Genomic DNA, 288358 nt, shown 5'->3' with positions numbered 1-288358 from the left:
GAAATATTATATCAGTATTAATTATGATTCAAAGTATCTATGTTAAAGAGCATAGCGTTATCTAGCTTTTTCATCCAGAATTCAATATAACATTAAAAAACAACTACAAAATTTATCGATTTTTTTGGTAATATATACACTACAGTATACATATAAAGATTTCTGACTTAAGTCAATTACTTACTATTAAGATTTCCACTGTATAAATGCTTAATATTATTTGTGCATGTTAAACAAAACAAAGCAAATCTGACAATGGTTATAATACAATTTTTAAAAAGGAAGAGAGAAAAAAGCCATTTGGTTTCCAACTTCCTACTTTTGGGGATTCTGCTAAAACTTTCTGAATTGCACTCTGCTTTCAATACTTTTTTGAGTTTTTTACATATTTATCACGTGTGATACAATGTTCCTTCTGTTTCATGGCATATCCAATATTTATTGCTATATGATTTATCTATCTTAGATAGCATTGATGGTATACAATTACAACCAATAGTACCAATTTTCTTTTAAGATATAGTTTGGAGTGAATTTTATAGATTTAGTTCATAATTCTACCCAGTGTTTGTTGCAACTACTTCTTTGCATCCATTTAATTTCACAGTTTTTTAAAAACATTTTTTTATTTTTTAAGACACACAAACATACATTTTTTCTGAATAGAGTATTGACCGAGTCAAAATTCATACAGCTTATTTTCTCCATATATATTTTCTCTATATATATTTCAATTTCTGCCAATGTATTCTACTTTCCCCTTTTATCTCTAATTTATATTTATTATATTGCCATCCACCCCATCCTCCTTGTCTTAGCCTATTTCGTATTATTCTCTTATTTTTTCCTTTATCACATATATTTTTCAAAGTTTTTTTATTCTATTGAAACCCTACTTTAAACTCAATCATCTAATCATTTAATTTTTCACAATTATTTTTTAATACTAATTATTTCCAAAGGTGGACCAGTTTATCATATCAAACTTCCTTGTTAATCATTTTATCATTTTAACCATATAATTCTTTATTATATATATATAAAATGATTAATTTTTAGATAAAGGTGATGTAAAATAACTATAATTCTTTATCTAAAAATTAATCATTTTATCAACAATACAGTTTTTCACATTTATTTTTATATCCCTTTTTTAAAGTGAACCTATCTTCCATTTGAGTTTCGTTCAAATTTTCCCCTTCTAATGAAACCATTTTATGTTACACTATTTATATTGTCATTTAAATTCAATTTTTATAATCCCAATATTAATACAATTCATTCAAATCTATTCATAATAATAATACACTTATTCCATTTTAATTTCATTTAACTTTCCATCTCTTAACCCCTCCTAAGTAACTCATTTTATACAAAATATTTCACCTTAATCAACTAATATAATCACCAATCTTACTCCTAATAATTAAGACTATTACTATACTTATATATTATATAATCTCATAAGTAACCTAGAAATTTAAAGGTTTCTACTGTTGATACTGTGTTGTCTAGTATTGTGAGAGGTGGAAGTATGGAAAGTTTCTCCTAAAGTCTACCACCATTTCTACAGTTTTGAGTGTGTTCAGTTCCAGATTGTCTTGGTTGCACCACAAGGCTAGTTGCCCGACCTCCCGTCCACCCACTCACCAAAAATTCACCAAAAATTCCCCACTGCTAAACCACCCAAGCATCCATACAGCAGACCAAGTAATGCTGTCCAACAGCTCACTGATGGTGGCCTTTTAGTTCATTGTTAAGTGCAATTTTAGCTCAGGGATAAAAACTATTCAGAAGACATGTGGTGCGAGTTTTAATTGTTCTGTATCTTCTGCCAGAAGGCAACAGTCCAAAAAGATTGTAAGCAGGATGGGAAGAGTTTCTGAGAATATTGTGCATTCCTCAAAGAGCAAGATTGTCATATCTGAACTAGTGGTGGGTTTCAAAATATTTTACTACCAGTTTGGTGGGTGTGGCTTGGTGGGCATGGCAGGGGAAGGATACTGTAAAATCTCCATTCCCACCGCAGTCCAGGGGAAGGATACTGTAAAATCTCCATTTCCTCCCGATCAGCTGGGACTTGGGAGGCAGAGAATAGATGGGGGCAGGAGCAGTCACAATTTTTACTGCTGGTTCTCTGAACTACTCAAAATTTCCACTGCCGGTTCTCCAGAACTGATCAGAACCTACTGAAACCCACCTCTGATCTGAATAAGCCTTTATATATGGATAGTGTTTCGAATTCTGTCCGTTCTCTTAATACACTTTTTCAAGGTGAAAAAAAAAATCAAGAAAGGAAAATATACACACAGGTTGTCAAAATTTGGGTACGTTTCATCTTAGAATAAGAATAGAAGTTGGAAAGGCTTGTTGTTTGAATATGTCCACAGACTAGAGAAAAGGAAAAAAAACACAGCATGTTTGCCACCCACTGGCAAGTAGTGATTTTATGATTTAAGAGGTCCTTTAGGAAATTTTCCCTAGTTTCTGAAGCTGACAAGATGATAAATTGAAGAATCAGTATGTAATCAATGGGAGACACTCTCCTGGCAGGCACAATTTTAAAAGAGGAAATGAAGGAGTAAGAATGTGATATTAACATGTTAAACAAGATATAATTTCTTCCTTCACATATTAGCACAGCCATGTGAACTGTTCTTTGGGGTCAGCATATGTTAAAAATTTATTTCAAAATATCCATGGGATGATGGATCATCACCAAGTTTTAGCTGCTTGCTAGAAGTTTAAGAATAGTTTCCATTATTTGGTTTGAAGCTCTCAACAACACATTCAGATTACAATAGTGTTTATTATTCACATTTCTGCTCCTTTGTAAAGATGCATTCATATGGCAAAGTATCAAATATTTATTTCTTAAATAAGAAAACATTTGCAGAAGGTGAAGAGTTTGTGGTTTAATAACCCCAGAATTTTGATTAGAAAAAAAATGGGCACAGATCAAAGACTGCTTTATCAGGATTTAACTTTAAATCCTCATCAGGATTTAGCAATAGCACAATATACCGCTTCACAGTGCTTTATAGTCCTCTCTAAGTGGTTTACAGACTCATCATATTGCCCCCAACAAGCTGGGTCCTCATTTTACTGACCTCAAAAGACAATATCTCCCTCCCTTATAGTTTATTGTTAATCCAGCTGGCACATTCCATCTGTACTGTATCTGGAGATTTCTAAGCTGATCCACCAAAAAAGCATATTCTTTTCTATTTCTTAACATTTTAGGAGGAATTTCTTTCAATACCAATACCTCTTGTCCCAATATTTGAATTTTATTTTTATAAGAAACCTGTGAAATTTAATTCCTAATCTTCCTAGATATAAAATAAATTACTACATCTCTTGGCAAATATCTCTGCTTTGCAACCCATGAATTAACACAGTAAATTTTTTCAATTTGGATTTCAAAGTCCACTGGTTTCTCTCCAATCAGCTGTGCAAAAGCCTCTGCAAAAATCTTTTTTAAGTCCTCTCATTTATTTTCTTTCAAACCTCTTACTCTCAATGCAAATTCCATAACTCTGTATTGCAATACAACCCGCTCTTCTGCTCTCTCCGCCTCGATCTGGAGCACCTCTATTTTATTTTTTAAGTCCAAATTAACTTGATTAATTTCTTCAACTCTATCATCCAACTGCTTTATATTCTCCGCCTTGGTCTGAAACTCCTCTATTTTGCTTTTTAAGTTTGAATTAACTTGATCCATCTCTTCCACTTTTTCATCCAATTGTTTTGTATAGAGTCTTAAATGCTGCCACCACTTCTTCTATTATCTCTTTATCCTCAGCTGCAACAAAGTCTTTAATTTTCAATATTTTCTCCTCAATTTCCTTAATTTTTTTATGTTGAGCAGAAATTTGAGCATTCAGAAATTCCTTCAGCTCCTCTTGTAACTTATGTAGTTGAACTAACGGCACTCCAACTTCCTTGAAAACAGCAGGCTGTATTTGTACAGAAGCCATCTTACTTTAATTTTATAATTTGAAACAAAGTCAAGGTCTTTTCATAAACACAGTATTTAAATTAAATAAGTCAGTTGTATAATCCTTCCAGCTTTCACTTTATAGTTTCTTTATATAAACATAAAATCCAGCAAGTTTAAGCAAAGTTATAAACTGTAACAGTGTTAACCTCTTTGACTTTCATTTTCACGCCTATTATACTCAGACGCCATTTCCTTTCTTCTCAAATGGAATCCACACACGGGGTTGAGGTATGGTACTTACATCATCCTTGCCTCCTGACATTGCTCTGTCTGGTTAAGTCAAAAATCCATTTAAACTCAGTATTGATCGCAGATGTGGTCGCGGTGTTTTGCTCTGCCAAAAAAGACAGAGGTGTCCTGGATCCGGAGCTCTTCGGGTTCCCAAGGGAGCTCTCCCCTTCAAGCCTCCAGCATCATTCCTGGTGCTTTTGGCAGAGCTCTACCTCCACCCGATCACTCACCTTTCCCTCTTCACCTGAGGGAAAGGTTTCCAAGCCGCTAGACAGCTGATTTTCACTGTCTTAGCGACTCTATGAGATCCAGGGCTGGCGGTCTAAAAAGACTGTCCTCAACGACCAGCGGAGCCACAGGAAGTCCTCATCATCACACAGTCTTAAACGCTTGGGAAGTATTCGACTAGTGATTAGTAATACAAAATCCAGCATAATTATCTCGTTTGCTGTGTATACTGTCATAGTAATAATAATAATAAAAATTACTTTGAATGCTGGCAGCAACCCGTATCAACCATTAGCACCAGTCAATGGTATTTGTGATGCATTTTTGAATGTTCAGTTGACTGAGTTTCATATTTAATGAATAAAGTAAATAATAATAATAATAATCGTAATCATAATTATAATCATAATTAATCATAATTGTAATTGTAATCATAATCATAATTTATTTAAATTATTTATTTATTCATTTATTTAAAAAATGCAATTTTTTTCTTTTATTCTTGTTCTCATTTAAACAAACAAACAAACAAATATGCTGCCTAACTCCCAGAGACTACCTGGGCATATATTTCCTTCCTTAAAATTATTTCTTCCTTGAAGGAAGGCTATTAAGAAAAAACAGAAAATTTGAAATACTCATACAAAATTGGTGGAGTATTTCAGTTAATTTCAGTAAAATATTTTTAGAGCCCAAATCAAGAAGACCTAAAAATATTTAACATGTGTCAGTGTTTTTCTTTTCCTTTTTCCAGTGCTCTGTTGAATGCTAAATGTGATATAGCTACTTCTCAATAGATTTCCTTTCAAATGGTTTATAGTACTGGCTAGAGAGATGGCATTCCCCGCCCCTCCTTTTAAAAGAAGTTGAAGCTTTGGTGACTCAGGCAAAATTCTGAGATTGGACATCCACTGCATTTTTTTTCTGGGACAAAAATTATGTACATGGCTTATAGATAACTGACCATATCCCACAGAATCACATTCTTCTTCATAACAACTGAAGGTCTTTTGGAGATCTTGGAGTACAGTTATTCTTTGTACACCATTTGTTTTAAATCTGATCCCTGTGCTAAAACTTTGCACGTCTCCATATCTTAATGCCCTTATTATTTTTAATTTTCAAAGAAGGTACGGGTAGAAAGGAGCTTGATCATTTGGCCAAGGTTTGCACATCCCAGATCTGAAATGGTTAATTAGAAGCACAATATTACCTTGCTATGATGAGATTTTCATTCATATTCCTTTGTAAACAAGTCAATAATGAAATGCTATTCCATTTCTATCCCACATCACCTTAGCAACACCTTCAGCAAAGAGCTTTCAGAGTTTACTGGCACAAAGCTTCCAAGGTCGAGGGTGGGGGCTGGAGGGAGAGATAGAGGCATTTAAAAAAAAAAAATTCTTAAATCATAAATCATGTCTTTCAAACAAGCTAACAAAGCAAAAGGTATCAATTCAATCCAGACAAGTGCTTTGATTAAACATATTCTCTTTTTGATGGTGGACAATTTTAACTGTCTTTTTTTTTACTTGAATAAAGATTATAGAGCCTTTCTAACTACATATTATTATTTAAGACCCCCCTTCCTTTTGCTTTCAAAAATCAATGCTGCTCAAAAAAAAATTGCCAACCAAATAAAGTAACAGGTTCTATGTGATGGAACCATTCATGTATAAATGTTAAAAACAACCTCCTCACTTCAAAAACGGGAATGTTGTAACACTTCTACTGAACAAAATGTTTTTGTGCTGAGCCGTAGTGACTGCATTTGGCTCTTACTTACTTGGAAGATGGCAAAGAAAAAGAAAATTTGAAGCAGCAAAGTGACAGCCTTGATTATTAAGCCCTAGTTGTCAAAGTATTTCGAAATTGAGGGAACTGAGCAAGAACTTTCTAATACGCAAGATTTATTGGGGTGAAGTAAGAAATCCATTATAACTGTATATCTGCCAGAGTCATTTAGGTATGATGGGTAGTATAGAAATTTAGTAAATAAAAAATAATTGAAACTGAAAAAGTTCTTTATTCTCTCTTAAATAACAATTGCAGAAGAAGCAATTAGTCTTAGAACAGAACTTTAAAGATTCTCATATTTTTTCATCTCTAGCTGCTCTTTTCTTATATTGTCTATGATTGTAGTTTTGCTCAAGTATTAGCACCTGCTTCCTTAAAAAATACTTAAAAGTACTTAAGATGGTTTGTGTTGCTTACTGGAATTTAACCAGGTCAGATAAAGGATTGAGTTAACCTTATAGTTTCTTTTTTTCAGCTTAGCACATTGTATGAAACCACACTGTTTAATGGGTGCTACTCCAAACCAAAAAAATGGGTTAATTTAGTTTTAAGTTTAAGCGTGTTGAATGAATATAACCATTTCTGAACACAATACTGAACATATAAAGTCCAGTTGGGGTATGTGGCACTTCAGATCTATAGCCAAAGATACAGTTAGTTTAACCACGAAATATTAACAGTCTCTAGGACTGTAATGCTTGGACTATCCAAAGAAAACAAAAGGAGCTTTTTTAGTTAAATATTATTGAAGTAAAGGCTTCTTTTGTGTTTCCCTTTCAAAATTGTCCAAAAGAAAATTTAAAGTATTAATTTAAAGTAAAGTTTTGTAAATGAGCAAAAATAGATAGATTATATAGAAGACACATGCAATTTCTGTTCTCTTAGTTCCTTGAAATGATTAAAAATTCTTGTCCCTGCCTCTAAAATAGTGGGAATTAAATATTGAAATCTTTGAAACATGTGATGCTATATTTTTAAAAAAACCAAATGATTATGTTTCATCAGCAGTTGGGTTCAGTCTTTAGTGACCCTGTGTGTGTGTGTGTGTGTGTGTGTGTGTGTGTTTGTGTGTGTTTGTGTGTGTGTGTTGCTCACATAAGAACAAAGCCAAAGCCTGAAGATGATGAGTGAGATCTCATCGAAACTTTGCCTAAATACTTCCAATCTTACACGGGAAAAGACGACCCGAACATACCAAAACCTGCATACATATATTTATTTTATTTTATTTATTTATTTTTCATATTTTTATACCGCCCTATCTCCCTAGGGACTCAGGGCAGTTCACAACCAGATAAAAATATACATATAAATACAAATAAAACATCCATTAAAAAACTTATTATAATTGGCCGAATAATTAAAATGATAATAAAAATGATAAAATCCCCATTAAAACCAATTCGAATTTAAAATCTAGTCCAGTCCTGCGCAAATTAATAGATGTGTCTTAAGCTCGCGGTGAAAGGTTCGGAGGTCGGGAAGTTGGCGAAGTCCTGGGGGAAGCTCGTTCTGGAGGGTGGGGGCCCCCACAGAGAAGGCCCTTTCCCTGGGTGTCGCCAGCCGGCACTGTCTGGCCGACGTCACCCTGAGGAGTCCCTCTCTGTGAGAGTGCACGGGTCAGTGAGAGGTATTCGGTAGCAGCAGACGGTCCCGTAAGTATCCCAGCCCTATGCCATGGAGCGCTTTGAAGATAGTAACCAAAACCTTGAAGCGCACCCGGAAGACCACAGGTAGCCAGTGCAGTCTGCGCAGGAGAGGTGTCACATGGGAGCCACGAGGGGCTCCCTCTATCACCCGCGCAGCCACATTCTGAACTAGCTGGAGCCTCCGGGTGCTCCTCAAGGGGATCCCCATGTAGAGAGCATTGCAGTAATCCAGACGAGACGTCACGAGAGTGTGAGTGACCGTGCATAGGGCATCCCGGTCTAGAAAGGGGATGTTGAACAGAAGGGGTGAGAGAATCGACCCCTGCGGCACCCCACAAGTGAGGCACCTCGGGGCTGACCTCTGCCCCCCTGTCAACACCGTCTGCGACCGATCGGAGAGATAGGAGGAGAACCACCGAAAAACGGTGCCTCCCACCCCCAATCCCTCCAACCGGTGCAGCAGGATACCATGGTCGATGGTATCAAAAGCCGCTGAGAGGTCTAATAGGACCAAGGCAGAGGAATAACCCCTATCCCTGGCCCTCCAGAGATCATCCACCAACTCGACCAAAGCCGACCAAAGCTGTCTCAGTGCTGTATCCGGGCCGGAAGCCGGACTGGAACGGGTCTAGATAGACAGTTTCATCCAGGTACTGGGGTAATTGACATGCCACCACACTCTCTACAACCTTCGCCGCGAAACGAAGGTTGGAGACTGGACGATAATTACCTAAAACAGCTGGGTCCAGGGAAGGCTTCTTGAGGAGGGGCCTCACCACCGCCTCTTTCAAGGCAGCCGGAAAGACCCCCTCCACCAAAGAAGCATTCGTAATCTCCTGGAGCCAGCCTCGTGTCACCTCCTGAGTGGCCAGTACCAACCAGGAGGGGCACGGGTCCAGTAAACATGTGGTGGTGTTCAACCTACCCAGCAACCTGTCCATGTCCTCAGGAGCCACAGGGTCAAACTCATCCCAAACAATCTCAACAAGACCGCTCTCTGACGTCTCACCTGGATCTACCCAATTTTGGTCCAGACCATCCCGAAGCTGAATGATTTTATCATATAGATAACCACTAAACTCCTCAGCTCATCCCTGCAATGGGTCATCCCGCTCCCCCTGTTGAAGGAGGGAACGAGTCACCCGAAACAGGGCGGCCGGGTGGTTATCTGCCGACGCAATGAGGGAGGAGACGTAGTAACGTCTCGCTTCCCTCAATGCCACTAGGTAGGTCCTATTATTTATTTATTTATTTATTTTATTAAATTTAAATTTAAATTTAAATTTATTTAAATTTAAATTTATTATAGGACCTAACTAGTGTCCGATCAGCCTCCGAACGACTGGACCTCCAAGAACTCTCTAGGCATCTTCTCCGGTGTTTCATCCCCCTCAGCTCCTCAGAAAACCAAGGAACCGGTTGGGACCTGCGCCGGGTCAGAGGCCGCAAAGGCACGACACGGTCTAAAGCCCCCGCCGCGGCCCATTCCCAGGCCGCGACTAGTTCCTCAGCCGTGCCGTGAGCCAGACCCTCAGGAAACGGCCCAAGCTCCGTCCGGAACCTCTCTGGGTCCATCAGGCGCCTGGGACGGAACTAACGTATTGGCTCCATCTCCCTGCGGTGTTGAGTGGCCGTCAGAAAGTCCAGGCGAAGGAGAGAGTGATCTGACCATGACAAAGGTTCAATGACTATTTCCTTCAAGTCCAGATCCTTCAACTACTGACCAGAGATAAAAATCAAGTCCAGTGTGCCACCCCCAATGTGAGTAGGGCCATCAATTACTTGAGTCAGGTCCAAGGCCGTCATGGAAGCCGTGAACTCCCGAGCTGCTGTCGATGATGTGCCGGATGATGGCAAGTTGAAGTCCCCCATGACTATAAGTCTGGGGGTCTCCACCGCCACTCCAGCAAGCACCTCCAGGAGCTCGGGCAGGGCAGCTGTCACATAGCAAGGAGCCAGGTACGTGACAAACAAGCCCATCTGACACCTATGACCCCACCTCACAAAGAGGGATTCACACCCGGCAATCTGAGGTACAGTGGTCTCCCTCGGCTCTAGACCTTCTCTAATAACAACCGCCACCCCCCCAACCCTACCCTGAGCCCTCGGCTGATGAAATGCACGAAAACCCGGTGGGCACATTTCAACAAGGGGCACGCCCCCTTCAGTGCCCAACCAGGTTCCCATAACACCTATAAGATCCGCGGCGCTCCCCTGGATAAGATCGTATATTAGGGGGGCCTTATTGACCACGGATCGTGTGTTGCATAGCATAAGCCGGAGGCCCAGGCTCTGAGGGTCTTGACCATCCGGGGAACAGGAGAAGTCAGAGGGATCGGGGTGCGCAATCACCTGCAAACATCAAGCGCGCGCCCCCACAAAACGATATGATCCCCCACTTCTGCCATATCTGCCTCTCCCACTTACCGTAAAAACAGGACCACCCTCACTAGAAGGAACACACTCCACCCCATAACCTCCGAACCTATTAAATAACCGCCGCGAGCACACGCAGGAACTGGCTCCCCTCCCGACGGGCTACCCCCAACACCCACCCTAACCCTCCCACCCCTTAAAAACACCCTATCTAAAAAACCTCAAAGGCTCTTTTTCTTCGCATGCCACCTCTGTGGATCCCAAGACCCATCATTGGGGCCAGCCCTTGATAATGAAGCGGGCCATTCCTGCGAGGCGGGGGCACCTCGCAGGCGCAAGAGTTCCAATGCAGAATATCGCATATATAAATAAATAAATACCCATGAAAACCTATGAAAACATACATTCACACACACACACACACACACACACACACACACATATATATATTTCAATGGTATCTATTCAGCTGTAATCATAATTTTATTAAATTTATATGCCATCCAACTCCTAATGACTCTGAGCAAATGTAACTGAGTCTTTCTATCTTGCTGCCTTATCTTTTCTTTCTTTATACCTTCTCCAATATTATAGATTTCTCAATAAGGCTAGGATTTCAATAATGTCCAAAATATGAAAATTTGCCCTGGTCATGTATGCCTCATGTGAGAACTCTGAGATGATATGACCATAATCTATTTGTTTGCTTACTTGATTATCCATGCATCATTTCTCTTTCACCAAGCCTGGCTAGGTGGCTCAGCGGCTAAGCGGCTAAGACGCTGAGCTTGTCGATCAGAAAGGTCGGCAATTCAACAGTTCAAATCCCTAGTATAGGTCTCCTGCGTAAGCAGGGGGTTGGACTAGATGACCTCCATGGTCCCTTCCAACTCTATTACTGTTACTGAAGTCTATTTAATCTCTCTGTAGAAAATCTTTTTGATAAAACATTTCTCCCATTTTTGCAGTCCTTGGAGCCCCTCAAGATGATTGTGACAAAAAAATAAAAGTACAATGTTGTTTTTACTGTTTTTTAAAATCAATATGTATATAATTTAAGTTTGCAACTGGTTTAATTTTTTGTTGAATTGCACAATTTCAAAAGTGTGAATGAAAGCTGCAAATCTAGTTTTCCCTTTATCTGCAATGTAAAATCACTATTTGTTATTAAAAGCACTGAATTCAGCTCTGCACTTCAGTACATGAATCCTGATTAAAGAATCCAAAATCCATATCTGTCCAACTTTCACCTGAGTGTACCAAGAATTCATCACCTTTCTGAGTAACTGGTTCCTTCATCTAACTGGTCTTATATTTAGAAAGACAATTTCTAAATATATTTTCAAACAATAAGATGGAATTGGTAAAAGCAATAGTAACAGCAATAGCACTTAGACTTATATACCGCTTCACAGTGCTTTACAGCCCTAAGTAAGTAAGTAAGTAAGTAAGTAAGTAAGTAAGTAAGTAAATGCAATCAGAAATGACCTATAAAATTGTCATAAGACATGTTGATACTTGAGTGAAATTATCATTTGTTCTTCTCCTGAGGTTATTTTGACCTGTAAGACTACTGGCTTGTAGGCTGATGTATTTATACAACAAATGGATGCCCTAGGAAAGTCTTATACTGGATTTTGGCTGTTCATTTTGGTTGTATAGGTAAGATATATGATGTCTGACTTAGTACAACCTCAGGCAGACATCTAACTGTTATAAGAAGCACCCTTAAATGCTATATAGCCACAGTAGGCCCACAATTTACATCAAAAGTGAATTGAACATTATTTTTTCCTTGGGATTGCTGCAGAACAGGAGAGGATTAAATTCTTCCCAATACTGTTTGTGATCTCAATAATTATTATTTCCCTCTACAGTTGGTTCTTTCTGCACTTTGGAAAAAAAATACATATTTGGTCTAACATTTGTACTGGCATTCTAGTTCTTCCCATATACACACAAAGGAACCATTAAATAAGAGATTTCTGATACTTGTAGTGTGCCTTTGAATATGTGAGAGACCCCTATTTCTTGTTTTCATAGTGTAGTTGCCAAGATGTCTTAGAACAGCTGAGCCCCACTTTTGCCTTTCCACCCACCCACCCACCATAGGTCATTATGCAGTATAGTTTCTACCATACTAGTGAATACTCTTTGTGCTTAATGCTGCTTATTTAATAAAATAATTCTGTATATTTAAATTAAAACAGCCTGCATGTTAAGTCAAAAAGCTCATCAAGAGTCCTGACTTTCAATTCATGTCATTTTATTCTTTGGTTCTGAAATACAGAACAATAGCATACTTACAGTGAAAAGGGCATCTGCACCAGTAGAATAAACTACTATATCTCTCCTTTCTTAGACTGATTTCATTAAATCTGATCCAACACACAAAGAGTATTTGTTGTCACAGAAGCCCAACTGTATCTATTTGTGATTAATATATCAGCTATGTTCAGATATTGAGAAGATATTCAGAGTTCCAAATGACATTTAATTTTGCATTGAGAACCAGAATGCTTGAATTTTGACCATTTGCTTAAATTATTATAAAAATATTATTATAATATACAAGAAATTAATTCTGCTATAGCTTTGTCATGATTTAGTAGAAACAATAGTTAACCTCGTTGAAAAAGACTGCAGTCAGGTTTTAGTTTGCCTGGCAGACCTTCTCTTCAATTACTCTGTGTTCTATTCCTAGCAACAATACAATTAATACTAGCCTCTGAACAAATCAAGGTGAAGGTCTATATGATTTTTTTTAGAAATAAAAACAGATCTTCTATATGATCTTTCTTTGTTTTATGTACACACACATTAATAGAATAATTGAGTCTTGTTGGTAATGTTAGTCATATGGATGGGAAATATCTGTATGCTAAATTCTGGTTTGTTTAACTGTAATTTATTAAATAAGCCAAAAGTGCTTTGTTTTATACATAACTCTCCATTCACAGTGTCAAAGATTTGGTTATTTATGCCATACTGGAGAGTAGCGTAGTAAAAGATCTTTCAGTAGGCTCTGTTATTTATTTACAAAGCAATTCAAAGACAAAATGACTGATACTCAACTCAGCTAGATTTTGGCTGGGTATAAGGTAACAAAAATGATGTATTTTGAGATGACCTACAGTAGAATTGATCCAAATTGAGATAGTTGTCCAAAATGACTTGGCCCAGTAATTTTGGATCAGTGAATTTCAATCTTTTATTTTCAGAAATTAGTGGGGCAGCAGTTACAGGGGCCTCTGTATGAAGCGGATTACCTGGACCTTGCCTACTCTGGCTTCAGAATCAGGCATGGGATAGAAGCTTTTGTAGGTGATCTGCAGCAGAACTTAAGCACAGGGATGCACCCTTCTTACTTGCATTTGAGACTCTTGATCGTGGTATCCTTTGGGATTCTCTTTATGAGGTAGAAGTTGATGGGGGCAATGTTTTGCTGTAGTTAGGGCTAGAATGAGGATTAGGTGGTTTAATGGCACATGAGAATAATATTGAGAGACAGGAGTGCAGACTGGACTACTGGTATGTAAAAGGTATCTCAGGCCACAGAAGGAAGACGAGCATGGGAATCATTTCAGAATATACCTGCATCATTTTCCAGATACTAAAAGGAAAGGAGAGCAGAAATGCATACAGTCTTGCAAAGTTTCTGTAAAAGTAACCTTACAATAAAGATAGAACTAGTGTTCCTAATTGTGCTTCTGATCTGGACTACTTTGCAGAGCCAACAGGCTAACAAGAATATATCAATAGGTTTGTGGAAAGGCAGACCAAATCCTTGGGCTCTTTAATATCTCAGAGCTTAACTTCCTTCCATATTTTGTTTACCATATACATGTAAATTCATTAGGAGAGATTATCTATTATTTTAGGATAGGATATCAGTACTTTGCTGATGCTACGTAGCTAATAACTCTTGTTCAGGATGAAGAGAAAAGGTGTACTGGAAATCTTGAATCAGAGCCTAGGGACGATGAAGTATTTTGTGGGACAGAACACATTTAGGATGAATCCCAGGAAGAAAAAAAATGTATGCTTAAATTTCTCCATATTTATCTTGGGTTCTGGAAGTGGGTTCCAGAATTCCTCCATCTTTATCTGTGGCAATAGCTCTGAAACCTGGATGTCTTTCTGGACTACTGCTTAAATAGCATATGAAGGCCATAGCCAAGAAGACTTTGCTGGATTTCAATTTGTGTGCCAGTTGTAGACTTTTCTGGAACAGGAGTTGGCAAAAGTAACTAATACCCTTGTACCTTGTATGTGTGTTACTGCAATTTAGTTTAGGTGAAATTGCTTTTGAAGGCAATTCAGAAGTTAAAAATGGATTCTGATTGCCCCTGCCTACCTGCTGATAAATCAAGACCATATAACAGAATAACACTAATCTTATGGGAGCTGAACTAATTAACTGTTGGTTTTCAGTTCCATTCTAAGATACTGGTTACTACCTTTGATTCCTTTTATGACTCAAATTCTCATTACATTCAGGATCATCTGACTCAGATAGAGTGTGATTCAGGCTTCATGCCATTAACAGAAATTAGACACTTAGACAACTTCGCAAGAAGTTCAATAATTTCAGATAAGTAAAATTCATTGAATTTTAAAGTGAAGTGGATAACTCTTCTCTTTCTAAAATAGAGCTTAAATACAGAAACAATATTTAAAAACCCTTGCCTAGCTTTCTCATTTCCGCAAAATGTAATGGATCAAAAAGTCTCTTCTTCTGAAAGAGGTGTCTTGTTTACTTCTCTCCATTCTTTTTGTAACTATCAGATTTTTTTTCTGTGTTGTTGTTTTTTGCCCACCCACTTCCCCTAAATTGAGCAGACAGGCCTAGACTCCTTCTCATGACTTATCAAGGTGACCAGACTTTTTGGTGGTAATGTCCTCATTGCCACGAGATGAGAGTCACCCTTTTCCTGTTGTCTTTCAGAAATCAGCAAATGGCTTTTCTCCAATGGCTCTTCAGGAAAGAAGTAGCAAGTAGTTGGAATGGACTAGCCTAGAAACATATTTTTGAGACACAGTTTATGATTGCTGATGTTACCTTATGTTATTTTGAGCTGTTGAGAGCCCAGGGAGGAAGCATGTAAATTATTATATATATAAATAACAAACTGTGGTTTATGAAACACAGTGAATAGGCTCCCAGATAAATAACATTACAGTCTCGAGTAATGTGAGATGATTTATGTATGTAGAGTTTGATTTTTGTTCAAAAAGGATAGCTTAGCAAAACATTAATCAATCAGAATATCTTCTTGAAGATTCATTTGGTGAAGATTGGATTAGATTTATGTGGACTAGGATGTGGGCAGGGCCCATGTCTTTCGTCTTAAAATCAGCTGGGTAGAAAGCTACTTAAGAACCTATAAGAAATCGTCCATTTTAATTTTTTTAATTTTTATTTCCTCATTTTAGATTGCTGGATTTGATTTATCTGCTTTTAATATTGTCAAGATTATTTTGTACATATCTAGGGAGGGCTTTTTAAAAAAAAAATTACAGGAAATGAGCTTATTTGACTTTTGTAATTGCTTAGCGGTTCTGAATCTTATATGACTGCAGGCTACCTACCATGCTGGGGTAGAAACACGAAGAATAAATGATTAGCTATAAATAATTTGTCTAGCTCCCATTTGAGATAACATTTGGTCCTGAAAAAATAGTTCAAGAACAAAGAGAGTCCTTTTACTTCAACTGCAAATATAGATGCATGAATAAAGATCAGAGGAAAAGAAGCAGAAGTGTTCATTGCCTTCAGTCAACAGATCTTCTGCATATCCCCAAAATCTGAACCAAGACTTGGATTTGAGATCTTTGCATTGTGAGAAATTGATGGTTTCCTAAACACATTTTCTCAAGTATGTTGTAGGAACTCAGATCCACAATTGGTTTATACTTCAGTATATTATGTAAACTTCCCAAAACTGAATAAGCCAATTAGCCAACCATGGATAAGTGTGCAATATAGACAAAGCATGAGTCACTCAGTAGGTTCTTATTCTGGGCTTCTGTAGAATAGGGTTGTATACAGAATGATATTTAAATGTTGTAAATAAGAAAATTGGAAAAAAAATTGTTTTAATTTTGTTTAATAATCTTTTTTTTTTAAAAAAAAAGAATAATATTTGAGGGGTCCTTGGTGTTCTTTGAGCTTGGTTGTTTTTTTGCAGACATTTCATTACCCTAACTAGGTAACATCATCAGTGCTAGTAAGGAATGTGGTTTGCTATCAGTTTATATTCTGGTGATTTGCCTGTCTGTGTGTGTGTGTGTGGGGTGATTTTAGAGTTTCTTTGGTTGAGCTGTTTACTGTTGGTTCTGGCAGTTTCTTGATTGGGATATTGTTTACTTGATTGTTGGTCTGAAGTTAATCTTGAGTTAATCTATGATGATCTGGGTGTTAATTCCTGGTGGAGAAGTGCTGGAGTTTTTTTATTTTCTTTTGGGCTGGTTGATTGCCTATTTTGCATAGTCTATGGATGTTAAAGGGGACACGGTGGCTTAGAGGCTAAGAAGCTGAGCTTGTTGACCAAAAGGTCGGCAGTTCAGTGGTTCGAATCCCTAGTGCCACATAATGGGGTGAACTCCTGTTACTTGTCCCAGCTTCTGCCAACCTAGCAGTTTGAAATCACATAAAAAATGCAAGTAGAAAAATAGGGACCACCTTTGGTGGGAAGGTAAAAGCGTTCTGTGTGCCTTTGGCATTGAGTCATGCCCGTCACATGACCATGGAGACATCTTCAGACAGCGCTGGCTCTTCAGCTTTGAAATGGAGATGAGCACTGCCCCCTAGAGCTGGGAACGACTAGCACATATGTCGTTGCTAGTGGATGCTAATGTGTCTATTGATGGCTAATTTGAGATGGTTGAGAATAATATTTGTTACACATGCAGACCAGAGAGAATATTGTGTAGATGCTGAGAATATTGTGTGAAGAATCCCATGCTTCTCTTGTAAAAATTCGAAGAAGAATATAGAAAGTTCTTCAATATTCAATTGCCCACATTTAGTCCATGCACAAAATTATGAGTATATTATATCAGTCTTGCAAGCCAATCATTTTCTGGGTGCAATTCAGAGTGTTGGCTTTATGGATTGGCACCTAGATACCTTCAGGATTGTCTTCTCTAATAGCATCCCAGGAGATGCTATTTATAGTGCCCTATTTTCAGAAACAAGGAGGAATGAAGTCAGAAAGCACTGTTTTTCTGCATATGGTTTTGGTCCTCTAGTTCCTTTGGAAGCAAGATAGACATCTGTATAGTAGCTTTCCAAAAACTACTTGAAATTGTTTTTTTTTTAGTGGAAGGCTGGGAGATGGGAAGTTTAAGTGAGATATAATCTATGGTTTGTTGTTGGATTTGTTTTGTTTGTTAGTTCTAAACTATTATTTACTACATAAACTTTAGTTGGTAGCAATAGCATTTAGACTTATATACCCCTTCACAGTGCTTTACAGTCCTCTTTAAGCGGTTTACAGAGTCAGCATATTGCCCTCAACAATCTGAGTCCTAATTTTACCAACCTCAGAAGGATGAAAGGCTGAGTCAACCTTGAGTCTGGTGAGATTCGAACTGCCAAATTGTAGGCAGCTGGCAGTCAGCAGAAGTAGCCTGCACTACTGCATTCTAACCACTGCGCCACCATGTTCTCATTATATTTTCTTTTAACTGTTATAAGATGCTCATTTTACTGGTATTGCAGTGTTAGATACCTTTAGCAAACTAACTAACAAGCACTGTTAGTTAGTTTTAGTGCCTTCTGAATTTGAAACTTTACCAATTTTGGTACAGGATGGATGGCATTGGCCTAAATGCAACCAGTATGCCAACTGGAAGTCTTTTTGGATTCATGACTCCTGTGGCAGTCATGGCTGAGATGGCCTTTGCACAACTTTGTGTTGTGTAACAGTTATGTCCATTCCTGGATCATGAAATTCTACTCACAATTACCCATGTCTTTGTTATCTTCACCTGGACTACAATAATGTGTTCTACTTTGGGCTGCCCTTGAAGAATACCTGGAAGTTTCCATTGGTGTAAAATGTAGTGTCGTGGACAGTTATGTGTGCCCTTAGAAGAAAACACTGCATTGCATTTCTGTTCTATAAGCTGCATTGGTTTCCAGTTTGCTTCTTTGTCCAATTCCAATTCAAGGTGATGGTTTTGACCTTCCCTACCACCCTAAATCGCATGGGGCTATGTTATCTAAGAGAACACCTCTTCTCAAGTACATCTACTTGTCATCCCTCCCATGTCAGCCAGATAGAAAACACAAATAGATGAACTAAATCTACTATATTGTAAGGCTATATTAACAGAATCCTGCAAAACTGAAGGCATAAATTCACACTGATTTTTACCTCATTGATCAGTTAGGGTGAATCCTGCTCTCTTGTATGTTTGCTTCCTAGGCACCATCTCTTCCCTTTGCTCCCCAAGATCATCCACTAATTACGTTACCTTACCCATCCCATTATGTCTGGCAGGAGGGCATGTAGTGGGTCCTGTCTATGAAAAGGTTTCCATCTGATGGGACTGAGGAGACAAGCCTTTTCTGCCATCGTACCTCCATCAGAAACATCATCCTTCCTAAGGTGAAGCTAATTTCAACCTTTATGGATTTCTGGAAAGCCTTCAAAATGTGGCTTTTTCAGCAAGCCTGGGAATTTCCTGATAAAGGCAACCCACACATTATATGTAGTATTTTCCTTCTTATAATCTTGCTTTATCGATTTTTATTGTTTTAATCAGTTTTATAGAATGTTTTAATTGCTGGTTTTATTGTACACTATTCAGAGTTAATTTGTGTGAGATGGGCAGCCATATAAATCTGACAAACAGTGTAATGTGATGTAATGTAATATCATAACATAAGTGTTCTTATCCAACTCGTAATAATTTACTTTGAAAAACTTCTTCCTATAGTCTTTATTTTTTAGTTCTACCCATATATACAGTATACACATCATACACTTTTAGTTTACTACTAAAATTGTGCTGCCCTTCTAAATGCAGAAAAGCAAGGAAATGTCATGTGTTCATTACGTCAAGCAATCAGCTATCATGAGCTTAATCTGAATATTGCTCTGTAATTCCTAAAAAGGCAACTGCTTGCCAAAGCTTTTACTGAAAGAACTGGATTGTTTTATCTGAAGTTCAGTTTTAATGAGATGTGGGCAGCTCGTGACCCTTCAGATGCTCCTAAACCAGAAGTCTCAGTGCTGACTTCTGTATAGCTGTTGAAGGTGCAGTTAACAGCATCTGAGGATCATGGATTTCCTACTTGTTTAATGTTTAGAGGGCCTAAATGAACTGACTCACATGGTCTCCTGTAAATGTCGAAAAATCAGAATGGGTAGACTTGATTCAGTTTCAGTCCAGTGGAAATGGCATGCTCAAAAACTTTTCTTAGTATTCACATCAAAATGGAATGAACCCATTCCTCTCACTTTTATCTCTTTTTTATTCATTGTTAGTCACTCAAGTAATGTATTTCAAATGGATGGCAATCAATGCTGAAATCTGAACCGGTTTACTACCGGTTTGCTGGCTGTACATGTGTGCTATGTGCCAAATGTGTGCTGCACATGCACATGCGCAGTATGCACCATGAATCAAATGTGAGGTGAGTGTGTGCAGTGCATACCAAAAGAAGGAATGAGGTAAGGAGAACAGCACACGGGGGTGGGTAATCAGCTGTGGCACGTAATCTTTTTTTTTACTTTTAAAAGCATTTTTCTACAACCTATTCGGCCGAATAGGTTGTAAAAAAATGCTTTTAAAGGTAAAAAAAAAGGCTCTGATGATCACGTGGCTCAGCTGTGATCGTCAGAGCCTCTTTTTTACCTTTTAAAAACTTTTACAGAAAAGCAAGTGATCCGGAAAGAAGTGGCAACCGGGCAATTGGGCAACCGGGTGATTGGCCAGGGATTTTTGCTACAGGTTCTCTTAACCACCCACCGTAATCACTAACGGATCGGCCGATCTGGTCCAAACCAGGAGCATTTCACCCCTGGTGGCAATATAATTCAGATGGATGGATGGATTGATGGATGGATAGAATGGTAAATCAGGTAATAGAAACTTACCTAGAAATAAGTAAATCATTGTGCCAATGATGATTTTAGCTGAACTTTCCATGATAAAGCTCTTCAAAATTCTGCATTGCTGCAATGTTTTAAAAGGATGTTTTATTTTGTTTTTATTTTTATTACATATAAAAGCATTTAGAACTATTTTAAGTAAACGAAGAAGTGGTGGGTTGCTCCCTGTTTGCCCCGGTTTGGGAGAACCATTAGTGGCGGATGTGGCTCCGCCTACCCACCCAGATGTCATGAAAAATGATCTGTGCATGCGCAGAAGCGCCACATGCTCGTGAAGCAAGCAAGCGTGCCTGAGCGCTATCGGTAGAACCAGTAGCACTAGGTTTTGAAACCCACTACTGAAAAGAAGTACATTTCATAATAGAAAGGGGAATGAAGGGGTCCTTTGTCCTTTTGCAAACATTTCATTATCTTGCACTGATGATGTTGCCTAGTTTGGTTAATGAAACAATGGCAAGAAAAAACACCAAGCTCAGAGAGCACAAAGAAGCCTCATTTCAACTCTGAGGTAAAAATATTCTCCTTTATTAAAAAGGGGAATCTTTGAGAATTATCTTAAACCTGCAAGCCATTAAACGTATAACTTTGACTCTTCAATTTTTTTTAAAAGATTGAGGAATTTATTCTTTATTAATACCAAGATGATCTCATATTTTCTATATATTTTTAACTAAAGTCTTAGTTGAAATGTATTTCTTCTGATTTTATGTTTTTCTGAATTTTGGAATAAAGTTCTTGGGTCAAAAAGTAATTGCTGTGGATAATGCCAACTCAAAGGTATTTGGCACTCCTAGGCCACGTTGACTGATAGTTCCACCTCCTGCTGATTTAAAATTTGATTTTTGGAAAAGCCTTTGTTTTAAGAATAGCATCCCTTCACCTTATTCTTTGCCACCAAAGACTGATGCCTATTTAGCCAATAGACAATCATGGCTGTGGATATATAAGGGCAAACTGTATTTAAATATGTATTGGAAGGGAAAATCTGAGCAATCATCTTTTCCTCTGACACTGGTCCTTTGCTTTTGGATGCAAGATTTTGTATCTTATCCATATTTGTTTATCCTTTGACAATTGCACATAGTTCTACTACAGACTGCTAACAATATAATTTCCACATAAATAAAATCTTAAAAAACAGTGAACTACACAACATTTTTGATAAAAATATCAAATAATATTTCAGAAATAACTGCAATAGTTTATGAGTGTTATTATAAACTTTATTAAACCAAATGAGTGTTACCATAGAATTCAATAGTTCTGTTCATTTGACATAATGAACCACAAAGTAGCCAGCCATATTTTTGTCTAGCAGGTTGGTGAATTTAGGAAGTGTATTCAATGTATGGTTCATTATCTTACACAAACTGAGAAAATAAGAGAAAAATTGCCAACCATGCTTAGGATAAATGTTATGCAAATGTAGTTACTGATAATACTGCTATGGTTCATGTAGAGTCCATCACAATAATTATAGAACAGTACTTGGCATTTTGCTCTGTGACTACTCTTCAGGATGTTGAACAGAAATATTCTTTAGTCTTCTCATAACTGAGCAGTCTTTTTTCATTAATTGCTCTTCATAGGAATTAGTTTATAGTTTGCTGGTCTTCCTTGTTGTTCTTGTTTGAAACTGTTTGAAATATGTGGTCACAGGATAGGGTTTAATTCTTAAGGTAGGTATCTAATCAACAAAAAATAAAGAAGAACTACAATTTTCTCTGTTTGGAAACTATTCCAAGACTAATATGCCATTTATCTAAAGACCAATTCGAATTTTATTTTTGTTCTTAAGGAACTAACTTTTCTAGGCAATATTTTGTCACTTGCAAAGTATGTTATCTGGTCCAAACATGTTAGATTATAAATGCTTTCATAATTTGTTAGTATAGCTCATTAGGCCAAGATTTCCATATCTTTAAGGGACATCAACATTTTAACAGAATAACAGAGTTGGAAGTGACCTTGGAGGTTTTCAAGTCCAACCCCTTACTCAGCAGAGAGATGGACAAATATTTGTCCAATTTCTTCTTAAAAACCTCCAATATCGAAGCACCCACAACTTCTGGAGGTAAGTTGTTCTATTTAATAGTTCTAACATTTTAGCTTACCACGACTTAGATATTGTTGTGAAGATGGCTTGATAAGCTGTATTCTTTTTTCAGTATTGATTTTCTAAGCATTCTTTGAAATTGACCACTTTTTGATAAGTATGTAGCTTATCATGGCAGCTTGTATGCTGCCATCACTGACATACAAGAACACCAAGTGCATTTTGGGGTTTTCTTTTGGGATCTTGGCTGCTTTTCTTTTCCTGCTTCTCTCTTTTCCTGAAATGTCAGCTGGGAATAAAGAGTTTGAACATACAACATACCTTCAGAAGCTATATAATGCATTGTCATAAAGTAGATCAAATAAAATAGAAACAGAAACATAGAAAACGGATGGCAGAGAAAGACCCAGTGGTCCATTGAGTCAGATCTTTGAGTTTTTTGTTTATTTTTTATTTCTTTTGTAATTTATTAATTTTTCATTATTAATTAACTTACTTTTTATTTTATTATTATATTTTAGTTATTTGTATATTATTGGATGATAGACATGTGTTTATCCAAAGCATGTTTAAATTCAGTTACTGATGATTGACCTATTACTTCCAGTGGAAACTGGTTCCAAGCTTCCTCTTCTCTTTTTGTGTAATAATCAGTGAGAGATTTCACATCTTAAATTTCTTTGATTTTAGTGGAGCCACTTTATTTATTTATTTATTTATTTATTTATTTATTTATTTATTTGTCAAACATGTACAAGATAGCAGGTATGAATATGAGCATGGACATGAATGAGATAAATGAATACAAATAAATGGGGATAGTAGGACAGGGATGGTAGGCACACTGGTGCGCTCATGCACGCCCCAGGAATGGGGTGAGATCCATAGTGGACAGCTTAAGGTTGAAGCTGTGAGGGTTTGAGGATGTAACAATGGAGTTGGGTAGCGCATTCCAGGCATTGAACACTCTGTTGCTGAAGTCGTATTTTCTGTAATTGAGTTTGGAGTGGTTTACCTTGAGTTTGTATCAATTGTTTGCCCCTGTATTATTGAGGTTGAAGCTGAAGAAGTTGTTGACAGGTAAGACATTGTAGCAGACAGTTTTGTGCACTATGCTTAGATCAAACTGCAGGTGGCGCAATTCCAGATTGTCCAAGCCCAAAATTTCAAGCCTTGTGGCATAAAGGATTCTATTGTAAGTAGACGAGTGGAATATTCTTTTCGTGAAATACCTCTGGACCTGCTCAATCGTATTAATGCCTGATATACAGTGTGGATTCCAGGCAGATGAGCTGTATTCAAGAATTGGTCTGGCAAAGGTTTTGTATGCCCTTGTTAGCAATACAGTGTTATCAGAGAAGAAGCTTCACAAAATTAGGTTAGTTAGTTAATTAACTAAAACTAATTCTGGTTCTAAATATTTTTTAACAGTCAAAATGAACTTTCAGGATGATATACATAGTGAAAAATGTCCAAAATAATAAATAAAGAGGTATACATAGACTTAATATTTATTTGAACATGTTTAAACTAATAATAATAATAATAATAATTTAATTCGTATACCGCCCTTCTCCCGAAGGACTCAGGGCGGTTTACAGCCAGGTAAAACAACAATCATTAATCATTATTCATAATTTTTAAATATATGTTAAATGTAGGACATTCAGAGGTTTTTTTTTAGTGACAGAGATGAAACCAGATGTTAATATCTTGAGGTTGATTTCTAAATTCAATTTATTGTTCATTATTTCACAGTGGGTGGACAGAGCCATAGTTTTGGATGAATTTCCAACAAATCAAACCAATACACATAAAGCTTTGGAAATCGTAGCCTGCAAATATGCATGGTTTCCATTGGATACTTAAAAAACAAACAAACAAAACTTTGAAGCACTCCAGCAAGTCTATTATGTTGCTATAAAATAGTTAGCTTTTCAGTCTTACAAATTACTAAATTGCTTCAGGAGTTATTAGCTGGTACAGAGAAAAGGCAGTTTAGCTTTCTGTTTCTTCCTCAGTATGATTGATTGGAAAAGTGAATCCATGTACAAAATGCACAATAGGGTGCTAATTACAAGTGATTAGCCACTAGTCCAAAATGCTGGCATTCAACCCCTGTTAGCAACCACGGGATTTTCTCCTGGTGACAAAGAGATGGGCAAATAATGTAAAGGAAAACATATTCAGTACACTCAGCTACATTCTTCATTTGTCTTGAATTATTCTACCTCCCCAAAGTATTTTGCATTTATTCATTATTGTGGCATATTTATCCTTCAGTAAAGACTGAAGTGTTCAGTCTAAACATAATGTCTAAAATGAGTTTGGCCCTATTGAATGCACAAATTCATTGAGAAATCAGAAATTGTACAATCCTTTCTTCAGCAAACTGGATTTTGCATGGAACTTTATATGTATGTGTATGTGTATATGTAGGGACAAGCTGGCTCAGCAGCTAAGACGTTGAGCTTGTCAATCAAAAGGTCGGCAGTTCCACGGTTCGAATCCCTAGTGACGCATAATGGGGTGAGCTCCTGTTACTTTTCCCAGCCTCTTCCAATCTTGCAGTTTGAAAGCACATAAAAATGCAAATAGAAAAATAGGGACCACCTTTGGTGGGAAGGTAACAGCGTTCTATGCACCTTTGGCATTTAATTATGCTGGCCACATGACCACGGAGACGTCTTCGGACGGCTATGGCTCTTCAGCTTTGAAACAGAGATAAGTACCACCCCCTAGACTAGCACATTATGTGCAAGGGGAACCTTTACCTTTACCTTTTATGTGTATTTGTATCTATATGAGAATAAATTGCTTATGGTGATCTGTAATTACTTGTTAATAGACTGCATTAAGTGTGCAAAGGCCTTATTTATTTAAAGCATTTTGTACTGCATTTTTAAATAAAGAGAAATGTAATTTATAAAGATAAATAATTACACTTTTGCTACTTTCTATTTTATTACCTAAAAGAAACAATACAGAAGGAAAATGATTAGAAGAGTGGAAGGAAAACAAACAAACACAGGCAGCACTTATCAAGATTGTACAATGATTATTTCAAGCAGAGATAGAAAAAAAACTTACCTCTTGCAATTACTTCTGTTTTGGTTGATACCCAAGCAAGAGAAGCAGGAAAAAAAGTTGCATGGTGAAAAGACTCTCACACCTCAAAGGAGCATGATTTGTCTCACCTTTAATAATAGTAATAGCAATATAACTTATATACCACTTCACAGTGCTTCTACAGCCCTTTCTAAGTGATTTACAGAGTCAGCCTATTTCCCCCAACAATTTGGGTCCTCATTTTACCCACCTCGGAAGGATGGAAGGCTGACTCAACCCTGAGCCTGGTGAGATTCAATCTGCCAAATTGCAGGCAGCTGGCAGTCAGCAGAAGTAGCCTGCAGTACTGCATTCTGACCACTGCGCCACCGCAGCTCTTAATGCCAGTATACATAATGAAAATAATAATTCATTGTAATATCACAGAGGTAGTTCAATAGTCGACAATTTTTTAAATGTATTATCAACATATAATCAATTTAAATAAGCATAAAGCAGTTCTATAAATAAAAAACCAGTACCTACTGACAGTAACATTACTATTAAGTAACCTTGGGGTACTGGTAATACTGTATCTAAATCACAGGTGGTCTTTTCCAGTGACCTCATAAGGATATTAAATTATAGAACAGACAAATATTATAGACCCCAAAAATTGCTTGACATCTCTTACCACTACTACTGGTATTGCTTGATAATACCAGTTTAGGAAGGAGTAGAGCTACTCAAAATAGAGCTGTCAATTCTCAACCTATGCAGGATCTGTGGTTGGGTGTTGAAAGCCATTGAAAAATCTAAAATGACTAGGATTTATGCAGTCCCTTCATCAATGATGATAATTAATACAGTTAATGCCCAGATATGAAACTTCTGTTTCTTCAAGAATAGTTTGTAAACAGAACCCTTCCCATCTCTTTATAACCTTTTCTAAAAAAAAATGGTGGATACTGGATGATGGTTGTCAATATTGGCTAATTCTAAGGCAGATTTCATCAGAATGGAACCCACATTCAATTCCTTCAAGGAAGAGGACATCAATCTCCCCTTAAACGACTTTCTTATTCAATCTGACTTTGGATTATGGATTTCTCAGAGGGTCAAATTATATAATCATCTCTCTTCAGCCCTTTTTCTTAACACTGGTACACCACAGAGTTGCATGTTGAGTCCCTTATTCTATACTCTTTATGGGCATGACTGCATTCCCACTCACTATTACTAAATTGATGATACAACAGTGGTGGGACTCATCTCCGGGGGAGGGGGATGAGTCTGCCTATTGAGATGAGGTTGACGGGTTGCTTTTGTGGTGTGGAGACAATAACTTGGACCTTAACACCAATAAGACCAAGGAGCTTATAGTGGACTATAGAAGGAATAGATCAAATATCCAGCCTTTGCTTATCAATGGAGACCAAGTGGAGCAGATGGCTAGTTTTAAGTTTCTGGATGTTATAAAAGAGGACCTGACCTGGGGCATTCACATTGCAGCACTAGTCAAAAGGGTCCAGCAGAGATTATACTACCTGAAACTTCATTCAATTGAATGAAAAACAACTGAAGACCTCCTACCGATCCACTGTAGAGAGCATTTTAACTTACTGCACCTGTGTATGGTTTGCTAATTGCACAGTGGCAAATAGCACAGCACTCCAGAGGATAACATCATTGTCCATAGGATCATTGGTTGCCCTCTCCCATCTTTGGAAGAGCTTTATAGGTCCCGCTGCCTAAAGAAAGTTCAAAACATTCTTAAAGCTCCATCTCATCCTGGGCACCTATTACAATCTGGCAGATGGTACAGTATAATAAAAACAAGGACAAATAGGCTGAAAAACATATTCTATCACAGTAGAATATTGTAGTAGTATACAGAAGTAACTATATTGAATTCTACTGTATAGAGCAATATTAATGCAATATTGGGTTTTCAATTCAATTGTATAGAATGTGAAGGATGTGTGTTTGTGTTTTATTTTTATAGTTATAATGTACACTGAAGATGGAATTTAATTTCTAAATTAAACTAAACTAAACTAAACTAAACTAAACTAAACTAAACTAAACTAAACTAAACTAAACTAAACTAAACTAAACTAAACTAAACTAAACTAAACTAAGATTATGGATTATCACTTGGATGCAGTTCTTTATTTCCTAAGCAGAAAAGGATCTAGTTGGGTATAGCTTACTACTAGCAGAACTCTATCTACTTCCTCAAAGTTAACAAACCAAAATGAAGCCCAGGAAACTTCACAAGATGCTGCTGGTATTTCCTTCAATCCTGCCCATGTGTAGCCTAGACCAAATTTATGTGATTTTATTTGCAAAATGTAGCTCCAAAATCTCACTGCAGCCCCTCAGGAAGATCTGCTTGCTTCCTAAAAATGACTTATTCACCTGAAACAGGACATCAGGGAATAGTGTGTGGACATAATAAGGACATTGTGTTTCAACTAACGTTTGGTCCAATTCAACTTTAATGTTCTTCAACTGGCAATCTAGGCATCTTTTCAACTGCTCTATTTTCCAAAGTACTTCAGTGAACCAAGTGCTGCATAGATCTATATTTGGAGAGCTCTTTGAATATTTTAGTATCCCATCTGCAGAAATCAACCAGACATAGAATTGCACACCAGATTACTGAGAATATCCATAGATATCTCTGCATCAGATCATTTTAATTAGTCCTCTACTTGCAGGGGTTCTCAGCTGTAATCAGGAAATGATCCAACCACAATAAAGAACTCATACCTCTCTTATTTATATCAGGATATTCACTGCTCAAAAGTGAATATCCAGTCTAACATGTGATCATCTATGTGTGTTGCATCTGAGACTATTTAGGAGAAGCCCATGGTTGCCATGAATCCCTGAATTATTCTGAAAATTTCCACCGGACATAAAAACTGAGGTCTCCCCAGAACCAAAAGCTAAAAATATTCCACTACTATTTGAGAGCAGCTCCAGGGATTCAAGTAACGACCCTGTCATGTAGCAAAGTAGATGAAATGCATGTAGAATTGCCAGTTTTTCTTGAATCCCAGTGTCATAAATGAGCATTCCCAGTTTGTCAGGTAACTCATTTCACCAGATTTTAATACAATTGGAGTGTACATGCAAAGGATAGATTTAATTGTATATTTCTTATTTTCTTATGGTTCATCTAACATTTTTGCCTTAGATGACTAGGTTACACGCTGTACAGATTACATTCTGTAATATTCCGACAAAGATAAAACAAATCTCTGGAAAACACAAAACCCATGCGGGGCGTCGTTTTTCTTTTGATTATTAACTTCTTCAGTTCACTTCCCTCCAGGCTTATATTACCATTTGCTTTTCAGGAATTAATGTCCGTGAGGAGAATTAAACAGAACTTGACATGAGTGTAAAAGAAGTAGTAATTTTCTCTCTGTAATACAAAATTGTCACAGCTGAACTTTTTAGAACTTTGATCAGTACATGCACATCTTATGATTATCATATTAAAAGTGCATTTGGATGGTCCTTTTGAGTTTACACCCACCACAATGTATTCTTGTTTCACACAGTTTGAACCCATCAGAATGTCAATCAATGGCCTGTACTGGAATCAGAAACTAGCTATTTTTTCCATACCAGTTGTTGGGTTTTCAGGTATGAGGGTAGAGCCAATATATCAAGTCCATTTTGGAATGGGCTTACTATTTTTTTTAAAAAATAAATACATATATACATAAATTCTCATTCTGCTACACTCTTTTTCCCCTTTTACTTTGTTTTCAAATGTTATCATTTTATGTGTACTCCTGCCAGCAGCCACAAAGTCAGAAGTAAGCATCTTTACGAGATTTATTTATCAGACTGATTATCAGCATTGGTCCCAACTCTTTGGGAGCAAGGGGCACATTTGAAACCTGAAATTTAAGAACAATCTCACAAAGTGTTGATGGGTACTTACAAAACACCTATGTACCAAGAGAAATAACTGATAAACTATTACTTGCCAAACCTGTTAACACCTGAAAAATCAGCTGTTCTTCAGTTTACTAATTTTTTCCCCTGAATCTGTGAGTGTACTTCCAAATAAAAAAAGTAGATTTCCAGCATTTTTCTTTTGTAAGATTGTCTTTGGGGATCTATGTGTAGGATTCAGATGGTGTAGGTAGCACTTTGCAGGCAGAATGCTAACATTACGTTAAATTTTCTTTTACTTAAAATAATTTCAAATGCATAAAACCATACGTAGGTTGTGAAACCTGGCAGGTGACAAGGGAAGGGTTGCTGGATGCCAGTGGAGATGTCCCATTGAGATCCAGAGTCTAAATCAGTGTTTTCAAACAGGGCAATTTGAAGATGTGTGAACGATGTTTCTCAACCTTAGTGACTTTAAGATTTGTGGCCTTCACCTCCCAGGATTCCACACATCTTAAAATTGTCAAAGTTGAGAAACATTGTGTTGGATTTTCAACTCCCAGAAATTGCCAGGTTTGAAAAACTCTGATGTAGAGCAGTGTTAGTCTGTTGGTGGTATCTTTTCTATTTCCTTCTCTCCTATTGCTGCTTCCTCTTCTTATAATGATCGCTTCCTAGGTATCTAGTTCCCCATTGAGTCAGGATCTTGGGAAGCTTCCCCATGTGGATATACCCTAATTAAGCACATCTTTGTGTGACTGAATTATGAGTGCTCTCATTTGTTAATGACATCAGTCTCATAGGGGGGAGTTGATAAAATAATGAGGCAAGCTGCTGCTAATCTTTCATAAAGTATGTAAATGCTCCTATTGCTTGCTGTCCAAAATAATTCCAGCTCAGTAATTGTTTCATGACACAAGAGGCAATAGAAATCCATTTAGTTAACGGAGATCCTTGAGTTTTGATTAAATTTGACTGTGACTCATCAGTGCACTTCGTGAATAGAAATGAAATTGTCCTTCATCTTTCATTCTTTTAAGCTCTTATTTCAACAACTTCTAGAAAAGGAATCTTGTATTACTAAATGGTATAATATTTTCCATAATATTAGTATGTGGCCTTTTGTACCTGGAACTGGATAGTTATGATATTCACAGTTTCGGAAAGAAGGAAATGGCATTCACCATTCAAAGAGTTTGGTCTTGCATTATGAATGCTATCAGCATATCTGATTAATGACTATTAAAGAGAAGTCAGGAAAGTGGCCCTTATGTACAGTAAATAGCAATAGCACTTAGACTTATATGTCGCTTCACAGTTCTTTACAGCCCTCTCTAAGCGGTTTACAGAGTCAGCATATTGCCCCCAACAATCTGGGTCCTCATTTTACCAACCTTGGAAGGATGGAAGGTTGAGTCAACCTTGAGCTTGGTGAGATTCAAACTCTAACCACTGCACCATTGCTGTAAATGGCTATTACGTGTTCTAGGAATACATCAATCAATAAAATAAAAGCAAACTGAAATTTAATCCTTGGATATTTGCTATAAATCTTTTCTCACTCTCCTTTCAGCCCTTTAAATGGCCCACACTTTTTTCCAACATCCTGCTGGCATTTATCCCTGAATGCCCGCCCTGAATGCCATCACTCCTCTTAACAACTAATTCCCACACCAACGTCAAATAATTTACTAAGACTGTATTACTATTATTCTTCTCTTCTTACTAGTATCTATCTCTTCTCACTTATTACCATAACCATGTTGCTTGTATCTTTCAATTATATTGTTTTATATGTTTCCTAGTATGATTTGATAGCTTATTAGTAACCTTGATATCACTAAGTGTTGTATCTTTTTATTCTTGATGAATGTATTTTATTCTCCTTATGTACACTGAAGAATATACACCTAAGACAAATTCCTTGTGTGTCCAATCACACTTGGCCAATAAAGAATTCTATTCTATTCTATTCTATTCTATTCTATTCTATTCTATTCTATTCTATTCTATTCTATTCTATTCTATTCTATTCTATTCTATTCTGGGGTAGTGGTGAAAGAATAGCAACAGGATGGGGAAATCTCAGCTGAAGTCCACTCTTAGTCATGGAAGCCCATTTAAAGTCATGGCTTTAAATCAGCTCTTATGTCTCAGCCCAATCCAACCCAGAGTAGGATAGAAAGTTATCTGTAAGGGTTTGTGTTCAGGCAATCTAAATGAAATCTAAATCTAGCAAACAAATGTATACGATAGTGGATGGTTTTGTGAAGGCATTTGGGAAATTTGAGTCTGGACATCTGGAATTCTTTAAACTAAATTAAGTGTAGCTAACAGGATGAACACTACCGCTTAGATAGATTCCACACCCAAATGAAGTACCATTGGCCCTGAAAGCTTCACTGACAGAGTTGTGCAGCAAAGACCTTGCAACTGCATAAGTCACGGTTCTTAACCTATGGGTCGGGACCCCGTTGAGGGTCGAATGACGATTTGCCAGGGGTCGCCTAAGACCATCAGAAATATGGGAAGTATACTTGCGAATTGAAGAATCGCGCTCCAATGGTTGACTCCACAAGCCAGCTGCAGGCTCTTCAAATCGCTAGCCGAATTCGGCTTCAGGCGCAATGAATTAAAAAAGAGAGAAATCTTTGCTCTGATGTCTCACTCTCAAGCCAGCTGCAATCACTCCCAATCGCTAGCCTAATCTGGCTTCAGGCGTGATAAACTTAACAGGGGAGGAGTCTCCGCTTTAATGCCTCCGTCCTCAAGGCCATCGCAAGCAGTTCAGATCGCTAGCCAATACGGCTTCAGGTGCAATAAATTTAAAAAAACAGTTTGCCGCTTTTTTACGGTTGGGGTCGCCACATCATGGGGAATTGTATTAAAGGGGTCGCAGCACTATAAAAGTTGAGAACCACTGGCATAAGTGGTAGAAAGAGGAAGTTCCATTATAAGTCCCTCGTTAACATTCTTTCTTGTACACTTTTCTGAGACATTTCTGAAACTATATGCAATAAATAAATAAGATTTTCAAAAAATATTTTTTAAATAAATAAATATTTTCATAATTACATGAGCAGTTTTATCGGCCACCTTCAAAACAGACTACAATGCAGCTTGTCAATGGTTTTTTAAATGAAAGAGCATGTTCTGTTACATTTGATATGAACTGTCAGGAAACAAAATTGCATTTGCAACAGATAATGGGAATAACTTTCATACCCCTTTAAGCCATATATGTTTCATTTAATTCTAAATATTCTTGTTTAATAAGGAAGTTTCTGGCAAATCATTTCAGACAATTGAGGCCATGGGTCAATGGGATTTCTTTTTCATTTATCTGGTGCATATGACTCATAGACTGGGTGGAAATATCATTATTCTTCTGTCATCAGTTTACAGTTTACAGTAACGAATTTGTAAATGAGCTTCAACTGAACATAATAGTAAGAATTTTAAAACCACACAAGGAATGTTAAAATTTCGGCCTTGGTTGGAATTATCATCTACCACACAGAAAACGACAAACAGTTGCAAAATAGTTCAACAGATAGCAGAAACAGAAGTTGGTTTTATGAACACGCTTCAATCAGGTTTTAAGCCTACTATTAATTAATGTATTGTGGTAGATTTAGTTAGCCGTATATTAACTTTTTTTTGGTTTTAAATATTTTTATCTATAATTTTTTACTTATTTTTATTAAAAAAATCAAAAAAAATTTTTTTACATTCTTTAGCTTTTTAAAGTGTTTTTTTAACTTTATATATTTTATATTTTTTCGTTTTTAAAATTATTAATTATTTGCATTCCACCTACTTTATGCTGGTGACCATAATAAAGATTTGATAATCCTGTTTCTTTTTAAAAATTTATAACTTATCATATTTAGCAATATAGCCTACATGATTAGCTTTTGGATCAAAGTATTTTCCTGCTATGTGATGCTTGCACCTACTATTATTTTTATTCATTTTTTTCTAAAAAGTTGTCTATTCTACTTTTATTGTAAATTTTTTGATAATTTTAATACAAAATGTTAAAATATGAGGATCTTTGGTCAAAAAACTGATAAGAATTCAATAAATATGAAAATATAAATGTTTACTAAAATATATTTGGTTTTATTTTAATAACAAAAAAGCAATCTGTATCTTTCATGGGACAAGTGATTCTAAAAGCTGAAGATGCTGAATCATGAAAATGGTGCTAAAAGGAATTAATATGTTCTAACTCTTTCTAAAGTCCAGTGGTGAGTTGCTCCTGATTTTGTCCAGTTCTTTAGAACTGATAGTAAAAGCGGCGGGAGGCTCCGCCCATCCACCCAGACATCAAAATTGATGATCTGCACATGTGCAGAAGCTTCTGTGCATGCACGAGCTCCGTTGCGAATCGGTAGTAAAGATAAGTAGAACCCACCCCTGCTGAAATCCTATACTGGTTCACTTATTTATTAGCAGTTATCACTCCATATAGTCCCTAAACCCAACCACTTCCTAAGCCTCTTAAACTTGTTGTTATGAAGTATCCTATGAGAATCTTTAAGCTTTTTCATAGCATAACCCTGTCACATAACTTCTATAATCACCTCTGGGCTACAATATAATCCACTGATATAAAATTTGCCCAGTGCACTTTAGATGAACATGCTGGTAAGTACAAAAATACGTTCTGCAACACTTGGTGAAATCTAATGATAAAAAATGATGAGATTCCTGCAGAAACATGCCTTGAATGACTAAACACAGTGTAGGAACTGGAGATTTCTTTTTCTAAAAAAAAAAAAAATCCTTTGTATTTAAGAGATCAGAACGAACACTGTATCCACAAGCATTGTGAAAGGTTCCCTCCCCATTTTGTTTCTTAAGTTCATAGCAAAGCGAGAGTGCCATCTATTAAACTTTTAAGATATTTAATACATTTTCTAAAGTTTTGATCATACAATGTTTGACTTCATTTGCTACTTTTAACTCTGTGTTATGGTTGATACCTCAAATTTGCAATTTTTTGCTGTTAGAAAGAATGTGACAGCAGTCATCATTAAAAAAAGAAAGCATTTAATCGTTCCTATTGTTTAAAAACTGCTTTTCAGGAAGTGAAAAAATAGAGTGTTTCCTCGTAATGCTAAAGATGAGCAAAACTGGGAAGAAGCCAAAAGAGACAAAGGAAATTCATACTTGAGCATGCATATATTTTGAAATTCCAAGAATTAGAGAATAAAGTTCATGTGTAAATAAGAGCCCATACTTCTTTCAAAAAAACTCACTGTGAATTTGTCCTTTCCTATGATTTCATTAATATTAAATGGTAAGAAGGAATAGAACTGGAAACAAGATAGAACGCTGGAGGGCTTCAGATTTTGATAGCAGTCCCTAGCAACAGCATTTAGATTCATCATGGTATAAAGGAACTAAATTATAGCGTAAGCCACCACTTCCTCAATAATTTTATCCAAACATGGTAGCTTGAGACTGGCCTATAATTACAAAGAACTTGCAGGTCAAGGAATGCTTTTTTAACTGTGTTTGACTGCCTCCTTTAAGTTTTACAAGTGATTATTTTGGATCTCTTGGGCTTTTGAATCTTCGGTCTTGCATGAAGTTACTTATTCAAGACTGGGATCAGTCTGGAGAATCTTTCTGAGCTTATAGCTCTTGATCAAGGAGCAGGTGGCAGCAGTGGCCAGGATGGCCTTTGAAGAAGTTTACCAGGTGTACCAGTTGTGTCCCTTCCTAGATCAGGAGTTACTTCAGTCAGTAATAAAATAAAAATATAAAGCAAATAATAGATACAAACTCAAGGTAAACCGCTCCAAACTTGATTGCAGAAAATACGACTTCAGCAACAGAGTGGTTAATGCCTGGAATGCATTACCTGACTCTGTAGTTTCTTCCCCAAACCCGCAAAACTTTAAGCTTAAACTGTCTACCCTTGTCCTCACCCCATTCCTAAGTGGTCTGTAAGGGGCGTGCATAAGTGTACCTTCGTGCATACCATCCCTGTCCTAATATTCCTTTTTACTTACTCTTTTAATGTATCCAAATTATGTTTATACTTTTACCTGTTATCTTATATATGATTGACAAAATAAATAAATACATAAAATAAATAAATGCCATCATTACTACAATACATTACTACAATACATTCTATATGGAGCTGTTCTTGAAGACCATTTGGAAGCTATTGTTATACAGAATGCCACAGTAAGCACAGCATATTATGCTGATATATTATCCCCAGTTTGTAATCTGCACTAGTTGTCATTTAATTTCTGGATTCAGTTCAAAGCACTGATTATAACCTGTAAACCCATTTGTGGCATAAGAACACTTCCCCGTCCTCTCCTGTCTATTTATCTATCAATAATTTCTCTCTGTCCTCTGAGAGTTCATTTCAATTAAGCAATATCACCTATTGGGATCTTGGCAATGTACCTTCTCTGTTGCAGTTCCTTCCCTCTAAAACATGAGTGTCAAACCTGCCATGTCAGATTGCCATCACATGACATTTTGAGATTTTTTTCCCCTTCGTGGAGCTAGAGTGAGCGTGGTTCATCTGGCCCGCAGGCCACCAGTTTGATACCTCTGCTCTAAAACAACCCTCAGGAGATCAGTATGGCTCATACCTTACAGTTGTTCCTGAAATTATTAAAAGCATGGCATTGCCCCCAGTTTGGGATTAGGATGCGTGCTAAACAGTGGTGGGATTCAAGTAATTTAACAACCAGTTCTCTGCCCTAATGGTTTCTTCCAACCAGTTTGCCAAACTGCTCAGAAAGTTAACAACTGGTTCTCCTGAAGTGATGCAAACTGGCTGAATCCCACCACTGGTGCTAAGCCTTTGTTAGTTTGAGCTGGTCTGAGGTACAGTATTATTTCTTCTGGATAAGTGGATAAATAATAGCCTGATTTCCTTTTTCTTTGTTTAAATTAGTAAGCCACTCAGAGTTTTTGGGGAGCCAGGTGACCTCCAAAATAAATAATAAATATCCTCATTCAATCCCCATGCATTAATCACTTGAACCTGGTGATCATCATAGGAGAGAAGTTCAAAAGTAATGTTAGAAAGTATTACTTAACCAAAAAAAGTAATAAAAGCTTATGATCAACTTCCAGTACATCAGTAACTGAGTTTAATCATCATTTGAGATAAACATATCTCTATCATCCAACAAATATATATATATTATTTTAAATAATCATTTAAAAATAAATTAATTAATTAAAAGGGGGAAAAAACTACAGGAAATTAAAGGATAGACTTGATGGACCACTAGGTCTTTTTCTGCTCTCAGTTTTCTAAGTTTCCATCTTGATAGAAGAGATATCACAAAGTATGGGGAGGAAAAACATTTTTTTGCAGTGTAAAATGTCAGGAAAAAAGCTTACACTAATCTAATGTCTTCCAGATCTGATGACTGTCAGCTTTGAAGCTTGCATGGATTGGGAATCTGTCAGAAGTCTCAAAAAAGTTGATATGATGGGCAGGATTGTGTGATTGAAGCCCTGTTCTGATGTACGTAAAAAAAGGAGGCAGGTCTTTGATTGCAAGCTAAGCCTACCAATTTGATTCTTTTTGTCAGCCCTCAAAGAGCTATTGATGTCTCTATAGCATGGTCATATAGATTCCCTGAAACAGGTCAAGGCTCTTCTGTAGAATTATTTCTTCAAAGCAGGCAATCATAACTCTGCTTAATAAACTAGCATATGAAATAACTTTCCAATACTTTCTTTCCAGGATACGTAAGTTTTGAATGCAGCGTGTTATACTTCCAATAAGTAAGCATACTTGTTCTAATTTAGATGACATAGGAAACGATGATTGCCAGATTCAAAACAAAGCCACTACCTTACATTAATTTTAATATTACAGCTCAAAAGACTGATTTGGTCTGACATGAATGACAGATGATGATGATGACGATGATAATAGTGATGATTTAAATTTGTTATGGCTCATGTGGCTGCCCACTCCAACAGATTAAAACACTTGAAAATAAAAGAACAGCATAGCTAAACCATAACAATAGAAAAACCTCTTAACAGTGGCTTCAAAAGACAAACCAGGAAACGAAATCAGGCCTTAAGGGTCTTCTAGAACCCCAAGAGAGTGTTGCCATACATATTTATGGAGGGATGTTGTTCTAGAGGGCAACAGAGACATCATGCTTCTTTGGCCCCACAAGATGAAACATTTAATTGAGCAGACCTGGAACCCAATGACTCTGAACAAATTGGAAGTGCCAAGCATCTATGCTAAACTGGAAAGTTCCAAATTACATTTGGACATTTGGGTCCAAAGGACAGACAAGTGACTTTTAATACAGACAAGGTTCCTTTTTATTTTCACTTTATTAAACTCAAATAATATAATCATCAAATATTCTTGATTAGGATTCCAGAACTGCACAGTGTCTTTGGGATCAATTGAATATGATGGAATTCTAACTCAAAAAAAAAATAATTCTAACTCAGAATATAAAAAAAGTATATCATATAATCTAGACTTGGAAAAAGTACCATATGCATAAAACATGTAGAAAGTGCTGAAAGGCAATAATTTAAGCATATCGCATCCACTGACTTCATATCAGCTCACAAAACAAATTTGTAACATACTATAGTACAGTGATGGCTAACCTTTTTGCCGTTGGGTGCCAAAAGCGGGGGGAGCGTCACAATGTGCCACAGCAGCCCATGCATGACCACGTGACCCCCCCACATGACCCCCACTTTTGGCATGCAATGGGACAGTGGGCCTAGTAGGTCTGTTTTTTGTCCTCCCCAGGCTCCAGAGCCTTTCTAAGAGCCTAGGGAGGGTGAAAACAGCCTTCTCTACCTCCCCCAGAGGCCCTCCGGAGGCTGGAAACAGCCTGTTTCCTGACTTCCAGTGGGCCCAGAAGGCCCAAAAATCAGCTGGCTGACGTGCACATGCACACTGGAGTTGAACTAGGGCAATGCTCGTGTGCCCACCAATATGACTCTACGTGCCACCTGTGGCACCTGTGCCATAGGTTCACCATCATGGCTATAGTAGAATTATATTTTTATAAAATGGATTAATCCTTTAGCTTAGTATTAAAAATGTTACAAACACATAGTATGTTGCAAACAGAAGTGAAATTCAATCTCCTAAATTATCTTTACAATTTTCTGTTAAGCTAGAATGAGTAAACATAAATTCCACTAATTAAGATAACAGTAAATGGATTCACCTCTCTACATTCCACCACTTTATAGTTGCTTCTAGCTAAACCCCATTCCAAATCTTGAAAACATTAATTAGCTATGCTAATCTTTAGAAAATGAAATAAAACCAATATTCTCTCAACTATTCCACACTTCAAGGAACTTTGCCAGCAACAGATATTCAACACTTGATTGCAGTCTTACATAGTTTGCATTACATTTTTAGAAGATGCATAATATATGATAATCGGACAGTGAGGATGGGAAAATGACTTAAAATGAAATCAGTTTTTATCTGCCAGATTTGTGGTGAATGCTTAAATATAAAAAGAAACTGGCAGCAATCTGCAATGGTCTGTATGCCTAATCAAAACCTTCCTATTTAATAAATGTATAGCCAAAAGATTCCTTCTAATTGTCATTGACTCCTTTTGTACTTCATTGACAAAGGACAAAAAGGTAAATTCTTCAGATCCCTACAATATTGCAATCCATTAGGAACACAAATAACTTCAATGGAGAATGACAGAATAAAGGAGAGATAGAGGGATACAGCTAATTGTCTCTCCAATATGTTTTTTTTCCCCGGACTTTGGACAATTGACCAAAGTTGTCCAAATGATAAACAAGATTGGGAGCAACCTGAAAGCAGATGCATTGCTTCATGCTATGAGCTGGAATGACCTAAAAGAAACTGATTCTTAAGGAAAGAATATCACTGTAGTCCTTTATTCATTTCTTCTCCCCTTGTGGAAATGAGAGAGCTACCATCATGTGATAAGACTAACCACGTCTTTTGTTGCAAATAAATAAAATGTGGCTAATGGAAGAAATTCACTTTGGAATGTGTGATTTTCAATTGCTACAATTGCCACAATGTAAACTTTTGTATACTGTAATGATACCAAAAGAGATTAGAGAATAAGATTGTTCTATTTTTTTCTGGTACCAGAGATAAAATTCTAGTTATGAATAGCTTAGATACTATAAGACATTCGGCCTATGTCAAATTAATTATTAAGGAAAACAAGGAAACTTACTGATGAATTTTGGCCAAAAGGACACTTTAGTCCCTCTGTGAGGGAAGTGGGTGGTTAATAGATAGATAGATAGATAGATAGATAGATAGATAGATAGATAGATAGATAGATAGATAGATAGATAGATGATAGACAGACAGACAGACACAGATGGACGGACGGATATTGGCTTCAAATTCTGGAAGATAAAGTCCAGAAATATCTGAAGGACATCAAGTGAACAAAGGCTACTCGGGCTAGAAGCCATAATTGCTCAAAAATTATGCCTACTTTGGGTTCTGATTCAAATCCAAATCCTGGAGTCTTTGACATTCGACTAAACCATATTTCTTTAAATGAAGTAGCTTTATTGTTTTGTTTATAAAAATAATCATGATTTAAACTCTTGCAAACAAAAGGTCACAAAAGGGGACCACATGAAGGTGGCTATGTAAAGTATCCTATCCTATTCTATCCTAGCCTATCCTAGCCTATCCTATCCTAGCCTAGCCTAGCCTAGCCTAGCCTAGCCTAGCCTAGCCTAGCCTAGCCTAGCCTATAGTTGCCAAGTTTGAAAATCACTGCTTTAGGATATCATTTGATGGAGTTGGTGTCCTTCAGTAACAAAATTCCTGCATCACTACCAGATCTGTACTGCACAAATGTTTAATGTCACTGAAGAGATAATGAAGACCATAATACACTGCTACATCACAATAGCTGGTCAAAACAGATAATCTCCTGTGTTTCTTTCAAAGCTCTTTTTAAACGATATATTGCTTGATCTGGATATTTCCGTCAGGTTTTATCAAATACCATTTGTCAAATGTCAGGATTTTTTAAATCAAATATCCATTCATATATCATTAGATAATTGCTAGCTTTAACACTTCTCCTTGCTTTTCCTTTTTTGGTTGATTACTTGCAATGATTAATAGTTATATGCCATATATCACTTTCTGAGTTGACCTGCTGTAGTGATTTGATACATATTGTATTGACTCTTTGGACCCTCTGGTAGATTAGCCCTTTCAAACAAGCAATCAAATTCAAACTTATATCTAGCCTCTATTGAAAAGGTTATCTGCCACAATAAATGTGATTAGCCTTGACAAGCTACTTATAGGTGTGAGTGTAGATACTATTATCTGATAGTTGCAGATACAGAAGATTCTTTTCTTTTTATACTTTTCAGATTACAAAGACTAAGAGAAAAATCACCATGTAGGGGTGGTGGAACCATGTTTCGGCCTTTTAAAGATGGAGACTTGTATTGGCTTTTATTTTCATCTTTAAAAGGCCAAAACATACATGCATAATTGCATATTAACTATTACATGCACAATTATACATGCATAACTGCATGTTAACTATTATCTGATTTAGCAGAAATGAGGCTAATTAAGAGTGAAAACACTTTAATTCTGATTACCTTAATTTCCTGTAAAGTTCATAGCAGATTCCATACTTGAACTGGGGATTATTCACTTTACAGTTTCTTAATCCATGTATCGGGTAACTTCAGTCAATTGTCATTTTTAAAGACAAATTTGTGCTGAATATTTGCCACAATATTTGCTAAATATGCAAAAGGGTTTTTTTTAATTTACATTTATATCACGCCCTTCTCCGAAGACTCAGGGCGGCTTACAGTGTGTAAGGCAATAGTCTCATTCTATTTGTATACTTACAAAGTCAACTTATTGCCCCACCAACAATCTGGGTCCTCATTTTACCTACCTTATAAAGGATGGAAGGCTGAGCCAACCTTGGGCCTGGTGGGATTCGAGCCTGCAGTAATTGCAGGCTGCTGTGTTTTAATAACAGGATATCTTACAGCCTGAGCCACCACGGCCCTTTTAAAAGTGTTTCTTAATTAGAATTATCTTAATAGCTTTATGCATAGACTCCCTACAAGCCAATGGGCCATATCTGGACTGCAAACATATAGATGACTGACAGATGGCAGAAAGGAATTAGTTTTTCTGTATGTCTTTGCTACCATCTAGTGAGCATATGGATATTTGCAGTGCAGATATGATAGCACACTATATGGGAACTATTTGGAGAATGAGGAATTCCTGTTTCCAGGAATGTTCTTTACCATCAGTCCACAGTCCAATAACACCAGGAGAAAAAGAGAGACCACTTTGTTAAAGGAAGAAATATAATGAATAGAAGGCTCTTCTTTCAAGCTTTCAAATGGCCAAGAAACAAATGTGATAAAGACCACACTGAGCCTAATTATGGCCAGGACTGAAAGCTTTTTGAGTGCTGACAACAGTATTTTATGCATTAAAAAAGAGGAAATGTGTTGCCAAAAAAGTCAAAGATAGCAACAATACCATCCCAAAAAAGAAAAAAGAGGAAATAGTTTTGCATAAAATGTATTTACAGCATACACATGAAAATGCTAGTTTTGAAATAAAGTTCAACTGTGATCCATACTGAAGTAGCTCTTAATTATCACAGTTTAGAATTAAAATTAACTATCCGGATCAAAAAAATTTTTAGATAAAAGTTATGATATGTACAACAATGAAATGAAACTTTAACTGCTTGTACTATTTAGCTGACATGTACACTAACTGCTGTTTTCATTTGATCTCTTAACCTACCATAACTGACCACATAAATAGTATTAAAAAACACAGAGCAAACTTAATTCTGTTTGAATTTTGAACTGCAAAAAGTATAGACAAACTTTGTTTTTATTGCTAATATTAACTTAAGGCAATCACACAAATATATTAGTGTCTAGTTTGGACTACAGTTCAAAAAGACTTATTACATTAACAAAAACTTTAAAGCCATATCTGCCCGAACAGACTTTTGTTAAAGTTATCAACATTTTGCTCCTATTCCTTCTAAAAGAAAACATTTCCATGGAAGAGCTTTTCAATACTTCCTCACCCAACCCCCACCTGTTTTCCATGCTATATATAAAGACAGGAAAAAATGTTCAGTCCTTTCAAAATCCAAGGAATTCAGTATAACTTCCATAGTAAAAATGTTTCTTGAATTAAGAAAAGGACATATAGGTAGTCCTCGACTTAGAAATCATTCATTTAGGGACTGTTAGAAGTTGTAACAGCACTGAAAAAAATGATTTATGACCACTTTTCACACTTACCACTCAGTGGTGTGTTTCAATTTTTTTTACTACCGGTTCTGTGAGTGTGGCTTGGTGGGCATGGCAGGGGAAGGATACTGTAAAATCTCCATTCCCACCTCACTCCAGGGGAAGGATACTGTAAAATCTCTATTTCCTTCCCAATCTAGGGGAAGGTTACTGCAAAATACCCATTTCCTCCTGATCAGCTGGGACTTGAGAGGCAGAGAACAGATGAGGGTGGGGCCAGTCAGAATTTTTACTACCAGCTTTCCGAACTATTCAAAATTTCTGCTACTGGTTCTCCAGAACTGGTCAGAACCTGCTGAAACCCACCTCTGTTACCACTGTGGCAACATCGTCACAGTCATGAACTTATGATAGTTGCAGAGTCCTTGGGTCATGTGATCACCTTTTGCAATCATATGACAAAGTCATTGGGGAAGCCAGATTTATTTAAGAACCATGTCACTAACTTAATAACTGCAGTAATACACTTAACAACTGTGGCAAAATGTCGTAAAATATGGGCAAAATTCATTAAACAACTGTCTTGCTTAGCAGCAGATATTTTGGGCTCAATTGTGGTTGTACGTCGAAGGCTACCTGCACTATTCCAATATTGAATGCCACTCTGATACCTTTTTCATGGGTGCTTGAGAACATGTTTTGAATTCTTCTCAACCTTTTTGAACTAAGTGCAGTGGTATCTGCAAGAAAGGAACTGAATTTGCAATGCCACATCCTCCTTTCCTGTTCTAGTTCCTCTAACATCTTGTGCCATTGGCTGGCATTATTTATTTATTTATTTATTTATTTTATTTATTTTGTCACAATAGTATATATAAGTATAAGCATGAAAATAACTATATAATATATAAGCATATATATAAGCATAAGTATATAATAACTATATTAATTGGATATAATGAAAGGAAACAATAGGACAGGAACGGTAGGCACTTTTGTGCTCTTATGCACACCCCTTACAGACCTCTTAGGAATGGGGTGTAGTCAATAGTAGAGAGTTTTTGGTTAAAGCTTTGGGGATTTTGAGAAGAGATCACAGAGTCAGGTAGTATATTCCAAGTATTAATAACTCTGTTACAGAAGTCATATTTTCTGCAATCAAGATTGAAGCGGTTAATATTAAGTTTAAATCTATTGTTTGCTCTTGTATTGTTGTGATTGAAGCTGAAGTAGTCTTTAACAGGAAGGACATTGCAATAGATGATTCTATGAGTTAAACACAGGTCCTGTCGAAAGCGGCAGAGTTCTAAGTTTTCTAAACCCAAGATTTCAAGTCTGGTGGCATAAGGTATTTTGTTGTATTCAGAGGAGTGGAGAACTCTTCTTGTAAAATATTTCTGGACACGTTCAATTGTATTGATGTCTGTAATGTGGTATGGGTTCCAGACAGGCTAGCTGTATTCAAGAATTGGTCTAGCAAATGTTTTATAAGCTCTGATTAGTAGTGTAGTGTTTCTGGAGAAGAAGCTACATAAAATTAGGTTTACAACTCTTAAAGCATTTTTTGCAATGTAGTTGCAGTGGGCTTTGGCACTTAGATCGTTGGATGTGAAAACTCCAAGGTCTTTAACAGGGTGGGAGTCATCTGAAAGATAATGTCCATCGAGTTTGTATTTAGTGTTTAGATTCTTTTTTCCAATGTGTAAGACAGAGCATTTGCTGGTTGAGATTTGGAGTAGCCAAGTTTTTGACCATTCTGACACAAAGTCAAGGTCTTTTTGAAGGGTAGCTGTACTGTTGGTGGTGTTAAATAGTTTGACATCGTCAGCAAAGAGAACACAATTACTTTGAGTATGGTCACAGAGATCATTAATATAATATGAAGAGTGTTGGTCCAAGACACTGCCTTGGGGAACGCTGCTATTGACAGGAACAGGATTTGATAGGGCACTTGTTGTCTGTTTGGCAGGAAGCTGATTGTTGAAGCTGATCAGTAGTGGGTTTCAATTTAGTTTGCTACTGGTTCGTTCGTGCGCTCATGTACTTGCGCATCTGTGTGACGCTTCTGTGCAAATAGTGGTAGCAACCCACCAGCTGATGGAGGAGGAAGCTCCTGCTCATGCAGTTATTTTCTGTGACACAATCTCACCCAACTCTCAGACTTTGGTGGTTGCTTATACTCCCCAATCATGGTATCTTTCCTCCCTCTTTCCCTTCCTGTCTCCCTCTCTCTTTCTCTCTCTTTCTCTCTCTCACTTACTCACACACATACACACAAGCACACACACCAATATTTTAGTACTGACAATACTAAATAACAGAAATTGATTCAACTCCATTAGTGACATTTTAAGTGAAATTATATTCTCTGGAAAAATAAAATGGACAACAAATTCTATTTTACTGCAATACATGAGAATTGGTAGAAAAATAAATTTAGAGGGTTTTTTTTCTTTTTCAGCTATATTTTCATAGCTAAGTTTGGGACTATAGTTTCTGAAATTTCATTAGGATGACAATCTATCATTGTTAACCCATAAACAATACTATACCTTATTACTCATAAAAAGCAACAACATAAAGTTCTTATAGACATTTTCTGTATCCACTGTCTGGCTAGATATTAAATATAGTCTTTTCAGCAATAACAACTTGTCTGGTTGACATCAGCATTTGCAATATGTATATATTTATGGAAATCCTAATATTAACTGTTGACCATTTTATCCCTGCATATAAAATGTAAGTGAAATTGCCTAGAAAACTATTCATGATATAATAGTGAATAGTGAAGTTGGAAGGAGGGGAGATCTTTGACCTCCGATTAGTTAATTTTATGAGGCATGTTTCTAGTTCTGAAGTGATACATCTGAAGACAAAGAACCCAAAGAAAATTTCAGAAGAGAAAAATGTACAAATATGCTTGTTGCTCAGCAGGCTTTGCATGTGACTTTCATATGATTTGATAGTTTAAAGCAAAATTGGTTTCCAAACAACAATTTGCTTTGGAACAGATATATTAGTACATTGGGGTTGCACAAAAAAAGCTGCCCTTGAGAATGCTCCTTAAATTATATAATGTGATATATTGTATTGGTTTCACAATTAAAAATGTCTTTGCTTCATGCATAAAGCTTCATCCATGTACACAATCTATGATGCAGCTCATGAGAAGAGCAAAAGTATTTCTAATTGTATATATGCTTCCATATAGTTAGAATTGCATTTCAAGGAAAATTGGAATATGTTGTGTTATTTATACATTGTTACTTAACTAAGATCACTAGGTTAAGATGGGAAGCAATACAAATTATTTACATAGATAGGTAAATAAATAATATCTGTTTGGCAATCATATTGATCAACTACAGTAAATGTAATATAGGGTTTCTAAGCTCTGAAGAGACTCCAATAAATGGAAGAACGTTCAACTCAATTAAAATATACTTTTTTTTAAGTACCCCATAGATTCTCAGGACCAGAATAGAATACTGAGAGCATTCATTCTAATGAAGTATTAAAAATAACAACACACTTTTCATTATTTGCAAAAAAAAATACAGTACTAAAGATGGCGTCCAGCTCCATTAATAACATTTGTTTGAATAGAATAGAATAGAATAGAATAGAATAGAATAGAATAGAATAGAATAGAATAGAATTCTTTATTGGCCAAGTGTGATTGGACACACAAGGAATTTGTCTTGGTGCTTATGCTCTCGGTGTACGTAAAAAAAAAGATACATTCATCAAGAATCATAAGATACAACACTTATTTTTATTTTATTTATTTATTTGTCACAACATTATATATAAGCATAAGCATGAAATAACTATACGATATATAAGCATATATATAATCATAAGTATGTAATAACTATATGAAATTGGGTACAATCAAAGGGAACATTAGAACAGGAACGGTAGGCACGTTGGTGCTCTTATTCAAGCCCCTTACAGATCTCTTAGGAATGGGGTGAAGTCAGTAGTAGATAGTTTTGGTTAAAGCTTTGGGGAGTATGGGAAGAGACCACAGAGTCTAGTAATGCATTCCTTAATGATAATGATAATGATAAAACTTAATGTTAGTCATTGGGAAACAGTCAATATAAATCTTAAAATACCAGCAACAAGGTTACAGTCATAGAGTCATAAGTGAGAGGAGGTGGGTGATGGGAATGATGAGAAGATTAATAGTAGTGCAGACTTAGTAAATAGTTTGACACTGTTGAGGGAATTATTTGTTTAGCAGAGTGATGGCATTCGGGTAAAAACTGTTCTTGTGTCTAGTTGTTCTGGTGTGCAGTGCTCTATAGTGTCATTTTGAGGGTATGAATTGAAACAGTTTATGTCCAGGATGCGAGGGGTCTGTAAATATTTTTTACATATGCTTGTATACAGAGGTTACCCTGCATGTTTATTTACAACTGAAATGAAATGTTGAATTGCCTTCTGACTTTTTACATAGTGCCAATATAAATTCAAATTCATTTGCCAGTAAGGAATGTAACCTTGGTTTGGTTATCCTGCTAGATGACTCACTGAAGCAAAAACATTAGAAGTGCTCTTACCATATGAGTAGTTATGGTGACATTGAAATTGATAACCCCCCCAAAAAAACATGAGCCCCTGGTGGAAAATTTAATATTGATTATAATTGTCTCATTGTACCAAAATATGCTGCTTTTAAAAATACACTGTCTTTCATTTTTAAAAATGAAGAAATTAAGCACATATTTCCTACATTCCCTGTTCTGATTAGAAATGCAAGTAAGTGCAAGAAATGCAAATAAGGCCATGCAACTGATGCTATGAACACCTTTGTGTCAGTGACACATTTTGTGATGCCTGCCAGACTCTCTGCTCCCACCTGACACCTGGGTTTTTAAAAATTACTTTAATTAAACATGGAATGAAATGAAAGTCATCTTGCTGTAAACAAAGCAATTATATTGAATCCCAAAAATGAATCTGGGTTAGGAGATATTCTTAAACAGTAATGATGCTGGGTAGAGCTTTATTTGGAACACTTGTTCAAAAAAAGAGTTAAAACTAATTTGAATGCCATCCTGGGTGATGAAAATGCATGATGGGGACATCCTCCTTCATTTAATTTATAATCAATTAGTGGTTCTGGATCTGGCTATGATACCATCAAAGTGAACTGGGGAATTGACAACTCTTTAGCCTTGACAGTGATTACCTTTGTTGTGCCCATGAAACTTTTCCAAATTCCAAATATGGCCACTAATCCAAAACTAAGATTAGCACTCTGTAGTGACAGCAGTAACAATCTGATTAACATTAAAATATTCTCCATCTATTCTGGGATATAGACCTATTGGTCTTCATGGTGCAGATCTCCTGTTCTTTTCAATTGGAGTGCTGAGAATGATAGTTTAACAACTTCTGAAACCATATATCTTTACCATATCACATGTGGATGCTGTTGGATCGTTGGTATTTTCTGACCTTGCTACTCTTCTTGCAAACAAACCAGGCTAGATAACATCATACCCCCTTACCCTCAAAACAACGCTATAGAGCACTGCAGACCAGAACAACTAGACACAAGAACAGTTTTTTCCGAACGCCATCACTCTGCTAAACAAATAATTCCCGCAACACTGTCAAACTATTGACTAAATCTGCACTATTATTAATCTTCTCATTGTTCCCATCACCCGTCTCCTTCCAATTATGACTGTAACTTTGTTGCTTGTATCCTTAGGATTTATACTGTAATTGATTTCCGATTGCTTAATTGTAGCCTATGACTATCATTAAGTGTTGTAAGTGTTGTACCTTGATGAAGATATCTTTTCTTTTATGTATACTGAGAGTGTATGCACCAAGACAAATTCCTTGTGTGTCTAATCACACTTGGCCAATAAAAAATCTATCTATCATCAGTGCATAGGGGAGATTGCTGGCTGATTATATATGATAGTTTTAGATTACTCAGGAGCCATAGATATGTTCAATTCCCTTCTATAAGAGTTCTGAGTTCATCATGTTAATCCCATATTTGTAATTCCATTCTTCATCTCTGGTATCCCTATATACTGTTCTTTCCCAAAACAGAAGATAAAATCTAAAATCTGAAAAGGCATACTAGTGCAAGACCCTCTCAAAACGGAAAATAGTGTGTTTTTTAAAAAAAAAATGATGAGAGAAAATGGAATAGACAATGCAATTTTTCTTTCAGAGCAAACCCCCAAGATTCATGAATGACAATCTTGATTTTTGACAATGAATACATTCCACTTGTGTGTTTGCTTGTGCATGTAACTGGTAGGTAATTCATACCCCTCCCATTTCATTCTGGGAAATGGCTTCATAAAAAAAAATATTTTCAGGGATATGCCTGTGTAGCACTAAGCATGAGAAACATGATGGGATACCACAAGTTACCACACCGAGCAACCCCAGGGACCTTACTTCCCAGGGCCATGCAATGAAACTGTCATAAAGATTTCCCACCAATGAATGCTTATATATTTGGCTGCTCTCCAAAATTTAATCATCAGCGACAGTAAATTGAAGCATAGTGTTTTCATTTGCATCAAAAAGAAAGCAAAAGAATAGAGATTCATGCAAGTCTACAGGAAACAAAAGATCACATATGTACAAACCATTCCAGCAAGATAAGTAGGAACTATTGATATATTCCATATAGGGAGGCAATCTCTCCTAAAATGGTATCTTTTAATTCCCAAGGATAGCTGGAACAGAAAGAATAGCTAAATTCTTTCTATTGGTCTGAGCAAAGATTAAACAGAAAATGTGAGATATTGTCTTTTTGTTAATAATTAGCAGTATGTTCTTTATTAGATAAATGTTTTGCCTAAAAATTCACTATATCACTATATCAGCTGGCTGGTGTACACCTCAAACAAGAGCTCTGATTCACCAGAAGCAGATTTTTGCTTCTGAGCATCCATTTCACTTCTTCTTTCAAGCTCCACTGCAACAGAGCTTCCTCAACTATATTTCTGGAATATAGTTCTCAAGGGCGTGGATTATATCTGGAATAGATATTATATCTGGAATATAGTTCTTAAGGGGCGTGCATAAGTGCACTACTGTGCCTGTCCTAAAGTTTTCTTTTATCCATATCCTTTACATGTATTTATAATTATGTTTACACTTGTATCTGTCATAAAATGCATGCTTGAATGAATGAATGAATGAATGAATGAATGAATGAATGAATGAATGAATAAATAAATAAATAAATAAAATAAGCAAGCAAGCCATACCTGGTCTCCACTGGAAATCTTTTCAGCATTCAGATATCGTCTTCTCTCAGACATTTTTATAGTTTAATAACTGGCCTGATTTTAAGGGCCTACACTTTTGAGGATAGTAGAATTTGTCTATCTTATTTATTTCTGGTAAAATTTATTAAGAGTATTTTGTTCTTTTCTCAATATCTGAGCGCATGTTGGTATATGTGTGCATCCTTTGAAGTTTTTAGTAACTCTGTTGTCAAAGAAATTTGGTAGTGGGATGTATTAGAATAATTAAGAAATATTTAAAAGAAAGACCAGTTTGATTAATAAAAATAATGCCAAGATTCTTGGATTCATGAACCAAATCACACTGTCCTGCTCACAGTTACCCAAGGCCATCTTCATTAAAAGACAAAGAAAAATAAACTCAAAATGTTAAAACAAATTTTGGTTGTGGAGCACATCTCCCATTCTTCTTCTTTCATTTCTTATTCACCATTTTTTAAAGCAAGATATAATGAGAAAATAAATTCAAGTATTAATGGAAATTGTGTTATTACTGAACGTATTTTGCAAATGCATTAGTTGAAAGTTTAGGGTTGATATCAAATAACTGATTCAGTAATGTTTCATTAATCAACTGGATTCAAAAAACTTTTGAATTTCTAATTCATTGAAATGTAAGTGAATATTATTCAATATTATATAAAATATTATATAAAATATTTTATTAAGCATTATAGGTTATCTTGAAAGACTTGAAAAAAATTTGGAGCTGAATCAATACATCTTATTAGAATTCTTACGGCATACAATTTAAATATATTTAAGTGGGTCAAGAAATGTTCACACAGACAAGCCAGAGGTTGTACTTCACTCTACAAAAAAATATACAAATTATAACCTTTCTAGGTTTTTTGGGAGAGTCATGAGTAAATTGGTATGCATTGCAATCTTTGGTGGCAATATCTGATTACTCTGTCATTTTGGTAATAGTTTTTTTTTCTTTAATGGTAAAATTGTACAACAGTGTTTCATACTTAATCCTACCTTTTAGTTTATTACCCATATTTCCTAACACATATGTATTAATGCAACATAGCAATACATATTTAGCCAATTTCCTTCATGGCAGATTTCTTACTGCAAAGATGGGAAAATTAAATATATTTATATTTATATTGATCAAAAGACAGATTGATTGTATTTAAAACTGTAGGAAATCATTCTGGCTGAAAAGTTAACATGACAAAATATTTAGATAATAAAAATAATGAATGACTAATAATTTCATCTTACAAATGTAACTATATGGATATATAATTTGCTATCCTTTCCTTAGGATCATATGTATTGTCATTTCCCCCCAAATGTTTATCCTCTTATTTATTTCCCAGGGTGTTTTTTTTTTTTAGTTTAAAGTTGTTTTACTTTGTTTTGTATTTCAATGGAAGAATAGCAAGTTTTATTCATCTTCACCAATCACTCAAACTTAGTTTTAGATGAGTTACTCCAGGGAATTCTGAGATTGACCTAATTTTACCTTCTGCTTTTCCCAGAACAGTTCTGCAACTTAAAATAGAAAGTGATAGACATCTATCTAACAGATAGGTGCAAGAACTTATATTTTGTCTACTCCCAAAGAACTATAGTGCTTTTTATTGTAAAACAATTGCCATTGAACATATCTAAGTAGTTTTGTTGGCAGAAATACAAAAGTGCTTTGTTACTGCTTAGATGTTTCTAGTAGTCAATAAAATTAACAAGTTTTCTCATATTCATTGGACACTGTTAATTCATTTTTTTTAAAAAAAGCAAAATATATAATACAGAATTGGTTTGTATATAACATGGAATGTTGGAGAGAAGGAGCTATATATTATGTACGTCATATTTTTACTAGCCAAATATTTTGTAATAGTATCTAACTTTAACTGATAAGCTCTCACTTTCAAAGCAAAACTTTTTGGTTTTGGTTTTTAGGAGCCGTGGTGGCGCAATGGTTAGAATGCAGTATTTCAGTCAAACTCTGCCCATAGCCTGGAGTTCAATCTTGATTGGCTCAAGGTTGACTCAATCTTCTATCCTTCCAAGGTTGGTAAAATGAGAACCCCAATTGTTGGGGGAAATACTATAAACTGCTGATAATATAAACCACTAGGAGCGTGCTGGAAAGAAAACACTATGGATTGGTATATAAGTCTAAGTGCTATTGCTATTATTTATTTAGTCCATTAATTCTCCAGCTTGTCTTGACAAAATGAATGCATTAAGTACTATACAACTACATACATATTTATCAATTGTCCTGTACGAGTATGTTCAAGAAACTAAAATGAAAGACCTTTGACATTTTTGCTTGGCCCCAAAATCTTTTCATTAGCCTTGCTTGAACAAACTCATTTCCTGTCAAGCACACTTCTATACCAAAGAAAATGCTTACTTTTTTTTGCACAAGGATCTTCCTGTTTATGCATTCCTAAACTATGTTGTAAGTCATTTCATAATATACTACTTGTATAAAAGCATTATATATGGCAATTTTCTGATTGCTAAACCCCCTGTAATTTATCTATGTGAAGAAAGCAGATTTATCTTGGGGTGCTGCTCTTGAGAAAGCAAAACAGTTTATAATTTCCTCAAAGTTTCTAAGATGTTTGCAAATTAACTTCAAGCAAGTTTTGCAATTTTATCATGAGTCAAATAGATCATTACTATTTGATGGACTTACTAGACCTAATGGTTTCTCCTAACCAGCCCATCCTATTGATTAAATCAGTGCCCTCAAAATAATTATTAATTTGTCAAATAGTGTAGAGAACCACAAAAAAAAAAAAAAAAACCCTTGGTGAAGGAATGTAGCAGTTAGGAAAAAATGAATTATCCCTGGAAAGGAAAAAAAAAGACTAGGAAGATATTTAAAGCAATTTCCTCTTAACTGTTTTTGCTAAGAGAGTAATGAGATATTGGAAACACTACCAGGTTTTCAAGAGTTTGTTATTATGAAACTCCTTAATTTCACAACACATAGACAGACTCTACCAGTTTCAACTGGGAAACTGAGAATCCTAAATCATGCCAAGATGAAAAAAGCCAGAGAATTCCTGGACCAATTCATCTGCATTCAGATGAATTGGTCATCAACAAGCACATAGAGGTAAACAACATCTACACACCACTCAAAAAAGATAATCAGAAAGTCCAAAAGGAAACAAAAAGAGCAAAGCACCACCTCATCAGGAATCAATACCCATATGAGCAGAGATTAACACTAATCAAGAAGTAAACAATATTCCAATTGGAGAACTACCAACTCAGGCAAACAAGCTAACAATAAACAACATTCTAATCAAAGAAGCACCTAGAACAGTCCCATCATCACTGACAGGGCAGATCACTGCTATATATGAAGAAAAGCCCATTCCCTCATAACGTTACCTAGTTTGATAACCAAATGTCTGCAAGAAAATCACCAAGGTCAGAAAGCACTAAGAACAACACAGTTTGTTACTATAGTTATAGAGTGGAGGTCCAATATTTGTTGTAGAATCTATTTCCTGTTCAGGCCTATTTAAAAGGCTGACAAATGTGTTGTAGTGCTGGTGGTAGCTCTTTTTGATTGATTAGTCTGAGGAACCAAGAAATAATCTGTTACAAAGACTATTCAAATGGTTAGACTTGCAAACAAAATGTCACAGTCCACAGCAGGTGTATCTAAGCATTCTGCTTTAGATAGATCATTCTATTCTATCACTCTTTCAGGAGAACTAGCCTTCCAGGGAACCAGACAAGATATAGTAGTTTTTCAAATGCCAACCAGTGGTAGATAATTTAGTGAGGGCTTATCTGTACTTCAGAGCAGAAAAAGAATAATTTGCCATAAAAAGTCTACAGCAAGCATAGCTAAAGGTTCATTTAGAATGAATTTGGAAGTTATCTTAAAAGCTCAGGATTGCACGAGGGACAAAACTGCCTTCATAATTACTATGCATAATTTATGTAATCACTTATCATCTTTACTGAACTACTGAATTCTTAACATATAAATTGTATGTCAAACGTTTGCAGAAATATTTCTTCTGATCAGTAAAAACTGACTGTTCGAATAATGTTAATGGGAAAAAGGCTAATACCACTTGGGATATGAACATTAGAGTAAACATACAGCAGAAAAGCAAGTAGTAAATCAAATCAAACGGTAGCATTTCACTGTTGTCTCACATAATTATCACTTTCGGATGAAAATTTTGTATTTTTGGGTTGCTTATCCTTAAATACAAACATTACAAATGTAATAATTCAGGAACACAGGAAAGCAAAACCACAAATAATAATTCAAAATGAGCCTTAGAGAAGCCTTGTTACAATTTGCACCTACTATTTTCCGATATTTCAGTCATATTGTGCTTTCTCCTTTCTGCTCCTAATCGTTTTAGAGAAACAAAGTGGGGAAGAGGGGGGAGGGCAAGCGGGGAGGTGGGGGGGGGGGAAAGAGGTGCAGGATCATAAACAGTTCTTTATCACAGTTCCAGCCATCATGCCTCGTGATGCATTAAATGTAGCTCTTGCCTCTGAAAGCCACATTCCTGATGTCTCAATTGTGGTGGCATGCAAAATGCAAGAACAGCAGTCTATCAGTGACTCACAGCAAGACAGGAACTCTCAACAGATCCACCCTTCCTTCCTGAATTCTATCAGATGAATCATGCTAAAAAGCAAAAGCAAAAGGAAGAAAAAGTGAGAAAGCACAGTATGGCTTGGTTATGCTTAAACATGCTGAGGGGGTCATTTTTACAGTGGACCTCAAGAGCAGAATGTCTGCATGGTTTTTATATATATTGCTCCCAGAAGCACGAAGCTGAAGCCTGAAGATGACGAATGAGACTTCGTCGAAACGTCGCCAAGACACTTCTAATTTTACACGGGAGAAAACCCGAACAACCAAAGACCTACATACAAACACCCGTGAAAACGTCAATATCGAACAAAAGGGTTATTACATGATACTTAACATGCATATATATTTTTGATGCTCATATAATGGAGCAGATCAATTCAGAGGGGGTTGGTCAATCAATAGCAATTAAAGCAGATACTAAGCAGCGGGATCTTTGATCGTTATGCCAAAGGCTGAAAGGTGGGAGAACATTGCAAGATAGGCATGAGATGGAATATTTTGCCTTATTTCTGCTGCTGGATGCAGTACCTTCTGGGGTAGTTGGAGAAACTGAACTTTTCCTACTCAAGCTACTAGAAGGATCAGTGCAGTAAGCAGCTCAGACTAGCGTCTCATGGAGATGGACTTTTATGGTCATTAATAGAAGGCAGGGAAATACTTTTCTGCTAAATTAACTGGCTGTATAGGATGTAACCCTTTCTTCTATGAATATGACTTTGATTATTAAAGGAATAATTCAATAAGGAGAGGATAAATGCATTTGAAACAGAGGTGGGTTTTAGCAGGTTTTGACCAGTTCTGAAGAACCGGTAGTGGAAATTTTGAGTAGTTTGGGGAACTGGTAGTAAAAATTCTGACTGGCTCCATCCCCATCTATTCTCTGCCTCCCAAGTCCCAGCTGATCGGGAGGAAATGGGGATTTTTCAGTAATCTTCCCCGGGTTTGGGGAGGGAATGGAGATTTTACAGTATCCTTCCCCTGCCACACCCACCAAGCCACACCCACCAAGCCACACCCACAGAACCAGTAGTAAAAAAAACAACCCACCACTGATTTGAAAAGTCAACCCATATCATGGCAGATGTCATGTTTACTATGAAAGGTTACTCTTATATCATTTACAACCTTACAGAAAGTTCTATATTATTCTGGCTTACATTTGTTATTTTTCAGCCTATGTGGGCTATATGAGGAAGGACCTGTCTCTTCCTCTCCCTGGTTTAGCTACATCAAATATTTGGCAACAATATTGGCTGATGGATCGACGTGCTTACATAGAAAGACACCAAGAAAGTGAGCACAGGAAGGTACATGGAAGAGACTTGGCATCGCCATCTGGAATCTATGGCTATCTGCCAGATATATAATAACTGGACAGGATCTATTACTACTCCCTGCCTTGGGTACCACACTTTGTTTTCCTGGGACAACAATTGCTATCCATGCTGGGCAGCTGAATCTAAACATCCTTTTCATTCATCAAGATTCTTTGATTTGAAATTACTGTGGATTATTGCTGGATTTTTACTCAGGATGTTTTGAATGGCTTTAGTTGGCATGTGTGCTATGCTGATTCCATGTGGTTGCAGGTAACTGTTGGTGGTTTCTGAGTTGTTCTTTACATATGGCAGTGTTATTCTTTTTACAGCTTGTGTTGATTTTGCTATATTGGGTTGAGTAGGCTCTTTTGATAAAGTTGCATGCATATCCATTTTGTTGGAAGATGTTGTATAGATGTTCTGCTTCCTTTTTCTTCTGTGCAGGGTTGCTGTAGTGCCCACTTTCTACTTGGACAATATCTATTTTGCTGACATTCAGTATGATCCATACATAGCTTAGAATCCAAACAACTTTGGCACATGTGCTTTAGATCAGGGGTCTCCAACCTTGGTCCCTTTAAGACTTGTGGACTTCAACTCCCAGAGTTTGCAAAGCTGGCTGAGGAACTCTGGGAGTTGAAGTCTACAAGTCTTAAAGGGACCAAGGTTGGAGACCCCAGCTTTAGATGGAGTAGATCAGGGGTGTCCAAACTTGGTCCCTTTAAGACTTTTGGACTTCAACTCCCAGAGTTCCCCAGCCAACTTTGCTGGCTGAGGAACTCTGGGAGTTGAAGTCTACAAGTCTTAAAGGGACCAAGGTTGGAGACCCCAGCTTTAGATGGAGTAGATACTTTCCATCCGCCTTCCACCAAAGAAGAATTTGATTTCTCCCCCCCCCCCACCCTTGCATAGTGTTAGAGTATCTCCATAATTAAAAAATATACAATTGAATATTGTTTCTAAACTTATAAAGAAGCAGGTGGTATAAATCTCTGATCTTAATTCAGGCCTCTCCATTAGAGGTATTCCTCGGCTGAGCTGGGTAGCTTGAGTTACAAAACATTTCCTATGATGCTTTTGCATTATCCACAGCTGGTTGAGATGGGAAAAAAGAAACCACAGATACTTTAAAAATAATTATCAGGCTGAAAAAAACACAGAAGGATCAGCTTGATTTTGAATAGCTCATTTCAAATCAGTGAACTAATACTACAGAATTGCTTTAGATGAGAACAATTTGAGAACTGTTTTCACCTGCCAGTCCAATGTTCTTAAGTCTGAAGTGAGCCAGCAGATAGCATATTTAGATAGAAAAAGAATCTTATTTCTCATCCAAATAGAACTATGTGTATACGCAATTGAAAATGAGGTCTGTTGAGGATGCAAGTCAGTGAACGCTAATATCATCTAGGGAATAAGTAGAAGTGGATGAGTTTTGGTGGTTGGAGTGACATTTAATGATTTTGCAAAGCCCTGGAACTAAAGTGAACCACATCCATTGAATATTTTGAATTCATGATTAAAGGGGCCACACAGAATGGTTCAAACTATCATTCAGACCAAGTTCATGTTTTGTCCAACAATATATAATCTTAATATACACACCTCCTGTAAAAATCCAAACATTAAAATAAGCACAAAGAAATAGTAAAATAAAATGTAACTTCCCAAGGGAGATATACTTCACTGTTTGAGAAACCAGTATCTAAACTCAGAAAGGCTCTCAAGAAAAATTTGAAAGAAATGCTTAAGGACCTTGAGAATAAGAGAGAAAAACATAAACATTTTTCACACAGAAAAAAAACTTCTGAGTAAAGCATAAAAGTGATGAAGATATGATAAAAAGGCACAAATAATTTCTATGTGCATTTAATATGATTATTTGGAAGCTAAAAACTAAGGAAGCAAATAAGTTGGATATATTAAAAGACTAAAGACCCACAGTATCATTCTTCTTCAGTATTCACCCAAACTTGTTATAGCTTCCTTTGGTATATAAATAATGTCATTCTAGCTTATAACAGTACAACCATTTGGTTGATTGCAATCACAAATTTCATTAACAGAACAGAATAATAGAGTTGGAAGGGATCTTGGAAATCTTCTAATCTAATGACTTGCTCAAGCAGGAAATCCTATAACATTTCAGACAAATGGTTGTCCAATCCCTTCTTAAAAATCTCCACTGTTGGAGCATCTACAACTTCTAGGGGGCAAGTCATTCCACTGATTAATTGGTTTCTCAGAAAAGTTCTCCTTAATTCTAGGTTGGTTTTCTCCTTAATTGATTTTCATTCATTGCTTCTTGTCCTACCTTCTGGTGCTTTGGAGAATAGATTGAATTGACCTCCACTTCCTTGTGACAGCCCCTTGAATATTGGAACACTGACATCATATCAACCCTAGTCCTTTTTTTAATTAAAGCTAGACACACTAAATTCCTGCAACTGTTCTTCATATGGTTTAGCCTACCATCCCATTTGCTGCTCTCTTGCACTCTTTCTTGCAGCTCAACATCTTTTTTTATATTGTGGTGTCCAAAACTGGATGCAATATTCCAAGTGTGGTCTTAGCAAGGCTAAGTGGTACTAACACTTCTCATGATCTTGATTCTATCTCTCTATTAATGCAGCTTAGGACTATGTTGTTGTTTTTTGGCAGCTGCAGCACACTGATGGCTCATATTTAAGTGGTTGTCCACTAGGAAACCAAGTTTCCCTTGCAGTTACTATTATTGAGCCAGATACCACCTATTCCAGGGGTCTCCAACCTTGATCCCTTTAAGACTTGTGGACTTCAACTCCCAGAGTTCCTCAACCAGCTTTGCTGGCTGAGGGACTCTGGGAGTTGAAGTCCACAAGTCTTAAAGGGACCAAGGTTGGAGACCCCTGACCTATTCTATACCAGTGCATTTCTTTTTTCTTATCTAAATGTAGAACCTTTTCTACAATTGAATTTCATTTTGTTAAAAAGGACCCAGTGTTCAAGTCTGTCAAGATCCTTCTTATCTTGAGCCTATGTTCTGACATGTTGGCTATTCCTGTCAGCTTGGTGTCGTCTGCAAATTTGATGAGTTCCCCTTCTATCCCCTTGTCTAAATCATTGATGAAGACATTGAAAAGTACTGACCTAAGACAAACACTTGGGGTACCCCACTCATACTTCATGTTGTGACCTAGGCCCAAATAGTTATTACCAGACATAATCAGTCCTAAACACATGTATTTTATTAGGACAGCTGAGAATTACTTCATTCTCAGCTTAGTCCAAATTAATTCCAAAACAAATCCTTCAGTAAAAGTCCTTCGGCCTTATCACAAATCTTTGTCTTCTTTGGCACCCTGCCAAAGGCTTTTCTTGGCAAAGCCCCAGAAAAATTAGAAACAAGAGCGCTGACTAGAAACCAATGTAGCAACATTGCTTTCCTACAAAGAGCCCAAGAGCTGATGCTGTTCTTTTAAGCCTTATGGGTGGGGCAAATCATCTCCTGGCCTTATTCCCAAGTTGTCCTTTTTGCTTTAGTTGCTCTTGCCTTCTGGCAGCTCTTCAAATGTGTGCACTAGAAACAGGCTCCTCCTGTTCCTCTGCCTCTCTGTGTCTGCCTCTGAAGGCTCCAGAGTCCGTGCATCGCTCTCAGATGGCCCTGGCCCCATCTCTGCCTCTGATGCAGAGTTGTTGTCTGGGCTTTTCCCAGACTCTAGGACTGGCCCATGGTCCTCCACAGCTGACTCCACAGCTAGCTCCACAGGCTGCTGGTAGACCATGCTTCCCTCCAGATATCTCCATCTTCAACTTTGCTTACTCCAAATGTGTAGAACCTATAGGTTTTAGATTTCACAGATAGTACAACTACTGGATACAGTGAGTGGAATTCTGAGACTTGCCATTGCCTTACATCTGGAAAGATTAACACATATGGCTTATGTAAGCATAAAGCATCAGGATATTGCTTTGCAGAATAATGCTTTTGGGCCATAGATATTATCACTCATGAACATTGGCCACAAAGACTTCGGATAGTGGGAACTGTAGTCCAAAATATGTGGAAGATGTCAGCTTACATATTCTGGTTATGGGTCTTCATTGGTTGCATGGATTTTGACCCGTTGTTGAAAGAAGAAAGGGAAGAAATATTTCAACTAACTTGCAGCAAAATGGTGTCAGAAAATTATGCTTCAATTTATGGTTGGCTAGCTGGTTGAAAACTTGTAGATTTCTAAAATTTGTTTGTTTGTTTGTTTGTTTGCATTATACTTCTGTCTCCTTCCAGGGAACATTACAATGCTTTTGAATGTCCCTGGTCCACAACAGATCGTTCTGTCTTTCAATCAGCTAAGGATATTTTTCTTTTCTAAACATTTTCTGTACTTCTGCCAATTGTCCCAAGATTGCTGAGAGCACCCTCTCATGCATTGATAATGCTTTATTTGTACAGAGAGTTACAGTGCAATCCTGTGAAATCTTTCAAATACTTAGTTCTTTTGGAAGCTGTAATATAACAAATTTGGAAGATATCAAATCAGGGAGACTGGCATATATTGTAGGTGTTTTGCCTCACATTGTAGAAATTCAGTTCAATCACCTGGAGAGATGAAAAGTGTTAAACTCTTAGGAATGTTAATTTAAGAGTGACGGAAACAAAACCACTTATTCTAGTATTAAGAACTACTGCACAGGTTAGGAACTGACTTTAAGAACTTCTTCAATCCAGATAATTGCTGACATTTTGGCAATGAACAAAATACACACCAAAACTTTTTTTACTTTTGCTTTCCCTTGAAAGTTAAAATTAACATCCACTCAAATATGCTATGACAGGCCTAAGCATCCTGATCAAATATTTATTAGGCAGGAGAAAGTAGATAATATTTATATAATCAGTGATTTAACAAACTGTGTACAGATTTCAGTATGTATCTTTCAAAGATATTGTCTTTCTTATCCATTAACTTAAAAGATCTGGTGATATTTAATGACAGAAAGAATGAAACTCTACAGCAAAGCAGTTGCATTTTATCTTGTTTTATCAATGTGAGGATGGTCTCCAGAACTAGTTCTTGAAAACATTTTCTACCAACTCTAGCTTACTTTTATCTTTCTTCTGGCAAGTACCCAGCTTTCATAAAAATTCCAGTGTAGGGAGGGTGATTCAGATAAAATGGGAACAAGAATAGAGATAAATAAGTGCTATCAGGAAAAGAATTTTTTGTTTGGGTTTGGTAGCAGTTATCCTTGACAGATAGATATATTTTCAAAATGTGTATATTGTTGCACTGTGTAAGCATATTATATCAGATTCCTGATGTCATAGTTTCTGGCTCATTATGAGTCAAGGACATTGCAAGCTTTCCCCATAGAATTCAGAAGTTTCAGAAGATCTTTTTATTGCTCTGACAGCCAGATCTTAAAGGCTTAGAGCCTTAGACCATTTCCATGGGATACTTTTACTGTGCAATCAATCTGCTCACTTTAGATTCAGACTCCCCTCTTTAGCACCCTGTTATGTTTCTTCATGATTTATATTCTTGTTGTTTATGGAAGAAAAATAATTAGGAACAAAAAAGAGGCTGTCCTTTGATGGTGGGTACAGTACATGCTTTGATCATAAAGTCAAAAACTTGGAAGAGCCTGTTAAACCTATTGCTGACCCCATTGTTTAATGTGCAAATCCATTGTTCAATCTGCAAACCTAACATAACATTGTGGTTATTGCAGTGATATCTGCAAATTTGGCAATCATTTCCTCCAATCAAATCAATAACAAAAATATAGATGAATAGAGAGTATAGATTGGAAGTTCACTTAATATATTAAATGGAAGCACATCTTTCTGTAAAGGACACTTCATTTGTGGGGTTCCACAACAAGAAGAAACTGACATATGAGGATACTTGGTGGAGAAACCCTAAAGTTACCTGAAGATCATGGATGAGCCTTAAGGGACTCTTAAGGGAAGAAGTGTGTATGGAAGTATGAGGGCTTCAAACTTATTTGTACCTTAAAAATGAATACCAAATTTGGTGAATTTGAATTAGAAATACCAATAACTCTGTTTTGAAATTTTCAAATCATCTTCAAAGCTGCCCTCATGTTCACTGCATTCTAGTAATTCCAACTAAGATGATGAAAATGATTTGATAATGAAGATGACTTATTTTATGTGCTGTTTCCCTTGAAAGAGTCCATAATGATGTACAAAAACTAGAACTATCATGTATAAAAACTGCTGTATATAAGCTATTGTATAAATTTCATACATCACTGCTTGTTTGTAAATTACAAATATATGTGGATTTCTTGCTTAGTTTTCCTAATCCATTTAATTTCATGAAGATAAATTTTGATTACCAAATAATAGCTTTCTTTTTTAACTATACTTAAAAAAAATCTACTTACAATTCATCTATATACTAATGCAAATAAAAATTAAGCCTTGAAGTCTCTGGATGTAGAGCAGAATTTCATTTCCCTCTTCAGTGTTGGTTATAAAGTTTGGTACCAAAAGGTTCCGATAATCAAATATTCAAAGCCACAAAACTTCAGCTATCACATAAGATTATAGGGAATGTATTTGACAGTTTTGCAATTCTATGCCTGGCAGAACTCCAGGGCACTATGTTTTTTCATGTTATCTAGTAAATGAAAACCTGGCAATCACTCTGATGTCCTGAGCCCCATTGATTTAAAAAAACTACGATAATTATGGATTGAAATCAAACTTTTAATGAATGTATGTGTGTGAATGTGAAAAAAAAGACAAAACTAGATGTCACAACAGATGGTGTAAATTGCCAGCAAGAGAAAAGAGGCCCAAATCTAAAAAGACAAAGCTTTCAGGAAGGAACATCACAAAAGATTACAAAGAGCTGTGTGAATAGACAAGAAGCAATAATATCTTGAAGACACTGAAGATGGAAACAGACATTGAAAAGCGAAAATGGCTCAGCAGCTGAGTTCTAATTTGGTCCTTGTCCAGGCAAATTTATGATTTGCCCATTTTGGGGGATTTGCCTGACTATAAAGACAGAAGCCCACTTTGCTTCTGAAGATGCCAACCATAGTTGCTGGAGAAATGTCAGGTTATCTCTTGTTTAGATCACAGTCACTAAATGCTAAAGCCCAACACTGCCCAACAGATATTGGCTGTGAAAATCTATATTATTTGTAACACAATATCTTCTAAATTCAAAATACACATATGTATATGTGTATCAAATTCAAACTATAGGACAATAATGAATAGTAATTGATTCCAAGAAGATCACACAAGAATGGAAGAAATATACTGAAATTCTGTACAATAGAGATACCAACATCCAAGATAACCTAGAACAGTGGTCATCAACTGGTGGTCTGTGGACCACTGGTGGTCCGTGAGAAAATTTTGGTGGTCCACAGAAATTTTTTTTGCATTTTTATATTGCACTAAATACTATTTATCTATTTATCTTTTTAAAAAAATTCATATTACTGGTCTGTGGGATTTAAAATTATGAATTTAGTGGTCCCTGAGGTCCAAAAGGTTGGTGACCCCTGACTTAGAAGATATTTCTTATTTACATGAACTATTAGAAATAGAAGATGAAGTTAGGTAACCAAACAATGCTGTTAAATCTGGAGAATGACACAGACTTCTACATGTCAGTACCAAAGGTAAGAGACAGAACAATAAGCAAATGATCATACAATATCCCCAATTTCATAGTATAGCAAAATAATATTTAGTATACAATGGTACCTCGGTACTCATCATTAATTGGTTCCGGAAACTGTAATAAATACCAAAAACAATGAGTAACCCCAAAAAAATTCCCATGAGAAATAATATAGAGACTCACGAGGCAGTTGACACCAACAAGTTCTAGCTTATGTGTTGAGCACCAAACAAACAATGAAGAATGGTACAAAATATTCATGTCAAAATGAGTACCAAATTGGATGAGTTTCAAACAGTTGCGTACAAGTACCATTATAATTCAATACAGATTACAGCCCATGGAATGGGGAAACCCAAATGTTCATGCTAGTTATACAAAAGAGAAGAACAAGAACAAGTGATAGTATTCTTCATGCACACTGGATAATTGAGGAAGCCAAAGAAAGCCTTTATTTATTACACAAAGTTTTTTACTTGTGTCAAAGATGCTTTGAAAAACAGGAATCCTAGAACATCACATTGCCGTCATGAGAAAGTTTAATAAGACAGGAAAATGTAGTCCCTATAGAATATGATGAAACAGATAGGTTCCAGACCAAAGAAGGAATGAAATGAAGTTCTATATTCTTTTCTTAATTATTTAAACTATTTGTTGAACATATTTTGAGAAAGTCAGGATTGGGAGACAATGGGTGTAATTTTAAAAGTGAAGGAAAAAACTTCAGCAACCAGTCCTTTAGAATCTAAATTCTAGTAATGAAAATTAAGTTCTAGTAATGAAAGTTGAGTACAATGAAAAAATGGAACCTAGGTTAAATATAAAAAAATACAAAGTAACAAATACATCAAATACATCACCCTTAAAACTGACAATGAAAACACAGGGGTGATAGATAATTCTGCATTTTAAGATTGACTATCAACAATAAAGAGATTAGAAATAAGAACACTGGAAATGCTCCAACACTGGAAATTTTTAAGAAAATGTTGGATAACCATTTGTCTGAAATGGTGTAGGGTTTCCTGCCTGGGCAGGGGGTTGGACTAGAAGACCTCCAAGGTCCCTTCCAACTCTGTTGTTGTTGTTGTTGTTGTTGTTGTTGTTGTTGTTATTATTATTATTATTATTATTATTATTATTATTATTATTATTATTATTATTATTATTAACAGGCTACAGAATAGCACTTGGTAGAATATAAATGAAAGCCCAAAAACAAGTGTTCAAATGTCATGATCTACAAAGATCAGAATTGTGCAGTAATTTTTTATGTAATACTCTATGGAAATCAAATTTGGAATTTGAAAAAGCAGAATCAAATTAGTATAGATGTTTTTGATGTTGGAGAAGGAACCAGTATCTAGTCAGACTAACTAACCAATCAATCTGGAGTTGTCATTCAAAGACCAGGTTCAAATTATTTTTTTATTTGATCTGATATGATTATGTGGAGAAACAGGTACTCTAAATACCAATGAATGATCTTGGTTACAGCAACAATGGGGGCATAATCTGAAAGGACAAACTAGTGACAGATCATTCTGAAGAAGGTCTACCTAGAGTTGACCCTAATTTCATGGCTCATAATCCATCAAACAATATGCCTATCTAATACCAACATTACTCTGAATGGTTTTCATATTGTGGCTTAACAAGATATGTGAAATGAATGAACATCAAGCATGTGCAAATGCTGTACATTTAAAAACATTTCTGTTCATTTGCTGCTATATATAGCATTGCATTTAAGGGCATACAGATTTGAGAAAAAGCAAATTCTCTCACTTTAAATCATCACAAATATGTGTGTATTCCTGGAAATTTCACAAGTAGGTCATCATCAGCTTCTACCCTAAATTGAGAGTCATAGGCTTAGTTCAAGAAGCATACCAACCCTGAAATTGTGCAGAATTACAAATTATGATTCAACTTGTACATCGGCAACAGCCAGTCATGATGTGGAGGTTTTGTGCTGTTGATTTCTGTCTTTTTAGTATTTGGGTCCCTATGTTCATTCATGTCTTTAAAGTATATTTAGATATAGTGCAGTGGTGAAATGTTACTACTGGTTCTGTGGACCTGGCTTGGTGGGGGGTAATGTGACTGGGTGGGCATGGCCAAGTTTTTTTTTTACTTTTAAAAACATTTTTTTCTACAACCTCTTCGGCTGAAGAGGTTGTAGAAAAAATGCTTTTAAAGGCTTCTCTGGCAATCCCAGTTGAGTTGCCTCGCTTATCCAGTCACATTACCCAGCCACGCCCACAGAACCAGTAGTAACAAATTTTACATTTCACCACTGCCCTGAAGGCATGAATTTGTCAGCAAGCCCTGGAGACCTCAGAGTGATATCAAGGTGCTTTTATTGTTGTCGCAGAAAGGTGGGGATTTATTGTGTTTTGTATTTGGGGTTTCTCAAAAACACCCAGAGTTACTGTTAGTAAAATTGGGCAGCCATATAAATTTTCCAAATAAAATAAATAAAGAAGCTGGGTAGAAGAGTTTGCACCTAGCTTACCATAATGTCTGCATCTCAATATCATATTCTCTGCTAGCCTGTTGTTCATGCAGCTCTTTTAGCTTGGCCATCTGTTTCTAAGCAAGTAAGTTCAAGGCTTGTGAAAGAGATAACTGATTGTCCAGAATGGGCCATAGTTCAATGATCATGCATGGAGGTGGTTTTAGCTAGGAACTGTTCACTTTAACAGGGCAATTCTATAAAAAGCATGAAATGATCTTCAAGAATATTGGTAGTCAAATCATGACACTGTTTAAGAATAACTCTGTATTTGTAGGCAAAAAAAACCCCCAACATTCTTCCAAATATCACCATGACTGCAGAGAAGATCATTAGATTCAAAACAAGTGCAGATACAAACTGCAATAATGCACAGAAGGAAATGATGGTACTTATGAGAAGAAATTACAGAAGATCAACTCAAAAGCATAATTAAGACAATTGTAATATATGAATCCATTTTATGAACACTGACAAGCAACGAGAACAAAATGCAGCATGATGATTATGGTACATGAGCAAAGCATTACCACTATAATTTTGTTCAGGAAAGGACAAGTGGACTATTAGTAAACCCAGCCTTGAAAAAGAATGGGATTAGTTTACTGTGATTTAACAAGCAAAGGAAGGATACATTCTGCTTTCAAGGAAGGGTCTGATCTTTACCTAGTGAAGAGGTAACTGGGGAAGGGCAGGCTTAAGCCTAATAAGGAACAAAAAGAAATAAGCAATTTTTCAAGCACTTCCTCCATCCCATATTTTCACTTCCCGCTGCCAGCTCACAGGCACATTGCTTGGTCATACTGTTTCCATATTATATCTGCAGGTTTCTATGGTGATCAGCATACAGATTGTCTGCCTAACCATGTGTGAAAGCAATCATCTGATTTAGGCATAAGCAAAAAAGTGTGGCAAGATAAAATTGTCCCACCAATGAAAATACAATACCGATGTGCTAAGTGACATGTAATATTTAATTGCAGAGAGTGGTGAGAATAGAATAGAATAGAATAGAATTCTTTATCGGCCAAGTGTGATTGGACACACAAGGAATTTGTCTTGGTGCATATGCTCTCAGTGTACATAAAAAGAAAAGATACATTCGTCAAGAATCATAAGGTACAACATTTAACGATAGTCATAGGCTACAAATAAGCAATCAAATCATATTAGGAAACAGTCAATATAAATCGTATGATGGTGGATCATCATAAATCTTCATAAGTGAATCATCATAAATGAGGGTGGATCATCATAGGAAGCAAAGAGACTGGGGCAGTGTCACACTATTGTTGTGTCCCCAAAGAGAAAATGAAAGCCACATAAGACACAACACTACTGTTATGCTTATATCATTAACTGAAACTGAAATTAGCATATATACCTATACATATGTGTAACACACACACACACACACATACACACATGAAACTGTGATAATGCTGTAAAGAAACTACTGAGGACCTGTAAATGACCAGTTAGAGTTCAGCAGCTAAAAATCTTATTGATGCCTGGACATTCAGGAAAGAATTATAAGGCAGAATATGTGGATTCCATTTGGAAAGAGAGGGTTTCAGATTATTTATTTACTTAAAAGATTTATATGGCTGCCCATTTTAAACAACTCTTGGTGGCTCACAATAATGAATATCTGTCTAGCTTCTCAGGATTTAAAATAATTGAGAGAGGTTACTTTGTAAAGCAGTTTTTTTAAAAACTTGTTCCTTTTAGATGTAATGGATATATATCACCCTTCACCTGTATGGCCCTTGGCTGAGACTTTTATAAGAACAATGAGGCCACAATCTGGGGTTAGGCAAAATTTTGGATTCACATTTTAAATATTAAGAGCACACTCACAAAATAGCTATTTTTAAAGACTTGTCTATTCATAAAATGGCTGCCACAAGACTAATGATAAAAAACTATTTACCAAAAGATAAACATCCCTGAATGTTCTTTACCATCTCCATGGGGCCTTCAAAGGACTCAAGGGCATTCCTATGTATCATACTAACTCTTAATTTAGTAACAATGGTTTATGATGGTTTGGGGAAGGTGAAAAATCGTACAATCTGCATATAACAATTATTGGTGAACATTAATGATCATTATATTCATGGCAAATAATGACTACTCATTTAGCAGCTATTGGAACTTACAACAACCCAGAATGAGTGGTATCTACAACCCATCCTCAGACTGTCATAACAACCCATAGTCACATGGTCATGATTTTCAAGCTTTCCTGTGGGCTTCCCACAAGCAAAGTCAATGGGGAAGCAAGCCAAAAATCAAAAAGTGCAGCTATGTGAGATCCTTACTGAATGATGTCTGGTGATTTGCTTAACAAATGTAACCAAAGACTGCTGGAGCTGCCATTGCTAAGCTGTGTGGTCACATGGCATTGGTTTATGACAATTACATTTAGCAATGGAAATTTCAGGTTCAGTTATTTATCATTAAGCAAAAACTACCTTTAGGAAGATGACAGATAAATAAAGCAGATAATAGCAAAAGGAGTGGCTTTAAGATTAAAAAGCATGTTTTCCCTAATTTAATAAATAAAAGGAAATTAACCAAATCAGTCTATCAGGCTCCTCATCAAATGTGACTACATAGAGATAAACTGCATTTACACACCATTCAAAAGACAAAATAAAAAGCTGAAAAAGGAAACAAAAGGTCAACCAACACCCAGATAAGCAGAGGTTAACACCAGACAAATAAGCAGAAAAGAATACTCTAATCAAGGGAAAAATTGGAAGGGAAAACTACTATATATAAACAGGGAGCAAGCTTCACATTCACTAGCACTGGACAGCCATTTGTCTGAAATAGGATAGGGTTTCCTGCTTGAGCAGGGAGTTGAACTAGAAGACCTTTCCTTCCATCTCTGTTATTCTGAAGCACTGATAATGTTATCTAGTTGGGTAACAAAACATCTTCAAACAAACAACCAAGCTCAGAGAGCATCAAGGACTCCAAAGTGTGTTTTATCCTATCAAGATTTCACAAACACAAATAGAGGGAATTAGAGTTAGGCAACATGAATATAAACTAAGAGCTTTTGCAGATGACCTGGTGATTACTTTAACAAACCCTATAAATTCTAGTAAATCTTTGTTGGAAATAATTGATCAATATGGGAAGGTTTCAGGGTTTAAGGTAAATCAGAAAAAGACAAAAGTGATAATAAAAAATATGGCCACACAACAGAAAGAAAAACTAGAGGAAATAACAGGATTTGAAATTGTAAAGAAGGTTAAATACTTAGGGGTTTATATTACATCGTCAAATGTGAAATTGTATAAGAATAACTATGAGGTTTTATGGCAAAAAGTTCAGAAGGAGTTGATTGTTTGGAAAAAATTGCAATTATCTTTGCTGGGGAGAATTGCTGCTATTAAAATGAATGTTTTACCTAGATTTTTATTCCTCTTTCAGATGATACCAATAATTAAGAAAGATAAGAATCTTGAGGAATGGCAGAAGGGAATTAACAAATTTATATGGGAAGGTAAAAAAGCTAGGGTTAAAATGAAAATAATTCAAGATTCTCGGGAAAGGGGAGGTTTAAAAATGCCCAATTTTAAATTATACTATGAAGCAGCTGCTCTCTCTGCAATAAGTGATTGGTTTAATTTAACGGAGGAAAGAATTTTGAATATAGAAGGTTATGATTTGCTATATGGATGGCATGCATATTTAATTTATGACAAAAAAGTGGATAAGGCCTTTAAAAATCATGTGCTAAGAACTGCTCTTCATGTGTTTGGAAAAATACTCTTATAAACTAAATTATAAGGTTCCTATATGGGCAAGTCCTAGACATACAATAGAGAATATAAATATAGAACAGAATCAGGAAATGATTACATATAAAGATCTTTTGTATACTGAAAGAGGTAATTTGCAATTAAAATCTCTGCACGTATTAAAAGAGGAAGGGAAAAATTATACTTGGTTTCAATATGAGCAACTACGTGCTAGATGGAAGGAAGATCAGAAAATTGGTATAGAGCAGAACGAGGGAAATTTGGTAAAGCAAATTAGAAATCAGTCTCAGGAGCATATAAAGAGATTGTATAATGTGTTACTTGAAATAGATTCTGAAAGGGACTTGGTAAAGGACTGTATGATAAAGTGGGCACAAAATTTTCAGGAGCCAATATTATTGGAAACTTGGGAAAAAATTTGGGTTAGAAATGTTAAATTCACGCAGGCACAGAATCTGAGGGAAAATTTTTATAAAATGTTTTATAGATGGCATTTAGATCCTAAAAAATTATCGTGTATGTATCCAGATATGCAAGCAAAATGTTGGAGATGTAATTGTGATGACGCTACATATTTTCACATTTGGTGGACTTGTAAGGATATAAAGGCCTTTTGGATAAAAATTTGGTGGATCTTACAAAATGTTTTGAAAAAGAAGATAAAGTTCCTGCCGCAATTTTTTTTGTTGGGAATTATTACGGATTGTACAGTAATTGAGACTAAATTGATTTTAAATCTAATAACAGCAGCAAGATTACTAATAGGACAATACTGGAAGAAAAAAGAAGTACCTACAATAGAAGAATGGATATTGAAGGTTGCCAATTTGGCTGAGATGGCGAAGATATCAGCCTTTTTGAAAGACAATACGCAAGAAAGATACTTAAAGGAATGGAAAAAATGGATTGACTATATTCAACGTAGATATCAGACTAAGAGTTATCAGACTGTTTTGAATGATTATGATGTATTATTTTTGATTGTTTTCGGGGGAAGTTAGGAATTGATGATTGTAGGGGTATAATTAAGTTGGGATGAAAATTTTTTAGCATATGTTTGTTTTATTTTTAACTATACCTTGTGTTCGTTCCGGGAAGTCGGGGAGGGAGGGGGGTTGTGAAGGGAGGGGGAGAGGGGGGGAAGGGGGGGGAAATTTTGTAAAACTTTTTGAATTAAAAAAAAAAAAAGATTTCACAAACACCAGAAATGTGCGGTAAGGAAGGGTTTCTCACCTTTAAGAAAAAAGAAGCCAGGATTATTTCTACTTTTTAAAAAACTCAGCAGGTGAACCTCTTAAAGATCACCACTATTATATGCTAATACATTAAGCAGCTACTGGAGACACAAAACTGCTTCAATTTATTGAAAAGTTGGCACCTTTATTATTCTGCTTCATTTTTAAAATTATTCTGGTAAAGTATCTGGCTTCCATAGAATTGTACTAAAACACTGCACTGCAGTACATAGTGACTGTACCTAGGCAACCTTGGCTAATCTCAAGATAAACGGATTGAACTCGATTAATAGAAGTGCTGAATCACAATATCATACACTTGGAAACAGAGTCCATCAAGTCCCATCCTTTGCCTAGTGCAAGACTCCTAATTAAAATATCCGAGTGGTTTTCCAAGGATATTTCATAAACTGACTTCAAGAAAACCTCAGCAAACTGGATTGGAAATGGGTGTATACATATATACTGAATGAGTGGGTGAATGGGTGTGTACATATATACCAGAGGTGGGTTTCAGCAGGTTCTGGAGAATGGGTAGCGGAAATTTTGAGTAGTTCAGAGAACCAGTAAATACCACCTCTGGCTAGCCCTCCAGATCTATTCTCTGCCTCCAGCTGATTGGGAGGAAATGGAGATTTTGCAGTAACCTTCCACTAGAATTGGAAGGGAATGGAGATTTTACAGTATCTTTCCTCTGCCTTGACACCAAGCCATGCCACTCCACCAAGCCACGCCCACAGAACAGGTAGTAAAAAATTTTGAATCCCACCACTGATATATACTGTATATATGTCTTCCAAAAGAAATCAATGGCATATTGTTGTTATGAAAATATCATGGATGAGGTTATCTACCTTAACTTTGAAGTAGACTAATTTAGAATAATCCAGATGCTTTGCTATGTGTTCTTTTAAACAAAAACCACTTTATAAATGTAACAAAAAAACACTATAAATGTAACCTTTTAAAAAAATGCCTTGGTGATGCTGGTGAAAATCATTGATAGCATTCTCTTTCTCTCATATCTGTTTGTTTCTTGAGTTCTACAATGAATATTACTTCAAATATTTTCTAAGCAGAACATTTATCTGTGACGTTTTCTTTTCTTCCCCACCCTTTTAAAACATAAGGTGGAAGAACTCAGCAAGTGAAACTGACGGGTCACTTACTTTGTCTGATGAGCCATTATTTCTTGAGAGCCCAAGAGCTAAATAGCCCTAGAAATCTGGTCAGTAAGGTGCATCTTGAGACTTTCACTCTCACTACAACTCAGAAATAAATCTCACCATTTTTAATAGAGCCTCATTTCAGTCAGTGCCCTAATCCTTGATTCACCACTGAACAAAACCCAGCTGAGCAAGGATAGGCATCTAAACATATCCATATGGTAGTCCTGAATTATTTTGCAACATAAACCTATTTATGTTTATTTTACCTATTGTTTCTTTTTATGCAAAATCAGACATTTTGTAAGTTTCTCATTTCTATAAATCTGTAATTTTAGCTTCTTACAGACCGTCTTGAGGCTATCATGATGTCACATTTCAAACCTTCTGACCAAAAGGGCAGAGCTTATATAGTGAGGTATGGTGCACATGCCATTTTTTTTCATCATCATGGTTTGTATCCCTCAGGGATGCTCCTGAAATTGAGAATATGCTAGTGAACATCTTACAATTATCTTCACATTCACACAACATTTTTAACCAAGTTAAAACTATTTCAGCTTCAATTACAATAATACAAGAGCAACCAATAGATTTAAACTTAATGTTAACTGCTTCAATCTAGATTGCAGAAAATATGACTTCTGTAACAGAGTTATCAGTGCTTGGAACACATTACCTGACTCTGTGGTCTCTTCTCATAATCCCAAAAGCTTTAACCAAAAACTTTCTACTATTGACCTCACCCCATTCCTAAAAGATCTATAAGGGGCATGCATAAGAGCAGAAACGTGCCTACCATTCCTGTCTTATTGTTTTTTATTCTTATACATATATGCTTATACTTCCTCATATTTCCTCATATATATGTTTATATACTATATAACCATTTTGTGTGATGCTTATGTATATTGTTGTGACAAAAATAAATAAATAAAATAAAAAAATAAAGTCACTTAAAGATGCATTCACAAAATATGATAACCTGAGATAATGGTAACCTTGGTGTGCGAGTATGGATTTTGGCTTAGTGGGTTGGAAAAACTCTGCTCCTTTAGTTATTTTATGGTGCAGTAAAATATACAAACACTAGGGAGTTGAAGTCCTCCAGGCTTAAAATTGCCAAGGTTGGAGACCACTGATCTAGACTGATCCTAAAATCCTATTCTTGTGCATACAAATCAGCACTGAATAGAAGAACAGAGAGAAAATGGTTATTGCTTGTTTACAATCTGAGAACTGTCTGAATGCATGCTACGTTTTTGTACCAGTTATAGAGTGTTTATGGTTTACTTACCCTAGGTACTATCTTTTATAAAAGCTTAAAAAATACTTCTATTATAGAGCTTCCTCTGTCAAGCGCCAAGGAAATCAGGAGATTCAGGCAGTTCAAATGGGTATAAAGATTTATTGCAAGCTTAAGCTATTTACAGGAATCTGACCAACTACTGGTTAAGGGAAATGGTCGGAAGATAAGAGAGGCATTCAAAGTGGGCTGGATTTAGATCTCTTGCAGGCATGCAGGGACTCGTGACATATGATGTGTTTGATTCCTCCCTTGGAATCAGCCTGTTCATCTCCTACATCTGTAGATCAGGGGTCTCCAACTTCTGGGCCATAGCCCACTACTGGGCCGTGAGCTGTTTGCAACTGGGCCATGAAAACAGTGGATGAACGCACATCCCCATGAGGATGAGAAGTGGGTGAACTCATGCACATGCACTCTACATGTGTGAGCAGTGGACACACATGCATGCCACTAGTGCAAATGGAGCTGTGGGTGCACACATGCTTGCCAGTCACATGTGTGCGAAATCATACCCTGTTCTGTGTCCTTCCTCACTCTGGACTAACGAGCTGGCCTTCAGCCAGTGGATACACGGCTCTTATCAGTCCTGGCTGGGAAAACACAGCTGCCTGCCAAAAAGTTCAAACAGATTAAGACTTCAGCTCACTTCGACACGGTTCAGCTAATTTGCTTCCCGTAGAACTGAAAGCAGTCCCAAAACTCTTTATATATCCTGGGGGTGGGGCTCCTGCCCCACCCTTCCCTTTGATGATGCCACCTATCTAATCTTCTGAAGCACAGGCTTGATTGGTATGGTTATCAGCTACATCTGTAGGCGTAGCCTGAGGAAGGGAGGAATCAGGGGATGTTGGCCTCATTACGTCCTCAGACTGGCCTGGTTCTGGCTCCTGGAGTCGGGCCAAAGGAATCAGTGCTCCTGAGGTAAGCCTTACCGGCCCTTCCCCCTCAGTCTCAGAGTCACTTTCGGGCATGGGGCCAGGTTCGGAGGCTGGAGCCACAACATACCCTCTCCCCACCACCACCACTGGACTACAAAGCTAGAAAGGTTAGGGAACTAAGCTTTAATAAACTATACTGAATAGAAGCTCCACCTAGGCATTCCATCTCTTTGGAATGTTTTCAGACAGTTTCACTTCATAATGGAATCAGTTAGAAAATTCCAATGATCTGATAAAAGCCATCCATTCAGTAACCATGAAGAAAATCTAGGAATTTCAGAATCCGAGATGGACTCTCAGTTAGCTCACAAACACAATAGCTATTTCCTAAGGTACCCACCACCAAAATGCTAATCAGAGCTTCCTGTGTGACTCTACAGAACAATCTCTGTAAGCAAACACCCCCTGTACCAAAGTAAGACTTTCTCTTTATTCATTATATCTATTGCCCAGAATTTTTTTCTCTCTTCCTAAACGTAGACTTGAAACTGAGCTTTGTAGTCAGTCTAGCACATTAATCACTACCCACAGTGATTCTTGCTTTTTTCTCCAGTTTGGTTTAGACCTGTCAGTTGGAGAACTGGTATACTGCAGTGCTTCTGATGTGGATCTGAAGACAAAGGAGTTCGAATTTTGACTCTAACATGAGATTCACAGTGAGTTAACAAAATATACTCAGTGAAATATCTAGCAGAAAAAAGCTTGGTACAAATGTTTATAATTTTGCATGCTGTGAGAATTAATCTAATGAGTTTATGGTTCAATTCTGCAAACATAGAATGTGAGTTAATTCAGTAACTTTTATTGTGTGGTATGGTTTTCGCTATTGGGCAACTTCAAGCCAAATCAGTTTTCCACAATCTGATCTACTTATTAGGTGATTGTTGTGAATGTTGAAAGAAGTTGCCTATGAAAGAAGTTGCCTATAACCACATGTGTCCTATAGCTCCTAGAACAAACATAGGATAAGTGTTTCATTGAATTCCATTCATTTCAGTAGGAACAACTTTCAAACCAACTTTCTTTTAAGGTATGTGTCTTATTTAATATGATTATCTTAATTTGGGGGAAGGAAGGCCAGGCATTTCCAATTTGGAGGGCTGTCTGGTACTCTAGCAATCACTGTTAAATGTGAATGGAAAATGTTGTGCTACTAAAGCCCAACTTTGAGAGAAGAAACCCAAAAGTCATCCATACTGTTATTAATAATTAATATTGTGTTCAATTTTTCAGTTCAATTTATCATATTTATGAATGGGAGTCTCAAACTATTGGACTACAAACAGAAATGAAAGTGTATGAATTTGTCTTGGACTCGGCAGGAAAGGATGGAAGAGATGCAGAGGGAAACTAAAAGGCGATGAAAAACATCAAAATGGTGGCTGCAATTATACATCCAAAGTCCTATCCTTTTTATGCATGTATCACCATCTTGACTTTTTTGACTATCTCTCTGCAGATGCCCTTGGGAGATCATCCCGTCTTCAAAGTCTGCCTTTTGATTTTCAGAATTAACATTCTTTCTAGAATCAGACATGGATAGACATCTACTCTCTCCATTTCATCCTCACAACATCTTTTTGAGGACAATTAGGCTGAGAAATAGTGATTAGTTCTGAATTTCCAGTGCTCAACCTAAATCACGTATAGCTCAAAGATACCACCAAACTGCTGCCTGTATACTCAAAGTATTCCTTCACCATCACTGATGAAAGTATAACACTGCTTTTAGGCAGTGTTGCTCCTTTTTAATGCTTTGAAATTTGTTTGCATTTTTATAATAGATGACATTTCAGTCTTTAAAACTGTATTGTAAACAACTGTTGGAATCTTTAAGCACTGAAGCATATAACACCCAATTAGAAGTTTTAAAATGCATTCATATATATTATAATTGTTGGAATCTTTAAGCAGAAGAATAAAAATATTCTATTTGAGCCAATCTTCTCATCGTTCCTATCACCCATCTCCTTCCACTTATGATTGTATGACTGTAACTTTGTTGCTTGTATCCTTATAATTTATATTGATATTGTTGTCTGATTGCTTATTTGTACCCTATGACCATCATTAAGTGTTGTACCTTAGAATTGTTGATGAACATATCTTTTTTTTATATGTACACTGAGAGCATAAGCACCAAGACAAATTCCTTGTGTGTCCAATCACACTTGGCCAATAAAAAATTCTATTCTATCTATTCTATATGACTCCTTCCTCTGCTCAAGGGATTCTTCCAAAATTACATTTGTGGTGTGCATCTGTCACACTAGAAAAAGAAAAAAAAACCTTTAACTTCTCCCAACTGGTCCAGTTGGGAATCCAATACAGAATAGCACCATCACACATCCCATCAAACTACGAGAGAAAACAAAAATAAAGAAAACTGACATTCTTAGCAAAGGCTGGTCAATACCCAGATGCTCCATAAAGTTATAGCATTGTTCCCTAAATAGTACAATTTCAAAGTGTGTGGACTTCAAATCCACAGATTTCCATAGCCAGATGAGAGTTCTAGGAATCCATATACCAAGGTTGGAAACTGCCAAGGTTGGAAACAGTGACTAATATCACCACCAGTCTTCCCCCCCCTCTCCCCCAAAATTATAGTGATAGGTTTTAAAGCATGAAGATGCAGATATAGACCTGCCTGTACAAATAAAGCTATGATTTCATCTTTCTCTGTAAGATGACAGGAAGGATGATTGCCTTCCCAGGAAACCACTGCATCTGCAAAACAGAAGTTTTCTGCCAGATACTTTTTAGTGATAGAAATAGCTTTTGGCATCTGTAGTGTGGGTGCTGGTTTAACCCTAATATTTTCTTGGGGGAGATGCACTAGGTGCAAATCTAAATGAAGCAATAGCAATAGACTTAGACTTATATACCGCTTTACAGTGCTTTACAGCCCTCTCTAAGCAGTTTACAGAGTCAGCCTATTGCCCCCAACAATCTGGCTCCTCATTTTACCCACCTCGGAAGGATGGAAGGCTGAGTCAGCCTTGAGCCTGGTGAAATTCGATCTGCCAAACTGCTGGCTGCTGGCAGGCAGTGATGAGCAGAAGTAGCCTGCATTACTGCGCTTTAACCACTGCACCACCGCGGCTCATGCATATACTAAATGAAAATTTTATTTTTCCTAAGTCTGGCCAGGTGGAAGATTTTAAATAGCTATAGAGAGAAGCAACCTAGAACTAAGGAGAAAATTCCTGAAAATTAGAACAATCAGTGGAACAACTTGCCTCCAGAAGTTGTGAATGCTCCAACACTGAAAGTTTTTAAGAAGAGATTGGGCAACCATTTGCCTGAATAGGGTTTCCTGCCTGATCAGGAGGTTGGATGAAAAGACTACCAAGGTCCCTTCCAGCTCTGGTTCTGTTCTGTTCTTCACTGCTCTGCTCTGCTCTGCTCTGCTCTGCTCTGCTCTGCTCTGCTCTGCTCTGCTCTGCTCTGCTCTGCTCTGCTCTGCTCTGCTCTATTGAATAGAATAGAATATATATTTTTTATTGGCCAAGTGTGATTGGATACACAAGGAATTTGTCTTAATGTATATGATCTCAGTGTACATACCAGAAAAGATACGTTCATCAAGAATTCTAAGGTACAACACCTAATGATAGTCATAGGGTACAAAGAAGCAATCAGGAAACAATATCAATATAAATCATAAGGATACAAGCAACAAAGTTACAGTAATAGAGTCATAAGTGGAAGGAGATGGGTAATGGGAACAATGAGAAGATTAATAGTAGTGCAGATTTAGTAAATAGTTTGACAGTGTTGAGGGAATTATTTGTTTAGCAGAGTGATGGTGTGCGGGAAGAAACTGTTCTTGTGTCTAGTTGTTCTGATGTGCAGTGCTCTATAGCGTCGTTTTGAGGGTAGGAGTTGAAACAGTTTATGACCAGGATGTGAAGGGTCTATAAATATTTCACAGCCCTCTTTTTGACTAATGCAGTATACAGATCCTCAATGGAAGGCAGGTTGGTAGTAATCGTTTTTTCTGCAGTTCTAATTATTGCCTTAAGTTAGTAAGGCACAAATGAAAGCATGGAAACAGATGATCATAAAAAGTTGTTTTGGTCTTTCCCCCCAACTTCTATCCATACAAAAGTACAATTTGAATACACAATACAAACATAATGTATGTAACCATACATAGAACCTGGATTTAGTCGTGTGTGGAGATTTTGTTCAATACACATTTGAAATGAACCAACTTTGCTTCCCTATCTCATATGAAAACTGGAATGTTGTTTTCCTGTGGGAATTTTATTTTACCAATTTGGGGATGCCCTCTCTGCTTGAAAAAAATATATTTTTACAGATAAATGAATTTAGAAATTCATACTTCGGGATATAATAGTTTGTAAATTATATTTTCCAGTTACATAAACAAAGAAATGCTGATCTGTAAGAAAAATGCCAAAATTCACAGTAAGCTAAAATTTTCTATTTATTGGAAAATTATTTTATTTTACCTGCTAATTGTAACATAGTCTGGTATTTAATTTTGCATCCCGGCCTCTTCTGTTTCTGAGCAGCAAGATATCCACACAAGTTACATATTAAGTACTAAATGGATTCACAATACTCATGCGGGCTTTCATTAAATGATATATTTGAATGTGTAAATGTCAGGAAGCAACCATTCTTTCTACTGTAAGTTTGTTCTGCAAACAACTGCTTCCAGAGGGACGATTGAATGATCATGTTTAATCAAGTGACAACTCTTAGTGATCACATTAATAGACCTCTAAGATGAAATGTCTCTCACCTGGCCTTTTAGATCTCCTAAATCATTAAAATCAAATAATAATCAAATCCATCCACTTCATGATTGGTTGTCTACTGTTTCTTTCCACCTCAGTGGAGTCTTCCTTGTTCTCTGAGCTTGGTTATTTTCTTGCTGACATTGCATTGCATTGCATTGCATTACCAAACTAGGTAATGTCATTAGCTCTGATAGTTTGGTAATGAAACATCTATAAGAAAACAACCAAGTTCAGGGAGCACCAATGATCCCACAGTTCAATCTGGAGCTACAAATATTCTCTTCCATCATATTCCATATTATAAACTTTTCAAAAGAGCTTGATTTCTGTATAATCTGTACAAAATGTGGTTACTTGTACCTCAGCTGAAAACTCTGGTTTTATTTATTCTATAATCTTTCTTTCTTTCTCTCTTTCTTTCTTTCTCTTTCCGTGTTACTTTCAGAAACTTCTCCAATGCCAAAGTTCAAAAGTTTCAGAAAGTAAATCATTGCATATAAGATTCTGATTTTTGTAAATATCAACATATCACAGCACCTGAATATTTTTACAAGACCTTGATTGTTACCCTACCAACTGCTAGCCTGTGCAATATGTTTGAATGCTGGTTCCTTTATATGTTGATAGCTGTTTCTAGAAAGATGATCCAGAAGTGATCTACCACTTCCAGTGTCAGTTCTAATATTGGTTGCTATACCTGTTGTCATTAGTTTGAGCTTCTTTATATTTAATCTTAGATCATTACTAGATCTTACATATTATTTCAACTATCATTTTGTAACATCAGCATTATATTTTTTCCTTCAATTACATAATCATGTTCATAATCTGTCAATCCATATTCCCTCAATGTATATTCAATGAGGAGATTGAATAAAGAAGAAGAGAGTATGTAGCCTCATCTCATTCTCCTATTAACCAGGAACCAATCTGTTCAGTTGTGTTCCATGTAGACTGTACTTTCCTAATCTGTCTATAGGTTTGCCAAGAGAACATCAGCTTCCCGTTTTCCAAAGGACAATTCATAACTTGACATGGACAACACAACTGAAGGCATTGGTATAAATAATTAAGCACATGTGGACTTCTAGGGAGAATTCTTTGGCTTTCTGAATTATCCATTGCACAGAAGCAATAATGTCTCTTGTTCCTTCATTTTTTTCCCAACCAGCATGAACATCTGGCATCTCCCCTTTCATGTAGGGTTCCATCTGGGATGAATGATCCTACGCATTATCCAGAGGGGTAACCACGGTTTATTAGTCTGCTGAAGCAATAACTAAGTACCATAGGGTATTTACATTTAGGAGTTCCTTTAAAATCTTACTGGTAATTCAGAATGCTCTGACAACTAATATCCTGTCAACAAAAACAAATAAAGTAGATGTTTCAACAATACATATTCATGTCAGTTATTTTTTTAAGAAAGAAAATAATTCCTTTTTTTCCTAGAAGAAATGAAAAGGAAACACACTTTGGTTACTGTTGTTTTATCTAAATTTCCTCTCATGGGGAGGGGAGCATGATAAAGTATTATGGACCATATAAACAATGGAGTCAATGTTCCAGTCAGCATATCTTTTGCCCAACCTTCAGCTGACTGTTTTGAATGTTTGTTAGAATTTATTTATTAGATTTCCAGTGTATCCACCTCTCCCTCTCTCTGCCCCCCACCCTCTCTCTCTCTGTGTGTGTGTGTGAGGGAGAGGGAGAGAGATTAAATGGAAGGAAAGAGTACTAATACATAATACATACTAGTGCTCTTTCCATTTACCCTTTATAATAAACTTGTGTTATGGTTGGTTGAACTAAGAAAGAAAGAGTGGATTGGAGCACTTTCTACAATTTTTGCAACAGGAATTCAAAGAAACCCTAGAGTCTGTATGGTGTCATCTCACAAATTATAGGACATTAGATGGTTCTAGCCTACTTTGAGCTAAACAGATGCCTAACTAGAGTTATGGAAGATCAGTGGGAGGTTCACCCACCCTCAACAAATTTCTTCCGATATTGATCTAGCCCTCCTTCCCTACATCAATATTGTGTCGCAACATATCCCAGTGTGATAGATTGAATGATGTTATCTATAGATTGAACAGTCCCTGCAAATAGGTCAGTGGGATTCAATGCACTTAAATAAGTCTGACAGTCCCAATATCGGTAGTGGTTCAGATGTCAAGTCAAATCTTGTTCCACCCCAATATTCTTTCCCTGGGTGCCGAATAGCTACCATGTATAATTCCTGTATCAAACTGCACGGCATCTATTATGTACTGTGAGAATTACGCCTGGTGACTTCATTAACCATTTCATGCTGGATTCCATCCAAAAACCATGGAGAGTTCTCAGTAGATTACTCCGGTGGAAGAAACAATTGCTAAATGCTTAACATCAGGAGTTAGTTGAAGTGTAACTTTAAGAACTTTAAATTCTCTTTTTGGATGGAGGTCTTCAGATGCTAATAAACATCTTATAATAGTACACTAGCATATATAATTATGGGAAATGTAGTTCAAGGATATCTAGAGAGTTGCATATTGTCCAACACAGTCAAAAGGAAACAAAATGAATTGGCTTCTTTTCCATCTTACTGTCCTGTTATACATTTACCTTATGCACACGGGTAGAAATCTTTTTAAGTAACAAATGTGGGGGAAGCAAATGTCAGGAGGAAAAGATTTAAACCCCTGCTACATTATGGGATTTAAAGATACAACTTTATTGTATAATTTACATGCTGGAAGTTTGGTTCTGTTTATTTCCATACTACCAGCACAGCTCAACAAGAAAAATTACCTTGCAAGGCAATTTTGATCAATTCTGTTATCAATTTTGTTCATGGATGCACTAATTGTATTCCCAGGGGTGTATGTGATCTCTGGAAATTTGGAGTTATCAGAATATACAGTGGTAGATTCTTAATCTGAAGGGTAGGGAAATAATTGAATATACAAAGTGTCACATACCAATTACATTTAATCAATTTGAATGAGATCAAATTTATTTTAGTTTTTTGTTTCAGACCCAGGTAGTTATTGGAATGTAGCCTTTGTTATATTTTATTTATTATATTCAGAAACTGCCAGATTCAAGACTGCTGGTTACCAATGGGGTACTTCCAACTGATGGAAACTGAATCTGTAATCTTTTTCATCCACAGCATGAAATATTCACATTAATGTTCTTCATATTAATTCTGTATGTATTTGCTTTTCCACAAGTCTGGTAATAAGAAATCTATTCCTGAATCTCTTCCACATTTTATCATTGTCTATACTGCCATATTGATTCTGTTAAAATATTGTTATCAATTTCATTCAGTTCTCACACATTTCACTTCCACTCCCTGATCAAACAGGAAAATGATTTGATATGCATAAAACATTCAAGGGCAGAAAACATGCCAAAAGAGTAAAGGGGAAAGAAAATGGGTATTGTACATTGTACTACACTTACACTTACAGTACTACACTTAGCATTGGAAACTGAATCAAACAGTATTCCCAGTATTCTTTCTTTGTTAGAATAAGTTCTACTTTTGGATTTGCTGAGATTTAATTAAAAAGACAAAAAAGAAGCAATCAGAAAAGAAAAAAATAAAACAAAAATAATACTGAATACCCATCCCCCTCAAAAAAAGCAGTAATTTAGTGGAATGTTAACTGATGTTGCCTTTTAGATTAGTTGGTTGGGAAGTTAAATCTAGTAGATTCATTATAGTACTGGATTCAACAAGCTTTGCCTTCAAGTCAATTAAGTTTAATACATTCAAAACACAAACCAAGAATGATTGTAAATCATCTTTATATATGCTCAGGATGTTAGTTGCTGTAACTCTTAATTTTCCAAAAGACAAGTTCCACTTATTTGGCAACTTCTCCTTATCCTTGTTCTTCCCCATTCCTCCTAATTCTTGTTCAATTGGTTATTTAAAGTTTTGGGTGATTTCAAAGTCAATATTTGAAATGTTTTTTTTCCTTAAAATCAAGAATAAATAAACTAAGGTAATATTGTACATAACATAACATAATAACAGAGTTGAAAGGGTCCTTGGAAGTCTTCTAGTCCAACCCCCTGCCCAGCAGGAAACCCTACACCATTTCAGACAAATGGCTATCCAACATTTTCTTAAAAATTTCCAGTGTTGGAGCATTTACAACTTCTGCAGGCAAGTTGTTCCACTTATTGATTGTTCTAACTGACAGGAAAGTTCTAAGTTGCTTCTCTCCTTGATTAGTTTCCACTCATTGCTTCTTGTCCTGCCTTAGTACCTTAGTTTACAAATCATGATAATTATAAATGTAATTATTATGCATGAATTCACTAATTTAAATAGGTACATACTTCTCTCTCTCTTTTTTTGGTTTGGCTTTTTTGATTTTGTATGTGAGGAAAAATCACTTTTGATATTGCTTCATTTGGAATATGTTACTTCATTTGCAACAGGGAAGATTTTCAAACATTAGAAACACAAAAAAGGTCACATCTAATACCACATCATGTTGTTTTGTGATCCACATGGCAAGTGACAGATTATAAAAGATTGTAAAACAGATTACAAAAGCCTGCCTGGAGGCCACTGAAAGGCTCAAAGTTAATTTTATAATATCAAGGCCAAAGAAACAGGAAAGACAGTACTTGAGAAATGCCAAACTATAACAGCCATCCTGCCTTCTTTGCTGTATGTGAAACTAGCTAGGGCATGAGTCAATGTGTATCAACAGAAGGAAGAAATAAGTCATAGGTTCTTGGAAACATAAACACACAGAATAGTTTACCTATATACCTGCAAAAAAAGAAAAGTTTCAGCTGATGTTGCATTTTCATAAAGGAGATCAGGGAAATCAAAAGGAAATCAAAAGAAATCAAAAGGTCTCCTTTTGTATCTGTGGAATGGGCTGGGTAAAGGACCCCTTCATTTGTCACTTTCACACACTTCGGAAGCCTTAATAATACAAACTCTAATAACAACTGACTGATTTGTAATCAGTGCAAAAAAATTTGTTTGACAGTGAATATTTGGATATCCAGTTTCATTTTTGTAGTCCTTGTGATAGCAATACTCTGCTGTACCTTAAAAGCATAAATGGCTTGTGCTTCTACTTGTGAACAGATTCTTCAGTATGGGGAGTAAAGATGGATTTCTTTTAAATGCTGGGTATTCACATATCAGAATTATAGCAGAATTTTTTCAATAAAACCATTGCTTATAAAATTGTATTTTGTGTGTGTGTGTGTGTGTGTGTGTGTGTGTGTGTGTGTGTGTTTTCCTCTTTATTTTATTTTTGAATACATAATCTCTAGTCCCATCTCATGTTTTACAAAAAATAATTTTGACAATTCAAATCTCTGTTAAAGAGAAAAACCAGCCTGTGGTTTTAGTATTTTTACCATGCAGACTTTTTTTTAAGGCTCTGAAAACCAGTTGAGTAACATTTACCTGAAATGAAAGGCGGGAGCAACGTGTCATATTACACAAAAGATTACATATAATAATGGCATCTTGCTACCATCGAATGTAAAGACTCTTACTTTAAAAAATATCTTGGTCAGAAACATGAGTGTGAATGGGGAAAGGAAATAGATTGTCATAAAGCAGAGGTGGGTTTCAGCAGGTTCTGACCAGTTCTAAAAACCAGTAGTGGAAATTTTGAGTAGTTCGGAGACCCGGTATTAAAAATTCTGGCTGGCCCTGCCCTCTTCTTTGCCTCTCAAGTCCCAGCTGATCGGGAGGAAATGGGGATTTTGCAGTATCCTTCCCCTGGATTGGGGAGGAATGGAGATTTTATAGTATCCTTCCCCTGGATTGGGGAGGGAATGTAGAATTTACAGTTTCCTTCCCCTGCCACGCCCACCAAGCCATTCCACACCCACCAAGCCACACCCACAGAACTGGTAGTAAAAAAATTTGAAACCCACCACTGTCATAAAGGTATTATCTATTCCACATAAAAGGCATTATTCAATTCATAATTAAACATTTTTAATTCATAGAATGCTTCATAATTGAATAAGTTGAAAATGATTACTAGAAAGTGGTAACCTGTTTAATATCTATATTTTGCCAGATGTTCAAAGCTCTAAAACTGCAACTCATATCAGCAATGTAATAATCAATGGAAAGGTCCATCAAATTCTCCTGCATAAAAGTTCTACATATATTAGCAAGCTGAGATTGAAGATATGTGTTCTTATTTCTTTCAGTATTGGTACACATAAAATCTTGAATGCCAAAGATAAATAATCTCTGAGCCTGAAGACTGAATGTGTTGTAGCAAAATGGGAAGGAAGTCTACCATTAATATCCCTACAGTGAAATTTAGGGTGCATATTTGTGCAACATCTAAAAATGTTTCTCTCATTGCCAAGACAATGTTTGTCAAATAATTGTGGAGAATTATTCTCCTACTTGTACAATGTTCTCCTTTTATGTACCCTTTCAAGGGCATCCTGACAATTTGGCACGGGCAACAATGATTAATACTAAATTATTGTTATAGGTCTAGACTAGAGTCTATAGAAAAACTGAGAAAGACTCTGCCATTTTGAGAATCTTAATTTGTTGATATCATTTCTTTTAAGGTCAGAGTGATATGTTTCTGGTACAGCCTTCAAAAATAGGTTCCTCAAAGTGTAATCTTCTGAAACATGTGCTACAATAAATGCACCAGTTTTGAAATGACACAAAAGGAGGTTTGATTAGCAGATCTGAAATTGTATTTTGATGCTTGCTGTTTGGCTAAAAAAGTCGATGAACCTCCAAAATAAGAGGCTAATTGATTTAGAGGGTCATGAGTTAAGATTTGGATGGCACGGTTATCTGTGATATGGTATAAAGTAAATTGATTTTAATAACCATTTTGTTAGTTGGGCCATAAGTTGGAATAAACTCTTATTTATTGCATAAGTGCACCTGTGTGCTTACCATCCCTATCCTAATATTCCTTGTTATTTATTCTTTTCATGTATCCAAATTATGTTTATACTTTTACCTGTTGTCTTATATATGATTGACAAATAAATAAAATAATAAATAAATAAATATAAAACAAGGTTTTCTGTAAAGATGCTTCTCTGGGGGTTGCCCCAAGAAGCCTTTTTTAAGAAAAGAAGTGGTGGTGAAGCCAGACTGGTGGACATATGGTCAAATATCTTTTAACTTTAGTGATGCTAGGAGAAGTCAGAATCAGAAGGACGTGTTTGCCATTGGTTTACATATTTACAATTAAAGAAAGATTTAAATCAGACAAAAAGTTATGGGTTTGATTTTGTGAAAAACGAATTGGAAATCCTACTGTGTGGTAGTCAGGAACATATTATTCAGTTTATAAACTGTTATTGATTTTGGAGACTGAATATGTAAAGCACTGCATGATTCAGTGGGCGAAGAACTTTGGATATGACATCATGCTTGAACAATGGGAGAATATGTGAATGAAAGGTTTAACATTCACATTAAATTATAATTTCAAAAAATATGTATAGGATGATGTATCGTTGATATTTAATACCAGATAAGTTGTCAAGAATGTATAAAGGTATTTCAAATGAATGTTGGAAATGTAAAAGTGAAGAAGGCACCTTTTATCACTTATTGTGGATATGTGACAAAGCAAAGAAATATTGGAGTAGAATTCACATCTTAATACAGAAGATTCTCAAAGGGAATATAAAGATAAAACCAGAAACTTTTCTTTGAGGAAAAAGACTTGGGGAAAATTTTTTGGAACTTTGATGTTATATATATTGATAGCAGCAAGATTATTTTACGCACAAAAATGGAAGGACACTTTGATTTCCACAATGGATAAATGGCTGCAGAAGTTGATAGAGTTAGCAGATATGGCTAAACGGACTGCTTTGATTAAAGAAAATAACACAACTACTTTTGTTTATACTTGGAAGCCACTTCTGGGCTTTGTGCTCGAGGTGGAGAAAAATGAAATTTTGATTTTGGGTTTTACCAGTTTGTTGTTATAGAAATGGCTAGTTTATACTATTATGTAAAAGTAAAAAGTTGATGTTATTATCTTATTCTACTGTACCAAAGGAAGTTAGAAGTCAACGCCTTTTTCTTATACTTTTCCCTTCCCTTTCCCTTTCCCTATCTTTCCTAGTATTTTCTTTTGCATTTCTGTGTATTATAGTATTAATAAATAAATAAACTAGAAAAAGAAAGAAAGAAAAGCTATGTTGCTTTGGCTCTAATGGATTAACACTTTTCCATTAAAGGTTTACAATGGAAGATCTTACAAAAAGAAACAATATGAAATCAGAATTCAGGAGCAGCTTTTTCCAGCTACAACAGGTGTCAGAGTGTATTTGTATTCATCAGTTTAACTACATAAATTATAAAACTTTGGACAGGCTAAAATGGAAACAGATATTGCTCTTTCTCTGGACAGATTTCCACTGTTGCAATATAATCCTTCATAGGTCATGAGATAAATGCAAGCAGCTCAGATAAATTCTAGAGTCATAATACAGCACAGAAGCACAATTGAAACCAAGTACTCTTTCTTTTTTAGCTTGCTGAATTCTGTGCCAGTTCGCTACTTTGGAGAATAGGGACTGAAAATAAAAATATGCTGGCAATAATTTCCACACCTAGCTAGCTTGCGGGACCACGTTCAAAGTATTTATCATCCTTTATTATATGTTTTCAGACTAGAACAAATAACCTAGAGGAAAAGGAAATATATACCAATTATGTCTCAGCTGTCAGCTATATTTCAGGTGGATTGTACATAACTAAAATTGCCAATGACATTCATTTATTCTTAGGAACCAGCATGGAGGATAAAAAAGGTGTTAACTTGTGCAAGCTGGGACTAGTGTCAGGATTGACCAAACACGGAAGCTGCTTTTCTCCTACTGTTCCTCGCTGCCACAGCAAGTTTAACATTCTGAGTAAATTAAGGGCAGGTACTATGTTTGCATTCTTGTCACACTGATTTTTTTTAATGTTTTATTCAACACCTGAAATCTCCCCCTTACTTTTTTCTAATTGTTAGATTTTGTTTGGTTGCTCCTGTTTGTTTCATAGATTTTTTAAAACTGTTGTGATATGGGCAGCCATATAAATAATTTATAGGGACGTGGTGGCTCAGGGGCTAGGATGTTGAGCTTGTTGATCGAAAGGTCAGCAGTTCAGAGGTTCGAATCCCTAGTCCTGTGTAATGGGGTGAGCTCCCATTACTTGTCCCAGCTTCTGCCAACATAGCAGTTTCAAAAGCACGTAAAAATGCAAGTAGAAAAAAATAGGGACCACCTTTGGTGGGAAGGTAACAGCGTTCCATGCGCCTTTGGCGTTGAGTCATGCCAGTCACATGACCACAGAGACTTCTTTGGACAGCGCTGGCTCTTCGGCTTTGAAACGGAGATGAGCACCATCCCATAGAGTTGGCAACGACTAGCGCGTATGTGCGAGGGGAACCTTTACCTTACCTAATTTAAATAAATTGAGATTAAAAAAGCAAAAAACCCTCACTTAATCTTGAGAAGCTCTTGAAGCTACAAAACAGGATGCAGGATGAGGAGCCACATTGTTCATCTCTGACATAATCCATAAAAATACCCTCCATTCACACACAACACCGTGTTAGCTTGCAAACTGAGAGGAAAAAGAGGAAGAAGACCAGGGGTGCTATTCAGCAGGCTTTGACAGGTTCTGGAGAACCGGTAGTGGAAATTTTGAATAGTTTGGAGAACAGGCAAATACCACCTCTGGCTGGCCCCAGAGTGGGGTGGAAATGGAGATTTTGCAATACCATCCCCTAGGAATGGGGTAGGAATGGGGATTTTGCAGTATTCTTCCCCTGGAGTGGGGTGGGAATGGAGATTTTGCAGTATCCTTCCCCTGCCATGCCCACCAAGCCATGCCACGTCCACCAAGCCATGCCCACAGAACCAAATTCCATCACTGAAGAAGACATTCAGTAGGCAATCGTAATAATTCAGTAATCTATAAGGTCACTTAGGAACATGGCTTCACTCATAATACCACCTAATATATGGAGCTAGCAATGATGTAATGTTAACAATGATTCTGAATAGAACCTTAAAATCAGAGGCTATCCCACTTTAGCCCAGGCCTGACACCAAAGATGCTCCCTGTCCCTCAACAATTCAGAGGACACTACAATACTCTGAATGAGCATAGAAGTTGCATGTACCAATATATATATGTACCAATATAATACTAACAACCAAAAATGCTTGGTACTTAAAAATGAAATTGAAATAGAAAAAGGATTTTTTTTTCTCAGTCCATTAAGAGAACTGAAAATCTACAACTGGTTGCTAATAACTCCAATTGAGATTGCAGATTTTACACACAGAATTAAGAAAGCATTAATCGTATACCTGAAACTAACCCCTCCATAAGTGGCTCTGCAATTTCTGCAAACTTTGCTAATTGGTTCTGTAGGGATTCAAGTTATACATTTCTGGCTATGAAAGAATTGAATAGCAGGTTACAGCCAGATGCAACTTCTTTCTCATTTCAAAAACACCTCCCATAATTGATATGCCATTATTGGTCTAGGTGGCGGAATTCAGAGGCGCCATGGGCTAATTGTATCTAAAAGCAATAGAACTAAATGGCTTTCTTCAAGAGTGCCTTCCCTAATTAAAAATGAAGGAGAGTAGGAGTAAATAGTACATGAGCTACAGACAACTGAATAGTCAGCCTCTGAAAAGTATACTGATTTTAATAGATGATAGTGATGATGATGGCAATGATGGTATACTTAATTATTACACTTTTTAAATGTTCAAGGCACTTCTTCAATAAATCACTAGAGATGTGTTATGTTCCTTCTTGCTTCAAACGCTCTACCATCATCCCAGTGCCGAAGAAGCCCACCATCAAGGAACTGAATGACTACAGACCAGTTGCTTTAACATCTGTAGTCATGAAAACCTTTGAAAGGCTAGTGCTTTCCTACCTGAAAACCATCACGGATCCGCTGTTAGACCCCTTGCAATTTGCATACCGAGCAAATAGATCAACAGATGATGCTGTTAATATGGCTCTGCACTACATCCTACAACATCTTGAGTCTCCAAAGACCTATGCAAGGGTCCTTTTTGTAGACTTTAGTTCAGCATTCAATACCATCATTCCAGACATTCTTCTAACTAAGCTAAACCAGCTACAGGTACCGGAACAGGTTTGTAAGTGGATCACAAGCTTCCTAACAAACAGGAAGCAGCAGGTGAAGCTAAGCAAGATCACATCAAATACCTGTACAATTAGCACAGGGCCCCCCCAAGGCTGTGTGCTCTCCCCACTTCTCTTCTCTCTGTATACCAATGACTGCATCTCCAATGATCCATCTGTTAAGCTACTGAAGTTCGCAGATGACACAACAGTGATTGGTCTCATTCGAGACAATGACGAATCCGCATATAGACGAGAGATTGAACGACTAGCCTTGTGGTGCAACCAAAACAATCTGGAACTGAACACACTCAAAATCGTAGAAATGGTGGTAGACTTTAGGAAAAACCCTTCCATACTTCCACCTCTCACAATACTTGACAACACAGTATCAACAGTAGAAACCTTCAAATTTCTGGGTTCTATCATATCGCAAGATCTCAAATGGACAGCTAACATCAAAAACATCATTAAAAAAGGACAACAAAGACTGTTCTTTCTGCGCCAACTCAGTAAGCTCAAACTGCCCAAGGAGCTGCTGATCCAATTCTACAGAGGAATTATTGAGTCTGTCATTTGCACCTCTATAACTGTCTGGTTCGGTTCTGCAACCCAACAAGAAAAACACAGACTTCAGAGGATAATGAGAACTGCAGAAAAATAATTGCTACCAACCTGCCTTCCATTGAGGACCTGTATACTGCACGAATCAAGAAGAGGGCCGTGAAAATATTTGCAGATCCTCGCATCCTGGACATAAACTGTTTCAACTCCTACCCTCAAAACGACGCTATAGAGCACTGCACACCAGAACAACTAGACACAAGAACAGTTTTTTCCCGGAGGCCATCACTCTGCTAAACAAATAATTCCCTCAACACTGTCAGACTATTTACTGAATCTGCACTACTATTAATCGTTTCATAGTTCCCATCACCAATCTCTTTCCACTTATGACTGTATGACTATAACTTGTTGCTGGCAATCCTTATGATTTATATTGATATATTGATCATCAATTGTGTTGTAAATGTTGTACCTTGATGAACGTATCTTTTCTTTTATGTACACTGAGAGCATATGCACCAAGACAAATTCCTTGTGTGTCCAATCACACTTGGCCAATAAAAATTCTATTCTATTCTATTCTGACAGTGATTTAGGTTGGCAACTCTAAATTTTGCTAATTGTATTCTCATTAAAGCATCCTAAACAGATGATTGTCCAGTCCAGATTTGCAACCTGAACACAACTAACATTTCGTCAAGTAAACTTACTGTAGCTGTTTATAATTCCTAAAGCAACAAATAATATTTAAATAGTATTATTATCAAACAGACTACAGATACAGATTTGTAAATGAAATAAAGCAGGGGAAGCTTGTCTTACTTCATCTAATTCATGGTAAATCCAAGATCTGAAGTTCTGATTTCCTTAACTCGGTCTCTTTGCCCTCTCCAACTCCTTTAAATGCCAAGAACTAATTCTGCCCAATCCCAGCACCCAAATACATTTCATTTTGCTTATCACTATATAAAAATCTACTAAATTTAAGTGCTGAATGTTTAGTTTTATCAACAATTTCACACTCAATGTGTGCACTGCTGATTAGAGAACCAAACATTGGTTGGAAAAATAAACATAACACCAACTTCTTTCTTATACAATGATAAAGATAAAGCCTTGCACCTGAAAAGAAAAATATCAACCACATATCTAAACAGCTGCTATCTGAATATAGCTCACTGAATATTTTCCCCAGTGAGCAGAATATTGTGATTATATTGCTATAAACTAAGATTCTTTAAAAAATATATTTTGGATAACAAATAGAACTTTCCTAAGAAATAACTAAAGTAGAATAAATTACTAATCTATTACATCCTAATGTAATTAAGCTAGTAATCTTAAACTGTCAAGAGGTAGTAGTGTTGCTGTCCTTTCTCCTTACTTCTGCTCTTGGTACGCAGAAACCTAAAAGTTTTACCCATAGTAAGAAAGAAATTTTAATGTACAACTAATTTTTGTTTGTTTGTTTTCAGACTCTGGGAATAGTGGAAATTTTGTAATCAAATTTATAGACTATTTCAATCACAGTTGCAATGTTAGGATGTAATCTGGACCCCCTGCAAGACCAATTAGTAACTGATGCAAAAGTTTGCACCTCAAGGCCGACTCTAAAATCAGACCACATGGCTGCAATGAATAATTTTGTATTTCTTTCCCATATGGTTTTTGTATAATCTCACAAGATGAGATCATCAGTTCTTCATAGACAGTGTAGGATTTTGGTCAATCCTAATAAAAGTACAGCTCACCTATGTGTCTATGGTGTGTGTGTGTGTGTGTGTGTGTGTGTGTATGTTTTGTTCATTTTGGAAGGTAATATATTCAATACTTTTTAATCATTTGACCAAGAAGTTTTGGGGTAACATTGCTAGTAGATCTATTTTATGTGAAGTTTACACTGTATGCTCAAAATTAATAAAAAGCAGAAACAAATATTGACAATGTAAGTTAAGATTCAGCTGTGTGCTAGAGTCTCTGCATGTTCCAGCTGCAGAGCCAATTGTTACATTTTTTGGATTTCATAAAAATGATTCAAACCAAAACACCTGATGTGCCAATCAACTGTTCAGCAACTAGTCGCATCGTGTGGCAGTGGCAATGGACTTAGCAGAGCCAGTGGTTAAATATTTATCAACACATACTGCTATGGTTGCACTGTTGAACCCAGTGAAGGGATGAGAAAAGTCCTAAAAACGATTCTGTTTTTATATTTCATGGAAAATTCAACTTCATTCATTGTTCTGCTGCTTAAATATTAGAACGTGGCCTTTAGCAGGCTTGTATATTAAAGCTCAAAAAGCATAATATATTTCAGTGTGCATTAAATATCATAGTGAAATATTTTTGTTTAAACATCTGCAAAGCCTCTTAAAAATGCAAATAAATCAGTCTGATGGTAGATAGAATATTTTTCCCATTCCATTGATCATCCTATATTTTAATCTCCATTAGAATAAACTGTAAGTATCACCTGCATGTCTAAACTATCCTTTGGCAGAAAAAAAATTCCTGAAATTAATCATTGATATGATTAATGAGGTTCCTAATCATAAATGTCTAGTGCTTTTTTATTTTTTATCCCATGTCAAAACACAATTTGGAAAAAAAACATGAATGTAAGGTACTCATAGCTCTAAGGATTTCCATCATCAGCAAAACCACTCTCTTCTATCACTGCTGATGTTGTCTAGTTTTGTAATGAAACATCTACAAGAACTCAACCAAGCTCAGACAAGAGGTAACTGGGCTTTCTGGTTTTTCTTTGAAGACGTTTCACTTCTCATCCAAGAAGCTTCTTCAGCTCTGACTGGATGGTGGGAAAACTGAAGAAGCTTCTTGGATGAGAAGCAAAACGTCCTCAAAGAAAAACCAGAAAGTTCAATTGCCTCTTGAAAAAGCACCTTTGGGACAACCATGACCTGGGTGACTGAGAATCTCCGTAGACAACCAAGCTCAGAAGCACCAAGAGCCCTACAAATATCCTCTTCCAAAATAATTATTTCCTCTAAGGCACTGGCAACACTGATCACAGCCCTTTTCATATACCTATACTTTAAAACAGGGCTCTCCAACCTTGGCAACTTTAAGACTTGTGGACTTCAACTCTCTGGGAGTTGAAGTCCACAAGTCTTAAAAGTTGCCAAGGTTGGAGAGCCCTGCTTTAAAATGATCAGGTCTGTAAGGTGAGGTAGCTTTTAAAATTTTACAGATTTTGCTATTGTGTGGAATGCCTAATTATATGAAATATAACTTTTTTAATTCAAGTAGAAATTCTAACACTGAGTTCTTTGCAGTTGGCGCACTTAATAAAGCTGAGTCTCACTGAACTTTCCTTTTGAACATCGTGCTACAACACACTACATACAATTAACTTTTCCTCAATAACAAAAACCTCTGTAAGTTTGCTAGATATCCCTCAAATCACTTGTCCTGAAAGCTGTGCACTAACTGCTCACTTCAGTTTAAATTGTGCAATTTCGACACATTCCATACTCTGCAGTTGGCTTTTATGATTTTAAAACTGGCTTCATTCTGGAGAACTTTGAAAAGTTTTATTGATTTAGGTTTTCTCCACAATATCTCTCCACAAACTTCTTTACTCTGTTCATTGACTTAAGTGCAATTTGGTGTAGAAATTGCAGGTTACAGAAACAAGTAAATAGCAGTAGGCATTAGAAGATGGTGAACATTTTGCTTGCTAGTTTTCTAAAAACCAATTTTGTATCGCCAGCTTGAAATATATGACCAATTGTAAGAAGAGCATTTCAGCAAGGATAGCCAAATGCATCTGCACATTTTCACACAGAAAGTTCCCATCCAAGGCCTGCCCTGTCCTATTCTACTTTGCATTCTTTCTATGCAAACAAACTTCTCTTCTATTATTCTAAGACATTCTAAAATAATCACATCACTGTCTCTGGAATATCATCTCAAAAAAGGTTCAATATATAAAGGTATTACTTCAGTGAGCTCTTCTATTTCTGGCCTCACCTCCAACGATGATCAGCAAGAAACGAATGGTTACTTAAATAGAAAATAGGACAAAGAATCTATATTTGCCAGAACACAGTGAACAGACAAGTAGTTCTAGCAATAGTATACAACTCATACCTAAAATCCTACATCTTTGGCAATATTTACTTTTTTTTAATATGCAGGGAAAATGCTTCTGACAGTGTAGTTAAAGCAGACGGTTGCAATTCCCACAAGGGACATCTTTTTTGCCAATTTCTTATGAGCAGATGTAGCAGTTAACCCTCATCTTCCTATATTAAACTATCTAGGCTATTATGACCACTAGTAGCAGATACATTTTTCCTCAATCTTTACTCCTCAAAGACCCTGTATCAATAGCACAGCCTTAATTCACTCCAAAAGGAGAATGTACATATGCAGAATGCTTTATAACACTTTGTAAGAAAATATTACAAATTTGGTGGGGAAGGAGCAAACTGAGGATTGGGTTCTGTTCCCCCCTCCATAAGTTTTGGCAAAGTGTACATGAATTTCATATAATTTCGCTCAAACTCAACCATGGATTAGGGTTTCTGCAATCCTTTCTAACCATGTACAAAATGTAATGCTACTTCACTATTTTGCATACTGCAAAGACCCTATCCTGAAAAGAATCAATGATAAAACTTCGGTCTATACCTAAAACCTTTTAAATATAAAATGTGCTTATTATTGGCCCTGAGTCTGTTGATGAGGCACTAGTTTTATTTTATGCAATCTCAGGATTTTCATGTTTGATTCTGAAATGTCTCTCTTCTGATCAGAACCAAATATTCTAATTAGAAATAGGTTCTGTATGCAAATAACTTTCAAATAACTATTACTACAAACAAGGACCAGAAATATTGTTCTAGGCATTATATTACATTAGCCAAAGCATCAAATATATTCCATAATGAGATGATGTATGTATCATTATATTTTCTTAAACCAGTAATTGTACTTTTAAATATAAAATGTGCTTATTATTGGCCCTGAGTCTGTTGATGAGGCACTAGTTTTATTTTATGCAATCTCAGGATTTTCATGTTTGATTCTGAAATGTCTCTCTTCTGATCAGAACCAAATATTCTAATTAGAAATAGGTTCTGTATGCAAATAACTTTCAAATAACTATTACTACAAACAAGGACCAGAAATATTGTTCTAGGCATTATATTACATTAGCCAAAGCATCAAATATATTCCATAATGAGATGATGTATGTATCATTATATTCCATGCTCAGATGATAGAAGTTATACTATGTAGATATGTAGCTACTTAGAAGTCTTACAGCACCAATGGACACTATCCTGGTGATCTCAATCTGTATTATCTGGTATAATTTGGTTTGGACCAAAGTCTAAATGTTGGGGATTGAATTTAAGATTTCCTGCAAGGAAAAACACATTCTTATTATATTATAAGAATATATTAGTATTTTGTTGTATCCCTGCGATATTCATTCATCTACTGTTCTTGATTTGGTCCACCTTTTCTATTATTGGAAATAAGCTTATAACTCTGTTTAACAATCAGGAAACATATACATTTACGAGAACTGAAAATACTCTATTATCATGTCTTTGCTGCTGCTAGTAGGAAATGACATTATGATTTTTCTGTTGAACATACTGTCTTAATCATTATATTTTTCTTAAACCAGTAATTGTACTTTTTAAATATAAAAATAATATCTGATAATTGAATGTAGCAGTATTTAGGAAACCTTGTCTTGAGCTCAGAAGCTAAGCACACTTGATTCTCCTGGATCACAGACTATCAGAGAACTTTGGGGCTATACATTAATCAATTAATTAAGAAAATATTACAAATTTGGTGGGGAAGGAGCAAACTGAGGATTGGGTTCTGTTCCCCCCTCCATAAGTTTTGGCAAAGTGTACATGAATTTCATATAATTTCGCTCAAACTCAACCATGGATTAGGGTTTCTGCAATCCTTTCTAACCATGTACAAAATGTAATGCTACTTCCCTATTTTGCATACTGCAAAGACCCTATCCTGAAAAGAATCAATGATAAAACTTCGGTCTATACCTAAAACCTTTTAAATATAAAATGTGCTTATTATTGGCCCTGAGTCTTTTGATGAGGCACTAGTTTTATCTTATGCAATCTCAGGATTTTCATGTTTGATTCTGAAATGTCTCTCTTCTGATCAGAACCAAATATTCTAATTAGAAATAGGTTCTGTATGCAACTTTCAAATAACTATTACTACAAACAAGGACCAGAAATATTGTTCTAGGCATTATATTACATTAGCCAAAGCATCAAATATATTCCATAATGAGATGATGTATGTATCATTATATTCCATGCTCAGATGATAGAAGTTATACTATGTAGATATGTAGCCACTTAGAAGTCTTACAGCACCAATGGACACTATCCTGGTGATCTCAATCTGTATTATCTGGTATAATTTGGTTTTGGACCAAAGTCTAAATGTTGGGGATTGAATTTAAGATTTCCTGCAAGGAAAAACACATTTTTATTATATTATAAGAATGTATTAGTATTTTGTTGTATCCCTGCGATATTCATTCATCTACTGTTCTTGGTTTGGTCCACCTTTTCTATTATTGGAAATAAGCTTATAACTCTGTTTAACAATCAGGAAACATATACATTAACAAGAACTGAAAATACTCTATTATCATGTCTTTGCTGCTGCTAGTAGGAAATGACATTATGATCTTTCTGTTGAACATACTGTCTTAATCATTATATTTTTCTTAAACCAGTAATTGTACTTTTTAAATATAAAAATAATATCTGATAATTGAATGTAGCAGTATTTAGGAAACCTTGTCTTGAGCTCAGAAGCTAAGCACACTTGATTCTCCTGGATCACAAACTATCAGAGAACTTTGGGGCTATACATTAATCAATTAATTAAGTAAATTAAATATATATATTGTAGATGTATCAATAGCAAACCATGTCCATGCTATTGCTTAATAAATTGCATGGACATTTTCATGAAATCACCAAGAGTCTGGTTTGACATGAAAGACTTTTCCTTTAAACTAAGTACAAAACAAAGGGGTGGTAATGTTTAGTGTGCTGCAGAAGAAAGAAGAATGCTGTAGCTTTTAAAATGCTAACACATTTGTTATAGCTTATGCTATAATATATTTAAGGTGCCATAAGATTTTCTTTATCCATGTCCAAATTGATTCATTTACTTAAGTTAACCTTACAACTAAAATCTATGTAGCTGATATTTAACTTTTCCAGTTTTAAAATTAGGATAAGTTACACATTGGAGACTTCAAAAACTTTTGGGGCAGTAGGGAAATTGAGAGTTAAAGTTCTAGAATATATAATTGGATCATGAAGTATTATGAAGTAATAAAGTAGCACTTTTTAAAGTTAGTTGAAATCAAGCTGAATATGCTTGAAGGTACAATAAATCCTTATCCATAGCTATGTCACTGTTTTGTTTTTATTACTGTATCCTCAAGGCCATGTTTTCTGTTATCAGCAGGAATAATTCTCCAGTTCTCAAAACAAAATGTGGCCAAAGATATTAACATTCTCATCATACCTGGATTTATCCGACTGTGGAAAACTACATTACCATTTAGTTACTGCTAAATGTACCTTTAGTAATGTTTTCCCTTTTTCCTCTAAGCATAACATTAACCTTTTGAATTTAAATTTAGTACCTTTCCTATATTACAATCACTTATATGATAGAACAAGTAGAGCATACTGCAGATATATGCTAATTATATTTTATATGATGCAAAAATAGGAAGAGGTATACCCTAAAGTTGAGACTTCAGCTCAATCAGTACCAGGAAGCATGACCAGTGGCAAGAGAGTTTAAATCTAAAATGGAGGTCATTAGACTTCTTACTCTAGATATTCTGCTCTCTAATGATGTTCAAAGACCTCAGGTTAAGGCTAAAATTCTAATTTATTTAAGGAAATTCTGCTTAATTGCATGAAATCACTCCTGATTAAATAAAAAATTAGACTCATACTTAATATATTTAAGGCTTATGGTTTTAAAGAATACTATAATTGTTTTAATAGTTTACTAAGTAGGATAATAAGAATTCACCAATTTAATATTTAAGTAACTCCTTATTTCTTAAACCCACTGAAAGCCAAACTAGCTTTCAAATCATTGCTTTTTTTTAACCAGATCTAAATCCATTGAGGTTTATCATATTAATAAAACATATAATACTTGTTCATAAACAGTTCCCTTTCATAGCCTACTTGGGTGAATAGCTATCAATTTCTTTTGTTTGGTATAAGTTTCTGGAAGTAATAAGCCACAATAGAGTTTCAAGTGCTCTTGAAGGAATCAAGGAATCTCTACTATCAAACATCTGTACTGAAAACCAGAGGATGAGATATATATTGTGTTGTAAATGTTGTACCTTGATGAACGTATCTTTTCTTTTATGTACACTGAGAGCATATGCACCAAGACAAATTCCTTGTGTGTCCAATCACACTTGGCCAATAAAATTCTATTCTATTCTATTCTATAGGAAAACAACTCAGTCTCTTTTAATGGAGTATATTACTGATATTTCAAAACTGAGTTAACCAACCAGAAAACTGCATTTCTTGGGTGAAAAAACAAGTATCCTATACTTAAACTTAAAAAGTATTATGATGGAAAATCAGGAAATATGTGATCTAAAATGAGCAATAAAATAAGTACCATTCAGTTCAGTAGATCCCTACTAGACTAACTCAAAAATCTCAAATATGTATGAGCTTTTAAGATCTTGACAGTGAGATATTACAAAAAAATAGGATGAGAAGAAAGTTGATGTTAATACTGTCTCCCAACAATTTTAGAATTTGTTCATACTCAAGGTACCTCTATTTTTGTTTTCCGTGGCATTCCAAGCACTCATAACATCTATCTTAAGGCAACAATTCTATATAGTACCACAGACATCACTAGTGCTTATATCTAGTAATTCTTGAAACTGTTACCCCAAAGTGATTATATTAGCAGGAATAATAAGCAATAGATCCACTGCAATCTGCATTAGTTAGATTGCCACCTTGACTATTATGTAATTTACTAGACAATGTATTGTAAGAAAATATAATGGGAAATTGGAAGAGGTCCCAAGAAAAGTATCAGGATGGCCTGATACCTGAAAGAAGTTTCTCCTTAGGAGAAACTGGGTATGTTTAATCTTGATCAAAAAAGAGGGGGAGTATAACATTTTTTGAATACCTAAAGGGCATCTCATCGAAGTCAAGCCTCATTCCCCATCATTTCAGAGTGTAGGACATGGAATAACAGTCTTAAAGAAAGTTTTCATCTGAATATTAGGGAAAAAAATCCCAGTTGTAAACGGTTCAATGGAGAAACAGATTTATAGAGAGCCTATCCACTAGATATTTTCAAGTAGAGAAGGAATACCAATCTATTTGGGTTGATTTAATTTGGATTCTAGCATTAAACAGCCTGTTGACTTTAATGAATCTTTATACTTTTATAATTCTATGACTAAATTAAGCACTGAACCCTGTAAAGCATTTGAAGCATGAATATTTGTGTGTGTGTGTGGGTGTATGTATGTATGTGTATGTGTATGTATATGTATGTGTATGTGTATGTATATATGTATGTATATATATGACATATATCATGATTTAGCAGAATCTAGCACAAGTTAGCACTCAGTTCCAAGATCAGATACCAGACCTTCATAGTAAAAATATTTCGCCTCAATTGTTATTGCTTTAGACAATTATTTGTCAACAATAACTTATAACCTACTATGATAACACAGATTTCCACAATAGATAAAAATCCATAAAACTGCTCTTTTTTAAAAATTGGCAACTGTATTAAAAGATATTGAAATGAATAAACGTCTGTCTGGGATTTAAATTTACAATTAGAGATTTTGTTTTTCAGATACATCAACAATTTGTTTCATTGCTGGTTGAAAATACATCATTTTGGAGGAAAACGGGGGAAAGGGGTGCACACACAAATACTCTCTCATACAAAAGCACACTAATACCTGTGAACCTGAATAATTAAAAAAAAACCCTGAAATCCATGGCAACTAAAGTGAAAAGTCTCAAATGGATTTTAAAAAAGAGGAAAATAATTCCATTAATAATAGGCCCTTTTGTTCTCTCTTACTGAAACTGTTAACTGGGGAAGGAGTGGGTTGGGGGGGAAGGAGAGGGTAAATAAATGGGATTTTGGAACTTCCACAGGTTGGCACGGGCTGCAACAGCTGCTTTGAAGGCACTCTACACACACAGGGGCGCTGTTCACCCTGTGCCACATTTTACAAACTCTTTGTACTTTAAAGATCTAGTTGGTTATTGCCAACCCCCTTCCTCAAATTGAATAAGGCATGTTATTACTTTGCCTGCCTTGTCTGTCCCCAACCATTCCACAAAGTACACACAACTTAAAAACTGTGCAAGTCTGTTAGTGTTTTCATAGCTGATTTTCTTTTAAAAAAAAAACCCAACACAAATAAATGCTCTTCATTCCTTCCCTTTCAATACAACAAGTAAACAAAATAGATTTCACAAGTAATCAGCAGATATTTCTGTGGCACCTCATGCGCTGTATTGGCATCAGTATTATTAAAAGTCCCAGGCAGTACTTGTGCAATACTTCTTCGGACGAGATAAGCATGGTAACAAATATTCCAACTTTGCATAGAAATCCTCAAAATCAAAAATTGCCGTCACTAGATAATTTCAAGCTGACAAGTGTGAAAGATTTGAACTTTCTCCACATGTACTTCCTTCCTTCGAAGCTTCCCTTCGATTCTTATAGGTGTGTCTCTGCGTGTTGAATCTTCCAGTTATAAAGCAATTCTTAATTCCCTCCCGCTGTCCCTGCCGCAAACAACACAGGAACTTTTCCTACTGGTGTATCAATGGCCAATACAATCCTCCCAACTGAGGCAAGTACAAGAAATAAGCAACAATCAAACCGCTGGCATGTACATGCGGAAAGCGCCACATTTCCAAAGAGATTTTTTTTTGGTAGTTTTTCTTTTCCTTGGGAGGGATCAGATGTTAACGAGAGACAATGCGTACTCATGACACCGACAAACCACCCGCAGCAGCATGAGTATAAACTATAACCTGGAAGGGATCCGGGTCGTAATGCAAAAATTTGTTTCAAAAGGCTTGGGAGTTTTCACAGAATGACAATACTGCTGCTCCAGCTGCCGCCACCTTTTCTTGTGGTGCTGTTGGATGTAAACCTTTTTTTTTTTAATTTCAAAATGTAAAGGAAAGGAAATAATAATAATAATAAAAAAACACCACATAAAGCAACGCGCCGCTGTGCTCTTCCCCCACCCTAGTTTTTTCCCCCCTCTTTCTTTCTTTTCAGAGGATAACACAGGAAGAGCAGCACTGATCGTCCCCGTTGGGTTGGGAAGCATAGTTCATTTGCCGGACGATCTCGGCAAAGAGCTCGTCCACCGAGGCTTTGTTTTTGGCTGAAGTTTCCATAAAGGGGCAGTTCCACTCCTCGGCCAGAGCTTTGCCTTCCCCGAACGAGACCTCCCGCTCGCCTTCCAAGTCCACCTTGTTGCCCACCAGGATCATGGGCACCTTCTCGTACCTCTTGACCCGAATGATCTGATCCCTCATGGGCTTGATGTCCTGAAAGCTCTGCTGGTTCACCAGGCTGTAAACCAGGATGAAGCCCTGCCCGTTCTTGATATACAAGTCCCGCATGGAGGCGAACTGCTCCGTGCCGGCCGTGTCCAGGATCTCCAGTACCGACGGCGAGGAATCCACCTCGATCTCCTTGCGATAAAAGTCCTCGATGGTTGGATCGTACTTCTCGATGAAGGAGCCCGTCACAAACTGGACGGTGAGAGCGGATTTGCCCACCCCGCCAGAGCCAAGCACGACCACTTTGTATTCTCGCATGGCTCTTTCACGCACACCCAGGGCGGGCGGGCTGAGTGCGGCTGGCTTCCTTCGCCGGGCTCCTATTCTTCTTCCCTCCCACCCTCAGAAAGGAAGGGGAGAAAAGAAAGAGAGAGAAGGCGAGAGGAAGGAGGGAGGGGGGAGCGAAGAAGAAGCCGTTCCCCCCCCCGACGGAAAAGAGGCTTCCTTTCTTTGCTGGAGCTGAGGCGGAGAAAGCACTCGGGAAGCAGCAGCGACGGCAGGAGCTGAGGCGACGAGCAAAAGAGCAGGAGAGGCGGCTATCGGGGCAAGATAAGTCTCTCGCCTTTCCCTGCGCCCCAGCGCCCAGGCGGAATGAAACGAGTCGCGACGGGAGCTTGGAGACGTTTTCGCCCGGCAAAACCTGCGCCTCAACAGCTCGAGGAGGAGGAGGAGGAGGAGGAGCAGGGGGAGGAAGGGAAGCGGTGACGGCGGCGGCGGCGGCTGCTGTTGCTGCTCAGGGTGGCGTGGAGGCGGCGCGCGCTAGTTCCGATCGCGTCCCGGCAGCGAGCAGAGCGCCTCAGCCAGGCGCGCGCCGCCCCAGTCCCGCTTGCGCCGCCGCGAGCCATTCCTTTCTCACTTGCGCCCAGCCGGGCTGCGGGGTCTTGCTAAACCACCCGCTTTTTCCCCCTTCCTCTGCCGACCCCATTAGGCACGAGGACGCACCCCTTTCCCCACCTGAAAGGGAGGCGGAGAACAGGAGGGCAGAACAGACACTCCACGCCCCCCCCTCCTTGCCTACCGCCCTTCTGGTTGGCATTGGCTGCCGTTCGGTGCTCGTCAACCGGCCGCGGCCTATTGGCCGAGAGAGGGAGCTTTCTCGTGGATTGGCTGCAAGGGAAATGGACTGTCGAGCGAGCAGCTGTTTCTTTCTTTCTTTCTGGCTGCCTGCGCCGTTTCAACCCTTTCTCCCTCCCCCCACCCTTCCTTTTCCCTCCCTCTGCTCTCGTAAAGGCGAGAAGTTTTGGCGGACAATTTAGAAAAAGGAGAGGAACAGCGCAGCTGGTTCTTCCGAAAACGTATCCTTGGGAAAACAAGTTCCGGAAGACGAGCTTGAAACGATCCAAGGGTGAAACTTACTTCCTAACTCACAAAGCGCCGGTCTAAAGTCTGACTCTCGGCGTGATGATAACGCAGGAAGCGAATTCACACAGTAAACCATCTTTCAGTTGTTCAAACAGCCGTAGACATGAAACGATGATGAGCAAGTGAAACCTGATTGGTGTGTGTGTGTGTGTGTGTTGGGCCTTTAGTTCACTATTGCCTGGGTTAGTCCATGCAATTTGCTTGGCAAGGTTACAGAAGTGGCTAGTCCTTGCCTGCCTCCTAGGGCTGAGAGAAAGTGACTGGCCCAAAGTCATCCAGCTGGCTTTGTGCATAAGATAGCACTAGAACCTGGCCTCCCAGTTTCTAGCCTGGTGCCTTAATGACTACACCAAACTGGTTCTTCACTTGATTGTAGAAAAGCTGAATAAACCTCTACCCAATCTACTCCCATCATAAGAAACCTACTGCTTCAGGCCAGTCTAGTTCGGAGCTATGCGTCATGCATGCTCGGATGCATCTAAGAAACTCTTCTGGAGGACCTGAAAGTAATTCCACGGGTGTAGGAAATCAGCGTGCGTGTGTGTGTGTGTGTGCGCACGCGCACACACACACAGAGAGAAAGAGAGAGAGAAAAAGAAGGGTTTCCTAGGATCAAATTATTCACTTCTCTCCACTACCAGGAAAACACTCCAGGCAGTCCCTCCAACAGTTAAGTATTATGAATGAGATGCTTTTGTATCTATTGAGAAAACTGGAGCATTCCATTCAGTATCCATTTACAGAAATCCAGACCAGTCTATTCACATACAAAACACCTTCAGCCACAGCTCCCCCAGGCTGGATTTACATCCCCCCCACCCAAATTCTAAGGACAAGACATGACCTTTAGGATATAATAGGATTAACCCACCACCATTGAAATATTAAAAGGCACAAGGCTCACTACATTGCACAACCCCTCCCCCCATCTCAATCACAAAACCCCAGAACTATATAAAAATCCATCTACTCCCCTAGCCAATGGGTCAGCCACCCCAGAAATACGCTGCTGTCACTGAAGTTTCTGGAAAATCAAATAAACAGAAACCTTTCCTTGTAGCCAGAGTTTATTTCCACCATTTTTTTCTAATGGCTTGGAACTAGACTGAATTTTTCTTCCTTACAACGGTTTCTTCACAGCATCTGGTTTTTAGGACATGCTGAATTTGGAGACTTTTGCATTCAACGAATATGTTGGTTTTCAATCAATCCCAGCTCAGTGTGTCATAATTTGACATGTGAAAGATGCTAATTGAGGAAGATTGATGTATATATTTACGATCTGTGCATGATTAAAACAGGATAAGCATAAAGGTGGCTACATATAATAGGATGATCTTGTGGTCTGTTAAGATTTAGGGGTCATTATGATGGGAAGAAAGGCAAAAATATATCATTAGACAGAACACACTACTTGAGAATTCTGGCAGAATAACACATTTTATTCTGTTCTTGTAGCACAATTTATTTAATAGTATAGTTGAGCAACTAAATGTTGTATTTCTATTAAACAAGGGCTTGCAAATTAAATTATACCATAAGTTAATTTTTTTCATATTTGTGAAGCAAACTTGAAAACGCACTGCGTGTTTTGAAATTATGATTTCCAGTTAATCTGGAAATACCTAATACATTGGTGGATATAGCAAACAGAGATCCTTTAAACTAATCTGAAAATCCCCAGAAGGAATTTCTTTCTGAAACTTTCAGTTTAAAATAACCACATTAAGTAGGGTGAGGAGAACAGAAGGGGGGAAAAAAAACCAATCCCAACCACGAGGCAAGAAAATAGCTAGGAATTCCATGAACAAAGTCAAGAGTAGAAAAACATCTTGGTCATTTTGATTACTGAAAGTAGGGAGATGATTAAAAAAGAGCAATGTCTCCTTCACAGGCATTCCAAGGTTCAGATGAGTGATACTGGCATTACACATGGATTACTAAATGCATTGCATCTGCTATGATATACATCTCCAGATCAGGCTGGAGTTAATTAGGGTTGTAAAACTCCTTCGGTCAAACTTTACAATCCATCTTTATATGCAACAAGGCCCTACTTCTAAATACACCAAAATTTAAGTGTCAAATTAGCCACTTCATTAGGCTTAATGATATCCGTGTATAGGTATCCTCAACTTTCAACCACAATTAGGAATAGAATTTTCATTGCTAAACAAGGCGGTTGTTAAAGGAGTCACACCTGATTTTATTATCTTTTTTTTTCTTTGCAAGTGGTGAATTATGTGGTCTTTAAGCAAATCCAATCCAAATCTTTAAGCTTCCCCTATTGCTTTTGCTTTTTAGAAGCTGGCTGGGAATGGAGATCACAAATGGGGATCACGTGACACCGGATTTTTGCTACCACCATGAAAACACGCCAGTTGCCAAGCACCCAAATGAATGTGAGGATGCTGTGATGGTCATAACCAAGAGAAATGGGTGTAAGTCACTTTTTTCAGTGCCCTTGTAACTTCAAATGGTCACCAAACAAATGGCAAGTCGAGGGCAGGAAACATTTTTGTTGAAGCATAATGAAATGGTCTAACCTCAGGGCTGTCAAATTCGTGGCATGCGCTAGCCACGCCCATTCCCATTTTATCAAAGGGGAAAAAAGTTGCGATACATCATGTGACAACATGAGTTTGAAACCTCTGGCCTACCTTGATGCTTCGACAGAGACACAATGGCGCAAGAGCTATCATTTCTGCATTGCAGTGCCATTTTGTTACAGTAATCAATATTGAAAAGCAGCAATGCCGTTTTGTTACAGCAACCTGTGAAGCATCAATTACAAGCAGTTCTTGTAATTATTGTTCCGATTATTACAGTAGCTGTAATGCCTGTACTTAAGTTAACTTAATGGTTACAAAGCAATTGCCTTTTATATTACTGTGCTGCAGATTATCTGAAAAGATAGGGAAGTGAGCAGTCACCCAAACTGAGGGCTATTTCTCCAGGTTAAGGGGAAAGCTATAGCTTAAAGGGCAGTTTTGAGAAATAAACAATTTAACTGATTCACAATTGTGACTCAGCCATGAACCCTGCTGAGATTGCCATATTATGATAAGCTGTTTGTGGTTCATTTGATTTTGTCTTAGCTTGTTGTGTAACACCAGCCATTGTACTTTCAAAAATGTACTTCATACCTCCCATATCAATTTAGCCAGTGGTGGCTTCTTTAGCAAGGCAAGAGTTACTGCAATTAGTCCAACAAAAAATGTGTAACTTGAAAGAAATGTTGGATTACAAATTGTAGTTGTATTTTGATATTTGAATTAAACTGATATTGCCAAAAATGTATTCTTTTTTCTATCATAAAATAAAATGACATGATCATACAGTTAATCACTACTCTATCCACATGTGCACTCTTTCTTCTGTGCTTTTTCTTTGTGCTTGCACTGCTTGTCATAATAGTCTAAACGTACTGACACTTAATAAACTTCTTCCCCAAAATGCTGGGCAAAAATATTCTGCATTTTCATTTTTTATCTGGAATCCTTACCTAGGGAAAATCAGAGTTAGTTTTTTACCCCACCTAAATAACCTTCAGTTCCTGAAAATGTATTAATTTAGTACAGAGGTTAATGATCTACAGACTCTATAACCTTAAATCAATTTAAGAAAAGCTCTTTTCCACTCAACTGCATTCTAACTGGTGAATCATTTCAGTCCAACATGGGACAACTGCCACATATTATTATTTTCAATTTTGTCTTTGTTAATGACAACCAGACTGGCTGTGATTTGAATTATAAGGAACCCTGGCTGTTTGCCATAGTCATAGTCAAACCATTTTATTGTTGCTTGCTTTGTCACTGGAGCAAAGAGAAAAAAATGTTGCAGTTTCCAACCTTTGCTTTTTCTGTACAATAGTCTACTATTACAAAAGTTTTAATTCTTTAGATTCACAAAATACTTTATGCAAATGTAAAACTTCCACTGAATAAACAGTGTTGGCTAGAAAAACAATTACCACAAGCTGCATCTCCTTCCCTATGATGGATTCTCTTCTTGTACCATTCACATCAACATAGTGATCAGTGCCTGGCTGCTGATGAAGGAAGAATAATGTATTATGTTTGAAAACCACTATTCTGAACATTGTATGGGGTTTCATAGAAAGGCAAGTCTGCTCATTACAAACACTCCTTCTCTGCCTGAACAGCTGAAAATGCACCACAGAGCACTAGCTGATGGCTTTAGTTAATGTGCTCTTTTATACAACGAGACTGTGGTTCCAGACGCCTTCAAAAACCATTAAAAAGTCCTCTTCAAGTCAAGCTTAGTTTCTTCCTGGTGACTTTCTGGAGATATCCTTGTAGATTTCTTTGAAACAATGTGGAAGCAGTTTGCAACTTTTTTCTTTTAGGTCCCCCCAGGGTTGAAATCTAAAAATTTCCCCTACTGGTTCTGTGGGCGTGGCTTAATTGGTGGGCGTGGCTTGGTGGTCAGATGACTGGGTGGGCGTGGCCAATAACAATAAATAATATAAATAATAAATAAGGTATACAAAACAATAAGAGGTACCAAAAACCAACTTTCACACTTTACACACACACAATACAACACAACTGACTCATACACAATGTAAAAGCAGCTGCACTTCACCCACAATGGCCCCTGCAACAAGCAGGAACCCCACACTTTCACACTTTACACACACACAACACAACTGACTCACACACACACACAATACCACATACAGTTTTGTGAGATTTTGTGTGTTTGTGTAGTTAGAGTGAAACACTACAGAAACACACCAAATCTCAGAAAGCTGCACAAATATTTTATTTTATTATTTTATTTTATTTTATTGTGGACTTCAACTCCCAGAGTTCCTCAGCCAGCAAAGCAGGAAGTCAAAGCAAGCTTTTTTTTTCTTCAGTAGCTGAAGAAAGCGTGGCATTGCCAGCCTGAAAGGAGCAGTAATTATAGGTAAGTGAGGAGGGGGAATTGGGTGGGCACTGGGTGGGGGCTCCGGTAAGTGGGGGCTGTTAAAAAGTGAGTTTAAAAGCCTGTGAGGATCAGGAAACTCCTCTGGGATCGCCAGAGGAGGCTTTTAAAACTTCGGGGGGGGTTTCTTTCTTTTTTTCCCTTCGGCTGAAGAGGGTTTTTTTAAAAAAACTTTTAAAGGGTTTTGATGATCTCTGCTCAGCTCCGTGATCATCAGAGGGTTTTTTTTATTTTATTTTTAAAGGCATGTTTCGGCTGAAGAAAAACTTTTAAAAGTAAAAAAAAAAACCTTTGCTGATGGTGCGGCTCAGCAGAGGCAGGCGGGCGGGGCCAGGGATTTTTGCTACCGGTCCTCCGAACCAGCAGCTGCCATCACTACCTAATTGGGCGAGCCGGTGCGAACCAGGAGCATTTCACTCCTGGGTCCCCGTCTTCCTCCCATTTTCTCAGTCCTTGAGACCTTGGTATTTTCTGGTCTTCCATCCAAGGACTCTGCTGAGATAAAAACTATTACCAAATGGGATTTTTTTTTAATATGACAAAAGAAGAAAATAATCCAATATACCACCAATGAATAAACTAATAGCATAGTATTTTATTAAACACAAATGCAATTGTTTTTCATTTTTGTTCTTAAAATGTTGGATTAGGAGCAAGAAAAGCCAGGTTCAAGCCCACCTCAGCTATGGCAGATCAATAGTAAACTTTGGGGTGCTTGCACTCTCTCAGCCCAAACTATCTTGCAGCATTTTTATTGTGAGGAGAATTAGTAAAAATAATGCTTGCAGTCCTAGGACTTTCCAATTAATACACCATGTATTAGAGAATTCTCCTAACAACAAAGGCCAGTGATGGCTAAACTTTTCTGGACAGAATGCCCAAAGCATGGGCCCCCCACATGCACCCCTGTACATGCACATACGCGTGCTCCCCACCCCCCTGCACATGCACATACTCCCTCCGTGCATCCCACCCTCTGTGCATATGAGTGGCCCCCTCGCACTCCCCCACCCCCCGTGCATGCACAGCAGAGACCTGAAGACCAGCTGGCCAGTGGGAGATGTGTGCACATGTGCGGTGGAGTGAACTGGGGCGATGGCTCGCATGCCCACAGAGAGGGCGCTGCGTGCCACCTCTGGCACATGTGTCATAGGTTCACCATCATGGACAAAGGCAAAGTTTACATCTATTTTCCCATTGCCACTTCTCCAAAAACTTTTTAGTTCAATAATAATACCTAATGAACTCATCACAAAAGAAATCCACATATACTCAGATAAAAAAAGAGTCCTGGAATTTAAAAATAGGAAAAAATGTATTTTAATGCATGTTTATTTTTAAAAGTCAGAATAATGTTCCAAAATCATATATAGTGTATGTATTTATTCATCACACTGCTGTACTGCTCATCTCACCTAAGTGACCCCATGCCAATACAGACTTAGATTAAAATAATTGAAAGTCTGGAGAGGCTGAACTATAAGTAGTAGCAAACATTAGATGTGTAGCATACACCTTGTTGGTCGATTGTATAGGTAAATGAAATTAATCATAAAGAGACTTGGATTAAATATAAGTATACTTGCGTTCTGTCTATTAGAAGTGCTAATTCAAAACATATTCTATTTCTATATGCTTTGATAAATGGTAAATTGTTTTCACTATCATTTATGTTAACTACTTGTAATTAGATACATTTGTAGTAAGAGTCAGTTTCTCCTTTGACTAAGGAAGTTAACTACTGTATGACTAAAGCTGATTAATGCTGAGTCATCCATTTCCTGCTTCCCTGCTATGTGACAGGTAACACCTTGATAAACAGACATTCTCAGGTTTCAGAGAATTCTCATTATACATTAGGTTTACTCTCACATTGCATTTGAGTGACATAAGGATTTTTAAAAGAGTTAACTTCCAGAGGATGCAGGTTTTCATGATTTGCCTTGTTGCTTTAGTCCAGCCTTTCCTCCTCCCTCATATCCCTGCCTTGACTTTTAACCTTTGCCTTTTCCAATTACTGATACCTTTAAAAAAAATCTATCTGTACTAAGCCCTAGAAAAGTTCAGGCAGGGGAGGTTTTGCTTTCTCTTCCAACCTTGGTGCAGCTCCAGTTTCTAGAGCCCTTGAGTTCCTGGCCTCCTGGTTTATACCATCTAAATCCATGGGGTAGGCAGGCAGGCAGGCAGGCAGGCAGATACCAGAGAAACGTAGGCTGCACAACTACAAATGTTACCAGTGGCTGTTACTACACACCATAGAAAGACAACATCATCTAGCCTGGCTGACTGGACCAAAAATATGCTGGACAATCCAGATGTTTAAACGTTGTGGCAGCCTCACTTTTTGTCCATTTTAGTTGTTATCTTTTTTTTTTTAGTTACACACTATCTTGAAGGGCCAGCCTATGATAAAATAAAAGGGGAGGGGATTTCAAATATATCTATGCTGCTTAGATGGTATTAGCACCTTCAAAATGTAGTTTGCTGTGCTGTTACTTTTTACTGTAGGAATGTGTGTTTCTGGGCCATACTTGTTGAAAATGAGATGGATTCAAGCCCAAACCTAAGTTTGATTTCATTTTTTGAACTATTTAATTCAAATAATGTACATTTCATATTATTTCTGTTTGGTGATATGTTTAGTAATTTGCCTCTTTAGCAACATGAACAATTAGTTTTATAATGACTTTTGAAGGTCTGTGGATGCTTAGTTAAGCTTTTGAGCTATCGGGTTTACAGAAAAACATGAATAGCTTTTTGTATGAGATTTTTCTACTTAACGGTTAACCTATTCCTTTCAGATGTTTTTATCAAGTAGAATTACAATCATATTAAATACATATTATAATATCTTAAAATATGAAGTTTTTACCGTGGGAACAACAATACAAATTGCATTATGTCATTATAGTCATTACTGCACGTTCTCTTTCTCTCTCTCTCTCTCCCCCTCCCACCTTCCCTCCCCCTCTCTCTCATATAAAATTATATAAAATATCACTGAAATATAAATGTGTACAGAAGGTGTTCTTTCTCTGAGTGAAGCAGCATGGGATATTTTTGGGTATTTTGGATATTTTTTTTTACTTTTTTATTTGACCTAATTATTTAAGCTTCCTAAGCAGAGGATAAGAATTTCGAAAATGCAATTAAGTTCATTAGAAAATGGAAAAGAGCTAAAGAAGTATGAATTCCCTATTTTTTAAAATGGAATATTCTAAACACAAAAAAATGTCTTAATGACAAGCATATAACCCATACTGTCACTTAGTCCTTCCTGAACTTTAACACACAATCCAACTTTCCTTTCGCTACAGTTTTTTTGTTTTTAAGTCTACTTCTCTTGTAGAACCTATTTGCTCTGCAGGACTTCACCCTCTGCCTTGTGTTCACACTATTTGTAATGTTTTATCAAAGGCTCTGTTCTCCCCTTTGATCACATGTTGCAACAGCGTTCTGGTACAGTTTCAGAGCCTGATATATCATGCCCACATATCCTTGGTCACAATGTTGGAAGAAATGTCCATCTGGGTTCAGTTCCAAGTGGGGAGAAAGACACTGGAAACATTGAGGTTGTTTGGAAAGATGGTTCAATGGCGGACAGGACCACATGGTTTTTTGGGGTCCTGGGCAAATGAGCATGGGGGGGGAGAGAGAGATTTATACCTTCTCTTGGGATTTGAATTTGAGCTTATCCTATTGGTTGCAGTCATATTCCCATGGTGCTATGCAGTCATAGCTGAGGTTGTCTGTGTCCCAGGCTTGGTTGAATCTTGCTGGATGATGATGTAATGAAGAGGGTTGTGTTCTGAAAGGGTGTTGGGCAATTCCTATTATGGCTTAATGACTTTGTCCTGGTCTGGAACTTGAGTGAGGGCTAATCCTATCATGTCCTGAAGGTCTTTTGTTTTGTCGATAAGCTGGCTCAACCTTTTGTCTTAAATATAGGTTGGCACCAAAATATTGCTGGGAGGGTGGAGCAAGGCGCTGAGGCTTTGAGTTTATGTCTTTAGAAGCATGTTTCTCCTTTTGGGAAAATATAATATTCTGCCTTTTTAATATTTCCCTAGAATATTTATTTTTTCTAGAAGAGGGGTGGGTGCTAACTTTCTACACAAGTATATTGAATTGGTCAATTAATATGCATTTAGTTATTCATCAGATTTTAGGCTGACATCGTTAGCACACCTTAAAATGTAAAAATGTCAATAATGATAACAATATCAACACAAATCAGTAAAACAGGCATAGCAAAATAGAAAGCATTAAAATGTCAACAATAAATAATAATAAAAATCCACAAGAAATAAGGTATTTATTTTTAGCCTGTCTTTATTGTTTTTATAAATAACTCAAAGTAGCGAACATACTTTCTCCTATTTTCCTCACAACAACCCTGCAAGGTGAGCTGGGCTGAGAGAGGGTAACTGGCACAACGGCACCAGGTGGCTTTCATGTCTTGAGGTGGGACTCGAACTCATGGGCTCTTGGTTTCTCCCATGGTGCTTTCAACAACAGACCAAACTGGCTAAATAGAAAAATGCCCTCACACTGTTTAAATTTACCTTGGTTAAATTTATAGTATCCCTAAATATAACGATCCCATAGCGTACTAGTACAAGCCCCAAATTAAAGACAATTAATTCATCTTTAGAAAAACTGGAGATTTTCCCCATGCCATCATTATGCTGAATATTTAATTCCCACAACACTGTCTCATTTCTCATCTTTTTTCATTTTGTTGTCTTTCCTACTATCTTCTCTTATTGGTTTATTATGATTTATCAATTGTTGTTTGTAACTTATGATTAATTATTATGACTATGATTATGACCTATGACCTATAGCTTGCTGTTTATATATATATTGTGAGCATATGCACCGGACACAAATTCCTTGTGGGTCCAATCACTCTTGGCCAATAAAGAATTCTGTTCTGTTCTGTTCTGGTCCTCTAGCCCAGTGGTCACCTACTGGTGATCCGTGAGAAAATTTTGGTGGTCAGCAGAAAAATTATTTACATTTTTTATATTGCACTAAATCAGAGATCCTCAAACTACAGCCCCTCAGCCAGATACGTGCAATGAATGGTTGTGTTGCTGCAGAGAGTCTCCCACTTTGCAGTCCTTTTGTGTAGGTTGGAGCAGGGCAGAAATTTTGACTTGGGGTCTGCTTCAGCTTCCTGGTACAAGGCTTTGGGTGAAGGCTGGAGGGAAGTGCCGTTGGTGGCGAAGAGCTGGAGGGCCTCATTCCAATGGGACTTCATCATGGCCTGGAACTGGCTGACCATCTCAGCCCGCTGAGCCTCCAGGCGCTGATACCTGGCCTTGCATTCCCGCAGGTCATCCCTCTGTTTGGAAAGCCTATGCTCCTATAGTCCTCAGTGAGGTGCTTCTGCTGAGCCTCCTTCTCCCCTCCTTCTCAGTCAGATCCAATTTGATCTGAGCTCTTTTGCTAACTCTTTCTCATGGTGGCTGCTTAGCTCCAACAACTGCTTCTTGTTGGGGCACTAAGGAGCCTGGGTGGGCAGGCAAGGAGGAACTGGGATGGGAGGGGTGAGTTGGGTCCGGTGAGGTGCTCCTCAATGTGAGTGACATCGAGTTGACCACGCCCATCCAGTCACATGACCACCTAGCCAAACCCATCCAGCCGGTCATTAGGCAGATCATATTAGTGGTCTGTGGGATTTAAAATTATGAATTTAGTGGTCCCTGAGTTCTGAAAGGTTGGTGACCCCTGCTCTAGCATATGGCACAGTGACATTAAATTAAAACTCTCCACATTGGCTTGTTCTTTATTGTAGTGCTCTTAGGAAAGCCATCATAGTAGGTGCTATTATAATATGCAAAGCGAGGCTATTTTATAATGTTGATGCTCTAACAGAAAAATATTGTCTTCTAGCTTCAGTCCTTTAAGTTCATCTTGGATTAGGAGGTGCCTTCTCCCATGAGGAAGACACTAAACTGATCCCTTCTGGTTGAGTCTGCAGATGTTTTAGTGTATACAATAATAGTCAAAAACAACACTTTAAATTAAACTTGGAAGCTCTTCAGTAACTAATGCATGGCCTCAGCAACAGATATAATACACTCCTCCCAGCAATCAGCCTGCCATATTTTGAATTGATTTATCTTCTAGATACCTCCAAAAGCAGACTAATTTAGAACTTCCCTCTTGACAGACAACAACTAAGACTCAACTAAGAATCCTGATAGTCAAACAGCAATTCCATTTGGAGGGGTGGGTGATTCAGCTTCAGGCTGCTTTTTCCCATCTATATTCTAACAGCTTTCAGACCTCCACAGTGTAATTCCTTTCTTCCAAAGTAGCAATATAGGATGACAATCAACAACATACTGATGATACAGAGCCCAGGCTGATGGATGATAATGCCTATGGGCTTTATACACGGGAAACGGGACTTAGTTTTGTGGCATCCACATATGAGCAGTCAATCTGTCCTCATCTATAACCATTGATTGAAACTTCCCACTAAAGGAAGAAAGGAGCCATTGTAAAATTGCAGTTGTATCCCAAATTCTCACAGTTGTCAAGAAGGTACCAACATCATTGACACTGAGTGCTGCTGAGAGGAGTGATTTTTGATTAGGCATGATCACAGTATCATCTCTTAGTGACCACACAGATGCATTTTTTCCACGATGATCTTGCTCTTTCAGAACTTCTATAGCTGTATCCATCACCACTATAACTAAGTGTATTAGTTTATGCTTACTGCTGGTTATCTTTCCTGTTCTCTTTCATTCTACCTTTCCTAGCATTAGAGACTTCTCCAGAGTGCTGAGTTGTCACATAATGTGTCCAAAGAAGAATTACAATATTTGAGTTTGGTTGTTGTACCTTTAGTAAAATCTCTAGGTTGATTTAGGTTGTTTCTTTTCTTGATTTCCATCGTATTATGAAATACAGTGCAACACTTCTGTGACACCAAAGCTCAACAATATCAGTTGTTAAGCTTTGATGCCATTTTCCTTTCATTCATCTTCTTGTTAACCTTTCATTTATCTTCTCATGTTTGTTTTGAGTTATTGTATATCAAAAGGTGCCCTTTCAAAATTTTGTAATCCACATTTGCAAAAATTTGTAATCCACATTTGTAATCCACATTCATAACTGTATGTGGAGACCAGAGTTTCCACATCATCACAAATATACATTAAGTCATGTATATTTAGGAGACAACTGTGAGTTCTAGTCCTACACTAGGAGGCAGGAAAGCTAGCTGGGTGACTCTGGGGCAGTCACTCTTGTCTCAAATCAACCCAACTCACAGTGCTGCTGTTTGGGGGGAAATAGGAGGAGGAAGGCATATTAGTTCGTTTGCCACCTTGAGTTATTTATACAAATAATAAATGTGGGGAATATATATATATATTGGTGGCTTAAGAGGAACATTTTTCTTCTTTCTTTGTATTTCTTTTCTTTCTGAATAAATAGACCCTAATGGTTCAGGAGCATCCTGCTTTTATTTTCTTGTTCTTTAGTTGACCAAACTGAGTCAACTTGTGTTGCTTTGTGACCTGCATTGTAACACTCTTGTCATCTATGCCCTTGGGCTCAAGGAAAGGTGGTATTTGAAGGAGAGGGGAAAGGAACTGTAAATTGATTATCAAAAGCAAGCTGTGCTTTGTCTCCCAGTACTTAACAAGGATGACCAAATGGTCAGAACACAATCAAAATGTAAAAGAATGTAAATGAGCATACAAAAATTGCCTTTTTTCTGATCCATGACTGACAATAGAAATAATATTGTTAAAAGTTCAACAAGATGCCATATTCTTAGAGAAGAACTTGTTACCAATTCTGTTGGTACAGAGAGACAGCCAGTTTAGTGGTACCAGACTAGAAACCAGGAAACCATGAGCTTTAATCCTGCCTTAGGCACAAAGCCGTCTGGATGTCCTTAGGCCAGTTACTTTCTCTCAATCCTAAGAAGCAGGCAATGGCAAACAGCTCCAAAAAAGACCTTACAAAGAAAGCTGCAGAAGCCAAAACTGATTCAAAGGCACAAGAAAAAAGAGGAAGTGTGCATGAAGTTGCTTCTGGATGCCATGCTATTTTGCATGTATTAGAATAGAATAGAATAGAATAGAATTTTATTGGCCAAGTGTGATTGGACACACAAGGAATTTGTCTTGGTGCATATGCTCTCAGTGTACATAAAAGAAAAGATACGTTCATCAAGGTACAACATTTACAACACAATTGATGGTCAATATATCAATATAAATCATAAGGATTGCCAGCGACATATTATAGTCATACAGTCATAAGTGGAAAGAGATTGGTGATGGGAACTATGAGACAATTAATAGTAGTGCAGATTCAGTAAATAGTTTGACAGTGTTGATGGAATTATTTGTTTAGCAGAGTGATGGCATTCAGGAAAAAACTGTTCTTGTGTCTAGAATAGAATAGAATAGAATATTTTAATTTATAGACCGCCCTCCTCCCGAAGGACTCAGGGCGATGTACAGCCAGGATAAAATACAGGGGAAAAAAACACATACAAAGCTAAAAACAACCCTTAAAAAACCTATTCAATATGGCTAGTTTAGATAAAATATTTCCCTATAAAATTTACAAAAAAATTTAAAACCCATAAAATCAATTTTAAAATTTTAAAATTTAAGCAAGTCCAGCAAGACGAAATAAGTAGGTTTTAAGTTCACGGCGAAAGGTCCCAAGGTCAGGTAGTTGTCGAAGTCCAGGGGGAAGCTCGTTCCATAGGGACCTAGTTGTTCTGGTGTGCAGTGCTCTATAGCGTCGTTTTGTGTGCAGTGCTCTATAGCGTCGTTTTGAGGGTAGGAGTTGAAACAGTTTATGTCCAGGATGCGAGGGGTCTGTAAATATTTTCACGGCCCTCTTCTTGATTCGTGCAGTATACAGGTCCTCAATGGAAGGCAGGTTGGTAGCAATTATTTTTTCTGCAGTTCTAATTATTCTCTGAAGTCTGTGTTTTTCTTGTTGGGTTGCAGAACTGAACCAGACAGTTATAGAGGTGCAAATGACAGACTCAGTAATTCCTCTGTAGAACTGAATCAGCAGCTCCTTGGGCAGTTTGAGCTTACTGAGTTGGCGCAGAAAGAATATTCTTTGTTGTCCTTTTTTGATGATGTTTTTGATGTTAGCTGTCCATTTTAGATCTTGCGATATGATAGAACCTAGAAATTTGAAGGTTTCTACTGTTGATACTGTGTTGTCTAGTATTGTGAGAGGTGGAAGTATGGAAGGGTTTCTCCTAAAGTCTACCACCATTTCTACGGTTTTGAGTGTGTTCAGTTCCAGATTGTTTTGGTTGCACCACAAGGCTAGTCGTTCGACCTCTCGTCTATATGCGGATTCATCATTATCTCGAACGAGACCAATCACTGTTGTGTCATCTGCGAACTTCAGTAGCTTAACAGATGGATCATTGGAGATGCAGTCATTGGTATACAGAGAGAAGAGAAGTGGGGAGAGCACACAGCCTTGGGGGGCCCCTGTGCTAATTGTACAGGTATTTGATGTGATCTTGCTTAGCTTCACCTGCTGCTTCCTGTTTGTTAGGAAGCTTGTGATCCACTTACAAGTCTGTTCCGGTACCTGTAGCTGGTTTAGCTTAGTTAGAAGAATGTCTGGAATGATGGTATTGAATGCTGAACTAAAGTCTACAAAAAGGACCCTTGCATAGGTCTTTGGAGACTCAAGATGTTGTAGGATGTAGTGCAGAGCCATATTAACAGCATCATCTGTTGATCTATTTGCTCGGTATGCAAATTGCAAGGGGTCTAACAGCGGATCCGTGATGGTTTTCAAGTAGGAAAGCACTAGCCTTTCAAAGGTTTTCATGACTACAGATGTTAAAGCAACTGGTCTGTAGTCATTCAGTTCCTTGATGGTGGGCTTCTTCGGCACTGGGATGATGGTAGAGCGTTTGAAGCAAGAAGGAACATAACACATCTCTAGTGATTTATTGAAAATATGGGTGAAGTTGGGGGCCAATTGGTCAGCACAGACTTTTAAGCAAGAAGGAGTTATCTTGTCTGGGCCTGGAGCTTTTCCTGGCTTTTGTCTGTGAAATAGGTCCTGCACTTCCTTTTCTGTGATCACTAGGGGTTGTGAACCCAATGAAATGGGGTCAGTTGTAGGAGGCTTGGCTGTTGTTGGTGTGTCTGAGATGGGGGTTGTGGAGATAGGTGGCTGTAGTTTCCTTTCAAACCTGCAGTAAAACTCATTCAGGTCATCTGCCAGTTGTTGATTACCTTCAGCCTGGGAAGGAGGTTTGCCATAGCCGGTGATATTTTTAAGAGTTTTCCACATGTTTGCTGGTTCATTTGCTGAAAACTGATTCTTTAGCTTTTCAGAGTAGCTTCTTTTTGCTGTTAGTGCATTTCTGGCCTGAGTGTAGAGCATTTTATCACCTTTTCTGTAGGCTTCCTGTTTGTTAGGAAGCTTGTGATCCACTTACAAGTCTGTTCCGGTACCTGTAGCTGGTTTAGCTTAGTTAGAAGAATGTCTGGAATGATGGTATTGAATGCTGAACTAAAGTCTACAAAAAGGACCCTTGCATAGGTCTTTGGAGACTCAAGATGTTGTAGGATGTAGTGCAGAGCCATATTAACAGCATCATCTGTTGATCTATTTGCTCGGTATGCAAATTGCAAGGGGTCTAACAGCGGATCCGTGATGGTTTTCAAGTAGGAAAGCACTAGCCTTTCAAAGGTTTTCATGACTACAGATGTTAAAGCAACTGGTCTGTAGTCATTCAGTTCCTTGATGGTGGGCTTCTTCGGCACTGGGATGATGGTAGAGTGTTTGAAGCAAGAAGGAACATAACACATCTCTAGTGATTTATTGAAAATATGGGTGAAGATGGGGGCCAATTGGTCAGCACAGACTTTTAAGCAAGAAGGAGTTATCTTGTCTGGGCCTGGAGCTTTTCCTGGCTTTTGTCTGTGAAATAGGTCCTGCACTTCCTTTTCTGTGATCACTAGGGGTTGTGAACCCAATGAAATGGGGTCAGTTGTAGGAGGCTTGGCTGTTGTTGGTGTGTCTGAGATGGGGGTTGTGGAGATAGGTGGCTGTAGTTTCCTTTCAAACCTGCAGTAAAACTCATTCAGGTCATCTGCCAGTTGTTGATTACCTTCAGCCTGGGAAGGAGGTTTGCCATAGCCGGTGATATTTTTAAGAGTTTTCCACATGTTTGCTGGTTCATTTGCTGAAAACTGATTCTTTAGCTTTTCAGAGTAGCTTCTTTTTGTTAGTGCATTTCTGGCCTGATTGTACAGCATTTTATCACCTTTTCTGTAGGCTTCCTCTTTGGAATGTCATAGTTGCTTAAGTTTAGGTATAAACCAGGGTTTGTTGTTACTGTACAAGTTCCTTGTAGGTACACATAGGTCTTCATAGAAGCTGATATATGATGTTACAGTATCTGTGAGTTCATCCAGGTCTGCAGAGGTATCTTTAAAAATATTCCAATCAGTGCAGTCAAAACATGCCTGTAGCTTTAATTTTGATTCCTCCGTCCAGGTCTTCACTGATTTAATTATTGGTTTTGTGGCTTTAAGTCTTTGCCTGTAAGCAGGTACAAGGTGAATCATGCAATGATCAGAGTGTCCTACAGCTGCACGTGGTAAAGACCGATAAGCATCTTTTAGTGTTGTGTAGCAATGGTCTAGAGTATTCTTGCCTCTGGTGGGACAATTGACATGCTGAAAGTATTTTGGTAGCTCTTTCCTTAAGTTTGCCTTGTTTAGATCTCCCAAAACAATGGCCAGTGAATCAGGGTGTTTGGCTTCAGCCTCCATGATTTGGTCAGCTAGAGTTCGTAATGCCTTGTTTACACAGGCTTGTGGTGGGACATAAACAGCAATTAGAAGAAATGAGGAAAATTCACGAGGCGAATAGTAAGGTTTGCAGTTGATAATTAAAGTCTCTAAATTGTTGTCACAGAATTTGTAAATTATTTTAAAATCTTGACACCAGTTTCTAGAGGGTTAATTTTAAAAAAGGAGGAAAAGTTTTGGAAAAGCATAAACATTATTATTCATTCTTAATTCTTAATTCTTCACTGAGCTCAGTAGAATTCCTGATGTGTATTTTGTTGTAAACTTGTTGTGATATACAATAAACCTTCCTAGGTAATTAGGCTCTGAGTAGGTACAAAGTACAAAATCCCTAGTGCCGCGTAACTGGGTGAGTTCTCGTTACTTGTCCCAGCTTCTGCCAACCTAGCAGTTCGAAAGCACGTAAAAAATGCAAGTAGAAAATATAAGGACCACCTTTGGTGGGAAGGTAACAGCGTTCCGTGCTCCTTTGGTGTTGAGTCTTCAGACAGTGCTAGCTCTTCGGCTTTGAAACAGGGATGAGCACCGCTCCCTAGAGTCAGGAACGACTAGCACATATGTGCGAGGGGAACCTTTACCTTTACCTTTAGGTACAAAGACCTTAGAAGTGACATAATTTATTTATTTATTTAATTAATTAATTAAACTTTTATACCGCCCTTCTCCCGAAGGACTCAGGGCGGTGTACAGCCTGCATTAAAACAATTTATATACAAACTAAAATAACAATTAAAAAACTTATTCCAAAAAGGCTGAAATTAAAACCGTCCAATTGACCATATAAAATACCCAATAAAATACAATTAAAATTTAAGATTTAAGAATTTAAAAAATTTAGTATTTAAAAATCAGGCCAGTCCCGCTTGGATAAATAAATAAGTTTTCAGTTCCCGGCGAAAGGTCTGGAGGTCAGACAAATAAATGCAAATAATGCATTTTTTACTTTCTGATGACTGGATGTTTTGTGATTGGCCATTAGGGTAGCTATTTTATAAAAGCATCCATAAAATGCTTTCTAAATTTCAAATCGACAATGTGACCTCAAAAATTGGAACCCAGAATTAAATTTTAGTATGGGTTGGGAAGGGATGGTTTGTGGAGAACCAGCCAGGGAACCTAGCTATTGAGGTTTATCCAGTAAAAATAATAATAATAATAAGGTCTCTTTTTCTCTCTTCTTAGGTAATATTTGTTGTTTATTTATAAGTAACATGGATAAATCATCATCCAGACAAATCAGGCTCAGTTATTGCAATGCTAAATTGGCTGCAACTGTAATTACTTTGGTCACCTCAATTTTTTCATGAGAAATCCAATCACATCAATGTAATTCGCCATTCTTATCTCTCAGAGTCTTATACTGTATTTTCATTCTGTTTCCTTTGCTAAGCCCCACACTGTGACTGGCTCATTTTTGCAGCATCATGATGTTTCCAGTGATATGTACTTGGTCTCTGTGGGGATCAAGACTCTTGGAGCTGATCCATCTTTGGGATGGAATTTAGTACATCTCTTCTGAAACTAGACAGTATTATAACTTTTACAGAAAGATTGCTGTATTGCTTCACACAAGTTATGGAAGCTAGATTATAAACAGGATTACAATGTACCCTGATAAATTTTTTATATAGAACATTTTTTTCTGGCTGAGAATTATGGATGCTATAGTCCCAGCCCATCCAGAAGTCACAGGATTGCATACATAATAGTCAGAAATATAATTTCCTATTATATGTATGCAATTCTCTACATATGTAGGACAAAATTCATACTTGCACAAAGAGATAATTATAATTGGTTCCCTTTTTTGCTGATTAATTAAGGAACAGTTCAGGAGTAGAGACAGCTTTTAGTTCAATTTGCAACTTCTTGTGCTTGCTTTGACTGCTGGCTCACAGTCTAGCTGAAGCTAATAACATCAACCTTATTTTAATTCCCCTGCTTATCAGTAAGCCAGTTAACAAGCTTATCTAGTTGATTAAAAACAGTGAGATAAAAGCCAATGATATGGTTCCTATGGGGGTTCTTACAATTATTTACATGTGTGAGACTTATTTGTTTCCTCTATTTATGAATGATTGATAAGCTTGTATATCTACATCTTACTCCTGTAAAAATTCTGTCGTAAAGTACAAATACAATTGACAAAGTCCACAAGACCATATGGCACAATAAATCTGTTAAAGTGTCTATAGGGCTGTTTTTTCTATAGTCTAGTAAATTCAATTGTTCCTGGGTTGTGACATTGAAAAGGAAACTATCTGCATATATCAAACCCCATTCATTTAATGATGATTGCAGCATCATTAAAACTTTGTCCTAAACAATTGATGGGCATCATTGGCATCATTCCAAAATTATTCAGAAGTGCTTTAGACTTTTTGCAGTAACAACACCTCCATGTCATTCATTAAAACAGTCCCTCAGGTTTTTTTCCCTCCAAAATTTCTGCACAAGCCTAAGGAAGAAAGGAGGAAGCTTTTTTTAAGATTCAAAAAGCAGTTAATATAGTGATTAAGGTATCAAGATAAGAACCTGGAGTCTGAGATATCTAGTGCCACTTTAGCCAGCTGAATGACCTTGGACCATTCATTCTCTCTCAGGCCTAGGAAGGAGGCAATGGCAAATTGCTTCTAAAAAACCTTGCTACAAATCCTGTAGGGACTTGTCCAGGCAGTTACCAAGAGTCAACACTCATTTGAAGCCCATTTGTTTGGGATTTTTTTTTATTTGTTTGTTTGTTTTTACAAACAAACAAATAAAACAAAAAAAAATCCCAAACAAATACTTTAAAGATTCCTTAAAAGTAGTTTGCACAGAAGTCCAAATATATATGGACATGCCTTAATGAATGGTGGAGATGTGATATTTTAATCTGAGATCTAAAACACTTTTGAATTATTTCTAATACTTATCAATAAATAGTTATTACAATTAGTTTGAAAAAATAAAAGTGGATGAGAAACTGGGAGAGGAAGGAAATGGAAACCAGTTTCATATTTTAGCACATTCGTTGTGATATTTTGGTTAGCGATCTAGTTAAATCTTGGTGTAACGTGAAATTACGCTTGGATGAATAGTTATCTGAGTGAAAAACTACATAAAATATTTTCATCAATGATTCTTCTGGAACCTATAAAACTCTTAAGATTTGTTTCCTGTTATTTTAAACACAAAAAGAATCTGGGATGAGAGCTTGTTCTGGTCTAAGATTCTGATCCTCCCCCTTCCCTTTCTTTTTCTCTACTACAAGTTTCTTTCATGGTTCTTTCAGTTCCTCAATTCAGACCAGAAACTTCCTCTGAGTCATAGTCCTCCATAATCTGTGTTTTCTTTAAAATAAAAATTGCCCTTTAAGCTACTTTTTGCGAAGATATGATTTATCATACCTTCTGTAGTTTGTCCTGAAGAGATGAGATTGAACCGTTCAAGACTTGAGAATGCAGGGAGATAATGCTGAGGACTTCTCTGATGTCTTTTCTTTTATGTCCTTTAAAGTTATAATACCATCTAACACTATCTAAACATTCCTTTTGCAAACAACAGTATTTTGGACTTAGCTTTTAGCTTCAGTAGTAAAACTCTGCAAGTCAATTGTGTCAATTCATCAGTGGGATTAACTGTACCTCTTCTTTTTGGTGAAAATAAAAGTGAGCCCGCCTTTCCTTGAATTTTGTAAGTGAAAGGAATTAGCGCTGCGCCAAACATTTCCTCTACATTTTTAAAATTAATCTATTTTTATTTGATGAACAAAGTCTAAATATTTTTTTTAAAAAAAAACAAATTTGTACCTGCCTGCACATAAATAGCTAGCTGATATGAATATTTGGAAGAATCATAACTTATGAAGGTGTGGTTTGTTTGTTTGTTTGTTTATTTGTTTCCTTCATCATCTATGAAGGTGCTTATCAGTTCAATGCAATTTAGTGACTGTTACTGTGTGTTCTCACCAAAAAACAGTATTTTAGATAAGAATCATGTTTATTTCAACACAACCTTTTAAAAAAAAGCTTAGGGAAGCAAGTATCTATGTAAACCAACAATTTATAATGAACATACCAGTACTGGGAAGTTAGCATCATCTAGCAAATCTCTTTTATAATATTCTCTTATCTCCTACAAGTCCAGCATGCAGAAAGTGGCAACAATGATAATCAAAAGCATAATACTAAATAGCCTGGTGTTAATAGGGGTTTCAGGCTTTTGTGAATCAACATTAAAACTGCACCAATCTGCCAGGTGGAATCCATGGTTTGGGTGTGCACTACTGTAGAAAGGATGAACTTTAAACATGTTGCATTTTATAGATACAGGTGAATTGCTGTCTGGATCAGCTGAGGTGTAGATTGTATTATTCACCCAAATGCCATTCCTTCTTTGCTTTCACTTCAACCCCCGCCTTCATCATCAGCTAAAAATGTATCATCGATGGCACAGTTTTGATATAAGGTACACCTAGGCATGACACTGTAGTTTGCTGCTTAGACTTGTCTGCATTGTGGTTCATACGGAGGTCAGGATACCTGACACAAAAGAAATAAAGGTTTATGGCTGCATTTACAATCATCTGCTAAACTTTAGCTTCTCCTCCCACCTTTCCTTCTGTAACTACTCCACATTTAAGCCACTACACAAGTTATGATTAATAATATGGGAGAACTTCAATGAACGGAGGCTGAAAGCACATCGTTTCTGCATGTGGCTTTCCCATATACAATGGAATTCTAGGTATGGCAGATTGACACCAGTTCATGGAAATGAACAACTTTTATTTATTTATCTAATTTATAGAGCATTATAGAATCCATAAGATTAGATTCTGAAAAAAGACTTCAGAACAATTTCATAATACCATCAGCACCAAAGCTATAATTCCACTGACTGAAGGTAAAGCTATGCTTGTTCTTACTACATGATAGAAACAATAAAGTGAAGCTTTTTAAAGAACTTCAAAAGGAGACCAGTCTCCAATTTTTAATCCCAGCAAAAAGATGAAAGGCTGATTCCGGGCTCTGTGTAAAACACAGATAGCAGAGTTGTAGATAATTCAGACAACCAGCCTGCAGTAGATGATCTCTGACCAGTTGCTTGTCATCTGCATTGGGACAATTATTCCCAGAATTCTGGGAGTTCTGAGTATTGTAGTCGCAATATAGTTGGAAAGCAATAGTTTAGACAAAATAGATTACTTCTTTTATTTTGTTATTAGTTGTACAGATGCTCATAGGAGCATATATATAAATTCTTTCCTCCAATTTACTCTACAGACCAATAAATTAGGCTGGATGCAAAGACATGACTGCCCCAAGTTCACATACTAACTTCCATGGCTAAGGGTATCTTTGAATATGAGTATTTATTTTTATCTAACATTATACTTTTCTTACAGAGCTTATACCGAAAGACAATCTATATAAGATTTTCAGTGCATTATTCTCTGACTCTTTGTACACAATTTAAATGAGTGGATTTTTTTTTTAAATAGTTCCTTATTTTGAATAAATACCTATAAAGAGTTCCTGAAGTCAAGTTGCTGAATAAACAGGCATGAAAATATACATACTTGGCAGCAATTTCTATCACCTTCTTTGGGGATTTTATTAAGGTTTGTTTGTTTTTTTACTTCTCTGTCTAGCCTATATGCCAGAGGTACCCTTATGGCTAAGTATTAATTGTGGTAAATGGACACAGAGGTAACGGGAAAAATACTTCAGACACATACTAAGGCACTGCAAATTTGTTCTAATGTTAAAACAAATGTTCCTATATTCTTTCACATATGTCTTGTCAAAATAATTTTCCAGACTATTATTAAAAATCTTTTTACAATCTAAGCCGGGTTTAAACACATGAAATGGAAAAGCCCCCTTAGTTTCAGAATGTAAGAAGAACTCACAACCATCTAATCCAGCATTTATATCTAATCTCTCTAGAAAGGCCAACCAGGTGTTTATAGGTCCCCAACAAGTTAAGTATAAGGGTGTTACAAACCAGGAGGGTGAAGATAATTTAAAACAACTCTGCTAATATTCTTCCTTCCAAGAGTTCTCCAACAAAAGGTAATTAGCATAGGTTTCCATGGTCAGGCTAGACAGTTTGTTACCATAGTTTGTTTGTTTGTTTATTTATTTCATTTACAGGCTTGGGTTTTGGTTTTAGTCTTTTGGGAGGGGGTTTTTGGTGCCTTCAATTCAGTGTTGACTCTTGGGGATTGGCTGGAGTGGTCCCTGCAGTTTCCTTGAAGTTTCTTTGGGAAGTGGTTTGCCATTGCCTACTTCCCAGGGCTGACAGAGAGAGACTGGCCTAAGGTCATTCAGCTGACTTTGTACATAAGGCAAGATTAGAATTTATGGTCTAGTACAGCGCTGGCGAACCTTTCACGTTCTCGCGTGCCGTCCACATGCCGGAAGTGGTACGCAAAACCGTCCCGAGAAAAATGCGCGCTCTCGCTGGCTCCCATCGCGTTCCTGTGGTCAAACGCGCGTCGGCCAGCTGGCCATCGCGCATGCGGTGTTGGCGACCCCAGAAGTACGGCGGTCCATCTGCATGTGTGATGGCGAACCTTCGGCACATATGCCACCTCGCGCATGTGCAATCCGCGCATGCACGATGGCCAGCTGACCGCCGCACATTTGACCACAGGAATGAGGTGTGCATTTGTCTCAGGACGGTTTCGCATACCGCTTCCGGCACGCATGCCATAGGTTCGCCAACGCTGGTCTAGTATTTTCTACTTGGTATCTTAACCATTACACCAAAATGGCTTTACAGGGTTTACAAGCCATTCTAATCTAAGTAGCGTATCATTTTCTAGTATGCAATTATGATTAAAACAAACAGATTCAAAACAAATTAAAGACGAGATTATCAATTATGAATAGAAGTCATATTCAAGGAATGTTCATAATACAGTAGCCTGCCAGATTTTAAGCGATTTTCTAATGGTCAGAAGGGAAGGAGCCAATCATATGATGGGTGGATATTTTTGATAATATTGCAAAAGAGAGAAGCAAAGACTGAAAGTGGCCTGAAGTTGGCAATCTTTAATAAATAATAAATTCCGAATCTTTATTTCAGGTGTCATAAGGTCTCATAGTAATTTCAATGGTCTCAGTAATTTCAGGTCTCATAGTAATTTCAATGTTAAAAGGATTGACCTTTGAAACTATAACAGAATTCTATCATCTGATTTCAGAAACAGACTCCATCAAACATGATAACATCATAGGCTTCTTAAAGGCAGTTAAGGCATCTGGTATTCAATCTCTATTCAACCAGACACGTAGAAAAGCCTGCTTTACTAGATCTTATCAGGTAGGCAGATGTTACTAGGGAAGGGAGTCTGAGCCATGAAGCTCAAAAATGCAGAATTCAGCAAACCTTTTGCCAATCTTGGAGACAAGATATAGTTGTATAAATGAGCAGTTTTACATACGGACAAAATTTTAAGGAGAAATGCCCTTCTAAAGCCCCTATCTATCTATCCATCCATCCATCCATCCATCCATCCATCCATCCATCCATCTATCTATCTATCTATCCATCCATCCATCTATATATCTTTATATCTAAAAACCTTTAGATATACAATATTGGAAAAGAGGGGGAATGTGGAGGAAACAAGGGAAAGCAAGCCAATCATAAAGGATTTCAAATGAAGCACAGTCAGGATTTCAAATGAACTGTCAGGCTAGCTAAGCTAGTTATTTTATTACCTCCTTAAATAAGGAGAGAAATAATTGGAGAGAGATTACCTGGGTTTCCTGCTTGGATATTCATAGCAGATTCTTGTTGTTATTATTTCTTTTCCTCCTGAGCACATATCCTCAGTTTTATGGACTAGGAGATGAACCAGGAAAATCATCCTCTTTGGATAGACTGATTATTCATATAAGGGCAATAATCATAGAACGGTAGGTTGGATCAATGTTTGATTAGTTTCCATCTGTTGCTGTTGGGTGCTTTGGAAAATAGGAAAATAATGGGATTAAAAATTAATCCCATTAGATTAATCCATCTATGATGTCTTCGGTCTAGCCAACGGTTCAGAAATTATTCTGCTATAAGCAAAACCCGTCATCCTAACAGTCCATGGGAAAATGATAAAGAAACACTTAGTTTTTTGCCTATGTATACAAATTAGATGAAATGGGGTAGTCCAGAGGTGTCAAACTGGTGGGCCACAGGCCGGATGCATCATGCACAGGTCACACCCACCCCAGTTCGGCAAATGGGAAAAAGGTTGTGAAATGACATGTAATGGCAACATGACATGGCGAGTTTGACACTCATGGGGCAGCGTTGAAATCTTCTGAAGTCTGCTACCAGTTCTGTGAGTCTGCTACCAAGCATGCCTTCCATTTTGAGGCTAAAAATGGAACATTTTAAAGACTTTTGAGTCTGCAAATGTAAGTAGAACAGTGAGGGGGGGGAATCCACTGTGCCACGCGATTTAGATTAGCTAGAAAGCAGGAAATCCAATGAGTCTTGTTAATATAAATCACGTGTCACAGCTGATCGTCGCCCAGCTGATCGTTGGAAATACTGGTTTGCCCGAACCGGTAGCATTTTTTTACTACCGGTTTGCCTGAACCGGTAGGATTTCACCCTTGCTGTGGGGTTGACCTACTGGGGAAACAGATGCTGAATTTTTCCATTGAAACGTCTCAGCTTGGGGTCAGAGTATTAGGTGCTTTAGGGCAGGGGTATCTAACTCATGTTATCACAGTGTTATCACATGACGTATTGTGACTCCCCCCCCTCGCTAAACCGGGTATGGCCAGCGCATAATTTATCTGGCCTGTGGGCTGTGAATTTGACAGCCATGCTTTAGGGGATATTTTGTTCCATATCAAAAGGATTGGTCCTAAAGTGCAACCACCTTTTTAGTTATTACTTTGAACAACTTGTATTTAGACATACTGATTATAATCTTGTTAGGAACTTATCACTATAGTGCTAAATGCTATTAAACGCTTGTCTTCTCTAAATCTATCTTAATTTCCTTTCAAAGTCATATATGTCAGTGGCTATATTCTTATTATGTAGCAGTGAGCTCCATAGCTGTTTTGCTACATGTGCAATTGACTGAAAATTTTGAGCAGTTTCTGAAGTAAAGTTTAGATTGTATGTTAATACAACAGGCATTGTATATATCTTAATTGAGTTCATGACTACAGTCATACATTGTGATGGTCCATTAAGCAGACCATCATGTGACCACGGTTGATTTTACAATCTTTTTTGTGGTAGTCATTAATTGAATCCAGCAGTTGTAAAATGAACCCCATTGTTTCCTATGAAGTCTTTTTTTTTTTCTGCCAGAAATAAACACCAGTTTCTGGCCAAAAAAAAAAAGTCATAAATCAAGATTATGTGACCAAGAGATGCTGCAAGCAGATGTAAATGCAGGCCAGTTGCTAAGCAACAAAAATGCAGTCACGTGACTTGGGGGGGAGCAGCAGTCAGAACTCTTGAGTGTGGTTCCCAAGTACTTTTTTCTGAGTCGGTCGTAAATTTGAATACCATTAAGCAACTAGTCATAATTTGAGGACTACTTACATGACACTGTCAGCATACCGATTTTATTCCTTTGGATTATTATGGCAATGCTACCTTTACATATTACACAGATATATAAATAAGACAAACTAAGAAGAGGTTTATAAGAATGGTATATTTTCCAGTTAATATTTTGGCTCTACTAATATGAGTAAGACTAACAGACTCAGGTACCATGATGCATGGATTCAGAATCCCCAATATTTCAAACAATCATAATGTTGTGGGTATGATGGGTGGTGGACTTCCCTTCTTTTGGAAATATTATTGACTGGCTGATTTAAATCTGATCTCTCTCTTCTGGGTGCTGTGTAGAGAAAGCATTATTTGCAAATAGAAATGAATAACCTGAAACAGATAATTTTTTGAACAGCTGGAAATGGAATTTCACAATCTAATTACCGTCTGTAAACTTTTTAGACTTTGTAATAGCCTTCCCAAACCTGGTGTCCTCCAGAATTCCTTGCTAATATGCCTGAATCATTGGTAACACACCCAGTTTTGAAAGCTACTTACAGCTGATATGAGAAAACCCTTAGACACTTAGGAACATCATGCAGAGTTTGTTTTGACACAAGTCTATCCAAAGCACTGTGAAATAAGACAAGAAAAACAATACCCAATTCTCTGAACTGATTAACTTTGGTATAACCTACAAACAAACCAAACAATCACTACTGTGTACTTGTCACTAATGGAAAAAAACAATCTGGGCCATCTACTCACATGAAAATTTATGAAAAGCTTAATAAAAGAGAAGAACAAATTATATCCAGGTTCTGTCTTCTTCAGTTATGTCACAAAAGACCCCAGAGGTCCATAAAGAATCAATTGTCATTGGGCTTCAGCACTGTATCATTTTGAATGGCCTTATATTAATTATAATTAAGCATATGCTAAGTTTCTCACAGCAGTGTGCGCCAATAGTATATCCTTGATTCAAGTTTGATATCCTTATTTCTAGGATGGTAATCCTCTTTCACTAAGTTTGGGAACGGTGCTTATGTGACAGTGAAAAAGGAAGGGGATCTCCACTAAGCCAATCAACTCAACCAAATATTTTCTGGGGGGAAAAAAGAGAAATAAAAGATAACTCCCTTTTTATGACCTTGGAATCCCTTATTTTTGGGTAGAGTTGAGGCAACTGGATAGAACTGAGCGTTTAATGGCCGGATGCCCTTCCTGATGCCATGTGAAGGTGCAGCAATTTTTTTCTTCCTTGCGTTCTAGGAGAGAACATCTGCCACTACCTAGGATTGAAGTCTCAACCTTCTGAGTGGGAGGCAAGAGTCTTCACCAGTAGACCACCATGCCACTTTTAAAAAAAAAAGGAGCAAAAGATGTTTGCAGCTAAAACACTTCTGTATGTATGTAGCTTACTGGCTTTCAAGAGAAATCTGAAGTTTGCCTCTCCAGCACTGAACTGACTGACAATTTAATGGCCAGCTGGCCTTGAAGTTACAATCACAGTATTAAAAAGAAAAGGTAAGAACCTTGCTAAATATTTGGTGAAGGATGATAGTATATTTTCCAGGAGACATAAGTGTTAGGTAATAGTGAACTGAAAAATTGTATTGCTTATTTATTCAGTGTATGAATAGGGAAAAGGTCAGATGTAGACTTGTTCTATCTAAGCCAGGGGTGTCAAACTCAAGGCCAAACAGCAAAGGACTGGCCCATGGTGCCTCTGCCAGCAAAAATGGAGCTTGGGAGGCCACATGCGGCCCTTCCATTTTTGCTGGCAGAGGGTTGTAGCAGACTGTCACAGCCAGAAACAGAGTTCACCCCTCCCAGGCTCCATTTTCACTGGCAGACGGTTGCACCAAAGGCGCCCCCGACACGAGTGATGTTGAGCTGGCCATGCCCACCCTGGCCACACCTATCCTGGCTCCCCAAGGTTAAATACAACCCTGTTGCAGCTCTCAATGAAATCGAGTTTGACACCCCTGATCTAAGCTATAGTCTTTTATTATCCCTTGTAAGTTAGTGGATTTCATGATTGTCCGTTTATGTTTTCCCTCTGCAGCAGTTATTAATAATGTTATAGAGAACTGATCTAGATTAGAAAATAAATAACTAATTTAGAAGCCTCACATGCTGAAGCTTATTTTTTAATTTATAGACAATTGTAATTTTAGGTCAGACCAAGTGAGGTGTTTTCAAAATGGAAGTCCTCTGTTCACACCCAGAAAATGTCACCTGATCTTACTATTATGATAATAGGTAGTAAGTATTATGGATCCTACTATTTTGAAGCTACAGCAGAATATTGCCAGCTTAAGAGAAAAAAACTAAATTTATTTCAGTATATGAAATGACAATAGAAAATCTTATAAATCATGTGATGGGACAATGAGGCAAAGTGAAGCAAGACTGATTCTGGTTTCAATCTTAGTTTAAGTGGTTTTTATAATCCATAATATAGTAGAACCTCTTGTTCGAATGCTTCTGACCAGGACCAAATTGGATTCTGACCAAAAAAATTCACATTTTTTTTTCACGGCCCATTTCCCCTTCCATGTCATTTTTTTTTTGTAAGTGCCAAATTTCCAAAATTAGGTTCGGGTCACCACAGAATCGAGTTGCGACCAAAGTTATGGAACGAATGGTCGTGACCAGAGGTTCACTATATTGGTTACTAGTAAACAAATGATTATCTTGATCATTATTCCTACCTTCTCCTAACCACCATTTCCTCAGTTTAGCAATGAGCAAAATGCAACATTTTTATTTTGGGCAAGCATATATATTTAATTAGAACAAAATTCATCTGATTTTAATGAGGCCAACTATGGCATAAGCACTTATATCAGCCTTTAAAAGAAATACTTTGTCTTTTACTTAGTTGCAACATTGCTGTTCCAAATTCCCACCATGGTATCTGTAGCTTTTTGTATCTCCTCTGAGGGCTAATGAGATGTTATCTTTGTTTAGATAAGAGACAAATATTTCCCAGATGTTTGTTCAGTTATGCAAATGTTAAAAGTTTTAGAAAAGTACTCTGGTGGGAAAGCAAAAAAGAAATCCATTCAAATACTCTATAGGCTACTTTGCTTTGCAGTTTTATTGGCATTTGCTTTACAATCTTTTGGCATTTGTTGATGTTAAATGTATGAATAATTCCCCAATGGATCTGATAAAAGAAGAGCATAAAATCTAGAGGAAATGACCCTAGCCATGGAACTGCTTATAAAGGGATTTTATTCTTGTTTCTAAATTCATTGCTTGACTTTTGGGTTCTCTGTGTACCTGCCCCTAGTTAAGCAGTGGGAAATTTTAGTTAGGGAGGGGGAGGGAAGCTTTTTGTTCCATCTGGTCCTTTCACTGGGACAGGTGTTGAGATCATAAACCTGCCTTTTATCCAAACGTTCCCTGACTGTTCAATGAAAAAATGGTCAGATGGTTCAGCAACACTGATAAAAGGATATCCTGAATTTCCAATGAAGAGAATGGAGATTTATTCATGCCCAAAATAAGAGATGAAAGGGAATGGGATCAAATCAATGATAGGATGATAGCTTGTAGTCCTACTGAGGCTTAACTAACCATACAAAATGGATTTTTTAAAGAAAAATTCCTAAGTATCATACAGCATGATTTACTTCAGCTGTACAGTTCAATCAGTTGTAGGAAACTTTAAGGGAAGGAAATGATATGCTGTTGGTGCCAAAGTCTACAGAACAATATATATAAAGGAAGATGTCATTTCAAAGCCTGACTAGGTGGCTCAGTGGCTAAGACACTGAGCTTATTGATCAGAAAAGCCAGCAGTTCGGCGGTTCGAATCCCTAATACAGGTCTCCTGCGTGATTAGGGGGTTGGACTAGATGACCTCGAAAGTACCTTCCAACTCTGTTACTGTTACAAAGATCATCTAACAAATATGCAGAAATGAAGTTACAAATTTATTTCTACTGATTCTGTGGGCATGGCTTGGTGGGTGTGGTGTGGCTTGGTGGGTGTGGCAGGGGAAGGATACTGTAAAATCTCCATTCCCTCCCCACTCCATGGGAAGGTTACTGCAAAATCCCCATTTCCTCTTGATCAGCAGGGACTCAGGAGGCAGAGAATAGATGGGGGTGGAGCCAGCCATAGGTGGTATTTACCGGTTCTCCAAACTACTCAAACTACTCAAAATTTCTGCTACCGGTTCTCCAGAACTGGTCAGAACTTGCTGAATACCACCTTTGATGTCTAGTGACGCTAGCTCTTAAGCACCTCAAGACCTACTGGCCCCAAAGGAGTAGTAGGGTATAAATAGAGTAAAAGACTTACAAGGAGTTTTGATTGAGTCCAAAATTTCTATTGCGAAGTAAGACAGGTGTTAAGTGATCACATGAGTTTGGGAAACAGCAACTGTCATAAATATGAGTTAGTTGCCAAGTGTCTAAATTTTGATCATGTGACCATGGTGGTGCTGCAACAACTGAAAAAGACTCATAAGTCACTTTTTTCAGTTGTCACTGAAAGGTCACTAAATGAACTGTTGTACGTAGGACTGCCTGTACTTGGTATTCGCTCTTTATTTTCTGCCTGCTTCTTGTATACCAGTTTGCGGGTCTTTTCACTTATAAACTTGCTTCACTAACCCTTATTCAGATTGGATCTCACCCTTAGACATATTCATACGATTATATGGAATGCTTCAATTTCAGAAAGAAATTGGCACATGACTCAGTGGACCACCAAGGTTCTGTAAAGTTTGAAAGTCCTTGTAACAGGGATTCAGGGAGAACATTGGGAATTGCTTGGAAGTTTTGAACCTCACTGGCAGAGAACCAGAGGAATGGTGAAGTGAACTAAAGAAGTCATTAAGAATGGATGTGAAAAAAAGATTGCCAAAAATATATTATTTCTAGTGCATGCTGGATAATTGAGAAAGCCAAAGAATACTAAAAATAAACCAATGGGTGTTTCATTGCAGGAAGGCCTTTGATTGTAATGATCATAAACCCCATGTAATAAAACTGTTTCTGAGGCAGCAGTGCCTTAGATAGAAAGTCCATACAGAGAATAGTAAGGACAGCTGAGAAAATTATAGGAAGCTTGCTTCCTGTTATTCAGTATACTGCCTATAAGTGCTATGTGCTTAGAGCTCAAAGCATTGTTAGAGACCCCACACATCCACTTCACGGTCTGTTTGTGTTGCTCCCTTCTGGGAGGAGATGTCTTTCTAGGAATATTTCTAGCAGGACTACTAGAGTCTGTAAACTCACAAGGTTTGTTTTTCTCACCAAGTACACATATGTATCTGAACTAGACTGTGTTGTTTATTTGTGTCATATAATATATGTGGGTATATACATAATTTTTTATTTATTTATTTATTTTGTCATGTTTATGTAGTGTACATTGGCGGTGGTGACCCTTTGAGAGCTGTATGCAATGAAATTTCATTTTAATGTATGCCAATTAGTGTACATTCAAAGTGAAAATAAAGTATTCTATTCTATTTTATTCTATTCTATTCTATTCTATTCTATTCTATTCTATTCTATTCTATTCTATTCTGCACTGTAGTCTTCAAACCTAATTTTTAAGTTTATAAATCACATACGTTGACGTTCACATACATTGATGAATGCTGCTTATTATGCTCAGCATCATGGCATGGGGTGACCTGACCACCTCTGGGTGTTATCGAAGTAAAGAAAATAACCCATCCTTTAGAAATGTGTGAGGTGGTATTTTCTTCAGTTTAAAGCAAAAACAGAATGAGTGATTCAACAGGAAGAACAAAAATAAGTTTGGCAGGGAATTGAAGTGAGAAGAAGGAAGAGGCAGATGGGAGAAGAAAAGATGGAGAAAGAGCCAAGGAAGGGGAAGCACTGCTAACTGAATGCTGCTGCTGCTGACTTCAAAAAACAATTTGGAAAAAAAAATTGGAAAAAAATTGGAAAAGAAAATGACAGAAAAAACAATTGCTTCCAACCTGCCTTCCATTAAGGATCTGTATACTGCACGAGTCAAAAAGAGGGCTGTGAAAATATCTACAAACCCCTCATCCTGGACATAAATTGTTTCAACTTCTACCCTCAAAATGATGCTATAGGGCACTGAACACCAGAACAACTAGGCACAAGGACAGTTTTTTACCAAATGCCATCACTCTGCTAAACAAATAATTCCCCCAACACTGTCAAACTATTTACTAAATCTGCACTACTATTAATCTTCTCGTTGTTCCCATTACTCATCTTCTTCCACTTATTACTGTAACTTTGTTGCTTGTATCTTTACGATTTATACTGATATTGTTTCCTGATTGCTTATTTGTACCCTATGACTATCATTAAGTATTGTATCATTAAGTGTTAAATTTGTAACCTATGACTATCATTAAGTATTGTAAGTATTGTACCTCAATGAAGGTATCTTTTCTTTTATGTACACTGAGAGCATATGTACTAAAACAAATTCCTTGTGTGTCCAATCACACTTGGCCAATAAAATTCTATTCTATTCTGATTTACAAAGGACTGTATTACTATTATTCTTCTCTTCCTTACTAGTATCTATCTCTTCCCATTTATTACTATAATCATGTTGCTTGTATCTTTCAATTTATATTTTTATTTGTATCCTAGTACGATTTGATAGATTATTAGTAACCTTGACTATCACTAAGTGTTCTTTTTTTTATTCTTGATGAATGTATTTTATTGTCCTTATGTACACTGACAGCATATACACCAAAAACAAATTCCTTGTGTGTCCAGTCACGCTTGGCCAATAAAGAATTCTATTCTATTGTCCCTGAGTACTGCTGACATATAAATGGAATACAAGTAGTGCTCATGGTAATCTATCAATAGGAACTCTTTCACTAAGCAATACAGTCATACAGTACAATGCCCTGTGATCGACTCAATTGATAGTGCCAGTTCTGGAAGTTCCAGCTGTAATTAGGTGAATCCCATATGGTGGTTAGGTGTAGCAATACCCCATCACCATTTGTAACCTGCCAAATTCCCCATTTACTTTGTTTGTTGGAAGCCGGCAATGAAGATTGTAAATGGTGATCACACGATTGCAGGATACTGTGATGTTGTTATGGCACACAACATGCCAAATGCCACATGACTGCAGGATTGTTGCAATGGCCACAACTACAATGACCAGTTATAAGTTTCTTCATTCAGCCCTGTTGTGTCTTCAAATGGTTGCTGAACAAGTGGTCGCTGAATGAGGATTACCTGTATTGGTTGCCACTGGTCCAGTTGAGGCACCTTCAGAGGATATATATTTATATATTTATATAAGGAAGCCAGTTGCCCAAAAAATGCACTCACTGAGCATGTGAATCAGGAGAAAAAGCAGAAGTTATTAGGGGAATTTGAGAGACGAAGACCAGAAAGAAGCACTTTTGTTGCTGTTGTAAGTTTTTAATCAGAGAAAAATCTCTGATGAAAAGAACTCCTGTGCTTTCCAAAACATATGCCACGTTTCTTCCCTGAAGAAGACAGCGACAATTATATTATAACATGTATTATAAATTTAGACCTTGCTGATCTGCATTATCTTTTAAAATGATATATTAAAATGCTATACAGTATGATTTCGTTTTTATTTCTTAGCTCAACAGAATATTTTAGAAGTTCCAGCTCAGCACACCTTAAACTGCATTCTGATCAGAGAAAAGTTCTGATGATGAGCTCCAACATGAGTCCAAAAGCTCAAAAGGCTAAACTTCTGGTCCCGGGGACTGACCCAGATTGGATCCTGCATTGTCACATTTTGACAATTCAGTCATCTGTCATTTGCACCTCTATAACTGTCTGGTTCGATTCTGCAACCCAACAAGAAAAACACAGACTTCAGAGGATAATTAGAACTGCAGAAAAAACAATTGCTACCAACCTGCCTTCCATTGAGGACCTGTATACTGCACGAATAAAGAAGAGGGCCGTGAAAATATTTGCAGATCCCTCGCATCCTGGACATAAACTGTTTCAACTCCTACCCTCAAAACGACGCTATAGAGCACTGCACACCAGAACAACTAGACACAAGAACAGTTTTTCCCGAAGGCCATCACTCTGCTAAACAAATAATTCCCTCAACACTGTCAGACTATTTACTGAATCTGCACTACTATTAATCATTTCATAGTTCCCATCACCAATCTCTTTCCACTTATGACTGTATGACTATAACTTGTTGCTGGCAATCCTTATGATTTATATTGATATATTGACCATCAATTGTGTTGTAAATGTTGTACCTTGATGAACGTATCTTTTCTTTTATGTACACTGAGAGCATATGCACCAAGACAAATTCCTTGTGTGTCCAATCACACTTGGCCAATAAAATTCTATTCTATTCTATTCTATCTAACCTTTCCAATGAACATAGCATTCCTCCCCACACCCTTTTCATGTAAGTTCCTATTTGAATGGTACTCTGGTTTTATGTTATTCCAAAATGATTTGCAGAAGGCAATGACAGGATGCAATATGAAATTCACTTGATTTTTCCTTTTCTTTGAATACTCCTGTTTTGTTGGAATGTATTATATGCAATAGCTACAACAGTGTTCGACCAGTATATGGCAGTGTTTATAAGTTTGCTACTTATAATCTGTGATATATACTCTATGGTATTTTTGTTTGGAGGAGAGCTTCCTGTTCAGGGGTGGGTTCTACTTACCTTTACTAGCAGTTCGCAACGGGATCACGCTTGCTTGCTTCGCTCATGCGCGTGCTGATCTTCTGTGCATGCACTGAGCATGCACTTCTGTGCATGAATAGATCATCTATGATGACATCCAGTTGGGTGGGCGGAGCTGGTTTTACTACCAGTTTGCGCTGTTCCTGTTACAGTTAAAACAGTTAAGCAACAAGGCCTTGGTAACTGTACATTTTGTTTGATTTGTAGTACAGCTTTCTAGCAATCCCATTTAACAAACTCTCATCCCCAACTCCCAACACTATCCCTTCTTAGTTGTTAGGTATGGCTTCCTTTCATTGATTGTTCTCCTTAGGTTAATTTGAACAGTTTCCCACTGAGGAAAAGTCTTTAGCAAAATACGAAGAGTCATGGTGGTGCTGTGGTTAGAATGCAGTGTTGCAAACTAACTCTGCCCACTGGATGACTAAGCTTCCACCCTTTCGAGGTCGGTAAAATGATTTTTTTTGTTGGGGGCAATAGACTTTGTAAACCACTTAGAAAGGATTGTAAAGTATTATGAAGGGGTATATAAGTCTAAATACTAGTACTAGTACTAAGAGGTGGAGAACCTGGACACTGTCACTGTCACAACTCTAGACTTCATTTCCCACTAATTTCTTCTACAGCGGTAACTTAATTACCATTCTTCTGAGTTTATAAAAATCTGCTTTCTTGCATCCTGGATCAGTGTTTGAATACACTCAGCTTTCGACTCCCTAAATATCAAAGATATCAATATTACATACTCACTTTCTCCAAAGTCCCCGTTGCTTCTGCTGCTTATAAGAATTTCTGTCATACACACATTGTGAACAAGGTAAGTTTAAATAATTATATCTGATTTTTATTGGATGTCTTTAAATAGAGTCTGGACAGCTATCCATTGTGATGCTCTAATTCTCCCTTCTGCACTGTCTGGGAATTTGTATTTAATGGCCTAAATGACTTCTTTCAAATTTATGGTTCTATATTTATCTCTTTCTACATTCTGCTGAAATTTAGTACTGCTTTTCCAGCCTTGATGTACTCCAAATGTGTTGGATTTCCCTAGAAAACATTGAGATGATCGCAGATATGACAAAAATCTGTTCATTAGAACATTGAATTTCTTATTTCCTACACCATGGTCTTTTAATCTTCATTTTTGATGATGGCATTGAAAAACGAGAGATGGGGAAAATACATTGCATGATGCTATCATATCAAATATCATATGTACCATGAAGATGCTACCATCTGCTTGTAGTCTACTCTGCATTTCTTTGTATATCTAAATTTACTTGGCAAAACATTAGCTCCAAGATGAAGCCCTTTCTTTTATATGTTCCTACATTCCAGCTGTTATGTGAGGTGATTTAGTTCATTTTCAGTGTTGTTTTTGGTGAAGTGCGAGTAACCTGAGTATCTCATCATTTCATTCTCTTTGCCATTATCATACTTATGTATGACATCCTTCCATACCTTGCTGGCTTTCAGAACTGTTGGGATCAGAAGAAAATTCTAAGGGACAAATGGAAAAAGAATGTGCAAGTAGGCATCTAGGTATTCCTAATCAAGGAGAGAAGCAACCTGGAATTAAGGAGAAACTTCCTAACAGTGAAAACAATTAACCAGTGGGACAGCTTGACTTCAGAAATTGTGGGTACTTCACACGGGTGAACATAAAAATGCAAGTAGAAAAAATAGGGACCACCTTTGGTGGGAAGGTAACAGTGTTCCATGCGCCTTTGGTGTTGAGTCATGCTGGCCACATGACCACGGAGACGTCTTCGGACAGCGCTGGCTCTTCGGCTTTGAAAAGGAGATGAGCACCGCCCCCTAGAGTCAGCAACGACTAGCATGTATGTGCGAGGGGAACCTTTACCTTTACCTTTACACACGGGTGAAATGTAAATTTTGTTACTACAGGTTCTGTGGGCATGGCTTGGTGGGGGGGGTAATGTGACTGGGTGGGCGTGGTCAACTTTTTTTTTTTACTTTTAAAAGCATTTTTGTGCAACCACTTCAATTCCTCCCTTCTCAGCAATGATACCATAGACCACCTTTTCCAGACCAAGTACCCAAAGCACAAGCGCGCATGTCCCAAATACCCCAAATTTGGCCCCTGTGCATACGCCCTGCTCTCAAGCATGCATGCGCAGCTGTGTCCTGCACATGCTGTGTCCTGCGCATGTGCATGGCCCCCCTGCACATGCCCCACCCCTTGTGCATGCACGGCAGAGACCCAAAGACCAGCTGGCTGGCGGGAGGCACATGCACGGTGGAGCTGAACTGGGGCGAAGGCTTGTGTGCCCACAAAGAGGGTGCTGTATGCCACCTCCCGCAGATGTGCCATAGGTTCGCCATCACGGCCATAGACATTCTACTATGTAGCATTTGACAGCACATTACACTGTTATGTTTTTTTCTAACTTGCAATTCTTCTATAATTTGAATTAATAGTAATTTCATTAATACCATTTCAAGATGTTGTATATAGACAAGATAGAGGTACAATAATATTTAATAGCATTTATATGGCACTAAATCTTGTCGCCATGTTTTGTATATAGGCACACAGGCTAATGCACTAATGATGCAATGAGAAAAAGAAAGAAGTAAAAATATGCTTGCTCATTTCCTCTTTCTGATATATACTACATTTAAAAATAATTCAGTAAACTGGAATGTTCTTGTTGAACAGAAGAAGCAGTGCTTTGATTTATCTCCGAAAAATAAAAAACAATCAACAGACAGCAATAGCTCAAGGAGAACACAGTATGAACAGGTTCAGATTGGGGCAGAATGTTCTGAATTTGATGCAACAGAAATAAAAAAAAATCACAGAATATTTCTTCTCCTAAAACAGATTGTCTTCTACCAACAAAAGCCTATGCGGGGAGGGACTGTAGAAGATTAGAAAGGAAAAATTGAGAGAACTGAACTCAACAAAATATCAACCCACTATAGCACTATAGAAAAAGTTAAATTCCATATTTCATATATCTTTAGGAAACAGTAAAACCATTTCTACCACCATTTCTACTCAAAACTGTAGAAATGGTGGTAGACTTTAGGAGAAACCCTTCCATACTTCCACCTCTCACAATACTAGACAACACAGTATCAACAGTAAGGTAAAGGTAAAGGTAAAGGTTCCCCTCGCACATATGTGCTAGTCGTTGCCGAATCTAGGGGGCGGTGCTCATCTCCGTTTCAAAGCCGAAGAGCCAGGGCTGTCCGAAGACGTCTCTGTGGTCATGTGGCCAGCATGACTCAATGCCAAAGGAACACTATTACCTTCCCACCAGAAGTGGTCCCTATTTTTTCTACTTGCATTTTTATGTGCTTTCGAAACTGCTAGGTTGGCAGAAGCTGGGACAAGTAACGACAGTAGAAACAGTAGAAACCTTTAAATTTCTAGGTTCTATCATATCGCAAGATCTAAAATGGACAGCTAACATCAAAAACATCATCAAAAAAGGACAACAAAGAATGTTCTTTCTGCGCCAACTCAGTAAGCTCAAACTGCCCAAGAAGCTGCTGATTCAGTTCTACAGAGGAATTATTGAGTCTGTCATTTGCACCTCTATAACTGTCTGGTTCGGTTCTGCAACCCAACAAGAAAGACACAGACTTCAGAGGATAATTAGAACTGCAGAAAAAATAATTGCTACCAACCTGCCTTCCATTGAGGACCAGGTATAATGCACGAATCAAGAAGAGGGCCGTGAAAATATTTACAGATCCCTCACATCCAGGACATAAACTGTTTCAACTCCTACCTTCAAAACGATGCTATAGAGCACTGCACACCAGAACAACTAGACACAAGAACAGTTTTTTCCTGAAGGCCATCACTCTGCTAAACAAATAATTCCCTCAACACTGTCGAACTATTTACTAAATCTGCACTACTATTAATCTTCTCATCGTTCCCATCCCCAATCTCTTTCCACTTATGACTGTATGACTGTAACTTTGTTGCTGGCAATCCTCATGATTTATATTGATATATTGACCATCATTTGTTTTGTAAATGTTGTACCTTGATGAACGTATCTTTTCTTTTATGTACACTGAGAGCATATGCACCAAGACAAATTCCTTGTGTGTCCAATCACACTTGGCCAATAAAAAATTCTATTCTATTCTAAACAGATATATAAACTCAGAGTTAACAACTCTTAATGCTTTTTTAGCAATGCTGTTACAGTGAGCTCTGGCACTTAAATCATTTGAGATGAGTACTCCAAGGTCTTTGACAGAGTGAGGGTCATCTGTTAGGTTGTATCCGTCCAGCCTGTATTTTGTGTTCTGATTTTTTTTGCTAATGTGTAAAACAGAGCATTTGTTGATTGAGATTTGGAGTTGCCAATTGTTTGACCATTCTGACACATAGTCAAGGTCTTTTTGTAGCGTAGCAGCATTGTCAGTGGTGTTGAATAGTTTTCCATCATCGGCAAAGAGAACACAGTTGCTTATAATATGATTGCAAAGGTCATTTGTATAAAGTCTAAAGAGTGTGGGTCCTAAAGCACTGCCTTGGGGGACACCGCTGTTAACAGGTGCAGGGTTAGATAAGGCATTCTCTATTTTGACTACTTGCTGCCTGTTTGATAAGAATGTAGCTATCCACTTATACAGGAATCTGGAAATGCCATAAGATTTTAGTTTTAGAAGTAGCTTGTCGTGTACCATTGAATCGAAGGCTTTATAAATTGCATCTATTGATTTACCCTGGTCAAGTTTTGAAGTCCATATGTTTTTGCAGTGTAATAGTTGCAGATTGCAGAACAATTTTTTTCTAAAGTCAAATTGCTTGTTAGAGAGTAGGTTGTTAGTCTCTAAGTAGAGAGTAAGGGATTGGTTTATGATTGATTCCATGACTTTCCAGGTGACACAACATAATGAGATTGGTCTGTAATTACCAACTAGGCTGGGGTCACCCTTTTTGAAGATAGGGATGACCGTAGCTAGTGACCATAAATTAGGTAAGGAGCTGGTTCTGAAAGATATTTCGTAGATTATGCTAAGTGGTTCTGCTATGGTGGTTGAGAGCTTCTTTAGGAAGTAAGCACATAATACATCAGGGCCAATCAATAGAAATAGTTTTAGGTTCTGTAGTGCCTTTTCAATGGCATCATCTGTGAAATCAACATATAGTAGATCGATGTGAGTAGTTGTGGTACGATTGGGAAATGAGGGGCATGAGCCATTGCTGTTTACAAAGACTGAACTGAAGAATATGTTGAAGAGGTTGGCCTTAACAGTTTCATCATTATAGTCTTTCCCGTTTGGTCCTTTTAGTGTTGGGATGGATCTTGAGTCTTTAAATTTGTTGTTTATGAAATTGTAGAAGGCCCAGGTTGATTTAGTGCGTATTAGGTTTTCATCTTGTTTGCTGTGATAACTGATGCATTCTGCCTTTATCTGTTAGCATACGGTTTTGTAGCGACTTTTGAAGTTAGCTATGTAGCCAATTTTGTTTTTGCACCAAAGAGGGGGTTTTTTTTGGTCTGAAGCTTCCTTATTGTTATGGGTAATTTATGTTTCCTGGTTATGGGGGTTATTAATTGTATGGGTAGTTTGATGATTCTTTTGACTTCTTGCAAAAAATATATCTTTGAAAGTCAGTGCTTCAGAACAATAATTGGGAAAGTATATTGCCTCCAAGTTCTTGTCATAGTGACAACATTTGATAGGTTATTGGAAAATAACAGGATTTATTTTCAGTAGATCTTTGGACTGGTAGGACTTCGAACTATTATGGTTTGCTGGCAATCAATAGTTTTGTGGGAGGATATTTCGGCTGGGTGTGTATGCTTTTGAACCAGTGTTGAGTCCTGATGACTGCAAGGACAAGTCCTTGCAATTTTCTTGGCTACATTTCCGCCATTGCTTTCTTCTTAGGGCTTAGAGAGACTGAATGGCCCTAAATAATCCAGCAGTTGTCCTTGTGCCTAAGACAGGGCTAGAACTCATGGTCTTCCAGTTAGCTTTCAGCACTACACGAAACTGGGTCCCATGACAGGATCCTAGGGAAGATATCTTGTCGTCAAACATTTCCACCATTATTTCGTTATTTGTATCTCTCATTGTCTTTTCATGCTTTCCCATCCAGCCTTTTTTTCCCCTTCATCATTTCCCCACTTTTCTTATTTTCCCATCTGAAATTCACTCTTCTTCCATATATAGTCACTGATTCTGTCTTTCCCTGAATCTCTACTTTTCCTTCCACTCATTCACTTATTTAGTGGCTGAATAAATATGTGGAGCTAAATTATAGTTAGCCAAACCAGCCAAACTGACCTGATTCATTATCTCACTAAGCCATACACATTTACATACCACAATGGTTAGTTATAACACACTAAGTTTAAAAACAGAAAATGATATCATAGATTTGAATCTATGATATTGGACAGGGTTTTTGCTCTTTGGGATTATAAAGATAGTGAAGAATAATTTATTGGTTGTTTGGTTGTTTCATTTCCTGCTTCAAAGTACTCTTTTTCTGGAATGACCCTGTCAACCAAGATTTTTAAAAAAAATAGCTAGGAGTTATCTGGAATTCTGAATTTAAGAGCCCTTGCCCGCAAGGTATCACTGTCACTCCTTGTTACCGAGTGAAATAGTTCTTTCTACGCTTGAAGGGTTTTTTGGACTCAACCAACTAAAACTGATTTTCAGTTCTTGTCTGCTCTAGTATATAAATGGAAGAAATATTCAGATCTTCCATTACTGTTACTGAATTAAATCACAAAATAACTACAAGAGTTAAATGTTAAATGGCTTGCTAGTGTTCTTAAATGCAGCTATAAATGCAAACAAGAATCCCACCATTCATTGATTCTTCCACAGATTGTACATCTAATGACAAGAAAAATGGAACGTGTAATGTTAGATAAACCATATTTACTTGTATTGGTGGGGTGGGATGTTACTAAATGAAGATCAAGAACTGGCTTGCTTCTCTTGCCCTGTCCTCTTAAATTAAGAGAAAACCTTTGCAGTTGTGATATTTTTAATCACGAAAAACATAACTAATGGATTAGCAATTGCAGTAATTTAGAGGATTATTTGCAGCATAGTCTAGAATAGAATAAAATCTTTATTGTCATTTTAAATGTATACTAACCAGATACATTAAAATGAAATTTCATTGCATTCAGCTCTCAAAAGATAGCCATTATGCATATCCACCCCCACACACACATATATGACCTAGAGAAACATCACAGTCTAGTTCGAATGTATACATATACATGGCAAAAAAAAGAATCCTGCGAGTTTACAAGACGGATGACATAAGGAACAAAGCTGTTACAGAATCTAGTAGTCCTGCTGTAGATACTTCGAAACCTCCCCGCAAAGGGGAGCTTAAAACCTCAAGAACAACATAATAAAATATTGATACCAGTAATCAAGGATCTACATCAGGGGTGTCAAACTCAAGGCCTGGAGACCAAATCCAGCCTGCGGGGTGCTTAGATCTGGCCCACAGGGCCACCCTAGAAACAGCGAAGGACCATCTCGCAACATCTCTGCCAATGAAAACGGAGCTCGCAAGAGCCGTGTGCAGCCCTCCCGAGCTCCGTTTTTGCTGGCAGAGGGTTGCAGGAGGCCGTCGCAGCCAAAAACAGATCTCAGAGCCCATTTTCTCTGGCAGACTGCTCAGGCCACCACAGGTACCCCCCACAAAATGAATGACATCATGCTGGCCATACCCACTCTGGCCACGCCCACCACAGCTCCCCCCCCGAAGGTCAAGCACAACCTTGATGTAGCCCTCAACAAACTCAAGTTTGACACCCCTGAGCTCCTATCTCATACAGCTCTCCTCTTGTATGAATTTGGTAAATAAATGATACCAAGGATACTTCTGAGCATAAATAGCATTTTTTAAATGTTAAAATGCTAATGTAATTTGCAACCGAGTGGCTCATACCTTACAAATGTACTGACTTAATTGAATAAAAATATCCTTACATTTTCTTTTCTTTTTCAAGTGCAGATTGTGCCTTAAAAGACACCAGTATCAGTCTATCATTTACAGTTGATTCTGCTTTCCAACCTTTCAATATAAATAAGTACTGCTAATCTGCTCTCCTTGCTGGTGCCTTCTCTCCTGTAAAAAGTAATAATAAGGTAAAGGTAAAGTCTACCTTAACTTAAACAGACTCCAAGTTATTTCATGGACTAGTCCATGCAGTTTTCTTAGCTACGCTATGGAATGATTACCATTGTTTTCTTCTGAGATGATTTTTGGTTGTTGTTACCTTTTGAAACCCCTGGCATTTCCTGGGTAGATTTGCTGAAGTATTAAATAGGTACAGCACTGCTTTTTTTATATCAGCCAGATTGATTTAGAAACAATAGCATGATTTATATCCAGGGTAGTATCTTTAAAGAATATGTATGGTAAGTAGTCTTTGAATAACTTTAGGCCCCAAAATGTCGTAGTTTAATTTCATCTTGCTCAAGAAACAAGGCCAAATCAGACTGGAGGTTTTCAGTTGTTTTGATAGATTGTATCCTGAACCCTAGAAGAGATGCTCCAGGCACCCCACTGATAAGGGTCATTTTCTTACATTTTCCTGTATATTTAGAGTAGAGTAGAATAGAATAGAATAGAATAGAATAGAATAGAATAGAATAGAATAGAATAGAATTTTTTTTTTATTTGCCAAGTGTGATTGGACACACAAAGAATTTGTCTTGGTACATATGCTCTCAGCGTACATAAAAGAAAAGATACGTTCATCAAGAAGTTTCTTTAAGTTCAGGACACAAATATGGGCCAAAGCTTTTTCATCAGTCCATAATGTACTATTGTTATAAAGAAGACTGCCTGAATGTATCCATGTAGGCACAGGGGTTCTGCTGAACTTTGAACAAGACTTTAGCTTATCATCTTCAACTATGTTCCAAGGAACTGTTGTGGCCAAATCCCATCTCAGCTAAACCAAATAACCAAATAATTTTGAAGATGCAACTTAATTTTGTTAATATGCATATAGGATATCCTGGGCAGGGAACATGATGGCTCAGCAGTTAAAGACACTGAGCTGGTCAACTGAAGAGATTCAAGACCCGAACTTTGTGCAACAAGATGCTCTCCCATTACCAGCTCCTGCCCACCTAGCAGTTTGAAAGCATGCAAATGCAAGTAGATAAACAGGTACTGCTTCTGTGGGAAGGTAACAGCGTTCTGTGTATCTTTAGCATATAACCATGCTGGCCACATGACCATGGAAATTGTCTTTGGACAATGCTGGTTCCTTCAGTCAAGAAACGGAGAGATGAGCACCCTGCCCTAGAATCAGAAACAACTGATAGGCAAATCTTTACCTTTTACCTTTTATATACTCAGTTCCTGGCAAAGGTGGGTAGCCATGAGCAAAAGCAGAATCAGAACTACAGCTTATACAATCGGGCCTACTACGTTGCAAAGACAAGATACAGAAAAAGGCAGGCACAGTGGAAAGTACAGAATGACATTGGAATAGTTTAGATAAATCCATCCCTGTGACTTTATTATTATTTTTCCTTTTGTTCTAGGTCAGCATGCCACCCATATTATCTTTGAGATAAGGCCAGTGAATAGAAGTAATTTAGTTTACTGGAGGACAAGTTCCTATCGGAGGCTTCTCCCAGTCACCATTCAGGGTCAATTCAACTTGCTAGTTAATGTTTTCTTACAAGGGCACTTTAAGGAGTTCATATGTATGTGGGATGGGGGATCTCAAAGATTTGGTAGTGAATGCAGCTGACATGTATATAGGGGATTATCTTTAACCATCAGGCAACACACATAAGTGTGCTGCATTTGAAGAAGAAATAAGGAAATGCATCTAGGAAAATTTCAAGAAGGAAGTTGAACCTATTAACCTGACTATCTGTATCTAAGTTACATTAACATTGTGCCAAAACACATCTTAAGGCTTATATATATATATATTTTTTAAAAAATCCAACCCCTCCCTAAACCCCTCCTTGAGAATTCAAGGTCATCTGAGTTCTGTGTCTATGTCTGGATATGCAGTATGTAGGCTGATGCAATTCTATAGAGCTTACATAAAGTTGACTATTACAGTTCAGGGCAATGGGCCCAAACTGTGCTCTCATTGGTTCTTTGGAGACCCATTTGCTAGATAACTTCATTCCTTGCCTACTTAAATATACTTTAAGGCAGACACTCTAAGTGAAAAAAAGATCGTGAAGCATGGAAATGATAAGTTAACTGAACTGAAAGAGGCAACAGAAGGAAACATAAGAGGAGGCCTGAAATTAAAAAATTCTTAAAGAGCAAAGACCTGCATTTGTTTACACAAGCAACTTCTTCAAAAGAGGATTAACATTCACTGCAATACAGCCTTTTACTGGAATTTGTTCCACAGTAGAACCTTCCATTGTACTGTAGCTCTGTCATTTTTTGCAGCAAAAACAAAGGATTTTTTGGTACCTTCCAAATTTATTATTACTAGGTGGGGGATGCATTCATTTCATATTGTATAAGATTTATTGTGTGCCTGATGGAATGAACTGTGACACATTAAAACCTATGCATTACAGTATCCACCTGACCTTAGCTGATCTCAAAAAGTAAACTATAATTTCACTTTTAAAAGAAATGTAAGAATTAAAGATGTGTGATATTAAATAAAAATAATTTGATACTTTATAAATACAGGCGGTCTTCACTCACAAACTTTTTGAAGTCATGTGATTGCATGATCACATCCTTCATAGTTGACTTGTGATTGACAAGCAGAGTTAATAGATGATGCAAAAATAAAATCATAAGTCAGAATCCTGTGATATTTCACTTAACAACCATGATGATTAGCCTAACAACTAAATGGGAAGTGATGTCAAAAGCCACAGTCACATGATTTTCTGTTAACAACCATGATGCTTATGCACTGCAGCAGATTGTAAATGAGTTTGGTTGACAGTCATTCAATGCCTACTAGAAGAACATTTATATTATGTCTTTGCAAGTCCTTTGTTACTAGAGTCATTTACTCTTTTGAAAGAAGAAGAAAGAACCTGAACTAACAGGATGGCAATGGGTGGAATCTTTTGAACTGCAATGAACATCATTTATAGATTCTGCAATTAGTCTATAATTCTAATTGAAATAATCACACATACATATTGTCATGGTTGTTCTTAGACTGGGCTGTTGATTTTTAGCTATTTTTAATCATGTAGTGGATTTTGTAAGCCATCCAGAGCCTACTGGGATGGATGATCATAAGAAATTACAACAATAATAAAAAGAATATGAGCCAGCTAAAGAATTGTAATAATCCGGTCAGCTGGAATGTCCTCAATAATTTGACACTTCTCCTGATACCTGCCTTATAGTCCATAAAATCACTTTTCAGTTAAGCATTACGATTACAGTTTTTGTGAAACCCCCATGCAAGGTATTTCTTTCTCACTTTCAAGGCTGCAAAATCATCAATGACATCATCAGAATTTATTTGGTTTGCAAGAATGATCAAATGGTTCAGTTTATTGTCCTGGGTCACCACCAATGTTTAATAATAAAACTGCATTCCCCAGATACAACAGAGACTGACAAAATGATGAGCTTTTTCAAAGGCATACTGTAGCTGAGAAAACAGATGTGAGACTTTCGACATAAATATGATTAAATAGCTCAAGTGCATTGTCCATGGCTGCCCCAGAGGTAACAGACTGAATCTTTTCGAATTTTATAAAACAGTTCCTGAATCTATTGTTTATGGGTATGTGGTAGATTGAGACCTTGAAAACTTTACTTCTTTTTTTTTTCTGAGACTACTGAAGGACCAAGGATAAAATGAGAATAATCTTGAGAATCTCTCCATGGTTCCAGCTAGATTTTGCAAATCTGAAAAGAGCATATTCAGAGCTGTGATAGACTATGAATTTATCAATAGGAGAAAAATATCTACTGTATGAACTGCCATGGTTTGCTCCTTGTACAAAAGCTTTAGAATTGTTTGCAAGTTTTCTTACTGGCAAAACTTCAGCTCCAACTTTGATCTTCTTATGGAAGACAGGGGACTTCGCTTCATCAATGAGGTCTTGAAACATTATATTTATTTACATATTGCCCAAATTTCTACCCCACTGAAATTCGCTCTCTCCATAGATTTATGCCACCTTGTCTGACTATGTTTTTTTTCAAGAACATTCTCAATTCTTCGTATTAAAAAGAACATTTACAAGATCTTTCCATTGTGTTGTTGAAAGTAATTAGAATTACCTGCTCAATTGTTCATTTTTGTCATACAATTTCTTCCAATTATCATCTATGGCAAAAATCTGGAATGATACAGAGATTGATTTTTGGTCATGTCTTGAAAGAGAACATGATAAATAGAACAAGCCAGAGTCCTGTGGCTTCAATGAATGAATCTCTTTCCACACTCTAACCACTAAGCAGAATCAGAGAAAACCCAGTGCCAATGTTCTCTAGGAATTACAGCACCAGAAACAAGCAGAGGCCAAGATACACCATAGATCTACCCGCTGAGAGGTCCTGATTATTTGCAGTCTTTAAGAAAAACTCAGTTCTTGTGATTACAGTAGGAAGAGACCTTGGGATAATCATATATTTTCCTGACTCTTCCGTAATTCAGAATGTTTTGCAGTTGTCTGTCTTTTTATGATATGGAAAACAGCTAGATAAGGATGTATGAATCATGGTCTGGCAATGAGCCTCTAGGAAAAGGGAAGGGGTAAAACTGATATTGCCAGGGCATTCTGCAGTGTAAACAACTCTTAAAGAAAAGCTATTTGTAATAGGCCACAAGATTTGGTTGTTTCAGTTTTGCCTCAGAAAAGCAAATGTATGTTAATTTCACTTCCCTTGAAGAGAGAGAGAGAGAGGGAGGGAGGGAGGGAGGGAGGGAGGGAGAGAGTTGTCATTTGGTTCAAGGTAAAAGGGCCCTGGGAGCAACTGAAGTGCAGATTGAGAGGTCATAGGTAAACAGGCTGGGAGGTCAGAGATCTCTGGCTCACTGAAAGTCTAGTCTCTGTTCTTATCTTTTTGATGTCCAGGAAATTTCTGTTCCCATGTTCCAAACAGATTCCCTTTCAAATGGGAATCTTTAGCATCATCAGGAAGACAACTGTATGCAACTACGCAGTCAGCAATAAGAATGTACTATTACCATTAGGATAAAAAACCCACTACCATTCTTAGCAATTACACACAGTGGGCAAAGGTTTCGGTACTGACTTTATGGATATCCAAGGAGATTTTCAAGGAGTAGTAATATACAAATATATAGAGAGATAGAACACTTTGAAAGATGGACTAGGAAATCCTAGTTCAAGTCCCCACTCAGGCACAAGAAGTCTATTCACAATTTTGAGCTAGCTCCCATCATTCAGCCTAATCTATATAGGATTAGTGTTGTAAGGATAAAATTGAAGGATAGAATATCTCTTGTAGCTCCTTATTTGTCACATAAATAAAAAAAACAAGGATAGAAGATGAAATGTATAGAGCCAATTATGATTGAAGAAGCTTTCAAGCCCAATCAATCAATCAATCAGAATATCCATTTTATCATTCTGAATTTTTACTTACTACATGATCTAGTGTCATGTTTCCCAATCTAATGCCATCCATATGAGCTGAGATTAGGAATTCAAGAAGGTACAGTCTTTAGGCAGTTGAAGAGGATTTGGAAGCTGGCCGATTAAACTTTTTATTTATTTATTTATTTATTTTGTCACAACAGTATATATAAGCATAAGCATGAAACAACTATACAACATATAAGCGTATATATAATGAAAGGAAACAATAGGACAGGAACGGTAGGCACACACTACTTCCACACTATATATCTATACCATCTATCTATCTATCTATCTATCTATCTATCTATCTATCTATCTATCTATCTATCTATCTATCTATCTATCTATCTATCTATAGTGGAATATATATATTCCACACTATAGATCTGTGTTGCTACACTGAAGGGAAGTTTATTTGTTTATTTATCAGTTCTTTTGGAGTTAGCTTCTGGGAGTTTGGGAGTGTTAATATTTTTTTAAGTCTGGCAAAAATATTTTTTATATTTTTTTTAATACTCTGCTTTACTTTTAAGAGATTTTAAAGAAGGTTCTGTACAGGTCATGCTCAGCACTGAATTCCCTCTCCTGAAGCGGTAAAATGCTGCACAAAGGACACTGATGTTTCACAACATTTGCTAACATTTTTTTCAACATCCAGCCACAAGAGCCAACTCAAAGCAATTCAACTTACATCCTACTTCTACTTCATATCATACACAACATGTTCTCCTTCCATAATGTGTCACTAGAGACACTTATTTATAAAAAGCACATGGAATCAGGCTAACATAGATGGATCCTAGCTACAGACTAAATTATGAATACAGAATGCATTTCACATGCAGAATTAATTTGATCTGATGACCAAATAATAGGCTTTGGCATGGTCATCTGTATTTTTAGTGCCTGGTAATTCTTCCTTAAAGGATTCAATAGGCAGATTGGTGCCCATACTGTATATAATCTTGGATCAAGATCATAATAAATACCTTCCTCCTGGAAAATTGTTTGTTAATAATGAACAATGGAAAGTCAAGTTTCACTATAAATCAGGAGGCACAGGTTAAATCCCAAGTCTACTAGCAATTCCCTTAAAGCAGAGGTCTTCAAACATAGCAGCTTTAAGACTTGTGGACTTCAACTCCCAGAATTCTCCAGCCAGAATAGCTAGCTGGAGAATTCTGGGAGTTGAAGTCCACAAGTCTTAAAGCTGCCAAGTTTGAAAGACCTCTGCTTTAAGGGAATTGCTAGTAGACTTGGGATTTAACCTGTGCCTCCTGGTTAAAGCAAGGTTGGACAATCTTTTTACCAGAAGCCATAACTTTTAATCTCAAGGCACTCTGGATACTGCCAGAAATGGTCTCCTCCAAGTGGTCTTACAGTTCTTACCAAAAAAAACAACCAAAAAGGATACTAATAGTGTTCTATGGATTAGAATAGTAAGGATTCTGATTGCAATTACCCAGTACGCTTAATGTGGTTCCTGAATAAGCCCATTTTTTTAGACCTGAAATTGTATTGACCATAGACCACTACTTCATAAACTGCGTGTACACAACACCCCAAGCCACAGAAAACTAAACAAATCAGGTTTAGCAGGTACTTGGTCTTTAACTGACCTGACAGGACATGTTGCGTGATTATTGCCAATGTGAATGCTTTGATGCCTCTAAAGTACTATCGTTGCCAAGTTTCATCTACCTCTAAGTCTGCCAAAATTAGTCAACTATGTGACTCATATGTATAACAATGTCCACTGTGATTACAAAATAATAACATGAAAACAGAACAATGTTTTCTAAAATGTTTTTCATTTACATTTGAGCAGTGGGTGTTATGCGAATGGTAAAATATAGTTTAAATTAGCTTTAGGTTGGATGCTATCCTTGCCTCCTCCTTCTCCTCCTCCTCTTCTTCCTCCCACATCATATTGCTGTATTGCTTTAATCCAGGGGTGTGCAAACTTGGCTCTTTTAAGACTTGTGGACTTCAACTCCCAGCAAAGCTGGCTGAGGAACTCTGGGAGTTGAAGTCCACAAGTCTTAAAAGAGCCAAGTTTGCACACCCCTGCTTTAACCTATTTTGAAAGAAGCCTGGAAGTGAGAATCTTTTTTCAATCCCAGTGCTGTAGAAATATTTTGGAGAAGAGTTGAGCCTGCATACCAAAGGTTAGCTTAACCATAGGTCACTACTTTTCCATGTTTCCCAGCAACAGAAAGAGGCCTTCATTCCACCCAGCACAGATTCAGATAAGATGGCAGATACCTTGCTTGGTAATAGTAGAATTAGCCATCTTACATTATTAGAAGGGGCCGTTTAGGCCATTAAGACTGATTCATTGCTTGGAAACCAGATTCCCAATTAAAATATTATAGACAGATGACTATTCTAGTCTCTTCTTCAATATATACCAAAAAAAGGGAGCCCTTCACAAACTAAATATTGGAAAAATGACATATTGATATAATGTAAACTACTAGAGGCTATTTTAGGTTCAGAGGTGAAATCCAACAGGTTCTGACTGGTTCTGGTGAACTGATAGCAGAAATTTTGAGTGGTTTGGAGAATCGGCAAATACCACCTCTGGCTGGTACCAGAGTAGGGTGGGAATGGAGATTTTGCAATATTCTTTCCCTGGAGTGGGGGAGAAATGGAGTTTTTGCAGTATCCTTCCCCTGCCATGCCCACCAAGACACACCCACAGAACCGGTAGTAAAAAAAAGTTGATTTTCAGCACTGTTTAGATTGCATCAATATTAACATAATTTACAAATCATAAGAAGAATTATTTCAGAAGAAATATATCCTGTAACAATCAGACTCTAACTGAAGTATTATCACTAGTTCTAGTGATAGTTTACCAACGTATTTTAAGAAAGTTTAAGAGAAATTAGAACAGGGCAGAGAAGACCATCTATGGCAGGGGTGTCAAACTCACGTCACCACGGCAGCATGACATGATGTATTGGGACTTCCTCCCCTTCGCTAAACAGGTGTGGATGTGGCCAGCACGTAACGCATCCAGTCCATGGGCCATGAGTTTGACACCCCTGGTCTATGGTGACCAAGGGACTGAAAGCAAAGTCACTTGGATTGGATAGTGTTCTAGTTCTGCTTTAGCAATAAAAGCCAGCTGGGTGGCTTTGGCCAGTCACTCTCTATCTCTCAGCTCTACTTACTGCACATGATGGTTGTTGTGGAGAAAATAGGAGGAGGAAGAAGTATTAGGTACGTTTGCCACCATGAATTATTTGTAAAAATAATAAAGTCAGGATAAAAAAAATATTTTAAAAAATTGACTTGAGGAGGGATATGTCAAATACCTGAAGGAGCATCTCCTACAAAAGATTTACAGCTTGTTTATTGCGCTGGATATTTTTTCTCAATTTACCAGAAACAGATTCTTCTTCAGTACTAGGAAAAGCTTCTTATTCATATCAACAATCAAGCAGGGGAATCGCTTATCTGGAATGGTGGTAGAAAGCCCTTTGATGGACGTATTTAAGCAGATATTGGGTAGACATCTGCTAGGCACATTTTAACCTGGATTCCCTGGACTGAGTTGTGAATTGCACTTGACAGACTGCATGGCTCTTCCAACTCTGTAATTTACATTCAGCTGAGTAAAAAGGAAAGCCTGAAAAGGAGTTCTTGATGGAATGGATGAAAAATTCCAGTGAGAGTATATGACTTGCAGAATGACAGTTATTCATCCCTAGTACAAAGAGAATCATGCCAATTAGACAAATGGATTGACAGTATAAGATAATTTCCTTTGTTCTTACAGCTTGTTTTAAATATACTGCTCTGTATATATGAATGTCAGTGCGTGTCCCGAATGTAGAAGTTACTTTTTCCCTTTCCTTCTCCTTGGAATATATCTGTTTAGTATACATGGGTGTTAATATCTGAATTACGATACATTACAAGCTATTATTGACTTCTGCATGTTAATTTATTTTTCCCCTCTCTGTACGTCCAGGAATATGAAAATCCTTGTCACTCTATGTTGTTGTTGTTTTATTTTCCCTCTCTGTACATCCAGGAATATGAAAATCCTTGTCACTCTATGTTGTTGTTGTTTTATTTTCCCCCTTTTATTATGTACATGCCAAGGAAGTACCTGCAATTGTTATAATTCAATTACATATTGAAATAAGTAAAAATCTTGGACATTCCAGAATATGCAACTTCTGTTAAACAGATTCGTCAGAAATATAACTGATTCTGACCCTTCTTTAGTTTCAGTTCAAATCTAGGTAGAGAAGTCTGTGAGAAGAGTCAATCTAAACTGGCATTTTATTAATTAACAATAAGTTACAAGATGCTTTGTTAAGAATAGCTAGATAAAATCAGTCTATGAGGCCGGTAAGCTCAAAACAGTTAATTCTTTACTGCTAAAAGCAATCAATCATTTCAGAAAGTAATTGATCTAATTAAGCAAGCTGGATAGAGCTCGAGGGGATCGATAATTTAAAGTGATTAATCTAATTAAATAAACTAAACCACTGACGATAACTTTGCAAAAAGTGTTATGGTCAACATTGTGTCAAACATATTTTAGAGATAAAATATTGAATTCTTAGGCTACCTTCATTTAAATTATGTAATACATCAAGTTTTGCTTCAGAAGACCCAGATTATTTTACCAATACTTTTAGTTTGAACTTCAGAGGGTTCTGGATTTGGTTTAAATATGATGGCTGGTGGCTTATTCTGGTGGTTAAATTAACTTGTTTTCATAGGATAGATTGAACTATAAACTGGTTTCACATACTAAACCATATAAGAATACGTACATTAGTGTTAATTTTAACACTGGCCAAGTTTAGCATGCATGAATGCAGATAAATCTGTTGTATGAACTCTCAACGACTGCCATTTTTTTACCAACAGTCTGTTATTGTCATGCCAGACTGTAAAATATGCCATCTCTCATATAAATTCGGTGAGAAGGTGGTGAAAAGCAAAACTGAATTTACGGATTTATAGTCCCAATTTATGTAAGTAACTAACAACAAAGTATGTTCTTTCTGCGCCAGCTCAAAAAGCTCAAACTGCTCAAACTCAAACTCCTACAGATGAATTATTGAGTCTGTCATCTGCACCTCTATAACTGTCTGGTTTGATTCTGCAACCCAACAAGACAGACACAGACTTCAGAGGATAATTAGAACTGCAGAAAAAATACAATTACCACCAACCTGCCTCCCATTGAGGACCTGTATACTGCACGAGTCAAAAAGAGGGCTGTGAAATAATTTACAGACCCCTCGCATTGTGGACATAAATTGTTTCAACTCCTACCCTCAAAACGGTGCTTTAGAGCACTGCACACCATAACAACTAGACACAAGAACAGTTTTTTCCCGAACGCCATCACTCTGCTAAACAAATAATTCCCTCAACACTGTCAAACTAGTTACTAAGTCTGCATTACTATTCATTTTTTTATCATTCCTATCACCCATCTCCTCCCACTTATGACTTTATGACTGTAAACTTGTTGCTGGTATCCTTAAGATTTATATTGACTGTTTCCCTATGAATATCATTAAGTGTTGTACCTTATGATTCTTGATGAATGTATCTTTTCTTTCCTGTACATCAAGAGCACATGCACCAAGACAAATTCCTTGTGTGTCCAAGCACACTTGGCCAATAAAGAATTCTATTCTATAAAGAATTCTATTCTATTCTAAAACAAGAGAGGGGGGAAAGGAAGGGAAAAGAGAATGTATTTTCAATTATGTCAAATAGTCCTTTGAATTTAAATAGGAAAGACTTCATTTCCAATCATAGTTTAGCCAATTATATACATTAATCATTCTTGAATCAGTTCAAGTCTTTTCACTACTACTACTTTGAACAAAGATGATGTAGAAAGAGATGAAAGTGTCTAGTTTGGTTGACAACAAAACCAAGTTGGAGGCTTTACAATGGCATAAATATATATTTAATTTATTTGCGGGAAAGATAGATACTGGAATAATAATAAATAATATTACTACTATTACTACTACTACTACTACTACTACATGTTTCCTGTACAGTATCAACAACAGAATTATGGAAGAAGATGATTTGATACAATATACTTTCGAATAAACTCGTAGTTGGGAGAAAGACGAAAAGTATTAGGTAAGATGGAGTTACCTGAAGTTGATCTTCTTAAAGGCCTAATGAATCATTTTTCATGTCTCCTTTTTACTTTTCCTCTGTTTATATTTTTCCATGATACTTTCTGCCTTTCAAAATATATCAGACAACTCTGGCTCCATCTAGTGAATTTTTTTAGTCATCTTTTTTCTCCCCCTGTAAAATTTAATCCACAATGTGATGTGTTCAAAATGCTTTCAATGAAGCTCCAAAGTGGAGCAGTCCTGGTCCTGCAACTAGGCAGCAGATGCTATTTTGGAGATGGCAACAAGATAATTAGAAGAGATAACTGTACATCATGTGACCCATCTAGCCTAAACTAACCTGCTGCCTCCAGATGTGGAAGAACATGTTCCATTGTCACTACTGAAGAAACACTCATCTCCCAGTCTCATCACTTTTTGTATATGGAATGGGAGGGACACCGTGTTAAGCTGTTCTGTATATGTTGTTATATCAAGAAGTCATTGACTGGAGTTAAGAGCTATCTATTCGGCATATTCTGAAGCTGCTGTTCTCCATAATCTTACCATACTAAGGTTCCCTTCATAGTCAGGAAGGCACAAATGTGACCAGAGACACTTCCCTAGAGGCTCACTAAGCTGTTGACATATGACTATCATTCGTCATCTTCAGGCTGGTGTTTATAGCTTCGTGCTTCTAGGAGTAATGTGTGATCGCAGCTGTTTCTTTCTTTTAACTGCTAATGGGGGTTTGAACTGATTGGTTGGAAGCTTGGCCGTGTTCTGATTGGGTGGAGATGTGTTTTGATTGGCTGTGCTCTGATTGGATGGTGGGGTTGGCTGTGCTCTGATTGGATGGGGGTGTGTTTTGTTTGGGGGGGGCTTGGTTGTGCTCAGGTTAGTCTGAGTTGCAGGGGGATTTGAGTTGGTGAGCTGCATTGCTGTTGTTTAGCTTCGCGTTCGTGGTCGTGCTACATCTTCATGGTGGGTGTCAGTCTGCTGCATGTATGGATTGGAGGGGTTTGAAATGGCTAATGATGCAGCTGCGGTCTGGCTTCTGGTCCGTGGTCATGTTTCATCATCAGTGTGGGTTTGAGTCTGCTTTCTTCGTGGATGTGTGGTGGTGACATGCCGTGTGGCACTCGTGTGGGTCTTGCATCATTCTTCATGTTAGGGACTCGTTTGTCGATAAGGGCGGGTTTCCAAATGGCTGGTAGGCAGGAGGTATCATCTCGTTTATTCATGCTGTGTGGGTGTTTTTCTATCTCGATGGCTTCTCTGATTATTCTGTTGTTAAAGTGTTCAATTTTGGCGATAGTTCTGGTATTTTTAAAGTCAATTTTATGTCCTGTAGCTTTAAGGTGTTGGACCAGGGAAGAAATTGGTTACTCTTTTTTGACTGAGTTCTTAAGTTCTTCAATGCGTGCACTTATTCTTCTGTTGGTTTGTCCGATGTATGTGGTGCTGCAGGCGGTGCATGGGATTTCATATACTCCTTGATTTTCTAACTCAATTTTGTCTTTGGGGTTTCTTAGGATGGTGGATATTTTTTAGTTTGTACTGTTGATGTTGTGTTTGTGGAGGATCTTGCTGATTCTGAGTCTATGGTGCCTTTTATATATGGGAGGAGGGCTTTGCCATTTTCTTGTTCTCTGTCTTGGATTTTAGTATTTTATATATATATATAAAACTATATCAACCACTAGTTAATTCATATGTATATACACATAGGATGAATATGTATCTAGGAGTAGGTCAATAATTTTTGGACAAGAATTTGTATGAATTCCATATTCTTGGCTATAGCCAGCACATTTTGCACAACTCTACAGGTGATCTTTTCAGCCCAGTTGCTAACAAAGAGCAAATTCTACTTGAAAATAGCATGGTATCTATGCAGCTCTAGTTTGCGGGAGTCCAGTGTTGGCAGCTATGCAGCTTTGGAAAGCCAAATTGGACTGTAATCTTGATCCTGAGCCATGTACAGGACAAGGGCAATCCCCAGCTGTAATTCTTCTGGCTGCTGTCCATTCCGCAAGTGGATCATAAGTATGTTTATAACCAAGATCATGCATTTAATATTTTTGGCTCTTGTCAGAACCTGGGGCAGCTTGATATGAATCTGCTTTACTTATGAGTAGGTTCGTGGAATTTCGGAGAGATATGATATAGGAGAACATGTTCTGTCACACCCTTCAAAATGAATCATGAGTGCATGATTGTTGCATGAACAACCAAGGATATATGCAGGATTGAGTGGTAAGGGGAGGCTTGCTTTACAGAGGTGGTCTCTTTGCAATTCCCCAGGTAGTTGCACTTAGATGATCTAAAAAAAGTTAAAGGACATTGGAACAAGTTAAAACTTGAATAAGAGATCACCAGCAAATTCCAGAACAGTAGACTATACTGTGAAATTAAAAGAAGACAATGGAAAACAGTTATACATTGCTGCCAAGAAAACTACATAGATTACATGTTGCCAAGAAAATACCATCTAATTAATCAAAGCTTGACTTCAGGAAGTCTTTATCTTCTGTCTCTGTACATCCAACTATGCCTTAGAGCTTTTCCATTAATATCTATTTGTCAAATTTTCTAAAGGAGAGTGGAAAGACTTCTGGAAACATCCATATTAATCATCCTGAAATTTTTGTCATAGGCCTAAATCAGCCTGTCATATAGCCATTATGATAATATCTTTGGTTATCAGAAGCCAATGGAAACTATGTTTTAGACTCATATCTACCTTTATGTGTTTCTGTGATAACAGCCAGAGTCTTTTAAACATGAGGTTCACTAGTAGTCAGAATATTCTCACAGATCATTGTCTCTTTCCCTTCTTTTCCTGTTCTACAGAATGAAGAACAGAGTCATGTCTAGTGGGGACGTTCAGTATCATGAAGGCTTTAAGCCTCTTTTCACTCCAAGTAAGATTGCTGATAAGGATGAAGATGTTACTTTGATTTTGAATGATTCCCATTTAAAATCAGATTCATTCTGAGCATTTAATAGACATTCCGTCAATTTATCCTGTCTAATAGAAATAATAAAAATTGGATATGACAAATGGGAAGATAAGGCTCTAAAAAGATATGGCATAGTTCAGGGGTCTGCAAACTTGGCTCTTTTAAGACTTGTGGACTTCAACTTCCAGAGTTCCTCAGCCAGCTTTACTGCCTGAGGAACTCTGGGAGTTGAAGTCCACAAGTCTTAAAAGAGCCAAGTTTGCAGACCCCTGGCATAATCCATTAACTTCTGTAAAACTGAAGTACAAACATTCACGTTGAGTAAGATGGCAAACAACAATGACCTTTAAGACCACAATGCAGTTCCCAGAGAATGCACTGTAAAGTGTTACTTTATCAGGAGGTGTCTGTAGTCAGTTTCTGTCTCGGAAATCTCAGAAACTCAAAAATCTCTAGTTTGTTTATTTCAAATTAAAAATAGCTGGTTGCCATGCAGCAGTGTATTAAAGGAAGAAAGTATCACCTTTCCTTACCAGAGCTGAGAATTGCAGTCCTTCAAGCAAGTAGGCAGAAGGGGACTCAGATGAACAAGAATAGCCTAATGAAGTTAAGATGCTCTTCTATGGACTGAAGACATCAAGATTCCAACCATAGGAAATGACTGGGTATCTTTGAACCAGTTGTGCTGTCTCAGCCTAGTTAACCCCATAGATTTATTGTGAAGTCCAATCAGTACAGGAAGCACTACCTGTGTTTCCTTGTGTTGGGGGTGTGTGTTATAGATTTAATGTATAGTAACCAAACATAGCTACAAAGATAGAGCAAGACCATTAGGTTTAATTTCTGATCACCTTAGACCAGGAATCCCCAACCTCTGGTCCATGGACTGGTACTGGGCCACAGCATGCCAGAAACAGGGGCCTGCAAACAACCAAAGTCCCATCTGTGGGATGCAGGAAGCATGAGCAACCATGCCCTCACCAGTCCATGGAAAAACTTCTCTCCACAGAATTGATCCCTGGTGCACAAAATGTTGGGGACCACTGCCTTAGACCAGGTGTGAAAAGCTCCTGGTTCGGACTGGATCAGCCAATCCAGTAGTAATGGCAGTGGGTGGTTTGGAGAACCGGTAGCAAAAATCTCTGCGGCGCCCATGCCCAGCTGAGCCACTTTTACTTTTAAAAGCCGAAGAGGTTGTAAAAAAAAATTTTTTAAGGGTTAAAACAAGGCTCTGCTGATCCCAGCTGAGATGCCTGATCATCAGAGGCTTTTTTTTTACTTTTAAAAGCATTTTTTAAAAGGTAAAAAAGCTAAAGCCTGCTAGGCAAAAAATGGCGGGTGTAGGCAAAAAAGGGGGGGTTTTCCGTTTGAGAGAGAAAGAGAGAGAGAGAAAAGAAAGAAAGAAAGAAAGAAAGAAAGAAAGAAAGAAAGAAGGAAGGAAGGAAGGAAGGAAGGAAGGAAGGAAGGAAGGAAGGAGGGAGGGAGGGAGGGAGGGAGGGAGGGAGGGAGGGAGGGAGGAAAAAGGAGAGGAAGGAAGGACTACAAATCTGACATTAGAAGCAGCTTCAGAGGATAATCCAGGGCTAGAAGGGACATCTAGTCCAACCCTGCTCTAGCAAGACATTGTTAGTGAGTTTCTGTTTTTTAATCCCCGTCACATAGCCACGCCCACCTAGTCACATGACACCCCCCCCACCCAGTCACACCCACAGAACTGGTAGGAAAGAAATTCAGATTTCACCACTTAGACTATAACGTTTTTTTAAAAAAGATCAGAACTGGTCCTATCTTATTTTCTTCCCCTTTTAGAAAGATCAAATGAGAGAATTCTAGTGGATGGTAGGCTGCTCTATTTTGAACAATAAATCAGAAGCAAGAGATTGAACAATAATGAAGGGGTCTCATAAGCCATTTGTTGGAAATGCTTTTATTTACATTCCTTACACTGAACAAGGGGTTGGATCCGATGGTCTTTCCCAAGTGTATGATTCAGTGAGAGGTATGAAAGTAAAGGGTAAGGAGGTTAATAGAGAAAAACAGTGGGAAGAAAATGTTTAATAGCAGGGGGAAGAGAAAGAGGAAGGTTTGGAATACAGCTGGTAGGGAGCAGTCTTTCAAGAAACATGCCCACATTTTAAGACTGCACAAGCTTCTCAAACAATTAGCAGTTTTGTTTTATATGTTCCTTGGCACAGGAATTATGCTGACTTTTGATTGGCTCTATCGCCATCCCCCAACAGGACCTGAAATTCTACCCTAGCTTCATCTGCCTTTGACTTTTTTCAAAGAGTTAAGGTCCAAATTAGTGCAGTTCAGTGTGATTTTATCCACAAAACGCGACACATATATTATTATTATTATTTTTTTATTTATTATTTTTCATATTTATATACCGCCCTATCTCCCTAAGGACTCAGGGCGGTTCACAGGCAATTAAAATACATATAAATACAGATTAAAAAACGACGATTAAAAAACTTATTCTATTGCCAAATTATTAAAAACAATATAAATAGTAAAAACCCCTTAAAACCAATAACTTTAAAATCTAATCCAGTCCCGCGCAGATGAATAAGTGTGTTTTAAGCTCGCGACGAAAGGTTCGGAGGTCCGGAAGTTGACGAAGTCCTGGAGGGAGTTCGTTCCAGAGGGTGGGAGCCCCCACAGAGAAGGCCCTTCCCCTGGGTGTCGCCAGACGGCACTGCCTAGCTGACGGCACCCTGAGGAGTCCCTCTCTGTGAGAGCGCACGGGTCGGTGAGAGGTATTTGGTAGCAGTAGGCGGTCCCGTAAATAGCCCGGCCCTATGCCATGGAGCGCTTTAAAGATTGTCACCAACACCTTGAAGCGCACCCGGAAGGCCACAGGTAGCCAGTGCCAGTCTGCGCAGGATAGGTGTCACACGGGAGCCACGAGGGGCTCCCTCTATCACCCGCGCAGCCGCATTCTGGACTAACTGAAGCCTCCGGATGCCCCGGAACATTGCAGTAATCCAGGCGAGACGTCACGAGGGCGTGAGTGACCGTGCATAAGGTGCTACAAAAAGCATCTGAGAGCTCTCTATTCTGACCCTCTCATCCCTTGAAATAGTGCTGGTGTCCACCATCATTTGTTGCCATGATAACCAGAGTTTTGGAATGATAGGAACTCATGTTTATATTTGATCATACAAAGTTTTAACCACCTGCACTCCTCCAATCCTTTCACAGCCTTCAACTACTCAGAACTAAATTTTATTTGGTTGTGAAAGTCCACCCTGGTCTCTGGTAGTATGGGGGAAAAAATCATGGTGTATGATTCACATATCAAAGACACGACAAAATGCAACACAGCTACATATGGTACGTATATGCATACTCATCACACCATTCTTCTTTGGAATATGCAGCATTATATAAGGGTAGAAAAGGAGCAAGAAATCATAAGATAAAGAAATTAGACATAAGAGAAAAAGAAAGGAAATATAGATGAATCTAGGTTTTGCCAGCTTTATTCACTGCATCTATCCTTAGAATAGAATAGAATAATAGAGTTGGAAGGGATCTTGGAGGTCTTCTAGTCCAACCCCCTGCTTAGGCAGGAAACCCTACACTACTTCAGACAAATGATTATCCAACATCTTCTTAAAAACTTCCAATGTTGAACATTCACAACTTCTGGAGGCAAGTTGTTCCACTGATTAATTGTTCTAACTGTCAGGAAATTTCTCCTTAGTTCTAAGTTGCTTCTCTCCTTGATTAGTTTCCACCCATTGCTTCTTGTCCTGCCCTCTGGTGCTTTGGAGAATAGCTTCACTCCCCTTGTTTGTGGCAGCCCCTGAGATATTGGAACACTGCTATCAGTCTTTCTTTTCATTAAACTAGACATACCCAGTTCCTGCAACTGTTCTTCATATGTTTTAGCCTCCAGTCCCCTAATCATCTTTGTTGTTCTTCTGTGCATTGTTTCTAGAATCTCCACATCTTTTTTACATCGTGGCGGCCAAAACTGAATGCAGTATTCCAAGTATGGCTTTACCAAGGTATTATAAAGTGGTATTATAACTTCACATGACCTCCATTCTATCCCTCTGTTTATGCAGTCTAGACCACCAAAAAGATATCCTTATATCTTCCTGTTCTTGCAAGCTATCTCTGAGTCATTTACCACATTTTAAATATATAATTTAAAAACGTAAACTTTGGGGGAAACCAAGAACAATAACATTTTAAAAAAACTTAACAGGCTTCTGTAAACACCCTAATTGTAGGCCTGAGAGCCAGGTCTTAAAGGTCTAGAGCCCCAGGAGAATGGGTGCCATCCATATCTCTGGTGGCCTGCTGTGGAGACAGCACATTTCCTCAGCCCAAGATGACAACATTTAATGGAGGGGACCTGGAATGTGTCCTCTCTGCTTGAATGTAGCATTACTTCTATCCTATCCATGCATAGCATCATATATTACTTTTTCTTATTTAAACTTCTATCTTTCTCTTACTGAGAAACTCATCAAGTCCATCCAACCATGACTTTCTCAGTTTTGTCCTCTTCTTCTCTAATTGTTTAAGCAAATTAATCTTTATTCTCCCTATACCTTTATATATTTTGGGGAACGGTGGAGGCAGGGGTGGGCTGCTCGGGGTTCGATGGGGTTTGGGAGAACCTCCAGCTAAGATTCTGTGCAGTTCAGAGAACCCCCAAATCCCACTCCTGGCTGGCCCTGCCCCTCCCGCCCCTCCCAGGAGTCCCCATGTGGCCCATTTTGGATGTAGATAAGTGCAGGGTGTGCACGGAGGCTTGGGGAGGGCAAAAAACAGCTTATAGGAAGTTTGGGAAGGCCCGTTTGTGGCCTCCAGAGGGCCTCCAGAGCCTGGGAAGGCCATTTTCACCCTCCTGGAGGCTCAAGGAAAGCCTCCGGAGCCCGGGGAGGACAAAAACGCCCCCGCCCCACGCACCATGGTGCAGGAGGCTGACTAGGTCATGCCCACCATGGCCATGCAACCAGGCAGAGAACCCCTTGTTAAAATTTCTGAAGTCCATCCCTAGGTGGAGGTTGTACCAGTCACTCATTTTTCTTTTAATCTATATTCATTCAGCACTCATTCAATTTTTTCTCTGCTTTTCTTGTTTTATCACATGCTTTTCTTACTGTAAGTAGCCCATTCTTAATGCATTCAACTTACTTTTCTGTATCTCCCAACTTATTCAAATTTCATTTCAGAAAAGTTTTTTTAATTATCAGAGCTTTAAGACTGATCTTATAGAAAGATCTAAGATCTACAGCTTCTATAGACTGAAATGTAAATATCAGTATATGTAAATTTCTCTAGGCAATATAATGCTGTATTACCCCTTATGAACAATGGATCCTGTTTCAATTTCTTGTTTTCAACACAGTAATTTCAGCTGAACATTTTAACTTTTACATATTATGCTGGTTCATATTAGCTATTATCTCAGTAATATCACTGATTTTTTTTCTTTATCTGCATTCTATCCTCATGCTCCCAACTATTCATAATATATGTGCAATGAAATGTATACAATATTACATTCTTAACATGTTTCTGTGAACTATAGTAAATCGGGGTTCTAATAATATGTTTATTGGACTATTACAAGGGATTTGCAATACAAAGAATAATCAGCAATAACATGCTGTCATGTAATTACAAATACGATGCCTTTTTCCTGCACTAAAATTGCATACTTTCAACTGATTTTAAGATATTTAAAATTCATGAAATTGGGGATTCCTGAGTAGTAGATTTTTTTTAGTCTCTGGCAAGGAAAGGCAAGACCTGAGAAATGAGCAGTAGCCCCGGGACCATCAAAAGGACAATGTCCATGAGCTGGCAACCAGGTTTTGGATCTTAAGTGGTGCCTGCTGACAACCTCCGTGCTAGTCCAGGTGAACCAGGAAATCATCGTGAAGAGGGATATAAGCAACAGATATAAGCAACCCCACATTGATTTCTGCTAGGAGCAACTGAGGAGTAACATGGGAGACAGAACTTTAAACATAAGGACATAATACTATAATATAATACAAATTATAAAGTAATAGAATAGGTCTGTGATGGCAAGCCTATGGCACGCCTGCCTTCGCCCCAGTTCAGGTCTGCTGTGCATCCATGCCTCCCTCCCGCCGGCCGGCTGGTCTTTGGGACTTTGCCACGCATGCATAGGGGGGGCGAGGTGCATGCGGGCCTGGTACATGCATGTGTGGGGTGTGTGCGGGGAGGCCACATGTGCATGTGGGGGCAGGGCCATGCATGGGGGCACGCGCACATGCATGGGGGCTGGGGCACACGCTTTGGGCACTCCGTCCAGAAAAGGTTAGCCATCACTGAAATAGGTAATTGGATGCAAGCTATGAATACAGGAGTAAGAACTGAAATCATATATAAGTAAGATACAATATGAGGGTTCGGAATAGAATAGGTGATAGGGAAAGACAGGAAGTAAGGCATAATCTATGGATAGGAAATAATGCTATAGGAAATAAAACAAGATAGGCTTTACAGCAAAACATAATTACATATAGCTTCATGTGTTCATATTAAATGGTGAAATATAGATTTATTCCAGATTTGTATGTGCTAACCAGCTAAACAGACATGCTTTTGTGCAAGATAGAGCATTTCATCATATGCCTCCTGATTTTCTATGTTTCTTCCAAGAATGGTCTACTAATCAGGGAAAAGGTTCAGATCTCCTTCTTTCTTTATGGATGTCCAGTGTGCAGTGATATTAACAATAGATTCTTTGGTAAAGGAATTATATTGCCTTTGGATTAGTTCTGAAACCATCCCCCAGTGGGACCTGAAACTTGCTGTTGCTAATAGTGTACAACCACAGATTGTTCAGGGCCTCATCAAAAAATAGCATGAAATATGTTAGTCTGTGGGTGGAATGATGCAAAACCTGCCTTTCTAAAAATTAAAAACGTAAACTGCGACCTTGAGAGGAGGAAGCATTTCTGTACTTGAAATTTGCAAAGATTAGTAATCACACAATCAGGAGGAAATAATGAAATGGATGAAGAATAACAAATGTGACTAAAAGAGAGGCACCACATTTTTTTTATCCTCAGTACATGACGAAAGTAACTATTCCAGATATTTTGTTGCGGTTTAGAGAGTCAATACCGAGTAGTTCTGGGTAGTATGTAAGTTTTTATTACTGTCTATTCCCCCCCCCCACCAACGTAACTAAAGTGTCCTAAATAAATGGCAATTCAAAAGATTTCAACACCAAGAAACACTGTGGCAAGTTAAGATGATTGACTGGATCACTGTTTCTCAGTCATGGCAGCTTGGTGAACTTCAATTCCCAGCATGCTGCTAGGGAATTCTGGGAGTTGAAGTCACCCATCTTAAAGCTGCCATGTTTGAGAAACTGTTTGAAACAATAGAACTGGATGGTGCATTTTATAAACCCAATTTAAGAATGGCAGGAAATGAATTTTACACCAGTGCAAAATATTACTGCACAGTGGACATCCACAAAGAAAGGAAGGAGATCTGAACCTTTTCCCCGATTAGTAGACCATTCTTGGAAGAAACATAGAAAATCAGGAGGCATATGATGAAATGCTCTATCTTGCACAAAAGCATGTCTGTTTAGCTGGTTAGCACATAAAATCTGGAATAAATCTAACGTATATTGCACCATTTAATATAAACACAATGAGAAGAATGAATAAATTTCCAAATATTTTACAATCATGAATTTGTAAAATGATAGTTAGCTCAGAAAAAAATAGCTAGGATTCCAGCTACCTAGACTGGTAATGAAATGTCTGCAAGCAAACAACCAAGTTCAGAGAGCACCAAGGACTGCACAGATAAGAAAATATATTTAAACAGTGGAATTAGAATAGAATAGAATAGAATAGAATAGAATAGAATAGAATAGAATAGAATAGAATAGAATTTTTTATTGGCTAAGTGTGATTGGATACACAAGGAATTTGTCTTGGTGCATATGCTCTCAGTGTACATAAAAGAAAAGATACCTTCATCAAGGTACAACACTTACAACACTTAATGATTGTCACAGGGTGCAAATTTAACACTTAATGATACAACACTTAACGATAGTCATAGGCTACAATTAAGCAATCAGGAAAGCAATACATATATACTATAGCTACAGTTAAATGAACAAAGCAGTAAAATGTATAATAGAATTTCAGAATGTAATACCTTCTAATTCAGTAAAAAATATGTACTAGATGTCAGTATAAATGATCAGCGAGACATAAAAGTACTATAAATTTTCATAGCAACAGATCAACAAAGTCAGCCATCTGGTACCTACATACATTAGTCTGAAAGGACATCTAGCGGTGAATGGTTAAAATTGCAGTTGCATGTAGGCTCTGCATCTTAAGAGAATCACTCAAAACCATAACTGATTTATTACAGCAGATAACTTCCAGGGAGAAAAATAAGGGATTGGTTGATATACATCATATAACAAAATAAGAAACATGTCCTTTAAAAATGAATGACAAGAAAAATAGTTATTAAATAAATGGTCATATTTCCAGAGTAAGAGGACAAAATTAAAATATGGAAATTACACTGCAAGCTATCCGGTGGTAAAACAAATGATTATTAGCCTTGGCCTTAGATTTAGCCTTGCTACATTTTCTGTTCTCTTGGATGCTAATCAGACAAAGATTGAATACAAGCATCATCATGTATGGAACAAATGGGATAGAAAACCCAGCGTTGCTGTGAGATTGGGATGAGAAAACTGATCAGTCATGAATCTTACAAGCTGTTGATTGTTGGTTTTTTAGGTCATATCTTGTGCAACCCTAGAAACCTTGACATTACTAGGTGAGGTTCAAGTCTTAAATATCACCAAAATGTCTACCAGTGTTGCAAATGGTCAACAAGGTTATCCTAATCTCTGGAGAATGTTCCAGAAGGCAGGAGTTATGGCAAAAAAAGTCCCTGTCAGCTGACATTTCTTGGGTAATGAAACCTGGAATATGCCCATCCTTCCAGACCAGAATGGATGGGTTGAAACAACTGGAAGAAAATGGTTGCATAGGTAATTGGGTTCCAAGCCATGAAGAAATTTGAAGGTGACAACCAGCATCATGAATTGCATCCACTAGCAACCAATGCAGCACATGAAAGAAACGGACACAATTTACTACCCATTTTCTCCTGCTGCAAGCTTCAGCTATACACATGCACACCCAATTTCTCGGATGATTATCCGTTTACTATTTATTTATTTATTTATTTATTTATTAAACTTTTATACCGCCCTTCTCCCGAGGGACTCAGGGCGGTGTACAGCCAAGATAAAAAACAATAAATATACACAGTTAAAAATCAATTTAAAATACCTATTCAATAGTGGCCGAATTAAAACCGTCAAATTGACCAACCTAAAATACCCCATATAAAATTACAGAAAATATAAAAAATTTAAAATTTTAAAATTTAGAAATTTAAAAAATCTAAAAAATCAGTCCAGTCCCGCTTGGATGAATAAATAAGTTTTTAATTCCCGACGAAAGGTCCGAAGGTCAGATATTTGGCGCAAACCGGGGGGAAGGTTGTTCCAGAGAGTAGGAGCTCCAACAGAGAAGGCCCTTCCCCTGGGGGCCGCCAGCCGGCATTGCTTGGCGGACGGCACCCTGAGAAGACCCTCTCTGTGAGAGCGTACGGGTCGATGGGAGGAATAAGGTAACAGCAGGCGGTCCCGTAAGTTATTAGGCTGAAGAATTTAAGTGAAACATTTTTTAAAGCCGAGGCTTCCCTGCAAGATTTTCTTCGAAAACAGGAGCACAACAGTGAATCATCCAGAATCACTCCAAGGTTTCAGGGCCAGAACAAGACTGTCTCCGTAGTCACCAAAGGTCAGAGATTTAAAAAGCAGAATCCTAACAAAATATCATGCTCTAGCCCAAGGGTATCAAACTCGATTTCATTGAGGGCCGCATCAGGGTTGTGTTTGATCTTGGGGTGGGGTGGGTGGACATGGTGAGGGTGGGCGTGGCCAGCTCATTGTCATTCATGTCAAGGGAGCTTGTGGTGGCCTGAGCACTCGCGGCCCTCCAGAGCTCTGTTTTTGCTGGCAGAGGTTTGCAGGAAGCTCTCGCAGCCAAAAACGGAGCTCAGGATAGCTGCGTGTGGCCCTCCTAAGCTCCGTTTTTGCTGGCAGAGGCACCGTGGGCCGGTCCTTCACTGCTTCCAGGGCAGCCCAGTGGGCCAGATCTAAGCACCCCATGGGACATGAGTTTGACACCCCTGCGTCTAACCAGATGTTTTCATCAAAAAAACCAGAGGCAAAGCAGATTCTTATAAAGGCTGCAGCAGCTGTCACTAATCAAAAAGTTCACTTCTTTGGCAAGGTGTCTAATAGACCTTCACTGCTCTTTTTGCCTCTCTACTTATCTCATGCGTGGCCTGGGAGAGCCTACATCCTACTTTTCTAACTCTTCCAACTGTCCATGTTTGTTCAATTGGTGACGCTGATATATCACAAGTTCAGCTGGAACTTCTTCAGTATCAGTGACAATCAGCAGACTCTCCCAGTTCGGAAATGGGCACAACTGAAATACAACCCCAAAGTGTACAAATGCCCCCTTAGCCATAGCTATTAGCCATAAATTAGTCTAGCCATAAGTCCTCTTCCAGCCATAAGGCAAGAGGACTTTCAGATTGTGCATTGGGTCTGTCTGAGGCAGTGCCATTCCATCCAAGACCAAAAGTGGAAAAACAATGACACCAGAAGGAGAAAGCACCCCAAACCAAGTTAAGGATTGTCGTTTGGTTGCTAAGAGTCCACAATGACTTGATGGCGTATAATCAATCAACCCTTTGCTTCAACACCTGGTCCAGTAGATGGTCCATAAATGCCATCTACTGAATGTAAATCACTTTTCTAACCCAAACTTTTGCAGAAAGGAAAGTTGATTTTTTTTCTTATAATAAAGCACTGGTGAGATGAAGGCAGAAATCTCAGAAATAAATATATAAGCAAATATGTGCTGTTTTGTATGGAAATAAATCCCCAATTCAACATAAAAGCAGATATTAATTCCTAAAATCAATATATAAAGAAATGACAAATGCTATTTTCCATATTTTAAGGCTTCATAAAGAATATGGTTGATGTTCCCTTTCCTTTCAGATCCATTGTATTTGTGGAGGCAAATGTTTTGATTAATTCTTTTTGTCCTTGTCCTTGCCCAAATTAAGTGTCAGTCCAATTATTCACAGTCCCAGAAAATTATACTTCTAGGGAACATCTCAGAACACCATCTGTGATGCACTGCATCTTTTTCATGGGTATTCTAATTAACAAATTGAGCCATTTAATTGTTTCATTTAAGGCCACCAAAGAGAGAAGGAGCAAACCATTTCTAGTAAGACTATGGTTAATTTTCTTTTACAGTTTGAACTCATTAGCTAAAGACAATATGTTTACAAATATGAAGCAAAAAATCAATGTGGTCTGCATAATTAACTGTATAAATGGCTTTTGATTTTGCTCTAAATCTTAGGAAGATACTAATTATACTTCACATAGACCTACATTCAAAGTAAGTGAGAGTACATGAACTATAATCAACAATGTCTGTAGTTAAGGAATGATGTGTACACACACACACACACACACATTGTTCTCTAAGATACTTTTGACCTAGTCATGGTGAATTAGAGGATAATTAAAATATTGTTCTGCATTATAATAATCAAATACCTCTGGGGGTAATGTAAGGCTGTAGTAATCTATCTGATTATAAAACAGCAATTTTCAAAAGTAAAAGACTTTGGAGTGCTTAGACATTAAAATCATTTCTCTCCTCAGAGATCAGACTTCACAGGCTTTGTGAGAGTGAGGAGAATTCTGTAATAGAAAGGAGAGCAGTCCAGGTGCTTCAATACTACACTAAATCCTTCCGCAAAGTTTAGTCATATTTATTGAATGACTAACTTCACGAGTGTTTCTACCCCAACATAATCCTTGATGAGTCTTCCTCATGTTCAAGTGGCCAATAAATTCAGTATTTTATTTTGCAACTGAAGAATTTCAGCCAGTTTCATCTATTTGAAGGTATCATATATCTTAGCAGTAGGGATAATTTATAGTTATTCATCAACATAAATAATTGTCACCACAGAAGCTTAATTTGTTGAGAAGCATTTATCTTCTGTGGAAACTTCTTTAGCCCCTCTTTTCTTTTTATCTCATCCAAAATAGCTTGTGTTTTCTCTTATCTCTTCTTTTTGAGTTTAGTATTATATTTTATAAAGTAACCTCTTATGAAACTTTGCTTACTTCCCAAACTATTTTCCCAAGGGTGCTTTTTCAAAAGACAACTGGATTTTATTTTTCCTTGAAGATATTTCACTTCTCATCCAAGAAGCTTCTTCAGCACTTCTTCAGCACTGAAAAAGCTTCTTGGATGAGAAGTGAAATGTCTTCAAAGAAAAATCAAGTCCGGCTGCCCTTAGGAAAAAGCAACCTTTGGGACAACCATGACCTGCTTGACTGAGAATCTCCATAGACATCCCAAACTACTCTTACATCTGCACCTTTATTGTGATTATTTTCAAAAATGTATTTTAATTTCCTTTTACAATCCACCCACCCATCCCATTTTTTCTGTAACAGGATTTCATTTAATCTCCATCTGAACAAACTGATTTACCTTTGAAAACCAAGTAAGTTTTATTTCACTTTAAAAAATAACCACTATTGTCCGTAAAAACTAATCTGCTAAGAGCCTGTGAGAACTGATTTCTTTTATCTATAGTTTGGTTCCAATAAAAGAGAATACTGTCAAATCAACATCTAACATTCTCGGGAGATACTGGCATTGTGTAAGTCCACAGAAGAAAAGCTAACAAAATTATGCACAAATTATTATTTCAGAGCAAGTAAGAGCAAAGCAATTGATTCCATTGTCATGCGTAAATTAGTCAGAAAAATATGCCCATTACAAATATTCTCTATTCATTTTCTTTTATTAACTAAAATATTGTTTTGTCTGTGGGATAACTAAACCACAGTATAATATCAGTAGTAAGACATACAGGCAGACACACACACACACACACACACACACACACACACACACACTAATTTGGAAGATCAGAATCCAGAGGCCTGTAAAAATTATGTTTTAAAATGTGGCAAAAGGACAGCATTAATAGCATGACTGGAAAGTAAAACAGTGTTCTTCGATATGTGTTTTAAGGAATATGAATGTGACATGTCAATTCTTAAAAGGAGGATCAAATCTATGGAGATTCTCAGTCATCCACTTCATGATTATTCCAAAGATGCTTTTTTGAAAGGCAACTGGACTTCGTTTTTCCTTGAAGACATTTCACTTCTTATCCAGAAAGCTTCTTCAGTTCTTCATTCAAGAAGCAGAATGTCTTGAAGGAAAAACAAAGTCCAGTTGCCTTTTGAAAAAGGACCTTGGAACAATCATGAAGTGCACGACTGAGAGTCTCCATAGATATTGAGCTACACATTACTTCTCCTTTCAGCTATCCTTTGTAGCTGCCATCTAAACCCAGGAAAAGATGCAGCTGCCTTAAAGCAGATATTATCCTTGTATCCCTGCATGATCCGAAGAATCTTTTTGATATAGAATATAAAGCACTATGTGGCCTTGCTGGATATTAATCATATTATCTATATTTAATTTCAATTCAATAAACACATAATTAACCTTTTATCCTGATATCCTTGTTCCATTTCTAAATACAGTCTTCAGTAATCCATTCATAGGCTGTCATGCCCCTGTAGGAGTCTGAATCCGAAGGGGAAGGTGAACAGAAAGCTAGAGAGTGGCTCCGTTGCCTATAGAAGAAACTGGGGGAGGGCAAAATCAGGCTGGGCAGAGCAGAGGAGTGATAGAACAAGGGAGAGGGGGTTCAGATGAATAATAATAATAATAATAATAATAATAATAATAATAATAATAATAATAATAATAATAATAATAATAATAATAATAATAATAATAATAATAATAATAATAATAATAATAATAATAATTTAATTTGTATACCGCCCTTCTCCCGAAGGACTCAGGGCGATGCACAGCCAGAATAAAATACAAAAAGAACAGTACATATAGTATTAAGAACAAGGGCCACCCCTTTGTCATCTTAAGTAGCGCAGGGAAGAATGGAGAAGAGAGCAACATAGGTTATGTGACTTACAAGGGAGGAAAGGACCCTGATTCCTTTCACAAGACTCACCTGCTGATGGAGTTTAAAGGAGAGACTGTTATCGGGAATGAACACTGAGTTCATGTGTTCACTGTTTCTGGCATCCTCCCAACTGGTTTGATTTAGTGCCATGCTACTTCACTTCTGGAACTCCTTATCTTGCTGCCCTGCTGGACTAATTACCTTATCTTGCCTTGTTGGATTTATAGTTGGAAGTTTTCTGCTTACAATGTTTGGGACTGAAGTTTTGCCAGCCAAAGACTCTTACAGGGTGGTGGAAGAACTCTTTCCAGGCCGGAGAGTTGAAAGGGACATTGGGGGCACAGTTGGTGATAATAAAAGGACTCATATCGATTCTCTGGCTGTGTTGCCTTTGTGTCACATCCCAGGTCATCACATAGGCTATGGTGTCCCTTGGTCTGGAAAAAGTTTTGTGTGCTACGTATAGACATATGAAAATAAAATCATATAATCAAAAAAAAAAATGAAATAAGCATAAAAATTTACAGGAAAATCTTTTTATTCTACAATTGCTCATGTAAGATGATTGAATAATAAAATACAGGGAGCTACCACATTAAAGAAACCAAAACCCAAAGGTAGAAATATATGTACTGTGGTGCTTCAAAGCTTGTGAATCCTTTTGAATTTTCAGCATTTCAGCATCAGTATGACCTAAAATGTGATCTGTTCCCCACACAAATTCTAAGACTAGATAAAGAGAAAATAACTGGCAAATATATGAACTCATATAATGAGGTAAAATAAAAACAATAATGGTTTTAAATAGCAACAGGAATTAACCATATTAATAATGTCAAAAAGGGTATTTATGAGAGCTAATCAATGTGGCCAGGTTGTGATTGTTAAACCCCAAATACAACAGCAAAACATGAAAACATAGTATTCCATAACTGAATATATCTAACAAGCAGACTATATTGGCACCATCCTATCCTGTGCCTCCTTCTAGAGCGATGACACTTCATTTTAGATCAGAAAATACAGATTGAGTCATTCTGAGGGCAGCACCAAGGAGACCCCAATCCAACAGTACTGAAGTGAGAATAATAATCATCTTTGTTTTTCAGCACTACAGTTCTATTTACCAATTAAAGGAAAACACTGCATTCTTTGTTTTCTCTTTTAACAGATGGGAAAGCAAATGGAAGAAGGAAGTTACCAGTGCATCTGGGGCCAAAGGCCTACCTTCTTTGCCTTTTGGAAATTTAGACGTTTTAATGTTTGGAAATCTTAAAGTTTTTAAGAATAGATTGGACAACCATTTGTCTGAAATGATATAGGGTTTACTGCTTGAGCAAGTGGTTGGATTAGAAGACCTCCTAGATACCTTCTGATTCTGTTACTTTGTTATTCTGCAATGTATGCAGATTCACCGCTTAAAATTCCATACAACGGGAATTGTCTCAATAGCGTGTGTGTTTTAAGGTATCAGTGGATACCTTAAGCATCTGCAATGCTTGAGAAGCTCATTTTATTCTGTTTACTTAAGCATTCCAAAAGTAGAAGATGGGAACAAAACTACTAGCTATATCTACTTAGAGGGCTGAGAGCAAAGTGGAATGGGATGACTTGCTACAGCCAATGTGCTGCAGCCAATTCACCACAGCCAACTCACGGTGACCAACTTGCCAAAGCCAACTCATCATAACCAATTTGCCATAGGACAAGTCGCTGCAGGACAATTTAATAATTCTACTTAACTATTTAAAATAAATAAAATTATTTTAATTTTTATCATTCACATTTCACTCTGTCTCTCCTTTTGCATCCTTTCTTTAATGATTCCATTCCACCATTTCTTTGATATTAGTGTAACTCTTGTCCCACACCAAGTTGTCCTGTGGTGAGATGGCTGGGGCAAATTGTCTTGCAGCGAGTTGGCTGTGGTTAGAGTTAGGGTTAGTGGTAGTTGACTGTGGTGCAGTAACTATGGTGAGTTGGCCATGGAAAGTTGGTCATGGTGAGTTGGCTGTGACAAATTGTCATCAATCCAGGGCAAGGAGCAGGGGTGAAATCCAGCAGGTTCTGACAGGTTCTGGAGAACTGGTAGTGGAAATTTTGAGTAGTTCGGAGAACCGGCAAATATCACCTCTGGCTGGCTCCAGAGTGGGGTGGGAATGGAGATTTTGCAATATCCTTCCCCTGCCATGCCCACCAAGCCACACCCACAGAATCGGTAGAAAAAAAAATTGGATTTCACCACTGGCAAGGAGGTTCTGTGTCTGTAAAAGAGCTACATGTGGTCATGGGCATCCTGTTTTCATATCCATTTTAATTTACAGCCTACTGCCTTTAAGATAATTTACAGATCACATTCAAACAAATGTTGTAGTGCATATGTCCAGATTTTCCAGTTATGGAAATCCTTAATCATGTGCCAGAATAAGAAGGAATGAAAGGAAAAGTATTTTTGTTTTTTTAAAAAAGAGTTCAAATTAGACTTTAATGAAATGTCTTTAAATATAGTGAAGGGAAAAATCAAGCAGAGGCATTAAACTCTGTATCTGCATACCCACAGGCAATTATACACATATACCATCATTTTTTCAGTATAAATCAGTGTGGCATTCAATTTAAATCAGCATAATTGCATCAAAGACAGAAAATTACAGCCTCTTAAAATGCCAGTATATTATCATCATGTGTTCTGCAACATGATTGCAAGGCACAACTGAAAAACATTGCACTTTTGTACAACTAGGAAAGAATGTGATAAGTGTATCATCGTTTAGGTAAGCCTAAATCTGCAGCCTGAATTCCAGATGCTGATCGCCTGTAGAAAAGTTTTGCTTTTCTACAGCTTATCAACCACAGCCAACTGTTAGAAATTCACCTGAAAAAGTTTATGAGTATTAATACAATGGAATCTCATTTTAATAGGCAATCTCATTTTAACTGGGTGATCTAATTTAGAGAATGCATCCATTACAATGGAGGGCATGTCAATGACATGGTTGAAGTTATTTGGGTCATAACATCACTATGCCAATAATGCAATCTTGGTTTGTTCAAAGTGTGCTTTATCAAGGATCTCTAAAAACATAAAAGCTTTCACTATATCTATTTTATATGCACTTCATTAAATAAATGTACTTTTGAACCTTATGTATGTGAAAAGAGAGTTTTAGCATGTATTGTTCTGTAGAAAAATGAATTTTGCATATTTAACTTACAACATACAAATTCCTTTGTATATTTTAAAATTTACAGACTGAAAATTTATATATTTCATTTCAAAAACCCAACAGACTGAAATTTTCATTTATAGAAATAATAATTATTAATAATAATAATAAAAAGCAAAAGTATTTCTTTTCTCCTAATGTAAAACTTCTCAAATCCTCTAGATGGTGTACCTATCTGCCTTCAATATCAAGGTCAGGTAGAAACATTAAAAGGCAAGAAAGAGGATAGGCTTCATTTTCTACATCTGGAAAGAAAAGATGGATGGCAGACTGGTGATGACAGTTGCCAAGAATGTTTTTCAATATTTCTCATAGGACTGGTAGAATTTGCGACTTTTAAAGGGGGGAGGCTGAGCTGTTCTGCTTTAGCCAAATGACAAGTTCAACATTCTGCTGCATTTAATAAAATGTAGAGTTAAGCTGGGATTGTGATCAGGGCAAAGCATCTAGACACGAGAGTGTCCCTCATTTGCTATCATCCTAACCAATAAAAGTAGCCTGAAGGTTGAGGGATTTTGGAAGGGAGAAGAAAGAAGCGAGTCAGTAAATCAGCAAGGAGGAAAAGTGACACTTAAAATACCTTCTAGTTCCATCATTTTATTATCCTATTCTTTTAGCAGTCTGTACACAAATCTTACAGCTTTTATTACAATCTTTTCTGACTGCCAGGTAGCTGTCTAGGCAAACCCCATGCATTTCCCTGGCAAGATTTTCAGAAATGGTTTGCCATTGTCTCCTTCCTGTGGCTGCTCACCTAGCTGGCTTTATGCCTGAGGTGGGGCTAGAACTCACAGTCTCCCATTTTCTAGCCTAGTGCCTAGACCACTAGACCACACACACACACTCTCTCTCTCTCACTCACTCACTCTCTCTCTCTCTCTCTCTCACTCCCTCCCTCCTTCCCTCCCTCCCTCTGAAATGGTCAAGATCAAATTCTACACATCTGTAATTCTGTTAACTTTGTTTTTCTGAAGATTTGCAGTACAGAGTGGAACATTTAGGAAACAAGCAAACAAACATTTCTTAAGATTACTAAGAGGCCGTTTATTTAAAAACATTTTGTTTAAATTTGAAAATATAATTGCAGCTTAAAAAACATTTTAAAAAATGTTATTGAAAAAAGAACAGTAACTTTATGTCTTGTGGAACAACAGGATTAGAGTTGTCACCCATCAAAGTTTTTTTCTTCATTTCTGAACGCATATTTGATACCATATATTCAAAATAATGAATGCTTTCATCTTGGAAGCAGTTACCTTACAGGAACAGCATGCATAAACAGTTCAATTTTATTTAAGGAATAACTAAACCATTTTTAAACAATGCAAATCTATAACAGGGAAGTTTAGCATTCAAAATGGGAAAGGTATAATTATGAAGACACCATTTATTTAAAAGATTTGTTTTGTTCACCGAATTTGCATTTATGATTTATACAGTCCCTAAAGCTCAGAAGAGAGACAAATGAATCAATATAGAGTTTTGCTCTATACAGCATCTTATCCACTACACTGATGACAAAGTAAAGTGACTAAGGAAAAGCAAAAGTGAAACAGCGAAACAGCTCTGTTGTAGCGACTAAAAGCTGCAGAATAGAAAAGATAATAATGTCAAAGTGCCCTTATTTTCTTTCTCTGCCGAATCTGTTTCGCTTGTAAAATTAAAGGACAATGTGTTTTTTTATTATTCTGTAAGTTTCTCTGGAAACTCATCAAGCTGAAGAATAAAAACTGGATTCTGTGAGTAAAAAACAATAAAATTACAGAAACACTTTATCTTATGCCCACTAAAATGCAAATGTGTGGACTCCAAATTTTCCATGCTTAATTTTCCACCCTTAAGCTCTTTTCTGGCAATCCTTATGCTACCTTGGCTCTAAAATGGTTTAAGAAAATCTTGTCAAACAGAGACACTTTGGCAATAGTTTATTCCCATCACTTTCTTTCCTATGGCTTTACCTGGACATACGTGTCTGTGTGTGTCTGTGCATCTGTGCCTATGTACATGGGTGTATATGTGCTTTCAAGTTAGTGTTAACAAATCTCTTCAGTTTTATTGCTAAATTTTCAGAAATGGTTTGCCAGTTTCTAGTTTTTAGGAAAAACTAGAAAGAGAGATACTGGCCCACTGTCACCCAGCTGGCTTTGTGCCTAAGGACTAGAATTTACAGTCTCCCAATTTCTACCCTACTATCTTCAACACTACACCAAAATGACTGTCCTCTCTCTCTCCCCCTCTCTCTCGTCACAACTTTCTAAGTACAAGACTATTATTATAAACATTGTGCTATTTTGCATTCCTGGTAAATGTCATTCTGCAAAACATGAAAAACAATGGTAAACATTGATTTTAATCCAGCATTGGTTTTTCTGAATTTAAGAATACTTTGAGTTTGACTTTATTTATTTATACATTTATTATTATGAGTCGTTCGGGAGAAGGGTGGTATAAAAATCTAAATAAATAAATAAATTAAATAAATTTGATTAGATTGAGATGCTGCCCATCTCCAAATGCAACTCTGGGCAAATCAAAATTTAAAATAAAGCAATAACATACACAATATAAGATTAAATGTACAAAGATCAGCATCTGTCCGGACAATGCAGTATATGTACAAAATATATCTAACAAAGGGACCACATATTTCCAAAAATGGGATATCAAAGTATGAAACGCTTAATATTTCCTAGGCATTCTCTGCAGTGCCAAAAGGGAAAACAGCAAAGTATAAAATATTCCTGCTAAAATGCCTAATAACGTCATTCTAGCCTTCCTTGTTGCAAGTCCTGTACTTTATTTTGCATTTCTTCTTTCATTTTCATATACAGTACTGTATGCCTTTTCAATAAAGGGTTAGTTAGGTTAACCCTAATCCTAACCCTAACCTAACCCTAACCTTTCCTAACCCTTTCATGACTCTCTTTTCAAACTTTGCCTAAATAGTTCTTGTCATTCTGCATAATGTCAATATATTATTTATTTATTTATTTATTTATTTATTTATTTATTTATTTTGTCACAACAATATATGTAGGTATCATACAAAAAGATTATATAGCATATAAACACATATATGAGTAAATATTAGGAGGTATAAGCATATATATATATATATATATATATATATAGGAAGAAGAAAAGAAAAACAATAGGACAGGAACGGTAGGCACGTTTGTGCGCTTATGCACGCCTTTTATGATCCTTTTACGAATGGGGTGAGGTCAATAGTAGAAAGTTTTTGGTTAAAGCTTTTAGGATTATGAGAAGAGACCACAGAGTCAGGTAAAGTATTCCAAGCACTGATGATTCTGTTACAGAAGTCATATTTTCTGCAATCTAGATTAAAGCGGTTGACATTTAGTTTAAATCTATTAGTTGCTCTAGTATTATTGCAATTACTGCAATAATACTAGAGTAATTAGTATTACTCTAACAGGAAGTAGTCTTTAACAGGAAGGACATTACAATAGATGATTCTGTGAGTTAAACTTAGGTCTTGTTGGAGGCGATGGAGTTCCAAGCTTTCTAAGCCTAGGATTTCAAGTCTGGTGGGATAGGGTATTTTATTGTTTTCAGAGGAATGGAGAACACTTCTTGTAAAATATTTCTGGACACGTTCAATTGTATTGATGTCAGAGATGTGGTGAGGGTTCCAAACAGGTGAGCTGTATTCTAGAATTGGTCTAGCAAATGTTTTATACGCTCTGGTTAGTAGTGTGGTGTTTTTGGAAAAGAAGCTACGCAAGATTAGGTTTACAACTCTTAGAGCTTTTTTTGCTATGTAGTTGCAGTGGGCTTTGGCACTTAGATCATTTGATATGAAAACTCCAAGGTCTTTAACGGGATGGGGGTCGTCAGTAAGGTAATGTCCATCTAGTATGTATTTAGTGTTTGGGTTCTTTTTTCCTATGTGTAAGACTGAGCATTTGCTGGATGAAATTTGGAGCTGCCAATTTTTAGACCAACTGATCAAGGTCGTTTTGAATGATAGAAGTGTTGTCTGTGGTGTTAAATAGTTTGACATCGTCAGCAAAGAGAACACAATTACTTGAGATATGGTCACAAAGATCATTAATGTATAGTATAAAGAGTGTTGGTCCAAGGACGCTGCCTTGAGGAACACCACTCTTGACAGGAACAGGATTTGATAAAGCATTGCCAATTTTGACCACTTGTTGTCTGTTAGACAACAAGTGGTTATGTACAATTATGTACAATGTCTTGGGAAAGCATAAAGCATATTAAAGTAACACAGGCATTTCATACTTTGCCTAAGAAGTCACAGGTTCTAAAGATTTCCTAGGCATTCTATACAATGCCAGCTTTTCACACATTGCCAGTAACAGATACATATGGATATTAAAATTTTAACATCTCAGTATTTTTTTCCCTCTTAGCTGTGGTACCTTGGCTATAATCTGAATAGGATCTGAATATTTATATTGGTAGAATTACTGTTTTAAAATAGAGCATCACAATCTATTTCATTTCAAACCTCAGGTGACATACTTTTTTTTCTAAAGGAAACAGCTTAAATAGATTTATTACTTCAAAAGTTATTGTAAGTTATATACCTATTACTATAAATGCTAGAAATGTAATGTTGAACATTAATTCTTTAGTTATTTAAAACATTTTGGTAATTTTTTTGAAACACAAGGGGGCATTAGCAATAGTCTCATAGTCAGACCAATCAAATAGGAACTTGGCCCTAAAGCTACAACATGGCAACAAACTAAATACTTGAGGTTAAATTAAATTATTTAGTCAACCCTTCTCTTATAATACAACCCTCCCCTTACAATTCCCTAAGATGGATAAAGAATATATAGAACATCTGATCTTAAGTTTTTTCTACTTTAAACAGGGGAGCAATTAGATAATTTGCCTTTCAGAGAATTAGTTAGAAAGAAATCAAATAAGCAAACATAGACAGTGTGAAAGCAATATTTTAATTAATTAAAATTATTTTAGTTAATTTAACCTAAAGTCTACAATTTTTATGATAATATGGTTACTTTCCATATATGTGTCATTTCCTGCTTTCTATCACAATACACAAATCACAATTACTTGACAATTTTTGAAGGGCCCTTAAGGACTCCATCCAAGGCTTTGAGGGAGTTTATATATAAAACCCTGGGATTGCATACACTCCTGATTTAAGCAATTCCTACCTCCTATTTGGGAAATATGCAGATGCTAAATCAAAACAGATGGGGATAAATATTTCTTTTGACTTCAGTGGAAAGTTTCATCTACAATTGGTGCACACAGCAAATTCTTTACTTCAAGAGAAGTAAAACTGATACTACATGCCTAAGTCTATTGTCTTGAGCAGGTCCCGTTCCTTGATTGGTTCTGTGCACCTGTGATCCTTTGATGTCATCCCTGGTTGAAACCTGAGCCAATTTATTTCCACTTTATCTGTGGTGCATTTGAAGCCACTGTAAAGTTAGTTTATTTCTGAGGTGCTGTGCTGCACATTTTGAAGCATGTAGTCGTACTGTTTTCCTATTTGTGAAAATCTTCTGGGCTGCAACAATTTAAAGTAGATCTTTCTGAAGAAAATGTGGCTAGAAGGCTTTTCAGTTGCTCCTCCAATTTTGGGATTATTATTTTTTTTGCAGACAATCAGAACAATCAACCTCAGGGGTGAAATCTAAAAATTTTCCCTACAGGTTCTGTGGGCGTGGCTTGGTGGTCAGATGACTGGGTGGACGTGGCCAATAACAATAAATAATAAAAATAATAAAATATAAAAAAACAATAAGAGGTACCAAAAACCAACTTTCACACTTTACACACACACAACACAACACAACTGACTCACACACAATGTAAAAGCAGCTGCACTTCACACTTCACAGCCACAAAAAGCTCAAAAACCAACTTTCACACTTTACACACACACAACACAACACAACTGACTGACACACAATGTAAAAGCAGCTGCACTTCACACTTCACACAGCCACAAAAAGCTCAAAAACCAACTTTCACACTTTACACACACACAACACAACACAACTGACTCACACACAATGTAAAAGCAGCTGCACTTCACACTTCACAGCCACAAAAAGCTCAAAAACCAACTTTCACACTTTACACACACACACACACACACAACTGACTCACACACAATGTAAAAGCAGCTGCACTTCACACTTCACACAGCCACAAAAAGCTCAAAAACCAACTTTCACACTTTACACACACACAACACAACACAACTGACTCACACACAATGTAAAAGCAGCTGCACTTCACACTTCACAGCCACAAAAAGCTCAAAAACCAACTTTCACACTTTACACACACACAACACAACACAACTGACTGACACACAATGTAAAAGCAGCTGCACTTCACACTTCACACAGCCACAAAAAGCTCAAAAACCAACTTTCACACTTTACACACACACAACACAACTGACTCACACACAATGTAAAAGCAGCTGCACTTCACACTTCACAGCCACAAAAAGCTCAAAAACCAACTTTCACACTTTACACACACACAACTGACACACACACACAATACCACATACAGCTTTCTGAGATTTTGTATGTTTGTGTAGTTAGAGTGAAACACTACAGAAACACACCAAATCTCAGAAAGCTGCAAAAATATTTGATTTTATTATTTTATTTTATTTTATTGTGGACTTCAATTCCCAGAGTTCCTCAGCCAGACAGCATTAATCACTCAGTGGTGAAATAGATTAGCTAAGTTTAGATTAGTTCTGTCTCGTGCTAAAAGCGAAACTGGGGCTTTCGGGCTGTGAGCAGAGCCATGAGGTCGATCAGTAATCAGGTAAGTGGCTTAGACTCTTTTAAAAGGAGTTTTTCTACATGTTTTCTACAGAAAACATGTTTTTTAAGGTTCTGCTGATGAGGAACTCAGGTGAGATCCCCAGAGTAGCTTTTAATTTTAATTTTTAAGTTTAAAGGCTGCCGATCTCAGCTGAGGGGTGGGATCCTCAAAGGCCTTTTTTTACTTTTAAAGGAAGGTTTTGGCTGTAGCAAAACCGGCTTTTAAAAGTAAAAAAAAAAAAACCCTCTGCTGAAGGTGCGGCTCAACAGAGGCAGGGGGGCAGGGCCAGGATTTTTGCTACTGGTCCTCCGAACCAGCAGCCGCCATCGCTACTGGATCGTGTGATCCCCTCCGATCCGGGAGCATTTCACCCCTGATCAACCTCCACCCAAACTTCAAACAAGCTGCAATTAATTTATTTTAGTTTTGGTTGATGTGGAGAGGGGTGAGTGTTTTTATAGTTATTGCAGAATTTTAGGGTAAAGCAATGATTTTTGCTTCTTTATTTCAAGATTTTTTTTTGTTGGCAGAAATTAGAAGATTGTAGACTGTCTTTAACCATTTTAGCAATTATAACTTTATGAAAGGAATCTCCTCATCCCAGGAATAATAAATCATACTTTGCACTGTACCATATAAACCATATACATTTTTTACTTCATGCAGGTGTCCAATCTGCAGGTTGAGAGTCCAAAGTATGATGGAGAGACTTTGTATACAAACCTTGCTGCCAATTTACCTATTTTTTTCTAAAAGCTTTTGCTTCTTTATGAACTTTGGTGCTGGAAAAGACTCCTGAGAATAACATGGACACCTAAGAAAGCAAACAAATTCCTCATCAAACAATCAATCCAGAATTCTCACTTGAGATACAAAAGAATAAAGGTAAAGATTCCCCTCGCACATATGTGCTAGTTGTTCCTGACTCTAGGGGGCGGTGCTCATCTCCGTTTCAAAGCCGAAAAGCCAGCGCTGTCCGAAGACATCTCCATGGTCATGTGGCCGCCATGAGTAAACACCAAAGGCGCATGGAACGCTGTTACCTCCCCACCAAAGGTGGTTCCTAATTTTCTACTTGCATTTTTTATGTGCTTTCGAACTGCTAGGTTGGCAGAAGCTGGGACAAGTAACGAGAGCTCACCCTGTTACGCGGCACTAGGGAGTTGAACTGCTGAACTGCCAACCTTTTGATCAACTAGCTCAGCATCATAGCCACAGAGCCACTGCATCCTCCCCCCCCTTTTTTGAATAAGTTCAGATTATCCTACTTCAGACACACATTATGTGAAGACTTAGCTTCCTGGAGAAGACTCTGATTTTGAGAAATGTGGCAGGAAAGAAAAGAGGATGTGCAGGAGCAGATTCAGTTACAATGATGAGTGCACCATTGGAAGATCTGAATGACCAAGGCTAAGCAAAGATTTTCATAGAGTAAACGTATCTATGGACAATAATTTGATGGGACATCAACTTTTAAACTTTATAATTGTTTGGCTGGATTGGGTTCATAATTTAGTATAATTAAATATTCTGCTATACACCTGTTCAGAGTGGTTGGAACTAAGGCTGTCAGATCTGAGCAGCAAAATCCTGATGACCATTCGATGACAGATGTAGATAAGATACAGAAAACTCCAGCGCTTCATTGTCCTCTGCTAATTGTCAGGTGTGGCAGCCCAGATCTGGTAGTACAAGTGGGAACAGCTGTGTTTAGGAAACAAACCAAGAAATAAATAGGGGTTAATTTCTCTCGAAATGCTAAAATACAGTATCTTATGCAGGGTGTAACTATTCATCTCACTTGTCTAAAATATATATTGGCTTTATGATATACACATCAGTAAAATTACTACCATGCTTTGTTCTCAAGTCTTTATCTGATCAGCTTTATTATTGCTGGCTTCACTGGGGAAAAAAAACTATTTCTATTTTTTTTTTAAGTCCCTTGAGCCTTTAAACTTCTGTATCATGTAAAGCTTGCTCAATTCTTAACTCGCTGGCTTCAGGGCCAGTGACACATATTTTTTGCATTTACTTGTAATTGGTGCATCAATATGAGAGTCTTTGCATAATCCAAGCCACTTAGAGCTTCAGCATTTCTCTTCACTGGGAAGGGATGGAACATGTTTTAGATCAGCAAAGCTGGCTGAGGAATTCAGGGAGTTGAAGTCCACAAGTTTTAAAGTTGCCAAGGTTGGAGATCCCTGTTTTAGATCATTTAAAAAGAGTTAAGTGATATCAGCCCCAAGGATCACAACTTTTATATGATGTGTTTCCAGCTGGTTTTGATCAGGCAAGATGTACATGCTATAAAACCATTCACAGATCCGGCATAGTAAAGCCACCGTAGGCGTGACTCTCCTATCAACAAACAAAACAGCAAAATATTGAGTTGCAACAGAGGGAGATGACGATAATATTTCCATTGAAAAAACATCAAAGTCCAGCAACACAATGAGTATGAATCATACTTCAAAGAGAGAACAGGTTAGCAATAACGTTGATATGCAAAGCTCTGAACACCTTTCATTTTAATTTACCTTTTGTAACAATGGGCACGAATTTCACTTTACTGCTCTGTGATATGCATGTTTTACTATGTAAAAATGAATATATTTTTTTGAAACAAATGGAAATTGAATCCAGTTGGTCTCTTTAATTTAACTACACAGTTACTTGAAATCAAAGTTTGAAAGAATAAATACCTCTATGAAGGGTGGCCCTTTTGGCACTCCTGTTCATGTCACTTTCATGCCACTGAAATGTACTGAACTTTCTTTCTCTAGGAATCTTATTTCACAGCCATTTCTGTTAGCTGCCACATTCTTCACCCACAGATTTCAAAGTAACACTGCATTATTCAAGAGCAGGGATGCAAAATCTGATATCAAGGCTTCACCCCTTGAAGACTGTAGGAACGGTTCCCACAGTTTTTTTAGAAGTTCCCACCAAATTCAGATTTTAATGTGAAAGAAGGAATGGAGTCATTTGCATTATTTATTTGGTGGAGATAACAAACTTCTTTATTGGAGGCTCCTGAAGTGTCTATAATTACGAGGAATGAAAAATAATGTGATATTTTTTTCTCCCTTTCGAGGTAGGGGAAATAAAATAATATAAATTTTAAGCTTAACACTGTTTAGAACAGCAACAAAGAAATCCCACACATTTTCCAGCAACACCCCCCCCAACTCCATCTATTTCTGTGAACCTACCCATCACCCTACTTACTCTGGGCATAGTGACCCCCTTGCAAAAACATTGGTTTCCACCCAGCCAAATGTTGTCTATTTGTAATGGCATGTGGGAATGACCGTGGGACGCTGAGGGAAGAAACAAAATCAGGGAAACTATTAGATAGGAGGCCACAGCAGGAATGTGGGTGAAGCAAATGAGAAGAGCCTCTCCCTATTTTCTTGGTTCATGTAAAGATAATGAGGGAGAAATGTATTGTCAGAATTTCAACATTCTGTTATTGTAATCTTACAGTAAGTAGAATTGGTTCATCTGGGCGTGCTTCCTGTCTCGCAGGGCTGACACTGTTTGTTCTGAGGTGCCTTAGGGGAAAATGGCAAGCACTGGAAAAGGAAGTGATTACTACTGAATTAAACCATAGAGGCACAAATAAACAGGCTAATATAAACACATAAATAACACTCCTTGATTTTAGTGTTGGTTTTATAGGAACAATTCCAAGCCTCATGGAATATTCAACAAATAGATGAACAAATAGATTTGGATAGATAGATATCTATCCAAATGCATTTCTGAAAACTATTTCCTGTTATTTCTGGATATGATGAAATAAGATGATGTGAGCAGTTTTAAAGATGCTACAGTAGTTGTTGGAGTTGCTAAAGAAGCAGGATAGAAAAACTACCTTTGAATTTTATTTATTAAATTTATATGTCATCGTTTGAAGAATGCCTTTTTTTCACTTCCCAAATTTTTTCATGTTGGAAAAGACTCCTTAGAATATTGTGGTTAGCCAAGAAAATGAACAAATTGAGGATTAAATAAGCAAGAGTTCTCGATGCACAAATAACCAGGCTCAAATTATATTTCAGACAAATTACTGTATGTAAAAACATAGTTCTCCTGAGTCTATAAATGCTGCAAAAGCTAGAAAGAACGAGAAGAGGAACAGGAACATGATGATTGAATTCGGTTACAAAGGTGATGAGTATAGCATTAGAAGACATTAGAAACAGATCCTTCTGGAGAAAAATCTACCTTTGTGGTCACAAGCATTAATACTGACTTGATTTCATATAATCAGTCAGCGGTAGTTGCTATTTTGTTCTGAATTTTATCGTAATTCATGAGTCCTGAAGACTGTAAAGTAAGTCCCATTTTTATTTTCAGTGTGTGAATATCTTGGGTAAGCTGCAGATCTTTACTTTGAGGATGAGTCTCCCAGAAACATGGCTGATGGATATATTGGCTAGGTGGATATGATAAATGAGGAAGGTTGGCATGCACCAGTAGAAGTGAGTTGCTCATAATGTTTCTATATTTTCTCACTAGTGTATCTTACCTTTGTAAAGCTGGCAGTGCTATATGGCTTAGAACAGAAGGCCAACAAGTCAAAGTGGTTTGAGAACTAAAGTTCAAAACTGGATAGCATCAATTTCAAGATGACACTTCCAGGGTATTGACTCTTGGCAAACTCCAAAGTGTTGATTCCCAATAAATGGTCTGTGTTGTGAAAACATTGCATTTCTGTTTAAATATTAAGTTAATGGATATATGTAACTGGACAATTACCAGAACCAGCCCTCTATTATGAGGCTATTCAGACCAAACCCTTGTTTACTTTGGGATTCTAAGTCTAGGCCTGCTGGAACAGAGGCTTTGAAAAATTGCTTACCACTTCCTCTGAGTAATTGGTTCCAAAGTTGAACTGATCTTACTGTTAGGAAATTGCTCCCTCTTCCCCAGCATTCATTCTTCAGAAACTGCCAAATGAATATCTTCCAACACTCTACTTTCTTGATTCCATTTGCCAATTGAGGCTTAGCTCATAAATAGTTGTTCTCTCTTTGGTCCAGGGAAGTAGGAGCTTGTGTGCCTTCAACCACAACTCCCAACATCCATAACTATTTATAATGTTGGCTGGAGGTGTTGGGAATTATAATTCAGCAACCTCTGGAAGACTTCAAGTTCTACTCCATTCTTGGTTATATTGCTGGCAAGGGTGGGTGTGGAGAGACTCTTGCTTTACATGGCATGGAAGAGAAGGATCAAGTGCCAATTTTTATTTCTGACATCTACCGTTTTTATTTTAGAAAACTGGGAGTGAGGCTGTGATAGTATCGTGCACTGTGGTGTGCTGTGTTCTATTCAAGACATTGGCTAGTTCAACCTGTTCAATTTCCTGTGTTTTGTTGTCTCACTTCTAGCAATTACTATGCTGTGCTTTTTTTTTTATTTGTATTTATATCCCGCCCTTCTCCGAAGACTCAGGGTGGCTTACACTATGTTAGCAATAGTCTTCATTCTATTTGTATATTTATATACAAAGTCAACTTATTGCCCCCAACAATCTGGGTCCTCATTTTACCTACCTTATAAAGGATGGAAGGCTGACTCAACCTTGGGCCTGGTGGGACTAGAACCTGCAGTAATTGCAGGCAGCTGCTGTTAATAACAGACTTCATTAGCAGTCTGAGCCACAGAGGCCACAGAGCTTGGACATGCTGAAATACTGCACAAATTTTAGTTGATTTTTCTAAATATTTCTGCCATTCTTCCGCTTTTGTGTAACATACCCTTTTTTTAGATTTTTAGTGCTATTTACGAAGGTGTGTGCGATTCCTTTCTATTACATTACTTTCCACTCAAACCCGCTGATGAAGTCAAACAAAACAGTTCTGATAAGAGACAGAGAGAGAGAGAAAGGGAGGGAGGGAGATCAATGTCCCTTAGGATTACAGTTAGAGGATACCTTATGATTTCCCTAAACAAATTGGCTTACAGCTGCAGTCTTACCATCTTGCATTTGCAATCTCTCAGTGCATGAATCTCCACATTTCTGGAAGTCATTAATGGATAAGAAAAATAGCTTTGGATGTTAGTTAATTACAAAGAGAAATGTATTAAGATTTATGGTGAAGATATTGCAACCGTGTTTGTGAAAGTTTGCAAAGTTACTTAATGATGTGCTTCCCAACCTGAAGGAATTACCCAAAATTGGGTAAAAGTGTTTTTTTTTCCCCTTTGGACACAACACACAAACTCTTTACACATTCATAGCTGGAACATTTTTAAAAAAACTTTCTGATAAGCGGTTTTGTACAATGAAAGAAAAATGTTTCTGAAGCACTGACTTTAATGGCTGTCCAGATTTTTGCAGCATTTTATTTTTGACAGAATTGGCTCACGAAGGTTTTGGCTGTGCTGAACAAGATTGCAGCTTGCCCCCGTATGACATAGTATGAACTGATCACAAATAACTGAACATGGTGAATTGTCACATTCTTGACATTTTTATACACACTGATTGCAACAAAGGAGCCTGAATGACAAGAATCAAGTTGCAAGTGTCGTCTATTCATTATTGCCTTTACAGCGGTAGTGGGCATGATGAACAGTGTGTGTAAAATTGAAAGCGATCATGAATATAGTTAGCGACTTCGGACTTAATGCCTGAGGCAAAGAACGCACAAAGTGAAGTCAATGATAATATAGTTTCTCCCTCACTCCTGCCAGATAAGAATGCAATTTTGTTCAGTTGTGTTGAAGCACATTTTATCTTTGTTATTAAAAGCTATGTGGCTTGTCTAGAACAAATCTGTGTCAATTCCAGACACAAATTTATTTCCTAATAATTAGGAGATAAATAATTGGACATTAACATTTGGCAGTGATGGGAAGGTCACAGTTGCTAAAGCTTCTGGAGAACATAATTGAAATAGATCAGTTCCTCAGCTTGTTGTCATCCAGATATGTTGGATTCCAGCTGCTATCAGGCCCAACTAACATCAGAGGAGAGTTTGATTCAGTATTAGTTACCTTCAATTATTCCAGTACACTAATCAGGACAATATATTGTTTCTAAAAGTTCTTGCCATTTTTGCCTCTCCAAATTCTTAGCAACCATTCTATTACTGAGAACAAAAACTAGAAATAGCATCCCAGTCCAAACTGTCATGGTTCTTTGTGATAACAAAGAATTCCTCATCCTAGGGATATCTGCAGGGTAGGGAGAAAAGTCAGGATGGCAGCCATGTTGTACATTAAAAGGGGAGGAACTTTGATCTTGCATCATCTGGATTTTTTACAAACTCTCCTGCAGCTACCCACCATCGTTTTCAAAATCATCTTGTCAATTAGACGCTGATCTCTTGTTCCCCTGCTGTTTGGGGAGTTTCCTTTCTGGTCAGGTAGATGGAATGTATTTTCAACTTAGATGCTATTGGACTGCATCCAACTTATCATACCAGATAGTAATTTGAAAGTTCTTGCTAAGCAGATAATTGGACTGTACTTCCCTGGTGCTATTATTGGAGCAGATACCTCAAACAGAGGTGAACCAATCTTCAATTTATCACTTTGCATTATGTTGTTAAACTCCAGGGCAATGAATGAGTATAGACCAGGTATTTAAATCAAAAATCATGCAGTTCATCTTCATCTGATGCTGACAGTTCTTGATCTTTCTTATCTATTTCTTCACCATTTCTGTTATTATTATAAATTCTTCCATTGCAGTTTCTTTTTCTATTCTTATCCACTTCCTTTATGTGAGGAGCAGGGGTGAAATGCTCCCAGTTTGGACCGGATAGCCCAATCCTGTAGCAATGGTGGCGGGTGGTTCGGAGAAGTAGCAAAAAATCCCTGCCCCCCCAACCCCCCGCCACAAATGATCCGCACGATCATCAGAGGGGTTTTTCTTTACTTTTAAAAGCATTTTTTCTTCCACCGAAAAAATGCTTTTAAAAGTAAAAAAAAAGTCTCTGATGATCACGCGGCTTAGCTGGGATCATCAGAACCCTTTAAAAGCATTTTTTCTACAACCTGTTTAGCCAAAGAGATTGTAAAAAAAAAGCTTTTAAAAGGCTCCTCTGGCAATCCCAGCTGAGTTGCTTGATCTTCAGAACCTTTTACAAGCATTTTTTTTACAACCTCTTCGGTAAAGAGGTTGTAGAAAAAATGTTTTTAAAAGGTTCTGGCAATCAGGCAACTCAGCTGCGGTCATCAGAACTCTTTAAAAGCTCTTTTTCCTCTGGCGATCCCAGCTGAGTTGCCTGATCATCACAGGCTTTTGAAAGCATTTTTAACAACTCTTCAGCCGAAAAGGTTGTAGAAAAACTACTTTTAAAAGAAAAAAAAGTTGGCCACGCTCACCCAGTCTCATTTTGCCCCCACCAAGCCATGCCCACAGAACCGATAGTAACAAATTTTACATTTCACTCCTGGTGAGGAGGTATTTTTTTGAGTTGCCCCATATCTGTACCCATAATTGAACTGTTTCTTCTTTGTCAGGTGTTGCACTTTTTCAGTTCATTGCAATCTGTCCATTGATGAATTGGTAGGAACATTTCTAATTCAACTTAAGTTAGAGATTTTGCCCATAGTTTGCAGTTCAAGCTTCATATCTTTTGATCTTTGTGGCTATAGCTGTTATTTGCTGCTGTGTGGATTCCAGTGCTTCCTTGTATTCCTTGTTTCTAGGTGATATTTCTTGATCTGATCTTCTTTGGTCTTCTTTTCCATCTTCTTTTATTTCATATGTTCTAGCTTGTTTACATTTGATCTGATCTTAGATCTCTATAATGGCAGATTAGGCTGAGCGAAGTTGAATCCATTTTGATTTCATTTCTGTATCATTGATAGGAAATAATCAAGGAAAATCACTAGAGTGCAATTTTTTGGATTAGCTAATTCAGTATTTTATGCTTGTTACTATATTTCATGCTAAGGTTTTTATTTATTTATTTATTTATTTATTTATTTATTTATTTATTTATTTATCTATGCTAGATAAAAATCTTAACCTTTTTCTATCTAATATTCACTAATCATCTGTATTAGTTTCTCCTAAACATTTTAGAACCCAAAGGTGTTTTTTTCAAAAGGCAACTGGACTGCCTGGTTTTTCTTTGAAGCCATTTCGCTTCTCATCCAAGAAACTTCATCAGCCCTGACTGGATGATGGGGACTGGAAGGATTTATATTCCTGGCAGACAGCTGGTCATTTGCATTCTTTTAGATTCAATTCATACCAGCTGTCTGCAAGGAATATAAATCTTTCCATTTCCCATCATCCAGTCATAGCTGAACAAGCTTCTTGGATGAATAGAATAGAATAGAATAGAATAGAATAGAGTAGAGTAGAGTAGAGTAGAGTAGAGTAGAGTAGAGTAGAGTAGAGTAGAGTAGAGTAGAGTAGAGTAGAGTAGAGTAGCGTACAATAGAATAGAACAGAACAGAACAGAACAGAACAGAATAGAATAGATTTTTTTATTGGCCAAGTGTGATTGGACACACAAGAAATCTGTCTTGGTACATATGCTCTCAGTGTACATAAAAGAAAAGATACATTCATCAAGAATTCTAAGGTACAATACTTAATGATAGTCATAGGGTACAAATAAGCAATCAGGAAACAATCAATATCAATATAAGATAAATAAATATCTTCAAAGAAAAACAAGAAAGTCTGGTTGCCTCTTGAAAAAGAACCTTTGGGACAACCATGACCTGGATGACTGAGAATCTCAATAGACATTTAACACTTTAAAATTGGGTCTTACATCTTCAGATGCAATGTACAGAGGAAATAGCTGTCTTCTGTCTACCACATGAGGTCCCCAAAACAGTGCAATGCTGGTTGCACTGAGCTGTCTTTGTATAAAATTAAACTGTTAAAGAGAAGCTATTGTTGCTGTTCTTCCAGCATGAGAAAAAGTAAAGCATGAAAGCAACATAGAAAAATCTTCCTATCTGTACTGAGTCGTACTTGTTAAGAAAGCAACCTAACATGCATTTGTATGATAAATCCGTCCCTTTTTAAAAAAAATGCACACTGTATTTTAAGCAAGGAACATTTTGCCTCCTTTGAAAACAATTGTCACCAGCTTTGAAAATTCCTGATTCTTTGACAAGTGTTCCAGAAAACAAAATATGCAGGTGCTGATATTCTGGGAAGAAATTAACTGAACACAAAACATTCATAAGTGTACAGAAGAAACAATATTTTTAGGTTTGAATCTGGAATTTATTCCATTAACCAAAGCCCAGTTAATAAGCCCTGCTGTTGATCTATACAGTTTTAGTTTGTTTATTTTTGCTGAAATCATAATGTAGTTGGGATGGATGACTATTAAATATGGCTATAATCATAGCAACCAAAAATATCAAGTGCTCAACACAGCAAACACATTCATCATCATGTTTTGTATTTATAAATTATTTATAATTTTCCAGGTAAACAAAACCCAGTTACCAATCTAGGTTGGGAACGAAGAAAAACATTTATTATATAGGGAATACATTACTTTCTTGCTTTGCTACTCTGATCGATAAATTCTCACACTCCAGCTTTCCCTATTTTAATCAATAGATTCACAGCCTCCATCAAACACTATATAGTGAAATAGAGAGGACAATTCTTCCTTCTAGTATGTTTATAAGATTCTCAGTCATCCAGGTCATGGTTGTCCCAAAGTGCTTTTGCATAAATCCTTCCATTCCCCACCATCCAGTCAGAAAATCGAGTTGCTTCTTGAAAAAACATCTTCTTTCTAGTATGTTTACTAGACCTACTATACACTATTCAATGTAGATTGAATATTTTACTGGTCACTGTGCCTCAACAACTACGTGATAGGGCGGTAAAAGTGTAGAAGGACAGAACCAAATTTATTAGGAAAAACTACTGTGTTTAAAGCCTTTCAACTTAAAATAAACAAGAGAAACACTAAAGATACATACTCTCATACATGGAATAGACAATGTGAACAGACTAGTCACTGCTCCAGTCTTACAAAGTAAATATTTGGACCAGTGGTGGGATTCAAGTAATTTAACAATCAGTTCTCTGTCCTAATGATTTCTTCCAACAACCAGTTCACCAAACTGCTCAGAAATTTAACAACCGGTTCTCCCGAAGTGGTGGGAACTGGTTGAATCCCACCACTGATTTGGACTCATCTACTCAGATAAAAATGAAGGGGTTTCGGACTTACAGAAAAAAAAATGAAATATGAACAGCACTACTTATGTAGCAGGTTGATTGTTGTGACCCAGGCCCAAGTAGGTAGTAGGAAACTCAGTCAGTGAAAGAACAAACAAACTTTATTCAAACAGCTGAGAATTACTTCATTCCCAGCGTAGTTCAACTAAATTAAAGCAAATTCCTCCCAATATAAATTCCTCAGTCCTATCACAAACCTTAGTCCAATTAGGCAAACTGCCAAAGGCCTTTCTTGGCAAACGTTCAGAAGTCACCGATACAAAAGTAAATGCAAGAAGACGAAGCTACCAATGTTGTTTTCTGGCAAAGCCCAAACGCCGTTGCTGGTCTGTTTTAAGCCTTATAGGAGGGGCCAATCTTCTCTTGGCCCTACATCTGAGTTGTCCTCTTTGTTTGAGCTGCTCTTGCTTTCTGGCAGCTCTTCTCTTGCGTGTATTAGGATCAGGCTCCTCCTGTTCCTCTGCCTCACTACTATCAGTCTCTGGAGGCTCTGGAGTCCACACCTCACTCCCTGATGGCCCTGGCCCCCCTCAGCCTCAAGCAGAGCCCTCATCCGGATCTTCCTTATCCTCCTCGCTGTCCGACTCCGTTGTCAGCTCCTCAGGCTGCTGGCGGACCACAACATCGATCTATTCAGTTGAATTTATAATATCTAATCATAAAATAAAATATTGTCTCCCACAGGGAACCATATTACTTTTTAATGGCATGGAGATCCCTTTTGTTTAAAAACAGCAATAAAACCACAACAGAATGAAAGCAGTACACTCCACAAGGGATTATTTTTAGCTAGATGCATTGCAAAACATGTACATTCATGACTTCTCTTATTTATAACACAACTGACCCATAAATGTGCCTCTTGAATTGTACTTGAAGAGTATAATTTAGGGAAAAAAAATATAGATGCAGAAACAGTCTCAGAGATTTGAGTTTTAACTTCTGCTATCTAGTCTTCATTAAGGACATTCTTAATGTACATTTACCAAGATATGGCTGAATGATTTAACTCCCAAAACAACTGCATAGAATTGCAGATTCAGAATTTTGTCTGTGGAAACTGAACTGTTATTCTGCCCCAAATGCTAAGTAATATTTTAAGAAGTTTTTAAAAAGTCAATATTATTCATGAACCATATCATTTATTCATCAGAATGCTTTTGTGTCTGCAGACTGCTCAGTTTATATGGCACAGAGACGGTTTTAAAAGATTGCAATCTTCCCAGGTGATTTCTTAGTCTCTAGGTTCCATTTTAGGCAACCTGTTCATTCCAGTCTTCAAAAACAAAGCCCATGGAAAAAAAAAAAACTACAGACAAATTCTTTGAATTAACAACATGAAGACAATCACATTGTGGCCATAGCTTGAAGCTTACATCAGCTACAATGATTTAATTTGTAGCATCTCTAGTCAAACAGTGGACTTCCATATAAGAAGTAGTAAACAAATTTACAATATCTGTATTGATAGTTGAGCATCACTGATGGCTATGCTCTGGTTCCATTATTTGGCCTCACAAGAAGATGCTTTGCCACAGATATCTGGAGATCTCTGATCATGTTATTGTGTGGCATAGAAAAATGCTTAAGTGGAATTTATCTCTTTCTCTCTTAAGAAAATACCAGACATTTTTAAAAGAGGTTATAAAATTCATGGAGGGTTGAGGCTACTATTGGCTATTATTATTTTTAACAAAATTGTCTTTCAATCATATCTGTGAGTCACACCAAATTAGTATTATTTCTATTCTGTTATTGCAGTTATTCCCATTAAAACCATTTACCATCCTATATTAAGTGTTGAAGTTCACTTTCTTTATCCTCATTCTGACCATTAATATATGGATAACAAAGACTGTGAGTTTATGAGCCATCATTCCATTTCAAAATTGAGCTACATAACTTTTAAAATATATAATCTTTAAATTGTGTTACTGAATTTAATTATCATTTGTGTCTCCCTCTCTTTTTGTACTTGGTAAGTTTTGTTTTCCTTTTTTGTTTTATTAAAGCAATAATTACTTTTAAAAAATCAGTCCATATAAGATAACAGAATTCAAAGATGATTAGTACTGACCTTTAAGGTAAAGGTAAAGGTTCCCCTCGCACATATGTGCTAGTCGTTCCCGACTCTAGGGGGCGGTGCTCATCTCTGTTTCAAAGCCAAAGAGCCAGCGCTGTCCGAAGACATCTCTGTGTTCATGTGGCTGGCATGAGTAAATGCCAAAGGCACACGGAACATTGTTACCTTCCCACCAAAGATGCTCCCTATTTTTCTACTGGCATTTTTTACGTGCTTTCAAACTGCTAGGTTGGAAGAATCTGGGACAAGTAACGGGAGCTCACCCCGTTATACGGCACAAGGGATTCAAACCACTGAACTGCCAATCTTTTATCTGGCTGTAAACCGCCCTGAGTCCTTCGGGAGAAGGGCGGTATAGAAATTAAACTAAACTAAACTTTCGATCAACAAGCTCAGTGTCTTAGCCACTGAGCCACCATTGTTCTTTACATGTACATTAATCTTTATAGCTTTTACAGTCTCTGTAAATGCTGTCCTGTGGGCATCTCGAAGAAAGAGCAAATATGTATTAATCTGATTTACTTCTGAGCACCAACAATTCAAAAACAACTCATAATCTTTAAATATCGAGGGCTGGGGTTTTTAGTCAGAAAGCTCAGAAATTTGTGTAAAGGTTTTTATGAAGTCTATCATGGCCACATTGATTGCAGGCTTTAAATTTAATGAATTGTAACAGTGTTTACTCTTTCTTGGATAATTAAAAAGGTTACTTCCCAGACAAGGAGGGAGTTTCCCCAAAATTCAGTTGAACACAGCTTTATGCCTAATGGGGATTGAAGGCACATCCTCTTTTTGTTTGCATTGTTGTTAGTTTTTCTTCTTTTTTATTGCTTAAAAACAGTCAGCAGTAATTTACTTCTAATTTTCATTTCAACTGATAATCAAATGCAGCACATCTCAAATATCATTGACTTTTTTTGTCCCGCCTTCTTTCTTCTTGGGAATATTTTATATATTATTGACACACTGTTGAACTTCTCTATAACTGCCCCAAGAGTTTGATAAAGCTGTTTTTAAGTATCTGTTTCTCCATTTTCCACATCTCTTTATATTGACAGAAACCTATTGATTTGATTTAGTATGTACTGAGCCATTTTATACTATGTTGCTCTAAGTAATGTGATTGCTGATACTGGAGGTAAAGCGATGCTGGAAAGGATATAAAAAAGGTAATTGGAGATTATATGTCAAGATGAGGAATAGCAAAATAAACTCCATACTATATTGGAGCGTAAGAGTTAGAATAGTATGACTATCAGTCTTTCTCTTCCTCACTTGGGCTAAAGAAATTCTTCAAAAAAAAATATCTATGTCAGCTTTTTAATTAAAAACAGTAGTTTTAAAAAGGGACAGATATGGTAGAAGGCATGAAAGCAACAGTTGGGGAAGGAACGAAGTTTCATATGACAAATGAACAACTGGTCAGGAATGAGTAAAAAGGTGTCCATAGGTTTTAAACTGTTTGCAGATACTTCATTCCAGAATAAAGAATATATGCAACAACGGTTGAATTGCTGGGTTCTTGGTGTTCTCTGAACTCAGTGGTTTTCCTGCAGATACTTCATTATCGCAGATGTTTTAAGAACTGACAATGTTACCCAATCTGGTAATGAATCATGTGCAGGAAATCTACCAAGCTCAGAGAATACCAAGCATCCACTGATCCACTGATACTTTTCCCATTAACCATCAGGTTTCATGTACTAGATGACTTTTAATTACTTTAAAACATATATGTGTGTGTGGAATAAGTCTTTCCAAGGAAAGCTTTGTAGCAGGGGTGAAATCCAGCGGGTTCTGACAGCTTTTAGAGAACTGGTAGCAGAAATTTTGAGTAGTTCGGAGAATTGGCAAATACCACCTCTGGCTGGTCCACAGTGGGGAGGGAATGGGGATTTTGCAGTATCCTTCCTTTGGAGTGGGATGGGAATGGAGATTTTGCAGTAGCCTTCCCCTGCCACTCCCACCAAGCCACGCTACGCCCACAGAGCCAGTAGTAAAAAAAATTGGATTTCACCACTGCTTTATCGGCATTACACTTTGGTGCAAGAAGTTTGAATTTAATAGGAATTTTAAAAATCAGCCAAAAAAAAAACATGAAATGTCTTCTGCAAATATTTCCTGAGAATATCATTAATAGAACAGAATGAGTTATTTATTGGATTGATTGCGTACACTTTAAAATATCTGTACTCTGCTTTTAGGCTACAATTGGTCTTAAGGCAGTTACAATTTAAGTCTAATTAAAAGAAAAATAACAGAGCCAGCTTGGTGTTATTACATTTAAGGAACCTGGCTAGAAACTGGAAGACAATAAGTTCTAATTCCACCTTAACCACAAAACTAACTGGGTGATTTTGGACCAGTCACTCTTTCTCACCCCTAAGAAGGAGGAAAGGGTAAATCACTTCTGAAAATCTTGTCAAGAAAACCACACACACTTGGCCATGTATTCTTTAGAGTGAAAACAGACTCAAAAGCAGGGAAGAAGACAAAAGAAGTTGTAGATTTGCATAAATTTGAATATATGTGTGCAGAAAGAAAGTTAGATATAATTATTGGAATGTAAAAAAAACTATATCATGCAGAAGTGCTTTGATGACAATAGAGTAGAAGTCTTAATATATCTGTTCATGTAATATACACAGCACCAAGGGAAAACTACCAAAATAGCTTATGTGCTATCTATTCAATCTTCTGACATGTGATAATTGGTGACATCTAGGCTTTTGCACATCCTTCTTTAAAGTAGGCATGGACAAACTGTCCTTCAGATATAGAAGAGTGTCCTTTGTAAAATAGGCATGTATAGGATGAGGCATGTCGGTCTCCTACTGCTGGAAATGCTGGAAGTTACAGATAAGACTTAGAATGGCAAAACTATATTGTTCTGAGGAAGGATCCAGTGATGTTAAGAATATGCATGCATGACTGCCTTGTCTCTGTGTGTATTTGGCTGGCATCCACATTCCTATTATTCTTTTTTATTTCAGAACAACTTCCTTTCACTGAAGTGCTAATAGACCACTCATCAATTTGAAAAATGTCCCAGTTTAGTTGAAATCATTCATGTTGAATGAGTTTTTACTGACTGACTCAGAAGTTTTCTATTAGCAAGCAATGTGAAGTTGCGTTCCCTTGCACAGTTGTCTATGCTAGGTACTGTTGGCCACGATAGGATCCAATAAACAAATAGGATTGTACCTGTTAAGTATGATTAAAATAAGTTTTATTTTATATTACTTATTATCAGTAGTGGGTTTCAATTCCGGTCACTACCAGTTCGTTCTCTGCGCATGCAAATCGGTAGCAACCCACCATTGCTTATTACTTACATTACCTATGAGACGGTCTGTTCCAAGTGGCATCTACCATCATTTGTATGCAAGCTCAGATAATATGTAGAAAACTCTCCAAGCCATATGTGGTTGAGTTTGAGGCTCTAGGAAAAAAAAGTACTTGTCACTGTTACGCCAGCCTTGTGGAGCTTTTACAGATTAATGGAGTTGGAAGGGACCTTGTAGATCTTCTAGCCCAACCCCTCCTCCCCAAGCAGAAGACCCTACACCATTTCTGACAAATGGCAGTCCAATCTCTTCTTGAAAGTCTCAAGTGATGAATGTCACACAACTTTCGAAGGCAAGCTGTTCCACTGGTTGATTATTCTCACTGTCAGAAAATTTTTCCTTATTTCCAGGTTAAATCTCTCCTTGTTCAGTTTCCATCAGTTTCCATCAGTTTCCATTCCATTCCATTCCTTCCATTCCTTGTCTGGCCTACAGTGTTTTAGAAAATAGCCCCTTCCTCTCTGTGGCGGCCCCTCAAATATTGGAAGACTACTATAATGCCTCCCCTGGTCTTTCTCTTCACTAGACTGGCCATGCCAGTTCCTGTAACTATTCCTCATATGTTTTAGTCTCCAGTCCCCTAAGCACCCTGGTTGCTCTCTTGTGCATTTTTTCTAGAGTCTCAACTCAAGCTCCTGCCCTAGTGTCAGGCTGGGCCCTTCACCACTAACTTAAATAAGGCAGTTAAGAAGATGCTTTTTCATGAGTCCTTTGAAGCACCGGAAGCAACGTATTAAGGCAGACAATAGTACCCATCTTTGTGTTGCACAATGGATGTAAAAATCTGGTATATAGAATTGCATATTGGAGAAGGTTAGTGATCTGGCTAAGTAGAACCCAAACAAAGGAGTGATTATCTTCAGAGTATTTGGCAGTAGTTGGTTTCTTGGCTGAGTTTGGAAGACAGGACTGGGAGCATTTCAGGGGTGGTCTCAGGGTCAAGCTTCTTTTGAATCCGTGTGAAGCTCATTGTGTGTGTGAGAACAGCTTTCCTTTCATTCACTTGTTACAAATTTGGAGGAATTTTCAGTACACACTGTGCTGTACTGAGAAAAAAAAATCCTGTACCACATTATTCTTGGAGTCTAACATGCTCAGTGAAGACATATTTTCATTAAAGTAGCCATTTACCATGTTAATGCTGCATGTTTCCCAGTTATTTTTCTCCCTTCTTTTCTTCTTTCCTACTTCTTAATTTTAAATGCTAATGCAATATACAGACAATTTTCTTTTCATTCCGAGGTCAAGTTGCAAAATAAAGAATGAATGAGCTGCAGATATCCAGACTCTTATGTCACTAGTTTTGCTGACAGTGAGAATTATTGTAGAGAGAAGTCGGAGGATGAAGCACTATACATGGCTTTGCTGTTCGCATCTTAATTGGGCTTTGAGGGAATTGGTTTTGACTCAAACTCTAGCAGTGGATCCTCATCAGTATTTTCAGAAGTTTTTCATCCAAGGGGGAATGATGCATGTCAGACCTCCTCAACAAAATAGGGAAAGTTTAGAACAATTAGACTAGAAAATGCTGGTAACTATTTTCTGGAACAGAAAAGAGGATTTTAAAGTGTAAACCTGGCAGAAAAAGAGTGAGATGTCCATCAACTAATTCAAAAGGAAGAAACAAGAGTAGAGCCAGCTTGGTCTATGATTGAGCTCCCCAGAGCCTAATCCATCATTGAGATTCTAGATTATCCCAGATCTGATGAATACATCAGCCACATGTTTTTAATGATTCCACATTTGCACCTTTAATTGGTACTAAAAAGGAAGGAGAACCCACACACCCCATTAAAGTTTCACAAGCCTCAGCTTCTCAATTTCCTTAACTGAATAAATTCTCCATATAACTCAGGAGTGAAATCTACTTACCTTCCTTACCGGTTTGGAAGTGTACACGCTGCGCTCGGGTGCTCGCTTTGCTCGTGCACACACACATTACAGGCACATGCAGACCTTCTGCGTATGTGCAAAACCTTCTGTGCATGTGCAGAAAGTAAAAAACACATTACTTCCTGGTTAAAACCAGGAAGTAGTGACACCTGGGTGGGTGGGTGGAGCTTTGCTCCACCATTACTACCGGATCACTGAACCACCAGCCACAATCGCTACTGGATCACGAGATCCGGTCAGAACTGGGAGCATTTCACCTCTGATATAACTCTCTAAAATAGCTGGTTGGGCTTTGGAGACGGTGAGTCCATAGTTCTTCTCCTCCTCCTCTTTCTTTCTTTCTTTCTTTCTTTCTTTCTTCTTTCTCTCTTTTCTTTTCTTTTCCTTTCTTTTCTCTTTTCTCTTTTCATTTATTCAATCATTCATCGTATTCCTGCACTACCCATCTTGCCTAAATGACTCTTAAATTAAGAACTAATTAAAGAACTGCTTCCCTAATGGGGAGAATAATATGTCATAAATAAGAAAGTGGTAGAACTCTACTTGTATCACAAAGGTTACATTGCACCAAAAAGACCTTGTATCAATTAGCTGATTTACTGCCATTGAACATATATAGTAATAAGACCTGATAGTAATATGTCATTTTCCCATCATGGGCATCTATTCATCTTCTTTGGATATATTCTGTCCTTTTACCTTGGTAATAATGCTGAAAAATTCAATCCAGATATTTTATGAATGTTTCCACACATGAAATTCAACCTGAGTTCCTTATATCAGCTTATGTTTAAAAAAATGAGTAGAAGAAAAATTATTCTCTCAGTTGGGAAAGTATATAAAAGAAAGTGGTATTGGTGAGGATAGAAGAGGGAGCTTCCCATCTGTCCTTCTTGGCTAGTATGTTAAGATAAGCAATGTGTTTTAATTGTTTATAATACACCCAAAATTATATTGGTACATGCAGTGGACATAATGACATAAGATACATGCTGTATATCAACTTTCAAGAAACATTTAGGGCCTCTGGTGGCTCAGACTGCTAAGACAGTCTGTTATTAACACAGCTGCTTGCAATTACTGCAGGTTCAAGTCCCACCAGGCCCAAGGTTGACTCAGCCTTTTATCCTTTATAAGGTAGGTAAAATGAGGACCCAGATTGTTGGGGGCAGTAAGTTGACTTTGTATATAATATACAAATGGATGAAGACTATTGCTTAACATAGTGTAAGCTGCCCTGAGCCTTCGGAGAAGGGCGGGATATAAATGCAAATTTTTTTAAAAAAATTGTCTCTCAAATACTAGCTAAAAGGTCCCAATGGACAAAATAGTGATGATATGAAGAAAAATTGGCCACTTGAAGAGGTCTTCTAAGTCCAGACCAAAAAGCTGGTAACTTAATTTACTCTTTCTTTTTCCATATTAAAAATATTATAATTGAAAATCTCAATTAACCAAAGTAATTTCAGTTCATTTTTTTTTCTTCTTCTTGACCCTGATTTTTTATTTCAAAAACTTGTTGTATTGTGATTAAATTAGAAATCAAAGCAAAACATTATGAAACTACATTCATTTCTCCTATTTTGTAGAGATTTATACAGTCATCAAGAAAAGGCAATACTCACGTAACATGTAGAATTCCTGACTAATGGGAAGGAGAATGCCAGCCAGTTTTACCTGAGAAACCCACTCCAAAATCCAACTGAACTAAGAACTCCAAATCAGAACCTACTTATGAGCTACTTTACAATAGGTACCTGGAACTTACCAGCTGGTAGGTAAATGTAATGTATTATTATGTAATATGAGAAAATAATAATTGCAAAGAACAAGGAGAAGTTACAACTGAAAACAATGGAGAAAATGCGGGCTAATTTTAATGGAAATAAAATAAAACATTGTTTTGGAATTGAGTGAAAGAGAATGTGTATGGGAATGATATTGATGTGTAAAAGCAAAAAGATGCTAGACAGCAGGGATGTCAAACTCAAGGCCCAGGGGCCGGATCCAGTCCGCAAAGTGCTTAGATCTGGCCCACAGGTCACCCCTGGAAATAGAGAAGAACTGGCTGGCAGTGCTTCTGCCAGCAAAATGGAGCTTGGGAAGGCTGTGTGTGGTCCTCCCGAGCTCTGTTTTCATTGGCAGAGGGTTGTAGGAGGCCATCGCAGCCGAAAACAGAGCTCGTGAGCTCATTTTCCATGGCAGAGCGCTCGGGCCACCACAGGTGCCCCTGACACAAGTGATGAGCAGGCGATGCCTCCCCTGCCCCCCCAAAGTCAAACACAACCCTGATGTGGTCCTCAATGAAACCGAGTTTGACACCCCTGCTATACAGGTAGTCCTCAACTTAAAACAGCAATTGAGACCTGTTTTAAAAATGGACAGACTTCAGTTCTAGATGGTATAACTGGAAAAATCTTAAAACATGGTTAAAGTTTGCTTCTGGAGCGGCTGCATCTTATTTAACACTGATTGACTGTCTCTGTGCCTGTCAGACCTTGATGGCAGACAAGGTCAAGAAATAGGAACAGTGGGGATTTCAGAAAAGCTCTTCATTTTTTGTGGGATATAATCACAGGATCTTGACAGCTTCTCACAATTATTTTCAGTTTCTTTCCTACTTTTTCTTCTGCTTCTTCTTTTTGAACTGAATAATATTTTCTGAGGCTCTAATCTTAATAGTTTGTTCATCCTTTCCCCTTTTCAGGATCAGTTCTACATTCTATCACTGTGCCTGTTGGTTGGAATAAACTTTTCCAATCCAAAGGAAAAAGTAGTAAAGGTAAATGTTAAACAGTACTAGGGAATTAGTTTGTTAAAAGCTCCTGGCAAACTGTTTAACAGAATTCTGATCGAAAGAGTATGAGAGGTGACAATGAACAACACTGAAAAAGTATAATGTAGTTTTCCACCAAATGAAGAATGTGTAGGGCAGATATTTGCTCTTTCCTTGAGATAGATACAAATGTGAAAAAAAGAGTTTATTGGATATGTATTAATTTTTTTTAAAAAAATGTGAATAGGGATATAATACTTTTGCAGGGAATTGAAGACTGATTAATAAAAAAAATAAAGGTAATGCTACTGAAATAAGGTACACATTATGTATGAATATTTTCCTTAATTTCTATTAGCCATAGATCAGGGGTGAAATGTAAAATTTTTTACTACCAGTTCTGTGGACGTGGCTTGGTGGTGGGGTAATGTGACTGGGTGGGCGTGGCCAACTTTTTTTTTTTAATTTTAAAAGCATTTTTTCTACAACCTCTTCAGCCAAAGAGGTTGTAGAATAAATGCTTTTAAAAGGCTCCTCTGACGATCCCAGCTGAGTTGCCTGATTGTCAGAGGCTTTTCTTTTCTTTTAAAAGCATTTTTTTTGCCTTTTTTCTTCGGCTGAAAAAATGCTTTTAAAAGTAAAAAAAAAAATCCTCCGATGATCGTGCGGCTCAGCTAGGCATGGGGGTGGGGCAAGGATTTTTGCTACTAGTTCTCCAAACCACCTGCCACCATCGCTACCAGATCGGGCAATCCGGTCCGAACTGGGAGCATTTCACCCCGCCATAGATCCAAAGAGTCCTTTCAAATGCTTTATTATACTTTTGTGAGTATTCTCTCACAAAAGAATTTAAAAATTGCGAGAAAGCAAGCAAGCATTTTTATCAACTTAGTTACAGACATCATCTTTCTGCATATTTTATTGAGGACAAAAAATAGTTGTCAAACCATAATGGCAACAGGGAGAAAAAATAGTCTTGCCCTTTACTACAGATAGTTATTTCTAACTTGCTTCTTTCTCTGAGAATTGCACAATACAACTTGTTTCTATTCTTGCACAGTTTCTTACTGCTTCTTCTCCTTTCTTCCAATACTTTGTTTTTAATTCACCTTATCAGCTTTGCAGTATTTTTGAGCACAAATTTCTTTCCGGAAGGCGTTCTGCTTTCTATACATGTTTTATATGTATTTGAATTAGGATTTAGTGATATTCAGCAATAAGAATAAATGGAATAGTTCAGCACTGAGCAGGGAAGAATGTATGATGTTCTTATGATTATTCAATGTATTTTTAGATAAATACAGTAGTCCTTGACATACAACCAAAATTGAGCCCAATATTTCTGTTGCTAATGATACATTTGTTAAGCGAGTTTTGCCATTTAATGGCCTTTCTTGCCACAGTTGTTAAATGAATCACTGAAGTTGTTAAGTTAGTAACACAGTTGTTAAGTGAATCTGGCTTCCCCATTTACTTTGCTTGTCAGAAGGCCCCAAAAGATAATCACATGACCCTGGAACACTACAACCATCATAATGAGTCAGTTGCCAAATGCTCAATTTTGATCAGGTGACCATGGGGATGTTGCAACAGTTGTAAGTGTGAAAAGTAATCATAAGTCACTTTTTTCAGGGCCATTCAGTGGTGGGTTGCTACCAGTTCACCCCGGTTCGGGTAAACCGGTAGCAGCAGTGGTGGGAGGCTCCACCCACCTGCCCAGACATCAACAAAAACGTGTGCATGAGCAGACAAAGCAAACGAGCACACCCGCACACTCCCGGTAGTGAACCGGTAGCACCAGGGCTTGAAACCCACTACTGGTGCCATTGTAACTTTGAACTAAATGAACTATTGTAAATTGAGTTACTACCTGTATATATTGAATGCTAGTTATGATGTTAGAGGTATGCTACCGCAGGAATGACCAGTATAAAATAAGTATATTGCATATGGAAACCGTGAATGATTATTGAATTGAAATAAATGAAGATAAGCAGATGGTATGGATTTTTTTTTTGCCTGTTATTTTTTATTCTTTTTCTGCACTTTGCATAATGTTGCTTACCTCAAAAAGAAATAGAGTGATGTCTATATACACAGGTATCTAGTCAAAGTATTAGAAAGGGGAGATGACACTGATGGGTGATGAAGCATGCTGGCTTTTAGGTTTTCAGCAGTATTTAAGGTTTTTAATGCTGTATGAGGAGGCATAACAGCTTAGACTCAAATTATTCCCCAAAGCATTCCTTATATCCATTTCCTATATTCTCAAGCTGCTGCATACAAGCCAAGAAATATTTTTTTGTAAATGAAATTTAGAAGTAAAAATAGCCAAATAATGAATGATTTATAAATAAAAGCACTATCTAAAATTAATTTTGAGATAGCATTCCACTTTTCAAAATGGGAAGGAGAAATAATTTAAGGGCCATCCCTATTTGCAATCCTTGAAGCAATCAAACAAACAATTCTTAGCCTCTGTTAGAGGTAGTGCCCTATTTTCCTTTTCCATCTCCTATTTGAGATGCAAAAGGAAAAGATTAAAAATGCCTCTTTTTTGTTTGTTTGTCTGTTTGTCTCTAATGATCAGTTCACATACATACACACATGCTTTTTTGCATTTTTAAATTTGGCACAACAAATGCAAAGTTGTATTTAATATGATGTGTATTTTTTATTTAGTAGTTTTCAAATAAAAATGAAAAAAATCTTTCCAACCAGCAATATAACTACATAATCACATTATTGGCAGTTTGTGAATGTTTGCATTTCATTTGTCTGATCCAGTAGCCTATAAAAGGAAAAGTATGTCTTTTAGTTGGATCTGGTTAAAAAAAATGATTCAGTTTTATTTGAAGTGACATAACAAGAAAACACAAACTAATAGTTAAAGAGTCATTTCTAAATCTGAACTAACATTTTACTCCTAAGATGGTAAACTCTTCTGAAATTTGGACTCATATAATAGTTTATATATATATATATATATTGTTCATATTTTTGATAGTGATAAGCAAACTGACAAACATCAATAATTTAATTGAATGACATGACATACATACATGAAAATACATGAAACACTTGTTAGGATATGTGACTTAGAGATTTTCTTGTTCTCTCTTTTGTCTTTTGCATATAAAATAATTACATATATATATATATATATATATATATGTAGGTCTTTGGTTATTCGGGTTTTCTCCCGCATAAAATTGGAAGTGTCTTGGCGACGTTTCGACAAAGTCTCATTCGTCATCTTCAGGCTTCAGCTTCGTGCTTCTGGGAGCAATGTGTGATTGCAGCTGTTTCTTCCTTTTTAACTGCTAGTGGGGGTTTGAACTGATTGGGTGGGAGCTTGGCTGTGCTCTGCTTGGATGGGTTTTTTTGTGCTCTGATTGGCTGGGGGTGTGTCCTGTTTGGGTGGAGCCTTGGTTGTGCTCAGATTAGTCTGAGTTGCAGGGGGATTTGAGCTGGTGAGCTGAATTGCTGTTGTTTGGCTTCATGTTCGTGGTCGTGCTACATCTTCATAGTGGGTGTCAGTCTGCTGCATGTATGGATTGGAGGGTTTGAAATGGCTAATGTTGCAGCTGCGGTCTGGCTTCTGGTCCTTGGTCGTGCTTCATGATCAGTGTGGGTTTGGGTCTGCTTTCTGGGTGGATGTGCGGTGGTGACATCCTGTGTGGACCTGGTGAGTGTGGGTCTGGTGTCATTCCTCGTGTTAGGGACTCGTTTGTTAATAAGGGCGGGTTTCCAAATGGCTGGTAGGCGGGAGGTATCATCTCATTTGTTCATGCTATGTGGGCGTTTTTCTATCTTGATGGCTTCTCTGATTATTCTGTTGTTAAAGTGTTCAGTTTTGGCGATAGTTCTGGTCTTTTTAAAGTCAATATCGTGTCCTGTGGCTTTAAGGTGTTGGACCAGGGAAGAAGTTGGCTCCTCTTTTTTGACTGAGTTCTTGTGTTTTTCAATGCGTGCACTTATTCTTCTGTTGGTTTGTCCAATGTATGTGGTGGGGCAGGCGGTGCATGGGATTTCATATACTCCTTGATTTTCTAACTCAGTTTTGTCTTTGAGGTTTCTTAGGATGGTGGATATTTTTTGGTTTGTGCAGAATGCTGTCTTGATGTTGTGTTTGTGGAGGATCTTGCTGATTCTGTCTGTGATGCCTTTTATATATGGGAGGAGGGCTGTGCCGTTTTCTTGTTCTCTGTCTTGGATTTTAGTGGGGGGTTCTTTTTGGATTAGTTTCTTGAATCCATTGGATGTTAGTACGTTAGTGAGAGTGTATAGTTTGGTTTTTAGGTGTTGTTCATCAGCTAAGCGTTTTGTTCTGGAGATGAGTGTCTTGACTACGGAGTTGATCTGTGCTGGGTGGTGGTGTGAGAGTGCGTGCAGATACCGGTTTGTGTGTGTTTTCTTCTGGTAGATGGTGTGTCCTAGGGAGCCATTGGGTTTCCTGTAGACTAAGACATCTAGGAAGGGAAGTTGGTTGTTAACTTCTGTTTCCATGGTGAACTGTATTTTGGGGTGTAGGCTATTGAGGTGTGTGAGGAAGTTGTCAAGTTTTTCTTTCCCGTGTGGCCAGATTATGAAGGTGTCGTCTACGTATCTGAGCCAGAGTTTGGGTTTGTGATCAGATTTTTCTAGAGCTTGGGTTTCAAAGTGTTCCATGTAGAGGTTGGCAATGACAGGTGAGAGGGGTGATCCCATGGGTGCGCCTTCTATTTGTTTGTATTTTTGTCCGTTATAGATGAAGTATGTGTTGGATAGGCAGTGGTTGGTCAGATCTAGGATGTGCTTGGGGGGGTTATATTTGTTTTGGATAGCTGTCAATGCTTCTTTGATTGGCACTTGGGTGAAGAGAGATATGACATCAAAGCTCACAAGTAGGTCACTGGGCTGTAAGTTTTGTTTCTTTATGATCTCTATGAACTGGAATGAGTTTTTTACGTGTGAGGCGATGGATTCTGCATAGGGCTGTAGTTGTTTGGCGAGAAATTTGGCTAGGTTTTGTAGAGGTGAGCCTATGGAGCTGACTATGGGTCTGAGTGGGGTTCCTTCTTTGTGTATCTTGGGGAGACCATAGAGCTTAGGGCATCTGGATGATTTCTCTCTGGGAATGATTCTTTGTTGGATTTCTTCGCTGATGGGGGAGGTTTTTATTTTGGATCTAGTGGTTTTTTCTAGGTAGGTGGTGGGGTCTGTTTTTATGTTTTTATATATATATTTATTTTAAGGGTGCCAGTCAAGGATACAAATTATTTCTTTTCTAAACTTGTGATTCTATATGAGGTTCTGATCCACACTTTCTTTTGCCATATTTTTGTTTCCCACACATCACAATAGGCCCAAATCAACTCTCAAAAGTTTTAAAATTCTGAAAATAGCATAAAAGTCCATCTGTTCCCATTCATCTGACTAAAACTAAACAACATCTGTTTCAGTGTTGAAAATGGCACAATATGAGTGAAAATAATCTATAGTACTAAACGTATATAGATCCTTCCTCTATATCCCAGAAGTAGCATCTTCTGGAGCAAGAGAAGGCAACATTAAAGGTCTTTCCCATTACCAGGTTTCTGGGGAGAAGTGATCAATCTGTCACTCTCGTGCCAAGGGGCCCTCAAATTAACACTGCCTTCAGCTTCCCTTGCAAGCAAGATATGTACACATGACAAAGCAATATGTCCAGAGGTGGCATTCAGCTGGTTCTGATCAGTTCTGGAGAACAGGTAGTGGAAATTTTCAGTAGTTCGGAAAACTGGCAAATACCACATCTGACTGGCCCTGCCCCCATCTATTCACTGCCTCCTGAGTCCCAGCTGATCGTGTTCCAGTTGATCATCTGGGTCTTCTTTTGTTGCCCTGGAAAGCAGGTTAGTGGAGTGTGGAGGGAATGGAGATTTTACAGTATCCTTCCCCTGGAGTGGGGTGGAAATGGAGAGTTTACAGTATCCTATCCCTGCCATGGCCACCAAGCCATGCCACGCCCACCAAGCCACATCAACAGAACCAGTAGTAATCCCACCACTGCATATGCCCCTTTTCTAACAGCTGGCTAGGAATAAGAGAAAAGTAGACAATGAGGTGTCATAAAAAGAAAAGGAATTACCCAAGAAAGAACATTCAGAAAAGGAGACTGAGCCTTCCTAGCACTCCTGGCAATGGCCACATTTATATCGTGTTTCAGCTCCACGTACCATTGGAAGGCAGCCATTCCTCAGACTTCCTTCAAGGAAATTGTATCTCAACAAGAAACATTTTGCCTGCCATTGTGGTAAACTTTATTATCTGGTTCTCCACTGTGATATTTCTGAGTGCCATTGTGTTTATTTATTTCCTAAAAATATCTGTGGATTGTGTTTTGCACAGACATTATGGCCAAGGCTTAGCCAAAATATTTAATCTAGTAGTTGATGTAACCTATTTTTCCAGGTTTGTGCAACAAATTGTAATATAAACTAAGAGACAAGTTTAACCCAAATCAAAACTCTAACCAAGTTTAAAACTAAACAAGTTTAGAATGTTGTATAAATGCAGCAAATTATTTTTAAATAATTTGGCTAAGAGAGTGCGGTCCAAATCCATTTTCTGTGTAATAGTAACATTGAATGTCAACTTTTAATGCCCTCTGTGTTAAATAAGTGCTTTAAATTTAAAAATTGTATTTATCAAATGGGAATTTTGTGGTGCTTTGGAATGTATCCATCACTCTACAGACTCTGTAGAACACTGCACACCAGAACAACTAGACAAAAGAACAGTTTTTTCTCGAACCCTATCATTCTGCTAAACAGGTAATTCCCTGAACACTGTCAAACTATTTACTAAGTCGGCATTACTATTAATCTTCTCATCGTTCCTATTACCCATTTCCTCTCACTTATGACTGTATGACTGTAACCTTGTTGCTGGTATTCTTATGATTTACTGTATACTGACTGTTTCCTGATATGATTTGATTACTTATTTGTTATTAAGTGCTGTACCTTATGATTCTTGATGAATGTATCTTTTCTCTTATGTACACTGAGAGTGTATGCACCAAGACAAATTCCTTGTGTGTCCAATCACACTTGGCCAATAAAGAATTCTATTCTATTCTATTCTATTCTATTCTATTCTATTCTATTCTATTCTATTCTATTCTATTCTATTCTATTCTCTAGATATGCTTATTTCACCCAGCATTCTTTTTTTTCTTTTTGTTTTTGCTGCTATGTAGTAATAAGAATGTGAGCTCTCACTTAAGGACAGGCACATTATAAATAGCCTCTACTGGTTACATAAACAACCAAAAATAATACAATTTTGTTTTCAACATTTACTGAAAAGTATGTCATAATCCCAGCAATTCTCTGTGCCATGAACTCTGGTTTATGAAGAGTGGGCATTCAAAAGCTGGTAAAATTTTCCAGAGAGTGAAATATTCCTCCAATGATAATATCTAACTGAAATGTCCAGCTATTATCTTCTTGAATCTGGCTTTGTCATCTCTGACCTCTGAAAGGCAAGCAAAGGATTTCTTTTAGAGTGCAGGATGGTTACAAAGCAGCTAACATCACCATTAAATCACTTCTAAGGTAACGTTGACTGAACAGGCAGTCTCCTTTTATTGCTTTTGGCAACACTCCATTTAGTTTCTTATGGGATTAGAATCTTATCTTGTTTTACCTTCAGTCCTAGCACATCCCAAGAGCTTGGGGGAAGGGGGAGCAAAAGTTTAAGAAACAAGATTTCTAAGAAAAGATATTGGCCTAATATCCTGCTGGAAGGATTGCCAATAAGACTTTGACTAGTCCCTGTGGGAGGTTAAAATTGTAGCCAAGACATTAGCTTGATCCAGCAGGTCTTCACTGGTATTCATCAGTAATAAATTTGTCTAATTTAAATGACAGATTTTGACTAGGGTTGCGGTTGTTTCACAAATGCTTCAAGTGTTTCTCAATCCATAGAAGCATGAGAGTAATATCTATTTGCCATTCATTAAAGTAATCAGTGTTTTTCAATCTATCAGGTGCAGAAGCCTGATAAAGTGACACCATTGCTTTAAGAGTTGTACTGACAATAATGAGCAATTTCCTACAGAAATAGCATTTGTTTCTGCCTTGAGTGGCAGTCAGTTCTTTAATGACTAACACAGAGCTGTAGACCTAGCAGCTTGTGTGAGCTCTGAAGCACTTCTTGTTATCAGACTTTTTCAGTCCTAGAATTTACTGACATGGATAGATTTCTTCATAAGTAGTCTATCCATGTCGTGGATTGAAAAAAAAAAAAGCCTGAAATTTGAAAAACAAAATTGAATATGGGAGTATTTTCTTAATCTGGATTAATCTAGATTTTAAAACCCATCCAATTGTCTATACCAGGGGTCTCCAACCTTGGCAACTTTAAGACTTGTGGATTTCAACTCCCAGAGTTCCTCAGCCAGAAAAGCTCTGGGAGTTGAAGTCCACAAGTCTTAAAGTTGCCAAAGTTGGAGAGCCCTGGTCTATACCATGGGTGTCAAACTCACAGCTTCACATGACATCTTGCGACTTTTTTTCTCTTTGCAGAGCTGACATGGGTGTGGCTAGTGGTGAGATTCAAGTAATTTAACAACTGGTTGTCTGCCCTAATGATTTCTTCCAACAGCCAGTTTGCCAAACTGCTCAGAAAGTTAACAATCAGTTCTACCAAAGTTGTGCGAACTGGCTGAATCCCACCACTGGGTGTGGCCTGCATGTGACGTATCTGACCCACAGGCTGCTGGTTTGACACCCCTGGTCTATACCTTTAGCTTTGCAGTCTACTACTGCAAATAAAAATTAGGACAGCTTGGAGTTTCAGCAGTGTTTTAATTTTAGCCAGCTTTGAGTGAAGCAAAACTTAAAAGCAGAGTGGCGCCATTTTCTGCCAACAGAATCAAATGATTGTGATATTTTGCTGGATTGCCCCTAAACATTTCCACACAGGAACAGCATATCCACAGAAGATGGTTTCTTTGAGATAAGTCTGCTAGTCAGGTGAAATTGATTCCACTTCAGTACTTAGAGAAGCACTGCATTCTTTCTACCTCTGCTGCATGAAAGAAAGCCTTGAGGCAGAACAGGCTCACTCACAATGAAAATACTTGCTCACATGTAAAGAGTAACTTCAGCTGCTCATTCATTCAGATAAATCTTCTCTTAGAGACAGCAGGACAGGGCTATTGGTTGGTCACTTTAATTCTGTTGCAGGAATGAAGATAAAAATAAAACTCTAATCTCCCGTCTCCTTGCATTTCTATGTCCAGTGTTTCTTCCTCTTCACTTATTCCCATAAACAAAGAAACCTGGAGGTGCTAGTGTTCTAATAGATTAGGGCTGTCAAACTCGCGGCCTGTAAGCCAGATGCATCACGTGCTGGCCACACCCATGCCCGATTTAGCGGAGGTGGGGAAAGTCCTGATATGTCACATGACAATGCCATGACGATGTAAGTTTGATACTCCTGTAACAAATGCTTCTACAAGCAGTTATCTGTTTGTTTGGGGAGTCAAATCCTTAAACAGAAAAATGTCAACCAGAAGACCAGCAACAGCAACTGTGGATAGGATATATCCACCATTTTTTTTTTAAAAAAAGGATATGGGTATTCTTGTAAATAATAAGAGAGAGGCAGAACTCTTTCTTCTCTCTGTCTCAGCCATTGATAGCTTGTCACTAACTTATAAAGCACGGAGCCTATTGACAGCAAAGTCTCCATATTTCCTACTTTTACTTTAAAAAGAACAGCACACAAAAGTGTTCCTACCTTGCTGTATGAAAAAACAGTGGAGAGCCTCTGATGACTTGACTCTGTAAAGGAAAGGAAAGAGTGTGGGCTTGTTTCTGTTTTGATTTAGTTTTGGCACTGACAATATTGTGCAGAAATCCTATTATTTAAAAGTAAAAGCTGTTAAAAGATACTGCTGGTTATTTAAATTTGCAAGGTCCCGTTTTGATTAAGTCTTTCTTAACTAAGAGGAAATTTCTGGAAGAGCTAAATGATTTCCTAAACCTATTACGGAAGATTCTGCCAGCAATGCTTTGCAAGAAAGTTTGAAGAAGCTTTCTGCTATTTATTCACAAACGGACTGAAAAGAAGAAATGAAAAGAGCAAGGAAGCCATTAACACAACAATTCTTGTTTATTAGAGCTCACTGTAGGTTCTCCGGTAACGCTTTCTCTATTTTGGCAAAGGATTGCAGCCTTGGTCTTTTAGTTAATCAGAATGAGAGAGTTTACTTAATCCATTATATTAGAAATCCATTATATTAGAAATAAATATGAGCAACTTATAAGTTATTCAGTATGATACTACATTAAATACACAACGAGATGGCTGTACTTCTGAGTATATAAGCAAAAGGTCTGCCCTCTGATAATACATACATTGATAAAGAAATGAATAGTTGGCTACTGGACCTGGTCATGTGTTATTATTAAGACTATGAATTCAAGTCCCATTCTGGTCGAATACAGGAAACAACACAGAATTGGCATACTTTTTTTTCACTGTAAAAGAATTTTTGCCATAAAAATATATTGTCCTTTCTGAATGTTGAATGTTTAATTTTTTCCTTTTATATATATTATGTAACTGCAAAAAACTATGGCCTGCAAGAACAACTGAATTCTGTGCTAGGAGATCATTTGTTGAATAGGAGAAAGTTCATGGATTCATTTGTTATGAACCATTATCAGAAGTTGGCTGTCTGTCAACAACTAATTGCACTACCACTGCTGAGCAGCTCATAATCATGAGTATTACTCAAAAGTACTACTTTACAGTAGCAGCTTGGTTAGAATGTATGCTGCTAGTCAAGAGAGATGCTACCAAATCCAAGACACTACAATTAATTAGCAAAATGAAGAATCCTCTTAGAGAACAGAAGGCTTTCTTCAAAAAAAGGCCATTCTGTCCCAAAGAAGGAGGATAAAGGTCACAATTTTTATAGATAACAGCAAATAATATTTTTTTAAAAATGGTAAAAAATAATTCCAATGTTTCCTCATACAGTACTTAACCACCAGCATTCCAGATGACATATTCAATTCAACACAATTAAATAAGTTTATATGTATATATTTATACTATTTGACCATATTTGATTTACAGAGGGGTTTTAGTAAAGCATGGTTAATATTAAGATCAATAATATTAAAGAATGAAATGGATTTCAAAAAAACTACTTTAGAACCATGGAAATGGCGAACAACTGGATAGTTAAAGGCTAAAAACATTGAAGGAAACTATGGAAGCAAAAAATCTGAATGTTTTCTTTAATTGCATTTCATGCAGAATGTGGAAGGCTAATAATTATTCTTGAGCTGACATTTTCAGGCAGGGAATTTAATAGTGAGAAAGAGATCTAGATCCTGCTGAGGAGTTGAAAATAAACAAATCACCAGGTCCAGATGGTATTCATCTGAAAATTCTTAAGGGACTCAAGGGTGAAATCAGTGATATTATAATAAAAACATGGCATATCACTCACATTGCTTCTAAATAAGAGAACTGGAAAATTCCAATGTTATGCCAATTTTTGCTTATTTAATTAAATAATTGCTCCAGATTAATCCAAGAAATTGCAAGTTGGTAAGCCTGATATTTGTTCAAGTTAAATTAATGTTAAGTATTAAGCAACATACACGTTGTGTCCAGTAGAAGCTGTATAGCATCCTTGCCAATAATACAAACCATGTATTTTATGTCATTATTTATTGCCCCAATAAATAATTCAAATAATGACATGTGGGATGTAGCTTGCCAAGCTTGTCCTACTTGTGGACATCCATGATAGACGGGTGTATCAAGCTTTAGAAGAATAAATACAGTTGTTTTGGCTCAAATACTTTTAATCTTTGAGAGTGTTGAAAATTACGGTATATGGATGGAATTACCTAATAATTTATTTCCATTTTCCTCAGTTTGACAAATTTGGTGGTAGCGCTACCTTTATTTAGGACTAAACTGAACAAGGAGCAAGATACATAGCAGAAAAAAATGGATCGTTTTTACAAGAGAAAGATGACAATACTAGGATTCTCCAAGGATTTAATGGAGTCTGAGCCAGCTGTGACTGATCAGAAAAGGGATTTGTGGTTGCCGGGAAAAGTTTATGAAAATATTGACTAGATACACAGATGGGGTAAGAAAGACAAACTTGATGTCATGAAGATAAATGGTGGAAAATAAAGTATTGTGAGTATATTGTGCTCTCCTATTGACCATTATGCCTCAAGATTGGCATGGTGAAATTTGAGAGAGTACAGAGAAAGGCAAATAAAATGATCAGGACCCCTGGAGTCATACTCTGGTGAGGAGGTTGACAATATTGGGATTTTTTTTCATCTTAGAAAGAAAAACCTAGTGCCAGTACTCAGCTAACCTCAACAAATCACAAAAAGCTAAACAGATTCAGACCAACACCTTCCCCCAGAGCGATAGACAAGACTGGGAACATGAGGGGAAAAAAGAACCTTGAGTCATCCACTGGAACAAATGGTGACAAATTCAGAATCTTTGTGGCAAATAAATTATGTTCAGTTCCATGCAATGGGTAAAGATATTGGCTTTATGTACAACTTAGTCGCTTCTTGTATGATCTGCATAACCACAGGGGAAGCTTACTACCAGAGGTAATTAATAAAGGTAGCCTGAGAAAAGCACAGAACTTTAAGAATACAATTGTTATCACAATCTCTGAAAAGAATTTGGCTTTACCGTTTCCATCTGCCACAGGATATTCAAAAATAAATATGTCATTAATCTATTAGTTATATTTTCATTCTACAATTTTTGTTTTATACAAATCTGTTTACAATACCGAAAATGAATTAAACATTAGCAACAACAACCTAATCTAAAATATTAACCCATGAACTCTAAGGGAGAAAAGACTTTACAATTTTCAAATTAGGATTTGAAGTACACATTTGGCATGAGAATAAGAATCAAAATGATACTTCCACCCTAAAATCTCTGGATATGTCTTACAGCTTTTAATAATGGAAATATAACTGGAATTTTGATTAAAAAAATAAACCAAGTTTCTGATTTGAGATCAGAGAAATAACCTAGGAACTTTCTAGTTAGTTGTGTCCATAATTTTTTAAAAAATATTTGGATGTCATTAGATATCTATGTCATCACATATGCTTACTGGTAAAATGAAAACAGGGAAAATTCAAAACTTCATCATAATACAATATGAAAGTTGTCATTTGATTTTTTTAATGGATTTTATTTTTCCCATATAGTTTCTCAAACCCTTGTTCACTTGTTTAAAATAACTTAAGTGTATATCAATCTTAAAGCAGTATTGTTTTATAACATTTTATATTTCTTCATAAACTGATTCTGCCTTTAGCCACTGATCTGATATACTTGCACTTAAAATTGAAGGAAGATATTTAAAAGAGTTCAAACTCCAAGCAAACTCCCTGTTTTTACAAATCCCATGGATACTGCAATCTATATAACATAATCATTTATCAATGTATAATAATAATAACATTCTGAAATTTTTATTTTTGGAATAACCTTCAGTAATTCCAATACCAAATCATATATTACAGGGGATTAAAATTCCCAGTGCCAATTATATGGATAACAAAATAATCCCAGCTGTAATAAATCATGCCACAGGATTACTAATCAATTAGTAAAAGAAGCAAATCCATATTTAGCCAAAGCTTGCTTAAATTTCCTGTATCCCATGTAGAATCTATCTTTACCAATTTTTTCTGACAGTATGCCTAAAAATATGGATTAAGGATCTAATGTTACCTAGACCTTGTTTACCTTTTATACAATCAGACTGTTAAGGAGGGACAATCCAAAGTAACATTGAATTGACACCAGGTTGTTGTTTTTTAAAAAAATGTTGGCATCAACATTTCAAAAGGAAGTCAATCAACAGCTTGAAAAGTCTATGATAATTTTCAAACTCATATTGGCCCCCTTGAAAGAAGCCAGGAAAGCTTTATTCAAAATGGTGTCCTACATCTCCAACAATACTCAAGTAATAGACTATTATCAAAGTCTGGAATGCTCTACCTGATTCAGTTGTCCCAGCTACAAATTTTCACAGTTTTAGTCACAAATTGACTTCCGTGGACCTCACTTCATACTTCAGAGTTCTGTAGATGGGATGTGTGCATAAGCGCACTAACGTGCCTATCGTCCCTGTCATTGTATTTTTATATTATTCCTGTTTTCATTTCTGCTTGACAAATTACAATAAATAAAATAAAAGAAAGAAAGAAAGAAGTGGACATTTGAATCAATTTTAAATAATACAATTCTTCCAGGGTTTACATATGTTTGAACTATTTACCTCCTTTATCTCTTCAAGAAATTAGAGGCATCATAAAAGGCTATGGAAACAGGAATGTTGGCTATCCTATTGAATGATTCAAGTGTCATTCAATAGCATAGCCAATATTCCTGTTTCCATAGATTTTTATAGATAAAGGAACTATATAAACAGTTTGAACATATGTAAGCCCTGGAAGAATTGTATTATTTAAAAAATGATTAATTTCTTCTTCAGTAACTTCTGACTCAACATTTTCAAGTCAAATATTAAAAAATACAAACATTGGTACACAAGATAATTATTATTATCTTGACCTAGTAATAATATTACCTTGTTGTTTCAACCAAAAATTTCCTGCTTCCCCCGCACCCCTCACTCCAATGCCTCTGTTTAATACAAAGTTTGTGCATAAATCTATCCAATCTAGCAGGTATTTTTTCATGTATTAAATGAATTACAATAAAAATATACAATACATAATTAAAATTTTATAGAGTGTGCAATTTAGCAATTATATTTATTTAATTCCTAAGTCATTTTGATATATTTAAAATAGATTGGTTTTTACATGAGAAGCCCAAAGTGGAGTAGAGTCATTTGGGACTGAGTGGTACCTTAGGGATTTGCATGCAAAAGAAACCAAGTAGGTTGGAAAATATTTCCATCTGAAACGTGAGGAGCTAAACTAAACAGAATAATATAATTCAGCGTAGGGATTTCTCATGTTGTTTAAATGTCCATCATTCATATTATCCACTGTAGCCATAAGAAATGGAGATTGTATCTCTTAGAATCTCCAACCAGTATGTTTACTGAGCTTGCTGGCTACGAATTTGGAAATATAAATCCATCATTTCTGGTGGGCACCTGATTAGACGTTGGACGTCTACTACTTCTAGTACTCTCCCACTTATTCTGGGTTTTATATATTTTACAAATCCCAGACCTAAAGAAAAATGAAGCCAAATAGTTGGATATGCCAGTACCACTATTTTGCAAAGTGATACACTAGGTCTGAGCAATTATTTGCTTTGTTGACTGATTTCATAAAATAAACATAGTCCTGCTCATGTATCAATGATGCTTTCCTCCAAATAAAGTCAGAATTGTGAACTGAATTGCCCCAACTCCTATATTTTAATTAATTCAGATGTTCAAACTGATGGCATGGTTCATAAGGGAAAAAGTAAGCAGCATGTAAATGTTGGAAAAACAAATAAATGATTTATTTGATTACTTGAATTACATCCAATTCACAAAGTCAAATCTAAAGGGAGTGGAGGTTTGTTCAGGTAATAAACCTTAGTTTTATAATAGGCATGTTAGATGTTCACAGGATAATCCTTATTTTAAGCTATAAAATCTTAGTGATGTATGACTGTGACTTTAGCCTCTGGCTAGCAGAGATAAAATTCAAATGCACTTAAAACAGAGTCAGTCTTTCCTGCACAGACTAGTTCTGATTCAGTCACCAAGTTAAAGACATCTATTTTTGGGCCAAGTGTCCATCAATGTCACTTTAATATCCCATGAAGTGATTTCACATGAAATTATGTGAAGACTAAGCTCTGTAAAATCTCATTTTCCAACTATGGATACTAAATGGTTGGATAATGTATTCTGAATGTATTATAATTATTTTTCGAAGCAATGCAGCTAGGTATGTTTTTGCTGCCCTCATTCTGAACATCAAAACCAGAGTCTAAATTAGTTAGAGTCACGAATGTAGACTTTTTCTTTTCTTTTTGGTGCTCATTTGAATAATAGCCATATGTTCACTTTCATATTATGGATAGATTTGTTTTATAGGCTGCCAGCAATCTCCCATTAAAAGGATTAATCAAATCCATGCTGCCTAGTCCTGTAATGTGATATAATGCCACAAGTACAACCATAAGCATCTGTTCCTAATCACAATGAGACCAAAATGACAAAATGTATGTCACAATAATACAAGCGCTACCTTCTTCTACCTGAATCACCCATAAATACAAGTAGAGTTTTTAACACAACATTATGTCACTTGCTTCCACTGGCCCAGTAGTCAAGTAATTTTTTTCAGTGCTTAGGATGTGTTTATATTTTAGGCTGATGTAAATCCATGTGTGGTTTTCTTTACTTACTTACTTATTTTCTAAATTTATTTTTAAATAAAAATTGATGAGATAACAGCCATCTTTTTGGAGAACCAGTTTGATATAGTGGTAAAGGCCAAAACTAGGAACTGAGTTCTAGTCCTGTTATAGACATGAAAGGCAGCTGGGTGACCCTGAGCCAGTCACTCTTTTCTCAGCCGAACCCACCTCCCAAGGTTGTTTTTGTGGAGAAAATAGGACGAGAAAAGAATATTCTGTATGTTTGCTACCTTGAATTATTTATTAAAATAATAAAGGTGGGATAAAAGTTAATTAAGAATAAATTACTAATCTTTTTCAAGAGCGAGTTCTAGAAATATACATTAGACTGAATGAATTTTGAATCGAAACAAGCGTAGAGTACTTCTTCAGCTTTCCAGAGTGAAAGATTTCCTCTAAAAGGATCAGAAACCAGTATTATGAGTCACCTTGAAGCGAGATGGATGGCACACAAATCTAATAAATAAATAAATAAAAATTATCCACACATTAAAAACAGTTTTGAGTATTTGCAGTAATAATCAAGTAGACAGATGCCTGAGTACCCTCGACAATTCCTGAATCTTGCTTTTGATCTGGCTCAGCTTCAACAAGAGTTTCTGAACTGCCTTGAAGTCAAATTGTTATTTAAACCATCCAATCAGGTTCAAAATCAGATTTGGAGCATAGTGAACTCTCTTGGGAGATACATATTTTAACGTAAAACATTATTATTATCAGAAGAGCTCTTCTGATCCAGATTAAATCCTAAATCAGACCCAATCCAACAATTTACTTCTGAAAGTAAATAAAATAAAATAAATAAAATAAAATAAATAAAGTAACCAAACATACAATAATAGGACCAACACAGCCATAATAGCTTCCTTTGACATTTAACAAATAATTGTTAGGCAAACATCAGCATCAACATCTCCACCAAGTGGTCTACATATTGAATAGGGCTGTTGAAAGGAGAAATTCTCTAACCACTAATGTTGATACTCATGAGGTTAATATATGACAATGCAGTCTTACTACATTTTTAACTGAAGTAAAAATGCTAATAATGTATCCTTGTTTTATTTATATATGAATATTTCTTTCCCATGTCTTATATCTTTATAGAATTAACTCATGTGGTCAAATTAAGAAGATAACAGATCCATAGGGAGTAAGATTGGCTGATGAATCCATGAATGCAGTTAATGTATTAGTTCTCTGTTAATACTATGTGGCCCTTCCTTCCTTCCTTCCTTCCTTCCTCCCTCCCTCCCTCCCTCCCTCCCCCTTCTCTCAAATATTCCATTTGAATTCAATAATGTGTTAATTACTGAGTATACCACAAAGGCTGTGATCAGATGGTGGGTGGGTGGCTATGCTTGTTTCCAAAATGTCAAGAGCCAATTTACAACAGGATCTTATGAGCTAATATGTGAGTACTGCAAGTTAGAAAGACTGAACTACTACCAATTCTGACACTAATATCAGCAACCGCTGAGCTATGGATCATCTTCAAAGCCCTGAAGAAATCTGGAGTTGGTGGTACCTAATTTTGAGATTCACTCAAAACAATGTTGGCCATTTATAATGCTTTGTACAATTTAACTTAACACCCCACCTGTATTTATTTGCAGTGAAATTACAGTTGGAAAGCATATTAATATAACAAAATACTCAGTGCTATGTCAAACTACAATTATAATATTTCAGATTTCAAGTACAGAGTGTGTCAGAAACCCAAAGAGAAAAAAATGAAGAAAGAAAACCCCTTTTTTAATTGAAAAAGAAATATATTATTTTGTTGCATTCTTTATTTCAGCCTTGTACTGTATATGATTTATGAAAAAAAATATTCTTGCTACAAAAGAAAGCATCAGAATGAATCCAGTTTCAGCATTTGGTTGGGACCAGTTTCACTAGCACTTTAATAGTGGAATCCTACGTGTCTCTACTTTTTTAAAAAGCCTCATTCAGTTCAAATGAATTTATTTTCAAGCTAAATGTGTATAATAATTTAAACTAAAATAATATTCAACCATAATCTGTTACAGCAAAGCGGTTCTACTTTTTATTGGCACAAATAATTTGCACTGATTTTCCTCCCAATTATCAAACCCTTGAGGACATGTCCCATTTTTTCCCCCAAAGTAAATCTCTAAATCTTCAAAGGAAGTTTATTGCAGGAATAGTGAGCATAAAGGGAAGAAGGAGAGAAAGGCCTGATAAAACTCAGCACCCAATTTAAATGACAAGCATGAGCTTTCTGATAAGACCAAATGCTACTTTTCCTTCGGAATATTACAACAAAATGGGTCTGATAAGAAGCAACCTGCATTAATCAAGTAAATTAAATAATTGACAGCCAGCCTTGTGATTGATTTCTTGTCTGAAATGGAGGGATTTCAATACAATACTCTTCAAGCCTGAAGTGAGTATCTCTGCATTTAGCAGAATGCTGTAATAACATAGTAGCCAACAAATCAATGTTCTATCACTTTATTGGATTTTGTTTATTCTGTAAGTAGCTCAGTACAATGCTAGAAACTCTGTGGAAGCAATTCAGTTCTATTGCCACCAAAATGTTACAAGACGGTATTTGGCATGCCTTAACAAAAACCGCATGCAATCAACACAGACTTTTTATACAAAAATGGACAATCTTTTTATTCAAGAAGTATGCAGTTAATTGTTGTTTTTATTCCTTATATTACTAGAAGCTTTATTCCACAACAGAACCTGAGAAGCTTAAATATCAAGTAACACTGTCTCTTTAGGCAAATCAAATGACACTGTTATCACTAATAAATCTTGAATTACTCAACAATATTACAGAAAAGTAGAAAAATAAAACATTTTCACATTTGCACTTGAAAACACACTATAAAATCCAAACCTGTAAAACATTTAGCACATAAATTACACCTTTGTGTTTTCCTTCATATTAATTTGAAACACTTGTGGCTTGTCTTTGTATACTTTGCTTGGATTGCTAAATTGTGCCCCTTTGTTTATGAAAGATTTCGTATTTGAAAGGGGATGGGCCAAAGCAGACACACGTTTTTGCTCTATTGCTACGTAAATAAATATCCCATGACAATTTAATTTCTAGCTTCCAATTTGCACAGTGAATGTGAAGCTTGTCAGGGTACGTGAATGTTTTGAGATTTATTTTGCTACCACTTTCTTTCATGCCTTTGTTCGCAAGGCACAAATATTTTCTTTTTATTTAAAAAAGCCTAGATTCCAAGGTATTTGAAAAGAGAAATTTAATTCAGAGATGGAAAATTGGTTTATTATAAAACTTCATTTGCAGCACTAATAGGGCATAAATGAAATCTGTAATTAGCTGCTTATTTTGTAAATTGTTAAAATATTGTTTTGAGGGCAGTGAGAATTTTTTTATGATTTCTCCATTTTTGTCCTTCCCAACAAGCATCTGAACTAGGAAAAGAGGGAAAAGTGTACAGGTAGTTCTCGACTAAGACCACAATTGAGCCCAAAATTTATGTTGCTAAGTGAAACATTTGTTAAGTGAGCTTTGCCCCATTTTATGACTTTTCTTGTCACTGTTGTTAAGTGAATCATTGCAATTGTTAAGTTAGTAACATAGTTGTTAATTGAATCTGGCTTCCCCATTGACTTTGCTTATCAGAAGTTCACAAAAGCTGATCACATGACCCCAGGTCACTTCAACCATCATAAATATGAACCAATTGCCAAGCACATGCCAGTGTGACCATGGAGATACTTGCAACGGTTGTGTTTGGTCATAAGTCACTTTTTTTTAATGCCATTGTTACTTGGAACGGTCACTAAATAAACTGTTGTAAGTTGAGGACTACCTATACAATTTATCTCCCCCTGAACATTTATGGATTTCAACCTGTCCTTAAAATTCAACACAATTCAACATTTCTTCCAATCACTACAAAGAAATAATAATAATTTCCCTCCTTTTTTTATTTTAACTTTTTTCTCCCTGGAATCCCTATTTCTTTTCTGGCCTTTTGTTTCCATAATCTCTTAGCATGGTCAAATTACTTGCTGAAGAACTTTACACCTACTGTTACGAATAAGGCAAAAGCTACTTTTGTTAAGTAAAAGCACTTCCTTTCATCTGTTTCCCAAATTTATCAGAGATCCAACCATAGTAGAGGAATGCAAAAGAATCAAAAAAGGATGGGGGGAGGGAGCAACAAAAAAACAACATATCTAGCACAAAATATTAACCTGAATGGGGAAAGAATAAACCCAACATGCTAAATCTGGTAAAAATTCATAATAATTTCTCTACCTACTCTTCTGGAACTAAGATATATCTCATATAAGCATACATATGAAATTGTTTTCCCTAGTAATCCTTGGCTTTAAATCAAATTCCTCTTATAATAAATGGCATGTGAGCAATTTAAGAACAATAAGATTAAAGAGATTTCCCATTGAACCATATCACTGATAATGATAAACACCAAATCATAGGGGAAGAGACAGTGTTTCATTACAACTTCAATACAATTTAGATGGCCTTCAGATCTAAAGAAACAGAAGACTCCTTTCCAAAAGCCATAGGACAGGATGGAGCATTTTAATAAAGATGGGGAAATGCAGTATGTGTTTATCTAATAATGTGCACAATGCCATGAAAGCTAGTTTAAAACAAAGCTGTAGAAACACATTATAAAAATAAGGCTACCATATCTGAATTGTAAAAAACTGGATGACTGCTAGATGACAGCAAATAGCTATAGTTTCTGTATCTCTGCTGCAATCTTGGTTCCCAAATAATTTTTTACACCAAGAACTGGTAGCCCTAGTGAAAATAGAAGGCTGCAAATTCAAAACATGCCTTGCTTCATGTATGTACATGTATATTTATACATTAAGGGACAGGAAATCCAATGCCTTATAAACGTTCCTATAAATTTTAAGAAATGTTCTTAATTATAACTCTCAAAAGATTCCTGGCCTTGAGCCATACTGGGTAGGGCTAATATGAGTTGCAATCCTTGAGAATACAAAATTATTTTGTTTCTATACTTGATCTATAAGCATCTTTGAAAATGGAAAAAAGAACAAAGAAAGTAAAAATTTCAAATTTAAAGCAATGATATGGAAAAAATGAACGTGGTGTAGGTGGGAAGCTTGACAAATCGATAGATATTTTCACACTAAAATATGCTTTTTGCTTTCTATAACATCTAAATTTGTTCCAGATTTCAGTATTTATTCTGAAAGTAGAACTGAACCCAAATCATAACATTTGCCTGGTTTGATCATTAAAGAAAGTGAACTTAATTTTTACATTCTGCATTTATTTCATGTCCAGTTGACTCAGGTGAGATGACACAGTTCTCTTCTATGAGTTGCCTTAAAACTCATCTAGCATTTCAGAAGCTGACTAGAAAAGCTGCTAGAACATTCTATTCATGTGCTTCAGATGCACAAGTCTTTTCTGATAGCAGCACATCTGGGAAGACCACAATGGAAATCAATGTAGCCACCTATTTCAATGTTAGAAGGGAAGGCCTGCACTGTTTGTTAAAGCAGGATTTAAAGAATACTTCACATAAGAATTCGTTGAAATAAAGTACCTTTTTGAAATTTTTCACAATCCTTATTGCTCATACCATTAGAACCACAAAGGGGAAGATAGGATTGTGGCCATTGGTTTAATGCTTAGCAACTAATTGGTTAAATTAATATTTCTTTTAACGCCTAATTCATGCCATAACAAATACACAAAGTCAGGTCATTGAAAACTTTAGTATACTTAAACTCTCCCTTCATTTCTGGTGAACAAATTGGAAGTGATGTGTGTATAGCCATTAGTTCTCCAATAGAGTTCCACAAATACCATCAACCAAGATTCTTCCATAAGGAAGTCTTCTCCAAAATATAAATTTTGTTATTGTTTTGGTATTTCGGGAAATCACCTTGAGCATGGAAATCAATGATGGAGCCAGAAAGAGAACTGAGTGTAATATATATAGCCACCACCCTCAATTGCCACATATGCTCATTCTATTGCCACATAGGCTATTAAATAAGCAAAAATCTCCAGCATCTGTCTTTGTTTCTATATATGACTACACACAGAGATGCATACATGTTGTAAATGATGCCTTTTCTCTATTATATTTACTATATTTAAATATATTATATTTACTTTAAGTATAATTTAATGATAAGTTATGTGAAGATCATTCTCATCACCTGATTAACTATATTTCTAGAAGCAATATAGCAGTGTTGATTATAGTATTTATCAAGCATGACCCTAGAGAATCAATAAGATATGGATCAAACATGGAAATGCCATGCAGATAGCATTAAAATGGACAAAGATCAGTGGGTCTTAGCTTTGTTCTAGAACAGGGGTCTCCAACCTTGGTCCCTTTAAGACACGTGGACTTCAACTGCCAGAGTCCCTCAGCCAGCTGAGGAACTCTGGGAGTTGAAGTCCACAAGCTGAGGAACTCTGGGAGTTGAAGTCCACAAGTCTTAAAGGGACCAAGGTTGGAGACCCCTGTTCTAGAAGAAAACTGTTACATTTAGTTTTGAAGGTGAATATAAACTGGCAACAAAACCTAAAATGATGACACAGAGAATTCTTGACTATTCTCTATCGTGCAACAAGGAAGAAGAAGAAGAAGAAGAAGAAGAAGAAGAAGAAGAAGAAGAAGAAGAAGAAGAAGAAGAAGAAGAAGAAGAAGAAGAAGAAGAAGAAGAAGAAGAAGAAGAAGAAGAAGAAGAAGAAGAAGAAGAAGAAGAAAGTTTGAAGATGTGTGGCATGATAATACAATCAACTGCAGCTGCTTTAAGAGCCTCTTAAGCTTTGATGAGGAATTTAGATTCTTTTAGGTAGCAGCAGCATTTTCCAGGTTTATGTGGAAACCTAAAGAAATGTTGGACTTCATCACTGAATGAATGGAGAAGAGCTCTACTTATATAACATCTGAAGTACTTCATCCAAACCATTTTTTAAGCACGCAACTCTAATGAATAGCCATCTGTCACAGATACCGTAATCTGGATTCTGCACTGAGCGTTAATAATTGCTTTCAGGAATCTAAATGGCCTGTTCTAGTTCTATAATTCAGTACTATATCCATCCAGGGATTTGCTAATCCCACAAAATTGTTTGAAGTAAGGATCCTACTTTGCATTGCCATGTTTTACTTTGTAATTTTGGAATCACATTCTTTCCATAGATGAATCAAGATCTGGCCCTGTAAAAAAAAAAAACATTTTCTAGTGCTTCACAACAGTGAAGCATATATAATAACATCAAGCAGGTCCTGAATATTCAATTAACAGCTAAGGCAATACGTATGTCCTCTTTCTTTTCTTATTTTTAACTGCATTGAATGAGAAGCTGTTTCTGAAATTAGGTCAGATTTTAGAAGCCAATTTAATTTGGCAGAGGTGAGCAGTAATCTTAAAACATGAGCAAAAAGCATTCTCTCTAATTATACCAAACTTCTTGGAGGAATGAATTATACTGTATCATCTTCTTAATGAATCTTAACTCTATTAAATAAACTTAATTTATATTTTCCTGAGATCCCCATATGACAAAAATGCCAGCAGGCTACATCTGAACTGTAGGTGATGATTCTTGATTCATACAAACACCACCCAGAAATTGGGAAATGCCCTATTATATTAAGATAATCTGCTTGACACCTTTTTTGTTATTTTTTGACAGTTTTTAAGAGATGTTGGGTTGTAAAGATTCTTCGGTATATAAACAATCTTTCTGGCTCATAGAAGACTTAATCCAAAAGATGGTTGAAATCTACCTCCAGAAGAAAATCATCATTGCCACATTGAGTTTTAATGAACAAATGAAAACAAATGGAATTCTAAACAACCTTGCTGCAAAATTCCAAACATTTTGCCAGAACTTAGCAAGTTACAATAGACTTGGGAAACTTTTAACTTCCTGAATGTCCATCTATTAAATAGTCAGACTAAGAAAAATGGAATATGATATGTGAAAGTTAAAACGCACTGTAAAGAGCAAATAAATTCAATGGTTTTAGAAAACCCCATTCTATAATTCTGTTCTTAATTCAATTGCTATGTTCAACAAGGCATGTCTCAGTTAAAAAATGTTCTCAGTTCTCAATGCCACAGGAATGGCAGAAGATATTTCACTTCCTGCTGATACTCAAAAAAGGCTTTAATATAATTGGTTAATCACACAAATAAATTTAAAAATGTCATTTATTTATTCAAAATGTCTTGACTTTTCAATTCATTTGAATTGACCTGTTAAGAAATAGTTTGACTTGCATATGCAAAAAATGTTTGAATTGTGACCTTAAGCAACTGCTTTTTAGATAGTTCAATCTTTGTAGAATAGATTTAAAATTGTTTTTAAGTGGAATTTTGATTCAGATGGAAGTTTCATTGGGGTTTACTTTCAAGTAATAAATCACAGGATTATATCATAAAATTACATGCTGTTATATAGAAATTAACTTTTTTCTAATCTGATGCTTTCAGGTGTACTGGCCTCCACTTCCCACTCAACCCATCTTCCTTGGACAAGATAGCCAATAGCCATGTTGCCTTGGCTCGATGGAGCAGTAAGTTGGAGAAAAATGCCTTGCCTGATAAATACCCAATTCAGTTTTGGATGGAGAAACAAGAAGCATTCTGAAATCCATAACACAACATATTTCTTTCTCCTGTTAATATGTAAAATAAATAGCTTTTGCAGATTCCATAGAATTTCATTTATCTTTGAGATGTTTTGAAGCTTTGCCAAGAGACTTTTAGAGCAATTCTTGCTCATATGCAAACTACTGAGTATGAATAAGCAAGATGAAAATAGATTCTTTATGATTCTTTGTAAATTATGGATTTCTGTCAGGACTTGCTAAAACCATTTATAGGATTATACAGCTTGTTCATTTGGTATACAAAAAAAATTATAAATAAGCCAATTTAAAACATTGGTTCCTAGAGCAAAAGTTTTTCAGATATATTTTAGAATATTAATATATGTAAATATAACTGGTTAAAATTGTTTGTTTTTCAAGTTCCCGTTTTAAGGATGGGCTTGTTAAATGTAAATGCAACATAATATATTACTATTGACCTAGTTTAGATGACTTTTCCTTTATATTCTTCTTTTCCACAATTATACTTTACCCTATCTGATATATACATCACACCTTGATATGAATGAATGTTTTCTTGAACAGGATAAAAATTAATTAAATGCTGTATTTATAGCAGCAAACATCTGGACAACCACTAGATTGCAGCAAAGAAATAGTTTTGTGGGTCTATTTCTTGTTATCTCATGCATGTCCAGAGCTTTGCAGTCCAAGTCTGGTAGCCCAGTTTTATAAGTCTAAATTGAGCACATCACAAAAATGTAAGAAACAACAAGCAGGCTGAAAATATGAACAAGTTAAAAAGCAGCAGCCAACATAATAGAATGAAAACTAGCTGCAGAGATATATAGTTTGAAAACTATGCAGACAGAAAGGTTACATAAAAAGAACTATGTAAACACAAAGATCTTCACCTATCAACTCGAACCTAATGAAAACGATAGTCAGTGGAACTCCCACAATAATGATTTCCAGTAATTAGATACTACTACTAAAATGGCTCTGTCAAAGTGCATATTAGATGTTGACAGCTCATACAGAGATTAACATCCTATCTATTTTATAATCCATGCTGTTTAATGGTGAAAAATTGAACATAAACAAACCCATATAAGTTGGAAATGAAGGGCTGATTAAGAGCTAATTCAAACACATTCACATAAATGGGATATGGGAAAGCCCTAATCAAGCATTTAACCCAGTGTTTTCAACCTCATTAACAAAGATGTGTGGACCTCACTCCCAGAATTCCTCAGCTGACATGCTGCCTTGTTGCCCTATCACTTTTCATGCATTGGCTGCAAAAGCCTGAAAATCCTCTTTATATATCTAAATCAGATGGGGCAGAGCCATGCAGGCAGCCTACCTGAACTGGTTTTCCCATTTTCAAATAAACCTTTTCTTCCTCTGACTGCCTGATTTCCTAAATGCCTCAAATGGAGAGTTGGGCTCCAGGTTTTTCTTAAATCAATGTGAAACCTTGTATAAATTTAAATGATGTGCATGGGTTTTTTCCCAGTAATCAAAAGCAATAACAGTTTTTGCTTGTTCTGGTGGGGGAAAAAACCTAAAGCATATACTAGAGAAGTAAATAATTTGCCTGAAAAACAGCTGTTGTCATGCAAAGTGCTTTAGATTAACACAAGCAAATTAAACCTAAAAATAAATCAAATGCCTGTCTTTATGCTGTCAAAAATATAGCCTGTTAGATAAGCTTCATTACTTTATCCAGTGAAAAATTGAGATCAACTCCAAAATTAGGTAATGATCTAAATTGCCGAATATGAATTGCATCTCTTAAATGGAGGATATATGCTATATTTGCTATGGTGAAAGATTTTTAAAGGCTTTGAGGACATGTCTTCTGAAAATAATACACACAGTGGGCTAAACAACAGAAAAGTAGTTATGCCCAATTTTTTTGTTGCTAACAGGATTTATGTTCACATGAACATTTTCACCAGCAAATAAATATCAAGGCATGTGGGAAAGGCATATCAAGAGCTCAACTGGATTGCCCCAGTCCTAGCCACATCAGTATTATTATCAGTATTATCAACCAAACGCAAAGAATTTAGATTTCATTTTATATAGCAGTGACGGCTAAACTTTTAGGAGAACTGAAGCGCGCACATGTGCAAAAGCACCAGAACCCGAAAGAGAGCAGCTGGCCGGTATGCTGCTGTCTTCCGGGTTCCGTCACGCACATGGGCACCGGCCATCTGTCTTCACGCAAAGACCAGCTGGCCGGTGCCCATGTGCGTGATGGAACCTGGAAGAGCAGCTGGCTATGGCGCACGTGCCCACAGAGAGGGCTCTGCATGCCACCTCTGGCACGTGTGCCATAGATTTGCCAACATGGCTATATTGGCAGAACTGTTAACTCACATTTTCCAGCATATGCTAAATCCCGAATCCTGTATGTGATAGTGGCTAAGTGAATGATACTCTATTATCCTATATTATATACTATTTACATTCACATCAACCTATGCTATTATGGAGGCTTCCAGATGTAATAGGTAACCATTCCTGGGATAGCTGCCTAAGGACACCAAACTGGGAATGACTATTTGATAGGACCACGCATGGATTCAGGTTCAGTTGCATAAATATGTTTTGAGTATGCAGAACCCAACCATAGCTCCAATTTGCAAGTCTTAAAAGTACTCAGCTCATTCGTGGGAACTTGTTTTGAAATACCTTCTTGGAATCAAATACAAAGTGCAGCAAAGTTCTACTTTCTACATTGATCCAGACTTGGGAGGGAATATTATCTGCTTTGATAGGTCAGCTAGAACAAATCACAAAATAAATGATAATGGATTCTCAGTAGGAATCCAAAATGATAAAGTGCACAGAAATTTAATTCTCTATCCAAAATTGCTACAATAAGGGAACTTACAAGTACACTGGGAATGTACCCCAAATCAATATAAAAAGTAATAAATTCAAACTGGCTAATATGCATTGAGTTAATTATGAAACCAAAATCAACTATAATAAAATAAAGAAGTAAGAGCAGGCTTATTTCTTATTGATTAACCTGGCATTCCTGGAAGGGCTCTTGTTCTTTTAAATGAATGTAATGAGCTATAATATTCTTGAGGATTTTGCATTAGCCCATAATGGGGCTGGCATTCATAGATCATCCTTCCCTTCCTATGACCACAGCAATGAACAAGGGAGAGACCTGGGGACAGAAGAGTAGAGTTGGATCTTACACAACTATTTGATTTCTCAGGTTTTTTAAGTCAAGGATGTGATTGTATATAGGGAAAGAGACTCCTAATCCCTTCTCTCTTTAAATTATACATGACACCATGATATCCATTAAATTAATATTTTAAACACTTTTCTCATTTTTTTCCTTTAAAAGTATTTAAACTTCACTTAGTTTCCTCAAAGTCTTTTAGGCAACTAGAAGATGGCTTAACACACAAACATATGCAAACATGTTCTTCACTGGTTATGGTTTGGGCTTTTTTTAATGCACAAAATCAGTATTATAACTATTAAAAGTTAGGATGGCAAAGGATAGAGAGTGTTTGCGAAGAAGAAAAAAGCAGGGAAAGGAAGGAACTAGGAAGACACATTCATAAGCTTGTGTCTCCATTTTGTTTGCACTCAGATAAAATACTCAGAGTCATATCCTCACTTTTGGATTGCACATTGAGCTCACTCCGTCTTGAGGCTTTCCGAGTTGCCCTGGAGAGCTTTCTCCGAAAAGTATCTCCAGCCAAAAAATATAAAATAGGATCCACGCAGCTGTTGAGACTCGCTAGCCCTCGAGTTACTTGGTAGGTAGCATAAACCCTGTTGTTAAACGCACACATTTCCGGAGTCTGAAAATCCAGCCGAGCGCGTAGATTCAAGTTTTTCATCACGTGGAAAGGAAGATAAGACACAGCAAATACTGCCAACACTATAATAACCAAGTAAATTGATTTCCTCCTAAGCGGGGAATTGTCTAAATCTTTGTAAATCAGTGCTTTCACGATTAATCCATAGCAACCGAGGATCAGAATGAATGGGATGCAAAACAAGAAGACAGTGGTGCACATGCTGTAAATAAAGTAGCTACGCAGGTAATTGTCTACTGTTGTGTCATAGCACGCCATGGTTTTGACTTTCCTTACTTCAGTCCCAGAATAAAAAAAGATGGGAGAGATTCCCACCACCACGATAAACCAGACCAGGGCGCTGATGTAAACAGCATTCTTTTTTTTCAGTCTCCCCAGTGATTTCAAAGGATGCACCACACCAGTGTATCTGTGCACACTGATGCATGTGAGGAATAAGATGCTTCCATATAGATTGACATGAAAGATAAATCTCTGCAGCTTGCACATGAAGTCTCCAAAGATCCAGTCCGTTTGATTGAAGTAGTAGAATATTAGGACAGGGAGCGTCAGGACGTACAAGAAGTCTGCTAGGGCCAAGTTGAACATGTAAACTGAGATGCCACTCCATGGCCTCATGTGGAAGACAAACATCCAGATGGCCACGCTGTTGCCTAGGAATCCAGTGATGAAGACTACGATGTAGACAGCCGGCAAGTAATAGAACTGAAAACCGGTTTTGGTCAAGGAACACTTGTTAGTGGCATTGCTGGTCACATTGTTAGCCAGTGCATGGGTTTCAGTCAAATTCAGGACAACCGAAATGAGGGCTTCAGTCATGGTGACACCAATGAATTCACATCAGTGGCTTTCAAGATCTAGAATCAGCAAGTGTCCCTAGAGAAAAGAAAGAAAGTATCTAAGCTATGTCAATAAAAGAAACAATGCAGCAAAACAGGCAGGAGAAAAATAATATTCAATTTTCAGCAGATCTAGAAGCAGTGTATTTATTTATATCCTGCTACAATCTGGTGACTTTTGATAGCCCACTTGATAGAAGAGAAATATTAAAACATTCACAGTATCTTTAAACTTAGAAGTTAAATAACTAAATAATAATAAAAATAACTGCGAGTTGTTTAATTGACAGGGCCATAAGTACTACATTTGCTTTTTTGGCAGGCATATGTTCCTGCAGACCAGTTGAGATGCTTTAATTTACTGCCCATATTTGAATGTCAATATTATATTCTTTCTCGAATATGATAGCTTCAATTATGAGTTACTTCCCCATATGCCCTACCACTTGCCACAAAGTGTAACACAAGGAACTAGTCCTAACGGACTGTTAACCTCAGTCAAGTATCAGTTTTTGCTAAAGCATCTTATGGGCATTACCAGATGAGGCTGTTATTCATACAATCACCCTGACTCATCCATGGAATTTTGCAGATCTCAATCTCTATTTGTAACAATCTTCCTCTCTGCCCACCACCACTGATGTTTTCTCTTAAGAGGGGAGAAAATCTATTTAAGGAGAAAAAGGCAGAAGACCTCTGTAATAATTTTTTGACTGGTATTAATAGTGTACAAAAAACTGTCCATATGGAAAAACCCTGCATTTTATATGCTGGAATTTCATATACCAGGAAGGCAGAGAGAAAGTAATTAACTTATTGAAAAATTCAGCCACTGAGAGATCCTATAGTGTAAAAGATCATAATAGATCTTGACTTAGCTTCTTCATCAAAGACCACCCTACCCCTTGCACCATTCTTTAAATCTTGCTGATCGCTAGATCAGTGCTTAGCAAAGGCCAAAGACCGGTGGAATGGATACAGGTCAGGAAGAAAATATGCATCAATAATTTGTTAAAAGTGTAAACTTGGCATAACTGAAATAGTGTAACCATGTCCCCTGACATTTACTGATCAAAATTGCCATGTGATTATTGGCAATTCTTCTTCTCCTCCTTCTTCTCCTTCTCCTTCCCCTTCCCCCTCCCCTTCTTCTTCTTCTTCTTCTTCTTCTTCTTCTTCTTCTTCTTCTTCTTCTTCTTCTTCTTCTTCTTCTTCTTCCTCCTCCTCCTCCTCCTCCTCCTCCTCCTCCTCCTCCTCTTCTCTCTATCCCTCCCTCCCTCCCTCTCTCTTTCTCTGCATACATTTCCCCCATTCTAAATATGTATTGTTTAATGATGTAACCTAGGAGATTTTTTTCTCTATACAGATAAATCATGGAAGAGTTTTCAATCCCTACTCTTTCAAAGAAAAATGAAGGGAATGTACAATACAGATATTAAGGTCTTTAAATAATAGCCAAATAAACTTCTGTATTTGTTTAGATACCTGTTCTAAACATATTTTCATTATATTTTCCTTCTTAACAACATCGGAGGAACCTCCTTTAATACATGACATAGCGGCAATGTCTCGGTGTTCTACTTTTTCTCTGCAAATGGCATTCTGTACCTGAAAATAGCCCAGAACCATTATAATAAGAGGCTGTTGATAAACATAGTTGCCACAATCTGATCTAATTCCTTTTCAGAGCCATGGATGATAGAAATCACAGCTACAGGTTGCCTCCACGCAATCTGAAAATTAAATGTGAGCTAAAACTATCGTAAGTAAATATTTCAGTTCAATAATCTTTGGTACTGAAGACAGAGGGAAGGCGGAATAAGAAATGGTTATTCAGGCAGCATATGAATAGCTTTTTTTTCTTTTTTTGTCTTCCAGAAAAGTAGTTTGATTTCTTAAATTTGAGTTAAACAGATCATAAATGACTGAAGATAGTGGGAAAGTTTCTGAAAATTATATGTGTGGTAGCAGAAAAGGGGACAGAATCCAGATACCTCCTCCCCCCTAGAAAATAATTATTGGTATTCCATGAGAAGGATTACACAGTCTAAAAAGCTGGAGCAGGTGGACAAGAAAACTGCAGGGAGCAACGGTAAAGGTTAATAGAAATGAAGGGGGAATCAGACAACAAAATAGCTGTAGCAAGACAACTGAAATGAAGAAAACTTAGCTGTGCATCCTTAGACACCTATGGCTATGTCCTGGGTGCTGGCACTCCAACTCCTCAAAAACTATGAAACCATAGCTTTATCCATACACATATTGAACTATCAAGTATCCCTAACAAACCACAATGCTTGTGCTCACACAACATGCCAAGACATAATGATATCTCTTGGGCTATGATTTTCAATCCTGATTTGTGGGGGTTAGCAGGCTGTGATTATCAACCTCTGTGGGGTTACATAGGAGATCTGCTCCTAGTTTAAGGGCAGCAAAAAGTAACACCTAAAGGTGGCTTAACTTTTCTTGCGTCTATGCCTATTACACACACACACACACACACGCACACACACACACACACATACATGCATACCACACAAACACGGACACACAGAGCCTTCGCCACCCTTTTACCCCTGCACGGCAGCTCCGCCCTCCGCCCTAAATGCACACAACACGGAAGTCTCCAGTCAACCAAATGGGTTCATCTCCAGACAAAAAGCTCAGCCCCGGATTGCAAAGTCAAGCAAGAAGGCCCCCGCATAGCTCCAGGGCATGTACAGAACGCGCCTTGTGCCTAGTCTCTTTCTTCCGCCGTCTTTTTTTTCCCCACCAGCCTTGGTTTGGCTGCGCTCCTCTGAGCTCTCCCGTCCGTTCTAATCGACATTTTTACTACTGAGTTAAGAATTCAGCCCAGGAGTGTCAGCAAACAAAACAAAAAACAACAACCCTCAACCATCGCTTTGACCACCATTAGTTCCATGCCCTGTTTTTTCAACCGGTATTACGGGAAGAGGCGCGGGGGGGTTACCCCCTTCTGAATGAAACACGCGCGCTAGGAAGAGGGGGGGAAAAACCACGAGGATGCCCCCACGGACAGAGGTCGGCGCCTAGCATGGCTCGCATCTCACTTACTTTGTCAGACGAACTCTCCGAGGCTCACACACAACACACAAAACGACAGACGCCGCGGCAGAGAAAACCAAGCCGTAGATTTCTTGGCTCGGGCAAATTCTTTAGGCGGCGTTTTCAAGGGCTTTGGGAAAGATGCGCTCCCGCCGTTCCCTTTTCTTTCTTTCTTTCTTTCTTTCTTTCTTTCTTTCTTTCTTTCTTTCTTTTTTTTTTCTTCCTCCGAGCCGGAAAGTTTCCTCCGCGGTTAACAGGACTTACCTACTGGAACGCCTCAACACGCTTGGCCAGAGCGGGCAACGCGGTTTCTTGCAGCCGCTCTTAACGCGGCTGTTGGTGGTGGTGGTGGTGCCGCCACCGCGCCCGCCGTCGCCTCTTTCTCCTTCATGCCGCGGTTCCTTCTTCGCAGCTCCCGGGCGAGGCGGGAGAAGCGGAAGGGAGCCGGCGGCGCCAAGCATGTGCCCGTCAGAGCCCCGAGCTTTGGTCTCCTCCAGGCGATCGCCGCCACATTCCCCCACTGGCGAGGCGGGCGAAGAGCGTGCTGCTGACGCGCGCTGCTCCGGCAGGCAGGCAGGCGGGCGAGGAAGTGCAGGCGAGCCGCGAGAGGGAGCGCAAGAAGGCGGGAGCGGCAGAGGCGGCAGAGAAGAAGCCGCCTTCAGCTAAAGGTTGGTTCCCGCCCCCTGAAGCTCTTCCCCGCGTGGGCAAAGGAAGATCCACTTTTTTTCCCCCCCTTGCTGTGGTGGTAGGGCTGCCAAAAATAAACCAACTGGCGGTTGTTACGGCTCAACGACCTGTGGTTGGAGAGTGAGTTCGGGTCGATCCCAGGGAGCAAATAATATCAAATCAAGAGGATTCAGACGTTCGTGGATCTCTGACTTTTTATCCAGATGTGCATTGATGATGGCTACGTTACGAGATGATCATCTTTATTGTCGGTTTTTTATGGTACCACACACTGGCTCACATTAAAAATGAAATTCCGTTGCTTGCTTTCAAAAGAATGTATATATTATATATAAACATCAGTAATGGATTTCAAATCCCGTCGCTAGCGGCTTGCCCGTGGACTAGTGCGTGCTTGCGCAATGCTTCTGCCCATGTGCAGAGATATCCGGCCGGGTGGAGAGAGCCTCCGCCACTGCTACCGATTCGACTAATCCAGAGCAAACCGTTAGCAACCCACCACTGATACACATACATAACACATATTACCTGTTACACACACACATACATATAAATGTTAATAATCACTGTCCGTTTGGAATCCATAGTGGAAAGAGCAAACTTGAGAGTTCACAAGGTTGCTGCTATATGGAACCAAAACTCTCTGAATTTGTCATAGTTATCTTAACTAAAGACATTCTGATGTCTTTGAGAAAGGAGCCTTGCTTGAGTCTGGCTTGCTGTGAAAACTTAAAAGGGCCTTTTGCACTTGCCTTGATTACAGTATAAATTAGCAACTGTACAGCAACAATTGGTTGGACAGCAAACAGTTCCTCAGAAATTATTTTCATATTACGCTTGTGTCTGTATTCAAATTCACAATGCACAGTTTCATCAGTACATTGGCTGATAGGAATGTCTTAATTAGTGAAGTAAAACATTAGTTCACTAATTAGTGAATTAATTGCTTAAAACAGTTTGGTTGATGAGTTAAATGCTGCTTTTCATTAATCTGGACTACAGATTCTAAATGTTTGTTGTCTATGAAGATTCTCAGTCATCCAGGTCATGATTGTCCCAAAGGAGCTTTAGAAGCTTCTTGGATGAGAAGTGAAATGTCTTCAAAGAAAAACCAGGAAGTCCAGTTGCCTCTTGAAATGGGATAAATGTCTGCTGAAAAATCTAAAACACTGAAAAGAAGAAAAAAAATATTCTGAAGAGGTATTTCCTTTTTGTGAATTTTTAAAAAAAGGAATGATACATGCTATGATGCAAAGTATCTAAACTTATATAAACTCCCTCTCTGGAATCCCCACATAAATATGTACACATATTTGTTTATACACGCACAAAAAGACCTTTTGCCTGCTCTCTGTGAATTAGACGATAATCCAAAGAAACAGTATCCTTTCCTACAGGCATACAAAGAAAAGCAGGAGTATTCTGAAGCATAGCATCCTTTTTAACTGAATGCTGAAAGTTAGACCTGGGGACGTTCTTTAATAGCTGGCATCAGTGTATATCCTTCTATATGTGTTAGCATCCAGTAGTGCTAACTACCCTGATGTACACCAGTGAGACTTGGACTGTATACAGGAGGCATGGTTGGCAATTGAACCACTTCCACACGACCTGCCTCGGTAAAATTCTGAGGATCCGGTGGCAGGACAAGGTGCCAGACACAAAAGTCCTCTCCAGGGCAAGTCTGCCCAGGTTGACACCCTACTAATGAAAGCCCAGACATGCTGGGCAGGCCATGTTGCAAGGATGCCAAATCATTGCATCCCTAAACAGCTCCTGAAAGCAATCACACAGAGGACAAAGGAAGCAATACAAAGACACATTGAAAGCTTCCTTCAAGTCCCTGGATATGGACACCACCTCCTAGGAAACCCTGGCACAAAATCGATCAACCTGGCGCATGCTGATCCACCAAGGCTGCCAGACATCTGAGGACAGAAGAACAACCATAGCACAAGAGAAGCGAGCGCTCCGCAAAGCCGGAAGTGCAAATGCTGCAACAATGGTGCTCACACATGTCTGCCCGACATGTAGCAGAACATTCCGTGCCATTACAGGTCTTATCAGCTACCTGCGGACACATCATGGACAGCCCACAACATGTTAGATGTCAAGCTCCTCTTTGAACATGATGGAAGAACCACATCTAAATAAGTTAGCCAGGTATAGCAGTTCGGCATGCTTGCTTCATTTCAAAAGGGTCAGCTTGATTAATACTTGGGTAGGGAACTACCTTGGTGGGATTTTTTTTTGTTGGGTTTTCATTGTGGGATGAATACCTTTGAATAAGATTTGGACTCCCGGTCACTTCCTAGACTAATCTCTGCATTCAGCAACGTTTTTCAGAAGTGGTTTGCTATTACCTGCTTCCTAGGATTGAGAGAGAGTATTTCTCATTATTACTAGGGCTAAGAGACAGTATTACTCAGTATTACTTGGCCATCAGCTGATTGCACTAGAACTCATGTTCTCCTGATTTCTAGCCTGATGCCTCAAATCCTACCCCCAGCTGGGTCTCTGGGGATTTGAAATGATATCTTGGAAAAAGGCTGTGGCAAGACCACCCATCTCCTTCCACTTATGACTGTATGACTATAACTTGTTGCTGGCAATCCTTATGATTTATATTGATATATTGATCATCAATTGTGTTGTAAATGTTGTACCTTGATGAACGTATCTTTTCTTTTATGTACACTGAGAGCATATGCACCAAGACAAATTCCTTGTGTGTCCAATCACACTTGGCCAATAAAAAAAAATTCTGTTCTATTCTATTCTATTGTGTCAAGAAATTGCCTGGATGAAACCATGAAAATGTCACAATTTCTTTCCTTCCTTCCTTCCTTCCTTCTTTCCTTCCTTCCTTCCTTCTTTCTCCCCTTCTTGCCTTCTTTCCTTTCCCATTTCCTTCACCTCCCCTCCCCTTCCTTTCCCCTCCCTTCCCCCCTTTTCTTTCCTTCCCTTTCCCTTCCCCTCCCCTCCCCTCCCCCTTCCTTTCCTTTCCCTTCCATTCCCCTCACCAACCCCTCAATTTCCCTTCCCACTCTCCTTTCCATATTGTTGCCTGGAAAATTTCATGGACAAGTTCATGAAACAATCAGAAATCAAGCTCAACTTGGCAGGGATTTTTTAAATGCATAGCTTTTAATATAGCAGCCAAACATTTCTAGAAGGACAGTAGTGGTGAGCACTCTGATCTGGAACCTTTTTTTTCAAAGCTCTATGATACACATGAAACTATGAGAGCAAATATTCTACCTTTGCGTAAGGACTCTTGTTAGAATCCAATTTTGTGTGTCAAAAACAAGCCTGTAGACACAAAATAAATCCAGATTTTATCCACCAGAAACTTTGTTCTCTCGTCGACTGTTTGTGTTTGCTTAATTCCTGAAGCCATTGCTTTCGGTTTGAATCCTTCCAAGCAGCAGCAGTAATCATACTTTCAGTTACCGCTGTGTTGAATGCTTTAAAAAGTGAAATAAGGTGACATAAAATATTTCATTTCAGAAGCTCAACCCTTCCAAATGGCTAAAGATTTATTATATTAACTACAATTTTCATAAATATTTATGGGATTAGGAATATTTAACCCCCAACCACTACCTTGTGTCATTTTTGAACGGCTTCTGATGCTATTCCCAGATCCAGTAGCCCTTGAACTGCTTATTCTGACTGACAGCAAGCCTCTAAGATACTTTGTGGCTCCATTCCTGTCCCCTGCAAATTTTGTTCCTTGAGATTTTTTTTTTTTAATTGGAAAGGGCAAGCAGCGAATGTACAACTTCTGCATGCAAGACACATTCTCTGCCACTGAGCTCTCGGCATCTCCTGTAAACAAATGAAAGCTACTGTTTATCTGCCACATTATTAGCATGCGGGACCAGGGAAGCTAGTAGATAAGTGAAAGAGCTGTGGATTAATAAGCCTCTGGTTTGAACCTTTCTCTTCTGTGAAAGGATGAGATAGACTTTAGCATTCTTGTTTCAACCACAATTGCCCTCATCCTTATCTATAATGTCTAAATCATCATCATCACCATCACCACCATCATCATCAACAACAACAACAACAACATTATCTTCATCCTGATAATATGACTCGGAGATGTTTTAAGGATTGCTGAAATTGTCCATGTAATGGATTTCCACTGGAATTTAAAAGGGTATAATGCTTATATAAAAGGGACACGTTGGCCTAAGTTGCTAAAATGCTGAGCTTATCGATCTAAAGGTCGGCAGTTCAGTGGTTCGAATCCCTAGTGCCGTGTAACGGGGTGAGCTCCTGTTACTGGTCCCAGCTTCTGCCACCTAGCAGTTCGAAAGCAAGTAAAAAATGCAAGTAGAAAAATAGGGACCACCCTTGGTGCGAAAATAACAGCGTTCCATGTGCCTTTGGTGTTTAGTCATGCTGGCCACATGACCATGGAGACGTCTTCGGACAGCACTGGCTCTTCTGTAGAACCAGTAGTAAAACTGGCGGGAGGCTCCGCCCACTGACCTGAAAGTGATCTGCGTATGTACAGAAGGAGCGGGCATGATTACTTACTGGCAGTAAAGGTAAGTAGAACCCACCCCTGGTGCAAGGGGAACCTTTACCTTTACCTAATGGTTATATATATACAATATATATATATATATATATATATATATATATATATATATATATATATATATATATATATATATATATATATATATATATATATATATATATGTCTTTGGTTATTCGGGTTTTCTCCGTGTAAAATTGAAGTGTCTTGGCGCTTCGAAAGTCTCATTCGTCATCTTCAGGCTTCAGCTTCGTGCTTCTGGGAGCAATGTGTGATCGCAGCTGTTTCTTCCTTTTAACTGCTAGTGGGGGTTTGAACTGATTGGGTGGGAGCTTGGCTGTGCTCTGATTGGATGGGGGTTTTTCTGTGCTCTGTGTTCTCTGTGTTCTCTGTGCTCTGTGTTCTCACCTCTACAAAACCTAGCCAAATTTCTCGCCAAACAACTACAGCCCTATGCAGAATCCATCACCTCACACGTAAAAAACTCATTCCAGTTCATAGAGATCATAAAGAAACAAAACTTACAGCCCAGCGACCTACTCGTGAGCTTTGATGTCATATCCCTCTTCACCCAAGTGCCAATCAAAGAAGCCTTGACAGCTATCCAAAACAAATATAACCCCCCCAAGCACATCCTAGATCTGACCAACCACTGCCTATCCAACACATACTTCATCTATAATGGACAAAAATACAAACAAGTAGAAGGAGCACCCATGGGATCACCCTCTCACCTGTCATTGCCAATCTCTACATGGAACACTTTGAAACCCAAGCTCTAGAAAATCTGATCACAACCCAAACTCTGGCTCAGATATGTAGACGACACCTTCATAATCTGGCCACACGGAAAGAAAACTTGACAACTTCCTCACACACCTCAATAGCCTACACCCCAAAATACAGTTCACCATGGAAACAGAAGTTAATAACCAACTTCCTTCCTGGATGTCTTAGTCTACAGAAACCCAATGGCTCCCTAGGACACACCATCTACCAGAAGAAAACACACACAAACCGCTATCTGCACGCACTCTCACACCACCACCCAGCACAGATCAACTCCGTAGCCAAGACACTCATCTCCAGAACAAAATGCTTAGCTGATGAACAACACCTAAAACCCGAACTAGACACTCTCACTAACGTACTAACATCCAATGGATTCCAGAGAAATAAGCTAATCCAAAAAGAACCCCCCACTAAAATCCAAGACAGAGAACAAGAAAACGGCACAGCCCTCCTCCCATATATAAAAGGCACCACAGACAGAATCAGCAAGATCCTCCACAAACACAACATCAAGACAGCATTCTGCACAAACAGAAAAATATCCACCATCCTAAGAAACCCCAAAGACAAAATTGAGTTAGAAAATCAAGGAGTATATGAAATCCCATGCACCGCCTGCCCCACCACATACATTGGACAAACCAACAGAAGAATAAGTGCGCATTGAAGAACACAAGAACTCATTCAAAAAAGAGGAACCAACTTCTTCCCTGGTCCAACACTTTAAAGTCACAGGACATGATATTGACTTTAAAAAGACCAGAACTATCGCCAAAACTGAACACTTTAACAACAGAATAATCAGAGAAGCCATTGAGATAGAAAAACGCCCACACAGCATGAACAAACGAGATGACACCTCCCGCCTACCAGCCATTTGGAAACCCGCCCTTATTGACAAACGAGTCCCTAACACGAGGAATGACACCAGACCCACACTCACAAGGTCCACACAGGATGTCACCACCGCACATCCACCCAGAAAGCAGACCCAAACCCACACTGATCATGAAGCACGACCAAGGACCAGAAGCCAGACCGCAGCTGCAACATTAGCCATTTCAAACCCTCCAATCCATTCATGCAGCAGACTGACACCCACTATGAAGATGTAGCACGACCACAAAGCCAAACAACAGCTATGCAGCTCACCAGCTCAAATCCCCCTGCAGCACAGATTAGACTGAGCACAACCAAGCCCCCACCAACACAGGACACACCCCCAGCCAATCAGAGCACAGAAAACCCCCATCCAATCAGAGCACAGCCAAGCTCCCACCCAATCAGTTCAAACCCCCACTAGCAGTTAAAGGAAGAAACAGCTGCGATCACATTGCTCCCAGAAGCACGAAGCTGAAGCCTGAAGATGACGAATGAGACTTCGAAACGTCGCCAAGACACTTCCAATTTTACACGGAGAAAACCCAATGGCTCCCTAGGACACACCATCTACCAGAAGAAAACACACACACACACACACACATATATATATATATATATATATATATATATATATATATATATATATATATATATATATATATATATATATATATATATATATATATTTGTTTTCTGAGGTTTTCACGGTGTTTGTATATAGGTCTTTGGTTGTTGGGTTTTCTCCGTGTAAAATTGGAAGTGTCTTGGCGACGTTTGACGAAGTCTCATTCGTCATCTTCAGGCTTCAACCGTGCTTCTGGGAGCAATGTGTGATCGCAGCTGTTTCTTCCTTTTAACTGCTAGTGGGGTTTGAACTGATTGGGTGGGAGCTTGGCTGTGCTCTGATTGGATGGGGTTTTCTGTGCTCTGATTGGCTGGGGTGTGTCCTGTGTTGGTGGGGGCTTGGTTGTGCTCAGTCTAATCTGTGCTGCAGGGGATTTGAGCTGGTGAGCTGCATAGCTGTTGTTTGGCTTTGTGGTCGTGCTACATCTTCATAGTGGGTGTCAGTCTGCTGCATGAATGGATTGGAGGGTTTGAAATGGCTAATGTTGCAGCTGCGGTCTGGCTTCTGGTCCTTGGTGGTGCTTCATGATCAGTGTGGGTTTGGGTCTGCTTTCTGGGTGGATGTGTAGTGGTGACATCCTGTGTGGACCTTGTGAGTGTGGGTCTGGTGTCATTCCTCGTGTTAGGGACTCGTTTGTCAATAAGGCGGGTTTCAAATGGCTGGTAGGCGGAGGTGTCATCTCGTTTGTTCATGCTGTGTGGGCGTTTTTCTATCTCAATGGCTTCTCTGATTATTCTGTTGTTAAAGTGTTCAGTTTTGGCGATAGTTCTGGTCTTTTTAAAGTCAATATCATGTCCTGTGACTTTAAAGTGTTGGACCAGGGAAGAAGTTGGTTCCTCTTTTTTGAATGTGTTCTTGTGTTCTTCAATGCGTGCACTTATTCTTCTGTTGGTTTGTCCAATGTATGTGGTGGGGCAGGCGGTGCATGGGATTTCATATACTCCTTGATTTTCTAACTCAATTTTGTCTTTGGGGTTTCTTAGGATGGTGGATATTTTTCTGTTTGTGCAGAATGCTGTCTTGATGTTGTGTTTGTGGAGGATCTTGCTGATTCTGACACCTAAAACCCGAACTAGACACTCTCACTAACGTACTAACATCCAATGGATTCCAAACAAATAAGATTACCAAGCTAATCCAAAAAGAACCCCCCACTAAAATCCAAGACAGAGAACAAGAAAACGGCACAGCCCTCCTCCCATATATAAAAGGCACCACAGACAGAATCAGCAAGATCCTCCACAAACACAACATCAAGACAGCATTCTGCACAAACAGAAAAATATCCACCATCCTAAGAAACCCCAAAGACAAAATTGAGTTAGAAAATCAAGGAGTATATGAAATCCCATGCACCGCCTGCCCCACCACATACATTGGACAAACCAACAGAAGAATAAGTGCACGCATTGAAGGACACAAGAACTCATTCAAAAGAGGAACCAACTTCTTCCCTGGTCCAACACTTTAAAGTCACAGGACATGATATTGACTTTAAAAAGACCAGAACTATCGCCAAAACTGAACACTTTAACAACAGAATAATCAGAGAAGCCATTGAGATAGAAAAACGCCCACACAGCATGAACAACCGAGATGACACCTCCCGCCTACCAGCCATTTGAAACCCGCCTTATTGACAAACGAGTCCCTAACATGAGGAATGACACCAGACCCACACTCACAAGGTCCACACAGAATGTCACCACCACACATCCACCTAGAAAACAGAGCCAAACCCACACTGATCATGAAGCACGACCAAGGACCAGAAGCCAGACCGCAGCTGCAACATTAGCCATTTCAAACCGCTCCAATCCATTCATGCAGCAGACTGACACCCACTATGAAGATGTAGCACGACCACAAAGCCAAACAACAGCTATGCAGCTCACCAGCTCAAATCCCCTGCAGCACAGATTAGACTGAGCACAACCAAGCCCCCACCAACACAGGACACACCCCAGCCAATCAGAGCACAGAAAACCCCCATCCAATCAGAGCACAGCCAAGCTCCCACCCAATCAGTTCAAACCCCACTAGCAGTTAAAGGAAGAAACAGCTGCGATCACATTGCTCCCAGAAGCACGAGCTGAAGCCTGAAGATGACGAATGAGACTTCGTCAAACGTCGCCAAGACACTTCCAATTTTACACGGAGAAAACCCAAACAACCAAAGACATACATATATATATATATATATATATATATATATATATATATATATATATATATATATATATGTTTTCTGAGGTTTTCGCGGGTGTTTGTATGTAGGTCTTTGGTTATTCGGGTTTTCCCCACGTAAAATTGGAAGTGTCTTGGCAACGTTTCGACGAAGTCTCATTCGTCATCTTCAGGCTTCAGCTTCGTGCTTCTGGGAGCAATGTGTGATTGCAGCTGTTTCTTCCTTTTTAACTGCTAGTGGGGGTTTGAACTGATTGGGTGGGAGCTTGGCTGTGCTCTGATTGGATGGGGGTTTTTTGTGCTCTGATTGGCTTAAAACAGACCTCACCACCTACCTAGAAAAAACCACTAGATCCAAAATAAAAGCCTCCCCCATTAGCAAAGAAATCCAACAAAGAATCATTCCCAGAGAGAAATCATCCAGATGCCCTAAGCTCTACGGCCTCCCCAAGATACACAAAGAAGGAACCCCACTCAGACCCATAGTCAGCTCCATAGGCTCACCTCTACAAAACCTAGCCAAATTTCTCACCAAACAACTACAGCCCTATGCAGAATCCATTGCCTCACACATAAAAAACTCATTCCAGTTCATAGATATCATAAAGAAACAAAACTTACAGCCCAGCGACCTACTCGTGAGCTTTGATGTCATATCCCTCTTCACCCAAGTGCCAATCAAAGAAGTCTTGACAGCTATCCAAAACAAATATAACCCCCCCAAGCACATCCTAGATCTGACCAACCACTGCCTATCCAACACATACTTCATCTATAACGGACAAAAATACAAACAAATAGAAGGCGCACCCATGGGATCACCTCTCTCACCTGTCATTGCCAACCTCTACATGGAACACTTTGAAACCCAAGCACTAGAAAAATCTGATCACAAACCCAAACTCTGGCTCAGATACGTAGACGACACCTTCATAATCTGGCCACATGGGAAAGAAAAACTTGACAACTTCCTCACACACCTCAATAGCCTACACCCCAAAATACAGTTCACCATGGAAACAGAAGTTAACAACCAACTTCCCTTCCTAGATGTCTTAGTCTACAAGAAACCCAATGGCTCCCTAGGACACACCATCTACCAGAAGAAAACACACACAAACCGCTATCTGCACGCACTCTCACACCACCACCCAGCACAGATCAACTCCGTAGCCAAGACACTCATCTCTAGAACAAAACGCTTAGCTGACGAACAACACCTAAAAACCGAACTACACACTCTCACAAATGTACTAACATCCAATGGATTCCAGAGAAATAAGATTACCAAACTAATCCAAAAAGAACCCCCCACTAAAACCCAAGACAGAGAACAAGAAAACGGCACAGCCCTCCTCCCATATATAAAAGGCACCACAGACAGAATCAGCAAGATCCTCCACAAACATAACATCAAGACAGCATTCTGCACAAACCAAAAAATATCCACCATCCTAAGAAACCCCAAAGACAAAATTGAGTTAGAAAATCAAGGAGTATATGAAATCCCATGCACCGCCTGCCCCACCACATACATTGGACAAACCAACAGAAGAATAAGTGCACGCATTGAAGAACACAAGAACTCATTCAAAAAAGAGGAACCAACTTCTTCCCTGGTCCAACACTTTAAAGTCACAGGACACGATATTGACTTTAAAAAGACCAGAACTATCGCCAAAACTGAACACTTTAACAACAGAATAATCAGAGAAGCCATCGAGATAGAAAACGCCCACACAGCATGAACAAACGAGATGATACCTCCCGCCTACCAGCCATTTGGAAACCTGCCCTTATTGACAAACGTGTCCCTAACACGAGGAATGACACCAGACCCACACTCACGAGGTCCACACAGGATGTCACCACCACACATCCACCCAGAAAGCAGACCCAAACCCACACTGATCAGGAAGCACGACCAAGGACCAGAAGCCAGACCGCAGCTGCAACATTAGCCATTTCAAACCCCTCCAATCCATACATGCAGCAGACTGACACCCACTACGAAGATGTAGCACGACCACGAACACGAAGCCAAACAGCAGCAGTGCAGCTCACCAGCTCAAATCCCCCTGCAGCACAGATTAGACTGAGCACAACCAAGCCCCCACCCACACAGGACACACCCCCAGCCAATCAGAGCACAGAAAACCCCCCAGCCAATCAGAGCACAGCCAAGCTCCCACCCAATCAGTTCAAACCCCCACTAGCAGTTAAAAGGAAGAAATAGCTGCGATCACACATTGCTCCCAGAAGCACGAAGCTGAAGCCTGAAGATGACGAATGAGACTTCGTCGAAACGTCGCCAAGAATAGAATAGAATTTTATTGGCCAAGTGTGATTGGACACACAAGGAATTTGTTTTGGTGCATATGCTCTCAGTGTACATAAAAGAAAAGATACGTTCATCAAGGTACAACATTTACAACACAATTGATGATCAATATATCAATGTAAATCATAAGGATTGCCAGCAACAAGTTATAGTCATACAGTCATAAGTGGAAAGAGATGGGTGATGGGAACTATGAAACGATTAATAGTAGTGCAGATTCAGTAAATAGTCTGACAGTGTTGAGGGAATTATTTGTTTAGCAGAGTGATGGCCTTCGGGAAAAAACTGTTCTTGTGTCTAGTTGTTCTGGTGTGCAGTGCTCTATAGCGTCGTTTTGAGGGTAGGAGTTGAAACAGTTTATGTCCAGGATGCGAGGGATCTGCAAATATTTTCACGGCTCTCTTCTTGATTCGTGCAGTATACAGGTCCTCAATGGAAGGCAAGTTGGTAGCAATTATTTTTTCTGCAGTTCTAATTATCCTCTGAAGTCTGTGTTTTTCTTGTTGGGTTGCAGAACCGAATATATATTGTGTGTATGTGTGTGCGTGTGTGCGTGTGCGTGCTTTGGACACAGAAAATCCGTGATTGTTCAAGTGAAGTTAAAAAAGGACCAAGTCTCAGATCTCAAAAAGCTTCTTCTAGTCAAGTTGTTTTGTATCTTTTTCTATTTACTAGTTTGTATTCCATTTATTTTTTGAAAAATGATTTCAAAGAAGAGAAGTTTGGTGGACTGGTATGTTCATGTATGTATGTATGATGTACATATGTATGTATGTGACGGTCAAGGAGTGTCTGTGAAAGCCGTGTTTTTCTTGTTTCATCAACCTTGCACCAGCCTGTCTAGCTTCCTATGATTTGCATATCTCCCAAATGGCATCCTCCCATGGACCATTTTCAGGTTGGAAATGTACATAGCCAAGGAGGCTTCAGAGGCATGTGAACATAAATCATATAAAGATGAACATTGGCAGTTGAACACCTGCCACCCGTGAAAATATAGCAATATATAGTCAAAGTAAATTTTTAAAAAAGCTCCCAAACACCATGAGAATAAATAAGTGAAAAGGAACCTATTTTTCAGGCAAAGAAAACATATGTGAAATGCAAAGTATATTTTGGCTTAGCATATGCAGAATTGAAAGGAGCTTCAGAAGGCAGAATATAGTGGCAATATTTCCCAGTGAACTCAGCTTCTGTACTCAATAGTAGTACCTGTGAGAGGGATCTTGGAGTCCTAGTGGATAACCATTTAGATATGAGCCAGCAGTGTGCAGCAGCTGCTAAAAAAGCCAACACAGTTCTGGGCTGCAAAAACAGAGGGACAAAATCAAGATCAAGATAAAATTAGTGCCACTTTATAATGCCTTGGTAAGGCCACACTTGGAATATTGCATCCAGTTTTGGTCTCCACGATGTAAAAAAGATGTTGAGACTCTAGAAAGAGTGCAGAGAAGAGCAACAAAGATGATTAGAGGACTGGAGGCTAAAACATGTGAAGAACGGTTGCAGGAACTGGGTATGTCTAGTTTAATAAGAAGAAGGACTAGGAGACATGATAGCTGTGTTCCAATATCTCAGGGTTGCCACAAGGAAGAAGTCGGCTGTTCTCCAAAGCACCTGAGGGTAGAACAAGAAGCAATGGGTGGAAGCTGATCAAAGAAAGAAGCAACTTAGAACTAAGGAGAAATTTCCTGACAGTTAGAACAATTAATAAGTGGAACGACTTGCCTGCAGAAGTTGTGAATGCTCCAACACTGGAAATTTTTAAGAAAATGTTGGATAACCATCTGACTGAGATGGTGTAGGGTTCCTGCCTAGGCAGGGGGTTGGACTAGAAGGCCTCCAAGGTCCCTTCCAACTCTGTTGTTATGTTATGTTATGTTTAAAATACCTGCCCCCAAAGGTAGTCTATCAATTGTCATTCAAGATAAAATCTAATCTTAGTTTTTTTACAAAAGTTATAATAGAGAATATTGTTATCCCTAGTTAAAAACAGAGGTATTTAGTTTATACAGCTTTTGTGTTACATTATAAATACAGAGATTGTCATTTCTACTCTAAGAATCATTCCTCAGTATTTGCTTATAGCATCATTGACAAGCAGCAGCCCCATTTTTATCCATTGCTGACATCATATTAATACTATCTCATTCCAGTCATCATTTAATGCTTGTTATTCTACTGCTTTTTGGAATGGAAAACATTTGATCATCAGTCTGGTACCACAACTGTCCCAGCCACAGTACCAAAAACTGTAGTTCTCTTTCTACAGAAAAATGGATTTGTCTTAATTTCCATTGGTAATTCCATATGATGCCAATATGATAATGGGTGGGAGATAGAAATTATGTGAAACATATTTGGTTAGCAAGTGGCAAAACATAAAATGTGGTAAATGGAGTCTGAGGGCATCATATTATTATGCTGGCTCAAAATTTGTTTGCCTGCCTGCTTGTTCGTTTGTCAAATTTATATAGCTATATCGTCTAAGCAAGGCTGAGTTCCAATAAAATTAGTGAGTGAGGAAAAACTCTGAGATGGAGTAAGCTTGAATTTTGTCTTCTACATTCAACTTGGGAGAGGAAACAGTTTAAGAAAGTTGATCATTTTCATTGTAGGTATCGGGGGAATAGGTAGTAAAAAATGCTTTAAAAAGTAAAAAAAAATGTTGGCCATCCCACCCAGTCACATGACTTCCCAACAAGCCACACCCACCAAGCCACGCCCACAGAACCAGTAGCAAAAAATTTTGCGTTTCACCACTGCTCACAAGATATTTCTTCAATATATTTATCCCAAAGATAAAATGAACATCACTTCGGTTTTCACTCATATACTCTTTATCTTAGACCTAATGTTTTCCCATAAATGCAGGATCCATGTTTTTTGGATCAACCTAGTATTAATTCATTGGTTACAACAGTAATTGACTAACTGGCTTGTTGTTTGAACCTGACATCATGGGCTGACAAGAACGATCCAAAGTCACCCAGACAGCCTTGATGCTTAAGGCTGAGGTAGAAGTCACACCCTTCTGTTTCTAGCTTGGTGCCTTAACCACTAGACTAAAACTACCTTCCCTTACAGGCATGGAACTTATACCCAAGGGCTCTTCTTTTATTTTATTGTACAGAAGTGAATTCATCTAAATCAGAAGTCACTGCAATTTTATTTAGTTTGGTGGTGTTGTTTTTTAATGAAGAATAACTTTTCGTGAATACGGTGGAAAAATAAATATGGAAAGTGTGAAATTGTCAGTTTTGTTCATCATCTGGACCTATTTTGTATATTCCTCTTCAACATCATCCCCACACCCCTTGCAAAAGATTCTAAATGAAACTGCAAGTTTTGTCAAGCCAAGGATAAATAGTAAAGTTGGCAAAATATACAATCAGAATAGAGCTGGAAGGGACCTTGGAGGTCTACCCACCTGTTCAAGCAGGAGTCGCTATACCATTTAAGACAAGTGACTGTCCAGTCTCTTCTTAAAAATTTCCAGTGATAAAGCATCCACAACTTCTGAAGGCAAGCTGTTCCACTGGTTAATTATCCTATAGGAAGTTTCTCCTTAATTCCAGGTTGCTTTTCTCCTTGATTAGTTTACTGAATCTGCACTACTATTAATCGTTTCATAGTTCCCATCACCAATCTCTTTCCACTTATGACTGTATGACTATAACTTGTTGCTGGCAATTCTTATGATTTATATTGATATACTGACCATCAATTGTGTTGTAAATGTTGTACCTTGATGAACGTATCTTTTTATGTACACTGAGAGCATATGCACCAAGACAAATTCCTTGTGTGTCCAATCACACTTGGCCAATAAAATTCTATTCTATTTCTATTCTATTCTATCCATTCTTTCTTGTCCTGCTCTCTGGTACTTTGGAAAATAAATTGATCCCCTCTTTGTGGCTGCCTCTCAAATACAGGAATACTGCTATCATGTCCCCTAGTCCTTCTTTTCTCTAAACTAGCCAAACCCAAATCCTGCAACCATTCTTCATATGTTTTAGTCTCCAGGTCTCGCACTTTTTCCAAAGTCTCAACATCTTTTTTGTAATATGGTGACCAAAACTGGATGCAGTATTCCAGGTGTGGCAGGGGTGAAATCCAGCAGGTTCTGACAGGTTCTGGAGAACCAGTAGCGGAAATTTTGAGTAGTTCAGAGAACCAGAAAATACCATCTCTGGCTGGCCCCAGAGTGGGGCGGGAATGGAATTTTTGCAATATCTTTCCCCTGGAGTGGGATGGGAATGGAGATTTTGCAGTATCCTTCCCCTAGAGTGGGATGAGAATGGAGATTTTCCCCTGCCACACCCACCAAGCTACGCCCACCAAGCCACACCACACCCATATGCCCACAGAACCAGTAGTAAAAAAATTTGAATTTCACCACAGAGATGTGGCCTTACTAAGGCTTTATAAAGCAGTACTAATACTTCACGTGATTTTGATTCTATGCTTCTGTTTATACAACCATGGATTGTATTAGCTTTTTTGGCTGCTGCCAAATACTGCTGACTCATGTTTAAGTGATCACACACTATAACTCCAAGGTGCTTCTCACAGTTACTGTTTTTGAGCCAGGTTTTGCCTAATGTATGCTTGTACCTTTGGTTTTTCCTGCCCAGGTGTAAAACCTTTTCTCCACATTAAATTTCATGTTGTTGGATCGAGCCCATCGTTCAAGTCTATCAAGATTTTTTTTGGACCCTGCGCTTGTTTTCTGGGGTGTTGGCTATTCCTGCCAGCTTAATGTCATCTGCAAATTTGATGAGCTCCCCTTCTATTCCCTCAACTCAGTCATTTATGAAGATACCCCATTCCTAAGAGGACTATAAGGGGCGTGCGTAAGTGCACAAAAGTGCCTATCGTTCCTGTCCTATTGTTTCCTTTCAGTATATATTATTGTATATAATGTTGTGACAAAATAAATAAATAAAAAATATTGAAGAGCACTGGGCCTAAGACAGAGCCTTGTGATGGCCCACTGCTGCTTACTTCCCTCTATGTAGATGTAGATCAAGGACAACGAGTAGATCAAGGACTACTCGTTGAGTGCAGTTTGTCAGCCAGTTACAAATCCATCTGGTGATCTTGGTGAAGGTTTTAATTTGTTTACACAGCCTATTAGTGTATCCTGTTTACTAAGTCTTTATTACATAAACATAACACTTCTGCTTTATTTTTCTTTTAAGTTTTTTTCTGACAGTTCCAAAAAAAAAACAACACCAAGCAGTCACATTACACAATTTGTTCTTTTATCTTAGAGTAAACAATGACAATATATTTGTGCATACCAAATCAGCACAGATCCCAAGAAATAGTTTATGATGGCTAGAGAAACATAAAAATACTAACAGAACCTTTTTTTAAATAAAATTTTTTTAAGGTACAGAAACTGACCACCAAAACTGGACCAAAACAAATATGTAAGCACATCTAGGAGTTCTTCAAAAGGAAAATATGAGTTCTCAACAGTTGTTTCTGGCAGAAATAGTTTTGGCAAGGGGTAAATACATCAAGGAATTATAGCCAACAGAAGTAGGCAACATTTGCGCCAGAAGGTGTATTTAAATTACATGAAGATGAGTTACAGAATGTGAGCTATGTGGTTCCTCAGAATGGTTTCCTCTGTCCCAGTGGAACTCAGGATATTTCTGTAAGTAAATATGATGCTAGAAGCTGGAAGGTTGTATATAACAGTAACAGAGTTGGAAGGGAGTTTGGAGGTCTTTTAGTCCAATGCCCTGCTCAAGCAGGAAAACCTATACCAATTCAGACAAATGAATGTCCAATCTCTTCTTAAAAAATCTCCAGTGTTGGAGCACCTACAACTTCTGGAGGCAAGTCGTTCCACTGATTAATCGTTCTTATTGTCAGGAAATTTCCCCTTAGTTCTAGGTTGCTTCTCCCCTAGATTAGTTTCCATCCATTGCTCCTTGCTCTGCCTTCAGATGCTTTGGAGAATAAATTGACCCCCTCTTCTTCATGGCAGCCTTTAAATATTGGAACACTGCTATCATGTCAAGCTTACTGATTATTTTCATTAAACTAAAGGTAAAGATTTTCCCGCACATGCGTGCTGGTCGTTTTCCAGCTCTAGGGGCGGTACTCATCTCCTTTTCTAAGCCAAAGAGCAAGCACTGTCTGAAGACATCTCCGTGGTCATGTGGCCAGCATGACTCAATGCCAAAGGTGCACAGACCACTGTTACCTTTCCACCAAAGGTGGTCCCTATTTTTCTACTTGCATTTTTATGTGCTTTCGAACTGCTAGGTGGGACAAGTAACGGGAGCTCATCCTGTTAGGTGGTGCTAGGGATTCGAACCGCTGAACTGCCGACCTTCTGATCAACAAGGTCAGCGTCTTAGCCACTGAGCCACCGTGTCCCTTTTCATTAAACTAGACATAACCAATTCCTGCAACTGTTCTTCATATGTTTTATCCTCTAGTTCCCTAAGCATCTTTTTTGCTATTCTCTGCACTCTGTCTAGAGTCTCAATATTTTTTTTATATCAGGTTGACCCAAATTGCATGCAATATTACAAATAAGGTCTTACCAATACATTATGTAGGAGCATGGTGGCTCACAAGGTTAGGACACTGGGTTGATGATTAGCAGGCTTGTGTTCAAGACCTGGTTGCAGTTATGGGATGGGATAAGCTCCCGTCACATGCTCCAGCTCCTGCCAATCCAGCTGTTTTGAAAATGGGTGACCATGAGTAGATGGGTACCGCTTTGGTGAACAAATTAACAGGGGTGTGAAAGGAACCCCCAATTGGATGTCCCTGGGCAACGGTGATGTCATCATTCAATTTTTTCAACCAGAAGTCCTTCAGTGATCCCAATAAGATTGTTGTAGTACCAAGGCATTATAAAGTGGTACTAACACTTATGCGATCTTGATTCTATTTCTCTGTTAATGCAACTTAGGACTGTGTTAGGTTTTTTTTGGCAGCTGCAATACACTGCTGGCTCATATTTAAATGGTTGTCTTCTGGGACACCAAGATCCTTCTCTGATTTACCATTATTGAGCCAGTGCCATCTATTCTATATCTATGCATTTGGTTTTTTCTTGCCTAAACCTTACTTTTCTCACCATTGAATTTCCCTGGGCCCAGTGTTCAAGTCTGTCAAGATTCTTCAGAATCTTACGTCTATCTTGTGGATATTACTGCCAGCTTGGTGTCATCTGCAAATTTGATGAATTCCTTTCTACCCCCTTGTCTAAATATTTTGATGAAGATATTGAAGAGTACTGAGCCTAAGGTAGAACCTTTAGATACCTCTCTACATACTTCATCCATGTAGATGCAGTTACATTAAGGACTGCACGTTGAATGTATTTGGTCAGCCAATTACAAATCCATCTGGCAGTGATGCTGTATAATCCACATTTTTCTATCTTATCAAGTAGTAGATTGTGGTCTACTTTATCAAAGCCTTACTAAAGTCCAAGTAAATTATATTGACAGCATCTTGCTAGTTCATTAGTTTTGTCACATTGTCAAATAATGCAATCAGATTTGTTTGGCATGATCTGTTTTTGACAAACTCATGTTGGCTTCTGGTTATGATTTTGCTTCTTAATATCTGTATATACATCATATTGTTCGCTTTCAAAATAAGCAGTGTTATAAAAAGTACAGAAGCCGAGTAAGAAATAGCAGAATAAATTAAAGGCATGAGATAAGATCAAACAGCTTTTCATTACATTGGTTTCAAATTTGATTTTAAATTGAATTTAAAAAGTTAGGGAAAGTGTAATGGATTTTGGAAGCAAAGTGGACATCAAGGCAACTGTTTGCAAGGTACTTATCTTTTCCCTTCCACTTATTTCAAAGTCAATTTCTAGGATCCTGTAGGATAGAAGATGTCATGGCAATCTTTTCCTGAAGGGTTTATTTAATACATTCAAACATTTTTGTACTAAAGATAATAATTATCTGTTTTTAATGAGGGACTGGGAAATAAAATTCAAAACAATAGTTGGCAAACAATTAAATACAATATCAAACAAGTAATTGCAGTAAATGCAGTATCAATGTATAACATACAATAAAATTACAACTTTTTTACAATCCCTTACAGTGATAACAAAGTCATATTCTGAGTATGCATTCCAAATACAAACATGAGAGGAGGAGGAGGAGGGGGAAGGAGGAAGGAGAAGGAGGAAGGAGGAAGAGGAAGAGGAATAGATTTACCATTTCTGGACTGCAAATATGCAGGTAACCACTAGACCAGTAGAACAAATCAGAGTTTTAATTATTTCTTTATTTCCGTACAGAGTTTTGCAGTCCGAATATGAAACATCTTCCTTCCTTTCAGTGGCCTAATTTTGGATCTATGTCTGTCAGTGCTCACCACCTGGATTCACAATTAGAAAGATTATTAGGCATCGTCCTGCCAGTCCCAATCAAAATTCCCTTGCAACTGGATTCATTGAAGATTCTAGTATTCTTTAATGGCAGCCATGTAGCGTGTTTTATTGTTGTTCAGCCTGCTGTTATTTTGATGTTATCAAAACGAATAACTGCGGTCAGATCCAACCAACTGAGCCTCTTGTCTACAATATTCAAAATCATTTCTGGAAGGAGGGATGCTTTGGTGTCCTTCTCCCTTTTGCTGTTAGGAAGGAAATCTCAATTTCACAGAGGTATTTTACAAAGGAAAGTTCATCCCTGGATAACTTCTATACTTAATGTGCCATTACTGATCTGAGATCCTGGACAAAAGGCATTTATCTCCCCAATCCATTTCTGATGCAGCGGTTTCTAGGCTCTCTGATTGCACTTTAGATGGGAATCATTAAGGCAAGGGAAACCAGAAATGGCAAAGGGTGGCTTTTTGATCAGCTGGCAGAGCAATAGGTGATCTTAGCTGATCAGCAAGTTCATTCCTTGTGATTCAGCAAGAGGAATAAAGAAATAACAAAATTATTCCATTCTCTCAATTAGATTGTAAGAAAACCCAGAGTATAGCTTCACATGAAAAGAATGTGAGTTGTGCCCTCTTAAAATCAAATATCCGAGCTCAGCATCTGCTCAAGGGCACCTTGTTCTTTAATTCCAAGCGTGTGTTTGCCCCTGAGCCACTATCTGGCATCTGTCTCTTGGTGATGCATAGCAGGATTCTAATAGCAAACAAAATAAATTCAGCAGGGTTTGAGTAAGCACAAACATTCTTGCAATCCTGAAGTCTGCCAATACTAATATGCAGAACAAGCCTGCAGGGTACCAAAATTAAAGACGTGGGACAGATGAATTCTTTGCATCCAGCTTTGCAAAGCTTCAGGGGGACAATCAGAGGATGGGGGAAGACAGTTCTTGTGGCCAAGGATGCACTTATCATTTTTCAGGAGCTGAAGGCTACAAAGTCAGGAAGGGGACATCACAGAAATGCATAACATTCATTTGGGAGAAGTTTTGAGGAACTCTTCGTTTCATAAAATTGATCTGTTTCAGACAAGGTTTTTCTGTTTCTCTCCTCAAAGTGGAGAAAAATGTATTTTTCACTTTACACCAATTATATGTTCTATGTGAAGAATAGTTACAGTGCTAAAGCTCTAGGCTGCCAAGTCCTGCTGTAGAGTCCCTGCTAAGTCACAAGAATATTTTTATTGGATGTCTTATGGTATTATTCTTAAGCAAATTATTTTTCAGAGGCTTCAAAAAGGCCTGGGCTTCCTTCATTGATTCAACTGTCTTCCTGAAAGACTCTCAGAACCCATTCATATTGCATTCAGTTTTGGTCGCCACGATGTAAAAAAGATATTGAGACTCTAGAAAGAGTGCAGAGAAAAGCAACAAAGATGATTAGGGGACTGGAAGCTAAAACATATGAAGAATGGTTGCAGGAACTGAGTATGTCTAGTTTAATGAAAAGGACTAGGGGAGACATGATAGCAGTGTTCCAATATCTCAGGGGTTGCCACAAAGAAGAGGGAGTCAAGCTATTCTCCAAAGAACCTGAGGGTAGAACAAGAGGCAATGGGTGGAAACTAATCAAGGAGAGAAGCAACTTAGAACAGAAGAGAAATTTCCTGACAGAACAATTAATAAGTGGAACAACTTGCCTGAAGAAGTTGTGAATGCTCCAACACTGAAAATTTATAAGAAGACGTTGGATAACCATTTGTCTGAAGCGGTGTAGGGTTTCCTGTCTGGGCAGGGGGTTGGACTAGATCTCCAAGGTCCCTTCCAATTTGTTGCTGCTGTTGTTGTTGTTGTTGTTAACCTGGAGTTTATAAATACTTATCAGCCAAAGAAATTCCAGAAATGTTCACTATTTGACAAAAATGTAATAGGATTATGGGACCAAGGTGATTACAATTAGTCAAAATTTTAAGATATAGCAAATCCTGGATATTCATGAAACTTATATAACAATAACTCACAAGACAGTTATGATGGCAGTAGGCTGTGGACAAATAATCCAATTCCTCAGGACAAAAACTGTAATTTTAACATTATGAACTATACATTCCAATACAAATATAGTTTTATGAACTATGAACATCACTACAATTATTAGAATTTAGTCCAGGTTGTACTGACTACTGATTCTCCCAGGCAATTGTTACCTTTTTTAAAAAAAATTCTCCACATCTGTCTTTTGAGTGTTGTGGATTTCTTTTTGCAGAACAGAGTTTTTGAGTGAAGCACAGCTCTATTCTTATACTTGAAAGCCTGGCTCTCTAATCCTAGTTGTGTTAAACTGTAAGCAAAAGGAAACACTCAAACCATGCTGGCTACCTCAACATGTTTTAGTGTTGACGTTCATAATTTAGAACAAAAAATTAAACCCTGGTATTTAAAATATTGATTATAGGCATACAGAAAGACCAAACCCACTAAGTCTAAGTTCATTATTTGAGTCAAAATGTTTTGTTTGCTTTTCTGCTTTTTCTCAAAAAGAAAAAAACAAAGGATAGTTAATTCTTTTAAAAGGTTGATTTTAGTATGCTGAGAATATCTTTCACTCAGGAAATGACTGTTTCATACCCCACATGGAAAAAATATTGCAATATGTATACATATTTCTCTATTTTCCTCTTGTGCAAGAATTTGTGCAGTGAAATAATGATAGATTAGAGAACCTAATTGCATGCAGAAATGATATAGCCTGAAAAAAAACAACCAGAGACCTTAAAGAGATCTTATCCATAAGAGAAATGCATACATGCTTGTGAATAGCACTATACAAAAGATGCACAACCAGCACAGATAGATAGAGAAAAACTGAAAGTGTCCAGACTGCCATTCTTCTCATGTGTTGATGCTTCACCATCTAGGGCTAAGCCTTTTTCTTCATCTAATGGCTGTTGCAACCAATTCATCCACAAGGAGGAGAGCAAGAAGACATGAAATATCACTGCTTTCATGATTGATTGTTATTTTTACAGCCCTTTAGTAAATTGCTCTTGTTAGCTGAAGAGTATGCTAAAATTGGTAAATGGCAGCTATTTTTAAGATTATGGTTTTGGGGATCCTATCCCCCTTTTTTAATTGAAATAAGTGTACAATTGTTACAAATTGGTTGCTAGTGATATCTTTTCCTGAAAAAAGAAGTGGCACCTTTTTCATACCTAAAACTACCATCCATTCATCTCACCAGAAGACTTGGAAATTGTAACTCAGCAATACCTGAGAGCCTGCAAATTCCTACCTCTAAGCTATATCTGTCCAATAAAGGCATATAGTAAACTTTTCTTCTTCTACTTTAATTCCTCCATTTAAAAGATTACATGGTATCAGAATGGGCTAGTGACTCTGTGTTTTATCTACCTTATTTAGAGTCAGATTTAAACTTTCAATCCCATGAAGGTACAATTTCCTAGATTAGAATAAGGATGACACTGGTTCGTAGAAAAATAGGAGATGCAGTTTTTAATTTAACAACCAAAATGTATGCAGTGATATTTTTTAAACTACAGACTTTGCACTTTCTCCTATCTTTTTAAAATTAGACCATTTTTTTTAATAAGACCATAAAATAGTTACAACAGTCAATGCATTCTCAAATCAGATTCAGGAAACAGAGACACCAACTCATCCAAATGAAATCTTAGCTTCTCATTTCTTTTGTGAGCCATTATGAAAAACTGTACATATTCTTGAATATTTGTTTTAAATGCTATATAAGAAAGATGGAGAGATGCAAGCAGAATACGAGAAGAAAACCAAGCATGATTGTAGGTGAAAGGGGGGAAAATGTCTATTTACCATGACACTAAAACCTCATGTTTTTATGCATGTCTGTGTATGTTGCATATTACTTCTGACAATGGCTTGACAGAGAATGGTGTTTCTTAAACATTCAATCCTATTGTCAAGGCTAATGACACACCACACTTGTCTGATATGCCAGTGACAGGAATAGAAATTGCAACTAAACTTTCTTGAATAAATGTTGTATAAGGAGAGAGACAGATAGAGCTGCACATTTCTAAACATAGCTGACCATATGATTATCAGCCTTGGCGAGCAGATTAAATTCACATAGCTATTTCCCCAGTGGATGTAATTTCCTACATATAAGATGCACATGGTTATGTACATTTAGCCAATGACAGCTACACTTTGAAGTATGCCTCCACTGTAGCAATACTGGGCTTTTCTCGAATTGCTAAGTTAAATTCAGTGCTTACTGTGTTAAAGAGCATTTTCTGATATTTTCTGTTTAATAAAATTAGGTTGATTCATAGCAGCTGTTGAAGGAAAAATCAAAGACAGCCATACCCAATTGAACTAACTTCAAGGCTATGAATACTGCTGCAGCCTCTTGGATAATTTAAAGGTGTGCATTTGGTCAAACACACATCTACTTTTAATTGCTTCTATTTAAAACAGATATAGCAAAATAAGCACTGGAATACACTTCATTGTTCTTTATTTAATAAATATATTATTTATTAAAGCAATGTATATTCAGTTTTAACTATATTGCTCAAATTAACTGAAGATATCAAGCAAACTTTTCAAAAGCTTATTAAATGTCACCATTAAATTCACATCAAAGAAATGAAGCAGCACTAAAAAAATGACAGAAAAAAGAAGCATTCACAGGGAAACTCATTTCTCTCTGTCTCTCTCTCTCTTTTTTGCTGACACTTTTTTTAAAAAATGTATCTGGTGAATTGGATGAACAAAGTGGTTCTAAATCAAGGTAATCACATAATGAACTGAAATGAGCTGTTTAAAATTTTATTTATATTTCATTTTATTCTTTTAATTTCATATGTGCTACCCTGCAATCATAAGAAAGTAATTGGGTTATAAATATTTTAATAAATAATAAGCAAATTGATGCATTCATAAATATGTTCAAACATTGTATTCCCTCAATCTCTGCAAGACTTTTCTATGTTGACTGGGACCAGGAATGGGCTGCTGGGGGTTTTCAGGGTTTTGGGAGAACCTCTAGCTAAGATTCTGTGCCGTTTGGAGAACCCCAAATTCCACTCCTGACTGGTCCCACCCACCGCTCCCCTCCCCTCCCAAGAGTCCCCATGTGGCCCGTTTTGGTTGTTGGTAAGTACAGGGCACGCATGGAGGTTTGGGGAGGGCAAAAAAAAGGACTTACCAAAAGTTCAGGAAGACCCATTTCCAGCCTCTAGAGGGCCTTTGGAGCCTGCGGAGGCTGTTTTCCCACTTCTGCAGACTCGAGGAAAGCTTCCGGACCCAGGGAGGGGAAAAACACCCCCTCCCTTGCCCATGGTGTAGGAGGCTGACTAGGATATGCCCACCATGGCTACACCCACCCATCAACTGGGCAGAGAACCCCTTGCTAAAATTATTGAAGCCCACCCCTGCTGGGGACAGTTCTTTATGCAGAGGATGAGCTCAAAACAAATCTAAGTTTCCAATGCCATAGGAGATGCCTTGTAAGCTGCCTTGCTCTCTTTTACAGAGGATGGTAGATCTGGTCCCATTCTCCTGATTTGGCATCTGACAACAGAAGGGAAGATTACAATGGGGTGTCAGCTGTCCATTTATTTTTGTAGACATTAAAAAGAACTTTTCCTGCTCAAGGCAAAGCAAGTCTAAAGAACTGGAAGAAATTCCTCCTCCCATTGAAAAGAAGTATCCTGTATATCTTTTCTGAAAATTAACCCTTCTGCTTTAGTATATTCAATTCTATTTTAGCTACATTAAAGTAAAGGTAAAGGTTCCCCTCACACATATATGCTAGTCATTCCCGACTCTAGGGGGCGGTGCTCATCTCTATTTCAAAGCTGAAGAGCCAGCACTCCGAAGACTTCTCTGTGGTCATGACGGCTGGCATGGCTAAATGCCAAAGGCACACAGAACGCTGTTATCTTCCCACCAAATGTAATGTATCTTTAAATGTTTTGGCGGGGAAAAAGCACGTTGCTGATTGGTTGAAGCCTCTGGCTAGACTGTATTTAAGGAGAGGTTTTTCCCAGCCCGGGTTGCTGGGTTCACCATATAGTAAAGAGCTGTTGTCACTATCCTGGTCTCCTGCCTCGTTATTGCCCGAATTTAACACTGGTGACGAAGGTGGGATTTCGAGGCTAAGAGCGCCAGGAAAAGAGCTGAACTCACCAGGAAGACGCGAACCCAGCAAAACAAGGGCGGAAAGCAGCGATGTCCGGCTACACACCGCCAGCGCCATTCGACCCAGCCAAGGAGAAATGGGGGTCATACATGGCTCGCTTCGAGTGTTTCCTCGAAGCAAACGAACTTCAAGGGGTTTCCGACAACAGGAAACGAGCCTATTTTCTGAGCCACTGCGGTCCAGAAGTTTTCGACACCGCAGAATCCCTGGCTGAGCCAACGCCGGTACAGTCGGTACCGTGGCAAACTCTACAAACTCTGCTGAAAGCGCATTTCGCACCGATGCCATCCAAGTATGTGCAACGGTTTGAATTCGGGGAGCGCAGACAGCAAGAAGGCGAGTCCATTAGTGCATACATGGCCGCCCTAAGAAAAGCCTCAAAACATTGCGAGTATCGAGACTTGGACGAGGCATTGCTGGAGCAACTCATCCGCGGGGTCAGGGACATCCGTTTGCGGAGGCGGCTGCTGGCTAAAAGCAACCTAACGCTGGCAAACGCCCTGGACGAAGCCAGGGCTCACGAGATGTCCACCCAAGCGGCAGAGACCTTACAAAAGCAGGTCACACCAACGGCTGGTGCGAAATCAACCCCGGTCCACAGTGAAGAGGTCCAGGCCGAATCGGAGGGGGAGGACGAGGAAGGAGTCTTCCACACCGGGAGGCCGGAGAAAGACGACCGGGGCGACTGCGCGAGTTGCGGAGGGCAACACCAACGACAACAATGCAGATTTAAAGATGCAACATGTCGGCGATGCGAAAGGAAGGGGCACCTAGCACAGGTCTGTCGAGCTCCCCAACCTTCCCGCCAAAAATTCAAACCAGCCAATCAGAGCGCGGGAACAACGAAGCGGCCCGCGAGTGGTCAGTTTAAAAAAGGCGCGAAATTAAACCAAACTGTCATGAGAGTGGGTCACGCATCAACACGCCTAGAAAAGAAAATCTTCACAAAAGCAAAGATTGAGGGGGTGCCGTGCCGACTGGAGGTGGACACCGGCTCATCGATCACGATCATGTCCTGGGACAACCTCGTGAGAGCCTTACCCGCCATCGCAAAGCGCAAGCTGCAACCACAAAGACTAAAAGTACAGGACTACCAGGGGAATCGCATCCCTGTTCAAGGGGTAACGTCCGTCCACGTCGAGTATGGACACTACAAGAAAACTCTGCCCATCATCATCATCGATGGGACCCTGCCAAGCTTGTTGGGACTGGACTGGTTCCGAGCATTGGGCATGGGAGTGACCGGAATCTTCAGAAACGAAGTCGACCTCAAAGACGCACTCACGAAGGAGTTTGGGAACGTTTTCAAAGACTGCCTGGGCAAGTACAAGGGGACCCCTATATCCTTTAACTTAGACCCCCAAGTTGCCCCTATCCGCCTAAAGGCTAAGAGGGTCCCATTCGCCCTAAAGCCCAGGATTGACCGGGAACTGGACAAACTAGTAACCCAGGGAATTCTAGTGCCAGTTGACCATGCTAAGTGGGAGACCCCTATAGTCACCCCAGTCAAACCGGACGGATCGGTCCGGATTTGTGCTGACTACAAGGCAACGCTTAACAAAGCGTTGCAAAAGAGTGCTTACCCCGTTCTGGTGGTACAGCACTTACTGCACTCAATAGGGCAAGGGCAAGTTTTTGCCAAGCTAGACCTGGCCCAAGCCTATCAACAGCTGCCCGTAGACAGCAGCACAGCCGAAGCGCAGACAATTGTGACTCACAGAGGGGCTTTTAAGTGTACCCGATTACAGTTTGGGGTTAGTGTGGCTCCAGGGTTATTTCAGAACCTGATGGAGCGGCTATTGCAGGGCTTACCAGGGGTGGTACCATACTTTGACGATGTACTGGTATCCGCTGAAAACCTAGAGGAATTAGGGGCGAGGCTGCGAAAAGTTTTGGGCATTTTCCGGTCTGCCGGTCTCACGGTTAAACTAAACAAATGCCAGATCGGGGTTGAGTCTGTGGAATTCCTGGGCTACCGGATAGACAGGGAAGGGATTCACCCCACTGAGAGCAAGGTACGGGCCATCAGGAAGGCCCCGGTGCCCAAGAACAAAACGGAGTTACAGGCATTCTTGGGTCTGGTCAACTTCTACGCAGTATTCTTAAGGAATAAGGCAACAGTAGCAGAGCCGCTGCATAAATTATTAGCTAAGACGGCTGCATGGTCTTGGGGAAAGGCGGAAGCTAGGGCATTCGAAGGGGTAAAAAATCTCCTAACGAGTGATAGCCTCCTTATCCAGTACAATGGCACACTACCTCTAGTGTTAAGCTGCGATGCATCTCCCTATGGGGTGGGGCTGTGCTCAGCCACAGGTTACCAAATGGCACAGAAGCCCCATTGCATACTACTCCCGAACCATGTCATCAACTGAAAGGAATTATAGCCAGCTTGATAAGGAAGCCTTGGCTATAGTCTCAGGAGTAAAGAAATTCCATGAGTATGTATTTGGTCGTGATTTTGAAATCATCACGGACCATAGACCTTGCTAGGTCTGCTGGCAGGCGACCGCCCAACGCCCGTGGCACTTTCGCCAAGACTGACCCGATGGACTATCTTCCTGGCAGCGTATTCTTACAAATTGCTACACCGGCCAGGAAAGGAATTTAGGCATGCAGACGCCTGAGCAGATGCCCGTTACCAGAGACTATTGAAGACCCCACTCCAGGAATACCAGTTCTGCTAATTGACTCTTTGGACTCTGGCCCAGTCACATCCAAAGAGGTGGCTCGGCTCAGATAAGGACATTACAATAAGAACTGTACTTGGTTGGGTACAAGAGGGTGGCCGCTGCGCGGGCGGCGTTTTAAAGAGTTTGTAAAGAAACGGGGGGAACTTTCAGCTCAAGGGGGGTGCCTGCTATGGGGGGATCGAGTGGTGATCCCAGAGAGATTGAGGAAAAGGGTGTTGGATCTCCTTCACGAAGGTCACCCAGGGATCGTGAGGATGAAGGGTCTAGCGAGAAGCTATGTGTGGTGGCCCTTAATGGACTCGGAAATTGCTGAGAGGGTAGGGAAATGCCAGGCCTGCCAGGAGTCCAGACCGCTACCCCCAACGGCCCCGATTCGGGAATGGGAGAGACCCCAGGGCCCTTGGTCTAGGATCCATATCGATTTTGCCGGCCCCTTCCACGGCCAAACCTTTCTGGTAGTAGTCGATGCCTACTCCAAATGGCTGGAAATCATTCTCATGAGATCCATGACAGCCGAGGCCGTGATTTCAGTCCTACGGCACCTATTTGTAACCCATGGGTTGCCCGACACGTTAGTATCCGATAACGGCCCGCAATTCACGGCAACCCAGTTTGAGGGGTACTTGGCAGAAGAGGGCATCCGGCATGTCCTCTCGGCGCCTTTCCACCCTGCGACGAATGGCCTTGCAGAACGTTCCGTCCGGAGCGCAAAAGAGGCATTGTCCAGAATCAAGCCAGGCGACTGGCAAACAAAAATCGATACCTTCCTGGCCGTCCAACACAGAACCCCCTGTGTCACAACTGGCAGAAGCCCAGCAGAGTTATTAATGGGTCGGAAGCTCAGGTGCCCACTAGACCGTTTAAACCCGAACTACACACCAGACGGTTACAAGGGGGCACTCGATAAAACAAGAGGGATGGAAATAGGCGACCGAGTGTGGGCACACAACTATGGCGAAGGCCCGACCTGGTTAGCAGGAAAAATCCTAGACATAACAGGTCCCAAATCATATTTAGTGGAGATAAAGGATGGCCGGGTATGGAAGCGCCACATAGACCAAATAAGAAAACGCATAACCGAACAATCCGAATTAGACGAAACAGGCCCTGACTATACAATGTTTGAATCCACAGCTGACTCAAACCCGGGGCAAACGCGGGACTTATCTGACTTCCAGGAGGTCCAGCGACGCCAACAGGTTCCATCAGAAAACAGCAGGGACGACTCTGCAAATAATCCAGGGCCGGATGGCCTAGAGGAGGAGCTGAGAGGAACAAACAGTCCCTCCGGTCAGCTCGACTCACTCCCAGAGAATGAATTGCGCAGGTCTGAAAGAGTCAGGAGACGCCCAGTCTACTTGCGTGATTACGTTGAAAAATAATATGTAAATCTCATGTAAATAATGGTAAAGTGTTTTCTGGGAGGGAAGGAGTGTAATGTATCTTTAAATGTTTTGGCGGGAAAAAAGCACGTTGCTGATTGGTTGAAGCCTCCGGCTAGACTGTATTTAAGGAGAGGTTTTTCCCAGCCCGGGTTGCTGGGTTCACCATATAGTAAAGAGCTGTTGTCACTATCCTGGTCTCCTGCCTCGTTATTGCCCGAATCTAACACCAAAGGTGGTCCCTATTTTTTTACTTGCATTATTTACCTGCTTTTGAACTGCTTGGTTGCCAGAAGGAGGGACAAGTAATGGAAGCTCAACCCATTAAGCAGCACTAGGGATTCAAACCTCTGAACTGCTGACCTTTTGATCGACAAGCTCAGCATCTTAGCCACTGAGCCACCACATCCCTTTTTTAGCTACATTAGCGTCTCCTTAATAAATGCGTACTAGTCTGATAATTCTTTTGGAAGCTTAAATCTGTCAATCATCCACTTTTAGGATGTTTTAAAAATATATTACCAGTATTTTTATCCTTCTTGATGTTGGTTGTAGTCAGCCAGATGTTTAGATTGGATTTGGCATTTTTAGCCACTTATTGAAGTCTGCCGAGGGACCAGAGGTAGGCAGATGTCTTTCTTTGATAGTGTTAAAGATATCTGTGCAGGATGTAAACTTCTCCAAGTCAAGCTATCTTTTGTAATAGTGATGTGATGACATGTAATTGGTTGGATTGCCAGGAGGGAGGGGATAAGAGACAATTTAGTTCAGCTAGTTTGTGTGAGAGAAAGAGGGAGAAGATATCCCCTTCCCAATAGTTTCTGACTATATCAGACTACTTTATTTGGCAAAATTCTGTCTATAGGTATGGAACTGTAAAAAAAAAAATCTGCTTAGAAGTGTCATTAGATGTTCTTTTTGCTTCTTGGGCCTTGACAGGTGAAGGTGATCTTATCAATGCTAGTGATGTTCAAGTGGTGCTCCAGACATTTTGGAATTGTACCCAAGGCACCTATTACTATTTGTAATTGGTACTATCTTTTATTTTCTACTTCTTTTTCTTTGCATTTATTTATTTATTTATTTATTGTTTATATTTATATACCGCCCTATCTCCCAAAGGACTCAGGGCGGTTTACAGGCATTTAAAAGCAAATAAATACAATCTAAAAACAATTAAAAAACTTATTCAAGAAGCCTAACAATTAAAAATATAAAAAATTAAAACCCAAGTTAAAACCCATAAATTAAAATCTAGCTCAGTCCTGCGCAATTAAATAAGTATGTTTTAAGCTCGCGGCGGAAGGTCCGAAGGTCCGGAAGCTGACGAAGTCCTGGGGGCAGTTCATTCCAGAGGGTGGGAGCCCCCACAGAGAAGGCCCTTCCCCTGGGCGTCGCCAGACGACATTGCCTCGCTGGCGGCACCCTGAGGAGTCCCTCTCTGTGAGGGCGCAGGGGGCGGTGAGAGGTATTCGGTAGCAGTAGGCGGTCCGTAGATAACCCGGCCCTATGCCATGGGCGCTTTAAAGGTGGTCACCAAAACCTTGAAGCGCACCGGAAGGCCACAGGTAGCCAGTGCAGTCTGCGGGATGGGTGTTATGCGGGAGCCACGAGGGGCTCCCTCTATCACCCGCGCAGCCGCATTCTGGACTAACTGCAGCCTCCGGATGCCCTTCAAGGGGAGCCCCATGTAGAGAGCATTGCAATAATCCAGGCGAGACGTCACGAGTGCGTGAGTGACTGTGCACAGGGCATCCCGGTCCAGAAAGGGGCGCAACTGGCGCACCAGGCGAACCTGGTAGAACGCTCTCCTGGAGACGGCCGTCAAATGATCTTCCAAAGACAGCCGTTCATCCAGGAGGACGCCTAAGTTGCGCACCCTCTCCATCGGGGCCAATGACTCGCCACCGATGGTCAGCCGCGGATTTAGCTGACTGTACCGGGATGCCGGCATCCACAGCCACTCTGTCTTGGAGGGATTGAGCTTGAGCCTGTTTAGTGAGTTATTTGTCTTATTTTCTGCTGTGTCTGGGTACTGCAATTCCACTGTCCAGATTTTTTTTTGTCTTTCTTATCAACAGTTGTTAAATTTGGGATGTTATGTTGCAGGTGCTTTTCTGTTCTAATTGTAAAGTCCCAGAGTGTTTTAGTTTTTTTTTAGTTTCTATTAGATTGTCTATTTTGTGATCTCACAAGTTCTTGTTTGCAGGGAAAAATGATATTTCTTGTAGATATTCCAGGGCACTCTTATTGTTACTTTAGCATGTCATTGTTTGCAGTCTGTGTGATCTTCTTGTAGCAGTTAACTTAAGTAATCCATCATTTATTTAGTTTCTTTGAAGAGTTGGCTGTTGTGTCCTTTCAATTCTGGCTTTGTATCACTTGTTACTGAAGACCTCACCTGGAAAAACAACAGAGACTCCATTTCCTTAGGGTCTTGTGACCTCCTTTTACCGGTCCACAATAAAAAGCGTTCTCACTTACTGCATCATGGTATGGCATGCTGGTCTGACAGTCATGGATAGAAAAACATTACAGAGGGTGGTGAGTACAGCACAAAACATCGTGAGCTGTCCCCTGATACCACTAGATGAGATCGCTAGGGCTCATTGCCATAGAAGAGTGAGGAAAATTCTCAGGGATGACTCTCACCCTGGTCACACTTCTTTATCCTCCTACCATTAGGAAGGAGATATAGAAGTATAGCCAGCTGCACAAACAGGCTGAAGAACATTTTTTATCCCTGGGCTCAAATAAAGACTCGTGAATGAGAAATAACATCATAAATATGTATGGGCCATGTATAACGTGTTCACATTGTTGCAATAGGACTGGGTGTTTTGTTAATATGATTTATTGGGTTAGGGATTTTTTGTCTTCACTGTGAGTTGAATTGTGTTGGGGGTTTGCATTGAAGGAGCTCAATCAATCTCATTGTAAATATGTTGTGCACTGACAATAAAGATTTGAATTGAATTGAATTGAAGGTTGATCTTTGTGCAGCCAGAACCCCTCATGACCTCTTTCTTCAAGTTTCCTGCTCTTAGCCATTGCCAAGATTTCAGTTTCTCCAGTTCAATAAGCCCTCATAGTGTACTAGCTTCAGTGCATCTTCTTCTCTGTCCTTCATATGTTATTCTAATGCCCTTTTTTCTTCCTCAACTGTCTAGTGTACTTGCAGCATTCCACACCCTATGTTCCTTGGTAAGTAGAATCTGTCAACAGCACTGCATGGCTAAAGGGCATGATTCATAATATTTCCTATTGGTTTGGGAGAGCCACCCACAATATCTGCTGGAACATCATGAAGATTATGGGTTATGAAGTGGATACAGTTGTTCAGATTTACTCTCTCTTGAACTCTGACTGGGCAAAACCGGCTGAAATTGAAATAGACAAATCTATTACCCTTCAAAATGACCTAAATTGTGTATCTGAATGGTCAAACAATTGGCAACTCCAAATCTCCTCTAGCAAATGTTCAGCCCTGCACATTGGCAATAGAAATAAGAACATCAAATATATGTTGGCCGGAAACGATCTAAAAGTTGACCCACACTCTGTCAAGGACCTAGGAGTACTCATTTTGAAAGATATAAGCCCCAGAGCTCACTGTAACATTTTTGCAAAAAAACATCATTAAGAGTTGTCAACCTTATTTTACGAAGTTTTCTCTCTGGTAACGCTATACTTCAAACTAGGGCATACAAAACCTTTGCCAGACCTATCCTTGAATACTGCTCACCTGCCTGGAACCCTCACTGTGTTTCAGACATCAATACATTACAGAGATCATTTACCATAACATCCTACCTGTTAATTAGTACTTTAATTTCAATCGTAATAACACAAGGGCTATCAATAGATTCAAACTCAATGTAATTCACTCTAATCTTGATTGTAGGAAGTATGACTTCTGCAATAGAGTAGTAAATCTCTGGAACACTCTACCTGATCCTGTTGTTAGTCTCACTAACCGCCATACCTTTTACCTTAAACTTTCTACCATGGACCGTTCACGTTTCTTAAGAGGTCCCTAAGGGGGCGTGCATAAGTACACCAGCATGGCTACCATCCCTGTCCTACTGTTCCCATTTATATGTACTCATTTTATGTGTTTATGGCTATATTTTGCTTATTTATATCCTTTTATTTGTGCCAAATTCTTTTCATGTGCCCATGTCTATGTCTATACTGTTACTTGTTTCCTTTTACTTGTTGACAAATAAATAAATAAATAAACAAACAAACAAACAAATAAATAAATAAATAAATAAATTCCTGAAGTTTGGTCTGATGATAAATCTGGGATGAGTCTGGCTCCTGAATAAGAGATAAGTGGATCTCTTAGCTGTCAGTTTGGCTACCTGTTTCTTGAACAGGTCTCTCCTGGTTTTGAAATGCCCAGGGAGATTATCCTTGTTTGGGTCCATGCAGTAATGCTGTGTTCTTAGACAGAAGGGTGATGCCCCCAGTCTTGAAAGACCTGGTGACATACACCCTCCTCAAGTGACTGTCCCTGGAGTCAACAGTTTTTGATGATTACCAGTCTCTAATCTTCCCTTCTTGAGAAGGTGGTCCATCTGCAGCTGAGAAGAACCCTGGAAGAAACAGATTATCCAGATTTATTTCACTTTGGTTTCAGACTACGATTGAGTACTGAGGTAGCTTTGGTTGCACTTGTTAACATGTGGCAGAGTGGGGATGTTGGTCGTACATCCATCCTTCTGCTCATTGATCTCTGAGGAGCTTTCAGTACTGTTGGTCATAATATGCTCCTGAGCCAGCTATATGGGTTGGGGGGCGTCTTCTTTTCTAATTGTTATTATTGTTATTGAATGAGACATGAAAATATTTGCACATTTGAAGCTTTTGTCAAAATAATGAAATTGTCATTCTACATTCATTAGGTGCAAGCTACTTCCTTCCATGTGTGTATACAAGAATGTAATATAGACCTAAAAGGGACAGAGCTTCTGTTAGCTGTTAAGTGGCAATGGCCACTTTATCACAGGCTACTTTTTAATCCATCCCCATCCTGAAGATGCATTTACATATCTAGGAAAAGCTGGTTTGATTTCAGAAAATAATAATTAAAAAAAAACACACAATAGGAATTGTAATTCAGATATCACTATTGTCCAAGATTTGATGAGCATATAACGTATATTCAGTTATCTTTATAAGAAAAATGGAGAAAATGATTCAGTTATAATGGACATGTGAATCCAGAAATTATAATTGTGGTTGGAAATCAGGGGTATTTATTCTAGCCCTGCCTTTCCTCCCTCCATTCCAGCATTTTATTTTTCTCTTAATAGAGGATGACTGAGCTGGCATTGCACTGTTCAATTGAATACTTGAAATAAGTAGAAGAAAATGAAATTTGTCATCATGCAAATTGCTACAATGCTGTGACTCACATCAATCAAATTCTGAACACATCTGTGGAAAAGGAACAAGATTATTAATAGAAATGTAGGCGTTACAAAAAATACAAAGCATTTATAAATAGTATGGTAATACTTTATTTATTTATTTATTTATTTGTGTGTGTATGTGTGTGTACATACATACAGACACACACACACCTATATACAGTATATATATCAAATTTATAGGACCGGTCCTCTCAGAAGTAGTGACTCTGACTGGCAAACAACAAAAATAATAAGACAATTAACATGTCTAAAACATCAAACTTTATTTAAAAGTTTTAAAAGCATAAGGCACACAAGATATTATTGTTAAGTCCTCAGGACTACGACGCCACCTACAGACTTGCAAGCTGATCCTGACTGGCTAAGACGCAAGCAGTCAAAGGAGCGGGAAAAACACAACCCTGTCATTGGTTCTTCCGTCTGACAGCTCTCGTATTTAAGCAGCTGTCAGACGGCAATTATTGTTGTTGCCCTCACAGGAGTTTAGCCTGTTACCTGTTACTTTTGTTAGCAATAAAGGTGCTTGTTGTTATCACAACCTATCTTGTCTCAGTTCCTACCCATCAATTGCCCAAACTGAGCGATTATATTAGCAAGGAAACCACCTCATGATCTCATCAATCCCCTGGGACCCCCTGCCCCAAATTTCCTCTGCCTCTTTTATCTAATATAACAGAGAAGGCATGTTACAGGTTCTATTGGCTACATAGCTGTATTTGGCAGGCCCTAATTTTATGTGGTGGCACTTACCTTGTGGAAATTTATCCCCCGCCCCCCCGATGTAAGGTTGACATCATCATTTCTCAGCTTCCAACAATTCCTTAAGACTTGATTATGCCAGCAAACCTAGGGACTCCATGAGATGAGTAAACTTGTGAAGGGGCTCCATTATTTTTAACATCCCTTCTATCATGAAGATACTCCTCCATCCCTTCTTGATCTAAGAGGGATTGGCTCACTTGGAAGAAGGCTTTGGGTTGATAGTTGAAGGGCACAATAAGAAGGAATAAATAACTGTTTTGTCTCTCTTGACACCACAATAGAGGCTCTTACTTTGATGACCAAAGCTTGAGTCAAACCATGTATTAGAGGCAAGCACAAAGTTTCCTCTGAAATCCAGTAAGGACCATAGAGAAAGACTAATTGACTAGGCCTAGCTTTCTTCTGGGGGTGTTGTGGTAAACTCCAAGATGTCTGTCCATGCCAGATCAGCATGTAATGCCCTATATCAGTGATTGCTAACCTTTTTGCCATCATATGCCAGGATGGGGGGGCACACGCCTGCATGCTCACACCCATAAGTCTATGCACCCCACCCCGTGCATCTGTGTGCGATCCTCCCCACCACTATCCTCGCTCCTGGCAGATGGTGGCCCGTTTTTCTCTCTTACCTGACTTCAGAGCCTCTCTAGGAGTCTGGGGAGGGTGAAAACGGCCTTTCCAATCCACTGGAGGCCCTCCGAAGGCCAGAAACAGCTCATTTGCCAACTTCAGGTGGGACTGGCAGACCAGAAATGGCCCAGTGGGACTGGAAGTTGGCAAACAAACCATTTTTGGCCTTCGGAGGGCCTCCAGGGGGGTGGGGAAGGCCGTTTTCACCCTCCCCAGACTCCTAGAGAGGCTCTGGAGGCTGAGAACAGAAAAAACTGGCCTTCCCCATTACCCCCTGAAACACTCCAGAGGCAAGAAACAGACTGTTTCCCTATTCTGGTGAGCCCAAAAGGCCTGAAATCAGCTGGGTGGCACACACATGCACACCAGAGCTGAGCTCACGTGCCCACTGATATGGCTATGTGCGCAACCTGTGGCACGTGTGCCATAGGTTTGCCATCATGGCCCTGTATGGTTTAGACCTGAAATAATCTAAGTCAGGTCCATGTTTCTCACAGAGGCCTTGAATCTCTGGGCTGCCTCTGAGCCCAGGCCAAGGGATGGTAGTATGAAAACCCCTAGGACTGAGTTGCAAACCTCAAATAGCACAGTCAAGGAAGCAGCTACACAGCAGGCATTTGCTGATCCCCTAACCTTACAAATAGAGTTTCCCCTGGCAATCCTCAATCTCCTGAATCCCTAATCATAACTCTAGCTCCACCCTACTGTTGAGGTCACAGCTGGTGCCAAACCTGAAATTATCTTTGCACATTCAGAGAGAAGCTAAATACATGCTACCCCAAAAAGATAGCCAAAACCTGAGTATCCTCTTCTGTTTTGGGCTTGAAATGTTTCAGTGATAGAGGACAGCATGTCTAATGAGAACTTTAAAATCTGACTCCTCAAAATATTTCTTGGGGAGATGGGCAGCAAACAAATTTACTATATGAAATGAAAATAAAATAATAAAATATAAAATAATAAAATAAAATAATAAACACAGTATTTCATATCTGAAGTATTGAGAGTCTTTTCTTTTGTCAACTTACCTAGAACCTAGTTTTCAAACTAATTTTATTTTGGTGGCTTGTAGATTAATATTTTAAACTTGGCTTTAAAGGACAAAGTGTACCTCTTGGATTAATCAATGCTATTTTACTATGTACTGCATCAATAAGACAAAAGAGATATCCATTAAATTGCCATTGAGGGAGCTATTCATGTTGTAAAATCTTACACCCTGTGCTATAAATATAATGGGAACAGATTGAACAATGGCAATGTAATGTTGAAGAGTCAACACATTATAAAAGAGAAGATTCTTATACTGTATCTTCTCCTTTCTCTTCCATTGTTGATGAGAAATAATAAATTCAAATATTTCTGGCAAAAACACACAGTCCACAATGTGGTTTTCCTGACTTTTCATTTACTTTTTTGTTCTCTTCAGTAATTTTTACTCATCCAAGAGTCTAATTAAAGTCAGGGACACTTATTTTTGGTTAGGATTGCATTGTACTGTCCATATCTGATTCCCCAACCTACTCCCACATAAGGACACTCTATGTGCACCCAAATACATATAAATAACAACTTTTGTAACTGTTTTTGATTAAAGTATTTCAAATGTTGATTTGCTTCAATTTGTTGTACTATGTTGCAGCTTGATTTACAAATCATAATAAAAGCCAAACTAAATTTCCTATAATAATAGTTTATAATTTTTTTTCTGTGTATTAATTTGTCCATTGTAATTATTGGAATGAAAAAACAGAGCCGTTTTCCAATTTTTATTTCTCTCATTTGGCTCCTGGAATTTTTTTCTTTCTTACTGTCCTACGCCCATATCTAGGCAGCAAAATCAAGCATTTTTCTTTCAATTTTTTTTACAATGTAAGAGATTTACAGAGTTGTTGTAACACTTAGCTTCCATCTGACTTTCAGAAGCATCTTCTGAAAAGCAACTTAGAAGGGAAAAAAGGAAGGTTAGAAGAGAGAACTTCCGGTTTTGTTATGTAAGACAAAGCAGCATTTTGGTGAAGCACCAAACTACACAGGTCATGGTGTTGGTAAGGATGATGTCTCCAAAATTGGCCAGCTCATAATTTTATTTATTTATTTATTTATTATTTATTATTCATATTTATATACCGCCCTATCTCCCAAAGGACTCAGGGCGGTTTACAGGCATTTAAAAACAGATAAATACAGTCTAAAAACAATTAAAAAACTTATTCTAAAAGCCTAATAATTAAAAATATAAGAATAAAACCCAATTTAAAACCCGTAAATTAAAATCTAGCTCAGTCCTGCGCAATTAAATAAGTATGTTTTAAGCTCGCGGCGGAAGGTCCGAAGGTCCGGAAGCTGACGAAGTCCTGGGGGCAGTTCGTTCCAGAGGGTGGGAGCCCCCACAGAGAAGGCTAATGTTCACAAATCGATTGTAATTTCCACTTGGGGTTAAATATTTACTCAGAATATTAAATAAGATACTCCAAATCTACAAATTCAATATATGTATAAATTAAGTGATCCAAGACAGACATGATGCTATCTTTAATTGTTCTGAATTTTGTTCTTGTTGACTGATGCAAAGAAATACAAAATTTAATTTAACTTTCTTAAATTTTTGAGAATTATCTGAACAATTTCCCCCACCAAGCATTGTTTAGACTAATAATATTCTGATTAAATTCTGTCAACGGCTTCTTGCAAGAATTATGTCTGATAATTATCCCCTTATCCAAATATATGATTATGGCTTCTAATTTAACAAAAACGTTTTATTTTAATTGTTTTTTTAAACTGAAATTTAGCAAATTATAATTTAGAATTAATACTATTAACAGTCTGAAGCCATTGCTGCATTTTATGGCTTTTTTTCTCTACATAGGCTTTTGTTGACAAATAGGTAGTCACTAACCTAAAGAAGCTCTGTAGCTTAGTTTTTGTTTTGAAAAATATTCTTATTTTCCAACGCTAAACCTCACAATTCTTTAGAGAATAGAATTGTGCTAAGATATTTATTTATGTATGGTATTTAGAGGCACAGCCATAGTGATTGATACCATTCATGCCAGTGCTAATTTAGTGCACTGTTCTATTTAAATTCAGTTGAAGGGATCTCGCTTTTAGGGGCTCTTTGGATATCATGGGACTTGGGAGGCAGAAAATAGAAGGGGGCAGAGCCAGTCAGAATTTTTACTACCGGTTCTCCGAACTACTCAAAATTTCCGCTACCAATTCTCCAGAATTGGTCAGAACCTGGTGAAACCCACTCTGGTGTTCAGAATTTTTTTATGGAGATAGCATACAAAACTGAAAGAGATGTATGCACCATATATAATAATAATTTATGGGAAAAATATGACAATCCTAATATTTCCCAAGATACAGTCTTCAAAATATTTCTTTATAACTACCACTGTTAAACATAAAAATGATTTCACACTCCCCAGTGGCCCTAAAAATCAAGATTCAAGATTACTTTATGGTCCTCTATCAACATCCAATAAACCTTTTCCATATTGCTCATATGCTAGTCTCTCCATACCTTCTAAAACACAAAATGTTATTATTGGCTAGTTGTTTATTAATTCAGAACCTGCCATGAATAAAAACAGATGTGTAGACAGCCTTGGCTTTTCATGGTTTACATCCTTGCAGCAACTTCATTTAATTTTGAAGTGATAGGCATATCCCGCTGAAAGATACCACTGTTTTTTTAAAGCAGCTGAAAGTGAATAGGATATGTGATAAGGTGATGGAATGTAGTAAGGAAATGGATAACTAGGAAGGAGGGATGCATTCCAGAAGAGTAAGAGGCAAGTCAGTCCAGATATTGTGTGTGAGAGAAAGAGGGTGAAGACAGCTCCTTCCTAACAGGGCATATTGCAGATATTAGAAACTGGCAAGGTTTTACCATAGTGTGAAACAATAAAGAACTCAGTTTAGAAGAATCTCCATATGTCTTCCTGTGTTTTGGGCCTGACATATCATTTATCGATAAATCTGAATGATAGAAATTTAATTTTGGTGGTAACATATGCTGGTTTTTTCTGTCAACATGAACCAAAGAGTTATTACTTTCCCCTAATATTACAATTACTTTCTAATGGATAGAATGAACTATTTCATAGAGATAAAAAGATTTAGTTAGAACTCAGATTGATTGATCAGAAAGTGGCTAAATTTTCTTCTATTAGTTTTGGAGATCATCCTGATTCCCAAATCCAAAACATAATTTAGAATCATGGGTTTTCATTTTGTCCATACTTCCTTGTTTTATTGTATTTGATACCTTCTAATGTATTCTGTTGAGGATCTAAATATAAATCCAAATACAAATCCCTATTTCTATCTAATATCTATCTATCATCTATCTATCTATCATCTAGAAAAGAGCATTTCCTTAGTGACTGTTATTAAAGAACTCATCAGCCTTTACTGCAGTGTGAAATTTATGCTGGGTCATAAAGTATTATTGTCTTTCATTATCAGTAGAAAAAGATGTTCACTTTGCTAAATTTGCTAATTTTTCCTGGCAGCCTTCAGATATATTAGGCTACAACTCCCAATTTTCTGTTGGCTGGAAATTCTGGGATTTGCAGTCCTAGCAAAAAGGATATCAAGTAGGGTAAGTGTGCAGAATGTTTTCAGTAGTTATATTTAAACATGAAGTAGAAGATAAAAAGAAATAAATTGACCAGCATGGGATCAATGAAATGCTGGTGAGTTTATTGCATGCTATAATAATAAGATTAGGCCTAGTGTGTATGAGCAATGATGAAAATCACTCTCCCAGCATGCAAAAATGCAATAGGCGTTCTCAGGTAGCCTGATGGAGATCATACTTTTAATCTTCAAGAACTGATGTTAGTTATTGTGGAAAACCTTCAACATATCTTGCTGGTGGCAATGGTTTTATAAATGCTGGGATTAGATTTAATAACATGTGAAGCATCATAGGTTGTTCATCCCATGGAATGAACACTGCTTACCTGTCTGTTTATTTCCTTCTCCCAGACAGTGCTAATATCACATTTTCATAACAAATTCACTGGAAGCCATCTTATACATGCTTATTTTGTTGTCTATGGATCCGTCTTCTCTTTCATTTTATGTACATTATGATAGAAATTGGCCTGGCTTTTCATGGTTTACATCCTTGCAGCAACTTCATTTAATTTTGAAGTGATAGGCATATCCCGCTGAAAGATACCACTGTTTTTTTAAAGCAGCTGAAAGTGAATAGGATATGTGATAAGGTGATGGAATGTAGTAAGGAAATGGATAACTAGGAAGGAGGGATGCATTCCAGAAGAGTAAGAGGCAAGTCAGTCCAGATATTGTGTGTGAGAGAAAGAGGGTGAAGACAGCTCCTTCCTAACAGGGCATATTGCAGATATTAGAAACTGGCAAGGTTTTACCATAGTGTGAAACAATAAAGAACTCAGTTTAGAAGAATCTCCATATGTCTTCCTGTGTTTTGGGCCTGACATATCATTTATCGATAAATCTGAATGATAGAAATTTAATTTTGGTGGTAACATATGCTGGTTTTTTCTGTCAACATGAACCAAAGAGTTATTACTTTCCCCTAATATTACAATTACTTTCTAATGGATAGAATGAACTATTTCATAGAGATAAAAAGATTTAGTTAGAACTCAGATTGATTGATCAGAAAGTGGCTAAATTTTCTTCTATTAGTTTTGGAGATCATCCTGATTCCCAAATCCAAAACATAATTTAGAATCATGGGTTTTCATTTTGTCCATACTTCCTTGTTTTATTGTATTTGATACCTTCTAATGTATTCTGTTGAGGATCTAAATATAAAATCCAAATACAAATCCCTATTTCTATCTAATATCTATCTATCTATCTATCTATCTATCTATCATCTAGAAAAGAGCATTTCCTTAGTGACTGTTATTAAAGAACTCATCAGCCTTTACTGCAGTGTGAAATTTATGCTGGGTCATAAAGTATTATTGTCTTTCATTATCAGTAGAAAAAGATGTTCACTTTGCTAAATTTGCTAATTTTTCCTGGCAGCCTTCAGATATATTAGGCTACAACTCCCAATTTTCTGTTGGCTGGAAATTCTGGGATTTGCAGTCCTAGCAAAAAGGATATCAAGTAGGGTAAGTGTGCAGAATGTTTTCAGTAGTTATATTTAAACATGAAGTAGAAGATAAAAAGAAATAAATTGACCAGCATGGGATCAATGAAATGCTGGTGAGTTTATTGCATGCTATAATGATAAGATTAGGCCTAGTGTGTATGAGCAATGATGAAAATCACTCTCCCAGCATGCAAAAATGCAATAGGCGTTCTCAGGTAGCCTGATGGAGATCATACTTTTAATCTTCAAGAACTGATGTTAGTTATTGTGGAAAACCTTCAACATATCTTGCTGGTGGCAATGGTTTTTATAAATGCTGGGATTAGATTTAATAACATGTGAAGCATCATAGGTTGTTCATCCCATGGAATGAACACTGCTTACCTGTCTGTTTATTTCCTTCTCCCAGACAGTGCTAATATCACATTTTCATAACAAATTCACTGGAAGCCATCTTATACATGCTTATTTTGTTGTCTATGGATCCGTCTTCTCTTTCATTTTATGTACATTATGATAGAAATTGGCCTGGCTTTTAAAGATTTCACTGTTCACTTCAGTGAAAGAGTCAGTTCTATGTCAAATGCCTGGAGAGCTAATTTCTCTACTGAAAGTAATAAGAAAATTATACACATAGAAACTTCACATGCCTACCAAGGCAGCTGAGAGTAGAGGCAGAATATTTGCTTTAATAATTCATTGATTTAATGCCTTCAATATTAATCTAAATTCTGCCTTTTTTGTTTGTTTGTTTCTAAGTACATTTCCTTCAAAAGTCTTAAGCGATGCCCTCCTGGGATGACTACTAGATGGAAATTTTTATCATGAAAGTTGGGGAAATTATTAAATGCATTTTAATTAATCATTTGGGTAATCATATGAACTGGTTTAATTTTATTTAGATATGAATGAAATAAAATGAAATTTATCTTCATTTATATTTAAATAAGTGAACCAGGAACTAGGCATAAGTATAAAATACAAGGTAGATTTTTCTTCTTCTATCATTTCTTTCATAGTTTATAATGTTAGTTTCTTTTGGGGTTGTTTCTTTTCTGTTTTTTAAGGTTAAAGGTTAAGGTTTTGTTAATTGTGTATAAAATAAACAAAGTGTGGATAAATCTTTTACTATAATTTTTATTTGTCATTATCGTATCTCTTAAATTATCATTGCACTATTACAGCTTAGTTATTGGTTGCTCCATTTGTTATATTTGTATTGTTTTGAACTATAATGGATATTTCATTTCATTTCATTTCATTTATTAAATTTTTATACCGCCCTTCTCCCGAAGGACTCAGGGCGGTGTACAGGCAAATAAAAACAAACAAGACACTATATATAAAATATAAAATTAAAAAACTTATTATAATTTGCCTAAAAATTTAAAAATCTATAAAAACTAAAACCCCATTTAAAATTAATAAAAACTATAAAATCCATAAAAAATTAACCCAGCCCCGCGCGAATAAAAAGATGTGTCTTCAGTTCGCGGCGAAAGGTCCGAGGGTCAGGTGTTTGGCGAAACCCGGGGGGAAGCTCGTCCCAGGGTGTGGGACCCCCCACAGAGAAGGACCTTCCCCTGGGGGCCGCCAGCCGACATTGCTTGGCGGACGGCACCCTGAGAAGTCCCTCTCTGTGAGAGCGTACGGGTCGGTGGGAGGCATATGGTAACAGTAGGCGGTCCCGTAAGTACCCAGGCCCTAAGCCATGGAGCGCTTTAAAGGTCATAACCAAAACCTTAAAGTGCACCAAAGCCACAGGAAGCCAGTGCAGTCTGCAGGAGAGGTGTTACATGGGAGGTACGACACTCCCTCTATCACCCGCGCAGCTGCATTCTGCACTAGCTGAAGCCTTCGAGTGCACCTCAAGGGGAGCCCCATGTAGAGAGCATTACAATAATCCAAGCGAGAGGTAACGAGTGCGTGAGTGACTGTGCACAAGGCATCCCGATCAAGGAAGGGGCGCAACTGCCGAACCAGGCGAACCTGGTGGAAGGCCCCCCTGGAGACGGCCGTCAGATGATCTTCAAACGACAGCCGCTCATCCAGGAGGACCCCTAAGTTGCGCACCCTATCCTTTGGGGCCAATAACTCGCCTCCAACAGTCAGCTGCAGCTGCAGCTGACTGAATCGAGATGCCGGCATCCACAGCCACTCCGTCTTGGAGGGATTGAGCTTGAGCCTGTTTCTCCCCATCCAGACCCGTACGGCTTCCAAACACCGGGACAGCACTTCAACAACTTCATTGGGGTGACCTGGGTGGAGAAGTACAGCTGAGTGTCATCAGCGTACTGATGGTACTTCACCCCAAAGCCACTAATGATCTCACCCAACGGCTTCATGTAGATGTTGAACAGAAGGGAGAGAATCGACCCCTGCGGCACCCCACAAGTGAGGGCCCTCGCGGTCGACCTCTGCCCCCCTGTCAACACCGTCTGCGACCGGTCGGAGAGATAGGAGGAGAACCACCGATAAACGGTGCCTCCCACTCCCAATCCCCCCAGCCGGCGCAGCAAGATACCATGGTCGATGGTATCAAAAGCCGCTGAGAGGTCTAATAGAACCAGGGCAGAGGAATAACCCCTGTCCCTGGCCCTCCAGAGATCATCCACCAATGCGACCAAAGCTGTCTCCGTGCTGTAACCGGGTCGGAAGCCGGACTGGAACGGGTCTAGATAGACGGATTCTTCCAGGTATTGGGGTAGCTGACGCGCCACAGCACTCTCTACAACCTTCGCAACGAAGCGAAGGTTGGAGACTGGCCGATAATTTCCCAAAATAGCCGGGTCCAAAGAGGGCTTCTTAAGGAGGGGTCTCACCACCGCCTCTTTCAAGGCGGCAGGGAAAACCCCTTCCAACAAAGAAGCATTTATAATCCTCTGGAGCCAGCCTCGTGTCACCTCCTGAGTGGCCAGCACCAGCCAGGAAGGACACGGATCCAATAAACATGTAGTGGCGCGGAGCCTCCCCAACAACCTGTCCACGTCCTCGGGAGCAATTGTAGATTGTACAAAACAATTGTAGATTGTTTTGTAAATGTCTGAAAAATCTATTTTAATTTAGCAGTAAATAAATAGAAGTTATTAATCAATTAAAATAAATGGTAATTTAATCTGATGCTTAAGAATTATCGTCTACATGGACTTCCGATGGAAGCTAAGCAAATATATCTTTGTGAAATGTGGAGAAGATGACTGCACAAAGACTGAAGAACTGGTGATTGGAACGGTTCTTTAAAACCTCACTGGAGAAGGAGAAGAATGGAGACTGTCCACATGTACTTCAGATAACAGAGTATGTGACAGTGATTTCCCATGGAATTGAGTGCTGGGAGATGAAGGGACTAATCATCAAGACCAAATCAGTGGTAAAGCCATTTAAAGGACACTAACTTCACTTCTAATTACGTTCAGAAATTGCTTATCTAACCATCTTAGATATCTTCAGAATGACAACTTTGAAACACCATCTAGTGAGTATATCTTCAAATATACGGTGAGCAAAAAAATGGCAAAAAGCTGAAAAAAGCTTAAATGAATCTTCTGATTGGAGGTGGGTTCAGCAACCTTTTTGGGTAGCAGACATTGTTGTATAATTCTATGCAATGTCACAAATCAAGCCATAAATGAACAAATCTCACTCTGCAGAAAAGTGCTACGTTCTGAGGTGCTGTTTGGAATAAGATCCAAATCCAAAGCACTGAAAATTTTTAACATTTTTTTAAAAAAAATAGAGTATTTTGAATGAATTTGAATATTATTTCTGACCATATATTTGACTTTATGTTTTGCAAAGGAGGGAACATAGGGAGTGAAAGAATTAGGCAAATTTTCTTCTGTCCTTGATAATGGTATAACATGGACTCCAATCTTTTCTTAGGTTTGCTAACAATAAAGACAACATCTACTTTTTAATTGCACACATCTGAAACTATAGCACATACAGTAAATAGAATTATAGAAAAGAATAATGTAACTAGTGTAAATAAAAAGTAGACCCTTATCAAACTGGCAAATTCTAACAGCTGAAGACGTCAAGCTTCCTTAGTGGAACTTAATTAAACAATGGCTTATAATTAGATAATGATAGACATATTTTAGAACCCTTCACACAGTTTCCTGTATTGGTACATACCAATTTTTCTTCAAAGTAAGTGGATTTTAGTTATGATGACTGCAGACTTTCCTAGACAGAAAGCCATTACAAGAATGATTGCCAGACTACTTTATCTTTTCAGACAGGAAGATAACTTTGACAAAAAAAATCCAAAAACCCCCCCAGAACATTAAAAAGATAGATACCTTACATTTCACATTTTCTAGCATTGAAATTTAAAAGTAACTATACTGAAAGTACATGACTTGTTATACACAGAAATCACTGATGTTAGAAAGACACACATGATGATGTCATTTTATTTCTCATTAATTTCAGAATCGTGCATAGTATCGAACTCCAGTATCGAACTCCAGTATCGAGCATAGAATTTTGG

At 37.8% G+C, this 288358-nt stretch overlaps 2 protein-coding genes across 12 annotated transcripts; both read right to left on the bottom strand.

The window, feature by feature from the left end:
* Positions 1 to 100606: 100606 nt before the first annotated feature.
* On the bottom strand, positions 100607 to 103841 carry RAP2B (RAP2B, member of RAS oncogene family). Its single transcript, XM_058189406.1, has one exon. It carries the CDS (start codon positions 102995 to 102997, stop codon positions 102446 to 102448), a length of 552 nt encoding a protein of 183 aa, XP_058045389.1. The 5' UTR covers positions 102998 to 103841; the 3' UTR covers positions 100607 to 102445.
* Positions 103842 to 124834: 20993 nt separating this feature from the next.
* P2RY1 (purinergic receptor P2Y1) lies at positions 124835 to 240804 on the bottom strand. 11 transcript variants are annotated; one of them, XR_009155856.1, is made up of 7 exons: positions 240195 to 240804; positions 236073 to 237153; positions 217116 to 217159; positions 187584 to 187746; positions 186782 to 186856; positions 175504 to 175667; positions 158692 to 161163 (listed from the first exon to the last, which is right to left on the bottom strand). XR_009155856.1 is itself a non-coding variant. In XM_058189402.1 (4 exons), exons 2-4 carry the CDS (start codon positions 237094 to 237096, stop codon positions 214809 to 214811), a joined length of 1104 nt encoding a protein of 367 aa, XP_058045385.1. In that variant the 5' UTR covers positions 237097 to 237153; positions 240195 to 240804; the 3' UTR covers positions 210041 to 214808. The 11 variants fall into 11 exon arrangements, 3 of the variants coding, with proteins under 3 accessions (XP_058045385.1, XP_058045388.1, XP_058045386.1); XR_009155857.1 differs by lacking the exon at positions 175504 to 175667 and having other exon boundaries at positions 158694 to 161163; XR_009155858.1 differs by lacking the exons at positions 158692 to 161163; positions 175504 to 175667 and adding an exon at positions 175850 to 176446.
* Between the last annotated feature and the right edge of the window lie 47554 nt (positions 240805 to 288358).

The sequence above is a fragment of the Ahaetulla prasina genome, chromosome 6, assembly GCF_028640845.1.
Source record: "Ahaetulla prasina isolate Xishuangbanna chromosome 6, ASM2864084v1, whole genome shotgun sequence".
NCBI lineage: Eukaryota > Metazoa > Chordata > Lepidosauria > Squamata > Colubridae > Ahaetulla > Ahaetulla prasina.
This window is presented reverse-complemented; position numbering and strand designations above follow the sequence as displayed.

Excerpts from the sequence above, each read along its gene's own strand:
- RAP2B (XM_058189406.1), bottom strand. The coding sequence starts at position 102,997 with ATGCGAGAATACAAAGTGGTCGTGCTTGGCTCTGGCGGGGTGGGCAAA.
- P2RY1 (XM_058189402.1), bottom strand. The coding sequence starts at position 237,096 with ATGACTGAAGCCCTCATTTCGGTTGTCCTGAATTTGACTGAAACCCAT. Across the intron at positions 217,160-236,072 it reads GCTCAATGTGCAATCCAAAA|AGTCAAGTCATCAGAGGCTC; the intron begins GTGAGGATATGA and ends TTTCCTTTACAG. Across the intron at positions 214,845-217,115 it reads CTGTTTTTTCATACAGCAAG|AGGTCAGAGATGACAAAGCC; the intron begins GTAGGAACACTT and ends CTTGCCTTTCAG.